This window comes from Ranitomeya variabilis, chromosome 2, assembly GCF_051348905.1.
Source record: "Ranitomeya variabilis isolate aRanVar5 chromosome 2, aRanVar5.hap1, whole genome shotgun sequence".
Lineage (NCBI taxonomy): Eukaryota > Metazoa > Chordata > Amphibia > Anura > Dendrobatidae > Ranitomeya > Ranitomeya variabilis.
The window spans coordinates 527,409,111-527,697,468 of record NC_135233.1 but is presented as its reverse complement, the minus strand read 5'-3'; the positions used below and the strand labels follow the sequence as shown (position 1 = coordinate 527,697,468).

Below are 288,358 nucleotides of genomic sequence, written 5' to 3'. Positions count from 1 at the left end.
GGTATTCTCCTTGTTGCGTTGATCTCGTTTCTCACTCAGCACAATAAACCTCGCTTCTTGTCCTTTCTTGGGGTACCGCCACTATATCGTGCAGGCGCGGTCCCGTAACGTTCTCTCTGGTTGCTAGGCCTCTGTCAGGATCCCACCTCTGACAGGGACCCCTCTGAATCTTCCCCCACAACACCCTCTGCCACAAGGTGTTGCCTGGTTCCAACCCAGTCAGCTTTCTCATCTAACTTCCTGCCTAACCCCCAGTTTTACCAGATTGTGAGGAGTGGCCTAATACATAGTACCCTTAGCTCCCCCTGGAGGCCAGACTGTGAAATGTATTGGTGTCTGTGATACCTGGTCAGATGAACTCCTTCAGTGCCATCAGACGTACCATAGCCCCCCTTAGCGGCGGAGCATCAGTACTGCAACGACCAGGACTCTGGGGCGCTGCACATATATATAGGCATTTCTACAATCCTCAATTACAGCCAATCATGATATACATTACATAAAGTGAGACACAGATACCAGATACCCACATTGTCTAAATACCTTGCATAAAATTATGCAAACTGTTGTGAATTCTGTTTGTGGGCTCCCCCGGTGGTGTTTTATGGTAGTGCCACTTATGTGCCTTCTTCTATCCCTGATCACCTGTTGCCATCCATTAGGGGAGTTTCCTATTTAAGGCTGCTTGGCTGTTAGTTCTATGCCGGCCAACAATGTATCAGTAGCATTCTGTTGCATTCTCCAGCCTCAAGTTCCTGTTCAGCTAAGTTGAATTTTGTTTCTAGTTTATGCTATTTCTTGTCCAGCTTGTTGCAATGTGACTCTCTGTAGCTGGAAGCTCTCGCGGACTGAAATTGCCACTCCAGTGGCATGAGTTGTCACTGGAGTTTTAAAGTAATTTCAGGATGGTGTTTTTGAGTAGTGTTTTGAAGTTGACCGTGAAGTAGCTCTTTCCTATCCTTCTGCTATCTAGAAAGCGGACCTCACTGTGCTAAATCTGCTGTTCATCCTACGTATGTCTTTTCCTCTTGACTCACCGTCAATATCTGTGGGGGGCTGCTATCTCCTTTTGGGGTACATCTCTGGAGGTAAGACAGGCCTGTATATTCCTCTGATAGGGGTAGTTAGATCTCCGGCTGGCGCGTGGTGTCTAGGGCATCGTAGGAACACTCCCCGGCTACTTCCAGTGTTGTGTCAGGTTCAGGTCACGGTCTACTTTAGTTTCCATCACCCGAGAGCTAGTCCTTTTTGTTATTTTTATTTCCCTGCCATTGGGGAAATCATGACAGTTTGGCCGGCCCACATGTGTTAAAACTATGCACTAAAGCAGGAAAGGATGAGAAAGGGTTTTTTTTTTCTGTGTTTGAAAGTGCACCTTAGTTGCTCATTTGTACTCCTTGCTTAAACTGCAGTCTTCAGCCTTTTTTTTTTTTCCTCTCCTCTTAATCTCTGAATGGCTTTGGTTTCACCTGTTTGAATCATGGATCCACAGAGTTTGGTTGCAGGTTTGAATACCCTTGCTACAAGGGTCCAGAACTTACAGGATTTTGTTATACGTGCTCCAATGTCTGAACCTAAGATCCCTATGCCTGAATTTTTTACCGGAGACAGATCCCGTTTTTTGAATTTCAGAGAGAATTGTAAATTGTTTTTGTCTCTGAGATCTCACTCTGCTGGTGATCCTGCACAACAGGTTAAAATTGTTATTTCTCTACTGCGGGGTGACCCACAAAGTTGGGCATTTGCATTGTCGCCAGGGGATCCTGCGTTATTAAATGTAGATGCGTTTTTTCTGGCTTTGGGGTTGCTTTATGAAGAACCTAATTTAGAGATTTTGGCTGAGAAAGCCTTGATAGCTCTTTCCCAAGAGCAAGATGAAGCTGAGATATACTGCCAAAAATTTCGTAAATGGTCGGTGCTTACTAAATGGAATGAGTGCGCTCTAGCAGCTAATTTCAGAGAAGGTCTCTCTGATGCCGTGAAGGATGTCATGGTGGGGTTCCCTGTGCCTACAGGTCTGAATGATGCCATGAAATTGGCTATCCAGATTGATCGGCGTTTACGGGAGCGCAAATCTGTGCACCATTTGGCGGTGTCTTCTGAGCAAAAACCTGTGCACCATATGGCGGTATCTTCTGAGCAAAAACCTGTGCACCATTTGGCGGTGACCTCTGAAAAGGCACCAGAGCATATGCAATGCGATAGTGTTTTGTCTAGAGGCGAACGACAGAATTACAGGCGCAAAAATGGGTTGTGCTTTTATTGTGGAGATCCAGCTCATGTTATATCAGCATGCTCTAAACGCATAAAAAAGGTTGATAAAGAGGTTGATAAGTCTTTTTCTATGGGTACCTTGCAGTCTAAGTTTCTTTTGTCCGTGACATTGATTTGTACTTTATCATCTGTTACCGTGGATGCTTATGTGGATTCTGGCGCCGCTCTGAGTCTCATGGATTGGTCCTTTGCCAAGCATTGTGAGTTTGATTTGGAGCCTCTGGAAGTTTCTATTCCCCTAAAGGGTATTGATTCTACACCTTTGGCTAGTAATAAACCACAATATTGGACACAAGTGACTATGCATCTTACCCCAGACCATCAGGAGATTATTCGTTTCCTTGTGTTATACAATCTACATGACGTTTTAGTGCTTGGATTACCATGGTTACAAATTCATAATCCAGTCTTGGACTGGAGATCAATGTCTGTGCTGAGCTGGGGATGTCGGGGGATTCATGGGGATGCACCTTTGGTTCCCATTTCTTCATCTACTCCCTCTGAGATCCCAGCATTTCTGTCAGATTTTTATGATGTCTTTCAGGAGCCTAAAATTGATTCTCTCCCTCCTCACAGAGAGTGTGACTGCGCTATTGAGTTGATTCCCGGTAGTAAATTTCCTAAGGGTCGCTTGTTTAATTTGTCTGTACCTGAACATACTGCTATGCGGGAGTATATCAGAGAATCTTTGGAAAAGGGTCATATTCGCCCCTCTTTGTCTCCACTAGGGGCAGGATTTTTCTTTGTGGGTAAAAAGGATGGTTCATTGAGACCTTGTATCGACTATCGACTTCTGAATAAGATTACAGTTAAATACCAATACCCGTTACCTTTACTGACTGATCTGTTTGCTCGCATAAAGGGGGCTAAGTGGTTCACTAAGATCGATCTACGTGGTGCGTATAATTTGGTGCGGATTAAGCAGGGGGATGAGTGGAAGACCGCATTTAATACGCCTGAAGGCCATTTTGAGTATTTGGTAATGCCTTTCGGTATCGCGAATGCCCCTTCCGTTTTTCAGTCCTTTATGCACGATATTTTCCGTGAATATCTGGATAAATTTATGATTGTGTATTTGGATGATATTCTGATTTTTTCGGAGGACTGGGAATCTCATGTTCAACAGGTCAGGAGAGTTTTTCAGGTTTTGCGAGCTAATTCTCTTTTTGTAAAGGGCTCAAAGTGTATTTTTGGGGTTCAGAGAATTTCCTTTCTGGGATATATTTTTTCCCCTTCATCTATGGAGATGGACCCTGTTAAGGTTCAGGCTATTTGTGATTGGATACAACCTACTTCTTTAAAGAGTCTTCAGAAATTCTTGGGATTTGCTAATTTCTATCGCCGATTCATAGCGGGTTTTTCTGCCATTGCTAAACCTTTGACTGATTTGACCAAAAAGGGTGCTGATGTTGCTAATTGGTCCTCTGCGGCTGTGGAGGCCTTTCGGGAGCTTAAGCGCCGCTTTTCTTCTGCTCCTGTGTTGCGCCAGCCTGATGTGTCGCTCCCTTTCCAGGTTGAGGTGGATGCTTCCGAGATCGGAGCAGGTGCAGTTTTGTCGCAGAAAGATCCTGACTGCTCAGTGATGAGACCATGTGCGTTTTTCTCTCGAAAGTTTTCGCCCGCTGAGCGAAATTATGATGTTGGAAATCGGGAGCTCTTGGCCATGAAGTGGGCATTTGAGGAGTGGCGTCATTGGCTTGAGGGTGCTAGACACCAGGTGGTGGTCTTGACTGACCACAAGAATCTAATTTATCTTGAGTCAGCCAGGCGTCTGAATCCTAGACAGGCGCGCTGGTCGTTGTTTTTCTCTCGATTTAACTTTGTGGTTTCATATCTGCCTGGGTCTAAGAATGTGAGGGCGGATGCCCTCTCTAGGAGTTTTGAGCCTGACTCGCCTGGTGATTCCGAACCTACTGGCATCCTGAAGGATGGGGTGATATTGTCAGCTGTCTCCCCAGACCTGCGGCGCTCTTTGCAGGAGTTTCAGGTGGATAGGCCTGATCGCTGTCCGCCTGGTAGACTGTTTGTCCCTGATGACTGGACCAGTAGAGTTATCTCGGAGGTTCATTCTTCCGCGTTGGCAGGTCATCCTGGAATTTTTGGCACCAGGGATTTGGTGTCTAGGTCCTTCTGGTGGCCTTCCTTGTCTCGAGATGTGCGTATTTTTGTGCAGTCTTGTGATGTTTGTGCTCGGGCCAAGCCCTGCTGTTCTCGGGCCAGTGGGTTGTTGTTGCCCTTGCCCATTCCTAAGAGGCCTTGGACGCACATCTCTATGGACTTTATTTCTGACCTTCCTGTTTCTCGTAGGATGTCTGTCATCTGGGTGGTGTGTGACCGTTTTTCCAAGATGGTTCATTTGGTGCCTTTGCCCAAATTGCCCTCCTCCTCTGAGCTGGTTCCTCTATTTTTTCAGAATGTGGTGCGTTTGCATGGTATTCCTGAGAATATAGTGTCTGACAGGGGTACTCAGTTTGTGTCTAGATTTTGGCGGGCGTTCTGTGCCAGGATGGGCATCGACTTGTCTTTTTCATCTGCATTCCATCCTCAGACTAATGGCCAGACTGAGCGTACTAATCAGACTTTGGAGACTTACTTGAGGTGTTTTGTGTCCGCTGATCAGGATGATTGGCTTGATTTTTTGCCATTGGCAGAGTTTGCCCTTAACAATCGGGCCAGTTCTGCCACTTTGGTTTCTCCATTTTTTTGTAATTCAGGGTTTCACCCTCGTTTTTCGTCCGGTCAATTGGAGTCTTCGGATTGTCCTGGAGTGGATGCTGTGGTTGATAGAATGCATCAGATTTGGGGACAGGTTGTGGACAATCTGAAGTTGTCCCAGGAGAAGACTCAACAGTTCACTAATCGTCATCGGCGTGTTGGTCCTCGTCTTTGTGTTGGGGACCTGGTGTGGCTGTCTTCTCGATTTGTTCCTATGAAGGTCTCGTCTCCTAAGTTTAAGCCTCGGTTTATTGGCCCTTATAGGATTCTGGAGGTTCTCAATCCTGTGTCCTTTCGTTTGGACCTCCCAGCATCTTTTACTATTCATAATGTTTTTCATCGGTCATTATTGCGGAGGTATGAGGTACCGGTTGTTCCTTCTGCTGATCCTCCTGCTCCTGTGCTGGTTGAGGGTGAATTGGAGTATGTGGTGGAAAAGATCTTGGACTCCCGTGTTTCCAGACGGAAACTTCAGTATCTGGTTAAGTGGAAAGGCTATGGTCAGGAGGATAATTCTTGGGTGACAGCATCCGATGTTCATGCTCCTGATTTGGTTCGTGCATTTCATAGTGCTCATCCAGATCGCCCTGGTGGTTCTGGTGAGGGTTCGGTGCCCCCTCCTTAAGGGGGGGGTACTGTTGTGAATTCTGTTTGTGGGCTCCCCCGGTGGTGTTTTATGGTAGTGCCACTTATGTGCCTTCTTCTATCCCTGATCACCTGTTGCCATCCATTAGGGGAGTTTCCTATTTAAGGCTGCTTGGCTGTTAGTTCTATGCCGGCCAACAATGTATCAGTAGCATTCTGTTGCATTCTCCAGCCTCAAGTTCCTGTTCAGCTAAGTTGAATTTTGTTTCTAGTTTATGCTATTTCTTGTCCAGCTTGTTGCAATGTGACTCTCTGTAGCTGGAAGCTCTCGCGGACTGAAATTGCCACTCCAGTGGCATGAGTTGTCACTGGAGTTTTAAAGTAATTTCAGGATGGTGTTTTTGAGTAGTGTTTTGAAGTTGACCGTGAAGTAGCTCTTTCCTATCCTTCTGCTATCTAGAAAGCGGACCTCACTGTGCTAAATCTGCTGTTCATCCTACGTATGTCTTTTCCTCTTGACTCACCGTCAATATCTGTGGGGGGCTGCTATCTCCTTTTGGGGTACATCTCTGGAGGTAAGACAGGCCTGTATATTCCTCTGATAGGGGTAGTTAGATCTCCGGCTGGCGCGTGGTGTCTAGGGCATCGTAGGAACACTCCCCGGCTACTTCCAGTGTTGTGTCAGGTTCAGGTCACGGTCTACTTTAGTTTCCATCACCCGAGAGCTAGTCTTTTTTGTTATTTTTATTTCCCTGCCATTGGGGAAATCATGACAGCAAACCAAGCCTCAAAAAAGAGGACAGCAAAGGAAACCAACTCCATATACTACCGTATTTTCTGGTGTATAAGACGACTGGGCATATAAGACGACCCCCAACTTTTCCATATAAAATATGGAATTTGGGATATACCCGCCGTATAAGACGGGGGTCATCTTATACGCCCAGTCATCTTATACGGCGTGTGGTTCCCAGGGTCTGGAGGAGAGGAGACTCTCCTTCAGGCCCTGGGATTCATATTCATGTAAAAAATAAAGAATAAAAATAAAAAATATGGATATACTCACCCCTCCAACGGACCCTGGCTCTCACCGGTGCAAGGGTCTGCCTCCGTTCCTAAGAATGCAGTGAGTGAAGGACCTGCGATGATGTCGCGGTGACGCGACCGCTCACGTGACCGCTCATGTGTCCTGTGAGTAAAGTGTTGTCACACTGGAAATACGTGGAGAAGCAGTGGTCTTTTATATGCGCCCATGTAACCAAGGAATTCCAGCCAGCGTCCTTCATTCAGACTCCAGCCAAAGCAGAGTGGACCTCCTGAAACATGGGGTGGTACTGAAAGAGGTACTCCAGCACGGTAGACCGCATCACACTGGTACCCCGTCTACAGGAGGAAAGGATTGAATAGAAAACAACTACCAGAAGTTAAAGTGGACTACATTAAAAGATCTGGTGGAAGCCCGAGCGTTAATCGTCAGCAACAAAACAAAAGCGGATTTGATAGCAGCCATCATGGAACATGACAGGGCAGCGCCCCCCAATATGAACATGGAGGAGACTGAATTCCAGAGGGAGGTAAAGAACAGACTGGCGTTCTATGGCCCAAACCCTGCAGTAGAGATCATACAAGAGGTGATGGCTGATGTGCGTACTGATCTGAAGGAAAAGATGGCCGAACGGAGAGAGGAGAGTCAGCGAGCAGGGGGAGCTCTGGCTTCTGACCAGGTACCTTCAACAGTAAGCCACAAAAAGATCCAGTATAATGCCTTCCGACAGTTGGGGGAAGCAGAGGAAGACATTGATGGCTTTCTGCAGGATTTTGAGCGGCAGTGTGCCCTTCATCAAGTGAAGCCGGAGGAATGGGTTCAGATTCTGACCAGCAAGCTGACAGGCTGGGCAGCAGACGCCTATCGCACGGTACCTGATGAGGGCTGTATAGACTATGAGCGGTTCAAAGAAGATCTTGGCCCGGTATGCGCTGACACCAGAAGCATACCGCCAAAAGTTCCGCGGACTTATAAAACACGTAACCGATACCCACGCTGAATGGGCCTGTAAATTACGGCGGTCACTGCTACAGTGGGTACAAGGGAGCCAAGCAACCACTAAGGAGGATGTCCTCCAGCTCTTCTTGTTAGAACGATTCTTTTATGGACTAACCCCCGAGACACAGGAATGGCTTCGGGACAGGCGGCCAACGACTCTTGAGGAGGCCGCTCATCTGGCCGATGAACATCATGATGCCAGGAGGCCTCAGTTGTCCGGATCAAAGATGGTCACTAGGGGTCCATCCATGGACCTGGAGGCCCCCAAACCACCGAAGATTGTAAGGGGACCAGCTAAAAACCCAGCCTACAACAGTCTCCCTGGGGCGCGATGCCACACCTGCCATCAGCTGGGCCACCTGCAAAGACAATGTCCCAACCGGACTCAGCATACCCAGTGGCCAAAGGCGGGAACAGCTACCTTCAGCCGGGCCACTGTACACTGCTACCAAGGTGAAGCTGACACGGCATTGGGGGCTACGACTAACCAGGGGGTGGAAGAGATGGAGGAAGTGCTGCATGAAGTAGACCCCGTGCAGGCAGCCTGGGCAGATAATCCACAACAGCATCGACAGGTCATGTGGGTTAATGGGAAACGTATGCAGGGACTAAGAGATTCCGGGGCAACTTTGACCCTTGTGAAGCCTCATCTTGTCCGGGACCAAGAGAAGATGGACCGGACAGTGGCAGTCCGTGTAGCAGGGGGAGCCATACATCGACTGCCCACTGCCAGGATTCACCTGAACTGGGGAGTCGGGGATGGCCTTGTTGAGTTCGGCTTGATGGAGGATTTGCCTGCAGACGTCTTGCTGGGAAATGACTTGGGGCCCATGTTGTCTGCCTTCTCGGTTGCCCCTCTGGCTGATACATATCCTGTGACCACCCGGAGACAAGCTCGAGCTGCGGAGTCGGAATCACACTCAGAGGAGGCCCAGGTAAGACATCCCAGCCCTACACGTATTCCCATAGCCAGACACATTTCTTGGGCCACCCCAGCTGAATTTAAGAGGGAGTTACTTGAGGATCCTTCATTGGAGGGATATCGTGGGAAGGCACAGGAGGGGAGAGGGGTACTGGAAGGGGAACAGTTTGTATGGAAGCAGGGACTCCTCTACCGGATCACAGAGGAGCACCACACAGGGACGAGCCCCACTATAAAACGACAGCTGGTAGTTCCCAAGAAGTATAGGCAAGAATTACTGCCAATCTCTCATGAAATACCCTTGGCCGGGCACTTCGGTGTCAGTCGCTCCAGGCATCGTCTGACACAAAACTTCTTTTGGTCGGGGGTAACCTATGACGTTCGTCAGTACTGCCAGACCTGTGACAATTGCCAGCGCATTGGCAAGAGGGGAGATCGATGCAAGGTCAAATTACGCCCCCTCCCCGTTGTGGAGGAACCATTTAGCCGAGTAGCGGTCGATCTGATAGGGTCGTTAGCCAAACCCAGTCCGTCAGGGAAAAGGTATATATTGACAGTGGTAGATTATGCCACACTGTATCCAGAGGCGGTTGCGTTACCTAACATACTTGCAGAGATGGTGGTGGCTGCCCTGCTCCAGGTTTTCTCATGGGTTGGATTTCCCCGGGAGATTATCTCGGACCAGGGTACCCATTTTACAGCAGAGGTGACCAACCAACTGTGGAAGCCGTGTGGCGTAATGTCCATTAGAAGCGCCCCGTACCACCCGCAAACCAATTGGTTGTGTGAACGCTTTAACGGGACGTTAAAACAACTCATTGGGACTTTTACCAGGACCTACAGGGACTGGGAGAAATTCTTGCTACACCTCCTGTTTGCCTATCGGGAGGTGCCCCAAGAATCTATAGGGTTCTCCCCGTTCGAACTGGTATATGGGGGCGGGTAAGGGGACCCCTAGACTTAGTGCTAGAACACTGGGAAGGGGAGGGCATCATAGAAGGGGTACCTATTGTACCCTATGTGCTGGAATTCCGGGACTGTGCCTACAGTGGCGCCAGTGCGTATGGTACGATTGGAGGGCCAGAGAATTCACCTTGGAAATAGGACAGAAGGCCCTGGTGTTAGATCCCACTAGGCAGAACAAGTTCCAAGCTGCATGGCAGGGGCCCTACCAGGTAGTGGGGAAAATAGCAGACACCATCTATAATGTCGCCGATTGTGACGAACACCCCAGGGTTATCGCATGTTCCACGTGAATATGCTGAAGCCCTACCGGGAGCGCCCTCAAGAGGTAGTGGCCATCTGTGCACCTGAAGCAGAGGATTTAGCCGGACTTCCCTTGCCTGATGTCTTAGGGCTTTAGAAATACCCTGGTTTAGGGAAAAAGGGAAAAAAAGAGACAAGTGCGGCGCTTCCTCTGAGCGTAATACGTTTTTACCAACAGTTAAAAAAAAAAATTATTTTAGTTGTGGTTATGCTCACCTTCTATCGGTAAGAAATGCACGTTGAGATTCTCAAGGAATCAATTCTTTAGGCAACTCTTCTCCGTATGTTGTATAATCCAATAAGGTGTGCAGCTCACGTTGGAGAACTATGTGTTGATCCTGCTTCGGATCCACATAGGTGGTGAATTCAAAGGGAAAATAAACTCCAAGCAAATGTGGCGCTAAGCACCTATGGATTTTTTGAATGCATCCACTTCCAGTGAAAAATTTTAACAAAAATTCATTTATTTTCTCAAAAAAAAAAAAATAAAATAAAATATATTTGTAAATAGTGCTTATTGTATGTCTGTTCTTTTTGGGTTTTTTGCTACCTGATGAAGGCTGCACTGTAAAAATAGCAGCCAAAACGCGTTGTACTGTATTTTAAAAATATTTTACAAATATATATATATATTTTTTTTATTTTGAGAAAATAAATTATTTTTTATTAACATTTTTCACTGGAAGTGGATGCATTCAAAAAATCCGTAGGTGCTTAGCGCCACATTTGCTTGGAGTTTATTTTCCCTCTGATGTCTTAGGAGAAAGGACTCAGTCTAAAACATGGGACGAGGTACACTTGGGTGAAGACCTAGGTCCCCGGGAGAGACAGCAGGCGGAGGCGTTGTTGAGGCAGCGACAGAGGATGTTTTCGGGGAGACCAGGGTACACTCGCCTGGCACAACACAAGGTTAAGACCCAGGATCAGACCCCCCTGCGACAACCCCCCTTCCGCGTCCCTGAGTCTGTACGAGCAAAGATGCGACAAGAGATACAAGAGATGTTGCGTTTAGGGGTCATTGAAGAGTCAGATAGTCCCTGGGCATCCCCCGTAGTGTTAGTGCCCAAGAAGGATTTTGTGTAGACTATCGAAAGCTCAATGAGAAAACGGTGACGGATGCGTATCCCATGCCGCGTGTGGATGAGTTGTTAGACCGGCTGGCGGGGGCAAAGTATTGTGCCTGACGGCAAAAACCTAATGTGTGAAATTAGCCAGATAGATATATGGATAGAAACATCTATGTATCTATAGATATATTTATAGATAGATATATCCATAGATAGGCCGATGTTGATTAATGCTATAAACATAAGGATGAATGACCTCAGGGAGATCAAAACATCCAACACCGCAGAGACACCATCACGTGTTTCTCAACGCAGTGATCCAGAACACTGCCCCCATCCCTTATGGGAAATATGCAAATGCATGTAGAAAAGCTGCGGAGACACCATCATGTGTTTCTCAACGCAAGCAATGAATAGCCAGGTCTTTCACCGGAAAGGAACAACCACGGGAAGGGCAGCATCCAATAAAGGAAAACCACCTATGCCAAAACATGGTATCCATCCACAGACAGCTGTTTCGGGGTATTTGCCCCTCATCAGTGTGGAGTAGGAAACTGGCTATTAGGAGCAGTGCCTAGTGAAAAGGCTATAAACATAAGGATGAATGACCTCAGGGAGATCAAAACATCCAACACCGCGGAGACACCATCACGTGTTTCTCAATGCAGTGATCCAGAACACTGCCCCCATTCCTTAAGAGAAATATGCAAATATGCACTGCTCCTAATAGCCAGTTTCCTACTCCACACTGATGAGGGGCAAATACCCCTAAACAGCTGTCTGTGGATGGATACCATGTTTTGCCATAGGTGGTTTTCCTTTATTGGATGCTGCCCTTCCCGTGGTTGTTCCTTCCCGGTGAAAGACCTGGCTATTCATTGCTTGCGTTGAGAAACACGTGATGGTGTCTCCGCGGCTTTTCTACATGCATTTGCATATTTCCCATAAGGGATGGGGGCAGTGTTCTGGATCACTGCATTGAGAAACACGTGATGGTGTCTCCGCGGTATTGGATGTTTTGATCTCCCTGACGTCATTCATACTTATGTTTATAGCCTTTTCACTAGGCACTGCTCCTAATAGCCAGTTTCCTACTCCACACTGATGAGGGGCAAATACCCTGAAACAGCTGTCTGTGGATGGATACCATGTTTTGGCATAGGTGGTTTTCCTTTATTGGATGTTGCCCTTGGTTGTTCATTGCTTGCGTTGAGAAACACGTGATGGTGTGTCCGCGGCTTTTCTACATGATGTTGATTAATGAACACAAAAAAATGGGAAAAAAATGGCGTGGGCTCCCGTGCAATTTTCTGCACCAGAGGGGGAAAGCCGATGGCCGGGGGCCAATATTTGTAGCCTGGGAAGGGGGTAATACCCATGGCCCCTCCCAGGCTATGAATATCAGCCCGCAGCTGTCTGCGTAGCCTTTACTGGCTGTTCAAATAGGGGGACCCCCCAAAAAAAAATGATGTGGGGTCCCCCTATATTTCATAACCAGAAAGGCTATGCACACATCTGCAGGCTGATATTCATAGCCTAGAGAGGGGCCATGGATATTGCCCCCCCCCCCCAACTACAAATACCAGTCCGCAGCTGCCCCAGAAATGGCACATCTGTAAGATGCGCCAATTCCGGCACTTAGCCCCTCTCTTCCCACTCCCGAGTAGTGGTGGGATATGGGGTAATAAGGGGTTAATATCACCTTGCTATTGTAACGTGACATTAAGCCGGGTTAATAATGGAGAGGCGTCAATAAAACGCCTCTCCATTATTAATCCTAGAGTAGTGAAAGAGTTAAACACAAAATAAAGACACAGCCAGAAAAAAAGTATTTTATTATTCTTAATTTAGCCATACTTACCATACTTCAGTGCCTGCAAAAAACGTAAAATAATAAACCGCATACTCCCTGTCCGACGCAGTCCAATTAATAACGAGTGTCCCACGACGATCTGCCCTATAGAACAGTGACATCGGGTGATTTCACTGCTCTATAGGACCTTCAGTGACACACTGACAAGAGACAATGGCTCCTGCAGTGCATCACTGAGAGGTTACTGTAGTTCACTGGTCTCACTTTATGGCAATTGCTTCGTGGGAACTTTCTCACACAGCAGTGCCAAAAGTGAGACTAGGAACTATTTTTTACAGTGGCAGAGGAATACAGTGCGGAATGATACCTCCCTCCCGTCATTGTATTCCTGGAGCCCCTAGAGAGCGGTCACATCAGCAGATGCTGCTGCTCTCCACGGGAGATTGTCGTGGGACACTCGTGGATTTCTGCTGATCAGGGAGTATATTGTTTGTTATTTTAAGATTTTTTACAGGTGACACTGGCTTCGGGGATCAAAGTGACAAGTGATAGTGAGTATGTACTCTATGTTATATGTACTGTATGTCTATATGTATGTATTGTATGTAATGTATGAATGAATTGTATGTAGTATGTATGTATGTTGTATGTAGTAGGTATGTAGTATGTATGTAGTATGTATGTTGTATGTAGTATGTATGTATGTATCTAGTATGTATGTAGTATATAGTATGTTGTATGTGTGTATGTAGTATGTATGTAGCATGTTGTATGTATGTTTGTGGGTTTTTTTACATTCAACACATTTGCCGGATGATGGGACAACTACTGTCCCATCATTGGCTAATGTGCCAATCACTGTTATTGGAGCAGGCATAGCCCAATGGGACTTGCAGTCCCATCGGACGATGCCTGCACACACAGATAAAGACCCCCGAGAGGCTCGCACAGACCCCCGACAGGCCCGCACAGACCTCCGAGAGGCCCACACAGACCCCCGAGAAGCCCGCACAGACCCCCGACAGGCCCACACAGACCCACGGCAGGTAGAACTAACCGACAAGGAAAGAAAGAGTTTATTTTCATTCCAATGTTTGTGTCCCATTGACTTGCATTGGTTTCCGGTATCGGAATCGGCGATATCCGATATTTTTTGGGTATCGGTCCGATCCAATCCGATCCGATATTTCCCAATGTCGGAAGGTATCGCTCAACACTATTTGCCAAAGATGCATGTGTCTGTCTAAAGGGCAAAGTGCAACATGTTCGAGAGATGCTGAATTAGAGAAAGCAGATCAGTGCTGTAGGAAAACCAAGCAAAATGATGGATGCTTGTAAAAAACAAAGTTTAAAGAGCAGTGCACCAACCGTAACTATAAACACACCCGTGGCACAAGCTTCTTCATCTTCACAAATACATATTACCAATAATATCCAAATGTCACAGTCAATAATTATTTCTTCTAGTATAACGAACACTGTTAAAGTAATGCCACAAAATGTAGATAACCACGACCCTGGGAAAACACCAGATTTCCTCTTTACGAGATATGGATGATGATGGTATTGATGACCGCTTTGAAATTTACCACATCCACACCAAGAAGATGAAGATCACAGCTTTTAAATATGTGCAAAAAAGGCTGTGAATGTCTGGAAAATAGTGTTCTCTTGGGCAAACTTTCCCTCTTTCTTAAAGTGGTACCGAATGATGCATATGCAGCGCCCCAGAGTCCTGGTCGTTGCAGTATCATGGCTCAGCCACTAAGGGGGGCCATGGTGCGTTCGATGGCACTGAAGGAGTTCTCTGAGCAGGTATCACAGTCACCAATACATTTCACAGCTGGGCCTCCGGGGGGAGCTAAGGGTGCTATTCATTAGGCCACTCCCCACCATAGTGGGTAAACTGGGGGTCAGGCAGGAAGTTAGAGAGAACGCTGACGGGATTGAACGGAGCAACACCCTGTGGCAGGGGGTGTTGTGAAGGGAGAGACTGTAGGGTCTCTGCCAGGGGTGGGATCCTGGCAGAGGCTTGGCATTGAAAGAACGTAACGGGTCCGCGCAGGCTCCTGGAAGCGGCGGGACTCAAGAAAGGACTAGAAGCGAGATAGATTGTGCTGAGTGAGAAACGAAGTCAAGCGAAAGGAGATACCAGTGAGGGTTGTGCTGAAAGAGGCAGCACCTTACTGAGGCGCACTACCGGTGGCCGGAACGCCGAGGAGGTAAAGAGTTTCAAGCCATACCTCAGACCTACGGCAGGGCAGTTAGCTTTAGGCGGACTGTCTCACGCATCACCCAGGAAGGCAAAGGGGGGTACCAACAGGAGAGGGGCGCAGATAGAGTCCCGGAAGATCTCCGAGCCTCCCCGTCATACGGGTGCGTTCCTACCATAGTATCTGGAGGGACGAGGAAGATCATTGCGAATTAAGTTGTTGTGAGGGAACACGAGAAACAGACACAACAGTTGTGGGGTACTTTCTGTAGCACAGCAGGGAAGGACTGCAACACATAGCGCTAGAAGGAAGGCACCGATTTCCACCTGCAAGGAGAGCTCTGGAAGTGCCATTGGACCGGCCGGACTTGCGCAGCCTGGTGAGCCGTATTCTGGACTGAGGACCCAGAGAGCTTCAGTAAAGAGGTAAAGAGACTGCAACCTGGTGTCCTCGTTATTTACCGCGACCTGCACCCCACAACTGCACCGCTACACCGTTACTACACCACTTATTGCACCGGACGTCCCCCACTGACAGACAGGGCCACGGACCGGGTCTAGCCACCGTGACAACCCCAGGACTGAGACCTAGAGGCCCGGCTCCGGGTACCCCTCGGCCCTGCGGCGGTGTGGGGGCGCTCCAAACTTGGCGTCACGAACAGGATCTACTTAAGCCTGAAGAATCAGGTCATGTGTGCCTAGAGACTGTGATTTGTTGTGCTTGGACTGTACTTTATTGAGAGAACTGTGTGCTACTGCTTGCCGTTGAGAGTTCGCGCCAAAATCCGCCGCCATTGCAGCGCTGAGAAGAGCGCAGGAAGGGAAGAGGGGCGTGGAGTGGGCGTAGACGAGCTGTAGAGCGCGAACAGCAATGGCCGCCCAGTCTAAGTATTTCTGTGTCCTGAGGACGTGCCCGTCAACAGCCGAGGTACGCCTCCTGATCCTGGTTGGAGGGTGGAGACCATGGGGACGGGGCCGCCCACGAAAGAGACCGCGGGAAGAAAACGCGGAAGAGGAGAAAAAGATGGCGACATCCAGAGTGCCACGCGGAGCTGACCCGGCTCGGCCTGAGGATACGCAGCCTGAGGTAGCCTCAGGGGCGCCCACACTGCGGGGTTCGGCCTTGGCAGGGCCACCGATGGGACGACCCCCTCCGCCGATGTCCGCGGAGTGTGCGGCTGCAGCCGAGACCCGACAGCTGGCACGCCGCCTAAAGGTTGACACCCGTGTGCTAGCTCGGATGGGGCAGCCAACAGAAATCCGCCTGTCCCCAGTGTCCCCTGCTCCTTCCCACCCGGCCGCATCCGAAGATACACCACCGACGCCGGACTTGAAAATAATCCCGGATGCGGAACATTACCGGCGTCCGATGGCAGCCTGGCGGAGCCGGCCCCAGCCCGCTGAGCAGATTGACCTGGTAAGCCCCCCAGAGATCCCACCGTCGCACTGGGGTGTAGTGGTGGCCTTCAATCCCCAGTCTGGACGGGGAATAATCCAGGAGATCGGGGAGCCACTACAGGTCCGTGTGGATCGGATAGAGGTGGAACCAAGCAGCGGGAGGTTTGATTGCAACTTAGAGCCAGGTGATGCTTTCACCTACACGCGGTGGAGGAGGGCCGCGGGTGAGACGGGCTGGATAGCCCGAGGCTTGCAGCGATGCGTTGCCCTCCAGGCTGCTGCAGGAGCACCGGAAGACGATACTCCGACGAGGAAAGCTGCAGAGCCCGGCCCCGCGGAACCATCAGAAGCTCGACCTCACCGTGCCCCGGGGGAACGTGTACGGTTACCGACCAAGAGGATCTCCCAGCGGGGGATTCTGGCACTGCTGGGACCGGAACGGCGCCCTGGCTCACCAGAACGATCTGTTGGTTTGGTGAGGCCGGAGAGAAGACCCCCCGCCACATCTCAACGGTAAAGTAATACCACTGCTAAATGTACATAGTTACTGTTCTTCCAAGTTGCTGCTAAACCCGTTTAGGGTTAAAGGTGACCCCTTGTTGACCCGGGGCCACTATTGTTGTTCTCAAAGTTTTGCACAAGTTTAAAAAAACTGCAGAAATCATGAACTGCGCATGATTCAAACTCTCCCTTGTAAAAAGTTTGCACCTTCTTAAAGGTGCTCCCTACTGGTTTTAGCCAAAAGACACTTTGCGAAGATTCCTTCTCTACTGGTTTTAGTTAAAGACACTTTGCGAAGAAACCTTTCCTACTAGTCCTAGTTAAAGACACTTTGTGAAGATCCCGGGCTGGAACTTTGCATAAGACTGGTAGGCTGAGAAGACGAGCTACCTCAGAAAGACTTGGTCCCCTCTTAAAGGGGATGTGACGAAGTAAATTTGAAAGAGATACTGTTACCGAACAGTAATGTGATAATGATGCCTTGAAAAAGAAAATGTAACTGTTTTACATGCCGAGTTATATGTGTTGAAGTTGTTGAAATGTGAAATCTGAATGATGTTTTGTAGAAAGGAAAGATGCAGAGAGCCCGTAGGGGTAGATGTAGAAGCCTGCATAGTTGAAAGTAAAAGAAGTAATAATGAAGGTGAGGATAGAAGGTAAACCCCGCGTCCCCATTGAAAAGTTACTTTGTTACTAAGGACAGAGAGTGAACCCGTAGGGGTTAGAGAGTGAGTCCTTAAAGGAGCCGAGTAGAGCGGGCTCAGAGTTCTTTAAATGAAAGGAATGTTATGTCTATACTGTGTATAGTAGCGAAAGGCAGTAGGCCCTGGCTGAACAGGGCGGTCCTGTAAAAGAAAGGAGAGGCAGTAGGTCTGGTGCCGTAGGGACAGGCGGTCCTGCAGGTTCACAAGAAGGAGAATGTAAAGTTGAAATGCCTTATAATGTGATTATAGGAAGGCCTTTGATAGACTAAGAGTGTGAGTTTCTTAAAGGCAATGTTAAGTTATTGTTCCAAAAATTGCACTAAGTAGAATACCCGGTTGGGTAACAGAAGTTATTTATGCTCTGTAATTTATAATGTTGATTATGTTTGTAACGTTAAAAGTGTCCTCACCTCCCATAAAGGGAAGCCTACTTAAGTATACTTACTGTTATTTGCACTCAACAAAATTGTATGTCTTTTTGCTAACCTGTATTGTTGTTTTTCTTCCCAGTCCCGGAGTACTGTGTTTAACCAGGGGGGAGTGCAGCGCCCCAGAGTCCTGGTCGTTGCAGTATCATGGCTCAGCCACTAAGGGGGGCCATGGTGCGTTCGATGGCACTGAAGGAGTTCTCTGAGCAGGTATCACAGTCACCAATACATTTCACAGCTGGGCCTCCGGGGGGAGCTAAGGGTGCTATTCATTAGGCCACTCCCCACCATAGTGGGTAAACTGGGGGTCAGGCAGGAAGTTAGAGAGAACGCTGACGGGATTGAACGGAGCAACACCCTGTGGCAGGGGGTGTTGTGAAGGGAGAGACTGTAGGGTCTCTGCCAGGGGTGGGATCCTGGCAGAGGCTTGGCATTGAAAGAACGTAACGGGTCCGCGCAGGCTCCTGGAAGCGGCGGGACTCAAGAAAGGACTAGAAGCGAGATAGATTGTGCTGAGTGAGAAACGAAGTCAAGCGAAAGGAGATACCAGTGAGGGTTGTGCTGAAAGAGGCAGCACCTTACTGAGGCGCACTACCGGTGGCCGGAACGCCGAGGAGGTAAAGAGTTTCAAGCCATACCTCAGACCTACGGCAGGGCAGTTAGCTTTAGGCAGACTGTCTCACGCATCACCCAGGAAGGCAAAGGGGGGTACCAACAGGAGAGGGGCGCAGATAGAGTCCCGGAAGATCTCCGAGCCTCCCCGTCATACGGGTGCGTTCCTACCATAGTATCTGGAGGGACGAGGAAGATCATTGCGAATTAAGTTGTTGTGAGGGAACACGAGAAACAGACACAACAGTTGTGGGGTACTTTCCGTAAGCACAGCAGGGAAGGACTGCAACACATAGCGCTAGAAGGAAGGCACCGATTTCCACCTGCAAGGAGAGCTCTGGAAGTGCCATTGGACCGGCCGGACTTGCGCAGCCTGGTGAGCCGTATTCTGGACTGAGGACCCAGAGAGCTTCAGTAAAGAGGTAAAGAGACTGCAACCTGGTGTCCTCGTTATTTACCGCGACCTGCACCCCACAACTGCACCGCTACACCGTTACTACACCACTTATTGCACCGGACGTCCCCCACTGACAGACAGGGCCACGGACCGGGTCTAGCCACCGTGACAACCCCAGGACTGAGACCTAGAGGCCCGGCTCCGGGTACCCCTCGGCCCTGCGGCGGTGTGGGGGCGCTCCACATACACAGCTCTCATATCTACTTAGCCTGAGATGGTTGAAAGATGATGTATTCTGTTTTGTCCATGTACACTTTTTGAAAGCGAGAAGAAAAGAAGGATGAATTAGCGGGAAGACGTGTGATTTTGGTCGGTAAGGAGGTGATGATAGGTACAGATAGGTAGATCTGCATGTCATCGGCATACTGATGATATTGCAAACCGTGCCATTACATCAGCTGGCCCAGGCCGAAAGTGTAGATGGAGAAGAGTAGAGGTCCTAGAACTGAGCCTTGGGGAACACCGAAAGACAGGGGTCGAGGTGGTGTGGGAGAGGGAGACACTGAATGTCCCCTTAACAGCCTGGTTGTTTTTAAAGACTGTGCCGATAACCCCAAAAAGGCCATTTGCACCACCGGCCATGCCCGCATCAGCAGTGGTAGCAAAACTCCCATCCTAACCACCACAAGCATGATCAGGCACATGGCAGCAAAGAACCCAACTTGTTGGTTTAACACAAGGCTCCATGAGCAATGTCTGTGGGTGATACCACTGCTTCTTCCGATGTTGTGCATGCAAGCCAATCCCCTGTCCATGATGCATGCAAATATGCCTCATGCCCTGCATCTGCAGTTGCACACAAACTCAACTAGCACCATCAACAAGCACGTCCTTGTCCCAGCGCACCGTTCAGTTGTCCATACCCGTCTTTGGAACACAAGCAGAAATACGCAGCCAATGCCACAGTCCTAAATTCACACATTTCTCATCTGCTTGTGCTCGAAATGTTGCGTTTTAGGCCCGTGTGAGACCTAAGCTTTCAGCAACCTGATGGCGGTGACCATCACAAGTTATTCATAACTCAGCCACCACAATTTTGCCCGGTCTGCCGTCACAAAATTACACAAGCAAGGACATGTCCCACAATATTATCCATGCCCTCTACAATGCTGTTACAGGGAAAGTGCACCTAACCATGGACACGTGGACAACTGCTTGCGGGCAGGGACGGTACATCTCGCTGACGGCACGCTGGGTTAGTGTAGAGGAAGCCATGACCCAGTTGGACATTGGGAGACCATGTTACAGATGTATGGAGACAGGTTGTGAAAGGCTTTGCATGTCATAGTTAGGGTTTTTAACTGTAGCCTCTGGGCAATTGGAAGTCAGTGAAGGACCTAGCAGAGAGGAGAGGTCGGGGAATAACCGAGGGACAGTTGGATTACTCGGGCATCAGACTTTAGTATAGATTGGAGTGGTGCAAGAGTGTTAGAGGGGAGGCCAGACAGTAGAAGGTTGCAATAGTGGAGGCAGGAGATCATGAGGGCGTGCACAAACATTTTTGCAGTTTCTTGGAATGTAAGGATCCTAGAACTGTTTTGAGTTGTAGTGGGCAGGAGGAGGCAAGGGCTTAGATATGTATATTGAAAGAGAGGGCAGAGTTGAGGATCACCTTGAGGCCCCGAACATTTGGGACTTTTTGAACCGGTGTGGCATCCCAGCATTACACAGGCACGTGTCCCAAAACATTACTCGTGCCCTCCAAGATGCTGTTATTGGTAAAGTCAACCTAACCACAGACACTTGGACAAGTGCTTGTGGTCAGGGACAGTACATCACACTAACAGCACACTGGGCTAACATAGTGGAAGCCGGGACCCAGTCTGACCTTGGGATGGTGCACGTCCGACAAACCACAAGTATTGCGGGCTCTACGTCAATCTGGATTGCCCCCAAGTCTTCATCTCCTGCACCTCCTCCTCTTCAGCCTCAATCTCCACAAGTAGCACATCAGTCACAAGTTGGAAGCACTGCAGAACTGCCTCAGCCAAGCGGCAACAGGCTGTGCTGACAATAATATGCTTAGGTGACAAAAAGCACAATGATGAAGACTTGTTGACAGCTCTGAAAGAGCAGGCAGATCTGTGGCTGACACCACTGAACCTACAGCCAGCCATGGTCGTGTGTGACAATGGCTAGAACCTGGTGGCTGCTCTGGGTTGAGGCGAGCTCACACACGTGCCATGTCTGGCCCATGTGCTTAATCTCATTGTTCAACATTTCCTGAAAAGCGACACAGAGGTGCCAGATCTGCTTGGAAAAGTACGAGGCTCTGCATACCCATTTTAGAAAGTCAGCTAGAGCTTCATCCGCCCTTGACGTGCTTCTGCAGCACTTGCAGCTTCTGTCTCACCGACTGGTGTGTGATGTCCTCCCCATGCATTGGAACTCTACACTGCATATTTTGGAAAGGATTTGTGAGCAGAAGAGGGCAGTTGTTGAGTACCAGCATAAACAAGGCCATTGGTATTCAGTTCTGAATTCACACATAAGATCTCAGGAGTGGACATGGATGTCAGACATATGTACCATCCTCCAAAACTTTGAGGAATTCACCAAGATGATGATCGGCAATGACGCATAATTAACATCTCCATCCTGCTTCTCTGTGTTCTAATATTAATATTTATACTTATATTTATATAGCATCAACATATTTACAGTTTCAAAACACAACAGTCCTAAGCAACAATGATAACAATAATACAACAATTAAACAGAAATAAAACTACCCTGCTCATGACAGCTTAAAATCTACACTAAGTAGTAATGATAATAATAATTAAACTGAAAAAAAAAAACCATCCTGCTCGTGACAACTTACAATCTACAATGAGGAGGGGAAGATTAAAACTACAGGGGAATGTATTTACAATGAGGTATTTACAAGGATATTACTGAGGTTTGTCGAAAGTCGTGGAGCCCTGAGGACAAGGAGGAGGGGGAGACCATGGTCAGTTGTCCTCTTGGTGAGGACACAGAAGTATCGACTGTTTGCAGTCTTGGACGCATGGCTGAGTTTTGTTACGCTGCCTTTCCCGTCACCCTCGCATTCTCAAAATTTTGGGTGACAGGCAATACTGATGGTTGTTGAGACTTCTAGACCAACGCAACAAGGAGAACTTTATATCTCTTATTCCAGGGCCCTTCTTGCTGAATTACTTAAAAATTTCCCATCTGAAAACGCTGGCAGAAGAGGTCACAGTTCGGTGGCCAAGTAAGGAGTACAGGTGAGAGAGACAACTCCAATCCCGCAGAGGCAGTGAAACACTGGCAAAGTTCGGGGAGAGTTTTCTCAGACCCTCCCATCGCCCTGGCCCTGAGGCATGGTGGACTCTCACAAGGAGTGCAAAGTTTGGGAAAATGCACAGGTAGTACCTTGCCGACCATACCAACGTCTTCTGTGCCCTTTAATTATTGTTTAGCAAAGCTGAACAAGGAGCATGAACTGTCTCTCTCTACTGCACACGTGCGTTGTACTCACGTTCATGGAGCGCGCAGTGCCTCGCTCTCTGGCGGTCATTGGGCACATGGCTCTCACTTTAAGGCAGTACCGCTTTTATTGGCGGAAGAAAATGCCTTCATAATACAGAGACAGAGTACAACACCGCCCAAGCATGCACACTCTGCTCCTCAGACTTTCTATGTGTGCAGTGACTACCTCTAGGCAGAAGATGATGATGGTGGTAGTAGTAGTTGGAGCATTTAACACAGTCATGAAGCAGCCATAACAACTTTAAAGATAAGTATTTTTCAAGAAACACCACACTGTTCCATATGTGACCTGTATTTTTTATTTTTTTATGCAAAATAGTGCTGTATATACAGTAAGTAGAGTCACAGACAGCAAAAACAGTTGAAAACCGGCCTAAAATGCACGCAGATATAGGAGGCCTGTCACGGAAATATCACACTGCCAAATATGTGGCCTGTATTTTTTTTATGCAAAATAGTGCTGTATATAAGTAGAGTAAGAGACAGCAAAAACAGTGGGAAACCGACCTACAATGCCCAAACTTGGAGCACGCAGATATATGAGGCCTGTCACGGAAATACCACACTGACAAATATGTGGGCTGCTTTTTTGGGGGGTCTGCAAAATAGTGCTGTATATAAGTAGAGTCACAGGCAGCAAAAACAGTGGAAAACCGGCCTAAAATGCCCAAACTTGGAGCACGACGATATATGAGGCCTTTGTTTTTTGGCACAAGGCGACCACACAGAACTATGCCACTGCGGAAATATGAATTTTCAAAAAAAACAACACCAGGACTCAGCCTGACATAACAGACTGTATTAATTTTTCATTTTGGCTTTTGGGTGAATTTATAAAAAAATAAAAATAAAAAAAATAAATAAATAGTAGAACAAGGCTAGCACACACAACTATGCTACGCATGCCTGACAAACTATGATTTTTCTACAAATGCACCAGGACTCAGTCTCACATAACAGACTATTTTTTTTTGGGGGGGGGGAGGGGGGAGTTTTTTGAAAAAAAAAAAAAAAAAAATGAAAACTGCAGCTAGGTATATAGTAAATAAGCAGCAGCAGCAGACAGTTATGGAGCTTTGGGAGGGATGCAGTGGGAGCTATGTATGCAAATACAATGCCTGCAGGCCTTGCACTGATGTGGATATGCTTTGCCCTGCCTACCTAGCACTGCAATCTCAGGACCCACGAATTAGCCCTAAAAAGGACTGTTGGCTTCTCATGAGCTGTGGAATTAACAGTTGCAGACCTACACTAACCATTAAAAGCACGATTCTGACCTTATCTCTGCAGCAGCTCTCCCTACTTTTGCTGAATCCGGAGCTGAATGTGGCGAGCAGGGCGGCGCCAGGTCTCTTATACTCGGGATGATGCTGTGCAGCCAAACCAATCACTGCACGACCACAACAAAGATGGCTGCGGTGTTTAATGGCCAGGCAGACAATCCCTGCAGCATGATTGGGTCTCTAAAGTCCACCAAAACTGCTGGGTGGAGACACCAGTTACTGCCGAACAATCCCGGAAATGCTCGGTTCTCGCGGAGTAAACCGAGCATAGTGATACTCGGGCGAGTAACGAGTAGAGAAGAGCACATTCGCTCATCACTATTAATTAAGATTAATAAAGGACTTTATTCTGGCTGTGTCTTTATTGACCATATAACTATAAAATTAGTAAAAGGACAGGTGCCTTATAGACGCCTATCCATTACTAAGCCGTGGGCTTGATGTCACCTGACAATACAAAGGTGACATCAACCCCCTCAAATATTACCCCACTTGACACTGCTACAGGACAAATGGGAAAAGTGAGGCTAAGTGCCAGAATTGGCACATCTATAAGATGCGCCATTTCTAGGGCGGCTTAGAGCTGATGTTTTTAGCCTGGGGGAGTGCCAATATCCATGGCCTCTTCACAGGCCATTTATATCAGCCTACAGCTGTCTGCCTTGCCTGGTTCGATTTTATAGCGGGACCATGTCAATTTTTTTCTGGGGTTCCCCTGTAAACTAGCCATTAAAGGCTAAGCAAACATCTGTGAGCTGATATTAATAGCCTAGGAAACTTTATGGCGATTGGCTCCTTCCCAGAATATTAACAACATCAGCCCTCAGCCATCGGCTTTCCCTCTGCTGGTTAAGAAAATTACGCTGGAGCCCACACAATTTTTTTTAGGGTATGTTCCCACGGTCAGGAACCGGCAGCGCTTTGGATACAGCACATGTCCGCTCCGTCCAAAGCGCTGCCGGTTTTTGAATGCAGGTGATTCCGCATGTGTTCATTGAACCGTGCAGAATCTCAGCATTCAATACATTGTATGGGGAGATTTATCTTGCGGAGACTGAGTGTCTCCACAAGGTACATTGACATGCTGCAGTCTGGAAAGACACACCGTATGTCCATCTCCGCAGTAAAGCCATGGGTGCCGAAGCATGCATAGTGGAGATGGGATTTCTTCAAATCTCATCCACTATGTTGTAACATCTGGCCGCTGTGGAAGTACACAGCATCCAACCCGCAGCGTTTACTGACCGTGGGAACATACCCTTTTAAAGTTTTTGAAAATTAAACAGATATTGCGTTTCACGCAGAGTGTGTGTGTGTGTGTGTGTGTGTCTGTATGTGTAGCCAAGCATCGTCTGATGGGACTACTGTGCTCCCATCCGGCTTCGTCTTCTACCACATTTAACTCTTCATTTACCACTTTATTAAATATATATATATATATATATATATATATATATATATATATATATAATTATTATTATTTATTGTTATAGCGCCATTTATTCCATGGCGCTTTACAAGTGAGGAGGGGTATACATAATAAAAACAAGTACAATAATCTTGAACAATACAAGTCATAACTGGTACAGTAGGAGAGAGGACCCTGCCCGCGAAGGCTCACAAGGGATGGGTGAGAATACAGTAGGTGAGGGTAGAGCTGGTCATGCAGCGGTTTGGTCGATCGGTGGTTACTGCAGGTTGTAGGCTTGTCGGAAGAGGTGAGTCTTCAGATTCTTTTTGAAGGTTTCGATGGTGGGCGAGAGTCTGATGTGTTGTGGTAGAGGGTTCCAGAGTAGGGGTGATACGCGAGAGAAATCTTGTATACGATTGTGGGAAGAGGAGATAAGAGGGGAGTAGAGAAGGAGATCTTGTGAGGATCGGAGGTTGCGTGTATATATATATATATATATATATATATATCAAAATTTAATGTTTTTGAGAAGTATAATCTATTTTGAATGTTTAATGTTTTTCTGTGTTTTCACATGGCCTAGATTCATGCACATGTGCTGCTGTGTTCTTTTTTGTCTGTATATTATATATACATATGATGATGTTCGTCCTTCGTAGTCGAAGACGACCATGACTTCAGGGTTAGAAGAGAATTCGTAGTTATGAGTCCGGAGGTGGCTGATGAGTCCAATCCAGGCCCTGAAGGTTCGCCCGCATACTTGACATAAGGAAGCAGATGTGGTCAGTACACCAGATTCTACTTGTGCTTTGCTGACAGCGCGCTTACTTTTTGCATCAAAGATTTTCCTATCTTCAGCTGCACGTGCTCCTGAGGTGATCCTGCCTCGCCAACCTGGACAATCCAGGACAAGCTCTTCCCATTCATTGGTGAGTTCCAGGTTTTTGAGAGACACCTTAAGGTAGTCTTTATAGCGCTTCTTCTGCTCCCCAACTGCTCGCTTTCCTTTGCACAGATCTCCGTACAGCAGTTGTTTCGGTAGTCGGCTGTCAGGTATTCTAACCACGTGTCCAGCCCACCTGGCTTGGACTTTCAGCAGGAGAGTGTAAACGCTGCAGAGCCCAGTTTGTTCCAGAATTGCCGTTTCCGGGACATTGTCTTGCCACTTGATGTGGTGGAGTCTGCAGAGACAACTCATGTGGAAATGATTAAGCTGTTTAGCATGCCGGCTGTTGACTATCCAGGTCTCGCTAGCATAGAGAAGTGTGGCAGAGGCGTAGCTAAGGGTTCAGCTCAGGGGGGGCGAACCATCTGAGTGGGCCCCTAACCCTTAATTACAACTATGGTGGCACACTTTAATCATGGGTATAGGGGGAACCTCAGCAGATGATCCTGCTGTAATCGAAAATGTATAATGGCCCCCGCATTGGCCCCCACGTTGTATCTCCCTTGGATTCTGGTCTCTGTCCCTTTCTGTGGGCTGCAAATTGCAGAAAATAAAAACAACCAGTAAATGCGTATAGAGTCCATCATATGGGAATAGGTCCCTGAATGAATCCAGGTAACCCTAAAAGGAATACTCTTGTCTGGACAAGACCCTAAAGAGGGGAATGGAAAGAAAGAGGAAAGCAGAAGAAAGGGGGAGGTAAAAAAATCACACAATGAAAGAATAAAGTGCGCCCCCCCGTATGTCATCTCTTCTTTTTTTCCCTTCTCCCCATTTGCGGGCCATGTTATTCAGACTGAGTAATGTGGTGAAGACCACCGCACAGTAGACCTTCAGCTTGGTGGTAAGGCGGAGTCCCCTTCATTCCCAGACGTTCTTATGCAGTCTCCCGAAGGCGGCACTGGCTTTGGCTTTGTTGTGGATGAAGAAATATGATGAGAGTGAGAAAAGTATTTAATGAGTTAATATTAAGCGATTGAATAAACTTTTCACATGATTCAAGGGTGTCAGTCCAAATAAAGAAAATACCGTCTATAGAATTTTTGGACTTAAGGCTCTTTCTCCAAGATGGCCAAATCTGGACGGATTTGTACCGTAAGACTACCGCCTCAAACGGACTACTTGACTACGGCAGCTTCCATCCACATTATTTGAAAAGAGGCATACCGGTGGGACAATTTTCAAGACTCCGACATAATTGTACATGACAAGAAGATTTTCGCTCTCAAGCCAAGTCCCTTACCAGTCGATTTCTGGAGAGGGGTATCCAAGATCTGTCATTTCACTAGCATTCCAACGAGCAGATGCTACTCCAAGAGAATCACTGCTTAAACCCGCACTTAGGAGCACCGGATACAAGCCTTAGATTCATCACCACTTTCCATTACCAATGGTCTAATGTCACCCAGTTGTTTCACAAACATTTGAGAACGGATCCTAAAATAGCTGACTTGTTGCCTAGACGTCCAGCTCTCACTGCCAGGCGGGTTCCTAACCTTCGGGATTCCCTTTCCAGGAGTCATTTTACGAGACCCACTACAAGGATAGGAACCGGGATACGTCTCTCGGGTTCCTATCCTTGTGATGATTGTAACATTTGTGGTTTTGTTGAGCGTTGTACTTCATTCATCAACCCGCTTGACTCTTCAGTGCATGTACTTAGGGACTATATTAATTGCAAATCCAGTAATATAATTTATGCCCTTGTCTGTTCTTGCCCAAAAATATATGTGGGACAAACTTCACAAGAATTGCAAAGACGTACTCAGCAGCATATTTCCAATATCAACTTGGCTAAGCAGGATATGGTGAAGGGCAAAAATTTGTCTACGGTGGCAAGTCATTTCTTGCAAGTACACTCTAGCAGCCTACATGGCCTCAAGGTGGTTGGTCTACAAAAATTACCCAGCAACACTTGGATCACAAGGAGAATTACTCAGATTAGAATCCAGATGGATTTATAAACTCAATTCAGTTGCCCCCTGTGGCATAAATGAAGATTTATTATTCACTGGGTTTCTTATGTCATAAATCTATAGACCCTTAAGGAGTCTCCCAGTTTGAAAGACTCACAGTGATTCATCTATATATACTACTGTCCATGCATTAGTGTTTTCATATACAGTTTTGGAGCCAGCATATACAATTCATTCATTGTATTTTTTCAATTGTGTTTTTGTTCATTTCAAAGTGCAGGCTCTGATTAGGGACTCTAATATTTTATCCTGCTGTAGTGGGTAATTTAGTAATGTAACTATCATCTTCCGCCACAGAGCATTCTCACAGAGCATTTAGGATTATCTCGTTGATATGGAGTGCTGAATTCAGTGGGTGCATGCACAGTTGTTTTGGCAGACCGAAGTAACGACCTCTGTGGTACTATGCAAGGAGTGTGTTCGCGTTGAATTCTTTCAACCATTGGAACGCAAGACTGTGGAACGCAGATATCTAGCGGACACATGCACAGTTGTTCTAACAGACCAAAGTGTCGGCCCTCTTAGTATTATACAAGATGCGTGTGCTCATTGAACCTTTCTGGACATTGGAACGCAGGCCTGACACGCACACCAATCAGTAACATAGGTACATCACACATTTTCTTTGCTCCACATGTGTTTCGGGACGCCGACACAGGTGTCAGTGATCTGGATAACAACAGTAAGTGCACTTACTTCCATATATATGAGACTGGACGCACATAATATTTACTTCCCCTGATGAAGCTCCATGGCATGGCGACACGCGTTGGGACGTGACTAACATTCAATTTTTAACAAGCCTCGGCAAGTGGGTTTACTCAATATGCACTTTTACCATTTTCTGTTTATGGACTCATAAGGTTTATTTGACCTTACCTTATACATTTCTACTGTCCCATTCATGGACTTATAAGGTTAATTTTGATTTTTTTTCTTATATATGGTAACCCATCTGTCCTTCTAACAATTTTTGCGACAGTTATTTATCGATTGACAATCATTGACAGGTATTATTTTCTTCATGGTCTCGAGTCCCATAAAACTAAGTGTTTTCTTTTTCATATCTGCATGTTGATTAAGGGATATTAGGGATGTGTTTTGCATACACCAATCTGAGTGCATGTGGTTATTTCTCATGCCATTTTTTTACATCATTAGATATAAAATATTTTTCTGAGGGCAATGGTATTTATACATCTGCCCAAATATCTTTGTACAAGTATTTATAACCATTATTAACTGGTGTACATTTTTGTGTTTATTGTACATCATTTATATCCCCCCTACTCATACATATTGGCTTATTGTAGCATTGCCACTTTTGAGGCCCATTGGCTTTCTATTGTGATACTTTTAGAATTTATGTGTTTATGATGAGTCTCCATCATGTTTAATCTTTTATGTACTTTTAAATGTTTTTAATGTTTGCACTAGTTGTTTATACAATAAAGCTTTTTTCACACATTCATTAAGTGGTGTGCACCATCTCTGGCTCCTTCTTTTTCTCTGGTGATTACAGCATATGCTTGGGTGCACTAGTAGCACCCCTGGTTACATTTATATTTATGAGTGGTGCCCGCCTTCTTCTATATTCAGTTGTTAAAAAACCTGTTAACTCTTGTTCTGCCTCCTGTCCATCACTGCATCCTGCGACGTGCTCACAGTGCTATGTCCATTGCCCCTGCATTCTCTCCCCATGCTAGGACCCTGGATTACTCACCGCGGTCCCTGGTGCGATTCCTGCTCTGTGTGTGCGCACGGCAGTTCCCGGCAGCATACTTAGTGCATGTGCTCCCCTGCTCTTAATGGGGCAGTGTGCATATAGTAAATGCCTTCAGCTTGTAGCTGAGAGGCATTTAGTATAATTTAGTAAACTTGCAAAATGGCTCCCAGACAATACAGTTGGGAGACATCTTGTCTAAAAGACTCCCTCTCCCTTTGGGAGTCACTAAGCAACAAGTAAAATCATTACATAGCAGCTTATAAGGCATTTCTGCATGGTACACAATACCCAAATTGTGATATAAGGTACCCGAATGTACAAAAGGACTAAATGACCAATCGCCGCTATAACATCCACGCAAAAAGATACTATAGTCCAAATTAATCAAAACGTAGACAAACGTTATTGTTAAAATTCACAGACACTAGTGAAGGGAAGTGAAGATACAAAACCATGAACTATATATGTGCTGTGCAAAAGAAGCATGTCACCCTGAGCACCTAGCAATGGACATGCAATGATCCATAGCCTCTTATAGAGTATCAAAATAGAGAAACATATGTAGTACAAAGAAGCAGTAATACATAGGGTTGAGCGAAACGGGTCGTTCATTTTCAAAAGTCGCCGACTTTTGGCAAAGTCGGCGTCTCATGAAACCGAGCCGATCAGCCAATGAAGGTGAACGCAGAGTGTGGGCAGCGTGATGACATAGATCTCAGTCCCCCCATCTTAGAGAAGGGCATTGCAGTGATTGGCTTGCTTTCTGCGGCGTCACAGGGGCTATAAAGGGGCGTTCCCGCCGACCGCCATCTTACTGCTGCTGATCTGAGCGTAGGGAGAGGTTGCTACCGCTTCTTCAGAAGCAGGGATAGTGATAGGCAGGGTACATAAAGCTGCAAACCGCTTGTGCTGTAGCGATTTCCACTGTCCAACACCACCTTTTGTTTGCAGGGACAGTGGAAGCTAATTTTTTTTTCCTCAGCGCTGTCGCTCATTGGGCTGCCCTAGAAGGCTCCCTGACCCTGATAGCTGCGTTGCTGTGCCTGTGTGTGTACGACGCTGTGCAAACCAACTGCTTTTTTCAAAGCACAAATCCTCTTGTTCCTTCCTTTCTGCACAGCTATCTTTTTTGTTTGTCCACACTTTTTATTTAATTTGTGCATCAGTCCACTCCTTATTGCTGCCTGCCATACCTGGCTGAGATTACTGCAGGGAGATAGTAATTGTAGGACAGTCCCTGTTTTTTTTTTTATTTTCTTGTGGGAGATTAAGATTGGCATTTCTGCTGGAGTGCCATCCTTGTGTGTGCCATCTCTCATTCAGTGGGCCATAGAAAGCCTATTTATTTTTTGGCTTGATTTGGGTTCTAAAATCTACCTGAAAAAAAATCACTACATCAATCAGTGGGAGAAAAATATTGGCCTCAGGGCTTGTGTGCCATTCCTGACTCCTGTGTGTGCCATCTCTCACTCAGTGGGCCATAGAAAGCCTATTTATTTTTATTATTTGGTTTCTAAAGTCTCCCTGAAAAAAAAAAAAAAATTCAAACAGTGGGAGATTAATATTGCCCTTTCTGCTTGTGTGCCACTCCTGACTCCTGTGTGTGCCATCTCTCACTCAGTGGGCCATAGAAAGCCCATTTATTTTTTTGCTTGATTTGGGTTCTAAAATCTACCTGAAAAAAAAACACTACATCAAACAGTGGGAGATTAATATTGCCCTTTCTGCTTGTGTGCCACTCCTGACTCCTGTGTGTGCCATCTCTCACTCAGTGGGCCATAGAAAGCCTATTTATTTTTTTGCTTGATTTGGGTTCTAAAATCTACCTGAAAAAAAAACACTACATCAATCAGTGGGAGAAAAATATTGGCCTCAGGGCTTGTGTGCCACTCCTGACTCCTGTGTGTGCCATCTCTCACTCAGTGGGCCATAGAAAGCCTATTTATTTTTTTGCTTGATTTGGGTTCTAAAATCTACCTGAAAAAAAAAACACTACATCAATCAGTGGGAGAAAAATATTGGCCTCAGGGCTTGTGTGCCACTCCTGACTCCTGTGTGTGCCATCTCTCACTCAGTAGGCCATAGAAAGCCTATTTATTTTTTTGCTTGATTTGGGTTCTAAAATCTACCTGAAAAAAAAAACACTACATCAATCAGTGGGAGAAAAATATTGGCCTCAGGGCTTGTGTGCCACTCCTGACTCCTGTGTGTGCCATCTCTCACTCAGTGGGCCATAGAAAGCCTATTTATTTTTTTGCTTGATTTGGGTTCTAAAATCTACCTGAAAAAAAATCACTACATCAATCAGTGGGAGAAAAATATTGGCCTCAGGGCTTGTGTGCCACTCCTGACTCCTGTGTGTGCGCCATCTCTCACTCAGTGGGCCATAGAAAGCCTATTTATTTTTTTGCTTGATTTGGGTTCTAAAATCTACCTGAAAAAAAAACACTACATCAATCAGTGGGAGAAAAATATTGGCCTCAGGGCTTGTGTGCCACTCCTGACTCCTGTGTGTGCCATCTCTCACTCAGTGGGCCATAGAAAGCCTATTTATTTTTTTGCTTGATTTGGGTTCTAAAATCTACCTGAAAAAAAATCACTACATCAATCAGTGGGAGAAAAATATTGGCCTCAGGTCTTGTGTGCCACTCCTGACTCCTGTGTGTGCCATCTCTCACTCAGTGGGCCATAGAAAGCCTATTTATTTTTTTGCTTGATTTGGGTTCTAAAATCTACCTGAAAAAAAAAACACTACATCAATCAGTGGGAGAAAAATATTGGCCTCAGGGCTTGTGTGCCACTCCTGACTCCTGTGTGTGCCATCTCTCACTCAGTGGGCCATAGAAAGCCTATTTATTTTTTATTATTTGGTTTCTAAAGTCTCCCTGAAAAAGAAAAAAAAAAAAAACAGTGGGAGATTAATATTGACATTTGTGCTTGAGTGACAGTCCTGCGTGTGTGGCATCTCTGTGATTTGGTGCCACAGAAAACAGAGTGTGTAACATTGTGCCTGATTTTCCTTGTGGTCTCACCAACCTGTTAAGGGATATTGAAATCATACTGAAGTTATAGCTCACCGTGTAAGTTGTTTGACAGCAACAAATAAAGTTACTTTGGTTAAGTTTTTAAAACAATGAGGAAGTCTGGTGCAAGAGGTCGTCGTGGCCGTGGGCGTTCATTGTCAGCTGGTAATGATGGTAGTGGAGCATCAGGTGGTCGTGGGGATAAAAATATTCCACCTAAGTCTGGAGCTGTGGAGCCAGTTTTGTCGTCTGGCTACACAAGGCCTCGAACGCTCTCTTTTCTGGGAGTAGGAAAACCGCTTTTAAAGGCGGAGCAGCAACAGCAAGTTTTGGCTTACATTGCAGACTCAGCCTCTAGCTCTTTTGCCTCCTCTTCTGAAACTGGTAAATGTAAAAGCAGCGCGTCGCTTGTGGATGTTCACGGTCAGGGAAAAGTCGCTTCCTTGTCCTCTTCAGCAAAAACTACAACAAGAGAGAAGGATGCAGCAGGCGACACAACGGGTTACTCCATGGAGCTCTTTACACATACCGTCCCTGGCTTAGAAAGTGAAACACTTAACAGGCCATGCCCATTACAAGTAGATTCTGACATGGAGTGCACTGATGCACAGCCACAGCCAGAGTACTATGCTGCTCCTTTGACTCAGACCACCACATTGCCCTCTCAGGGTACTGATCCACAATCAGACCCTGATGAGACTATGTTGCCCCGCCACGAACGCTATACCACCGACCGACACAGTGACACAGACGAAGTTGCACACGAGCTCGAAGAGGAGGTAATAGATGACCCAGTTGTTCACCCCGATTGGCAGCCATTGGGGGAACAGGGTGCAGGCGGCAGTAGTTCAGAAGCGGAGGTGGAGGAGGGGCCGCAGCAGGCATCAACATCGCAACAGGTTCCATCTGCCGGGCCCGTATCTGGCCCAAAACGCGTGTCAAAGCCAAAACCTGTTGGAGGACAGCGTGGCCATCCGGTTAAAGCTCAGTCTGCAATCCCTGAAAAGGGATCCGATGCTAGGAAGAGTGCAGTCTGGCATTTTTTTAAACAACATCCAATTGATCAGCGCAAAGTCATCTGTCAAAAATGTTCAACTAACTTAAGCAGAGGTCAGAATCTGAAAAGTCTAAATACTAGTTGCATGCATAGACACTTAACCACCATGCATTTTCAAGCCTGGACTAACTACCAAACGTCCCTTAAGGTTGTAGCACCCTCGGCCAATGAAGCTAGTCAGCAACGCAACATCCCTTCCGTCACTGTAAGGCCACCATTTTTCGCACCACCGGCAGTATCTGTGCAGGTTTCTTTGCCAGCCAAAAGCAGTCAGGGTCAGGGAATCACCAGTTTTGTAGGAGGAAATATTGCATCTAGGTCACCGGCGGAAACAATACCGTCTCCAACCGTCTCTCAGTCTGCCATGTACACCGGCACACCCAAAAGTTCCTTGATCTCCAGCTCTCCAGTCCAGCTCACCCTACATGAGACTCTGGTTAGAAAAAGGAAGTACTTATCCTCGCATCCGCGTACACAGGGTTTTAACGCCCACATAGCTAGACTAATCTCGTTAGAGATGATGCCCTACCAGTTAGTTGAAAGCGAAGCTTTCAAAGCCCTGATGGAGTACGCTGAACCACGATACCAGCTACCCAGTCGACACTTTTTCCAGAAAAGCCATCCCAGCCCTGCACCAGCACGTTAAACAGCGCATCATCCATGCACTCAGGCAATCTGTGAGTACAAAGGTGCACCTGACTACAGATGCATGGACCAGTAGGCATGGCCAGGGACGTTATGTGTCCATCACGGCACACTGGGTGAATGTGGTGGATGCAGGGTCCACAGGGGACATCAATTTCGGGACAGTTGTGCCTAGCCCACGGTCTAGGAAACAGTTGGCTGTAGGCGTTCGCACCCCCTCCTCCTCGTCCTCCTGCAGAAGCTACAGCTCTTCCACAGACCGCAGTCGGCCAACCACTCCATCGGCAGATGACACTGTTGCACACCAGTTGTCCCATTATGGGCCAGCTACTGGCAAGCGTCAGCAGGCTGTATTGGCTATGAAGTGTTTGGGCGACAACAGACACACCGCGGAAGTTCTGTCCGAGTTCTTGCAACAAGAAACGCAGTCGTGGCTGGGCACAGTAGATCTTGAGGCAGGCAAGGTAGTGAGTGATAACTAGTGTTGAGCATTCCGATGCTGCAAGTATCGGGTATCGGCCGATACTTGCTGTATCGGAATTTCCGATACCGAGATCCGATATTTTTGTGATATCGGGTATCGGTATCGAAACAACATTAATGTAAAAATGTGTAAAAGAAAGAATTAAAATAAAAAATATCGCTATACTCACCTGTCCGACGCAGCCTGGACCTCAGCGAAGGAACCGGCAGCGTTGTTTGTTTAAAATTCGCGCTTTTACTTGGTTACGTGAATTCCCGGCTTGTGATTGGTCAGGGCGGCCATGTTGCCGGGACGCGGACCAATCACAGCAAGCCGTGACGAAATTACGTCACGGTTTGCTGTGATTGGTCCGCGTCCCGGCAACATGGCCGCCATTAACCAATCACAAGCCGTGACGTCACGGGAGGCTGGACTTGCGCACTTTTTAAAAAGCGCGCGTGTCCAGCCTCCAGTGACGTCCCGGCTTATGATTGGTCACGGCGCCATGTTGCCGGGACGCGGACCAATCACAGTAAGCCGTGACGAAATTACGTCACGGCTTGCTGTGATTGGTTAATGGCGTCCATGTTGCCGGGACGCGGACCAATCACAAGCCGTGACGTCACGGGAGGCTGGACTTGCGCACTTTTTAAAAAGCGCGCGTGTCCAGCCTCCAGTGACGTCCCGGCTTATGATTGGTCACGGCGCCATGTTGCCAGGACGCGGACCAATCACAGCAAGCCGTGACGTAATTTCGTCACGGCTTGCTGTGATTGGTCCGCGTCCCGGCAACATGGCCGCCCTGACCAATCACAAGCCGGGAATTCACGTAACCAAGTAAAAGCGCGAATTTTAAACAAACAACGCTGCCGGTTCCCTCGCTGAAGTCCCGGCTGCGTCGGACAGGTGAGTATAGCGATATTTTTTATTTTAATTCTTTCTTTTACACATTTATATGGTTCCCAGGGCCTGAAGGAGAGTTTCCTCTCCTTCAGACCCTGGGAACCATCAGGAATACCGTCCGATACTTGAGTCCCATTGACTTGTATTGGTATCGGGTATCGGTATCGGATTGGATCCGATACTTTGCCGGTATCGGCCGATACTTTCCGATACCGATACTTTCAAGTATCGGACGGTATCGCTCAACACTAGTGATAACGGAAGGAATTTCATGGCTGCCATCTCCCTTTCCCAACTGAAACACATTCCTTGCCTGGCTCACACCTTAAACCTGGTGGTGCAGTGCTTATTGAAAACTTATCCTGGGTTCTCCGACCTGCTCCTCAAAGTGCGTGGACTTTGCTCACATATCCGACGTTCGCCTGTACACTCCAGCCGTATGCAGACCTATCAGCGGTCTTTGAACCTTCCCCAGCATCGCCTAATCATAGACGTTGCAACAAGGTGGAACTCAACACTGCACATGCTTCAGAGACTGTGCCAAAAGAGGCGGGCTGTTATGTTTTTGTGGGAGGATACACATACACGGGCAGGCAGTAGGATGGCAGACATGGAGTTGTCAGGTGTGCAGTGGTCGAAGATACAAGACATGTGTCAAGTCCTTCAGTGTTTTGAGGAATGCACACGGCTGGTTAGTGCAGACAACGCCATAATAAGCATGAGTGTAACAACTCTGCTGGCATCACGGCATGGCCTCGCATTTCTCACACTATCTTACCCACTGCTCCAGGTCATGATGTGGATTCTGTTTCTTGCCAGCTCCATGTTCTGTGTCTCTGCTCTCTGCATGCTTCATAGTTCTGTGTATAGAGGGGCAGCGCCTGAACTCTCTGGTTCTTATAGGAATCAGGTGCATCTGTCCAATCTGTTCCTGACCAATTGCCAGGAGACCTCCAGTATTTAGTTCAGCTCCACCCAATGGTCTGGGCCTGTGCAATGTGTTAGCTCAGTTAGTGTCTTGCTTCTGAGTTTGCCTGGCCTTGCTCTGAGTTACTCCCTCTCTGGAGGATTCTCTGTGTTATTTCCTTGGTCTTGTTGTCCGCCCACCAGGAGGCAGAATATCCTGGTCCCAGTGTCTTTGTCCTTGTGTCTTGTTCCATTGCCTTGTCTGCACTTAGTCTTACCTCGGTCTCCTAGTCTTTGGCTTCCTTCCCTGTTGTCTTTCCTTGTATTCTCAGTCTGCTTACACTCCGCACTCTTGCAGCTCTGCCTGCTCTGAACCTTTGTGACCTTACCTCTGCTCCTCACTTTTGCGTTTCTGCTCCTTTCTACTCAGCTTATCTTCTGCTGTTGCAGTTATCCTTTGCTGCAGCTTCTCTCCACATTCTTTGTGGCTCTGCTCAGCTTTGCTGCAGAGACCCCTCCCGCAGCTCCTCTCCGCTCCTTGCGGTTCTACCTGGCTCCGCTCCTTGCGGTTCTACCTGGCTCCGCTCCTTGCGGTTCTACCTGGCTCCGCTCCTTGCGGTTCTACCTGGCTCCGCTCCTTGCGGTTCTACTTCTCCTGCACTTGGCTCCGCCGCCAGCTCTTGGCTCCGCCTCCTGCCTGTCTGCACTTGGCTCCGCCTCCAGCTCTTGGCTCCGCCTCCTGCCTGTCTGCACTTGGCTCCGCCTCCAGCTCTTGGCTCCGCCTCCTGCGGTTTTGCACTTGGCTCCGCCTCCTGCTCTTGGCTCCGCCTCCTGCATTTCTGTTCTTGGCTCTAGCTCCTGTGCTTTCGCTCTGCATCCGCTCTTGCGGTCTTTATCTACTTATTCCTAGGTCCTCGTGTCTGAACAGGTTCTTACCCGTTCTACATACCTGCCTGCAGACCGGTCCCTACCGGTTCTTCCAGTGTACCAGTCTTGTCCACCAGTCCTGCCAGAGAGCCAGCCGTGCCCGCCTGCCTTTCCAGAGAGCCAGCCGTGCCCGCCTGCCTACCAAAGAGCCAGCCGTGCCCGCCTGCCTGACAGTGTTCCTGTTGTACCCGTCTGCCTGCCTATGTGCCAGCCGTGCCCGCTTGCTTGTCTATGTTCCGTTCCCCGGTGGGATCAGCAGCCACAACCAGACTCCACCCTGGAGTGGTACCTGGTAGCTTCCTATTGCACAAGTCTGACCTCACCATCAGAGGCTCCAGCGAACACCTAGGAAGCTACTTAGTTATGCCCCTTCCAGGGAGGTTTGGTCTGTGGTCCAGTGGGGCCACTCCCCCGCACGCCCTCGCCAACCAGTCTGGGCGCGAGCATGACAGTTTGCACAGGCCATGGCCTCCGCTGTATCCCATGTCCTACCGCTCGCAGAGCATGATGAACTTTCTCTCTGCCCGTATGAGCAACCTGATAAATTTGTTCCACCAAGGGTGGTTCAGATTGAAGAGACCTCTGACCCAATTATAGTCTCTAATGCTCTCTTCAAGCAACTTCAGGCCTATGAGGAGGAGCACTACCCAGCTGACCCACCTAGGTTCTATGGGAATCCTGAAGAATGCCAGGGGTTCCTGAAACAGTGCTTACGCTACATCCTGCAGAATGCAGCTTGTTTTCCCTCTGACTGGGTCAAGGTGGGTTACATCATGTCCTACCTGGCCGAAGATGCTCTAATATGGATAACTCCCCTCTGGGAAGCAGGGGATCCTATCGTCATGAACCTAGGGGCCTTTCTAGTGGCCTTCCGTAAAGTATTTGACAAGCCTTGTCCTGCTGCTCCTGTTAAGTCTTCCCCATCTAGATCCGAGAGGCGCTCCAGATGGGCGAAACCCGTGAAGAAACCCCCACGTCAAGCCATGACCGTCTGTGACCCTCCAGTTCCTGTACCCATTAAAGCAGCTACCCGTATGAAGCCTAAGAAGGTTGATGAGAGTGGGCTGGCAAAGCAGCAGCCTGAAATCAGCCATAAGAAGGGCATACAATGTCGCTGCTGTTGTGAGGAACACCTGGATGGCCTCTGTCCAGGGGATCTCAAGCTCAAAAACCTCGGGTCAGTAGGAGAGACTGCCCTTGGTGAAAATAACTCCCTGCCGCTAAAGTCTATGACTGTTTCTCTGCCTTCTGGGAGCTTTGGTGTGTCTAAGCCGCCTGTCATACGGAGTCGGTGTATGGTCTCCGTTCTACAGCTCCAGAACCCGGTGTGGGCGTTGCCTGATAATGGCCGAGCCCTGCTAAAGAGCAGTCTAGTCCTACAAGGACAACTACAGCTCCAAGTAGGAGCCTTATACACGAAGAAGTTTGTCTTCCACATGCTGTCTGTTATGCCCATGGGTCATTCTGAGCCAAGGACTCTACCACCCGCTCTGGTCAAGGGTTCCAGTAAAGTGCTTCGTTTGAACTTACCCAGTCTTGAGAACTGTCTGGTTCCCATGCGTCAAAGACACTCAGCAGTGTCATCTTCTTCAGCTGGTCTGCTAGTCGACGAGCCAAGGCGTGCTGACGTCACCGAAGATGGGGAAACGGTGACTATGTCTCCACACATCTCCAGCGACTATACCAGTAAACACTTAGTCGTCGAGTCAAGGTGTGCTGACGTCACCAAAGATGGGGAAACGGTGACGATGTCTCCACACATCTCCAGCGACTATACCAGTAAACACTTAGTAGTCGAGTCAAGGTGTGCTAATGTCACCGAACATGGGGAGGCGGTGACTATCTCTCCACACATCTCCAACGACTATACCTGTAATCCGTTCCTAGGAATATCCCCGCCGCTTGGACGATTTCTTCTGGTTAACGGGCACAAGATGGTTCCTATGTTTATACCTTCTGCGTCCTTATGGCCGGCTGGTGAAGACTTCAAAACAGAAGTTTGTTCACCTCAATTTTTCTCTGACCCGGTGGAGCTGTTCTCCACACTCTTCTCTAGTGACTTTTCCTGTGTTCAGTACTCTAGAACATCTCTGCCATCTGAAAGCTTGTCTCTGGATATTGGGCAGAGGGTGTATCCTGTGAGTATTCCTTCTGCTTCCATGTGGCCGGCTGGTGAAGATAACAAGTCGGTAGCTTCCAAGTCCCTGCTTCTTGTCTACCCTGAGGAGATGGTCCAGTCCATTGAGAAAGCTAACCCTATTGGGTACAATGAGACTTTGCTATTCGAGATTTCTGATGAAGCTAACCCTGTTGAGTACCAAAAGACTTTGTTTTCTGAGATACCTGGTGACCCTCCTGCCACCTTCTACCCTGAAGATGTCATGTTGGCCTGGACTATGTGTGCTCCCATCCTTCTTCTACAAGTTATTTTGGCGGTCATGATGTGGTTTCTGTTTCTTGCCAGCTCCATGTTCTGTGTCTCTGCTCTCTGCATGCTTCATAGTTCTGTGTATAGAGGGGCGGCGCCTGAACTCTCTGGTTCTTATAGGAATCAGGTGCATCTGTCCAATCTGTTCCTGACCAATTGCCAGGAGACCTCCAGTATTTAGTTCAGCTCCACCCAGTGGTCTGGACCTGTGCAATGTGTTAGCTCAGTTAGTGTCTTGCTTCTGAGTTTGCCTGGCCTTGCTCTGAGTTACTCCCTCTCTGGAGGATTCTCTGTGTTATTTCCTTGGTCTTGTTGTCCGCCCACCAGGAGGCAGAATATCCTGGTCCCAGTGTCTTTGTCCTTGTGTCTTGTTCCATTGCCTTGTCTGCACTTAGTCTTACCTCGGTCTCCTAGTCTTTGGCTTCCTTCCCTGTTGTCTTTCTTTGTATTCTCAGTCTGCTTACACTCCGCACTCTTGCAGCTCTGCCTGCTCTGAACCTTTGTGACTTTACCTCTGCTCCTCACTTCTGCGTTTCTGCTCCTTTCTACTCAGCTTATCTTCTGCTGTTGCAGTTATCCTTTGCTGCAGCTTCTCTCCACATTCTTTGTGGCTCTGCTCAGCTTTGCTGCAGAGACCCCTCCCGCAGCTCCTCTCCGCTCCTTGCGGTTCTACCTGGCTCCGCTCCTTGCGGTTCTACCTGGCTCCGCTCCTTGCGGTTCTACCTGGCTCTGCTCCTTGCGGTTCTACCTGGCTCTGCTCCTTGCGGTTCTACCTGGCTCCGCTCCTTGCGGTTCTACCTGGCTCCGCTCCTTGCGGTTCTACTTCTCCTGCACTTGGCTCCGCCTCCAGCTCTTGGCTCCGCCTCCTGCCTGTCTGCACTTGGCTCCGCCTCCAGCTCTTGGCTCCGCCTCCTGCCTGTCTGCACTTGGCTCCGCCTCCAGCTCTTGGCTTCGCCTCCTGCGGTTTTGCACTTGGCTCCGCCTCCTGCTCTTGGCTCCGCCTCCTGCATTTCTGTTCTTGGCTCTAGCTCCTGTGCTTTCGCTCTGCATCCGCTCTTGCGGTCTTTATCTACTTATTCCTAGGTCTTCGTGTCTGAACAGGTTCTTACCCGTTCTACATACCTGCCTGCAGACCGGTCCCTACCGGTTCTTCCAGTGTACCAGTCTTGTCCACCAGTCCTGCCAGAGAGCCAGCCGTGCCCGCCTGCCTTTCCAGAGAGCCAGCCGTGCCCGCCTGCCTACCAAAGAGCCAGCCGTGCCCGCCTGCCTGACAGTGTTCCTGTTGTACCCGTCTGCCTGCCTATGTGCCAGCCGTGCCCGCTTGCTTGTCTATGTTCCGTTCCCCGGTGGGATCAGCAGCCACAACCAGACTCCACCCTGGAGTGGTACCTGGTAGCTTCCTATTGCACAAGTCTGACCTCACCATCAGAGGCTCCAGCGAACACCTAGGAAGCTACTTAGTTACGCCCCTTCCAGGGAGGTTTGGTCTGTGGTCCAGTGGGGCCACTCCCCCGCACGCCCGCGCCAACCAGTCTGGGCGCGAGCATGACAATGAGCATCCCCCTAATGCGTCTGCTGATGCAAAGTTTGACGCACATAAAGGATCAGGCGTCTGCACCAGAGGAAGAGGAAAGCCTTGATGACAGTCAGCCATTGTCTGGTCAGGGCAGTGTACAGGACGAGGTAGCGGGCAAAGAGGAGGTGGAGGACGAGGAGGATGATGGGGATGAGTATATTTTTAATGCGGAAGCTTTCCCGGGGGCACTGGAAATTGGTTGCGTGGCAAGGCCGGGTTCTGGTTTTTTGAGGGACACAAGTGACGTAGATTTGCCTGAAACTGCCCCTCAACCAATCACAACTGGAGATTTGACAACTGGAACTTTGGCCCACATGGCGGATTATGCCTTACGTATCCTAAAAAGGGACACACGCATTACGAAAATGATGAACGATGACGATTACTGGTTGGCCTGCCTCCTTGATCCACGCTATAAAGGCAAATTGCAAAATATTATGCCACATGAGAACTTGGAACTAATATTAGCAACCAAACAATCAACTCTTGTTGACCATTTGCTTCAGGCATTCCCAGCACACAGCGCACGTGATCGTTCTCACACGAGCTCCAGGGGGCAGCAGACTAGGAGTGTTAGGGGTGCACACATCAGAAGTGGCGTTGGACAGAGGGGTTTTCTGACCAGGTTGTGGAGTGATTTTGCTATGACCGCAGACAGGACAGGTACTGCTGCATCAATTGAAAGTGACAGGAGACAACATTTGTCCAGTATGGTTACTAACTATTTTTCATCCCTTATCGATGTTCTCCCTCAACAGTCATTCCCATTTGATTACTGGGCATCAAAATTAGACACCTGGCCAGAATTGGCAGAATATGCATTGCAGGAGCTTGCTTGCCCGGCAGCAAGTGTCCTATCAGAAAGAGTATTCAGTGCTGCAGGTTCAATATTAACCGAAAAAAGGACTCGTCTGGCTACCCAAAATGTTGATGATCTAACATTCATTAAAATGAACCACAACTGGATTTCGAAATCTTTTGCCCCACCTTGCCCGGCCGACACCTAGCTTTCCTATGAAAAGCTCTTGCCTGTGGACTACTGTGAATTACTTTTCTAATGTCTAATTTGCTGCAGCTGATTGTCCAGCATACGACCTGTTTACACCTCCCTAAATGGCCAAACTCCCCACACGGGGCCGTGGTATCGCGACTTGGCGCAAGCACCCGTGAGACTGCTATTTGTCTGAAGAGGTGGGTGTGCTCGCTTTTGGTCGACGGCATTGCTACTGGGTCCCTCATAGTACAATAAAGTGTCTCTGGCGGTGGTGGTGCGCACCCAACGTCAGACACACTGTTGTAACATGAGGGGCCCTGGGCCTGTACCACCGGCCACAAGAGAGTTCACCCACCCCCAGGTCAAACATTGCTCTACCACTTCCACAGTTATCTCTCACACTTCCACCAATGTTTAGTCTATGCGCTGACATCCTTCCATACCTGCCACTGACAATACCATTGTGTTGACATGTATGATGGTACTTAACATAGTCAGGGGCAGTGTCCTCTATTTACCACAGTAAATACTTTGCGCTAAATTAGTAGGTCTGAAACAACGCAGAGGATCCCACCCCTGAACCTAATGATTGCACCCTTTAGTGTTTTTGTTTTGTTTTAATGCGAGACATTCACATTTATTTGTTGTTTTTGACTACTAACTGGCAGACACTCATTACAATCGGCCTCCACTGACCAGACCACTGCTGCCCGTGTACCCCTCGAACCAATTATAAAGTGCCTACAGCCAGCCAATTTTATTGTGTTAGGCCTTCGAAGCCTGTCTGCGGTCCCTCCTTCCACTAGGCTTCCACTAGGCCTCCACTGACCAGACCACTGCTGCCCGTGTACCCCTGGAACCTATTTTACAGTGCCTACAGCCAGCCCATTTTATTATGTTAGGCCTTCGAAGCCTGTCTGCGGTCCCTCCTTCCACTAGGCCTCCACTGACCTGACCACTGCTGCCCGTGTACCCCTGGAACCTATTTTACAGTGCCTACAGCCAGCCCATTTTATTATGTTAGGCCTTCGAAGCCTGTCTGCGGTCCCTCCTTCCACTAGGCCTCCACTGACCTGACCACTGCTGCCCTTGTACCCCTGGAACCTATTTTACAGTGCATAGAGCCTATTGTTTTATTTTATTTAATATTAATAAAGCCATGATGGACTACGCTGTACCACGCTATGAGCTACCCAGTTGACAATTCTTTTGCGAGAAAAGCCATCCCACCCCTCCACCAGCATGTTAAAGACCACATTGTCCTTTCATTCTGTCAATCTGTGAGTCCAAAGGTACACCTGACAACAGACACATGGAGCGGAAGGCATGGCCACGGAAGGTTACGTGTCCTTTGTGGCGCAATGGGTTAATGTATTGCATGCATGGTCCACACAGGGGACAGCCTGGTAAGTCTGTCTGCAGTCCCTAATTCAAGTTGTCCTCAACTGAATAAAGCTGAGCTTCTACCTTCTGGCTCTGATTAACTGCTGTTTTTAAAAAAATTGGTGGTTCCGGCCTACTAACGGTGTCTGCCCCTGCCTGGTGTTGTCCTCAACTGAATAAAGCTGAGCTTCTACCTTCTGGCTCTGATTAACTGCTGTTTTTAAAAAAATTGGTGGTTCCGGCCTACTAACGGTGTCTGCCCCTGCCTGGTGTTGTCCTCAACTGAATAAAGCTGAGCTTCTACCTTCTGGCTCTGATTAACTGCTGTTTTTAAAAAAATTGGTGGTTCCGGCCTACTAACGGTGTCTGCCCCTGCCTGGTGTTGTCCTCAACTGAATAAAGCTGAGCTTCTACCTTCTGGCTCTCATTAAGTGCTGTTTTTTAAAAGATTGGTGGTTCCGGCCTACTAACGGTGTCTGCCCCTGCCTGGTGTTGTCCTCAACTGAATAAAGTTGAGCTTCTACCTTCTGGCTCTCATTAAGTGCTGTTTTTTAAAAGATTGTTGGTTCCGGCCTACTAACGGTGTCTGCCCCTGCCTGGTGTTGTCCTCAACTGAATAAAGCTGAGCTTCTACCTTCTGGCTTTTGGCCTACAGTAGCAAATATTAAACTGCATTTGGCCTATTAGTGTGTTTGGGCCCTTAAAACAGTGTCTGCTGCTCCTGGGTTTGCTACTCCACTCAAAGCAATGCCGCCTGTTTAGTCCTGTTACCAATTTTGAACTGCATTTAACCTACTTTATTCTTTGGCTCTATATCTGTTTCCTTCTCATCCTGCCCATTCCCCAGCCACTGCTAGATGAGTCTGCTGGTACATTGACCTAGACCACTACATTCCCCTTGCACTCTACACAGCCAGAATCTGACCCTGCTGAAAGTAAGGTTCCCCTTCCCGCATGTTATACCACCTTACACAGGGACAAAGAGGAAGGTGCAGATGAAAGTGCAGGTTCCTTCATCAGGTGGGGGGGGCATACTCGTTGGCGACGTCACTGGCACAGGGCCCCTCAGAGTACGCAAAAGTGTCGCTGCCGGTGGGAGGCGCCCCCGCCGTGCAAACACACCGCTGTACTTTGAGGGGCCCTGTGCCAGTGCCAATGCCAACGAGTGGGCCCCCCTGCTTGCTTAGGATCACAGCACTTGCAAACTTGACATACTTACCTCTCACTGCTCCACCGCCGTGACGTAGTCCACGTTTCCTGTGCCCACTAAAACCTTGAACCAGCCCTACCCCCCACAACTTTTGCCAAATGACCCCAATTTCCAATGCCCAACTATTATTATAAAGTTAATTAAGATTGACAAGCTTCAGAAACAAGAATGGATGTTTTTGCTATTAAAATGTGCACTGTAGGTGTTTTCCTGGCCTCCACTCACTGCCGACTATGCTTCCCCATTGACTTGCATTGGGTTTCGTGTTTCGGTCGATCCCCGACTTTTAGCGATAATCGGCCGACTGCACTCGACTCGACTCTGGACAAAGTCGGGTTTCACAAAACCCGACTCGACCGTAAAAAAATGAAAGTCGCTCAACCCTAGTAATACATATAAAAGTCTACTGCTAATTCATAAACGGTAAAATGCACCATATTCTCTCATCAGGGTCCAGTACACCCTGAGATACATATAGAAGGGTATAAGCATAAAGCCAATGGTAATTACCAGTAAGGTAGATGTAGTCTAGATGTCCAGGGGGCACGCCTCCATCTTCACTAGTGTCTGTGAATTTTAACAATAAAGTTTGTCTACGTTTTTATTAATTTGGACCATAGTATTGTCTTTTTGTGCGGAAGTTAAATCATTAGGTAGTGTGGTGTTCTGCCAGTGCAACTGTTAGGACTCCTGGTGAAGCTGCGGCCAGTATCCTGAACCCAAATCGTTTCGGTGCAGAAAGTGTCCTGGACCCGAAGCCCGGGTCCCACTGCGGCTAGTCTTCTTCCCGAAATCCCCTGGTCCATGTTTGGCCAGTGCCTAAATGTTCTCCCTTGGTCTTGGTGTGGCCAGTGCTGAATCCGAAGTCCCCTGGTACATTATCCCCCGGTCTCTGTGTGGCCAGATCCTGATCTAGGATCCTTGACCGGTGTGTCTGAACTTAGCCCAAACCAGTATCACTGAACCTTACAACCGGGGTTAGCAGCTCTGCCCAGGAGTGGTACCTGGTGGCTACCTGCAGCCCAGTCTGTCTCCACCATTAGAAGCTCCACCTGGTAGCCGCTTAGCTACATCCTTTCCTAGGTAGACCTGGTCTTGTGGCACAATGGGTCCACAAATCTACATCTGTCACCGTTGGGCAGAACACACTTCCCATTTCTTCCACTACTGGTGCCCTGGATTGCACTATTCCTCGTCCGTAGGCCCACACTTACTTAGGGTCAACCATATATGCAGCTCTCCTCACTTAACTCTCCAAACCCTATTTAACTAAATACCTGGAACTCCGACACTTTCCCTAGCACCAAACACTAAATGATATACATTACAATACAATGCGATGTGATGGGATTGGTGTCTTTAGGGGCAGGAATACCGCATTAGATAAAATAAATGATTTGCTAATTAAATGTATTTAGTAATTTATAATGACATTTCATTCAGTAATTCATTTTTTCTATTCCCGGAGAATCATTTTAAAGCCCCTAAAATGACAAGGGCATATAACAGCTCTACATTAGATCAAATGACTTACATCTGATTGGACCAATCAAAATTTAGCAGAACTTGTAAGGAACTCTACAGAAATGGAGAGCACAATATGAAATAATATTAGCAAGCAAAAAAAAATCAAAGTGTGTACAAAGTTACTTAAACTCACATTTACATTTTAAAAGGTCTTGCATCGAAAAGCGCTCCACTCTGCTCTACTCACTTTACTGAAGTGAACAAATACCTGACACCGACATCTTTCTGTGACAATTCTCTTGCAGACTGAAGAAGGTTGTCTTCCACCTTTTTTTTTTTTTCCTTTCTCCTGTATGTTAGGGCTGTCCCACACGTCCAGATAATTCCGGTACCGGAAAAAATCGGTACCGGAGTTATCCGTGTCCGTGTGCCCGTGAGCTCACGTAGGCCATACGTGCAGCACACGTGTGCCGCCCGTGTGTCGAGTGGGTACCACACGGAGCGTGTGGTACCCACGCGTGTGGTACACTGCATCGTGCTGAAGCCGCGATTCATATCTTCTGTGCAGCAGCGTTTGCTGCATAGAAGATATGAATAATAGTGTTTAAAATAAAGATATATCTGTCCGCCGCCCTCCCACCCCCTGTGCGCCCCCCCGCTGTTCTGAAAATACTCACCCGCTCCCTCGTTGGCTGTCGCTGCTTCCTGGTCTGGCCGCGCCTTCTCCTGTATGCGGTCACGTGGGGCCGCTCATTTACAGTCATGAATAGGCGGCTCCACCCCTATGGGAGGTGGAGCCACATATTCATGACTCTAATCTGCAGCCCCACGTGACCGCACGCCACATGGACTGCACACGGAGAAGGTCCGTGTTTTACACGGACCCATTGACTTTAATGGGTCTGTGTAATACGTGCGCTCCCACGAACACTGACATGTCTCCGTGTTTGGCACACGGAGAAACGGTCCGCAAAAAATCAATGACATCTGCACAGATGCATTGATTTTTATGGGTCTACATGTGTCAGTGTCTCCGGTACGTGAGGAAACTGTCACCTCACGTACCGGAGCCACTGACGTGTGAAACCGGCCTTACTTCGTATTTTAAGACAAAACACAAATTCAAAATGTAACCATTTTCTTGCTATTTTTTTTATTTTTTTTATTTTTTTTACACTTGGTGTCTTTGTTATTTTTCAAGCAACAGTCCAGACGGTGGTAGGAGTTCATAAATTTCCTTCTTCCGCACTTCCGCATGTTTTACTTTACGTTTACAAATGCTGTGAGGTCTAATACTTATCCAAAACCTTGAAGCAACTTTTTTAGAGTAAGATATCCAGCTACTCTTCCCTATGAATGAGTAATAATTTGTACGTATCCCTGATGTGTAATTTAAAAAAACGATTTTCAATTATTATTATTTATATAGCACCATTAATTCCATGATGCTGTACATGAGAAAGGGGTTGCATACAGGGTTACATACAGAGGGGAGAGGACCCTGTCCTTGCAGACTTACATTCTAAGTTAATTGATCAGGGCCACCCATTCAGAAGCCTCATGTCCTAGCCAGAGCAGAGGAGGACTACAAAGAGAAGGTCATACTACACCAGAGTACTCGGTAGATTTTCCAAGGTTTACCGTTGAGAACTCAGCAGACGTCTCATTTCTATGGACAGTAGGTGAGAATAGAGCTGATCATGCAGCAGTATGGTGGATCAGAGGTTAATGCAGGTTGTAGGTTTGTCAGAAGACACAGAAGTAGGTCTTCAGGTTCCTTTTGAAGGTTTCCATGGTAGGCGAGAGTCTGATTTATTGGGGTACAGAGTTTCAGAGTAGAGGGGATGCACGGCAGAAATCTAGTATGTGGTTGTAGAAAGAGGAGGTAAGGGGGGACTAGAGAAGGAGATCTTGTGAGGATTGGAGGTTGCATGCAGGTAAGTTCCAGGAGAATAGGTCACAGATGTATGGAGGAGACAGGTTGTGGATGGCTTTGTATGCAAAGGTTAGGGTTTTGTAGGCAATAGATAAGGGTACTGTCACACAGTGCAATTTTGATTGCTACGACGGCACGATCCGTGACGTTCCAGCGATATCCATACGATATCGCTGTGTCTGACACGCTACTGCGATCAGGGACCCTGCTGAGAATCGTACGTCGTAGCAGATCGTTTGAAACTTTCTTTCGTCGCTGGATCTCCCGCTGTCATCGCTGGATCGTTGTGTGTGACAGCGAACCAGCGATGCGTTCGCTGGTAACCAGGGTAAACATCGGGTTACTAAGCGCAGGGCCGCGCTTAGTAACCCGATGTTTACCGTGGTTACCAGCGTAAAAGTAAAAAAAAAAAAACCGTACATACTCACCATCTGATGTCCGTCAGGTCCCTTGCCGTCCGCTTCCCGCTCTGACTGTCTGCCGGCCGGAAAGTGAGAGCAGATCACAGCGGTGACGTCACCGCTGCACTCTGCTCTCACTGTACGGCCGGATCTCAGTCAGAGCAGGAAGCGGACGGCAAGGGACCTGACGGACATCAGATGGTGAGTATGTACGGTTTGTTTTTTTTTACTTTTACGCTGGTAACCACGGTAAACATCGGGTTACTAAGCGCGGCCCTGCGCTTGGTAACCCGATGTTTACCCTGGTTACCCGGGGACTTCGGCATCGCTCCAGCGCCGTGATTGCAACGTGTGACCGCAGTCTACGACGCTGGAACGATAATCATACGACGCTGCAACGTCACAAATCGTGCCGTCGTAGCGATCAAAATTGCACTGTGTGACAGTACCCTAAGGCTACTTTCACACTAGCGTCGGGAACAACCCGTCGCTGTGCGTCGGGCCGACGTTCCCGACGCTAGCGTGGTCTCCGCCGCACAACAGGGGCAGCGGATGCATTTTTCCCACGCATCCGCTGCCCCACTGTGAGGTGCGGGGAAGTGCGGGGAGGTGGGGGCGGAGTTCCGGCCGCGCATGCGCGGTCGGAAAAAGCGGACCGTCGGGAGCAAAAAACGTTACATGTAACGTTTTTTTCTCCCGACGGTCCGCTACCACACGCCCAAGCGTCGCAAAACGGACGCGACGTTTGGCAATGCGTCGCAAATGCGTCGCTAATGTTAGTCTATGACGAAAAAACGTATCCAGCAAGAACTTTTGCTGGATGCGTATTTTCGGCAAAACGACGCATTTGCGACGTATTGCAGTTAACGCTAGTGTGAAAGTAGCCTAAGACTCGCACTCAGGTGTCAGTGTGGTGCTGGCTGAACTGGAGAGTTCCAATAAATCAAGAAGAAAGTAATCAGCTGCACTGAGATTAGTGCAAACATCTTTTGTTGATGTTCATTAGGGCTGTCCCACACGTCCAGATAATTCCGGTACCGGAATAAATCGGTACCGGAGTTATCCGTGTCCGTGTGCCTGGGAACTCACGGAGGCCATACCTGCGGCACACGTGTGCCGCCCGTATGGCGAGTGGGTACCACACGGAGCGTGTGGTACCCACTCTGCATGGTGCTGAAGCTGCGATTCATATCCTCTCTGCAGTAACGTTTGCTGCAGAGAAAATATGAAGAATAGTGTTAAAAATAAAGATTTAGGTGTCCGCCGCCCCCCCACCCCCTGTGCGCCCCCCCCGCTGGTCAGAAAATACTTACCCGGGTCCCCCGTCGGCTGTCGCTCCTTCTTGGTCTTGCCGCGGCTTCTCCTGCATGCGGTCACGTGGGCCCGATCATTTACAGTCATGAATATGTGGCTCCACCTCCCATAGGGGCGGAGCCGACTATTCATGATTGTAATTGATCGGCCCCACGTGACCGCATACAGTAGGAGGCGCGGCCAGACCAGGAAGGAGCGACAGCCGACGGGGGACCCGGATAAGTATTTTCTGACCAGCGGGGGGGCGCACAGGGGGTGGGAGGGCGGCGGACACCTAAATCTTTATTTTTAACACTATTCTTCATATTTTCTCTATAGCAAACGCTGCTACAGGGAAGATATGAATCGCGGCTTCAGCACCATGTGGGGGGGACAGCGCTTACTGTAGCGCTGTCTCCGGCACGCACACGGACCCCAGACGGAGAATGTCCGTGTGAGGTCCGTGTTTTACGCGGACCCATTGACTCTATTGGGTCCGTGTAAAACGTGCGCTCCCACGAACACTGACATGTCTCCGTGTTTGGCACACGGAGACACGGTCCGCACACGGTCCGCAAAAAATCAATGACATCTGAACAGATGCATTGATTTTTATGGGTCTACGTGTGTCAGTGTCTCCGGTACGTGAGGAAACTGTCACCTCACGTACCGGAGCCACTGACGTGTGAAACCGGCCTTACATAAAGTAAGGTGGTTGCCACAGATAGTGGTCTTGATTAGAGCGCACGCTGCACTCGGACACCTTTGCCCCCATTGGGATATTTTGATACCCGTCTTCCAATTTAGCAACTTGTTCACATTCTCTACACAGCTGGTTATACGTTTGACCCAGCCTGAGTCAAAACATTACCTGTACCTAAGCTACCATAATATCCATCATCATCAATTATTCACTGTGGTGTAAAACATTATGTAATAAACAAAAAAATATTTTTTGCAGTAATCTCACGAATGTGGCTGATTACTTTCTTCAAGGTTAGGATTTTGTACTGAAGTCTCTGGGCAATGAGGAGCCAGTGAAGGAAACAACAGAGGAGAGGCTGGGGAATAGTGGGGGGACAGGTGGATTAGTCAGAAAGCAGAGTTTAGAATAGATTGGAGGGGTGCAAGAGTGCTAAAGGGGAGGCCACAAAGCAGGAGGTTGCAGTAGATGAGGCAGATGAGGGCATGCACTAGGGTTTTTGCACATTCTTGGTTGAGGAATGTGCAGATCTGGGAGATATTTTTTGAGTTGTAACCTGCATACTTTTTTTTTTATCATCACTTAATATTAATATTTTATGTAAATTATATCATCTTTAAGCATGTTACATCTGTTTCTTCTTGACACCCTTTGGAAAGTAAGTTTTATTTTGAAGACAGGAATGTGCCCCCTCCTTATCACCACTTTGTAGACTTCTAAGCTAAGAACTTCTGCTATAGTTTGGAAAAAACTTAGAATCTGTGTAGCAGGGCAGGATCCTTCTCTCATCCTTGACTATTACCATGCAAGGTGCTGTTTTCTTTCCTGACTAGTAACTATCATTTTTTCTCTTGTCTTTATCTCTAGGTCCTCAGTTTAAAAAAAAAAAAAAAAACACATCAAAGAAGACCAGCTGATAATGGACCTTCCACATAAAACATCATTCATCCAGAGCAGACAATGGTGTAATAGGCACCCATCCCCAATCACCCTAGCAGTGCCATGATTTATGTTAGAGCCGGGTGTGCACATACCTAACCATGTAATAATATATTAACTTTTTGTATTATAAAAGGTCCAAATTTTTGCATTGACTGTCGGACGGATCTGGAAAGCTCAGCAGCAATTGGGTCCACATCATGTAGTGTTGGATAATGAGCTCTGTGTGTTCATTAATCCACGTTCATTTTTCTTTTGGATACATGTTGGAATTCTCAGACCAATAACATTCACTGTAGGATGGAGTATGTGCATAGTTTGGTTCTGGTAAAGGCCACCTGGAGGTCACAGCCACTATTTATTACTTTGCTATGTTCCTTCACAGTCCTGACAGATAGCTGGTCTACTGCCTGTTTTTACAGTTGTACATTGCTTGTAAGGTTACAGAGGAAGTACAATATAGACAGGCGGAGAGTGATTCAAATCCCCCGATGGAGAGGGTCTAACAGGATCCAAATCTCCACTCTTCAGATGTTGATGACAATATGCCAAAGTTTAAAGTAGGCGGCAGTGGGAGGCTCACTCCCCGTGCACACACGCCTTCTGATCTCAGGATAATATATGAAGTTCAGGTTCTATTGTAGTGGAGATGAATTCTTCATCACTGTAGTATTAAAGTGTAATGAAAGAAAAGTGTTATCTAGTTGGAAAGCGTTAACTGGATTTTTTCACATGTTTCTCTTCGTTAGGAATAACATACAGGAAAAATGAAAAGCACACGCAAGATGTAGGAGTGTTGGTCAATGCTGCAGAACGGTGTTTGTAGTTTGGTAAAACTCAAAGGGATATTATTTGTCATCAGTGGCATTCCACAAGTTAAGCTTTTATACTGAATCATTATTTTGTTGTTTTTTTTATTATTAGCTTTTAAGATTTTATTACATTTTCCATATTATCCGGCTTTTTTTGTTTGTTTGTTTTTTGTTTTTTTACAAAGTCTTAAAATCCTGCAGTTTTTACTTTGGCCACTGAACTGGTTATTAAGGCTTGGGTCACACAATGTATGGAAAAAAATCAGTCCGAGTCTCCTTGCCAAGAGTCGCATGAGTGTTCTCCGTATAGTCATCTGTGTGTAATGCGTTTGCAATGCGATTTTCTCACACCCATGTATCCGTATGACATCCGTATAGCTTTAAATTCTCACTGATGGCTCAACGGGCTGAAATGAGGAAAATGTGTGCATATTTGTCGCAAGCTACACAAATGGTCCATGCGGCATCTGAGTTTCTCGCACCTATAAACTTGCTTTGGTGAGTCTCGGACAATATACGTGTATAGTTGCAGCATGCTGCGATTTTACACGCACGCTGAATACACCTGAGAAAATAAATGGTGATGTCTGCGGTCCCATAGATTAACACTGGGCTGATGGTTTCTTACATAGCACTCGCCCGTATTCTACGGTAGTGTGACTCCAGCCTTAGACTGACACTTTTTGCTCTGTAGTGTTCACTTCTCAGCAATAATCTCATTATTACTATCAAGCTCAGTGAGAAGGTGGAGAATAATACTTCCCCATTGTGTGTGTCCGCAGAAATCGGACCATACTCAGATGTTGTCTGATGCACCCATAAACTTGATTGGGTGAGTAACTTCCAATTTCAAAATGAAATTGCAGAATGCTGTCATCGATATTTTTTTTTCCACTGACAGAAAATTGCGCATCTGCACTGCCCCATTGAATAACATTGGTCCAAGTGCTATCCTATATTTATCAGATCGCACTCCGATATCCGCTAAAAATAGGATGGCACTCGTCCGATTAATACGGTGGTGTGAGCGAGACCGCACAGGCAGGATTACAATACTTTAATACATATAAGTAAGTAACTCAGGATTTGCCATATACAGTAGGTGATTGTCACAGCTCACATGCTCCCCTTCCCTACACAGTAACTTCTGTACAAGTCACAAAATGTGTCTAAAATCTATTGAATTCAATCATCATCTCCATTTTATCATCTCCTATATTCTATGTGGCTCCTGTAAAGCAAATCTCTGAAAAAAATAGAATAAATATTCTTTATGATTCTAGATATGTGTTGTAAAAATATAGTAGACACATTCCCTATAGGGCTCATTTCCACTGGCGAGGAAAACGGACGAGTGCAATCCGATAAAAAAATCGGATTGCACTCGGACCAATGTTATTCAATAGGTGTCTTTTCATTTGCGATTTTTTTCTCGGCCGAAATCGGACTGAGAAAAAAAATCGCAGCATGCTGCGATTTGCTGCGAGTCTCGGACGAGACTCGCCAATGCAAGTCAATGGGTGCGAGAAAAAAAAAAAAAAAAAAAATCGCACAGCACTCGCACCATGCGAGTTCTGTCCGATTTTTACGCACCAGTGTCCTTTGAAAAGCAGGTAATTCAGCGCGGTGTACAGTAAAATCACACTGACAGGTTAGAATAGAGTAGATATATACACATAGAATAGGTATATATATAAATCAGTGTCAGTGAGACACCTATATATGTATATTTATATTTAATGCAGCGCTAGATAGCATAAAAGCCGCTAATTCAATTGCCGGCTTTTGCTCTCTCCTTCACAAACCCAACATGATATGAGACATGGTTTACATACAGTAAACCATCTCATATCCCCTTTTTTTTGCATATTCCACACTACTAATGTTAGTAGTGTGTATGTGCAAAATTTGGCCGCTGTAGCTGCTCAAATAAAGGGTTAAATGGCGGAAAAAATTGGCGTGGGCTCCCGCGCAATTTTCTCCGCCAGAGTGGTAAAGCCAGTGACTGAGGGCAGATATTAATAGCCTAGAGAGGGTCCATGGTTATTGCCCCCCCCCCTGGCTACAAACATCTGCCCCCAGCCACCCCAGAAAAGGCACATCTGGAAGATGCGCCTATTCTGGCACTTGGCCTCTCTCTTCCCACTCCCGTGTAGCGGTGGGATATGGGGTAATGAAGGGTTAATGCCACCTTGCTATTGTAAGGTGACATTAAGCCAGATTAATAATGGAGAGGCGTCAATTATGACACCTATCCATTATTAATCCAATTGTTTGAAAGGGTTAAAAAACACACACACACACACACACACACACACACACACACACACACGATTTAAAAGTATTTTAATGAAATAAACACAGCGGTTGTTTTAATATTTTATTGCTCTCTCAATCCATTTGCAGACCCTCGCTTGGCAAAACAATAAACACACAATATACATACCTTCTGCTGACCCATCACGTCCCACGAGGTATTCCATCTGAAGGGGTTAACTAATATTACAGGCACGAGCTGCGATAAACCACTCGCTCGTGCCTGTAATCCCCGGGTGCTGAAAGGAAAGCTGGATCTGTACTTAGATTGAGTCGCGGTGATGCGCCCCTGCTGGATATTCTCATGAACTGCAGCCTGGGAACTTTTTCCCACGCTCCAGGTCATATGAGGACATCCACCAGGGGGCGCATCACCGCGACTGAAGGAAATGTAGGTCAATGACCTACATTTCATTAATTCGCCGGGGAATTACAAGCACGAGCACACAGCTGCATTAGCAGGGCTCCTGCCTGTAAAATATTTTAACCCCTTCAGATGGATTACCTCGTGGGATGTGACGGTTCAGCTGAGGGTATGTATCTTGTGCGTTTATTATTTTGCCAAGCGAGGGTCAGCAAATGGATTGAGAGAGCAATAAATTATTAAAACAACCGCTGTGTTTATTTCATTAAAATACTTTTAAATCATGTGTGTGTGTGTTTTTTAACACTTTCAAACAATTGGATTAATAATGGATAGGTGACGCTTCTCCATTATTAATCTGGCTTAATGTCACCTTACAATAGCAAGGTGGCATTAACCCTTCATTACCCCATATCCCACCGCTACAGGGAGTGGGAAGAGAGTGGCCAAGTGCCAGAATTGGCGCATCTTCCAGATGTGCCTTTTCTGGGGTGGCTGGGGGCAGATGTTTTTAGCCACGGGGGGGCCAATAACCATGGACCCTCTCCTGGCTATTAATATCTGCCCTCAGTCACTGGCTTTACCATTCTGGCGGAGAAAATTGCGCGGGAGCCCACGCCAATTTTTTCCGCCATTTAACCCTTTATTTTAGCAGCTACAGCGCTGAAATTTTGCACATACACACTACTAACATTAGTAGTGTGGAATATGCAAAAAAAATGGGGATATGAGATGGTTTACTATATGTAAACCATGTCTCATATCCTGTCGGGTTTGTGCAGGAGAAATGAAAAGCCGGCAATTGAATTACCGGCTGTTCACAGATATCGCGCTGAATGAAATCTAAATACAGAATATATATATATATACACACACATGTGTCTCAATGATATATATATATATATATATATTATACAGAAAAAATGGAACAGCACTACACTTGATACTTATCTTCGGGTGCAAGGCCCCAGGCAACCAGTCCAAATGATTGCACCAGATTCACAGAGATTGAAAAAAGAGGCAGCACTCCATAGTAAGGTGAAAACTTGTGGTAGGTTTAATCGACCCACATAGCCGGGCGACGTTTCAGCTCTATCTGAGCCTTTCTCAAGCAGTGAGTAACCATACCTGCTACCTATTTATATGTGATTCCACAGGTGTTACAATACTTCCAATTAAATTTGTTATATAAATATTATCCATAAAACATTAGCATTACATATCATCTACTGGTGTACATTCTTTCTATATTAAAGTGCTTAGTGCTCTGTGCATTTGTGCAAAGACAAGAAAATAGCTTTCAACTCTCAAGGTGCTCCTTTCATCATATTACTTTCACTTCCCATGATATCGATAATACATGATCTTCTATCAATCATCGCTATATTTTTAATATTAATAACCACTCACCCTCAGCTCATGGCAGGCTCATGGAGGACTTGGTATACATAATCCAGCGTTTTCCGCTGTCTAATGCGCATGTCTAGAGCGCATCATTGTTCAGAGAAGCCACTCCAACCAATGGAGCGCTCCGTGTGGCAATTTTTTCACAGAGCATGCGCAGTAGCGCTAAATACCGCCATATTGGTAGTGGCTCCTTATTTTCTCACAGCGCTGCATTACAACACCTGCGTAGTGGCACAGATGCGTTATACACGTCCCCTACCACTAGGGCTAGCGCTGCAGTGTATTTTAATCAAAAAGAAAAGAAAGAGAAAATTCTTAAAGCGCTCCACCGTTCAGCCACAACAAATTTGTACAAAACCCTGTATTTTATTTATACGCTTATCGGATCTGTCACTAATCCCCACCAACCATACTTATTGCTGGCTGAGTTGTACTAATGATAAATGTCCAAATAAATCTTTATCTCACAAACCGTCATATCTCATTCATTAATTAGATGTTTGTAGCCGTAAAGTATCAAAACAGTACTTGCAGTACTACAGAATAATTGATTTATTATACCTTGGCTTCACGGTTGATCCCATTTTTCATGTTATCCCCGTGAGCCAATAGAGCCATACCACACCTCAGTTGTCCCTCCGGACCAAGGAGGTGCCATACTGACATCTATATGGTATATATTATTAATGTTTTAAAAGAGAAAACGGCTGCAATTCTGGACTTGGTACTCTTAGGTATATAGCGCAAACATCCATTATGGATGTAAACAATTACCTCCACGGTTTTATGATATATTAATAAAATTCTAAAGTCCCATATACAAAATCAATCACTACCATATTTCTCATATAAGCTTTATTTTGATACAGTGACAGATCCATTACTTAGATTCGTACATATAGTGGCCTAACAGGAAAGCGCTAGAAAAATTCTGAAATTAGTTAAAAGAAAAAAACTTTTTTAGAAAAGAATGCCTAATAACTATTTTTCATCCTCCATGTGCCTCCTTCGCTATTGGTGAGTTCTTTTTCAGTGTTACTTTCTGGGGAGCAAAGAGAGTATAATTAAAAACAAAGTAGCATATTACATATTATTTAAAAACATCCGGGTATCAAATACAACCCACTGAGAACATTTCCCACATACCCCCTTAAAACACCGTATGTATGTTGAAATCTGCATTCAAGCCATTTGGTTTTAGTGTTTTTAGTTCGTAAATCCATTTCAGTTCTTTCTTTTTCAAGATTTGTTCCCTATTACCTCCTCTTCTCTGTACTGGGACTACGTCTATTATTCTACATTTCAAATCCTTCTCCTGGTGATTGCACTCAAGGAAATGTTTCGGTACTGGGAGATCCTTGCTCTTCTTTCTTATTGTATACCTATGTTGGTTCATTCGGACCTTAAATGGGCATATTGTCTCCCCCACATACCAAAAATTGCACGGGCATGACAAAAGGTATATTACGTGGTCTGTATCACATGTCAAAAATTCTTTAATTTGGTAAGTTTTACCCGTCACTGGGTGCTCAAAAGTAGGCCCCTTTATCATGTGTGAACAATTCACACATGATAAACAAGGATAGCATCCCCTTCTTTTTGTGCCCGTTAATGTCAATTGTTGATTACTTAATGATGATCCAATGTCAGACTTGACCAAATAATCCCCTAAGTTTTTACTTCTTTTGTAGGAATATAATGGAGGCAACACAAATTCACTTATATCTGGGTGACACCTACCCAACATAGCCCAATGCTTAGAGATAATGTTGGTCACCCCCCTACTTTCTTCCACATATGAACTAACAAATGGTATTCGATTCATACGTTTTTTGGCGCCCGTATTTTTCATAATCAAAGCTTTTCTATCTTTATACCTCACCTTGTCTTTAGCCAACCTCAATATTTTATTAGGGTACCCCCTCTCTCTGAATTTTTTTATTAATAATTCCAATGCCTCATCTACATCCTCTTCTCTTTTCACAATTCGACGCACCCTTAATAATTGACTCAATGGTATTGACTGAATCATTTTTCGTGGATGTTGACTGTCATATACCAGTAAGTTGTTCCTGTCTGTTTTTTTAACATATAATTTTGTAATTAATTCATTGTCTTGCTGTAGGACCAGTACATCCAAAAATTGCATCTCCTTGGTTGAGGACACCAACGTGAATTTTATGGTTTCATCTATCGTATTTAAATATTGATGAAAATCATTTAACATCTCACTAGTACCTGTCCATAGGAGGAAGACATCGTCTATGTATCTCCACCACACCTTGATTATGTATACCAAGTCCTCCATGAGCCTGCCATGAGCTGAGGGTGAGTGGTTATTAATATTAAAAATATAGCGATGATTGATAGAAGATCATGTATTATCGATATCATGGGAAGTGAAAGTAATATGATGAAAGGAGCACCTTGAGAGTTGAAAGCTATTTTCTTGTCTTTGCACAAATGCACAGAGCACTAAGCACTTTAATATAGAAAGAATGTACACCAGTAGATGATATGTAATGCTAATGTTTTATGGATAATATTTATATAACAAATTTAATTGGAAGTATTGTAACACCTGTGGAATCACATATAAATAGGTAGCAGGTATGGTTACTCACTGCTTGAGAAAGGCTCAGATAGAGCTGAAACGTCGCCCGGCTATGTGGGTCGATTAAACCTACCACAAGTTTTCACCTTACTATGGAGTGCTGCCTCTTTTTTCAATCTCTGTGAATCTGGTGCAATCATTTGGACTGGTTGCCTGGGGCCTTGCACCCGAAGATAAGTATCAAGTGTAGTGCTGTTCCATTTTTCTGTATAATGTTTATGTCCGGAAATTTTTGCACACCGATATATTATTTCTTTTTGATTATTTGTGTATTCTACAAGTGTAAGCCATTTTTTGGTAACATGAATGAAAGTTCAGTGGAACCTGGGGTGTTTAATTACACACCTGAGGATGAGGAGCGCATACTCAGTGGCGTCATGGGAGATGCTGCTTTCCTTAAAACACCTTCTATTAATGAGATGAAGAAAAGATATGAAAATGAATCGAGACGTTTAATTACTCTACAATTACACCTCACAACACTGGGACAGTACCACAAGGAACGCAAAATTCCAAGGGGACTGAGATCCAATATTAGACCAAACCTTTTTCTTGATAACCCTATTTTTTGTACCAGATTCACTATGATTTCTAATAAGTATGCCATGGATGTAATGTTACTTAATATAGAATTTCTTCAAGCTGACATTAAGAAACTACAGCAGAATATAATAGACTGGGAAGTAAAAATACAACAGAATTTAAAAATGGAGGAGTGGACATTATTTAAAGAAAAAATAGATAAAGACATGTGCAAGCTTCGAAGTGAACTGGAGGAAACTAAAAGAAAAAAATGGAGCAGAGACACTGGGGATTATGAAACGGGTCATGTATATGCTTGGCAATTTGACAACTTAAAAACGTCTTGGAAGAAAAGAGGTCAATTGGAGGAAAGGAGTGCAAAAAAAATTTTTTGATTGTATAACTAATAAACCATTTATTTCCCATAGAGAATGTAGGTGGAATGGAGGACGCAAAAGGAGAGGAGGTAAACGCCACCACAGGAAACAAAAAGAAAATGGAGAAAACCAAACCACAACAACAAACACAGAGACAACCGAACCTCAGAAAACGGGAACAGAACTAGTAGTAAATATTTCGTGCAAGGAATTGACTGTAAACCAGGTATCAGTATTAAGTAAAGGATTGTCATTCAGTCCATGCTCACACATGGATTGGTTTGAGTTACAAGTGAATTTAGCACGCTTTTTTAGAGCAATAAGATTGAAAGAATGGTTTTCTAAGAAGGAGATTATCACCAGGAATAGGATAAGTGAATTTGACATGGAAAATTTAGAATTAAAAAATAAAAGTAGTTTTGTCCCAACCAGCAACTCAGCAGCGATAGATGCATTTGAAAAGGTAGTTACAATGGAGGTTGAGAGTCTAAGACAGAATAATGTGGGAACATATAAATATCCAAATATCTCTAAGGTTGAATTTTTGGCTTTGCAGGAGCTTGTCCATGACGACGACATCATCATCAAACCCGCGGATAAGGGGGGTGCTGTCGTCGTCATGGACAGGGCTATGTATATGATGGAAGTAAATAGACAACTGGCAGATGGGGAGGTATACCAAAAATTGCGGGGTGATCCAAAATTTAATATTGCCAAGGAGATAGAAGCCTGCTTAAAGGAAGCTTTGGGAGCACAGATTATTGACCAACAATTGTATGAGTATTTGTGGGTAGAAACACCTAGGACACCAATGATGTATATAATCCCCAAGATACATAAGAGTTTAGAGAACCCACCGGGACGCCCCATAATCTCAGGGGTGGGATCCATATTCAATAAAATGGGAATATTTCTCGATAAAATCCTCAACCCCATTGTACAACAAGGAAAATCATATATAAAGGACACTACCGATTTCCTTAGGAAGATAGAAGAGGTTAAATTAGAGGAAGAGGTAATAATGGCGTCATTTGACGTAGCCTCATTATACACCTCTATAGATCACATGAGAGGCATCAATGCAACAAAAAAGAAGTTGGAACAGGCTGGATTTACAGAGGAGGGTAGTATATTTTTACTTAGACTTCTGGAAATAATTTTGACTAAAAACTATTTTCTTTTTGGTGACACTTACTATGTACAAAAACGAGGTACGGCCATGGGGGCCAATATGGCCCCCTCGTATGCGAACTTGACCATGGAGGTCATGGAGGAGGACCTCGTCTATGTGTCCCACCACTTCCAATATGTCAAGGTGTGGTGGAGATACATAGACGATGTCTTCCTCCTATGGACAGGTACTAGTGAGATGTTAAATGATTTTCATCAATATTTAAATACGATAGATGAAACCATAAAATTCACGTTGGTGTCCTCAACCAAGGAGATGCAATTTTTGGATGTACTGGTCCTACAGCAAGACAATGAATTAATTACAAAATTATATGTTAAAAAAACAGACAGGAACAACTTACTGGTATATGACAGTCAACATCCACGAAAAATGATTCAGTCAATACCATTGAGTCAATTATTAAGGGTGCGTCGAATTGTGAAAAGAGAAGAGGATGTAGATGAGGCATTGGAATTATTAATAAAAAAATTCAGAGAGGGGGTACCCTAATAAAATATTGAGGTTGGCTAAAGACAAGGTGAGGTATAAAGATAGAAAAACTTTGATTATGAAAAATACGGGCGCCAAAAAACGTATGAATCGAATACCATTTGTTAGTTCATATGTGGAAGAAAGTAGGGGGGTGACCAACATTATCTCTAAGCATTGGGCTATGTTGGGTAGGTGTCACCCAGATATAAGTGAATTTGTGTTGCCTCCATTATATTCCTACAAAAGAAGTAAAAACTTAGGGGATTATTTGGTCAAGTCTGACATTGGATCATCATTAAGTAATCAACAATTGACATTAACGGGCACAAAAAGAAGGGGATGCTATCCTTGTTTATCATGTGTGAATTGTTCACACATGATAAAGGGGCCTACTTTTGAGCACCCAGTGACGGGTAAAACTTACCAAATTAAAGAATTTTTGACATGTGATACAGACCACGTAATATACCTTTTGTCATGCCCGTGCAATTTTTGGTATGTGGGGGAGACAATATGCCCATTTAAGGTCCGAATGAACCAACATAGGTATACAATAAGAAAGAAGAGCAAGGATCTCCCAGTACCGAAACATTTCCTTGAGTGCAATCACCAGGAGAAGGATTTGAAATGTAGAATAATAGACGTAGTCCCAGTACAGAGAAGAGGAGGTAATAGGGAACAAATCTTGAAAAAGAAAGAACTGAAATGGATTTACGAACTAAAAACACTAAAACCAAATGGCTTGAATGCAGATTTCAACATACATACGGTGTTTTAAGGGGGTATGTGGGAAATGTTCTCAGTGGGTTGTATTTGATACCCGGATGTTTTTAAATAATATGTAATATGCTACTTTGTTTTTAATTATACTCTCTTTGCTCCCCAGAAAGTAACACTGAAAAAGAACTCACCAATAGCGAAGGAGGCACATGGAGGATGAAAAATAGTTATTAGGCATTCTTTTCTAAAAAAGTTTTTTTCTTTTAACTAATTTCAGAATTTTTCTAGCGCTTTCCTGTTAGGCCACTATATGTACGAATCTAAGTAATGGATCTGTCACTGTATCAAAATAAAGCTTATATGAGAAATATGGTAGTGATTGATTTTGTATATGGGACTTTAGAATTTTATTAATATATCATAAAACCGTGGAGGTAATTGTTTACATCCATAATGGATGTTTGCGCTATATACCTAAGAGTACCAAGTCCAGAATTGCAGCCGTTTTCTCTTTTAAAACATTAATAATATATACCATATAGATGTCAGTATGGCACCTCCTTGGTCCGGAGGGACAACTGAGGTGTGGTATGGCTCTATTGGCTCACGGGGATAACATGAAAAATGGGATCAACCGTGAAGCCAAGGTATAATAAATCAATTATTCTGTAGTACTGCAAGTACTGTTTTGATACTTTACGGCTACAAACATCTAATTAATGAATGAGATATGACGGTTTGTGAGATAAAGATTTATTTGGACATTTATCATTAGTACAACTCAGCCAGCAATAAGTATGGTTGGTGGGGATTAGTGACAGATCCGATAAGCGTATAAATAAAATACAGGGTTTTGTACAAATTTGTTGTGGCTGAACGGTGGAGCGCTTTAAGAATTTTCTCTTTCTTTTCTTTTTGATTAAAATACACTGCAGCGCTAGCCCTAGTGGTAGGGGACGTGTATAACGCATCTGTGCCACTACGCAGGTGTTGTAATGCAGCGCTGTGAGAAAATAAGGAGCCACTACCAATATGGCGGTATTTAGCGCTACTGCGCATGCTCTGTGAAAAAATTGCCACACGGAGCGCTCCATTGGTTGGAGTGGCTTCTCTGAACAATGATGCGCTCTAGACATGCGCATTAGACAGCGGAAAACGCTGGATTATGTATACCAAGTCCTCCATGAGCCTGCCATGAGCTGAGGGTGAGTGGTTATTAATATTAAAAATATAGCGATGATTGATAGAAGATCATGTATTATCGATATCATGGGAAGTGAAAGTAATATGATGAAAGGAGCACCTTGAGAGTTGAAAGCTATTTTCTTGTCTTTGCACAAATGCACAGAGCACTAAGCACTTTAATATAGAAAGAATGTACACCAGTAGATGATATGTAATGCTAATGTTTTATGGATAATATTTATATAACAAATTTAATTGGAAGTATTGTAACACCTGTGGAATCACATATAAATAGGTAGCAGGTATGGTTACTCACTGCTTGAGAAAGGCTCAGATAGAGCTGAAACGTCGCCCGGCTATGTGGGTCGATTAAACCTACCACAAGTTTTCACCTTACTATGGAGTGCTGCCTCTTTTTTCAATCTCTCTCTCTCTCTCTATATATATATATATACACATACACACATATATATATATATATATATATATATATATATATATATATATATATATATATATATATATATATATATATATATATATATATATATATATATACACTGTATATATGTTTTCCCGAACATTTGAGCACATAAATCCATTAGATGTCGGTTTTGCAAGCCTGCGCGAAAATCTCGCAGTACGGATGCCATACGGATTACATACGGAGGATGCCATGCGCAAAATACGCTGACACACCCTGCCTACGGATCACTATTTTGGGAACATTTCTCCGTATTACGGCCGTAGTACGGACGTATAATACGTGGCGTATTGTCTTACGCCAAGTGTGACCCCAGCCTTAAAGGAACACTTTGGCAATAATGTGAGCAAAGGCCTGAGAGAGCAATGCATTGCAAGGTGCAGAGACTTATCAAGCAACATTAACCAGAATTCTGGGCAGTTTGCAAAAAGTCTCGTCCATGACGGCTTATCATAAAAGGAGTATTATACAACGTGTCTCTGTACGCCAAGAAATGCTCCAAAAGTTTGGAGCAGATTTCTGGCACAAAATTAGCTAATTTCTTTATGTAATCTCTTAGGGGGAAAGTTATCATGAGAAGTTTTCTGATTTTTTTTTAAGTTGTCAGACATCCCCTTTAGGCCAGGTTCACTGTTCAGTATTTTACCTTCGTATTTGTAAGCCAAAATCAGGAGGAGTGGAGCAATCGAAAAAGAAAAGTATCAAAGAAACTAGTCACCACTTCTGTATTTATCACACACTCCTGATTTTTACTTACAAATACTGATGTAAAATACTGAACGTGTGAACGTGGCCTTAAGTAAAAAAAAAATATATATATATATATATATATATATATTTCATAAAGAAGCTGTTGTAGCTTTTTTCCTTTCAATGTGAATGAAGAAAGACAAATGTTTTTAATATCTTCAAGTGCATTAAAAACACCAATATTTGTATGTGCATTTTAACATTTTCCATAAAATTAGGTCTTCTCACATGTATACAGTGTTTCTAAACAGTCAAAAATGACAGGAGTTTGGAGTGCTTTTTAATAGAATTCTTTACAAGCATTTTCGTGCCATTTTTATTTTCGAAACCCAATAAACTATATCTACAGAATGGTGCATGTAAAAAAAAAAAAAAAAACACAAAAACCACCACCCAGATTTGTGTCAAAGCACTACAAAAACATCACATATTAAAACACTTTGGGGCAGATTTACTAATTCTGTGTTAGGGTATGTGTCCACGTTCAGGATTGCATCAGGATTTGGTCAGGATTTTACATCAGTATTTGTAAGCCAAAACCAGGAGTGGGTGATAAATGCAGAAGTGGAGCATATGTTTCTATTATACTTTTCCTCTAATTGTTCCACTCCTGGTTTTGGCTTACAAATACTGATGTAAAATCCTGACCAAATCCTGATGCAATCCTGAACGTGGACACATACCCTAAGGGTATGGCTCCATGGTCCGGAGGGGCGGCGGTATCGCCGCAGCGGCGAAGCCGCTCGGCGCTAAGCCCCGCCCCCTTTCTGGGACGCGATGGTGCCGGATGTGTACAGTACACATCCGGGATCATCGCACCCCTCGCCATAGGGCCCTGTGATATGCCTTGCGGGGACGCTGCGTCCCCGCAAGGTGTACGGACATGCTGCGATCTGAAAAGACGCGCAGCATGTCCGGAGTCGCAGGGCCGCTGCATGCGGGTTTCCACGCATAGTGGAGACGGGATTTCATAAAATCCCCTCCACTATGCAGGAACATCTGGACGCTGCTTGTTTGACGCTGCAGCGTCAAACAAGCAGTGTTTACTTACCGTGGAAACATACCCTTAGGGTATGTGCACACGTTGCGGATTTGCTGCGGATCCGCAGCGTTTTGAGGTGCGGAAACGATGCAGATCCGCAATTGATTTACAGTACAATGTAAATCAATGAGAAAAAAAAATGCTGTGCACACTTTGCGGAAAATCCGCTGCGGAAACGCTGCGGTTTAAAAGAAGTAGCATGTCACTTCTTTTTTGTGAATCCGCAGCGTTTTTGTACCCACTCCATTATAGAAAACCGCAGGGGTAAAAACCACAGCAAATCCGCAAGAAAACCGCAGCAAAAACGCACAAAAAACGCTGCGGAACTGCACAAAAAACCGCAGGTGCGTTTTCTGCCAGGAGAGACAGAATCCGCACCAGAAATTTCTAAGCCTAATCCGCAACGTGTGCACATACCCTAAGGGCTTATTCACACACCTAAATATTCTGCACCAGAGGAAAACTGTGATTGAGAGAGTGACACCTGTTCTGTGTTTTGGTTACACTCCCCATTTTGGCGGGCAATGGGTATCGTTAAGTGACCACCGACCCACAAACCGTTTGCCGGTCTGTGGTCATTTAATAGCCTGTTTTTACAGACAGACCATTATTCACATGTGCACTGAATGACCTGTAATAGATCATTCCGTGTGCCATTGTTATTTGGCAGTGAGGATTAAGAACACTTGGGTCTTGCAGAGGTCTCCCTTTATTCATTTTATTTCTGCAATGTGTGTATGTTTTTAATGGATTAACAATAAAATCATGATTATCTGTAATCTGGAAGCCAGGTCCTTTTTTTTCTTCTTGATCTTGCATCTACAAACACTGGCCAGGGGCGTGTCCTCGTTCTTCCTTAGGGTATGTGCACACGCTGCGGATTTTGCTGCGGATCCACAGCTGCGGATCCGCAGCAGTTTCCCATGAGTTTACAGTACAATGTAAACCTATGGGAAACCAAATCCGCAGTGCACATGCTGCGGAAAAAAACGCGCGGAAACGCAGCGGTTTATTTTCCGCAGCATGTCAATTCTTTTTGCGGATTCCGCTGCGGGCGTGCACCTGCTCCAATAGAAATCTGCAGGTGAAAATCCGCAGAGGAAACCGCAAAAGAAACCGCGATAAATCCGCAGTAAAAACCGCAACGGTTTTTCAATGCGGATTTTCCAAATCCGCTGCGGAAAATTCCGCAATGGAATCCGCAGCGTGTGCACATACCCTTACTGTTCTGAACAGAAAGGGCAAGCTGTCTTTACTTGATATTTTGGCAACAGAACAATAGTGGAACAACCGCTGGGACTCCTGATCTGAGCCAACAGCCTCATAGCCAAATATGACACAAACCGCTAAGGTCAGGGGACTGTAATCCGAGTATGGTCCCCATTTCAATTACTTGTGAAATTGTCCTTGTTGGCATCTGACCTTAGCTCTTATTTCTACCGACATATTTGGATTTAAATCAGGCATGCACACAGAGACAGGCATGCACACAGAGAGGAGCACTTGTAGTTGGCAACCAGTGAGAACCATCAGCAGAGAGGCATGCACACAGAGAGGAGCGCTTGTAGTTGGCAACCAATGAGAACCATCAGCAGGCAGGCATGCACACAGAGGAGCGCTTGTAGTTGGCAGACAGGCATGAACACAGAGAGAAGTGCTTGTAGTTGGCAACCAGTGACAACCATCAGCAGACAGGCATGCACACAGAGAGGAGCACTTGTAGTTGGCAACCAGTGAGAACCATCAGCAGAGAGGCATGCACACAGAGGAGCGCTTGTAGTAGGCAGACAGGCATGCACACAGAGAGGAGCGCTTGTAGTTGGCAACCAGTGAGAACCATCAGCAGACAGGCATGCACACAGAGAGGAGCACTTGTAGTTGGCAACCAGTGACAACCATCAGCAGACAGGCATGCACACAGAGGAGCGCTTGTAGTAGGCAGACAGGCATGCACACAGAGAGGAGCGCTTGTAGTTGGCAACCAGTGAGAACCATCAGCAGACAGGCATGCACACAGAGAGGAGCGCTTGTAGTTGGCAACCAGTGAGAACCATCAGCAGGCAGGCATGCACACAGAGGAGCGCTTGTAGTTGGCAGACAGGCATGCACACAGAGAGGAGCGCTTGTAGTTGGCAACCAGTGAGAACCATCAGCAGACAGGCATGCACACAGAGAGGAGCGCTTGTAGTTGGCAACCAGTGAGAACCATCAGCAGGCAGGCATGCACACAGAGGAGCGCTTGTAGTTGGCAGACAGGCATGCACACAGAGAGGAGCGCTTGTAGTTGGCAACCAGTGAGAACCATCAGCAGACAGGCATGCACACAGAGAGGAGCGCTTGTAGTTGGCAACCAGTGACAACCATCAGCAGACAGGCATGCACACAGAGAGGAGCACTTGTAGTTGGCAACCAGTGAGAACCATCAGCAGAGAGGCATGCACACAGAGGAGCGCTTGTAGTAGGCAGACAGGCATGCACACAGAGAGGAGCGCTTGTAGTTGGCAACCAATGAGAACCATCAGCAGGCAGGCATGCACACAGAGGAGCGCTTGTAGTTGGCAGACAGGCATGCACACAGAGAGGAGCGCTTGTAGTTGGCAACCAGTGAGAACCATCAGCAGACAGGCATGCACACAGAGGAGCGCTTGTAGTAGGCAGACAGGCATGCACACAGAGAGGAGCGCTTGTAGTTGGCAACCAGTGAGAACCATCAGCAGACAGGCATGCACACAGAGAGGAGCACTTGTAGTTGGCAACCAGTGACAACCATCAGCAGACAGGCATGCACACAGAGGAGCGCTTGTAGTAGGCAGACAGGCATGCACACAGAGAGGAGCGCTTGTAGTTGGCAACCAGTGAGAACCATCAGCAGACAGGCATGCACACAGAGAGGAGCACTTGTAGTTGGCAACCAGTGAGAACCATCAGCAGAGAGGCATGCACACAGAGGAGCGCTTGTAGTAGGCAGACAGGCATGCACACAGAGAGGAGCGCTTGTAGTTGGCAACCAGTGAGAACCATCAGCAGACAGGCATGCACACAGAGAGCAGTGCTTGTAGTTGGCAACCAGTGAGAACCATCAGCAGACAGGCATGCACACAGAGAGGAGCGCTTGTAGTTGGCAACCAGTGAGAACCATCAGCAGGCAGGCATGCACACAGAGGAGCGCTTGTAGTTGGCAGACAGGCATGCACACAGAGAGAAGCGCTTGTAGTTGGCAACCAGTGACAACCATCAGCAGACAGGCATGCACACAGAGAGAAGCGCTTGTAGCTGGCAACCAGTGACAACCATTGGCAGACAACAGGCATGCACATAGGAGCGCTTGTAGTTGGCAGACAGGCATGCACACAGAGAGGAGCGCTTGTAGTTGGCAACCAGTGACAACCATCAGCAGACAGGCATGCACACATAGGTGCGCTTTCAGATGGCACATGCAGCATGCATTGTCGCACATGCACCTGACCTACAGCTCTCTGTCTACACAAATCAGGTCAAACCATGCAAAAGAATCCCTACAGACAGCAACACTGCAGCATTTGATTTCTGTCCCTGTCTGCAGGCTGATCCGGGATGGTCAAATAGCCACAGGGGGCCAGCGAGCCTCAGTTTTCCCAAGTCTAGTTTACAGGCATAACTGTTCCTGGCAGTGTATATGTCCTCAGTGCCATTTGGGGGTGCCAACATGCCACTGACTTGTCATGGCTATTTAGATAGACTGTTAGTCCAGAAAATTAATTTCTATTCTACTCCAGAAAAATGTATAAACCACACTGCAAAGTGCAGCTGAAGTCATGAGAGGCAGCATGATGATATATACTAGTGTGAGCACCAGAAGAGGATCACTCTCATGGACTCACACACTTGAGAGGAGACAGATCCCCTGTGTTATGACTTATCAGTGTGAACAGATATCTATAGGTGCTTGTAAGATTTATAGAGCCGATTGCAGGCAGAAGTGCGGCACCAATTGTGAAAGGAAACACAAATCCCTCTAGTCCATTTCCTAAGTGATAGATAATAGACATGTAGATCTAGACAGCGCTGCCAGAATTAAAAGCCTTAGTATATCTAGCAGAATATACAGTATCTAGCTCACAAACACCCATAAGTGGTGCGTATCGCCCTATAGACTATTCTAAGCATTAGCTAAACTGCCAACTTGCATAATGCTATATTATCTAACTTCTGGCTGCTTTACAGTCTTTTTTTGCATTTTTTATATCTAACAATCTTTGTTATGGTATTTTAATTGGGCTGTTCCTGGTGACTGATACATAGAGAAAGCCTATAGGAAAGTGCCATAAAATTCCATACCCATGTGATTTTCTGCAAAAAATAGTTTTTGTTTTTCCCCCCCTCACTGACCCTTTCCTCTCCAATCTATCGTGAATGCAGCAAATTAATCTGTCCAACTATTACACCAATGCCTCCACCTTGAGTAAGTCACAGCTCTGGTCACCCATCCACTACAGAGTATAATATAAAATTATCACAATCACTCGCAAACCTTTCTATAATGATGCACCCTACATCTCCTTCCTCAATTCTGTTTACCACCCCACCCGTGCCCTCTATTCCTCTAAAGGCTAATATCCTCCATTATCTGAGCCTTTTATTCCTACCTTCAATACTTCTCTCACGCTGCACTAGTTCTCTGGAATGCACTACCCCAGACAACTTGATTAATAACCAAAGTCCACAGTTTTAAGGGTATGTTTCCATGGTCAGGAAACGCTGCTTTTTTGACGCTGCGCAGAGCTGCAGCGTCAAAAAAGCAGCGTCCAGATGTTCCAGCATAGTGGAGGGGATTTTATGAAATCCCGTCTCCACTATGCGTGGAAACCCGCACGCGGCGGCCCTGCGACTCCGGACATGCTGCGCGTCTTTTCAGATCGCGGCATGTCCGTACACCTTGCGGGGACGCAGCGTCCCCGCAAGGCATATCACAGGGCCCTATGGGACACGATCATCCCGGATGTGAAGAGTTAACACATCCGGCATGATCGCGTCCCAGAAAGGGGGCGGGGCTTAGCGCCGAGCGGCTTCGCCGCTGCGGCGATACCGCCGGCCATCCTGAAAGTGGAGACATAGCCTAAGAGTTCCCAAAAAACACATCTTCTTAGGCAGTCCTATCATATCAACTCAAAACTCACAGTGTCCAGATGTTACAGCATAGTGGATGTGATTTCAGGAAATCCCATGCCCACAATGCGCGCACTGACGCCCGCAGATCACCCGGACGGACATGTGGCGGGTCTTTACAGATCGCAGCATGTCTATTTATCTTGCGGAGACACGAGTCTCCACAAGATTGTATGAGTGAAACTATGTATTGGATGTGGTGAATCCGTACATTCAATGAACACATGCAGAATCACCTGCGTTCAATAGCCGGAAGTGCTTTGGACGGAGCGAACATGTGCTGCACCTAAAGTGCTGCCAATTACTGACCGTGTGCACCTACCCTAAAACGTTCAGTAGTTTAAGTTAAAACCAGAAGTGGTGACGTGATGCTATTACACTTTGCCTCTGATTGTGTCACTTCTTGTTTTGACTAAAATACTGATAGGCCACGTTCACACTCACAGATTGCAAGCTTGTGAGCAGGGCCCTCATTCCTCGTTTGAATTGGTGAATTAGGTGTCACTCCATGATGTTTGACATTATCTGTTCAGGTCCCATCTGAATTATAAAGTGCTGCTGTATATGTCAGTTCTATAGAAATATTACTATCGCTCCCACCATCTGGTGCGTGAGTTGTTGTATCTGACAGGTTCTGGAAGATACAGAAAATATGTTATATGCAAAGATTTCTATTCAGTAATGTGCACTGGTTCAGTGCACACCGTCATCAGATGTATTATGGCCCCCATACACATTAGATCGCACAGAAATGCTCGTTCATATGTCTGACATTGCATTGCGGTTTCTCTTCCTCAAGATCCCTTAAGATGTATCAGGCTCAAAAAACTGAGGCTGATACAACTAATTTGTGAACCCAGCCTGAAGCCGCCTTCAGATGTCCATGTTCCATCCACCCTGATCACATAATAATAATAATCTTTATATAGCACCAACATATTCCGCAGCGCTTTACAGTTTTGCACACATTATCGTTGCTGTCCCCAATGGGGCTCACAATCTAGATTCCCTATCAGTATGTCTTTGGAATGTGGGAGGAAACTGGAGAACCCGGAGGAAACCCACGCAAACAAAGGAGAACATACAAACTCCTTGCAGATGTTGTCCTTGGTACCCATTATAATTTACGGTGCTATTCACAGATCTGTTTTTTCAAGGACCATGTGTCTGTGCAAAGCACATGGAGGCATGACCACTTTTTTCCAGTATCAATGATGAAAAGTGCCAACACTGGTCTATGGGTCAGTGATAAATCCGTACAGCACAGATGGGATCAGCGTACAGTCCATGTGCTGCCCATGATTAACATTGCAAAGTATAGGAGAAGCTCTAGAATGTATTGATCCATCCATGAAAAGCACTGAAGATAAAAACAGACAAATGGATGACATGCTGATCCAAAACACTGAGTGATAACACTGGACACATTTTTTCACTTTTTTTTTTTTTTTTTTTAAACACGGGCGTGTGATTGAGGCATCACAGAGTAGTTTATGGGGCAATCCCCAGAAAAACAACACCGCAGCCAGAACATACTACACTTTGAGAAAGATAATGCAGTGAACCTCAAAAATAGCAAAATATGTTGTGTGTAGTGTGTTTTACTTTAGAGTTTAAAGCAAAATGTCAGAACACCAGTGAAAACGCTGCAGTCTTGCTGAGTGTTCACATATCTGTGGCATCATGCTCAGTTTTTTTTTAGCCTGATGCAACTCAACCAGATTACAACTGATAGCAAAACGTTATGGTGATGGTCCGGGCTACTGAACTTGTGCCTGCGCCTCTATGGCAGAAGAACATGTAGGATGGGACACGTGGGAACTAATGGGATCAATTCCTTCATAAGTTTCCATTCAGCATTTTAGTCAGACCGTACATGGAAACGACCATGCAGCGCCAGATTTATATGTGGGGTGGGGATAGAGAATATATATATATATATATATATATATATATATATATATATATATATATATATATATATATATATATATATATATATATATATATATATATATATATATATATATATATATATATATATATATATATTTTATTCAGGTGGAGACAAATATATGTAAGAAAAAAAAAATGTCTCTGTATTAAACCAAAATATGAAGAATTGTAGGCATCTTGGTGGGGTGTTTTTTTACTATTATCTCCTTGAATCTGTAAAATGCATATTTTTTAAGCCCTAGAGAAAATTATAGGGGGAAAAAAATACTGAAAAAAAAAAATCATGCAGTCATATTCACACATTCCATACTTTGCAATCCAAAACCAGAAGTGAAACAGAGGAAAAGTATAAATAGAAACCCGTCACCACTTCTGTATTGGTCATCCACTCCCGGATTTGACTTCGAAATACTGATATAAAATACTGAACGTGTGAATGTGACCCAAGCAATGTTTAACAAAAGAAAAAAAAAACACACCACAAAACACACTGTCTGTTACATTTCATACTGCATTATAGACTTTAATGTAATACCTGCTGGAACGAAAACATGAAAGGTAGCCATTAAAAAGTCATGAAAAACATAAAATGCTGAGATTTTTCAGAACAATATTAAAATGAGAGCCTCAGTGGACTATTATCTACTGGCTGACATGGTTCAAAGATAGAAGGGTCTAGAAAGAGTATTATTAATTGAGTATACATACAGTGTAATATATATATATATGTATATATATATATATATATATATATACACACACCCCGTATCTACATATATGAGTAGCCATAGCCACACATATATTGCAGATGCTGACATTTATAAACATGTCCATTCTACAGTCACTTGTCCGTTTACAGCACATACATGTCATGTCCTGTACCCATGTGAGAGCAGACACGGGGCCATCACTTGCCCCAGGACTTGGGCTCAGCCTGACCCCAGTGCCCCCAGATCTGTGACTGAATATGCCGCTTACCCCCACTGACCTTGACTCTGTGCCCGGACACAATGCAGCGCTGCTACAATCACTGCTCTATTTTTGCTCTGTAACCTTGTAGAGCTTTTCAATGCGAGGAAATGGAGGCAGAGGTGTCTGCCAATTAGCACGGGGCGGCCCTAATCCCTGCTGGCTATTAAATCCCAATGGCAGGAGCTGCTTAATTGACCGGCAAATTGACTCCGCTCCAATTCTTTATGGCGCTCTTCACTTGATTACTGACCACGGGCCTCATAGGCTTATATGGGGGGAGACACCCACCCGATTACACAGGCATCCACTGACTTCCCTGTTTTTAATCTTATCATTAGGTAAAAATTGTAAGTAAGTATTTATATAGAAAGATCAAAGATACATAGCTGTGGGATATAACAATTCTCAAAACCGATCTCCTTCAATACTCGCATACCGGGGAGATTCGGTGAAAAAGTAATGTAACAATTCTCACAAGCGATCTTGTCTGCGAAGAAAATAATAATTATCAAGAACAAAAGTGCATAATGTAAATAATGAATAAATTAGTACTACAATATCAATGCATCAATGAAAAGAAGGTATCAAAGTGCGACATCTACAACAAAAGAAGTACAAGCCACATGAAGATAGAGATATACATATATGTATATGGAGATGTATGCAAATATATGTATATATATAACGAGACAGAGATGGAGCATATCAATTTAACAATTTTGATCACAAGACGTTTAAGTTCTGAAGCAATATATAATTAATAATATTGAGGATAATTTTCTACTTTTACATCAAATTTTTGTGACAAGTTCTTATCGTTTTATCATTTCAGAAACTTGTGCGTGTAAAGTTCAGTTACAAGCAATGACCATGGACAGAAAAAGTTACAGAATAATACAATTTATGATGCTACTGAAAATAAAATTCTGGTAAACTGCTGGAACCCTGTACTTAATTATTTGGTGATACTTATATTATAATGAATTCATTAATAAGATACATAAATCACTCATTGTCCCACATCGTGGGTACCACACTAGGATGTTTGGCTGTGAGGTCACCTGTGGAATGGCCGCTCCTGTCCCAGCTGTATGTTACCCAGTGAGGAGGCTTTGTGCCGGATTGTAGGGTGCGCCCATCCCCCCCAGGAGCGTGTGAAAGTGCAGCAACAAGTCACCCTGGGAAGTGATAGCGGGAAGGTGAAAGTTCATTATCGTCTAATGTGAAATTAAGGACATGCCACTCCGGCTAATTGATCGCTGACAGATCTCTATCTCCTTGTCTGTTTATGCAGAAGCAAAGCAGATCACTAAATAGACAAATCATTACCTGATATTTACATCAGTCATATACATCACTTCCAGAAATATTAATAATAATAATAATAATAATAATAATGATATTGTTCTTCTCATAATTAAATCTTTTCACTCTTGTACACCCACCTTTCTATTATCTATCTGTCATTTTATCTATCTTTTCTTTATTTATTTCTATCTATCTATTATCTATCTAGCTATCTATTATCTGTCTATTATCTATCTATTATTTATCTATTATCTATTATCTATCTGCTATTATTTGAACATGCTATGAACATGCTATTATCTATCTATTATCTATCGATCTATCTATCATCTATCTATGTCCTATCTATCTATCTATCTATCTATCTATCTATCTATCTATCTATCACCTATCTATCTATCTATCTATCTATCTATCTATCTATCTATGTATTATCTATCTATCTATCTATCATCTATCTATGTCCTATCTATCTATCTATCTATCTATCTATCTATCTATCTATCTATCTATGTATTATCTATCTATCGATCTATCTATATCTATCTATGTATTATCTATCATCTACTGTATCTGTCTGTCTATTATCTATTATTTATCTATCTATTATTTATCTGCTATTATCTGAACATGCTATGAACATGCTATTATCTATCTATCATCTATCTATTATCTATCCTCATATCTATCTATTATCTATATCTGTGTGATCTCTACTTTACTCTGACCTTATACTATCTAGTGTATTTTTACATTGGAGCAAATGTATGAGCTGTGAATTTCTCTGCATTTTCCTAAATCTCATATCAGAACTAGTTATTTTGATTCCATTCCTACAGATACTTACATCTGTCTCCTCACAGCCCAGTCTGGTTATTGCAGCCCATCTATGATGTATTTGCATCACTTGAATTTTCTATAATTGGGGTGCCTGATCCCCCTCCCTGATTCTTCCTCTGTGGCTGGGGTATGACTCGGTGATAGAAGCCTGTGATGTAGATACCAGGGGATGTGAATGAATGGAGATGGGGCTGGGACTCCACCCCCAGTGAGGAGAAGCCCCTATTAGAGCATTAGGGTCCTGGCCAGTGGGAGACACAAGGAGAGGCAGCTCCCACTCTCCACAGCTCCTGCAGGGCTCTGGTCACGGGCAGAGTCCAGGGAATTCTCAGATCTGGCCGTGAAGCTAGTGAGTGGACAGCCCCATCCCAGCAGTGACCTGCTCTGGAGCCCAGCACCAGCCCCTGCAGTCTTCAGATGGGGTCTGATGTGAGGGACATGAGTGCCCTGCTGCCCCCGGTCTCTTCTCTCTCCGGGAACAGTAGCTGTAACATGCCAGTCAGCAGCAGTGGGCAGTGGGCACCGGTCCTGGACTTCCCCCCAGGAGCTCCATACACTTCCCTCACCTCACACTCGTTCATCAAGCAGGAGCCCAGCTGGAACCCCGACCTCCATGAGGACCAGTGTCTGAGCGCCTTCACCGTGCACTTCTCCGGGCAGTTCTCTGGCACCGCGGCCGGAGCCTGCAGGTACGGGCCGTTCAGTGCTCCCCCGCCCAGCCAGGCCTCCACCGGGCAGCCCAGGATGTTCCCCAATGCCCCCTACCTGTCCAACTGCCTGGAGAACCAGCAGAGCATCAGGAACCAAGGTGGGTCTGTGCTCCTCAGCGCGGAATGGAAGCATCATATGTATGTAATGTATAGAATACCAGGGAGAAATGTATCACAACACAGATTATACTGGACTGAGGGAGGAAGGACTCCAGTGTCAGCGACATTATCGCTAATTCTTCACTAGCAAGCAGAAAATTGTAATATTTCATACAGGTTTTGCTTCAATATCTTTTGTCACATTTTAAAATTCCATTATCTATGTGTCTATCTATCTATCTATCTATCTATCTATCTATCTATCTATCTATCTATCTATCTATCTATCTCTCTCTGTCTGTCTGTCTGTCTGTCTGTCTATGTGTATATCTAGTATTCTATCTAAAATAAAGCTGGAGGCAGCACACCAAAAGAGTCCAAAAGGCGATGGTTTAGTTATAAGACCATTGTGGCCACGATTCGGTTCCAACATGTGAATATATTTCACACAATGAACTTAGAAATAAGCAACGAACCGCTCTATCTTCTAAATATGATACTCTATCTATTATCTCCTACTGATGCATATATATATATATATATATATATATATATATATATATATATATATATATATATATATATATATATATATATATATATATATATATATATATATATATATTAGTATAGAACCTGATGATATATATAAATATATATTAGTAAAGAACCTGGTGATACATATATATATATACAACTCAGACAGTGCGGGTGTCGGGGCCGGTAGAAGCAATTGCTGGTCCTTCATGTTCACGTTCACCCTGCTTGTCATCGTGTTACATATTCCGGGGATTAGGATGGAGCCTCCTGTGTAATCTCCGCACACTCTCTGGATTTACAAATACCTCTCCGACTGGTTTATTGGGATCTGATCGCCCAGAATATAATCCCATGGCAGTGAGCGTTATAGAATACGAGCGATATACCGCTCTGTGATGCGTCCTGGCGCCATGGACCGGGGGGGGCACTGGACATTCATGAAGTTATTGGCTCAATTTAATGATAAAATATTAATAATTTAGAGTCCTTAGTGGAGGATACGTTAATAACTAAACGGTACAGACATAAATATTTTTCCTGTAACTAATAGTTTTTTTCTCACATTAACTATCTGCAGAGAGAAAAACAGAATATGCATTTTATTAGATAGATATACAGAGAAATTATTAGAAAGACAGTTAAGAGTAGAAAAGATATTTAAAAAAATATAAAAAGTTTATTTCCTTTTTTCATGTCTACTCATTTATACATATTTCATTTTCTTTCTTTCTTTCTTTCTTTCTTTCTTTCTTTCTTTCTTTCTTTCTTTCTTTCTTTCTTTCTTTCTTTCTTTCTTTCCCTGGAATCTTTGCTTTCCATCACTGATAGTTTTCCTAAATATTTGGTATAATAGTATCCATGGGGTCCTTCTAGTTCATCCTATTGGTGTCACAGTAGAGCTGCTCAAGGCTAGACTCGCCATGATACTTGGTCTTCTTCGTGGGAAAGTTGTTACCTTGATAGAACAATGTCCTATTCTGCCAAGTCCTGTAGAGTTGCTCTGAGAACATCTCCTCCATTCCTTGTTCCTTCTTTCCTCCGGACCCCACTTCAGGCACCCAGCTGGGGAGCACTCTGGTTTTCAGCACCCTGTAATCAGCCCTGGGGTGATAAAGCTCTAATTACATAGAACTTGCTATCAGCAGAGGTTTTGCTCAGAGCTTCAGTCCCTTATCACATTCCCGAAGTTTTGGGTCAGGAAGGACCAGGAAATGTGACCAAAACATCATTCTGTCTTTCAGATGGACTTGTCAAGGTCACAGATGAGACTCATCATCTAGATACATTGTAAGCAGCAGTGGCTGTGTATTGTTCAGGGGATTTTTTAAAGTTTTTTTTTTTTTTTTGTTAAATAAAAGACATAATAGTAATAGCCAAGTGTTAAAACAGTTATTTAAATCAGTAGGTTAAAAAATTGGAAGATAATTTTAAAATAAATAGAAAATGAACAATTTCAAACCAATATAATAACTTGAATTAAGAAAAAATTATGAAATAGGTGAATAGAAAATACAAGAAATGAAAATAAATACAATCTGCAATGCAGTATTATAAAATGTGCATCCAATAATAGCTATTTAGCTATTTGTAATACATATCTATAGGTATATGTATATATATATATATATATATATATATATATATATATATATATATATATATATATATATAGCTAAATATATATATCTATATATCTGTGTGAAGACACCTACTTAGCAATGAATCTTTAGACACACACTGTTGTATAGTGCTTTTATCAGGACAATTAGCCATTAATATCAACCACTGAGGACTCTCAATTATAAATATTTTTCTATCCACTGGCTAACACAGTACCAAGATATATATGTATTTCCAGATGTTTCAGAATAAAATTTATTTGTTTATAATGAAAAAATATTTTGCAAGTAATTAGGTAAAGGTCAACTATTCTAGATGATCATTTCCCTATAGTTGCAGTAATATTTCATTGTAATTAGTCCAGTGACTTTCCACTGAAGTATTGCATTATTGCTCCTGTCCTAACTAGTCCTGTGTAATTAATGAAAATGCCCGTCTCAGTGTTTAATAGATCATCTCATGTTTGGTGCCATTGTTTGGTACATACATAAATTCCCTTAATAAATTTCTTATTTTGATCATATGATAAATAGAACAGATTATTTTGCACATTGTTGAACTTTTTGCACATCTGCTCATACATGAATTTTGCACAAGGTTTGCTTGTGTGCGCCTCTTTCTGTTCTACATTTGTTTGGTATAAATATAAGCAGGTTTTTTTGTCAAGTAATTTTCCACTCACTGGGGATAATGCAATCTATAACTGTATTTTTGGGGATATGAATAAAAGCAGTAAATATAGGTGGAAAGATATATAAATGTATATCATTAAGAGATATATAAATGTATATCATTAAGAAATGTTATGAAATAAATCAATACATTCAAACAGATACAATATATTCTGAGTAAATATGCACCTTTTAAATATATAGTGAATAAATAGTTAAAATATTTAAAGCTGACACAATTTGTTTGGCATAAATATGATGAGGTAATTTTTTTGTTACAACTAAGGCCAGGTTTATTTTTATCATCACAACTGAAGTCAAAACTGCATTAGATGTCACTTCTCTTTATTACTAATTTATACTCCAAAATCAAGAAGGCGGATTGAAGAAAGCAGTTTGCAGCGTTTTGTATGCGGTTCCTTGAGGGATCCAGAACAACAACTGATATGTTGGATAATTGGTAAAAATCCCATAGTACAGTATGGACTCAGGTCCCATAATGTATGGCAGTTTTGGAGCACACAGAAGGGGAAAAAGGATATGGCCATGTAAAATGAATATTAGGTAATTTTCCATTCATTGGGGGTAATTATATATAATTGTTTTTTCAATATATATATAATATGTTTGAGAAAGGCTCACACATGAAGCCGAAACTTCACAAGATGGGCACTAAATAACAATCTTTCTTTCTGGAGATGGTGTTCTGCTTCTAATTTTGTCATTATATATATATGTATATATATATGTATATAAAATAAATGGTGCCATAATAATAATAAATTATATACATATACAGTATATATATATATATATATATATATATATATATATATATATATATATATATACATATATATGTATATATATGTTTCTCTGTGGAGAGAAGAAAACTGTAAAAATACAAAGCAAAGGAGCAAAGTACACACAGTACAAACGGAATGTTTAGTCACTGTCCAGATTAAAACATGGATGATGTTTATTATTATTGTTTTTATTACTACAATTATATAGTTTATTATCATTATTATTTATTTAGATTTTCTCCTTCATTGCTGTTTTTAATGTTCTGCTGTCTGATAATATAGATGATGTGAATCTCTTTTTGTATATACAAGATAGGAACATTTTAGATGGACATAATGTTAAAATATCTAGCCATAAGATATAATGTTTTACCTGCCTTCATTCATGCCTGTAAATGGAAACTTACAACTCCATGACCCATTTACTGTAGTAGAACTAACTGGAGCTTTGGGGTATATTTACATACTATATATATATATATATATATATATATATATATATATATATATATATATACATCACTGCAGAAACACCTCATTTATACGTAAAGATAAAAAACCCATAATGATATTGCAGAGGCTGCGGATTAATCTTTAAAGTCCCAGGATACTAGAAGTCACTGATTAAGATATTAAATAGAGCGGATATATAGCAAACTGTCCTGGTCAAAAGTTCACTCACTGCCATTTCTCTCAAGTTCACTCTTCCTTCTATTCAGTTTTTGGATACTTGAGGTTTTTTTCCACTGACGAAGTATTGTGTGTAAGATTTCTCAACCAGTCTAATTGTCTATTCTGAAAATAATTGGAGCGGAAGTTTCTGCTAAGTGTGAACAAGCCTTAATATCTGTTACTGTATGGCCAGTGATTGTTCTCTGTGATCAGCTATTGTACAGTAAATATTTAAAACCGTGGAAAAAGTATGGAATGGTCTGTAAGTTCAGGTCCACATGGGAGATTTTAGTGACTCCCAGACTGGATAAACATGCATGTCAGATGTGTTTTTTTAAAGTTTTTATATATGCATTTCATTCATCTTTTGTGACATACTATTGTAGGCTATAGGGGAAAACGCTATGGAGAACGTCATAGTGGAGAATAATGCTATCTCATCTCCTACCGAGCAAACAATACTGAATGGAAAAGGTTCATTTTGTAAGATTAGTTTTTACATTTCCATGGATGATAGTAATGTTACTGTAGATGTGCTGTAGTCTGCACAATATTTCATTGATGATCCCGGGCTCTTAAAAGTAGATATGATTGTTCACATTTGTTGCAGAAATATCTGTGACCACCCTAGTTATTTGGATGGGGCTTGCAGAACGTCACATGTGAAATAAATAACGTAATTCACATTTGTGTGTAAGAATTGTTACATTTGTGCTTTTGTTTAAGGCAAAATTACCTGATTTTGATGGATTTCGCTCATTTTAGTCTGGTGTAACCTGCCACATCATAATCTGACTGCAAAACATTAGTGCGGAGGCTTTTCATAGAGATTACGGTACTCAGTATTTGTCTTGCTGAGGAGAGGCACTTACAGGGTTAAACAATCCATTGCTAGTCACATCACTGTTGGCCTGCAAACGCACTAGTGTTACTTCACTGTATGTCGTCAGTATTGTGCCTTTTTGTATCCCAGGCTATTTGGGCTAGTGATGCATGGCTGATATGGTCAGGTTTTGTGTCCTGGAAACCCTGCGGCCATAATATAAAGGTGCATTATTGTGGGGTTTCTCACCCTTTTACACAAAGTGCAGCATGCTCTTAGGTGTTTTCTGGACATTTTCCACTTCCACTCATAGACTTCAAAGCTGAATCATCCATTTTGGTGCAGTTTTTATATGATCAAAGACTGAATTCAAAATGGAGAAAAAGTGTAAAAGCAAAGTCTCCTCTGTCTTTGGATCCACCCGTTCCGTTTCAGGCCTCTTGCACACATCTCCAGCACAGCATTGTGGTTTCCAACCAGCATTAAACTAAAATGCCTTTTGGAACCTGATGGGAGAACCGATCCCATTGTTCTCACCTGTCCATTGCATTAGACCAGGTGTAAGTCCGGAGGTCGGATCACAATGTTGGGATCGGTTTCTGGATCAGTGCATGGAAATAAAATGCCTGAGGGCATCAGATAAATTCTGCATTCTTTTCCCATCATTTGTAATCTATTGCGCTACTTCTGGTTAAAGAAATTAGCCTGCTGCAAATAATAGATGTTAACCCAGACTAAAGCAGCTCTGATACTGCACCAAAGTTGAGTATGAATCCAATCCCATAGTGTTCATTTGTATCTATTCAAAAAAATATTAGCATAATAGTTGGAAATAGATTTGAACTGTGATACATGTAACTGCAACTACAATGAGAAGACAAATGCTGTTACATGATGTTGGGCTATTCAACTTAGTGAAACTAACCATTAGTTAGTGGAGTTACTCTTTGCCACATGGTTTTTTTTTGCCTACCTCTGGATCAACATGTTAGGGCATGTTAGGTTAGGCTATGGATTGAACTAGATGGACTTACAGTCTTCCTTCAACCTTAATAACTATGTAACTATGTAACTATTAAACAATGTCAGTTTTAGGCCTCATTCAGACGTCCATGTGGAACATGCGTGGTCTTGTAATCTGCAGGCACTGGGATGCAGTAACACAAACGCTGCAGAGCAGGGATTAACTATATTTAATTAGTCAACAGTAGGGAACTCCACACAGGGAGATAGTAGGGTAAAAGGGTACAAAGCTAAACTGAATAACTAACAGTCTCTGATTAACAGTTCACTTATTGTGGCTCTGTAGCCTGTCACTCTTTGAAGGCCCCATGGATCGCAGAATGTCTTCTTCTGGCGGCAGTGGGCGGTCTCCGGGTCTACCCGCTCAGCCCCTAGTCCATATACTTGTGGAGTAAGAGAGTAGAGTTCCCCACAAGATTTGTGGCATGCTGCAGGTTGATCCCATAGATTATAGTGTTTGATGGTGCCCTCCGCTCTTAGCCCTTTTACAAGATTCCTCTCGGCGTGGGTCTCCTTAAACAGCCGCTGTGACCTGAAGGGCTGCACTGCAATGGTTTACCCGGCATGTGACTCTCTGGATATTGGCCGACACCCGACTGATGTCTGTACTGCGATGCTCTGTCGATCGCACACTCCTCTGCGCACCTGCCGGTTTCAGTGAGTCCATGACTATGCCACCCTTTCTCTTCACACCGTGGCCTGTCGCTCCCCTCTCGGCATTTGCGGTTTGTACCTCATCATCATTCTGGCGGGAAGACCGCTTCTGTTGCCATGCAATCCATTTTACCCCACACTTACTGGCCATGCCCCTTTCACCCTGGTTACTGGCTCGCTCCGGCAGCAATCTCGGTCCTCCAGGAACAAGAGGTTTGGCCCCAGCAGTTCCAGACCCAGCACTTCAGCAGCTCTTGCAGCCCGGTCTTCCCTTCTACAGTCTACCCATTTTTTCACAGTTACAACACATACCCATTATAATCCATGTGGCTATTTATCATGTACTCTGTGCAAAAATTATATAGACATGTCTGTTTTTTTTTTTGGTATCATGGATGAAAAGTGCCAATATAAGACTATGGGTCCAAGAAAAACATCAAACACTGATGTCGCACTGATGGTAAAAACGGACCATACACTGACCACACACATATACCATTTTTTTCACATATGAGTTTAAATACTGATATCTGAAGAAAGGGTTTATTTTTGGATCTTCTTTCTATGCTGTGTCTAGCATTACTTAGTAGATGCCACTTAACTTCTACATGTTACCTGGAAATGTTTTGATTTTTGCAGGCTACAGTGCAATGGCTTTTGATGGCACCCCAAGTTATGGTCATACTCCATCTCACCACACAGCACAGTTTCCTAACCAATTATTCAAACATGAAGACCCCATCAGCCAACAAACCTCCCTAGGTAAGTGCTCTCTGTGGGTCCTATATGTGTTGCATAGTGCTATGGTAGAACACTCTGTGTGCTTGTCTGATAATTATGTGGCTGTACTTCTCCAATTTCTTTATAAGGCACATACAGTATATTTGTGATATATAGTATAGCATATTCTTGTTATTGCATTGTAGTCTTGAGGTGACTTTCAAATTCACCATTCACAGATATAGCAGAGCAGACTTTGCCCTAAAATGATTTGGCAGATAGTACGTGTGCATGGCAATTACTTTTTGCAGTAGGTGTATCTGCATCTCTATAGCAAATCATAAGTAGAAAAATTTGTCATCACTCCTAGTCATGCTAAGTGTGAAACTCATCCCTGCCAAATTCCCACGTGAGATGGAGAACACCACACATTACATTGCCTGAGGATCCCTACTAAGCCGAGCTCGTCTGAATACACAGTGTAATGTATACAGCAGTCTACAATATTCAACCACCCTACACGCGTCACTCCAGCCAGACACAAGACATTATAAAAACACACAAACCCTAATAATAATTTACCTATTTTTCCTTCTATTTTGTTTTTTACTTTTTCTATCTATCTATCTATCTATCTATCTATCTATCTATCTATCTATCTATCTATCTATCTATCATCTATCTATCTATCATCTATCTATTATCTACAGGTATCTATCTATTATCTATCATCTATTATCTATTATCTATCTATGTATCTATTATCTATCATCTATTATCTATCAATCTATTATCTACTGTATCTATCTATCTATCTATCTTCTATCTATCTACTGTATCTACCATCTATTATCTATATATCTATTATCTATCATCTATTATCTATCTATTATATATCTCTCTATTATCTATCTATCTATCTACCATCTATTATCTATATATCTATTATCTATCTATCCATCTATCCATCTATCTATCTATCTATCTATCTATCTATCTATCTATCTATCACCTATCCATCCACCTAATTTGCAGATAGTTGAGCTGCAATTCTGAAATTTAGATACAACTCACATAATATTAGAAAACTACAGTATCTACGATTGTGCAGTGCCATTGTGTAGAGCAGTCCAATCTATCAGTCTCTGGGACTTAATGCATTCCACATGTGATTTACATGAGAACTGTGCATGGCGAACATGAGGGTAATTGATGTAGCTGATGACATGTCAGGGTGATGTTTGTAAATTGGATCTCATTTCCCTGCAGGGGAGCAGCAGTATTCTGTGCCTCCTCCAGTGTATGGCTGCCATACCCCTACTGACAGCTGCAGCGGCAGCCAGGCCCTCCTGCTCAGATCACCATACAACAGGTATGTTCCTCAGATGTCTAAATCTCCACTGTGTAATAGATTAGATAATTGTAGTCATCAATAGCACTTGTGACACATGTGTATTAGTAGTGACATCCCTGAATCCTTACCATGGTTCTGGATATGTTATATGACTGTTCTTTATATGTTACAGCTTTGTTTGACAGCTGTTGCCGATTGTACAACCCAATTATTAGTGTCTGAGAAAACTAACACAACTATGTTCACAAACCAATGGAACGAGAGAGACAACAAAGTCCTCCAACACCAATAAACTTAAATATAAAGAAATTTTTTTCAAATACAAAGTTTTGGTTGAATTAATTCATGTGGCTATAATATATCCAAAGGCATAAAGCAATACACATTAAGTAAATACCATTATTACTATAGTATCAGGCTAAGTGACCAATAATAATGTGCACACCATAACTTTGAGGTACCCAAATGTAAGAATGAAAATATCAGACATAAAATATCCAAAGGTATTATAATTACCCTATATAAGTGCAAATCCAGCGTACCCCTTAACGTGCGTTTCGATCTTATTTCTTCCTCAGAAGGGGTGCATATAGCCTGATTGCTTTATGCCTTTGGATATATTATAGCCACATGAATTAATTCAACCATCTGTGCACTATGCACTTTATGTCCTGTATTTAGTTTTATTCATACCTTGATTTATATTGGTTTGTGGTTTCTTATATGTGGCATACTCTATATGTATACACCGCTCTATTCAAGGCATAATCTTATTCCTTAATATCCAGCGTTTGCGTTTTCTCCATCACATGTATGGTTTACTGGCATTTCCTATTTTTAATTGTTCTTAAAAACTTTGCATTTGAATAAAATTTCTTTATATTTAAGTTCATTGGTGTTGGAGGACTTCATAGTCTCTCTCGTTCTATTGATTCACATGTGGTCCTCCGTGTGTACTTTGGGGCTACTCATTCTTGTATGTTCACAAACCAGTCTGCACGTGGGCACTGCTTGCCGTGGTCCCTCATATGACTCTCAGGATGTGTGGAAGAATGCGTAGTAATTGATGCACTTGGCATACAAGATGATCTCCATACTTTCTGATGTTCTATCTATGAGCTGGGCACCAACCTTAGCCATTAGTGATGCCTGGTATTGCCACTCAGCTCATTTTCCTTGAATGGGGCTTCCCTGCAAAATGAGAATTAGCCAATGGACAAAAGGGGTGCTGTTTTGTAATCTGATACAACCCCTTCCATTTCTCTTCATATACTGTACCTCTGGGTCTCCATAGGCGTTTAAGTCTGAAGCCCTGAAAAAATGGGATTTGGGCATATCTTCTGACAGGGCCATTGGCTTTAGCGAAGCAGACAGGGTCACTGTGTGCTCTGTCAGACATGATGTTCAGCATATTCCACCTATTTGACGCTTTGACCAAAATATGGATAACAAAAAATTAGTGCCAGATTCAAATAGACTATATAATGATTTGTGAGGGTCTTCCATAAAAATTAACATTTATTCCCTTCCAAAAATGAAATGACTGAAATGACAGTGCATGTGACAAATAAATTCATGCTGAACTGGATATAAAACTGCAGGATTCTGAAAATGAATGGTGATCATAGAGGGTGAAATAGGAGATATTGTGACTGCAAACACACAATCCCTGCAATTTACAATCCCTAAATTCTGCAACTAGTTCATATACTATGTTTGCTGAGGAAATCATGTTAGCTCTTGTGGTTAGTTTTTTTCAATATTAATAATTGACAATTTTTATTTATATAGCGCCAACATATTCCACAGCACTTTACAATTAAGCGGGGACATGTACAGACAATAAATTCAATACAAGTTAAGACAATTTAAACAGTGACATTAGGAGTGAGGTCCCTGCTCGCAAGCTTACAATCTACAAGATATATAATTTTTTGCCAGGAGTAGAAAACAGGAAAGGTATTGGTGCTGCTCGGTGACATTAATAGGCCCAGGAGCAATTATATCACAGTGTTCCCAATTACAAGTTTTATTTGACCATTAGCCAAGGTGCCCTATTTTTAGTACCTGTTATGCCCCATAGAACAGATGCTACTCTACTTGTAGGGTGTAAGTAGGAACAACTCTAGCATTATAGAATTGTTAAAAAGATTTGTACATTTTTTCCTGTTTTTAAGAGAAAATTTGAAACAAAATGAATTTGAGAGAAATGTGATACTGTTTTTGAATGCCTGAATGTATGTATGAGCGAAAGGCGATGCTGTATGTTAATAGGCTAAAGTTGCCCGCAGGTGATCTGATTACTGAGACACAAGCTTTAAACTGGACTGAGATGTTGTAATGCTATAAGTAAATCTGTAAACTGAAAAATGTGTCTTTCTAGATATAGTTGGTACTTTTGTCTCCTCATTCTTTCTCTTTATGCTCCCATGTTGCTTTTTGTGACAAATGTGGCATGATAATACCCGAAAGTCATGACACAACTTTGTTCCTAATTAAATTACGTTGCTAGAACAATTGTCTATTTTCCATTCTTAAGGCAAAAGATGTCCAGTTTTTGCCCCTCCCAGAGTATTGTTTTTTTAATTAAATCTGCCCTGCAGTTGAGGAGAGATGTGCACTTAATATGTTAATTGTTATGGTCTTTACCAAGCGGGGCATTGCTGACAGGGCAGCAATACAAAGAAGCCTACAAATAGACCTCAGAGAACAACTAAAACAAAAGTATTTGGTAAAAATACTCAGATTTTTAAATTAAATAGAATGATTTTAGACTGTTTTCAAACTTTTTATCCAGAGATTGTGTCTTAATCAATTTAGAAATCTGACAAGTTTGTGTAATTTTATTTAGGCCTCTTCACAAAACATGGATTTTACTCTCAGAATTCTGGAGTTGTAATTCTGAATGCTAACTTTTTTTTTCTCCAAATTTTGATTTTTCATATCAGAAATGTATAGTTGGTTTTATATTGTCCCAGAGCTCTTTCGTACTCTTCCAAATTAAACAGAGCCCAATAATATAGGTTGCCTGAACGTTTCTTAACTGCAATAGTTGTCTGTGCCATAGCTACATGTCTGTGTTTTTTATAGTGATTAACAATATAGACATTTAAATGAATTGGACTTTAATGGACTTTGCTGTGTTTGCTGGTAAATTTCAGTTTCACCAAATATTATTGAACAGCTTTTAATCATAATTAACGCTGAAGAATTTCCACCTTTTTGTAAGAGCAGGAAAGATATAGTGCAGGTTCAAGACACACTTAAAGTATCACATTCCCTTTCCTAACAATTTCAGCAGTGAATAGGAAATCATTTCTCAACTCTCGGTGAACTTGGATACAGTCCTGTATCACTCTGATAAGACTTGTCTGGTGACTGGTACAAACTGCACCATAAAACCAGTGGGGAAAATTAAGTCATATTTCCCCTAAGATGACTCCGTATCCAATAAATATTGATGCATTCTGTCTTGGCATGAGATCTTTTCCTACATTTTCTTTCTTCAGTAATACATGATGTGAAATAATAGGTCGCATGTGTAGAAGGAATTTTTTTTTCCAGAACCTTACTCTAATAATGCCTTAGGATGGACAAAGCATTTTTTTTTTTTTTTTACATTTCTGGTGTTTAATGATTACTTGGCGAGAACAGTGGGGGTAGGGAAATGACAACGTCACTATCCAAGTCCAGTTTTCACAAATTCTTGTTACCTAATTATAAAGAGATTGAGACCAACCAAGACTGGGTCCCCACTCTCCAGGCCCCCCTAGAAGGTGCGGACTACTTCTCGTCTATGTATGCACTTGTACTGATCTATGTCATACCAATATAAAATGATATCAGGTGGTAATCACATGCATTAGAAATGTTTGGCTGTAAGGAATCAAATGGTAAAACTAGAGAGACAAAAAATCACAAATAGGGTCTTATCTGATAACCAAGTGGTGTAAAATATTATAGATACGTTCACCTGATAGGGTCGTGACAGTTACAACTCCTATAGAAGCATGTAAAGCTGCAGCAGTACCACCAAGGAGACACGTTTCAAAGAGGAATATGCTAGTTCAGGGTCCGTGCTGCCCAAGGTTTGGGTCTCCTGATGAAGAAGTTTGGAAACTTTGAGATGCGTTGACAATTAACCGCATCCATGCTTCACCTTCGTTTGTGATCATATCTTTGAACCTTTGGCAGCGTGGAGTCTGAACCGCCATATTCCTCATTCATTGGCTGTAGGGAATGGTGCAGTGTATTGGGCTCTACATTATCAGCCATAGTGAATTTCACGATGGATAGAGTGACCTTTACTATAGATGATCAGTGACTAAGGACATCAGAGAATAGCAGGGAATATGAGAAAAAATTAGTGTAGGTGAAATAAGGAAAGTATACAAGTTACCAATCAAAATTCCAAACTGTTTTGTTCTAAAACTTTTTTGGAAAATTAACCATTATTTGGTGCCAATTGAAACCATAACCATGACCATATGTGTATTGCATAGGACTCCGTAAGTCTAACAAGCAACAATGAAGATCCAGAGTGAAACTTACAGGACCCCATCTGCAATGACCATTATCAGCGATGACTAAGGTCAAGAAATACAAGGGTTATGATCATCCTGACCAATGGTCGTTGATCTGTCCCCACTTGGACATGCCGTGCTCTGCATTTTAAAATAGTCTTGCTATTCTCTCCCTAAATTATGCCTTTTTACTTATCATGGAGGCTATTTTACTAGTGGAAATAGGTTTTTCAGCTACTGGGTCCCTTTGCAGTTGCTCTGCCTTTGCCTGGGTTGTTATAGCCATGTGGGTTTCCACAGTGGAAGCTGTTCTTATATTGGTTCTGCACTGTGACTGATGGGATGGGGTTGGTCTTGTTCAGAGAAGATTCTGTATTACTTTCATTCACTCACAGGTGATATGGATAGGAGTTTTCTAAATCAGACAACTTTTAGAGACATTAAAATTTTTCACTGAGCAGAATTATTCTTTCAAAGTTATTCTAGGCTTCTTGCTTAAAGTGGATGTACAGTTGAACCCTTTACTGCTCCTGCCATAAATGTTCTGTGCCATACATTGCGATAAAAAGGGCAGTCACCACCTGCTGAAATGGCCCAGATTGAAGAGCACTCCCATCTCTTGCGAGCTGCATCCTTAAAGAAAGTAAAATTCAGGGATTCCATTTCTTAGGTTGGGGCCATGTGTGTCCTGCTTTGTGTTTTCATTTACATCCAGCATTTAACTAAAACACCAGGTAGAAACTGATGGCATTGTTCCCATTGTTCCCATCAGTCCACTGCATCAGTTTTTGTGCCAGTCTGGTGACCAGATCATAACATTTCATGTTATAATGGGATCCTGGCCCTAACACCAGGGAGTTAATGCTAAAAAGTCTAAAAGCAACTCATGCAGTTTTGCTTTAGATTTGCCTTAAGTTCTGATCCACTTTGTGACATTAGGCTAAAAATACTGAGTTGGATGCAATGGACTCATGTAAACCCAGCCTTAAAATGGCTTCATCACTCACTGGAGAAAATTATAGACTAAAACTATCATGATGCTTAATGCATGCACCCTGTGTGTAGTACTTTTATATGTATCCTACTAAAGTTACATTGTATACAAATTGATTATTAATAATAATAATAATAATAATAATAATAATAATAGTAGTAGTAATTATTGTTCATAATCACTATTATGATTTGTAGCCAAGTATTCTGCTATCTATACACTTAACTTTCAGTTGTTGAACCTAGCCCATTGCTGGCCTCTCGGACAGTGAACATGCAGTCCCAGCCACAAGAGTCTCACCTCCAGGGTCTACAGATTGGGGGAGTTGCAGTGTAGATTAAAGCTTCATCCACTGCAGGGGTCAAGAACTCGTCATCCTTACTCGGCAGGCCAAAACAAACTCAGAATGATCTACTACTGAGTTCCTTTAAAGTCTCTCTTTTTCACTTGGACTCGGTTTCCTTTTATTCTTCTCCAAAGTACATTAATACAATTCAATCTTTCTACGCATTTAGCAGTAGAGAAGAAATGTGCTTGAAGAGGTTTGATAACAGATTATTTTTAGACAGAACTGAATGGAAACTATTTTTACACAATAACATAAAGCCATAATCCCATGACTGTGCTTGAATTTTCAGATGGCTCCATGCAATGTGAATTCATCCATAGTTGGTACAAGTAAGGATCATGCAAAGCACACTCTGATCAAACTCTGATCCGAGTGTCAGCATAATGTGATCCAATCATCTTGGATGAGGAGAAGATGGAGAAAAAACTTGCACGGCCGAATTTGATCAAGCCTCTGTCCAAGAAAAAAATTGGACATGTGCAAAAATACAGTCACCTGCTCAAGTCCTTATCGCCCAATATCGAGTTTTATCTGATATTTGGCTTCTACTCAGCCATGGAAGTCAGTAAGTCCATGGTAAACACTGGACTGACCTCAGATGTCATTTGAGTGCAACCCACAAATGTATTCAAACAAGGTAATATAATATAATAACTTTATTAATTAGAAAAACATGATTAAAAACAATTAAGAAACAAAATCTAAATATATATAAACATATTTATATATATGTGTATGAGGGGAACAGGGTGTGCAGAGTACCATATGGGGAAAAACAACAATCAATAATATAAATTTCATAGAGATCAGAAAATATATTAAAGAGAAATCAATATCCTGCTTTCAAAAAATAATAAAATAAATTAGCAGTTGATACAAAAGATCATGCAGTAATAGAAAAGGTGCATAGTGCGATTGTCTCCATAATGAAAAGTATAATATCCAAGTGGATGATATGCACAACATTTTTTAAAGCAAGCACAAAAAAGAAAAAATAGTTTTCTTTAGATAAAATCTAAATAGATAGCAGCCATGATAATTGCTTTAGTCCTATCATAATCAAACCTGAACTCATATTATTGGTAATAAGAATGTCATAAATACCAACCCCCATGAAACACCACTGAATCCCTCACAACACTCCAATGGGTTTTTTGCTATCTTTTCATTAGGGAGTCAGACGGTGTCATTTGAGTGCAGTCTGATTTCCATGGGCTGACAGAATGGCGAACATCAGAGATTTTTTTTCTCCATCTTCTCTCCATCTGAGAGAATCTGAGCACTTTATACTGACACTCAGATCAATCAGTGTGATTTGTATAATCAACCCAGTTCTTGCAGGTGAGAGAATCTACGCCCGTGTGACCCTAGCCTCATGGTGAGTTCAGATTGGACGGTATTGCTGAGGATCTGCACTCAGTACAGTAGCAGACTAGTAGATAACATATTAACAAGCCTTTTCCATATTCTGCTGAAATTTTCTGCATGGAAATTGACACAAGGAAATAAATTAAATTGAGAAATAGAAATCCACAATTAGGCCGTAGTGTCCAGGATTTAGGTGTAGGTTACTTGTGGTTCTACATCAAAATTCACGTGAATAATCATCTTAAAAAATAAAGTGCAATATATATATATATATATATATATATATATATATATATATATATATATATATATATATATATATATATATATAACAGGGGAAGCTGATGACCTATCAATACTGTTTTATACATGTGTATATATAAACATAAAACAGTGTACCCGGTTTACAAAGAGTTTATATGTACACACATATACGTATATATATATATATATATATATATATATATATATATATATATATATATATATATATATATATATATATATATATATATTGCTAAAAAAAAAACCTGTAAAGGAGTGGTTCTGCAGGGGGTGCCCACAGACCATTTCTCTGTTCTCATCCTTTTTGGCTGTTGTTTTGGTCACTTTTGCATTTTGTCATTGCTCTCACCCCTAAAGGTACTGTACAGTAGCATGAGGTGGTGTGTCCAACCCACAGAAGAGCTGAGGTAGTGCAGCTCATGCAGGATGGCACATCAATGCAAACTGTTGCAAGAAGGCTAGCTGTGTCTGGCAGCACTGTGTTCAGAGCGTGGATCAGATACCAGGAGACAGGCCAGTACACCAGGAGGAGATGTGGAGGGGGCTGTAGGAGGGCAACAAACCAGTAGCGGGACCAGAACCTACTCCTTTGTGCAAGAAGCAACAGGAGGAGCAGGCCAGAGCTCTGCAAATTGACCTCCAGCAAGCCACTAACATCCATGTGTCTGCTCAAACTGTCAGAAACAGACTCCATTAGGGTGGTATGAAGGCTCACATCCACAAGTGGGTGGTGTGCTTACAGCCCAACAACATGCAAGGCGATTGACCTTTGCCAGAGAACACTAAGATTGACAGATTAGACATTGGCGTCCTGTGTTCTTCACGGAAAAGAGCAGGTTCACACTGAGCTCATGTGACAGACATGGCAGGGTCTGGAGACGCCGTGGAGAATGTTCTGCTGCCTGCAACATCCTCCAACAATGACTGGTTTGGCAGTCGGTCAGTAATGGTGTGGGGAGGTATTTCTTTGGAGGGCCGCACAGCCCTCCATGTGCTAGCCAGAAGTACCCTGACTGTCATTAGGTACCGGAATGAGAGCCTCAGAACCATTGTTAGACCATACGCAGGTGCACAGGAAACCGTGTTCCTTCTGATGCATGACAATGCTAGGCCTTGCATGGCTGAAGATTCTGCACGATGAAGGCATTGATGCTATGGACTGGCCTGCCCGCTCCCCAGACCTGAATCCAATCGAGCACATCTGGGACATCATGTCTTGTTTCATCCGCCAATGCCACGTTGCACCACAGACTGTCCAGGATGATGCTTTAATCCATGTCTGGGAGGAGAGCCATCAGAAGAACATCTTCCACCTCATCAGGACCATACAGGCATGTGGAGGCCACACACACTACTGAGCATCATTTCCTTGTCTTGAGGCATTTCTACTGAAGTTGGATCAACTTGTAATTTGATTTTCCATGTTGATTTTGAGTATCATCCAGACCTCCATGGGATATAATTTTGATTTATATTGATCGTATTTATGTTTTATTGTTCTCAATGCATTCCACTGTCTAATGAATAAAGACTTGCAACTGGAATATTTCATTCAGTGATATCTAGGACGTGGTATTTTAGTGTTCCCTTGATTTTTTGAGCAGGATATACAGCTTTGGCAAACATTAAGAAACCTCTGCAAAATGTTCAGTTTGTCTGATTTTTCTCTTTATAAGTATATTTTTGAGTAAAATGTAAATTGTTCTTTTATTTTATAAACTTCTGACAACATGTCTCCGAATTTCCAAGCAATAAATTTCGTATTTTTTTTCTGAAAAGGAGGAATGGTCAAACTTAAAAAAAAACAAAAAAAAACAGTGCTTTCAGACCTCAAATAATGCAAAGAAAACAACTTCATAATCATTTAGAAAACAACAATACTAATGTTTTAACTCAGGAAGCGTTCAGAAATCAATATTTTGTGGAATAATCATGATATTTAATCACAGCTTTCATGCATCTTGGCATGCTTTCCACCAGTCTTTCACACTGCTTCTGGCGCAAAAAATTATGTAGTTCTTTGTTTGATGGCTTGTGACTATCCATCATCCTCTTGATTACATTCCAGAAGTTTTCAATGGGGTTCAGGTCTGGAGACTGGGCTGCCCATGACAGGGTTTTGATGTGGTGGTCTCTAAATTTTTGCCAGAGCTGTATATAGCTCAAAAAAAAAATAAAGGGAACATTAAAATCCCACATCATAGATATCACTGAATGAAATATTCCAGTTGTAAATCTTTATTCATTACATAGTGGAATGTGTTGAGAGCAATAAAACCTAGAAATGATCAATGTAAATCACAACTAATATCCCACGGAGGTCTGGAGTTGGAATGATGCTCAAAATCAAAGTGGAAAATGAAACTACAGGCTGATCCAACTTCAGTGGAAATGCCTCAAGACAAGGAAATGATGCTCAGTAGTGTGTGTGGTCTCCAGATGCCTGTATGACCTCCCTACAATGCCTGGGTATGCTCGTGATGAGGCGGTGGATGGTCTCCTGAGGGATCGCCTCCCAGACCTGGACTAAAGCATCCACCAACTCATGGACAGTCTGTGGTGCAACGTGACATTGGTGGATAGTATTGTCCTGCATTAGGAGGAACACAGGGCCAACTGCACCAGCATATGGTCTCACAAGGGGTCTGAGGATCTCATCTTGGTATGTAATGGCAGCCAGGCTACCTCTCGTGAGCACATGGGCTGTGCGGCCCTCCAAAAAATGCCACCACACAACATTACTGACCCACTGCCAAACCGTTCATGCTGAAGGATGTTGCAGGCAGCAGATCACTCTCCACGGCATCTCCAGACTCTGTCACATCTGTCACATGTGCTAAGTGTGAACCTGCTATCACTTGTGAAGAGCACAGGGCACCAGTGGTGAATTTGCCAATCCTGGTGTTCTGTGGCAAATGCCAAGCGTCCTGCATGGTGTTGGGCTGTGAGCACAACTCCCATCTGTGGATGTTGGGCACTCATACCATCCTCATGGAGTCGGTTTCTAACCGTTTGTGCAGACACATGCACATTTGTGGCCTGCTGAAGGTCATTTTTCAGGGCTCTGGCAGTGCTCCTCCTGTTCCTCCTTGCACAAAGGCTGAGGTAGCGGTCCTACTGCTGGGTTGCTGCCTACAGACCCCTCCATGTCTCCTGGTGTACTGGCCTGTCTCCTGGTAGCGCATCCAGCCTCTGGACACTATGCTAAGAGACACAGCAAACCTTCTTGCCACAGCTCGCGTTGATGTGCCATCTTGGATGAGCTGCACTACCTAAGCCACTTGTGTAGGTTGTAGAGTCCTTCTCATGCTACCACGAGTGTGAAAGCACAACCAACATTCAAAAGTGGCCAAAACATCAGCCAGAAAGCATTGGTACTGAGATGTGGTCTGTGGTCTCCACCTGCAGAACCACTCCTTTATTGAGTGTGTCTTGATAATTGACAATAATTTCCATCTGTTGTCTATTCCATTTGCACAACAGCATGTGAAATTGATTGTCAACAGTGTTGCTTCCTAAGGGTACAGTCACACTCAGCGACGCTGCAGCGATATAGACAACGAGCCGATCACTGCAGCATCGCTGTTTAGGTCGCTGGGGAGCTGTCACACAGACAGCTCTCTCCAGCGACCAACGATCAGGGGAACGACTTCGGCATCGTTGAAACTGTCTTCAACGATACCGAAGTCCCCCTGCAGCACCCGGGTAACCAGGGTAAACATCGGGTTACTAAGTGCAGGGCCACGCTTAGTAACCCGATATTTACCCTGGTTACCATTGTAAAAGTAAAAAAAAAACACTACATACTCACCTTTTGATGTCTGTCACGTCCTCCGGCATCCACATGGTTACGCGCTGCTGCTCAGAGCTTCCTGCACTGACTGTGAGCGCCGGCAGTAAAGTAGAGCACAGCGGTGACATCACCGCTGTGCTCTACTTTACTGCCGGTGCTGACACATTCAGTGCAGGAAGCTCTGAGCAGCAGCGCGTAACCATGTGGACGGCGGGGGACGTGACAGACATCAGAAGGTGAGTATGTAGTGTTTTTTTTTTACTTTTACAATGGTAACCAGGGTAAATATCGGGTTACTAAGCGCGGCCCTGCACTTAATAACCCGATGTTTACCATGGTTACAAGTGAACACATCGCTGTATCGGCATCACACACGCCGATACAGTGATGACAGCGGGTGATCAAGCGACGAAATAAAGTTCTGGACTTCTAGCTCCGACCAGCGATATCACAGCGGGATCCAGGTCGCTGCTGCGTGTCAAACACAACGAGATCGCTATCCAGGACGCTGCAACGTCACGGATCGTCATCGTTCTCGCTGCAAAGTCGCTTAGTGTGAAGGTACCTTAAGTGGACAGTTTGATTTCACAGAAGTTTGATTTACGTGGAGTTATATTCTGTTGTATAAGTGTTCCTTTCATTTTTTTGAGCAGTATATATATATATATATATATATATATATATATATATATACACTCACCGGCCACTTTATTAGGTACACCTGTCCAACTTCTTGTTAACACTTAATTTCTAATCAGCCAATCACATGGCGGCAACTCAGTGCATTTAGGCATGTAGACATGGTCAAGACAATCTCCTGCAGTTCAAACCGAGCATCAGTATGGGGAAGAAAGGTGATTTGAGTGCCTTTGAACGTGGCATGGTTGTTGGTGCCAGAAGGGCTGGTCTGAGTATTTCAGAAACTGCTGATCTACTGGGATTTTCACGCACAACCATCTCTAGGGTTTACAGAGAATGGTCCGAAAAAGAAAAAAAATCCAGTGAGCGGCAGTTCTGTGGGCGGAAATGCCTTGTTGATGCCAGAGGTCAGAGGAGAATGGGCAGACTGGTTCGAGCTGATAGAAAGGCAACAGTGACTCAAATCGCCACCCGTTACAACCAAGGTAGGCCTAAGAGCATCTCTGAACGCACAGTGCGTCGAACTTTGAGGCAGATGGGCTACAGCAGCAGAAGACCACACCGGGTACCACTCCTTTCAGCTAAGAACAGGAAACTGAGGCTACAATTTGTACAAGCTCATCGAAATTGGACAGTAGAAGATTGGAAAAACGTTGCTTGGTCTGATGAGTCTCGATTTCTGCTGCGACATTCGGATGGTAGGGTCAGAATTTGGCGTAAACAACATGAAAGCATGGATCCATCCTGCCTTGTATGGAGCATCTTTGGGATGTGCAGCCGACAAATCTGCGGCAACTGTGTGATGCCATCATGTCAATATGGACCAAAATCTCTGAGGAATGCTTCCAGCACCTTGTTGAATCTATGCCACGAAGAATTGAGGCAGTTCTGAAGGCAAAAGGGGGTCCAACCCGTTACTAGCATGGTGTACCTAATAAAGTGGCCGGTGAGTGTATATATATATATATACACTGTGTTCCAAATTATTATGCAAATTGGATTTAAGTGTCATAAAGATTTAATTGTTTTGTTTTTCAAATAAACTCGTGGATGGTATTGTGTCTCAGGGCTCAATGGATCACTGAAATCAATCTTAAACACATGTGATAATTGGTTTTCCAGGTGATTCTAATTAAAGGAAAACTACTTAAAAATGATGTTCCACATTATTAAGCAGGTCACAGTTTTCAAGTAACATGGGAAATAAAATGATGCTGAAAAGCATCAAATAGTGCAATGCCTTGGTGAAGGGATGAAAACATTAGAAATTTTCCAAAAACATAGGCGTGATCATCGTACTGTTAAGAGATTTGTGGCTGTATCTGAGCACAAATGTGTTTGTGCTGATAAAGGCATAATGAGGAAGATTTCTGCCAGGCAAGTTCATCGGATTAAGAGAGCAGCTGCTAAAAAGCCATTACAAATCAGCAAACAGTTATTTGAAGCTGCTGGTGCCTCTGGATTCCCTCGAACCTCAAGGTGTAGGCTCCTTCAAAGGCTTGCTGTGGTGCATAAACCTACTATTCGGCCACCCTTAAACAGTGTTCACAAGCAGAAATGGTTGTATTGGGCCCACACATACATGAATACTAATTTCCAAACAGTCTTGTTTACTGGTAAGTGTTGAGCAACCCTGGATGGTCCAGATGGATGGAGTAGTGGATGGTTGGTGGATGGCCACCATGTCCCAACAAGGCTGCAACGTCAGCGAGGAGGTGGAGGAGTCATGTTTTGGGTCAGAATCATGGGAAACAGCTGGTAAGGCCCTTTAAGGTTCCTGAAGGTGTGAAAATGACCTCTGCAAAGTATATAGAGTTTCTGACTGACAACTTTCTTCTATGGTCTAAAAAGCAGAAACCTGCCTTCAGGAGCAAAATCATCTTCATGCTGACAATGCCCCATCTCATGCTGCAAAGAATACCTCTGAGTCATTGGCTGCTATGGGCATAAAAGGAGATAAACTCATGGTGTGGCCACCATCTTCCCCTGACCTCAACCCTATAGAGAACCTTTAGAGGATCATCAAGCAAAAGATCTATGAGGGTGGGAGGCAGTTCACATCCAAACAGCAGCTCTGGGAGGCTATTCCAACTTCATGCAAAGAAATACAAGCAGAAACTCTCCAAAAACTCACAAGTTCAATGGATGCAAGAATTGTGAAGGTGACATCAAAGAAGGGTCCTATGTTAACATGTAACTTGGCCTGTTGGGATGTTTTGGCATTAAATAGCTTTTTTGTTCAGTGAATGTGACCTCCTAATGCTGCAAATTCCACAAATGAGCATTTTCAGTTCTTTAAAACATATCAAATGTATAAAAATTCTACTGTGCATAATAATTTGGAACAGTGCATTTCGAGTTTTTATTCATTTTGGAGATTATACTGTTATCATTGGGAGGTTTCTTCAATAAAATTCGATGTATAATCTAACTGGTGATGACTTTTATTAGACTGACTGTCATTTGCACCGACCATTTAGGAAAATCTGAGAAAAATGTAATTTGCATAATAATTTGGAACATAGTGTATACAGTTAGGTCCATATATATTTGGACAGAGACAACATTTTTCTCATTTTGGTTATAGACATTACCACAATTTAATTTTAAACAAAACAATTCAGATGCAGTTGAAGTTCAGACTTTAGCTTTCATTTGAGGGTATCCATATTAAAATTGGATGAAGAGTTTAGGAGTTTCAGCTCCTTAACCTGTGCCACCCTGTTTTTTAAAGGGACCAAAAGTAATTGGACAATTGACTCCAAGGCTGTTTCATGGACAGGTGTGGGCAATCCCTTCATTATGTCATTCTCAACTAAGCAGATAAAAGGCCTGGAGTTGATTTGAGGTGTGGTGCTTGCATTTGGAAGGTTTTCCTATGAAGTAAACATGCGGTCAAAAGTGCTCTCCATGAAGGTGAAACAAGCCATTCTTAAGCTGTGAAAACAGAGAAAAAACCAATCCGAGAAATTGCTACAATATTAGGAGTGGCAAAATGTACAGTTTGGTACATCCTGAGAAGGAAAGAAAGCACTGGTGATCTCATCAATGCAAAAAGACCTGGGCGCCCACGGAAGACAACAGTGGTGGGTGATCGCAGAATAATCTCCATGGTGAAGAGAAACCCCTTCACAACAGCCAACCAAGTGACCAACACTCTCCCGGAGGTCGGCGTATCAATATCCAAATCTATCATAAAGAGAAGACTGCATGAAAGTAAATACAGAGGGTTCACTGCACGGTGCAAGCCACTCATAAGTGTCAAGAATAAAAAGGCTAGACTGGACTTTGCTAAAAAACATCTAAAAAAGCCAGCACAGTTCAGGAAGAACATTCTTTGGACAGATGAAACCAAGATCAACCTCTACCAGAATGATGGAAAGAGAAAAGTATGGCGAAGGCTTGGTACAGCTCATGATCCAAAGCATACCACATCATCTGTAAAACACGGCGGAGGCAGTGTGATGGCTTGGGCATGCATGGCTGCCAGTGGCACTGGGTCACTAGTGTTTATTGATGATGTGACACAGGACAGAAGCAGCCAAATGAATTCTGAGGTATTCAGAGACATACTGTGTGCTCAGATCCAGCCAAATGCAGCCAAACTGATTGGTCGTCGTTTCATACTACAGATGGACAATGACCCAAAACATGAAGCCAAAGCAACCCAGGAGTCTATTAAAGCAAAGAAGTGGAATATTCTTGAATGGCCAAGTCAGTCACCTGATCTCAACCCAATTGAGCATGCATTTCACTTGTTAAAGACTAAACTTCAGACAGAAAGGCCCACAAACAAACAGCAACTGAAAACCACCGCAGTGAAGGCCTGGCAGAGCATCAAAAAGGAGGAAACACAGCGTCTGGTGATGTCCATGAGTTCAAGACTTCATGCAGTCATTGCCAACAAAGGGTTTTCATCCAAGTACTAGAAATGAACATTATATTTAAAATTATTGAATCTGTCCAATTACTTTTGGTCCCTTTAAAAACAGGGTGGCACATGTTAAGGAGCTGAAACTCCTAAACCCTTCATCCAATTTTAATGTGGATACCCTCAAATGAAAGCTGAAAGTCTGAACTTCAAATGCATCTGAATTGTTTTGTTTAAAATTCATTGTGGTAATGTCTATAACCAAAATGAGAAAAATGTTGTCTCTGTCCAAATATATATGGACCTAACTGTGTATATATATATATATATATATATATATATATATATATATATATATATATATATATAATTGTCTAAGGGGTACTTCCGTCTTTCTGTCCGCAACTTCCGTAACGGAAATCCCGCGTCGCTGATTGGTCTCGCCAGCTGCCTGTCATGGCTGCCGCAACCAATCAGCGATCTGCACAATCCGACTAGTCCCTCCCTACTCCCCTGCAGTCAGTGCCCGGCGCCCGCATACTCCCCTCTAGTCACCGCTAACACAGGGTTAATGCCAGCGGTAACGGACCGTGTTATGCCGCGTGTAACTGTCATGGTTCCCAATGGCAAGGGAACGTAAGAAACATATAAATAACGAAAGAGCTCTCGGGTGATGGAAACTCGAGTTGACCGTGAGCTAAATCTACCACACAACTAATAGTAGCCAGGGAGCATACCTACGGCTTCCTATATGCCACGCGCCAGCCGGAGGACTAACTACGCCTGGTAGAGGAAGAAACAGACCTGGCCTACCTCTAGGGAAATACCCCAAAAGATGATAGCAGCCCCCCACATGTAATAACGGTGAATTAAGAGGAAAAGACATACACAGTATGAAAGTAGATTTAGCAAAGAGAGGTCCACTTACTAGATAGCAGAAAGATACAAAAGAGGACTTCACGGTCAACTGAAAACCCTTTCAAAAACCATCCTGAAATTACTTTAAGACTCCTGTGTCAACTCATGACACAGGAGTGGCAATTTCAGCCCGCAAGAGCTTCCAGCTACAGAGAATTACAAAAACTGCAAACTGGACAAAAGATACAAAACAAAAGGACAAAGTCCACTTAGCTGATCAGCAGACTAGTAGCAGGAACATGCAACCGAAGGCTCTGGTTACAATGATGACCGGCAAGGAAATGACTGGAGAGCAAGGCTAAATAGGAAACTCCCAAACGCTGATGGAAGCGGTTGAACAGAAGCAGCAAAGTGCAAACAAGTCACCAATACCACCAGCAACCACCAGGGGAGCCTAAAAAGCGGATACACAACAGTACCCTCCCCTTAAGGAGGGGGCACCGAACCCTCACAAGAACCGCCAGGGCGATCTGGATGAGCCCTATGAAAGGCACGAACCAAATCCGAGGCATGAACATCAGAGGCAGTTACCCAAGAATTATCTTCCTGACCATAGCCCTTCCATTTAACCAGATATTGAAGTCTCCGTCTGGAAATACGGGAGTCCAAGATCTTTTCTACCACGTACTCCAATTCACCCTCCACCAGCACAGGAGCAGGAGGTTCAGTAGAAGGAACCACCGGTACCTCATATCTCCGCAACAGCGACCGATGGAACACATTATGGATAGCGAAAGATGCCGGGAGGTCCAAACGAAAGGAGACAGAATCTCCAAAATCCTATAAGGACCGATGAACCGAGGCTTAAATTTAGGAGAAGAAACCCTCATAGGGACAAAACGGGAAGACAACCACACCAAGTCCCCAACACGAAGGTGGGGGCCAACACGACGACGGTGGTTAGCAAACTGCTGAGTCCTCTCCTGGCACAATTCCAAATTATCCACCACTTGTCCCCAAATCTGATGCAACCGATCCACTACCGCATCCACTCCAGGACAATCCGAAGATTCAACCTCACCAGATGAAAAACGCGGATGAAACCCTGAATTGCAAAAGAAAGGAGAAACCAAAGTGGCAGAACTAGCCCGATTATTAAGAGCAAACTCCGCCAACGGCAGAAAGGCAACCCAATCATCCTGATCCGCAGACACAAAACACCTCAAATAAGTCTCCAAAGTTTGATTAGTTCGTTCCGTCTGGCCATTGGTTTGAGGATGGAATGCAGACGAAAAAGACAAATCAATGCCCAACCTGGCACAGACTGCCCGCCAAAATCTAGACACGAACTGGGTACCCCTGTCAGAAACGATGTTTTCCGGAATACCATGCAAGCGAACCACATTTTGAAAAAACAGAGGGACCAACTCAGATGAGGAAGGCAACTTAGGCAATGGCACCAAATGAACCATTTTAGAAAAACGGTCACACACCACCCAGATGACAGACATCTTCTGAGAAACAGGGAGGTCCGAGATAAAGTCCATAGAGATGTGCGTCCAAGGCCTCTTCGGAATAGGCAAGGGCAACAACAACCCACTAGCCCTAGAACAACAAGGCTTGGCCCGAGCACACACATCGCAAGACTGCACAAAAACACGCACATCTCGAGACAGGGAAGGCCACCAGAAGGATCTAGCCACCAAATCTCTGGTGCCAAAAATTCCCGGATGACCTGCCAGAGTAGAAGAATGAACTTCCGAGATGACTCTAGTGGTCCACTCGTCAGGAACAAACAGTCTACCAGACGGACAACGATCAGGTCTATCCGCCTGAAATTCTTGCAAAGCACGTCGCAAATCTGGAGAGACAGCAGACAAAACCACTCCATCCTTAAGGACACCAGCAGGTTCAGAATTCCCAGGAGAGTCAGGCTCAAAACTCCTAGAAAGAGCATCTGCCTTCACATTCCTAGAACCCGGTAAGTACGAGACCACAAAATTAAACCGGGAAAAGAACAACGACCAATGTGCCTGTCTAGGATTCAGGCGCCTGGCAGACTCCAAATAAATTAAATTCTTGTGATCAGTCAAAACTACCACCTGATGTTTGGCACCCTCAAGCCAATGACGCCACTCCTCAAATGCCCACTTCATGGCCAAAAGCTCCCGATTACCAACATCATAGTTTCGCTCGGCGGCCGAAAATTTTCGCGAAAAGAACGCACAAGGTCTCATCACTGAGCAGTCGGAACTTTTCTGCGACAAAACCGCCCCCGCTCCGATCTCGGAAGCATCAACCTCAACCTGAAAGGGAAGAGAAACATCAGGCTGGCGCAACACAGGTGCAGACAAAAAGCGGCGCTTAAGCTCCCGAAAGGCCTCCACGGCAGCAGGGGACCAATTGGCAACATCAGCACCCTTTTTAGTCAAATCCGTCAGAGGTTTAGCAACGCCAGAAAAACCAGCTATAAATCGACGATAAAAATTAGCAAAGCCCAAGAATTTCTGGAGACTCTTCAGAGAAGTAGGCTGCGTCCAGTCGTAAATAGCCCGAACCTTGACAGGGTCCATCTCAATAGAAGAAGGGGAAAAAATGTACCCCAAAAAGGAAATTTTTTGAACCCCAAAAACACACTTTGAACCCTTTACACACAAAGAATTCTCCCGCAAAACCTGAAAAACCCTCCTGACCTGCTGAACATGAGACTCCCAGTCATCAGAAAAAATCAAAATATCATCCAAGTACACGATCATAAATTTATTTAAATATTCACGGAAAATATCATGCATTAAGGACTGAAAGACAGAAGAGGTGCATTAGAAAGGCCGAAAGGCATTACCAAATACTCAAAATGGCCCTCAGGCGTATTAAATGCTTTTTTCCACTCATCCCCCTGCTTAATTCGCACCAAATTATACGCCCCATGAAGATCAATCTTAGAGAACCACTTAGCCCCCCTTATGCGAGCAAACAAATCAGTCAGCAAAGGCAACGGATACTGATATTTGACTGTAATTTTATTCAGGAGTCGATAATCAATACAAGGCCTCAGAGAGCCATCCTTTTTAGAGACAAAGAAAAAAACGGCTCCTAAAGGTGATGAAGAAGGACGAATATGTCCCTTTTCCAGGGACTCCTTAATATACTCGCGCATAGCAGCATGTTCAGGTACAGATAGGTTAAACAAACGACCCTTTGGAAATTTACTGCCAGGAATCAGATCTATGGCGCAATCACAATCCCTGTGAGGAGGGAGTGAACCAATTTTAGGCTCTTCAAAAATATCACGATAATCAGACAAAAATGCCGGAATCTCAGATGGAATAGATGACAAAATGGACACCAAAGGAGTGTCCCCATGAGCCCCCCGACATCCCCAGCTTAACACAGACATAGCTTTTCAGTCAAGGACTGGGTTATGAGACTGTAACCATGGTAATCCAAGCACCAAAACATCATGTAAATTGTACAACACAAGGAAGCGAATCACCTCCTGATGGTCTGGAGTCATACGCATAGTCACTTGCGTCCAGAACTGTGGTTTATTACAAGCCAAAGGTGTAGAATCAATACCCTTCAGAGGTATAGGGACTTCCAGAGGCTCTAAATCAAACCCACAGCGCCTAGCAAAGGACCAGTCCATAAGACTCAGAGCGGCGCCCGAGTCCACATAGGCATCCACGGTAATAAGTGATAATGAACAAATCAAGGTTACAGACAAAATAAATTTGGACTGTAAAGTGCCAATTGAAATAGACTTGTCAACCTTCCTAGTACGTTTAGAGCATGCCGATATAACATGAGCAGAATCACCACAATAGAAGCATAACCCATTTTTACGCCTATAATTCTGCCGCTCGCTTCTGGACATAATTCTGTCACATTGCATTTTCTCTGGCGTCTCTTCAGAAGATACCGCCAAATGGTGTACGGGTTTGCGCTCCCGCAAACGCCGATCAATCTGAATTGCCAATGTCATGGACTCATTCAGACCTGTAGGCACAGGGAACCCGACCATAACATCTTTAACGGCATCAGAAAGGCCCTCTCTGAAATTTGCCGCTAAGGCGCACTCATTCCACTGAGTAAGCACAGACCGTTTACGAAATTTTTGGCAGTATATCTCAGCTTCATCTTGCCCTTGAGATAGGGCTATCAAAGCTTTTTCAGCTTGAATCTCCAAATTAGGTTCCTCATAAAGGAACCCTAAAGCCAGGAAAAACGCATCCACATTGAGCAACGCAGGATCCCCTGGTGCCAATGAAAATGCCCAATTTTGAGGGTCACCTCGCAGCAAAGAAATTACAATCTTAACCTGCTGGACAGGATCTCCTGAGGAGTGAGGTCTGAGAGAAAGGAACAATTTACAATTATATTTGAAATTCAGAAACCGAGATCTATCTCCGGAAAACACCTCTGGTGTAGGGATTTTAGGCTCAGAAATAGAAGTATGCATAACAAAATCTTGTAAATTTTGAACCTTCGTAGCAAGATTATTTAAACCTGCAGCCAAACTCTGAGGATCCATCTTTAAACAGGTGCGCTCAGAGCCATTCAAGGATTATAAGGAGAGAAAGGCAAAGGCAGTAATTAGAGCTGAAATACAACTGATCCAACTATGGAGCAAGCATAGGGAAAAAGAAGAAAAAAAAAAAAAAAATTTTACAGACTTCCTTTTTCTCTCCTTTCTTCTGCCAATAAGTTTTAACTCGGGCCGGTCATACTGTCATGGTTCCCAATGGCAAGGGAACGTAAGAAACATATAAATAACGAACCAGCTCTCGGGTGCTGGAAACTCGAGTTGACCGTGAGCTAAATCTACCACACAACTAATAGTAGCCAGGGAGCATACCTACGGCTTCCTATATGCCACGCGCCAGCCGGAGGACTAACTACGCCTGGTAGAGGAAGAAACAGACCTGGCCTACCTCTAGGGAAATACCCCAAAAGATGATAGCAGCCCCCCACATGTAATAACGGTGAATTAAGAGGAAAAGACATACACAGTATGAAAGTAGATTTAGCAAAGAGAGGTCCACTTACTAGATAGCAGAAAGATACAAAAGAGGACTTCACGGTCAACTGAAAACCCTTTCAAAAACCATCCTGAAATTACTTTAAGACTCCTGTGTCAACTCATGACACAGGAGTGGCAATTTCAGCCCGCAAGAGCTTCCAGCTACAGAGAATTACAAAAACTGCAAACTGGACAAAAGATACAAAACAAAAGGACAAAGTCCACTTAGCTGATCAGCAGACTAGTAGCAGGAACATGCAACCGAAGGCTCTGGTTACAATGATGACCGGCAAGGAAATGACTGGAGAGCAAGGCTAAATAGGAAACTCCCAAACGCTGATGGAAGCAGGTGAACAGAAGCAGCAAAGTGCAAACAAGTCACCAATACCACCAGCAACCACCAGGGGAGCCCAAAAAGCGGATACACAACAGGTAACACACTTTGTTATTGCTGCTATTAACCCTGTGTGTCCCCAACTTTTTACTATTGATGCTGCCTATGCAGCATCAATAGTAAAAAGCTGTAATGATAAGAATAATAAAAAACAAAAAACCTGCTATTCTCACCCTCCATAGTTCGCCCAGGCGCGCGTGGCTGCCGCCATCTTCCGTTCCCAGAGATGCATTGTGAAATTACCCAGAAGACTTGGCGGTCTCGCGAGACCGCTAATTCATGTGGGTAATTTCGCAATGCATCCTGGGAACGGAAGATGGCGGCAGCCGCGTGCGCATAGCCAGAGCTTCGCTGGATCCCGGCAGGTGAGTATATAACTATTTTTTATTTTAATTATTTTTTAAAACAGGAATATGGTGCCCACACTGCTGTATACTACGTGGCCTGTGTTATATACCGCGTGGCTGCTATATAATACGTGGCCAGTGTTAGATACTATGTGGCCTGTGATTTGTACTGCGTGGGCTGTGCTATATATTACCTGGCCAGTGTTATATACCGCATGGCCTGTGTTATATACTATGTCGCCTGTGTTATATACTGCGTGGCTGCTATATACTGCGTAGGCTGTGTTATATACTACGTGGGCTGTGCTATATACTACGTGGCCAGTGTTAGATACTATGTGGGCTGTGTTTTGTACTGCATGGGCTGTGCTATATATTATGTGGCCTGTGTAATATACTACGTCGCCTGTGTTATATACTGCGTGGCTGCTGTATACTGCGTGGGCTGTGTTATATACTGTTTGGGCTGTGTTATACAGGTCCTTCTCAAAAAATTAGCATATAGTGTTAAATTTCATTATTTACCATAATGTAATGATTACAATTAAACTTTCATATATTATAGATTCATTATCCACCAACTGAAATTTGTCAGGTCTTTTATTGTTTTAATACTGATGATTTTGGCATACAACTCCTGATAACCCAAAAAACCTGTCTCAATAAATTAGCATATCAAGAAAAGGTTCTCTAAATGACCTATTACCCTAATCTTCTGAATCAACTAATTAACTCTAAACACATGCAAAAGATACCTGAGGCTTTTAAAAACTCCCTGCCTGGTTCATTACTCAAAACCCCCATCATGGGTAAGACTAGCGACCTGACAGATGTCAAGAAGGCCATCATTGACACCCTCAAGCAAGAGGGTAAGACCCAGAAAGAAATTTCTCAACAAATAGGCTGTTCCCAGAGTGCTGTATCAAGGCACCTCAATGGTAAGTCTGTTGGAAGGCAAAAATGTGGCAGAAAACGCTGTACAACGAGAAGAGGTGACCGGACCCTGAGGAAGATTGTGGAGAAGGACCGATTCCAGACCTTGGGGAACCTGAGGAAGCAGTGGACTGAGTCTGGTATGGAAACATCCAGAGCCACCGTGCACAGGCGTGTGCAGGAAATGGGCTACAGGTGCCGCATTCCCCAGATAAAGCCACTTTTGAACCATAAACAGCGGCAGAAGCGCCTGACCTGGGCTACAGAGAAGCAGCACTGGACTGTTGCTAAGTGGTCCCAAGTACTTTTTTCTGATGAAAGCAAATTTTGCATGTCATTCGGAAATCAAGGTGCCAGAGTCTGGAGGAAGACTGGGGAGAAGGAAATGCCAAAATGCCTGAAGTCCAGTGTCAAGTACCCACAGTCAGTGATGGTGTGGGGTGCCATGTCAGCTGCTGGTGTTGGTCCACTGTGTTTCATCAAGGGCAGGGTCAATGCAGCTAGCTATCAGGAGATTTTGGAGCACTTCATGCTTCCATCGGCTGAAATGCTTTATGGAGATGAAGATTTCATTTTTCAGCACGACCTGGCATCTGCTCACAGTGCCAAAACCACTGGTAAATGGTTTACTGACCATGGTATTACTGTGCTCAATTGGCCTGCCAACTCTCCTGACCTGAACCCCATAGAGAATCTGTGGGATATTGTGAAGAGAAAGTTGAGAGACGCAAGACCCAACACTCTGGATGAGCTTAAGGCCGCTATTGAAGCATCCTGGGCCTCCATAACATCTCAGCAGTGTCACAGGCTGATTGCCTCCATGCCACGCCGCATTGAAGCAGTCATTTCTGCCAAAGGATTCCCGACCAAGTATTGAGTGCATAACTGAACATTATTATTTGATGGTTTTTTTGTTTGTTATTAAAAAAACACTTTTATTTGATTGGACGGGTGAAATATGCTAATTTATTGAGACAGGTTTTTTGGGTTATCAGGAGTTGTATGCCAAAATCATCAGTATTAAAACAATAAAAGACCTGACAAATTTCAGTTGGTGGATAATGAATCTATAATATATGAAAGTTTAATTGTAATCATTACATTATGGTAAATAATGAAATTTAACACTATATGCTAATTTTTTGAGAAGGACCTGTATACTGATTGGCCACTGTTATATATTGGGTGGCCTGTATTAATGCATCAGGTATTCTACAATATGTATGTATGTATGTATATAGCAGCCACATAGTATATAGCACAGGCCACGTACAATTTGCCTGCTATATACTACATGGCTCTGATATACTACGTGGCCTGTGCTATATACTATGTGGCTGCTATATACATACATACATATTCTAGAATACCCGATGTGTTTGAATCGGGCCACCATCTAGTATATATATATATATATATATATATATATATATATATATATATTACAGTATGCAGAGTTTATCAACTTCCCCTGACACTTTGGTGCCAACATTTGCCTGGGCATCCGCTGATCTCTGTACTGGTCTCTAGCAATGATATGTCCTAATGACAAATGACAGCCAGTGAGGGGCCTGTCACCTCATTCCTGGCGGACATTATGCAGGTGCTAATTATGGAGAGATTGCAGATTATTTTCTGCAGAAGACAAAGCCGCATAAAATTAGCACCAAGATAATCCATGATTTGATGCAGATTTGTGGCTGCCGACTTCACCTGCAAATTTTGTTGAATTTTGTCACAGTAAATGTAGCATGCATGGAAATAGCCTATAATCTTTTGATCTATTAAACAATGTAGCCTTTGTTTACATTCAGGCCCAGTTCATACAACTGTATTTTTGGTTGGAGGGCAGTCTATGTAAAAATAGATGGCAAATGGACAGCTTGAATCAATGTCATTCTATGGGGAAGTACAGATGAGCATTTTTCTTTTTACGGACTGAATCTGTGCTTGAAAAAAAATCATGGCACGCAATAGTTTCTTCAATGCCAGCTTCTGGCTTAGCAGGTATCAGATATTTATGAAATACTCTGTGGCTATGCAATATACAGTACAGACCAAAAGTATGGACCCACCTTCTCATTTAAAGATTTTTCTGTATTTTCGTGACTATGAAAATTGTACATTCACACTGAAGGCATCAAAACTATGAATTAACACATGTGGAATTATATACTTAACAAAAAAGTGTGAAACAACTGAAAATATGTCTTATATTCTAGGTTCTTCAAAGTAGCCACCTTTTGCTTTGATGACTGCTTTGCACACTCTTGGCATTCTCTTGATGAGCTTCAAGAGGTAGCCACCGGAAATGGTCTTCCAACAATCTTAAAGGAGTTCCCAGAGATGCTTAGCACTTGTTGGCCCTTTTGCCTTCACTCTGTGGTCCAGCTCACCCCAAACCATCTCGATTGGGTTCAGGTCTGGTGACTGTGGAAGCCAGGTCATCTGGCGTAGCACCCCATCACTCTCCTTCTTGGTCAAATAGCCCTTACACAGCCTGGAGGTGTGTTTGGGGTTATTGTCCTGTTGAAAAATAAATGATGGTCCAACTAAACGCAAACCGGATGGAATAACATGCCGCTGCAAGATGCTGTGGTAGCCATGCTGGTTCAGTATGCCTTCTATTTTGAATAAATCCCCAACAGTGTCACCAGCAAAGCACCCCCACACCATCACACCTCCTCCTCCATGCTTCACGATGGGAACCAGGCATGTAGAGTCCATTCGTTCACCTTTTCTGCGTCGCACAAATACACGGTGGTTGGAACCAAAGATCTCAAATTTGGACTCATCAGACCAAAGCACAGATTTCCACAGGTCTAATGTCCACTCCTTGTGTTCTTTAGCCCAAACAAGTCTATTCTGCTTGTTGCCTGTCCTTTGCAGTGGTTACCTAGCAGCTATTTTACCATGAAGGCCTGCTGCACAAAGTCTCCTCTTAACAGTTGTTGTAGAGATGTGTCTGATGTTAGAACTCTGTGTGGCATTGACCTGGTCTCTAATCTGAGCTGCTGTTAACCTGCGATTTCTGAGGCTGGTGACTCAGATAAACTTATCCTCAGAAGCAGAGGTGACTCTTGGTCTTCCTTTCCTGAGGCGGTCCTCATGTGAGCCAGTTTCTTTGTAGCGCTTGATGGTTTTTGCAACTGCACTTGGGGATACTTTCAAAGTTTTCCCAATTTTTCGGACTGACTGGCCTTCATTTCTTAAAGTAATGATGGCCACTAGTTTTTCTTTACTTAGAATTTGTATTATGGCAAGAAAAAAGCAGCTAACAGTCTATTCAGTAGGACTATCAGCTGTGTATCCACCAAACTTCTGCTCAACACAACTGATGGTCCCAACCCCATTTATAAGGCAAGAAATCCCACTTATTAAACCTGACAGGGCACACCTGGACAGTGAAAACCATTCCCGGTGACTACCTCTTGAAGCTCATGAAGAGAATGCCAAGAGTGTGCAAAGCAGTCATCAAAGCAAAAGGTGACTACTTTGAAGAACCTAGACTATACGATATATTTTCAGTTGTTTCACACTTTTTTGTGAAGTATATAATTCCACATGTGTTAAGTCATAGTTTTGATGCCTTCCGTGTGAATTTACAATTTTCATAGTCATAAAAATACAGAAAAATCTTTAAATAAGTAGGTGTGTCCAAACTTTTGGTCTGTACTGTATGTCTACCGCAAGAAAACCTGCAGTACTAATGATTGCAATTGTGCAACTAGACCTGAGACTTTACCTATTTAGTAGGTGACAGACACATGAGAAATATCAGAGGATCACAACTTGTGAATGGTTTTTGCCTTCATGCAGAAAATGGTTCTAAAATTATATTTATTTGGCAATGTGATAATGTTGGCAGGGAACTTTCATTACTGGCTGGTACAGAAAAGTATTGTCTATCCGAGTGTTTGATATATTAATCTTCAGTCCACAGAACCTCATAGATGGTTCCAATCAGGGGCGTAACGACCGCGGTCGCAGCGGTCGCCATTGCGACCGGGCCCCGCAGGTCAGGGGCCCCGGGCCGGCAGGTCAGGGCAGGGCCGGGCTGGACATCGGGCACTTCTGGCAAATGCCAGAAGAGCCGATGCCAGTAGTGGGCCGCTGCACTGTTCCTCCCCCCCGCCGCCGCCGCCGCCGCCGCCGCCGCATTTAACTATACCGGCGTCTATGACACCGGTATAGTTCAATGCAATGATGGAGGAGAGCGTCACCTGACGCTCCCTCTCCCATCATTCCCCGCTCTGCCTCTGACAGTACACTGCGGGTGCGCGATGACGTCATGTCATCGCGCACCTGCAGTGTCCTGGGCAGACTGCAGCCACCAGGAGCAGCGCGGGCAAAAGGAAAGGTGAGGAGAGTTTTTTTTTTTCTTTTTCACCGGACTGTGGGGCCATTATCGGGGGGGGGGGGGGAGATGAGATGCGGGCTGTGCTCTATATACCCCTGTGCTGGCTGTGCTCTATATACCCCTGTGCTGGCTGTGCTGCATATACCCCTGTGCGGGCTCTGCTGTATATACCCCTGTGCGGGCTGTGCTGTATATATCCCTGTGCGGGCTGTGCTGTATATATCCCTGTGCTGGCTGTGCTCTATATACCCCTGTGCTGGCTGTGCTCTATATACCCCTGTGCTGGCTGTGCTGCATATACCCCTGTGTGGGCTCTGCTGTATATATCCCTGTGCGGGCTGTGCTCTATATACCCCTGTGCTGGCTGTGCTGTATATACCCCTGTGCGGGCTCTGCTGTATATACCCCTGTGCGGGCTGTGCTCTATATACCCCTGTGCGGGCTGTGCTCTATATACCCCTGTGCCGGCTGTGCTCTATATACCCCTGTGCCGGCTGTGCTGTATATACCCCTGTGCTGGCTGTGCTGTATATACCCCTGTGCGGGCTTTGCTGTATATACCCCTGTGCGGGCTGTGCTGTATATACCCCTGTGCGGGCTGTGCTGTATTTACCCCTGTGCGGGCTGTGCTGTATTTACCCCTGTGCGGGCTGTGCTGTATATACCACTGTGCGGGCTGTGCTGTACATACCACTGTGCGGGCTGTGCTGTATATACCACTGTGCGGGCTGTGCTGGATATACCACTGTGCGGGCTGTGCTGGATATACCACTGTGCGGGCTGTGCTGGATATACCACTGTGCGGGCTGTGCTGGATATACCACTGTGCGGGCTGTGCTGGATATACCACTGTGCGGGCTGTGCTGGCACCCAACACCATGTTGCAGTGCAGGAGATTCCTGCAACAGTCCGAGGCGTATCTAGGGGAAGGGGGTGGGGGGGCGTCACGGAGGTAGGGGGGGGGGCCCCATTTGGAAGTTCGCACCGGGGCCCATAACTTTGTAGTTACGCCACTGGTTCCAATTATTAGCATCAAGTTTTAAATTAATTTGCGACCAACATGCACCAAAAAGCATCAACCCCATGAATATCTAGTGACTGTTTCTGTATGAGTCAAGATATTTCTTAAGAGATGACTTTGTGCTCCTCGGTAGACAGGAGTGTTTATGCTGGGAGATAAGCGTTGTCAGCTTGCACCATCCCCACTTGTGCCATGCACTGATGTTTGCACACTTGTCATATCTATTGTGTACAGTTAAAAGGGGAAAGGCCAATAACTCACATCCCCAGAAGAAAAAAAGAATACACATAGAAAGAAGGTACATGTGAGGCTTTTACAACAGATTATCGCTGGTTGCCTTCAAAGTCTTAAAAACACTCAGCAGATCATTTGACGTCTTATGGAAATGGCCTGTATTATATGTATATAACGTTGCCGTATGTCATAATATGAAAGGCCATTAATAGTGGTCAGGCTCTGTTTTTTCTGGCACAAATCCCATTCACAAGCATAAAGTAAAGTATTAAAATGGAACCTGTCTTTAAATTCATACTGCCCAATCTGCGGGCGGAATGAATCAGAGCCTGCATTCTGCAGTCGTGCAGACAGCCTGTACTCTGCAGTCGTGCAGACAAGTATGTTTTTCACTAAAACCTATTTCTGAAGAAACTTAGTTTGAAGATCCATACGGAGAGATGAGGCTAGTCCAGCTCTGCCCCAGCTGTATTCTTCCTGCACCGCTCTAGCTGATTGATGTCTCTACCATTATGTACACCCATGGGAGACACCCGTCAATCACATGGTGAAAGGTGGAGAGAGTCTTAGAAAAGACATACCTAGGTGCCATTGTGCAGCTCCGCTCTGATTCATGCTGCCCATAGTATGTGCAGCATTACATATCAATAATAATGACATGGAGATAAACGGTGGACATTCACTATTATTACAATCCTCTATTTAGCTTTTATCCCAACAGCACTGTTCAGAATGCAAATCATTACCTTAGTTATATAATTACCTCTTCCTTGAGTAGCTCACTGTGGAGTACCTTAGTATGTGTTGTTTCTAGGACCAACATTATGAGTTGATTGTTCACAACACTTAATTGGAAGTGAAGCGACTGCAAGAAGAATATAACTTCATTTTCTCCCTGCACACATTTATTCCAAACAGTAGTTAACTGCAGATTAGTATGCAGTTTCTTTCTTTCTTTCTTTCTTTCTTTCTTTCTTTCTTTCTTTCTTTCTTTCTTTCTCTTTCTTTCTTTTTCTCTTTTTTCCGTGCCTTCTCTTTCTTTTCTTCTCGCTCTACTACTTTATTTCATTCTTTAACTGTCTTTCCTTCTGTATCTATCTATCTATCTATCTATCTATCTATCTATCTATCTATCTATCTATCTATCTATCTATCTATCTACCTGTCTGTCTGTCTATCTAATTAAAGAAAATTTGGAAGCTCTACCAAAAGAAACCGGGTGCAATAAGACCTGTTATGGTAATGTCCAAACCTCCAAAATAGAAAATCAGAAAAAAACAGACAGCACTCCAAAAAAATAAAAGTAAAAAAGTGGCTTTACTGATCCATTAACAGCAACGTTTTGGCAGATTTCTCAAGCCTGAGAAACCATTAAAGCCACAGTTTTTTACTTTTATTTTTTGGAGTGCCTGTTTTTTTATCTATCTATCTATCTATCTATCTATCTATCTATCTATCTATCTATCTATCTATCTATCTATCTATCTATCTATCTATCTATCTATCTCTCTTCATCCAAGAGGGTATTAACAACAAACACATGGGGATAGTGAAATATGAAAAGAAAGTGTTGCTAAGGATCTTAATGATTTCTGCAGGTTTATGTAGCAGTCCTCGTTTTAGCTTTGACTTATATTTTTTCCATTCGGAGGCATTATTGAGTTCCAAATTTACAGGACAATACAAAACACTTCATTTATTTCTGTCTATTCTTATCCAAGATGATCCCAGAGAATTATTCTGATTAAAAATGGGTAGCCCAGATCTTACATTTAAAATCACGCAGTATAGTAAAACTGTCATCACTTTTATACTGCTGGAGGGTTTCACTTGTCAGATGCCCAAAATATTCCAAACTTTAACTCTCCATGTGCTTCTAATTTCTACAATCTTACAGTCAAATAGTAAAGTGAAATTATACCATTTGTGTTATCTCAATTTTTTTTCTTTCTATCTATCTATCTATCTATCTATCTATCTATCTATCTATCTATCTATCATAAGAAAAAAGGAAAGCAGCACTCCATTAACTTCAAATGAATAAGTATTCAGACCTACATGGCATGGCGACGTTTCGGCTCACACTGAGCCTTTCTAAAGCCGAAACATCACCACACCATGTTGGTCTGAATAAATCTACTTAGTCATTTAAAGTTAATGGAGTGCTGCTTTGCTTTTTTCTTATTGTGGACTTGGGCAAGTATTGGCTGAACTGCTGAGAAGACCTGTGCACCCACAAGTGTTAAGTTGTACTATTCCATTTTATCTATCTATCTATCTATCTATCTATCTATCTATCTATCTATCTATCTATCTATCTATCTATCTATCTATCTATCGTAGTGCCGTGGTATTCACTCCGTGCAGTAATGAAGCAGTGATTCAGGAAAGTTCTCAGCAAATGTATTTAATGTCCAAAAAACTCACAAAATGACCAGCACACGCTATCCTCCGGATCACAGCTGGGGCGTCACAACAGTCCGTATCCGAGACCAGTTGCTGAGGGCGACTGTACCACCATATCACGCTACGGGCTGCCAGGCGTTCGCTGCTCTTGGCTCTGTGATACCTCACACCAGCTGGCTCTCGCATAGGTATTAACCCTCAGTTGGGCAAGGATCTCACCTTTTAGCTTGGCATAGTCCTAGGCGTCCTCCCAACTGAGGTCAAAGTAGGCCTTTAGTTCGTCACCTCTCAGGAACAGAGCCACCACCCACTGGGAAGTTGGCAGGTTCTTTCGCTCTGCAGTGCACTCATAGACAGTGAGGAAAGCTTCCACGTTGTCTTCCAGACTCAGCTTCAATAAAAATCTTGTCCCGGGCCTCATGATGATCCAGGGTCAGTGCTGGAGGTGCCTCATGCAGGGACACAATTTTCTGCAGCAACAGGTTATTGGTCTGTTGCTGTTGTTGCTGTGTTAGGACCCGCTGCCTCAGGATTTCCTCCATCTTGTCTACAGGCCTGGGTTGCAGTGTGGCAGGCCTAATGACAGACATGCAGCTGGCCTCAATCTACACTGCCCGCATTCTTCACCAATTGTAGTGCCGCGGTGTTAACACCATGCAATAATGAGGCAGTGACCCAGCTATACCTGTGACTGCAATGCATGCCCGCGGCCTCAATACGCTTCTATGCGCATCCTGGGAGATACATAGCGTCCTTCGCATATAATACCAGTCACTGCCTCACACTATCTATCTATCTATCTATCTATCTATCTATCTATCTATCTATCTATCTATTCTTAATGTAAATTTTCAAATCTATAAAACTATAAGGAGCCCAAGCCATGACTAGCTATTGGTGGAACCTGTCACCCCCAAAATCGAAGGTGAGGTAAGCCCACCGGCAACAGGGGCTTATCTACAGCATTCTGTAATGCTGTAGATAAGCCCCTAATGTATCCTGAAAGATGAGAAAAAGAGGTTAGATTATACTCACCTGGGCGGGTGGTCCGATCCGATGGGCGTCGCGGTTTGGGGCCTCCCATCTTCATAGGATGATGTCCTCTTCATGTCTTCACGCTGTGGCTCCGGCACAGGCGTACTTTGTCTGCCCTGTTGAGGGCAGAGCAAAGTACTGCAGTGTGCAGGTGCCGGGCCTCTCTGACCTTTCCCAGCGCCTGCGCCCCCGGACCGGACCGCGACGCCCATTGGACCAGACCGCAGCGGGACCTCCCCTGGGTGAGTATAATCTAACCTCTTTTCTCATCTTTTATGATACATTGGGGGCTTATCTACAGCATTACAGAATGCTGTAGATAAGCCCCTGATGCCGGTGGGCTTAGCTGACCTTTGATCTTGGGGGTGACAGGTTCCCTTTAATTCTTTTGAGGCTTATTTTAGAAAGGCATTTATGCACAGTTACAATGAGTTTATGATGATGGCATATACATTTTTTTTTCTTGTGAATCCAATATATCCCAATCAGGGGTAGATTAAGAGTAGCCAGGGCCCTGGCAGGTTAGAGGGCAAGTCCCCCAGCACATGATATGCCACATAACTCCCATGAGATATCATAGATAGATGAAGGCGTTACTGTGGATACGGTCCGCGCTGCAGATATATAGTAAATCCAAAAGATATTTCATATAAAGAATGGTGGTTATTTGAATAAATCACCATTTGCGCTGATCTCTCCAGTTTCTTCGGTGGCCTTGAGAGATCATGTGATAGGTCAAATGATTAACACAGAGGTGCTCTGGTGTACATCTGCCGATGCAAAATGATAGTATAGAAAGGTAGGAGACAAAAAAGCGCAAATAGGGTCTTATCTCCAGGATTGTTTCAAATCAATTATGAGAGAACTGCTCATCTGGTGGTACAAAGTAAAAGCGTGTAGTTGTCAGCTGCTGCAGATCCACAGGTCGGCGCTGTGACCTCTTAGAGACGTTATAATAGATGAATGTGGATAAAATCCCCGCTGCTGCAACAAATGATGGATCCAGATATGGTTATAACCACCCGAACATCTTATAACCATATCTGGATCCATCATTTGTCGTAGCAGCGCGGATTTTATCCACATTCATCTATTATAACGATGCAAAATGATAGAGACATTTTCCCTTTTGTACAGCGCTATAAATAACATAGCGCTATACATAATAGAGAATACTATGCAATAATAAACGGCACTATATATAACGGGAGGATGTTATATAACACGGGACAGCGCTAGTAGCTGGGGACAGCACAGGCGCTGGGGACGTTAATGAAGGCACAGGAGGAGGCGCCCGGTGCACGGAGGGGCCGAGTGATGGCCGGGAGGGGTTTGCGTCCGGGGGGAAAAGACATGCCCCCCGTACAGACTACAGGTATGGCAGGCAAATTAAAAAAATGAATATTGCAGCGTTGGAAGGGACCCCAAAACCCCAAATAAAAGAGCCGCCTTGGCAGAATGCAGCATTAGTGCTGCACAAGATGGCTCTTTTAGTTAAAAACGCCGGGGGGGGGGGGGGGGGGGTTGGGGTGCCAGGTTCACTTTAATATATTCGGTACAGGTCTAAATGGTCTAAAAATCGGAAAATTAAAACATCTTCTTTAAACAGTTGTACATTTGTATAAAAATTGTACTTTCTTTTGTTTTCTCAACTAGTATATCTGTCAAAAATTAGGAGACAAATCCCCTCTACCTGTTACCTATGCCTTCTTTTGCTTTACACTTTTCAAATCTGCTGAGAAAACTTGTGCAAACATTGAAAGCTCTATGATTTGCGACTATTTAAGACATAGTATACTCCCAAACTGGTGTAAGCACATTAATAAATGCAGGATTGTCTGTGTTATTCCTGATGGCGCTCTTCCAACGAAGCATAATGATATGTAACAATTTAAAATTAATGACAAACTGGAAAAGAATGGCATCACATGTTGAAGAGTGCCCAGCAGAACATGAAGAAAGAAAAAACATTTCATGTTAATAATGACGTGTCAGTTCAGGTTTAAAAGAAACTCCTGCTGCAAGACCCTGAACTGGTATTTCTAATAAAAAACTGGTCTCAAAGATATTAATTACACTGTGCTACAGGAAGAATTTGTGGAATTGCTAAATGTAATGGTACAGACCAGCACGGGACGATGGGGAAACTGCAGGAGCGTCTCTCATTTTAGAATTGATATGAAGGATATTGTGTGAGCTTAAAGGAAATCTGTCAGCAGAATCAATCCTCCAGAGCCATCTATATGGGCATGTAGGTCATAGGAAGCTGAATAAAATGATACCTTGATATCTGTAATCCGATGTCTTATTCCACAAAAATCCAGGTTTTTTTTTTTAACATGTAAATGAGCTGTAAAGATCTGTGGGCCGGACATAGATCTGTATGAGAATCTGCATCTAGGGTTTATTTTAATTAAAAGTGTGTCCATATAGATGGCTTAGGTGGGTTGATCTTACTGATACCAAATATATCTGGCTGAACCTAGCCTCTCAATGAGTTAATCGACCTGGAGCATTGGATATGCGTCGAATTTGGACACCGCATTTAGTTTCCTGTAGTTGTTACAGAAACACCACTCTCTATCAGGCTTTGGCACAAGGACAATGGGGCTGGCCAAGCTGCTCTTTTTGCTGACTTATTGATGACGACGAGGTTCAACATTCTTCTCACCGCTTTGAAAATCACCTCACAGCAGGTTTCGGGGATTCAATACAGCTTTTGGTTTACTAGCACATGTGGATTTCATGCTCAACAGTCTGCATACATCCTTGCAACTCCAAACACAGGTCCCTGTTCACCTGAAGCAGTTCTTGGCATTATTGTTTCTGGGTCGGTGACAGTGTCTCTGCCACTGTGACATCCTCGACCTTGGCTTCTGGATTGGCCCCCAGGCAGGTAGCTTCCACCGGTTTGCTGTTTCGCCACAGTTTAAGCAGGTTGATCTGGTACGGTTTTCTTCTCCCTGGCTGGTGGACCTTGTAGTTGACGTTCCTCAGCTTTGTGACAACTTTGTATGGCTCCTGCCACTAGGCCACAAATGTACTTCCGACCGGGGGGATCAACACCAACACTCAGTCTTCAGTGCTAAATTGTCTCAGCCTCGCCGTTGATTGTAGACTTTTGCCGATGCCTCTTGTGCTTGAAAGAGGCTCTCCTTCACAATCAGCATCACCTTTGCCATCCATATAACAGATCAAATGATGAGAACCCTGTAGAGGCCTTCTGTAATAGAGAACAACAGGGAGTAGACAATCCTTGTCTAGGCCATCTTTCTACATGCCCTTCTTAAGCATGGACTTCATGGTCTTATTGAATCTCTCCACCAGGCTGTCTGTCTGAGGATGGTACACTGAAGTCTTGAGTTGTTTAATCTGGAGAGCCTTACATAACTCTTTCATTAGTTTGGACATGAAGGGCATTCCCTAGTCCATCAGGACCTCCTTTGGCATGCCTGTCTAGGAGAAAATATGAACTAGCTCTCAGGCTATACTCCTAGCAAAGCAGTTTCTCAGTGGTACTGCCTCTGGGTACAGTGTTGCATAGTCCATGACTGCCAGGATATATTGGTGCCCTCTGGCAGACTTAACTAGGGGCCCGATAAGGTCCATGGCAATCTGTTCAAATGGGACCTTTGTAATGGGTAACAGCATTAGCGGACTGGGAAGTGGGAGATGGGCGCAGTTAACTGGCAGGTAGGACAGGATTGGCAATAATTAACAATCTTGACACCAAGGACAGTAGAAGCTTTGAAGGACCCGCTTTCGGGTTATGTCTACTCCCAGATGCCCACACAGGACATGAGAATGGACCAGGTCTACTATCCTACACCTATAGGGTGCCGGTACTAACAGCTGTTCTAATACTTCCTCTCCCGGTTTAGTGACCTGATATAGTAAATCCCCATTTACCGTGAAATATGCAAACCTGATATCGGCAACCGGTTCTGGGACAAACTCATTTATCACAGTAATATAGTCCAAATGCCCCTTTTAATGTAAGGTCCCCCTTACATTAACCACCTCATACACACATGGCTCCGCTCCATACACCTCATACACACATGGCTCCGCTCCATACACCTCGCACACACATGGATCCGCTCCATACACCTCATACACATACGGCTCCGCTCCATACACCTCGTACACACATGGCTCCGCTCCATACACCTCGTACACACATGGCTTTGCTACATCCACACTGTACACCTCCTGACCCCACACAAGGCATTACTTACCTCATCCTGCAGCACCATGTGGCAAGTTGACAACCAGCATAGTCGAGTCCTGCAATCCACGGAGGTCCCGATCATGTGACCCCTGACTCCTCCCCTCCTGTGACCTCATCACAGGTCCTATGCACAGAAAGCAGGCAGCCATACGGAAGGGTAAGGGCCCGGGGCATGGCTTAACACAAGGGGGCATGTCGGCTGCTTCTCCTGCTGTCTGCGCGAAGCAGAGCGTCCTGTGCTGGACAGCGGGGCAAAGGCTCAAAACCAGGACAGTCCCGCACAATGAGGGACTGTTGGGAGCTATGTATTTGTTTCCTGCTGTGTTAGCTGCTGCTGCTGTTGAGCTTGGACCAGATACTTCATCTCCATGCATTCTGACTTTATTTCTTGGATCACTGCTGCCTTCGCCCAAGAAATGCAGGTTATCCACAGCCATCACACATGCTCCCTGGGTAAGTTGTCCACACTTCAAGCACCAACTGTGGTAGATCAGCTCACTCGGCTGCACATAGAAATAGACACAGGAACGTCGTCTCTTTAAATCTTCCGCTAGTTTATTAATGGTACTGCATAAACCACTGCAAAGTTAGCAAAAATAAACACAGCCTTTCTGGCTTAACGGAAAAACAAAACATATTATATAGCAGAGTCCATATTGTTGCTGGGATCTACTCACTCAAGAAACAAACATAAATAACCCAGCAAGGTTCAGCTTCCTTTGTCACAAACACAGCTCAGGAGCTCTCATCTCCAAATAACCGAGCCCTGAATGAGCTGTGTATTTACCTTCTGGACTCCTCTCTGGGGTGAAGATATGGTAAAATGCCTCACACCAACTCTTCAGCTGATCATTAAACATAGCCCTTAACATAGACGATTTAGGCTACTTTCACACTAGCGTTTTTCGGCGGACGTCGCAATGCGTCGTTTAGGAGAAAAAACGCATCCTGCAAAGTTGCCTGCAGGATGCGTTTTTTCCCCATAGAGTTACATTACCGACGCATTGCGACGTATCGCCACACGTCGCAACCGTCGTGCGACGGTTGCGTCGTGTTTTGGCGGACCGCCGGCACAAAAAAAGTTACATGTAACTTTTTTTGTGCATCTAGTCTGCCATTTTCGACCGCGCATGCATGGCCGAAACTCCGCCCCCTCCTCCCCGGACCTTACAATGGGGCAGTGGAAGCGTTGTAAGACTGCTTCCGCTGCCCCCGTTGTGCTTTTCTTTCACAGCATGCGTCGGTACGTTGGCCCCACGCACTGCGACGGGCCCGTACCGACACTAGTGTGAAAGCAGCCTAACCCCTCTCAGTACTTAGCGTGCTGGAGCATTTTACCTAGGTTCATATCACCAAAGCTAATAACCTCAGTGACACATATCTCCCCTCCAGTACGGTGCCAGTGACTTTGTCACTATATATATGTTACTGTAAAAGTCAGAAGCACTTTTTGTATGATCGGAACAATAATCATAGGATAGCCAGGATTGACATCTGTATATATAGAACATACATACGTTACAGGGTAGCAGATACCTTACAGGGTAGCAGATTTTGTTCATTGTTATTACCATATTTTCCCCATTTACTCTTATTACATTTATAAAAACTTTGAACACTGTGTCCTCCATTTCCTCGCCGTATCTGCCTAATCAGACACCTTTCCCACTGTGCCCTCCATTTCCTCGCCCACGGTGGCTTACACTTTTTATTACACCCTTCTCAGCTACATTTACCAAGAAGCTGTGGTAAATGTGCACATTTACCAACTGCGCTTGGTTAAAGTCAGATGTTCCATCTTCAAACCAGATATTTCAGACTTTTACCAACGCTGTTGAGAAATGTTAACATTTACCAAGACTTCACCGGTAAAAGTCCAATTTTACTTTTCATTTTGAGCTTTTACCGACGGCCTCGGTGAATGTCCAGATTGACCGGTAAATCCTAGGTTTTACCGTCCTTCTGACTTTTACAGTAACATATATACAAATTCAGTCATACATTCAAATTCACCATGTTGAAGTGTTGGCAACCTTGAAGTTGTTCCAGAAAATTAAGTATTTCTCTCAGAAAATTATTGCAATTACACGTTTTGTTATGTACATTTATTTCCTTTGTGTGTATTGGACTAACAGATTACAAAATATCAATACACTGAAGGGTATGAGAAACAGATTGACATAAGAAAAAAAAAACCCTTATTAAACCCTTATTACCTTTATTGCAGGAGATTAAAATTGTCCATAAACAATGTATATCCTAAAAAGGTGCATGTGCAAAAAATCTTATAGTGTGAAGTGCAAATGTAGTGATAGCACCAAAAAAACACTAAAAAGTGGATGAAAAGTACAATAATTAGTAAGGGACTATTCTCTTTCTATTACCATGTCAGATAAGCCCCACTATGCATAGGGGTTTCATGACACTCCTTGATAGCATGCTTAGATAGATTGATCCACATCACATATGGTCCATTCCTCAAGATAGTTATTTAGACATAGGCTTATAGGATAACAGATCCAGGAAAAGGTCAGAGAAACACGGGGACTAATCTCATCCTATTATCCCCTAAGATGACCTTTCCTGACCGCAGGGGTTGGCACCCTAAAATAGTAGTATGATGGTGGTGCCCCCACTCCCAAGTAGTCTGTCCCTATATAAGTCCCTATAAAGCCCTGGTCATTAGTCACAGATGGTTAATACAGGGTTGAATAGTACAATAAGTAGTAATGGACTATTCTCTTCCTATTATAACTCCAGATAAGCCCCACTGTGCATAGGAGTTTCATGACATTCATTAATAACATGCTTAGAAAGAGTGATACAGATCACATATGGTCCATTCGTCAAGATAGGCATTAAGACATAAGGTACCTTCACACTAAGCGACTTTACAACGATATCGCTAGCGATCCATGACGTTGCAGCGTCCTGGCTAGCGATATCGTTGTGTTTGACACGCAGCAGCGATCAGGATCCCACTGTGAGATCGCTGGTTGTTGCTGAAAGTCCAGAACTTTATTTCGTCGCTAGGACAGGCCGGAGCGAGCCGCCCCCTCCCCCCCACGGCTAAGCGAAGGCCAACATGACAATGGGTTGGAGAGGAGGGGGTGGGGCCAAAAGGGTTAACAGTATTAGGGGGGCGGAGGGGCTAGTGGAAGAGAGGGTTAGGGAAGTGTCAGGGGGCGGGGGCCGGTCAGTTCCCGCCCACCAGCACTGGAAGCAGAAGCATCATGTCCGGTGTGGATGCGGTGCTGCAGAGCCTGAGGGCGGCTGCAGCCTCCCGGCCTCCTGGATGGCTGGAGGCACAGGTTGCCCACTTGCTGGATGGCGGCGCCGGCGGCAGTGGATCCCCGCCGGCGGTCCCCCACCTCGATCGGCGGGCTCGGCGGACACGGCCCCCCGAGCGCTTATCGCCGGATCCTGGGCCTAGCGCCCCCCGCAGGCGTAGGAGCCCCTCCCGGGACCCTCCAGGCCGGGCGCCGGTAAGAGCAATGGCGAGCAGGCCCCAGCCTGGGAGGAATCCGACTGCCAGGCGGGGCGCAGCAGCGGTTGCAAGGCCCTCACCTCGTGGTGCGGTGGGGGCGGAGCCAAGACGCACTGGGCAGCGCTTGGGGCCTAGAGCAGCGGGAGGCCGGCGCGGCCTGCCTCGGCGGTGCGAGCGGGGCCTAAGGAGCCGTGGATGGAAGCGGGGCGGGCGGCCCGAGGCAGGACGGCGCCGGGTCGGCCCCTACGACAGCAGCAGGGGGTCCCCCTGCTCCAGGGCTTTGGAGCGGACAGCCTCCTGCGGCGGCCTGGAGTGCGGCTGGCGCCGGTCAGCTGGATGTGCCCTCGCCGGTCCAGGCGGCGTCTCCCCCTATCGCGTGGAGTCCGAATCCGGGGTCCCACGGGCCAGCGGTGTCCCGGAGCAGCGGGTCTGACGGACACCCACAAGGCACACTGTTGGACGGGTCGGTGGCGGATTGAGCCGTCCGTGGACGTCCGGATACCAGCACTCCGGCTGGAGGGACCACAGATCCCTTGCAGCCCGGTGAGTATGCGTCTGTGTCTCGTGTGTGTTCTTCTGATGCTAGTGCGCCCTTAGTGGGGGTCAGGGAGCGCTTAGCGGTGTAGCTGCGGCAGGGGTAGCAGGCGGCTGTGAAACGGCAGGGGTTCGGGAGCTTTTGGTTAATGTGCAGAACTTGCTAGCTAGATTGGATCGTGATGTGGCTTCGCAGGGGTTTCTAGGTGCTTGGTCTGGTGTATCACGGAGTCCGGTTAGTGCAGCAGCAGTGCAGGCTGAGGTTGCAGAGCCAGTTTCGGTTTCTGTGCAGACCGAGAAGGAGAAGGAGTGTAGGGTTCATTTGGATGATAGGGCGCACGGCGAAGTATACGTGTGTTTTGAGGGCCCGTTGGGGGCGCATCTTAAGAAAGAGGTCAGGGAGAAGATTAGCAGGGACGAGTACGTTGAAATTTTTTCACTGCTCCCCCTAGAGAAATTTAACATTGACAAGGGAAGAAGGAGGATTTAAAAAAGGAGGAGGAAGAAAAACGGCGTTGGCGTTTGATTCCCCAGACTTTTGCTAATTGGCTTCAGGCGTTTGCCATTTTGGCCAGTGTTATTGGCGAGAAGGCTCCGGAGAATTGCTCGGGGCTATTTTGCTACATGGACTCCATCAGCGAGGCTCATAGGGTGTATGGCGGTCAGGCGTGGCTGAGGTACGATGAGCAGTTTAGGCAGAGAAAAGCTGTGCGGCCGGCCATTAGGTGGGACCAGAAAGATATTGGTCTCTGGTTGCGCGTGATGGCGCAGTACAAGTTCGGCCATCCCTTTCAAGGGGGGGCCGGTGGGTCCGGCCATGGATCTCAGTCCGGTGCAGGGAGCTCCTCAGGCAACGCCGGCCAGGCAGGCGGACAGAAGTTGGGCGTCTGCTGGCAATTTAATGAGGGACAGTGCAAATTTGGAAGCAATTGTAGATTTAAACATTTGTGCTCCCACTGTAGTGGTTCCTCCCACGGAGCCGCGAAATGCTTTAAGAAGGGCAAGGCAAAATCAGGTTCAGGTAATTCCCATGGGGGAGACTCCGGTGATGGTGGAAAGGATGGTCCCTTATCTAAGTAGGTACCCGGATAAGGAAAAGGCGGCACTGTTATTGTCCGGTTTTACGGAAGGTTTTGTTATTCCGGCACCTCCTTTTGTGGTTCCCGTTGTTAGGAAAAATTTGCATTCAGCCTTGTTAAACTCTGAGGTGGTTTCAGAGAAGTTACGTAAGGAGGTGGCTTTAGGCCGCATGGCTGGCCCTTTTGACCACGCTCCGTTTGAGGACTTAGTTGTTTCCCCTCTGGGGGTGGTCCCTAAGAGGGAAGCGGGTAAATTTCGCCTTATTCAACACCTGTCGTATCCTAAGGGTAGGTCGGTGAACGACGGCATCGATCCTGAGTTGTGCTCGGTGGTTTACGCATCGTTTGATGAAGCGGTTGTTTGGGTGCAGAGATGCGGAAAAGGCGCCCTGCTTGCAAAGACGGACATAGAATCCGCTTTTCGATTGTTGCCGGTTCATCCGTCTAGCGTTAGACTTCTTGGATGTTTTTGGGAGGATAAATTTTTTGTTGACAGATGTTTACCCATGGGTTGTTCGCTGTCTTGTGCTCTGTTCGAGGCGTTTAGTTCATTTTGGAATGGGTGGTACGGGATGTGTCTGGTTGTGATGCGGTCCTACACTACCTAGACGATTTTTTGTGCATCGGCCCGGCGGGGTCCGATTGCTGTGCAAGGATTTTGAGTGCGATTGAATGGGTGGCTTTGCGGTTCGGGGTCCCGCTGGCCCCGGGCAAGACGGAAGGCCCGAGTACGTGCTTGTGTTTCTTAGGCATAGTCATTGATACCGTGCGGTGGGAGTTTCGTTTGCCTGAGGACAAATTGACGGGCCTGCGGGAAGATGTTGTGCGGACTGGTCGTCTGCGTAAGTTGCCGTTGCGGGACCTGCAATCACTGCTTGGTAAACTTAATTTCGCTTGTCGAGTCATGCCAATGGGGCGAGTTTTTTCTAGAAGGATGGCTAGCGCTACGGCTGGAGTTAAGGCTCCTCACCATTTCGTGCGGTTATCAGCTGAGCACAAGGAGGATTTGGCAGTGTGGAGTGAGTTCCTGAAGTCATATAACGGTAGGTCGTTGTTTATGGCGGGCGTGATTGACAACGAGTCGTTGGAATTATTCACTGACGCAGCCGGAGGTTTGGGTTTTGGAGCATATTTTCAAGGGCAATGGTGCGCGGCAAAGTGGCCTGCGAGTTGGATTTCTAACGGTTTAGTTCGTAACATTGCTCTCCTGGAGATTTTCCCTATTTTGGTATCTGTGCACTTGTGGCAAGATAATTTTCGGAACAGGCGCGTTCGTTTTCGCTGCGATAACATGGGGGTGGTGTGCGCGATTAATAGTTTGTCGGCATCATCGCCGCCGGTGGTTTGCGTGTTACGGCGTTTGGTGCTGTTGTGTTTGACTTTGAATGCGCACGTTACAGCGTCGCATGTGCCTGGAGTTCATAACTCTATCGCTGACTCTCTTTCTCGTTTACAGTTCGATCGCTTTCGGTCATTGGCCCCGGAGGCGGAGATGGTCGGTTTGGAGTGCCCTCCAGAACTTTGGCTAGCGGTGTCCGGGACGCTCAGGCATTGATTAAGGCGTCGTTGGCTCCCAGAACCTGGGAGGCCTATCAGGCAATTTGGCGGGAGTGGGAGGTTTTGCTAGCGGCGGCATCTGGTGGGTGGAGCCACCAGGATCAGATCGGGATCCTGTTGTCATGGTTAAGCCGGGGGGCATCAGCGGGTTGGTCTCCTGCAAAAGTGTCAAGAGTCATGGCGGCTCTGGCCTTTGGTTGCAAATTGCGGTGTCAGGACGATATCACCAAGTCCTTTTTGGTGCACAGGGCCGTAAAAGGTTTTAGGCGGCGGCCCAGAGGTACAGATTCAAGGCGGCCTGTGTCTTTTAACGTTTTGGAAAAATTGGGCGAAGCATTGTCTTCACTGTGTTCTTCGTTTTTTGAGCTTTGTTTATTTCGGCTGGCGTTTTCATTGGCCTTTTTTGAGGCCTTTACAGTAGGAGAGTTGGTGGCACCAAACAAAAAAGGGCCGGGGGGTTTATTGGCCAGGGACGTATTGTTGGCTGAGGGCCAGGTGGAGTTATGGTTGCGACGGTCAAAGTCGGATCAGGAGGGGCGGGGCAGCAGGATTGTGGTGGGCTCAGTTGCGGGGTCCGTTATGTGTCCAGTCTCTTGCCTTAGCATCTTTTGGGGCCTGCAGCCTAGGCGGGATGGGGTTTTGTTATGTCACCAGGACGGTTCCTGTTTGTCTCGATACCAGTTCACGGCGGTTTTCAAAAAAGCAATTTCCTCGGTGGGTTTGGACGGGGCTTGCTTCGCCCTTCACTCCTTCCTGATAGGAGCCGCAACTGAAGCTGCAATTGGGGGATTGGGGGATTCCGCCATTCGTAGGATCGGTAGGTGGCGCTCCAACCGCTTTAGGAGTTACGTGCGGCCACAAGGGGTGGTCGATGGGGTCTTATAGGCTTGAGGGAGCTTTTTTGCTGCAGTAGGTGACAGTTGTTAAGTTTGTATTTTGTTTTCCAGGTCACCAAGGTTTATTGGTATGGATTCTTGGACACTCGGACGTGCACTGGGGAGCTCTGCGAGCCGACGTTCGGACGGAGGGCAGGCAACTGGGCTTTGATCGGAGCGTTGCAGTCATCCGGTGGCTCGGTTTTCGGGGTATGGCCTGGAATCGCGTGTTGCGGGAGATCCAGAACAGCGTGAGACTGGACAGAGCCCCTGATGTTTTGGTTCTGCACGTGGGGGGTAACGATCTCGGGGTCCGACCTTTTCGGGAGTTGATTAGAGACATAAAACAGGACTGTTTGCGTTTGTGGGTTTTGTACTCGGGTTTGACTATTGTCTGGTCCGAAATTGTGCCGCGGAAATGGTGGAAGCACATGCGGTCTTTGCAAAAAATTGATAAGGCCCGCATAAAGGTGAACAGGGCGGTGTCTGCCTTTTTGGTTAGGAATGGGGGCGCGGCGGTCAGACATTTTGAACTAGAATCAGGACATGGGGAGTATTGGTTGGCGGACGGCGTTCATTTGAATGCTGTCGGAATGGATTTTTGGGCTCTCGGGTTGCAGGAGGGCATCGAGAAGGCCATAGCTCTTCGGTCGGGTGGGGTCTCGGGCCTTTAAGGTGTTCAAAGGCCTCTCGTTGTGGCGGTTGGGGGGAGTCCTTGGAGTTAGTGGAAATTGGTTTGGGGGGTCCATAGGTATATGGCTCCTCTGTTTTGAAGTTTATTATGTTTCGGATCTGGTGATTGGTGGTGGGGAGTTCCGGCAGGGGTGGTCGGATCTCACGTTTTTACCGCGAACAGTGAACCCTCTTGTGGGGGTTTTGGTGCTCCCGAGCCAGGCTTACAACGGCTGGGAGTAAAATATGGTCTGAGTTATGTTCGCGGTATGGTTAAAAATCACCAGATTCTTTTGGGTTCCAAGGACTTCCCCTAGTTTTGAAATGTATGCTTTTACATTAATTGTTAACTGTTGTTTTGTTTAATAAACAGGCTGCTGTGGCCTACATAATTCCAAAGAAACTCTTGTCTCTGTCTTAATTGGGAGAATGGGTTCGGGTGGTCGCGCTGGGGGAAAAAAAGGTAAGGGACTGTAAGAGTGTCAGCGGGATGTATCTCCCTCTTTCCCAAGAGACTTCGACAATACCAGGGTCAGGATCTCCCGCTGACATCGCTGAATCGGTGTGTGTGACACCGATCCAGCGATGTCTTCACTGGTAACCAGGGTAAACATCGGGTTACTAAGCGCAGGGCCGCGCTTAGTAACCCGATGTTTACCCTGGTTACCATTGTAAATGTAAAAAAAAAAACCACATACTCACATTCCGGTGCCCGGCGTCCGCTTCCCTGCACTCCTCCTGCATCCTGTGTAAGTGCCGGCCGTAAAGCAGAGCGGTGACGTCACCGCTCTGCTCTGTGGGAGATGCCGGAGATGTTCGGCGCTGACACAGGATGCAGGAGGAGTGCAGGGAAGCGGACGCCGGGCACCGGAATGTGAGTATGTGTTGTTTTTTTTTTACTTTTACAATGGAAACCAGGGTAAACATCGGGTTACTAAGCGCGGCCCTGCGCTTAGTAACCCGATGTTTACCCTGGTTACCAGGGGACTTCGGCATCGTTGGTCGCTGGAGAGCTGTCTGTGTGACAGCTCTCCAGCGACCACACAGCGACTAAACAGTGACGCTGCAGCGATCGGCATCGTTGTCTGTATCGCTGCAGCGTCGCTTAAGGTACCTTCACACTAAGCAACTTTGCAACGATAACGATAGCGATCCGTGACGTTGCAGCGTCCTGGATAGCGATATCGTTGTGTTTGACACGCATCAGCGATCAGGATCCTGCTGTGATATCGCTGGTCGTTGTTGAAAGTTCAGAACTTTATTTGGTCGTCAGATCGGCGTGTATCGTCGTGTTTGACACCAAAAGCAACGATGCCAGCGATGTTTTACAAAGGTAACCAGGGTAAATATCGGGTTACTAAGCACAGGGCCGCACTTAGTAACCCGATATTTACCCTGGTTACCATTGTAAAAGTAAAAAAAACAAACCGTACATACTCACCTTCTGATATCTGTCACGTGATCCCCTGCCGTCAGCTTCCTGCACTGACTGTGAGCGCCGGCCGTAAAGTGAAAGCAGAGCACAGCGGTGACGTCACCGCTGTGCTGTGCCTTACAGCCGGCACTCACAGTCAGTGCAGGAAGCTGACGCTGGGGACGTTACAGACACCGGAATGTAAGTATGTAGTGTTTTTTTTTTTACATTTACGCTGGTAACCAGGGTAAACATCGGGTTACTAAGCGCGGCCCTGCGCTTAGTAACCCGATGTTTACCCTGGTTACCCGGGGACTTCGGCATAGTTGGTCACTGGAGAGCTGTCTGTGTGACAGCTCTCCAGCGACCACACAACGACGCTGCAGCGATCGGCATCGTTGTCGATATCGCTGCAGCGTCACTTAGTGTGAAGGTACCTTTAGTGTGAAGGTACCTATAGTCTTATAAGATAACAGATCCAGGAAAAGGTCAAAGAAACATAGGGTCTAATCTCTTTTAATTATCCCCTAGCATGACCTTCCCTGACCGCAGGGGTTGGCACTCTAAATTAGTACGACAGTGGTGCCCCCACTCCCAAGTCATTTGTCCCTATAGAAGTTCCTATAAATCCCTAACCATTGGTCACAGAAGGTTAATACAGGGTTTGTACTACAATGAAAAAAAGTTAAAAATAATCCACATTTTAATATCCACACAATTAAGAAAAAACCTTCAGTGTACGCAGGCAGACAAGGATGAATAGGGTCTCTCAATGTCTGATATGCATAGATGTCAAAAGAGTGACAATACTATAACATATACTGTATGTAGAACCAAAGAAATAAATATACAGTAAATTAATTCCATTTTTCCACAACAAATAACCTCAAGTAAGAGGTTATTGTAGTATCACAATGAGTACTATACTAATTTCCTGGAGAACATATAAACAAATTTCACCAAAATATTAGTCATGCAATGATATATGATTATATGATGAGCATAATTGCAAAAATTGCAAGTCAAATGACATGTGCTAGGATGCTATGTATATGACAAACGCCATGCTACTTATTGGTTCATGTGTATGCTCCTTCAGGGTATCTCAACGCGCTTCCCCACCAGATGTAAGTTCATCAAGAGATTTGTTGGTAGTTGGATCATAACGAAGATGCCCTGCAAATAGATTGCCACCCTCAACTTAATATTTGGTTGCACACCCTTTGAAATAAATAAATGCAATCAATCGTTTCCTATAACCATCAACTGGAATTTTGGCACCCTCTTCTTTTGCAAAATGCTCCAGGTCTCTCATATTTGAAGGGTGCCTTTTCCCAACAGCAATTTTATAATGTGTCTACAGGTGTTCAATGGGATTTAGATCCGGACTCATTGCTGGCCACTTCAGAACTTTTCAGCGCTTTGTTTCCATCCATTTCTGAGTGCTTCTTGGAGTATGTTTGGGGTCATTGTACTGCTGGAAGACCCATGACCTTGGACACAAATCCAGCTTTCTGACACTGGGCACTACATTGCGATCCATAATCTTTTGGTAATCTTCAGGTTTAGTACCATGTTCTTTTCCTTGTAGGCCTCATTCCGTTTTCGGTAAACAGTAGAATGTGCTTTACCAAAATGCTCTTGTGGCACCCCAGGAGTCCGGGTGCCACAATGGCATTGCCTTCCTCACAGGGGGGGGGGTGGTAGTGATGTCATTCCTGGGAGTAAGGAGGGATCCCTTTGGCAGGTAACACAAACATACAACACCTTCCTGACTCCAGACCAGAAGGGGGAGCTCTAAACCAGGTTTTAGGGGAACTTCCCTATAAGTTCTGGTCTGGAGGCGGGGTTAGTCAGTTTAGTGTGAGACACTGAAGGGAGAGGAAGGACGTGAGGAGAGAGATAAAAGGATAAAGGGAGTGAATAAAACGCCAAAGAAACCGGACACCAGAGTCCGTGGTTACACTAAAGGCCCAGCAGCTGGAACCGGAGGGCAGGAGATTGCAGATCTCCTGTTCTATCTAATACCTGGAGGCACCACAGCAAGTCAGGAGCCTGGGGCTGCCAGTGAAAAGACAGTGCCCATGAAAGGCTCATGCTGTCAACTATACGGGTTAGGAGTAACAGACACTGAGAGGAACTTGTGTAAAGCTTCAGGCAGCAAGGGACAGAGAATTTAGCACACAAGGAAGGCCTCCGAACACACCTGGCTAAGTGGATCCCAAGTTACTTCCAGGCCGCCCAGACCCCATCTACACCTGTAACCTGTGCCCCGGACTGCACCTGAAATTCACCAGTAAAAGGTAAAGGAGACTGAAAACCCTGTGTCCTCCAATTATTTCCCGCACCCTCCATCCTGCACCGCACCAGCTATCATCCCTTACCAACTGCACCAGTAGCCCTGAGGACTAAGCTCTACCTGTGGGAGCTATACCAACTCTTCTGCAACACCATCAGCCCCAGTGGTCCCCTTTAAGCAGCGTCGGCCATCCCTGGTGGCGTCACGAACATTTCTCCATAGACTTTATTTCCCACTACATTTCATCCCCTTTAAATGGACACCCAGGACCACGGACCGGGTCCCCGCTTCTGTGACCACCGCTTTAAGTACCGCTGGCCCCAGCCCGAGTACCCCACAGTCCTATGGGGTGCTCCACTCTATATTGGTCTCATCTGTCCACAAGACACTTTCCCAGAAGGATTTTGGCTTACTCATTTTGGCAAACTCCAGTCTAGCTTTTTATGTCTGGGTCAGCAGTGGGATCCTCCTGGGTCTCCAGCTATAAGGCTTTCATTTAATTCAAATATTAACGGATAGTTAGCTCTGATACTGATGCACCCGGAGCCTGCAAACTAGCTTGAATTTCTTTGAAACTTGATTAGGGCTGATTATCCACCCTCTGGACTATCCTGCAATGCAACCTTTAGTCATTTTGTCCCTGCTGTCCAGGGCCAGGGAGATTAGCTACTATGCCATGGGTTGTAAACTTCTTGATTATATTTGCTACATGGACAAGGGAACGTCAAGATCTCTGGAGATGGACTTGAAATCTTGAGATTGTTGATATGTTTCAACAATTTTGGTTCTCAAGTACACAGGCTCCTCTTTCTGTTCTCCATGCTTAGTGTGGCACACACAGATACACAATGCAAAGTTTGAGTCAATGTCTCTTCTTATCTAGTTTCAGGTGTGATTTTCATATGGTGCATACCTGTCATTTGCCACAGGTGACTTTGAACGAGCATCACATGCTTGAAACAAAACATATGTAATTGCAATAATTTTCTGAGAGAAATACTTCATTTTCTGGAACAACTTCAAGGATGCCAACACTTCCACATGGTCTTAAATGAATTTGGTAGCAACATTTATTTATTTTTTTTGCATCTAGTGGCCCACATTTGTAGGAGTGTTTAGTAGTATGGTATCCCATAGAAGATGTTGACTCTGGAAGGAAACTAAAGGTTTTCTGACAAATCAGTTGTAGTGTACTCATTTATGTTGATTATGTATTTGAATAAATCCTGTTCCATTTCATTGGACTGCTACAGCTTGTTTTACTCCATGCTCTGGAGCCCAATTCATTGTGGAGGAAAGGTGAATCTGTATTAGGGTAAACTATTTCCTCCCTACTAAGTAGCGCCACTGTTTTGTTGTATTCCACAGCATACTCCCGTTCCAGTCGGCTGACACTTTTTTTGTTTTCTCATTTAGTTTATTCTTGACGGATGTAGGATTCTAGCTTCTCCATAGTCCTGCATCTTTTTTTGCCAGTTTTTTCACTTCATAATTCACCAAATGTTTTCGTTGGAGAAATATCTTGACTGCAGACTATCAGTTCATCACTCTAACTCTTCTTCTGTGGAGCCATGCTGTTGTGATGGATGTAATAAGTGGCTTATTATTGTCTTACTAAAATATGCAATACCTTCCCTGAAATAGACTATTTCTTCACCGACTGAGTATCGCCTTGTGGAAAAAGGTAGCATTACTTGGCCACAGAGAACACACAGAGATTGGGTAACAGAATCTTAAGAGATACAAGGTTTTTTATCAGTACCATTTTCTTTTTGAGCCTTTTGCTTACCCTGTCCAGAGGTTTTTGAGATGTGTTACTGCCATCAATTTCCACAGTAGTTAATTTTTTTTATAAATAAAATGGAAAATGTCTATAGCTTTAAGTTTCTTATCTGAAAACCACTGAAAAACCTCTATGTTCCTTTATTACATATTATGTCTGGATATTTCTGACAGAGGTCTCTGTTTCCTAATTTTATTTGTGCGATGATAAAGTTAAAAGACAAAAAGTTTAGCTGCCTAGATCAACCACTAGAGAGAGCTCACTGCATACAAAGATGTCTGATTTTGGCAGGACAATTCCTTGAGCTGGTATATAAAAGAGGGTTTATTAAAGCTTGCACCAAAGTGGCCATTTTAGAGGTGTTTCCTTAAATATTCAGATTTTGAGGATTTAAACGCTGATATGTATTTGCATATGGGTTTTAAAAAAACTGTGTTAAACTAAATGCGATCTGTGAACTATAAAACCTGTCACTTGTACTACTCTCACGTGTGTGAACACTCAATTTCAATCTGATACATGTATGCCATACTTGGATTCCCTCAAGAATTGAAATATTTTAAGTCATATATTTACACAGTCTGCTTAATAGTAACCAAATAACCAGTGAGTTCTCTTTGTCATTACTTATAATTGGAGAAAAGGGGGAGACACATCCTGCAAAGAATTCCAAGAATTTTCAAATAAACACTACTGTTATGTCCATAACTTCATTTAACTTGTTCCTGGTTTTTACAGGAATTATTTCATGTTTTTAATCTGAGAATCGTGTACTACAGGAAAAAAAATATAAAAAAACTAAACATCAATGTTCATGCTTTCTCTTATTTTTTATATGTACTTCTTAAAAAATCTTTTAAAAAATCCAGAAAATCTCATTGTAAGATTTTTACATAATTAATTTGCATTTTATTGCATGAAATAAGTATTTTGTACAATAGAAAAACAGCACTTAATATTCCCTACATTTTCTATTGGGTTCAGGTCTGGAGACTGACTATGCTTCTCCACAACCTTGAAATGCTTCTTACCGAGTCACTCCTTAGTTGTCCTGGCTGTGTGTTTTGGGTCATTGTTATGCTGGAAGACCCAGCCATGACCTATCTTCATTGCTCTCACTAAGAGAAGGACGTAATTGGCCAAAATCTCACAATACATGACCCCATCCATCCTCCCTTCCATGCGGTGCAGTCAATCTGGTCCCCTTTGCAGAAAAGCACCCTCAAAGTATGATGTTTCTACTACCATGCTTCACAGTTGGGACAGTGTTCTTGGAGTTGTTCTCATTCTTTTTCTTCCTCCAAACATGGTGAATGGAGTTGATACCAAAAGTTCTATATCGGTCTCATCTGACCACATGAACTTCATCCATGACTTCTATGGATCATCCAAATGGTCATTGATGAACTTCAAATGGGCCTGGACATGTGCTGGTGTGAGTAGTGAGACCTTGCGTGCCCTGCAGGATTTTAATTCATGCTGGCTTAATGTGTTACTAATGGTAATGTTTGAGATTGTTGTCCCAGCTCTCTTCAGGTCATTGACCAGATCCTCCCATGCAGTTCTGGGCTTTCCTGACATTTCTCAAAATCATCCTTACCTCGCAATGTGAGATCTTGCATGAAGCCCCAGACTGAGGAAGATTGACAGTCTCTTAGGGTTGGCAGAACGCACCGAATATATTTATTAGGAGAGATAGGTGCGTTCGCAACCCAGGATCCACCATGCAGGAAAGAACCTGCTGCTAAGCAAGGTAGTGAAGTAAATTAGTATAAACAAACTCTGTTACTTCACAGAGCCTGTAGTAAAGAGAACGCTGTGCCCTGTTTAGCTCACAGGAGACACAGCTACAGAGTTGAGCCGACAGTGGTCATGCAGTCCAAACCAAACACGCAGCTCCTCTCCGGTGGAGCCGGAATTCTAATGGCTATTAGCCAGCCCTGAATTCACACATAAGAAACTCCTCGCCGGAGGTGCCAGCATTCTAGGGGCTTATTTCAGCCGGGTCCCTGACTGCATACACACAAAGCTCCTTGCCGGAGGTGCCATCATTCTATGGACTTATTTCAGCCGGGTCCCTGACCACACGCACGACCACACTGGCACTGAGCTCGTATATATTTGATACTAGCGCATGGCCATGCGGTCATGAGAACCTTTATAGCTGCAGCAACTTCAGGACCTTCCCAGAAGGACCAATGAAAGGCTTCCACAGAACTTGATCAGGTACATGACCTTCCTGGAGGACCAATGGAAGTTGCTGCAGTACCTGAGCATATGACCCTTGATCTCCACTGAGAGATCTTACCCTGGGCATGCTCAGTGTGTGCAAAGCAGGACTTAGTCCCAGAAAAGCCTGCTCGTCGCAGACCAGTGCAGGGTACAATAGCAGAGCCTGGAGAGACAGCAGTAACCCTTCGCACAGTACTACATTCAGTGAGACGCTGGGACCGACGTCTCCGCTGAGCAGACTCCACTGCGACCTATGCAGAATAGGAGACCGCAGCAAACATGGTTCGAGATTCCCCCTGTGCAGCGGCGGGAACTCGACTCCTAACATTACCCCCCTCCTAGGGCCCCCCTCCTTGAGCCTCGCTATGCTCAAAAGCGTCAATGAGCAGCGGAGCCCGAATGTGCTCCACAGGTTCCCAGGTTCTGTCCTCTAGGCCGTGACTCTTCCAGTCCACCAGATAAAATTTATTGCCACGTACCACCTTGCACCCCACGATAGCATTCACCTCAAACTCATCCGTGGATGAGCCTGACGTCCCGGCAGATGACTCGGAAAACCGGGACAAATGGACGGGCTTTAAGAGAGAGACGTGGAAAGTCTCGGTGATACCAAGGCGCGGAGGAATGGCCAAACGGTAGACCACTGGCCTGTTCCAGAACCTTGAACGGGCCAATGTAGCGAGGTGCAAACTTAGTGGACTCAACTCGCAGCCTGATGTTACGGGTGGAGAGCCACACTAAGTCACCAGGAGCAAAGGTCGGAGCGGGGGGCCGGTGTGTATCAGCAGAAACCCTCATTCTCTCCTTGGAGGCCCAGATAGCATCCTGTGTGCGGTCCCAAATGTCACGTGCCTCCACCACCCAGTCAGCCACACCAGAATCGGTGGATGACACGGGCATGGGCACAGGGACACGCGGATGCTGGCCGTAATTAAGGAGAAAAGGAGTCTGCCCAGTGGAATCGGCTATGGCGTTGTTCAAGGCAAATTCCGCCCAAGGTAGCAAAGATGCCCTGTCATCCTGCCTAGCAGAGACAAAATGTCGCAAGTATGTCACCAGAGTCTGGTTGGTCCTCTCTACCAACCCATTCGTCTCAGGATGATATTCAGAGGAGAGATTCAACTCTATGCTGAGTAAACGGCAGAGCTCTCTCCAAAACCGAGACGCAAACTGGGGACCCCGGTCACTGACAATTTTATCAGGCATTCCATGTAAACGGAAAATATGCTTTATGAATAATGCCACCAAGGCCCGTGCAGAGGTTAACCGTGGAAGCGGCACCAAGTGCACCATCTTAGAGAAATGATCGGTGACAACCCAGATAACGGTGCAGCTAGGAGACTTTGGTAAGCCCACAACGAAGTCCATCCCAACCATCTCCCAGGGCCTGTTTGCCACCGGCAGGGGGTAAAGCAACCCAGCAGGCTGTTGCCGAGGAGACCGATTCTGGGCGCAGGAAACGCACGCTCGAATATAGTCCCCGACGTCACGGGCCATATGCGGCCACCAGTTCGTCCTCGCCAAAAGCTCAGATGTCCTTTTGGTCCCAAAATGCCCACCCACTCTGGACGAATGAGCCCGAGGAAACCTCTGGTCGCAAATTCGCTGGAACGAAAGTCTTGCCCGGGGGCACAGACTCTAGCGAAACTGGAGCCACAGTTCTCAGGCTCTCAAAAGGGACAATAAGCCAAGGCTCCTCCTCCTCAGATGACACTACGGAGCGGGAGAGAGCATCGGCACGAATGTTCTTCTCCCCGGAGAGGAAATGGAGAGTAAAATGAAACCGGGAGAAGAACAGGGACCATCTAGCCTGGCGAGAATTCAGCCGCTGGGCCGTCTGTAGATATACCAAGTTCTTGTGGTCAGTGAATACCTGGAAGGGAAAGCGAGCCTCCTCCAAGAGGTGTCTCCACTCTGAAAAAGCCAACTTCATGGCTAGCAACTCCCTGTCCCCGATGGAATAATTCCTCTCCGCCGGTGTGAAGGTCTTGGAGAAGAAGAAGCAAGGATGCTTCCGACCCTGAGCATCCTTTCGGAAAAGGACTGCTCCAGCACCAACGGATGAGGCATCAACCTCCATGATAAATGGCTTATCTACATTGGGGCAATGTAGAATGGGAGCGCTAGCGAAGTGTGATTTAATCAAGAGAAAGGCCTTGGAGACATCCTCTGACCACAACTTGGGATTTGCTCTCTTCTTGGTGAGGGCAACCAAGGGAGCTACCAAAGTTGAGAAGTGTTGAATGAACTGGCGATAGTAATTAATGAACCCCATAAAGCCCTGCACCGCTTTAAGTGAATGGGGTTCCTGCCAGTCCATCACAGCCTGTAGCTTGGCAGGATCCATAGCCAAACCCTGGGCAGAGATGATATAACCAAGGAAAGGCAAGGACTCCTGCTTAAACACACACTTCTCCAACTTGGCGTAGAGGGAGTTTGCCTGTAAGAGGTCGAAGACTTTGCGAACATCTCTCCGATGGGAGTCAATATCTGGAGAGTAGATGAGAATATCATCCAGATAGACTGCGACCGAGGTGGTGAGCATATCCTGGAAGATGTCGTTCACAAAGTCTTGGAAAATGGCTGGGGCATTACAGAGCCCGAAGGGCATCACCAGATATTCATAGTACCCATCCCTGGTGTTAAAAGCCATCTTTGATTCGTCCCCCTCACGGATGCGAATCAGGTTGTAAGCACCCCGCAGATCTAATTTAGTAAATACCCTTGCTCCCCGTAGCCTATCAAAGAGCTCAGATATCAGGGTTAGTGGGTACTTGTTCTTAATGGTGATGGCTTTAAGACCCCTGTAGTCTATGCATGGATGTAATTCTCCACTCTTCTTCTGCACGAAGAAGAACCCAGCCCCTGCCGGTGACACTGACTTCCTGATGAATCTTCTTGCCAGATACTCTTGGATGTACTGAGACTGTTATGATCCGGTGACCTTGGAGCCGCATGAGACTTTCTCAGGAGTAGGTGGAACCTGTACTGACCGCAAACCCTAAACTGTCACTGCAACTAGAAGTAGCCGTGGGGTGTACCTAACACATCCTAGACACCTCGACACAGCCGGAGGACTAAATACCCCTATAGATGGAAATGGGAATTCTATCTTGCCTCAGAGCAGAACCCCAAAGGATAGGCAGCCCCCCACAAATATTGACTGTGAGTATTAGAGGAAAGACACACGCAGGCAGAAATCAGGATTTAGCAAAAGAGGCCACGCTAGCTAAATAGGAAAGTATAGGACAGAATACTAAGCGGTCAGTATTAAAACCCTAAAAATATCCACAGCAGATAATGCAAAAATTCCACCATCTAACTAAAGACATGGAATGTATATCTGCATCTCCTGAGAATCCAACTAGACTGAAATATCCAAACACAGTCTAAGCTGGACAAGAAAAAACATTGAATAATACTGAATTGTAAAGCACACAGCATGTGTGCTAAAGAAACAAAACCAGACACTTATCTTGCTGAATTGGCAGCAGGGCAGGAGGAACCAGACAGAGATGCAAAACCTCCAAGAACAATGGACAACTGGCAAGGGCTAATGAAACCTGCACACCTAAATATCCCAGTCAGAGCTGCAATCAGCAGGGACACCTGCCCAGGATTGCAACCCAGGGACAACTGCATTACTACCAACAACCACCGGAGGGAACCCAAGAGCAGAATTCAAAACAGTACCTCCCCCCCTTGAGGAGGGGTCACCGAACCCTCACCAGAGCCCCCAGGCCGATCAGGACGAGCCAGATGAAAGGCACGGACCAAATCAGCAGCATGGACATCAGAGGCAAAAACCCAAGAATTATCCTCCTGGCCATAACCCTTCCATTTGACAAGGTACTGAAGCCTCCGCCTCGAAAAGCGAGAATCCAAAATCTTCTCAACCACATACTCCAACTCCCCATCAACCAACACAGGGGCCGGAGGATCAACAGAGGGAACAACGGGTACCACATATTTCCGCAATAAAGATCTATGGAAGACATTATGGATAGCAAAAGAAGCTGGAAGGGCCAATCGAAAAGACACAGGATTAATAATCTCAGAAATCCTATAAGGACCAATAAAGCGAGGCTTAAACTTAGGGGAAGAAACCTTCATAGGAACATGACGGGAAGACAACCAGACCAGATCCCCAACCCGAAGCCGGGAACCAACACACCGTCGACGGTTAGCAAAACGTTGAGCCTCCTCCTGAGACAATACCAAATTGTCCACCACATGAGCCCAAATCTGCTGCAACCTGTCAACCACAGAATCCACACCAGGACAGTCAGAAGGCTCAACCTGCCCCAAAGAAAAACGAGGATGAAAACCAAAATTACAAAAGAAGGGCGAAACCAAGGTAGTCGAACTAGCCCGATTATTAAGGGCAAACTCGGCCAATGGCAAAAAAGCCACCCAATCATCCTGATCAGCAGACACAAAGCATCTCAGATAAGTTTCTAAAGTCTGATTAGTTCGCTCGGTCTGGCCATTTGTCTGAGGATGAAATGCGGAAGAAAAAGACAAATCAATGCCCAGCTTAGCACAAAAGGCCCGCCAAAACCGAGAAACAAACTGGGAACCTCTGTCGGACACAATATTCTCCGGAATACCATGCAAACGAACCACATGCTGAAAAAACAACAGAACCAAATCAGAAGGGGAAGGCAATTTAGGCAAAGGCACCAAATGGACCATCTTAGAGAACCGGTCACAAACAACCCAGATGACAGACATCTTCTGGGAAACCGGAAGATCAGAATTAAAATCCATAGAAATATGCGTCCAGGGCCTCTCAGGGACCGGCAAAGGCAAAAGCAACCCACTAGCACGGGAACAACAAGGCTTGGCCCGCGCACAAGTCCCACAGGACTGCACAAAAGAACGCACATCACGTGACAAAGAAGGCCACCAAAAGGACCTACCAACCAAATCTCTGGTACCAAAAATACCAGGATGGCCAGCCAACACAGAACAATGAACCTCAGAAATCACTCTACTAGTCCATCTATCAGGAACAAACAGTTTCCCCACTGGACAGCGGTCAGGTTTGTCAGCCTGAAATTCCTGAAAAACCCGTCGTAAATCAGGGGAAATGGCAGAAAGGACCACCCCTTCTTTCAGAATGCCGACCGGTTCAAGGACCTCAGGAGAATCAGGCAAAAAACTCCTAGAGAGGGCATCAGCCTTAATATTCTTAGAACCCGGAAGATACGAGACCACGAAATCAAAACAGGAAAAAAACAAGGACCATCGAGCCTGTCTAGGATTCAGCCGCCTGGCAGACTCGAGGTAAATCAGATTTTTATGATCGGTCAAGACCACAATACGTTGCTTAGCTCCCTCGAGCCAATGTCGCCACTCCTCAAATGCCCACTTCATAGCCAACAACTCCCGATTGCTGACATCATAATTGCGTTCAGCGGGCGAAAACTTACGGGAAAAGAAGGCACACGGTTTCATCAAGGAACCAACAGGATCCCTCTGAGACAAAACGGCCCCTGCCCCAATCTCAGAAGTGTCAACCTCAACCTGAAATGGAAGAGAAACATCCGGTTGACGCAACACTGGGGCAGAAGTAAATCGGCGTTTAAGCTCCTGAAAGGCAGAGACAGCCGCAGAGGACCAATTCGTCACATCAGCGCCTTTCTTCGTCAAATCGGTCAAGGGTTTAACCACACTGGAGAAGTTAGCAATAAAACGGCGATAAAAATTAGCAAAGCCCAAAAATTTCTGAAGGCTCTTCACAGATGTGGGTTGAATCCAATCATGAATGGACTGAACCTTAACCGTATCCATCTCTATAGATGAGGGAGAAAAAATGAAGCCCAAAAAAGAAACCTTCTGCACTCCAAAGAGACACTTAGACCCCTTCACAAACAAAGCATTATCACGAAGGATCTGAAATACCATCCTGACCTGTTTCACATGAGACTCCCAATCATCGGAAAAAATTAAAATGTCATCCAAATATACAATCATGAATTTATCAAGATAAGTCCGGAAGATATCGTGCATGAAGGACTGAAAAACAGATGGAGCATTAGAGAGCCCGAATGGCATCACAAGGTATTCAAAATGGCCTTCGGGCGTATTAAATGCAGTTTTCCATTCATCACCCTGCTTAATACGAACAAGATTATATGCCCCCCGAAGGTCAATCTTCGTAAACCAACTAGCCCCCTTAATCCTAGCAAACAAATCGGAAAGCAGAGGTAAAGGGTATCAGAACTTGACCGTGATCTTATTCAAGAGGCGATAATCAATACAGGGTCTCAAGGAGCCATCCTTCTTAGCAACAAAAAAAAATCCCGCTCCAACGGTGAAGAAGATGGCCGAATATGTCCTTTCTCCAAAGACTCCTTAACATAACTCCGCATGGCGGTATGTTCAGGCACAGACAGGTTGAAAATTCGTCCCTTAGGAAACTTACAGCCTGGAATCAAGTCAATCGCACAATCACAGTCCCTATGCGGTGGAAGGGAACTGGACTTGGGCTCATCGAATACATCCTGAAAATCAGACAAAAACTCTGGAATTTCAGAAGTGGAAGAAGAGGAGATTGACATCAAAGGAACGTCATTATGAACCCCCTGACATCCCCAACTAGTCACAGACATAGACTTCCAATCCAACACAGGATTATGTGCCTGCAACCACGGAAAACCCAGCATGATAGCATCATGTAAATTATGCAACACCAGAAATCGACAATCTTCCTGATGGGCTGGCACCATGCACATGGTCACCTGTGTCCAGAACTGTGGCTTACTTTTAGCCAAAGGTGTAGCATCAATGCCCCTTAAAGGAATAGGGTTCTGCAAAGACTGCAAGGGAAAACCACAACGCCTGGCAAACTCAAAGTCCATTAAGTTCAAGGCGGCGCCTGAATCCACAAACGCCATGACAGAAAATGATGACAATGAGCAGATCAAGGACACAGATAATAAAAATTTAGGTTGTACAGTACTGATGGTAAATGAACTAGCGATCCTCTTTGTACGCTTAGGGCAAACTGAAATGACATGAGAAGCATCGCCACAATAAAAACACAACCTATTCTGACGTCTGAATCCCTGTTGTTCCGTTCTAGACAGAATCCTATCACACTGCATTGACTCAGGCATCTGCTCTGAGGACAATGGCCACAGCGCACACAGTTCTGCGCTCCCGCAAACGCCGATCAATCTGAATGGCCAGAGACATAGAATCACTCAGACCGAAAAGCGTGGGAAACCCCACCATAACATCTTTAACGGATTCAGAAAGACCCTTTCTGAAAATTGCCGCCAAAGCATCATCATTCCATTTAGTCAACACAGACCATTTTCTAAATTTCTGACAATACAATTCTGCCGCTTCTTGACCCTGAGACAGGACCAACAAGGTCTTCTCCGCTTGATCCACAGAATTTGGTTCATCATATAATAATCCTAAAGCCTGAAAAAAGGCGTCTACATTAAGCAAGGCCGGATTCCCAGATTCCAGGGAAAATGCCCAATCCTGAGGATCGCCACTCAGCAGGGAGATGACAATTTTAACCTGCTGAATGGAATCACCAGAGGATCGAGGTCTCAGAGCAAAAAACAGTTTACAGTTGTTTTTAAAACTCAAAAATTTGGACCTGTCCCCAAAAAACAAATCAGGAGTAGGAATCTTAGGCTCTAAAACTGGAGTCTGAACAATACAATCAGAAATACCCTGTACCCTAGCAGCAAGCTGGTCTACACGAGAAGCTAATCCCTGAACATCCATGCTAGCACAAGGCTCCTCAGCCACCCAGAGAAAAAGAGGGAAGAAAAGACAAAGCAGGCTACAGAAAAAAAAATGGCTCTTTCTTCCCTTCTTCTGAGATGCATTTAACTCATTTAAGGCCAGTTGTACTGTTATGATCCGGTGACCTTGGAGCCGCATGAGACTTTCTCAGGAGTAGGTGGAACCTGTACTGACCGCAAACCCTAAACTGTCACCGCAACTAGAAGTAGCCGTGGGGTGTACCTAACACATCCTAGACACCTCGACACAGCCGGAGGACTAAATACCCCTATAGATGGAAATGGGAATTCTATCTTGCCTCAGAGCAGAACCCCAAAGGATAGGCAGCCCCCCACAAATATTGACTGTGAGTATTAGAGGAAAGACACACGCAGGCAGAAATCAGGATTTAGCAAAAGAGGCCACGCTAGCTAAATAGGAAAGTATAGGACAGAATACTAAGCGGTCAGTATTAAAACCCTAAAAATATCCACAGCAGATAATGCAAAAATTCCACCATCTAACTAAAGACATGGAATGTATATCTGCATCTCCTGAGAATCCAACTAGACTGAAATATCCAAACACAGTCTAAGCTGGACAAGAAAAAACATTGAATAATACTGAATTGTAAAGCACACAGCATGTGTGCTAAAGAAACAAAACCAGACACTTATCTTGCTGAATTGGCAGCAGGGCAGGAGGAACCAGACAGAGATGCAAAACCTCCAAGAACAATGGACAACTGGCAAGGGCTAATGAAACCTGCACACCTAAATATCCCAGTCAGAGCTGCAATCAGCAGGGACACCTGCCCAGGATTGCAACCCAGGGACAACTGCATTACTACCAACAACCACCGGAGGGAACCCAAGAGCAGAATTCACAACATGAGACATTGCCTCCATCTCCGGGAGAGATAATGGATAGACTCGACCCCGGGGAGGCTCAGCACCAGGCAAGAGGTCGATAGGACAGTCATAGGGGCGGTGACGCAGAAGGGTCTCCGCAGCCCTTTTGGAGAACACGTCCGCATAGGGCCAATAGTGCTTGGGGAGAGAGGAAAGATCTGCGGGTACCTCTGTTGTAGCAACCTTAATGCACTCCCTCTGACATCTACCCTCACAGGATTTACTCCATCCCAAAATTCTCCCTGAGGACCACTCTATATGAGGAGAATGATAGCGTAGCCATGGTATCCCCAACAGGACCTCATCAACTCCCACAGGAAGGACTAATAGAGAGATAATCTCCTGATGTGATGGAGACACAGAAAGAGTGAAAGGAATGGTTTGGTGTGTAATGTGTGTGGGTAGTGTTGACCCATTTACCACTCGAATGGTTACTGGTTTGGCGAGCATCACCAGGGGTATTGCGTGTCGCTGGGCGAAAGCTTGATGACATAAAATTACCCTCCGCCCCAGAGTCCACGCATAGCCCATGAGTGGATGGGCCTATGGTAATTGTCCCCTTGAAGGACAACTTAGAGGCAAATGTCGCCGTGTCTAGTGTACCTCCTCCAACTGCCACTAGACGCTGACATTTCCACGACCGCTGAGGACACTTGGAGGCAAGATGTTCTGACTGCTGGTAAACATGACAGTCCTTACGTGCACGAGCGGACCGGGACTTGGACCTCGCTCGTGACTCTTCTATGGCCTCATGTGACTCGGACGCCTGGAGCGGAGATTCCAAAGGTCTGGCGAAGGTGGGAGCCAGCCGAAACCTCTGCCTACACTGGGCTCGCTCCAACCTTCGCTCGTGAAAACGAAGGTCTATGCGAGTTGATACAGCTATGAGCTCCTTGAGTGTGGCGGGAATCTCCCTAGTGGCCAATGCGTCCTTCACATGGTCAGCCAGCCCCCTCCAAAATACAGGGATGAGGGTTTTATCTGGCCACTCCAACTCAGACGCTAATGTCCGGAAGCGGATGGCAAAATGGCTGACCATGGTAGAACCCTGAGTCAATGCCAGCAGTTGGAGTGCCGTATCATGGGTGACTTGAGGTTCTACAAAGACCTGTTTCAGAGTGCCCAGAAACCGAGGAACACTGCACCACATGATCGTTGCGCTCCCACAGCGGCGTAGCCCACTCCAAAGCTCTGTCCGACAGGAGAGATATTATGAATCCCACCTTTGCCCGCTCTGTGGGAAAATGTGCAGCCAAGAGCTCGAGATGTATACCACACTGGCTCACGAAACCCCTACAGGACTTACTGTCCCCAGAGTATTTTTCAGGCAACGGGAGGTGAGATAAGGTCGAAACAGAGGTGGCAGTGGGTAAAGTTGCTGCAGCCACGCTAGCAGCCTGAACAGCTATTGCGGTAACATCCACCGCCGAGGTTGCATGCTCGAGAGATGCCAACCGGCCCTCCAGCAGCTGGATGTACCCCTGCAATCGCTGTTCATACGCCATTATTTAGCCAGATCCTGGTGCTAGTATACTGTTAGGGTTGGCGGAACGCACTGAATATATTTATTAGGAGAGATAGGTGCGTTCGCAACCCGGGATCCACCGTGCAGGAAAGAACCTGCTGCTAATCAAGGCGGTGAAGTAAATTAGAATAAATGAACTATGTTACTTCACAGAGCCCGTAGTAAAGAGAACGCTGTGCCCTGTTTAGCTCACAGGAGACACAGCTACAGAGTTGAGCCGACAGTGGTCATGCAGTCCAAACCAAACACGCAGCTCCTCTCCGATGGAGCCGGAATTCTAATGGCTATTAGCCAGCCCTGAATTCACACATAAGAAACTCCTCACCGGAGGTGCCAGCATTCTAGGGGCTTATTTCAGCAGGGTCCCTGACTGCATACACACAAAACTCTTTGCCGGATGTGCCATCATTCTATGGGTTAATTTCAGCCGGGTCCCTGACCACACGCACGACCACACTGGCACTGAGCTCATATATATTTGATACTAGCGCATGGCCGTGCGGTCATGAGAACCTTTTATAGCTGCAGCAACTTCAGGACCTTCCCAGAAGGACCAATGAAAGACTTCCACAGGACTTGATCAGGTACATGACCTTCCTGGAGGAATTTTCTAATTATTGTGCCTTCTCACCAAGCTGCTTACCTATTGTCCTGTAGCCCATCCCAGCCTGGTGCAGGTCTACAATTTTGTCCCTGTTGTCCTTAGACAGCTCTTTGGTCTAGGCCATGGTGGAGAGGTTGGAGTGTAATTGAGTGTGTGGACAGGTGTTTTCTATACAAGTAACGAGTTCAAAGAGGTGTAATTAATACAGGTAATGAGTGCAGAGTAGGAGGCCTTCTTAAAGAAAAACTAACGGGTCTGTAAGAGCCAAAACTCTTGCTGGTTAGTAGTTGATCAAATACTTATTTCATGCAATAAAATGCAATTTAATTAAAAATCATACAATGTGATTTTCTGGTTTTAGTTATAGATTCTGTCTCTCCCAGTTTAAGTGTACCTACGATAAAAATTATAGAACTCTCCTTTCTTTGTAGGTGGGAAAATGATAAAGAGTGGACATAATCTAAATAAGTAGGTGGAACTGTGCACCAAGGAAGGTAGCCACAACAGGGGTGCACTAAACACCTTTATTTGCATATTACAATAAAGTTATTTTTTGGGACAATAAAGGAACAGATACTAAAACTGAAACCGCTGTACTCCTACAATGCTAGGTGGTTAGCTTGAAGTGTACATTGTGTGGTGACAGACTCCCTTTAAAAACTTGTCCTGTAAAAACACTCCAATCAAAGTATCCTCTTAATATATTACAATTATCATATTATATAGCACTGTGTACTTAGAATTGCTTACTTTACTCTTCTACCCAGTCAATTCTTTCTTTCGTTTTCCATTAGGTCTGACATCACAAGACTAAAAACAGATTAGCTGAATCATTCTAAGCTCTATGTAAAACAAGAAGTATTTTTTGCCTGCATTAGAACTACACAATCCTATCTCACTGACAAAAGGAAACAAATAAGAGAGGTAAAAGTAAGGGGGTGGGAGCAGCTGGAATGGGAATTGAACAGTAGGTGGAATGGGCTACCAGGGACTTTGTAGTGATATAGGTTTGTAGTTCTAATGATGACTCATGCAGAGAAAATTGACTTCTTCATTCTACATAGAGCCAAAGAGCTAGGAATTATTCATCTAGTCTGTTTTTAATCATGTGACGTCAAAGACCTAATGGAAATGAGTAGACTTAACTGAGTAGAAGGGAGAAATAAGCAATTGTAACTGCACAGTGCTATATAATATGATGACTGCAATGTATAAGGCTGCTGTCACACTAGCAGTATTTGGTCAGTATTTTACATCAGTATTTGTAAGCCAAAACCACAAGTGGAACAATCATAGGAAAAGTATAATAGAAACATATGCTCCACTTCTGCATTTATCACCCACTTCTAGTTTTGGCTTACAAATACTGATGTAAAATACTGACCAAATACTTCTAGTGTGACGGCAGCCTTAAGAGGATGAACACTTTAGCAGAGGTGCCTCTTTAAGAACCAAAAAACTCTGGTTGACAGGTCTAAGCTTGCAATGAATAGATACATTTAGAGAAGCACATGAAATAAGTTTTGAGATATGTATGTTTTATACACTACAACAACCAGTGTCTATTGTGTTGGGGTTTTTACAGTGATAACCTCTACCAAATGACCTCACAGCTGGAATGTATGACATGGAATCAGATGAACTTGGGTACATCACTGAAGAGGTAAGACTCTGCCCAATCTATTTTATACTTTTATTCCATTCACTTTTTACATAAGATGACTTAGAGCTATTACAGGTGATTTGCAGGACACAACACCCTGAAATTATTTACCTTAAAATAAAAGCAAAAATCATGAGCGGACTTTCTTTTTCCTGCCGCAAGTGATAAATATGTATTTTATAAAATGTTCAATCATTTTTATTGTTACTGTCTCAGCTAGATGAGATTTACCGAACTAATTGCCTCAGGTTGCACTTTATTTTGTTATATATGGGAAAAAAATTAAAATAATGTTCTCTGAACTAAATTCCTCCAAAACAGTGCTACCCTTGTCCATGGGTTACAGTGGGAAAATAAGTATTTGATACGATTTTGCAAGTTTTCCCCCGCAAATAATAGAGAGGTCTTTAATTTTTCTAGCGTAGGTACACTTCAACTATGAGACACAGAATCTAAAAATAAAATCCAGAAAATCACATTGTATGATTTTTATGTAATTAATTTGCATTTTATTGCATGAAATAAGTATTTGATACAATAGAAAAACAGAACTTAATATTTGGTACAGAAACCTTTGTTTGCAATTACAGAGTTCAGACGTTTCTTGTAGTTCTTGACCAAGTATGACCACAGTACAGTAGGGATTTGACCCATTCCTCCATACAGATCTTCTCCAGATCTTTCAGATTTTGAGGCTGTCGCTGGGCAACATTGAGTTGCAGCTCCCTCCAAAGATTTTCTTTTTGGCTCTGATCTGGAGACTGGCTAGGCCACTCCAGGACTTTGAAATGCTTCTTGCGGAGCCACTTCTTAGTTGTCCTGGCTATGTTTCAGGTCATTGTCATGTTGGAAGACCCAGCCATGACCCATCTTCAATGCTCTTACTGGGGGAAGGAGGTTGTTGGACAAAATCTAACGTTACATGACCCCATCCATCCTCTTTTCAATATGGTGGAGTCATCTTGTCCCCTTTGCAGGAAATCACCCTCAAAGTATGATGTTTCTCCCCACCATGCCTCACGGTTGGGACGGTGTTCTTTGGGTTGTACTCATCCTTCCTCCAAACACGAGTGGAGTTGATACCAAAAAGTTCTATTATGGTCTCATCTAACCACATGAACTTCTCCCATGCCTCCTCTGAATCATTCAAATGGTCATTGGTGAACTTCAAATGGGCCTGGACATGTGCTGGTGTGAATAGGGGGACCTTGCGTGCCCTGCAGGATTCTAATTTATGACAACATAGTGTGTTACTAACAGTAATGTTTGGGACTCTGGTCCCAGCTCTTCAAGTCATTGACTCATGTAATTCTGGGTTGATTCCTGACCTTTCTCAGAATTATCTTTACCCTAGGAAGTTTGCCCCAGACTGAGGAATATTGACAGTCATCTTGTGTTTCTTCCATTTTCTAATAATTGCCAACAGTTGTTGCCTTCTCACCAAACTGCTTGCCTATTGTCCTAAAGCCCATTCCAGCCTTGTCCAGGTCTACAATTTTGTTCCTGGTGTCCTTAGACAGCTCTTTGGTCTAGGCCATGGTGGAGAGACTGGAATGTGATTGAGTGTGTGGGCAGGTGGATTTTATACAGGTAACGAGTTCAAACAGGTGCAATTAATACAGGTAATAAGTAATAATAATAAGTAATGAGTAGGAAAAAAATCAGGTCTGTGAGACGGAATTCTTGCAGGTTGGTAGGTGATCAAATACTTACAGTATTTCATGCAATAAAATGCAATCTAATTATTTTAAATTCATACAATGTGATTTTCTATTATTTATTATTAGATTTTGTCTCTTACATTTGAAGTGTACCTATGATCAAAATTACAGACCTCTCCATTGTTTGTAGGCGGGAAAATTTTGCAAAATTGGGAGCGTATCAAATACTTATTTTCTCCATTGTATGTGTGGTCTCCCAGCTCAACTTTATTCAATTTGGCTGAGCTACAATATTAAGCGCAATTTTATTATAAGAGTAGTTCTGTTTGTGGAAGAAAAAATATGATTTTCTATCATCTCATACAATTTTAAGAATAATTGAGGCCTCATTGCGTGTGAGAGCTGACGTGCACAAACATGGTAGAGAAAGTGAGCCTCAAAGTGAAATGAAAGGGATGTTGAATGGTGAAACCCATGTGTTATGCAAATGTCTGATGAATGAAAACATTCTTCTTTATATCTTGAGGGTAAATACTAAAGCAGTTTAAACCATGAACTGCTTTTCCAAGCCTCACGGAGCATTTTCACTGCTTTCTTTCTTGCGTGTACATAGGCAGAGACCTGTCTTCACTTGCAGCAGTACTGGGGAGAGCCTTCCAGGAGCACAGCTGGACTAGCTTTGTCTCCGGCTACGTTTAACAACCAGATCTTCAAAGTATACTTTCTTGTAATTGTGCAGCCAGACTGTGATTCATACTGACCAAAGTTTGGGCAGCATAAATCGCCTACAAGTTCCCTTTAACTGTATGTAGTAGGTGCTTGAAGGGGTATTACCATCTTAAAGATCCTATCCCAATAAGTATTAGGTGTAGTAATAATAATAATAATAATAATGATAGCAAATGCCTCCAATAGAAATGTAGCATAGTTCTTCTGATTCATTGTATCATTTACCCCATGTGCAGTACCTTGCAGTAGCTTAGGTATCCATGGTGACAACCACTCACAAAGTGACAGTTAGTTTGCTGTTAGTGATACTAACCATGGACATCTAAGCTACTGCAATGACCTGCACATGGGGTAAATGACAATGAATCAGAAGAACTATTCTACATTTCTAATTCAAGGTGTTTGAAATATTATTATTATTACATCTACTTCATATTGGGATAGGATCTTGGCGATGGGAATATTCAAGTGGTGGCTAGAAGGAAAAACAAATGTTATGGTTATGCAGAGGATTTGGACACTGTTTCCGAAAAAAAGGAGCTTCAACTGCTATGATTTAAGAAATTAATCAGCCCAGAAAGTTCTACCTACTCAGATAAATAAAAACAAATTGCTAGTTTAGGTAAATATTCCCCTACTTAAAGTAATAGACAATAATTCATAAAGACATGTAAAACAAAAGTTTGATATACAGGTGCCTCTCACAAAATTAGAATATCATCAAAAAGTTAATTTATTTCTGTTTTCTGTTCTTCAATTCAAAACGTGAAACTCAAATATTAGATAGTCATTAAAAACAGTGATCTATTTCAAGTGTTTATTTCTGTTAATGTTGATGATTACGGCTTACAGCCAATGAAAATCCAAAAGTAATTATCTCACTAAATTAGAATACTTTATGACACCAACTTGAAAAATGATGTTAAAAAACAAAATGTTGGCCTACTGCAATGTATGCTCAGTAAATGCACTCAATACTTGGTCGGGGCTCCTTTTGCATCAATTACTCCATCAATATGGCGTGGCATGGAGGCAATCAACCTATGGCAGTGCTGAGGTGTTATGGAAGCCCAGGTTGCTTTGATAGCAGCCTTCAGCTCGTCTGCATTGTTGGGTCTGGTGTCTTTGGTCTTGATAAAACACAGTGGACCTACACCAGCAGATGACATTACTCCCCAAACCATCAATGATTGTGGAAATGTCTCACTAGACCTCAAGCAGCTTGGATTGTGTGCCTCTCCACTCTTCTGCCAGACTATGGGACCTTGATTTCCAAATGAAATGCAAAATTTACTTTAATCTGAAATCAACACCTTGAACCACTAAGCAACAGTCCAGTTCTTTTTCTCCTTGGCCCAGGTTAGACGCTTCTGGCATTGTCTATTAGTCATGAGTAGTGATTGGCGAACTCCCCGATGTTCGGGATCAGTGGGTTCGCCCAAGTTTTTTGTAAAGTTCGAGTTCGGGGCCGGAGATGACATGAACTTGCGTCCGAACTCCGAACTCTGACTTTACATATATGGGATGGGAAGGGGGAGCTGTAAAAAAAAGCAGAAAATTAATAATGAACATTAGAATTGTACTTACCTGTCCAGCGATGTGTCCTCCAGTCTCGCTGTCTCCCGGCCGCATCTGCTTCCGGGGCTGCTCATTACCTGCCAGCAGTATTCACTGCACTCGGCAGTCTTCGGCTTTTTCCAGCAGTGTTCGTGCGGTGACGTCACCGCACAACACTGCCGGAAAAAGCCAAAGACTGCGGAGTGCAGTGAATACCAGCAGAAGGTAATGAGCGGCCCCGGAAGCAGATGCGGCCGGGAGACAGCGGGACTGGAGGACATGTCGCTGGACAGGTAAGTATAATTCTAAAGTTTATTATTGATTTTCTGCTTTTTTTTACAGCCCAAACTGGACCCGAACTGTAACACGGGTTTCCCATGGAAACCCGTGTACGGGACCGCGTGACCGAACACTATGTTCGGGTTTGCCCATCCCTAGTCATGAGTGGCTTGACACAAGGAATGTGACACTTGTAGCCCATGTCCTGGATATGTCCGAGTGTGGTGGCTCTTGAAGCAATGACTCCAGCATGAATCTCCCCCCAATTTTTGAATGGCCTTTTCTTTACAATCCTTTCAAGACTGTGGTTATCCTGGTTGCTTGTGCACCTTTTTCTACCATACTTTTTCCTTCCACACAACTTAGCATTAATGTGCTTGGATATAGCACTCTGTGAACAGCTAGCTTCTTTAGCAATCACCTTTTGTGGTTTACTCTCCTTGTGGAGTGTGTCAATGACTGCCTTCTGGACATCTGTCAAGTCAGCAGTGTTTCCCATGATTGTGGAACCTACTGAAACAGACAAAGGGACCTTTTTAAACATTTAGGAAGCTTTTGCAGGTTTTTTTTAATTATTCTAATTTACTGAGATAATGACTTTTGGGCTTTCCTTGGCTGTAAGCCATGATCATCAACATTAACAGAAATAAACACATAAAATAGATCACTCTGTTTGTAATTTGTTATGATCCCAATGGCAAAGGATCTCAGAGATTACAGCAAAGTCTGCAAACATAAATACCAGCTCATAGGGACGTGGTAACTAGGCTGACCATATACCTGATCCTAGCACAAACACTAACAGTAGCCGGGGAACGTGCCTACGTTGATCCTAGACGTCTCGCGCCAGCCGGAGAACTAGCTAACTCTATAAGGGAAAATAAGACCTCTCTTGCCTCCAGAGAAAAGACCCCAAAGTAATACAAGCCCCCAACAAATAATAACGGTGAGGTAAGAAGAAAAGACAAACGTAAGAATGAACTAGATTTTAGCAAAGAGAGGCCCACTGACTAATAGCAGAATATAGTAAGATGACTTATATGGTCAGCAAAAACCCTGCAAAATATCCACGCTGAATATCCAAGAACCCCCAAACCGACTAACGGTGTGGGGGGAGAATATCAGCCCCCTAGAGCTTCCAGCGATATCAGGAATCACATTTTGTACAAGCTGGACAAAAATATAAACAATGCAAATGATCAAAAATAAGAAAGCAGGACTTAGCTTATCTTGCAAAGAACCAGGACCTGAAGAAAGGAGCAAACAGAAATGAACTGATTACAACGATGCCAGGCACTGGACTGAGAATCCAGGAAGTTTAAATAGCAACACCCCAGGCCTAACGAAGCAGGTGAGTACCAACCTGGTAAAAGACAATCCAAGTGCCAAATCACTAGTGACCACAAGAGGGAGCCAAGAAGTATAGTTCACAACAGTACCTCCCCTTTAAGGAGGGGTCACCGAACCCTCACCAAGACCACCAGGGCGACCAGGATGAGCAGCGTGGAAGGCACGAACCAAATCGGCCGCATGAACATCAGAGGCGGCCACCCAGGAATTATCCTCCTGACCATAGCCCTTCCATTTGACCAAATACTGAAGCCTCCGTCTAGAGAGACAAGAATCCAAGATCTTCTCTACCACGTACTCCAACTCGCCCTCAACCAACACCGGAGCAGGAGGCTCAACAGCAGGAACCACAGGCACAATGTACCGCCGCAACAAAGACCTATGGAACATGTTGTGAATGGCAAATGACACCGGAAGATCCAAACGAAAAGAAACCGGGTTAAGAACTTCCAAAATTTTATAAGGACCAATAAAGCGAGGCTTAAACTTAGGAGAGGAAACCTTCAGAGGGACATACCGAGAAGACAACCAAACCAAATCCCCAACACGAAGTCGGGGGCCCACACCGTGGCGGCGGTTGGCAAAACGATGAGCCTTCTCCTGTGACAACCTCAAGTTGTCCACCACAAGATTCCAAATCCGCTGCAACCTATCCACCACGGAATCCACCCCAGGACAGTCAGAAGACTCAACATGACCCGAGGAGAAACGAGGATGAAAACCAGAGTTGCAGAAGAATGGCGAAACCAAAGTAGCGGAACTAGCCCGATTATTAAGGGCAAACTCCGCCAATGGCAAGAAGGTCACCCAATCATCCTGGTCCGCAGAAACAAAACATCTCAAATAAGCCTCCAGTGTCTGATTAGTTCGCTCCGTTTGACCATTAGTTTGAGGATGGAAGGCAGATGAAAACGACAAATCAATACCCATTTTAGCACAAAAAGATCGCCAGAATCTGGACACAAACTGGGATCCTCTGTCGGACACAATATTCTCCGGAATGCCATGTAAACGAACCACATTCTGAAAAAACAAAGGAACCAGATCAGAAGAGGAAGGCAACTTAGGCAAGGGTACCAAATGGACCATCTTGGAAAAACGATCACACACCACCCAGATGACAGACATTCCTTGAGACACCGGAAGATCAGAAATGAAATCCATGGAAATGTGTGTCCAAGGCCTCTTCGGGACGGGCAAGGGCAGAAGCAACCCGCTAGCATGAGAACAACAAGGCTTAGCCCGAGCACAAGTCCCACAGGACTGCACAAATGACCGCACATCCCGTGACAAGGAAGGCCACCAAAAGGACCTAGCCACCAAATCTCGGGTACCAAAAATTCCCGGATGCCCTGCCAACACCGAGGAATGAACCTCGGAAATGACTTTGCTGGTCCATTTATCAGGAACAAACAGTCTGTCGGGTGGACAAGAGTCAGGTCTACCAGCCTGAAATCTCTGCAACACACGTCGCAAATCAGGAGATATGGCCGACACGATTACTCCCTCTTTAAGAATACCAGCTGGCTCCAAGACTCCAGGAGAGTCAGGCACAAAGCTCCTAGAAAGAGCATCAGCCTTAACATTCTTCGAACCAGGCAGGTACGAGACCACAAAGTCAAAACGAGAGAAAAACAATGACCAATGAGCCTGTCTAGGATTCAGGCGCTTAGCAGACTCGAGATACATCAGATTTTTGTGATCAGTCAAGACCACCACACGATGCTTAGCACCCTCGAGCCAATGACGCCACTCCTCAAATGCCCACTTCATGGCCAACAACTCCTGATTACCAACATCATAGTTCCGCTCAGCAGGCGAAAACTTCCTAGAGAAAAAAGCACATGGTCTCATCACAGAGCAACCAGAGCCTCTCTGCGACAAAACAGCCCCAGCACCGATCTCAGAAGCATCCACTTCAACCTGAAAGGGAAGTGAGACATCAGGCTGGCACAAAACAGGCGCCGAAGTAAACCGACGCTTCAGCTCCTGGAAGGCCTCCACGGCTGCAGGGGCCCAACTAGTCACATCAGAACCCTTCTTGGTCATATCCGTCAAAGGTTTAACAACGCTAGAAAAGTTAGCGATAAAGCGACGGTAGAAATTAGCAAACCCCAAGAACTTCTGAAGACTCTTAACAGACGTGGGCTGAGTCCAATCATGAATAGCTTGGACCTTGACTGGGTCCATCTCCACAGCAGAAGGGGAGAAAATAAAACCCAAAAAGGAAACCTTCTGCACTCCAAAGAAACACTTTGAGCCCTTCACAAACAAAGCATTATCACGCAAAACCTGAAACACCATCCTGACCTGCTTTACATGAGAATCCCAATCATCCGAGAAAACCAGAATATCATCCAGATAAACAATCATAAATTTATCCAGATACTTCCGGAAGATATCATGCATAAAGGACTGAAACACTGAAGGAGCATTAGAGAGCCCAAAGGGCATCACCAAGTATTCAAAATGACCTTCGGGCGTATTGAATGCAGTTTTCCATTCATCTCCCTGCCTAATGCGCACAAGGTTGTACGCACCATGAAGATCTATCTTGGTGAACCACTTGGCACCCTTAATCCGAGCAAACAAGTCTGACAATAGTGGCAAAGGATACTGAAACTTAACAGTGATTTTATTCAGAAGCCGATAGTCTATACAAGGTCTCAAAGACCCGTCCTTCTTGGCCACAAAAAAGAATCCCGCACCAAGAGGGGAAGAGGATGGAGGAATATGCCCCTTCTCCAAAGACTCCTTGACATAAGAACGCATTGCGGCATGCTCGGGTACAGACAAATTAAATAATCGTCCCTTAGGAAATTTACTGCCAGGAATCAAATCTATTGCGCAGTCACAGTCCCTATGAGGAGGAAGAGCACTGGACCTGGACTCACTGAATACATCCTGATAGTCACACAAATACTCAGGAACCTCTGAAGGAGTAGAAGTAGCAATAGACACCGGCGGAGAATCGCAATGAATTCCCTGACAACCCCAACTCGACACCGACATAGCCTTCCAATCCAAAACAGGATTATGGGTCTGTAACCATGGCAGACCCAACATGACCAAATCATTCATTTTATGCAGAACAAGAAAACGAATCACCTCCCGATGTTCAGGAGTCATGCACATGGTCACTTGTGTCCAATACTGCGGTTTGTTTTCCGCCAGTGGCGTGGCATCAATTCCTCTGAGAGGAATAGGAACTTTTAAAGGCTCCAGGACAAAACCACAGCGCTTGGCAAACGACAAGTCCATAAGGCTCAGGGCAGCACCTGAATCCACAAACGCCATAACAGGGTAGGAAGACAATGAACAAATTAAAGTCACAGACAAAATAAATTTAGGCTGCAAATTACCAATGGAGACAGGACTGACAACCTTGGTTAGGCGTCTAGAGCATGCTGATATAACATGTGTAGAATCACCACAGTAAAAACACAGCCCATTCCGTCGTCTATGATTTTGTCGTTCGGTTCTAGTCAGGATTCTATCACATTGCATTGCTGGATCGGGGTTTCTATCACATTGCATTGAAACAGGTGTCTGTTCAGACAACACCGCCAGAGGATTAGCGGATTTGCGCTCCCGCAAATGCCGATCAATCTGAATAGCCAGCGCCATAGAATCATTCAGACTTGTAGGAATTGTGAAACCCACCATCACATTCTTAATGGCTTCAGAAAGACCATTTCTGAAATTTGCGGCCAGAGCACATTCATTCCATTGAGTAAGCACGGACCATTTCCGAAATTTTTGGCAATACACTTCGGCTTCATCCTGGCCCTGAGAGATAGCCAGTAGAGCTCTTTCTGCCTGAATTTCAAGATTAGGCTCCTCATAAAGCAATCCGAGCGCCAGAAAAAACGCATCAACATCCGCCAATGCCGGATCTCCTGGCGCTAACGAGAAAGCCCAATCCTGAGGGTCGCCACGCAAAAAGGAGATAACAATTTTAAGTTGCTGAGCTGAATCTACAGACGAACGAGGTTTCAAAGATAGAAACAATTTACAATTATTCCTAAAATTCCTAAATTTAAATCGATCTCCAGAGAACAGCTCAGGAATAGGTATCTTAGGCTCAGACATACGACTGCTAACAACAAAATCCTGAATGCTCTGCACTCGTGCAGCAAGCTGATCCACACTAGTAATCAAGGTCTGAACATTCATGTCTGCAGCAAAGCTTACAGCCACTCTGAGAAAAAGGGGAAGGAAGAAAGAGGAGAAAAAACAAAACAAAACTCAGAACTCCTTTTCTTTTAATCCCACTTCTGCAATGCATTAACTATTCATTGGCCTGGCATACTGTTATGATCCCAATGGCAAAGGATCTCAGAGATTACAGCAAAGTCTGCAAACATAAATACCAGCTCATAGGGACGTGGTAACTAGGCTGACCATATACCTGATCCTAGCACAAACACTAACAGTAGCCGGGGAACGTGCCTACGTTGATCCTAGACGTCTCGCGCCAGCCGGAGAACTAACTAACCCTATAAGGGAAAATAAGACCTCTCTTGCCTCCAGAGAAAAGACCCCAAAGTAATACAAGCCCCCAACAAATAATAACGGTGAGGTAAGAAGAAAAGACAAACGTAAGAATGAACTAGATTTTAGCAAAGAGAGGCCCACTGACTAATAGCAGAATATAGTAAGATGACTTATATGGTCAGCAAAAACCCTGCAAAATATCCACGCTGAATATCCAAGAACCCCCAAACCGACTAACGGTGTGGGGGGAGAATATCAGCCCCCTAGAGCTTCCAGCGATATCAGGAATCACATTTTGTACAAGCTGGACAAAAATATAAACAATGCAAATGATCAAAAATAAGAAAGCAGGACTTAGCTTATCTTGCAAAGAACCAGGACCTGAAGACAGGAGCAAACAGAAATGAACTGATTACAACGATGCCAGGCACTGGACTGAGAATCCAGGAAGTTTAAATAGCAACACCCCAGGCCTAACGAAGCAGGTGAGTACCAACCTGGTAAAAGACAATCCAAGTGCCAAATCACTAGTGACCACAAGAGGGAGCCAAGAAGTATAGTTCACAACAGTAATTACTCTAGATAATATGAGTTTCACATTTTGCATTGAAGAACTGAAATAAATTAACTTTTTGATGACATTTTAATTTTATGAGAAGCACTTATATCTCTAACTGCAAAGCCATTGAAACTTTTGTTATGTGACCCTTTAGCACTTTTTTTTACATAGTCTATGTTAGAGAAGGGCCACCATTACATTGCACAGATTTATCATATTTAGTAAAAAGTAACATAAATAAGTAAATAATATAAAAATTGCAATATTGCAATATATAATAATAATAATATTTGAGGAAGCGAGATTATTTGCACGTGAAACGCGCGTTGGGGTTTGCGGCCGAGGCTCTGACGGGACTGGACACATATATGGGTAATTATTGCCTTTATTCATTTGCATTAATGTAGGAATGACAGGCACGCTAAGCTATGGACATTGTAATGGTGCAGTGATCTGAATGGAGTGATTTGTTGCTATATAGTATTGGTTACACACACTGTTACTAGGCTAACAATAGCAGGCTTATTATAGGTGCCTGAATTCCTGTTTCCCAGTCTTTCCTCGGTCATATATTACACCTATGGATTCATTCACTTGTTTGTACACATGTGACCCACGTAATTAATATCTATTGTATAGCTATGTATTTTTAATACATTTTTTTATATTTTTTGGTACTTTTTGACTCTATGTCCTCCTTATTATAAATTGATTGATGAGTCACGTCACCATTCACATGGGCATTTATTTTACTGGTATCTTCTAAATCCTTACAAAAGTGTTGCAATCTATGAGGAAACAGGGATGACACAAAACGCATAAGTTCATGCTACAGATTTCCATTGCATGATGAAAATGCATAATATACTTATGAATTAATCCATGACCCAGGTATTTTGATGTTGAAATTTATGTTTTCATTTGATTTTCTGTCAGTAAGGAACTGATAAGTGATAGCCTGTCAGCAGGCTGCCCACATAATGTTAGGGCTAGCGGAACGCACCAAATAATTAGAAAGATAGAGTAAGGTACGTTCGCAGCCTGGGGTCCACCGTGCAGAGATGGAACCTGCTGCTGAGTAATGATGGACTATATGGCGAAATAATGTGGATACACACACTGGGTTAACTTCACCCAGTATGAAGAAAGCGAACCCTGTTGCGTCACAGGGCCGCGGTACCACACAAAGAGCGCAAGCAAGGAGTCACAGAACTCTACCCCTAGACTCAGGATTAGAGTACAACTAGACCTCTTGCGCTCGACTCCGCAACTGGGGTGTCAGTGTAACCAAAATAATAATTTAGATGCACGAGAGTGCGTGCGGTGCCGCTTTGGCGGACGCCACTAACCACCCAGTCTTGGGTAAGGAAAGCGCTATGAAAGCGTACGGCGCCGCACTGGTGGTCACAGCAATCTGACGCTGTATTGTGTGTCACGGTGCTGATGGCTAAGTCGGGCACTAGATAGCAATCATCCACCTTACGCAAGCAGTCATACACAAGGGAGGGGATAATTAATGAACAACTTTCACACATCAACACACACACGTTTACAAGTGTACACTAGCTCATGGCCGTGCGGCCATGCAAACCTTTTATAGCTGCAGCAAGTACAGGACCTTCCCAGAAGGACCAATGTGAGGCTGCCACAGCAGTTGAGCACCTTCAGGACCTTCCTAGAGGACCAATGGGATTTGCTGCAGTATCTAAGCATGTGTCCCTTGATCTCCAATGAGAGATCTTGCCCTGGGCATGCTCAGAAGGAGAAAAGCAGGACTTAGTCCCAAAAACGTCTGGTCGCCACTGCCCAGTACTGGCTACAATGGCAGAATCTGGAAAGGCTGCAGTAACCCTTTGCACAGAGTCAGACTGAGCAAGACATAGGGACCGACATCTCCGCTGAGCAGACTCCACTGCGGCTGGAGAAGAATGGGAGACCGCATCGGAGATAGTTCAAGATTCCCCCTGTGCAGAGGCGGGAACCCGACACCAACACATAATGCATCACACAGAGAAATAATTTGACCCTTTACTGTCATATGCAGTACAGTGATATCATATGCCAGCTCACTGACTTTGAAGAGGGTTCAGCAACAGAGCTTGCATCTTTCCCATCAGTTGATGGCTGTGATATTCAGCCATCATCTGCCTCTAACAGCAGCAAGTGGAGCAGAGCTCCACTCGCCACTGTTAACCTGTTTAATGCCGCTATCAATCTCTGACAGTGGCACCTACACCGCATTGACAGGGGGCGCATCATTCCATGCACTCATTTGCACCCCTGTCAAGTGATAGCAGGGCACTGATGGGTTGCCTTAATGGCTGGGGGTCTGCTGAAGACCCCTGAGCATGTCGTGATACTCTTGTGAACACCAGCTTTTGGTTTGTGCTCATAGGAGACTGTGATTTTTGCTATATACAGGAAATCTATGCTAATGCAGTATATAGCACAAATGATCAGATGATCGTAGGTTCAAGTCCTTAGTTAACCAGATTCGTAAACGGTGTAACGAGAACAAAAATCTAAACTCCAGAATTACATTTTTTCGGCTGACGCAGCAATACAGAAGACTGCAATAAGAGGCAATCAAAACATTGTATGTACCCCCAAATTGGCATAAATAAAAATGTCAGCTCAAGCCGCAAAAAACAAGCCCTCACACAGTTATATCGACCAAAAATTCAAAACATGATGGGTCTCAGAAAATGGCAACGCAAGCAATTTTTTTTTTTTTTTACATATTTGGGAAAAAAAATTTGCCTCTTAAAAAAACAAAAAAACTATGAACATTCACTCATCTAAATAATCATATTGACCTGGAGAATAATATTGCCATGTCAATTTTACCATACAGTGAATATGGTAAAGGAAAAACCAAGTAAACAATTTTGAAATTGCACTTTTTTTCTTTGCAATATTGACTGAATTTAATTATTTCCCCACTTTCCAGTACATTACATGAAAATTTAACAGTTTCATTCAAAACGGCAACTCGGCCCCCAGAAAACAAGCCCTCATATGGCCATGGGGATGGAAAAATAAAAAAGTTATGGCTATTGGAAAAAGTGGAGGAATAAACAAAAAATAGAAAATAGCCATGTCAGGAAGCGGTTTAGTACCTGACGTTTCTAATGGCTTTTATAGCTTATGTGTATCAGAATAGTAACTTAATCATAAACATTTTTATTTGATGGCATTATATAACTGGAATGAGCCCAGTTCTTTGTACTCATTCCAAATATACCATTATTTCAAGTTTCAACTACAGCTCTGGCTATATAGTGGAGCTCTACATTTGGAGCTACTGGAGCCATATTATATGGTTATTTGTAGAATATTGCCTTTAGTCAGAGATTAAATGATTTACCTTAACCACTGCAGAATCACATTTTCATGTATTTAGTCTGTGTTCATGCAGGAGTGAGGCTAAAGCTGGTCACATATATTAGATTAATGTTGATAAAATCTGCTGAAAATGGGCTTGTGCATATGGGGCCACATAAAACAAAAAAATCCAATATGTCTTTATTTCTAAGCTGCCATTACCAAAATTGTATTATCCAAATTGCCTCTTCAGAGAAGCTGAGGGCCAGAACTCTAGCTCCACCTACTGGAAGTATCAATCCTAAAAGTCAATATCGACCCTTTATCAAGCCTAGCCATATGACTTAGAATAAAAGCCAAACCAGATCCTCAATTCGCAGACACGTGTTTCAGGGTGTTGCTCATCCTCAGTGCAAGGCATGAGATAAGTTTTGGCTGTATGAGAGGCCTCTGACTGGGATCCAAGAAGTAATGTTTCTCCTTGCAATGTTCCTCTAGGAAATTAAGAAAAAACAAGAGAACACCAAGTGCAATAGGGTCTTATCTGATGGACATTTGCATAGGAGAGAGGAAAATGGCTTCCCTTTTGGGGTTATTAAACCACAACCAAGAAACTAAGGTTTGACAGTTGCTGCCATACCCTTAGGTCAGGAGATTCCACCGTATATGGCAAGTAGTGGGAGGATAGGAGTAGTAGTCTGCTCTGCTGATATAATTTAAGAATCGAGAAGACATTTCCCAGGATTGACCATTCTGTTTAACTCAACGCATTTAAAAGTTGGACCAAATTCTTCATCAGGAAAACCACAATATTGTCCTATCCTCCCACTACTTGACTCTGGGAAATTAAATATGCAAATTGTACTACAATTATAGCACCACCCAGAAACACATTTCTGGAAATTGAGATTCTGGTTTGGCTTTTGTTCTAAGTCATGTGACAAGACAACTTGTTAAAGGGTCGATTTTGAATTTTAGGATTGCTGCTTCCCGTTAGTGGCATTAGAGTTCACGTCCCCTTCCTCTCTGAAGCGGTAATTTGCAAATTTAATTTCCCAGAGGAGCATTGCTTGGCCTATAAGTCTTCTTACAGTAACATGTCAGGCCTGGATGTTACCCCTTAGACTCCAAAATGTCTCGTAACAGCTCATCAGGCCATATTACAGATCATTAATGCGACTTTACACATCATGTTAGAAAGCATAAGATAGAAAACGTAAGTGCAGCGCCCCAGAGTCCTGGTCGTTGCAGTACTGATGCTCCGCCGCTAAGGGGGGTGTTGGTATGTCTGATTGCACTAAAGGAGTTCACCTGACCAGGTATCACACACACTACACTTCACACTCCGGCCACCAAGGGGAGTGGTCCTATCTAGTTGGCCACTCCTCACACTTTGGTAAAACTGGGGGTTGGACAAGAAGACAGAGAGAAGCAACTGGGAGAAGCTAGAGAGAGGACCTGTCAGGGATGGGATCCTGGCAGACTCCTAAGTAAGGACAAGAAGTAAGAAACGGGAATACAGCAAAGAGGCGAGAGAACCAGAAGGAGTCGTGCTGTAAGATCGAGGCAACATCCTTCTGAGGCGCAAACAATCGGTGGCCGGAACGCCGAGCAAGTAAGAGACTCTAAGCATTACTTCAAACCACGGCTGGACAGCCAATTATAGGTTGGCTGTCTCACTTAAACACCTAAGCAGACAACGGAGGCAGCTGTGGGAGAGGGGCGACTCTAGGGTCCCGGAAGAACTCCAGGCCTACCCCGTTATACGGGTGCGTCCTAACCATATCACCTGGGGGACGGAGAGAACGAATATCAGAGACAGACACAGCAGTTGTGAGGACTATCCCGGGGTGCTCAGCAGGGAAGGACTACAACACACAGGCGCTAGAAGGTAGACTGATTCCCACCTGTTAAGGGAACTCCGGATGTGCCATCGGACCGGCCGGTCTCAGACAGCCCGGTTAACAGTGCTCTGGATTAAGTACCTCGAGACCTTCAGTAAAGAGGTAAAGAGACTGCACCCCTGTGTCCTCGTTAGTCACCGCGGCTTGCACCACATCACAACATCATCTCATTCTCAACTTTCACTGGACGCCCCTCAGCAGGGTCAAGGACCGGGCCTAGCCACCATGACAACCCCAGGACTGAGACACAGAGGCCCGGTACTGGGTGCCCCTCGGCCCTGCGGCAGTGGGGGCGCTCCAACTTGGCGTCACGAACAGGATCTACTTAAGCCTGAAGAATCAGGTCATGTGTGCCTTGGAACTGTGATTTATTGTGCTTGGACTGTGACTTAATGCAAAGACTGTGCATTACTATTGCCGCCAGAGTTCCTGCCACAATTCGCCATCGCCGCGCACGGAGGGAGGAGCCTTAGCTTCGTGGGCGGAACTGGTCGAAAGGAGCGCGGAACGAGAAAGCGCGGTAAAGCGCCAACCCCGGAAGAGGGATCCCGACCTCCAGCAGGTTAGTAGGAGGAAGGGACGGCCATGTCTGAGTCGGGAGGAGCGAAGGCGGCGGTCGCAGCTGTGGACACAGAGGCAGCTCCGGTCCTCGGAGCGGATGTAGCCGCGGCCCTCATACCACCACCGGTTGCCGCAGAGCCCGCTGCCCCCATCAGCCAGTCGGACACTGCCACTACCACAAAGGCCATAATGCCCTTCTCTATGCCGTACCTGCCCGGGGCGGCCTGGCTCCCGCGATACTCCGGGGAGTCTCATACATTCACTGACTTTAAAGAAGGGATCTGCAGCCTTCTTGAGTTCTATCCCCTGACGGAGCCTCAGAAGGTTGATATGATAATTGGCCAACTCTTTGGGGCGGCTCTGAGAGAAGTGAAGTCCTGGCCCGCCGCGAATAAGGGAACTGCACAGCAGGTTTTTGCAAAGCTTAAAGCCACCTTCGATACCCGTACTGCTACAGAAATTAAATTGACTTTCTATGGATGCAAACAGAGACCGCAGGATAGCTTACGGGACTATGCCCTTAATCTCCAGGAGGCGTTGCGGGCCATTAAGCAGAGTGACCCCGGCAGCATGCAGGATGAGGATAAACTCCTGAAAGAGCGGTTCATTGAGGGGCTCCTGTGCAGTCACCAAAGGGGCCAATTGCATTTCCTGGCCATGCAGAATCCAGACTTGACTTTTGCGCAATTCAAAGATAAAGCTATCCAGGCGCTGCAGGAGCAACAGCCCAGCCGTGCAGTGCCACCCAGGCGTCCTGCTCTCACCTACCACCAAGAGGTGGCGTCGGATGCCCCAGTCGCCGCCGAGGCCGATGCCCAGAGCCTAGAGGACGACTCCCCTGCAGGACTCCGCCTCCAGATGCAAGAGCTGACCAAGAGCGTTTCTGCCCTAGCCCGGACGGTGCAGTCCCTACAGGAGGCCCCCAAGGAGAAGATCCAGCTGGCCCCCAAACCAGAGGATGTCCCCTGGATGCGACAGAGGAGGACTCCGTTGACCAGAGGCCGGGACGACGATCGCTTCCATCGAGACGGACGACCTATCTGCCGCCGCTGTCACTAGGTGGGCCACCTTGCAAGGTACTGTCCTTTAAACGAGCAACCCCTGGGGCAAAGGGCCAACCCCCAGGAGTAGGACGATCATGCCCGCAGCATTGGAGAGCCAAATACGTTGGAAGACGACCAGTTCTTCCTGTCGTGATCGACGGTATCCCCATGAACGCTCTGCTGGACACCGGTTCTCAGGTGACGACTATGCCTTACGTGCTTTATAAACAGTATTGGGAGGACACCGATATTACTCGTGGCCCCGATGACGATTTCACCATAAAAGCCAGTAATGGTCAGCCATTGCCACAAGTGGGGTATAAAGAGGTCACCATCAAGGTGGGGCGGGTGGAATTGAAGGCCCAGGGGATTGTAATTGTTGATATTGACCGCCGTGAATGTAATCCCATGATGACTATTGGCACCAATGTTATAGAAAATTGTCTTGCAGAAGTTATCGTCTTGTTGCAACAGGTAGCAGAAACTGCTGGCTATAGTGAACAACGCGCCCTGCAAAAAGAAATCAGAGTTCTGATGCAGAGACAGCAGGTAGAGCTGACTGGTGGTGAAATTGGTCGTGTCACTGTGAGTGATTCAAACCCTATCGCGATACCTCCCAGGAGTGAGATGTTGATATGGTGTCGGGCAGCCATAGGCCTCAGGGGTAAGGACTACCAGGCCCTTGTAGAACCCGTCTATTCAGACAATAGGCCCACTCTCCTAACAGCCAGGGGGGTGGTCGACGTCCGCCAGGGGAGGGTGCCAGTACGTGTCCTTAATTGCGGGGAGGAAGAGGTCCATCTCACCAAGTATGTCACGCTCGCCAAACTGTTTGCCGTCAATAATAGTGTGATACAGACACCTGGACCCTTGGCCCCGTCTAACTTGGCGGGGGACAACGGTTCTGCAGGGCACCCGAACGATTGGTGTCGGGAATTGCACGTGGGCACTGACTCCACCCCATCCCATCAGAAACAGGGGGCCTACAGGGTGGTTCACGAGTATGAGCGGGTATTTAGCAAACACCCCTTAGATTTTGGACAGGTGAAAGGGATCCAACATCATATCCCCACGGGAGATCACCGGCCCATAAAAGAGAGATACCGCCCTGTACCCCCAGCTCATTACCAGTGTGCTAAGGACATGTTGCGAGAAATGAAGGAGGCTGGGGTGGTGAGAGACAGTTGTAGCCCCTGGGCAGCTCCGTTAGTCCTTGTTAAAAAGAAAGATGGCACAATGAGGATGTGCGTTGATTACAGGCAGTTGAATCGCATTACACATAAGGACGCATACCCACTGCCCAGGATAGAGGAGTCTCTGGCTGCCCTAAAGTCTGCTAACTATTTCTCTACCTTAGATCTCACCAGTGGGTACTGGCAGGTTCCCGAGGCGGAGGCGGACAAAGAGAAGACGGCCTTCACGACACCGATGGGTCTCTGCGAATTCAACTACATGCCCTTCGGATTGTGCAATGCCCCGGGGACGTTCCAGAGGATGATGGAGTGCTGTCTGGGGCACAAGAACTTTGAAACCGTACTGCTATATTTGGATGATGTCATTGTCTTCTCTAAGACCTACGAAGACCATCTGAAGCACCTGGCTGAGGTGTTTAAAGCCCTGTCCAACTTTGGCTTAAAGGTGAAACCGTCGAAATGTCACCTGCTGAAACCCAAAGTGCAGTACCTGGGCCATGTGGTGAGCGCTGAAGGAGTAGCCCCAGACCCCGACAAGGTCACGGTGATCCAAGACTGGCCGAAGCCCAGCAACCTCCACGAAGTCCGGCAGTTCCTCGGACTGGTAGGCTATTACCGAAGGTTCATTAAGGACTTCACCAAGAAGGCCGCGCCCTTGCAAGACCTGTTGGTGGGCCAATCAAAGAAGACCAAGGGGAAGAACACCCCATTTGATTAGAATGAGGGGCTGGAAGGATCCTTCACGTGTTTGAAGTCGGCACTGATGGAAGAAGAGGTACTGGCCTACCCCGAATACGACCAACCGTTTGTGCTGTACACGGATGCCAGCAATGTGGGATTGGGAGCCGTGCTGTCCCAGGTCCAGAGAGGCAAGGAGAGGGTGATCGCTTACGCCAGCAGGAAGCTCCGTCCCACGGAAAGGTACCCTGATAACTACAGTTCCTTTAAACTGGAGTTCCTTGCCATCGCCTGGGCAGTGACAGAGAGGTTCAAACACTACCTGGCCTCGGCGAAATTCACCATCTTCATGGATAATAATCCGCTGTCGCACTTGGATACAGCCAAACTCGGGGCCTTGGAACAGCGGTGGATGGCCCGGCTGTCCAACTACGACTTCACCATCAAGTACCGGGCAGGACGCAATAATGCGAATGCCGATGCCTTGTCCCGGATGCCCAATTTGCCAGAAACGGGGGAGGACCCGGAGGCACTTGAAGAGGTAGAGTTGCCTGCGTTCCATCGCCCCAAAGCCGCTCAGTACTCCCATCATGTGAAGAACCGGTACAAGAATCAACAGGATGCCACGTTGAATCCCGTGCCCCATCACGGATGGGCGGAGACCCAGGATGGTGACCCCGCGGTCCGTCGGGTGAAAGAGCTCCTGACGCAGGCAGGGTTGCATCCCGGCCCAGATGATCCACAGGAGACATGACAGCTGTGGAAGGGGAGAATCAAACTGTTTATCCATGATGGCAAGCTGTGCAGGAGGAGCATCGACCCGCGTACTCATGAATTGGTATGGCAGATAGTGGTGCCGAGGCGAGATGCGCCCATGGTTCTGGGAGCCTACCACGATGGAGCCGGACACTTCGGATGGAAGAAGCTGGAGAGGCTACTCCGAGGGAGGTTCTATTGGATTGGCATGAAGAGAGCCATTGAGAAGTGGTGTCGGGAGTGCGATCCATGTAGCCTACGCAGGAAGGACCGTGACAGCCAACGGGCTCCCTTGCAGCCCATCATCACCAAACGGCCACTCGAACTGGTCGCGCTGGATCATGTGAAGCTGACACCTAGCCGGTCAGGCTACATCTACGCTCTTACCATCGTAGATCACTACTCCAGATTTTTGGTGGTTGTACCTGCAAAGGATCTAATGGCCAGGACGGCTGCCAAGGCCTTCCAGCAGTACTTTTGTAGGCCCCATGGGTACCTGGAGAAGGTACTGACCGATCAGAGACCAGCATTCGAAGCAGAGGTGTTCCAAGAGTTCTGCCATCTGTACGGGTGTAAGAAAATCAGAACCACACCGTACCATCCCCAAACCAACGGGATGTGTGAAAAGATTAACCAAGTGGTGATCGACTTACTGAAGACCTTGCCCGTAGAGGAGCGGAACCTGTGGCCAACAAAGTTGCCTGACTTGGTGGACATATACAATCATATCCCAGTAAATTCCACCAACTGCACTCCGGCGTACCTGATGCAAGGAAGATCTAGCAAGTTACCCGTTGACCTGGACATGGGGGTCCTAGTCCCCAAGATACCTCACCGGATGCAGATTGGGATGCAGAAAGGCAGCGAAGGTACCGCAAAGTACAGGAATGCGTGGAAAGAAGTCTCGCCCAGGCTAGACAAAAACAAGAAAGAGACTACAACCAGCATGCTCCTGCGATTCCCTTGTCACCCGATGAGCACGTACTCAAATGAAAGAGGAGGCTACACAAACTCGACGACCAATGGGAAGCGGAACCGTATACCATCCTGCCATCCGATTTCGACAACACGAAGGTTTGTCTCATCAGCAAGGATGGAGGGGAGACCTCGACGGTGATATCCAGGGACCACCTTAAAGTCTGCCCTGATAAGTTGAGAGAGAGGGAAACGGATCCAGGAACCTCCCCACTTGTAGAAAAGGAGAAGATGATACACACTGTTCTTGGTGATTTTCCCCAGTCCTGGACTCAGATAAATCAGGCCATCGTGGTACCTGTTCTAACGTTCCGCCAGCCGGACCCACCAGAACTAATTGTGGTGCCAGATCATCCAGGCCCGCAATCTCAGCAAGCCCTACCTGAAGATGCCATGCCAACCGTTGAACCGGCAAATCCTCCCTCTGCTATCGGCGAATCTGCCATACCCACTGTTGGTAGCAGCAGCCCTGAGAGCTCCAGCCTGCCAGTGCTACCCAGACTCACTAGAAGTGTAGCTAGAAGACAGTGCACTACACCAGCGGTAGCAAGCATAGCGGGCCCTGTTAGGCCAATCGCAACCCCTGCGCTGCGAAGGTCTACACGCAGCACCAAGAATCAAACTCCCCTCCGCTACAAAACTTGGAGGTATTAGTGAGGGCTACTATTTAGTTGAAAATGTTTGTGTGCATATCTTTTGTTACAGGTTTTAAAATGGACAACGGAGTAATGGACAGTGAATTGCTCCAAAAACTTCTAAAAGGGGACCCCTTTGTTTACCCGGGGTCCCTGCTGTTTCAACCCATTGAACTGAGAGTCATAAACTGTGCATGACCTAACTTTCGCAACGTTCAAGAGTCCTCACCTCCCATAAAGGGAAGCACTGTTATGTTTAATTGTTTATAATATTTCAACATTTTGTGTGTTTTCTGTTAACATGTATTGTTGTTCTTACTTTCCCAGTCCGGGAGTACTGGATTTAACCGGGGGGGAGTGCAGCGCCCCAGAGTCCTGGTCATTGCAGTACTGATGCTCCGCCGCTAAGGGGGGTGTTGGTACGTCTGATTGCACTAAAGGAGTTCACCTGACCAGGTATCACACACTCTACACTTCACACTCCGGCCACCAGGGGGAGTGGTTCTATCTAGTAGGCCACTCCTCACACTTTGGTAAAACTGGGGGTTGGACAAGAAGACAGAGAGAAGCAACTGGGAGAAGCTAGAGAGAGGACCTGTCAGGGATGGGATCCTGGCAGACTCCTAAGTAAGGACAAGAAGTAAGAAACGGGAATACAGCAAAGAGGCGAGAGAACCTGAAGGAGTCGTGCTGTAAGATCGAGGCAACATCCTTCTGAGGCGCAAACAATCGGTGGCTGGAACGCCGAGCAAGTAAGAGACTCTAAGCATTACTTCAAACCACGGCCGGACAGCCAATTATAGGTTGGCTGTCTCACTCAAGCACCTAAGCAGACAACGGAGGCAGCTGTGGGAGAGGGGCGACTCTAGGGTCCCGGAAGAACTCCAGGCCTACCCCGTCATACGGGTGCGTCCTAACCATATCACCTGGGGGACGGAGAGAACGAATATCAGAGACAGACACAGCAGTTGTGAGGACTATCCTGGGCTGCTCAAGAGGGAAGGACTACAACACACAGGCGCTAGAAGGTAGACACTGATTCCCACCTGTTAAGGGAACTCCGGATGTGCCATCGGACCGGCCGGTCTCAGACAGCCCGGTTAACAGTGCTCTGGATTGAGTACCTCGAGACCTTCAGTAAAGAGGTAAAGAGACTGCACCCCTGTGTCCTCGTTATTCACCGCGGCTTGCACCACACCACAACATCATCTCATTCTCAACTTTCACTGGACACCCCTCAGCAGGGTCACGGACCGGGCCTAGCCACCGTGACAACCCCAGGACTGAGACACAGAGGCCCGGTACCGGGTGCCCCTCGGCCCTGCGGCAGTGGGGGTGCTCCATAAGTAATTGCTAAAAACATGACATTTTCCGGAGGTCACCACTAGGTGCAGTGCCATAATGTAATTTTTAAGGAGGTTCTAAAAGTGTAGATTTACATTGAATATTTCTCTATATTTAAATGTTGGGGATTTCTATAAAGGCAGCAGTGAGGAAATGCACCAACCTTGAGAAATATGTGACCTCTGAACATAAAGGATGAGGATGGGAGTTTATGGCTAATAAATAGAATACAATAGAAAAAATACAGATCCTCAGCTTTACAATTAATGGAACTCAGCCCATCTGAAAGTTCACAGCCTGTTGGAAAAAAAATATCTGACCTAAGCATGCTTTCAGGATAAAGGAAAAGAATCTGTATGGATGATGTACAGCCCTGCAGGAGAAGATGAAAGGTTTTGTTCTCTTCTTCATGTCCAAGGCTGCAGAATCTGTGGAAAATCAGCCCTAGACATGGCCTCATCTTTGAGATAGAACGCCAACATTTTTATCAGTCTTTGTTTGGCTGAGAGATACAATGCATAGCTCAACTCTTCTAGTGTCGGTGGCCATAAACATAAGCCTCATACATCCGTAATACAGAGTTTTCCAGAAGTCCCCTCAACCTTTTTATTTCCTTCACGGCTTTTCTTCATAATTATCTTTTGCTCTATCCATAATTAAAACATAATTATATACAGTTATAAGTATGAACATTTCTTGGGTTCCTTAAAGGGGTTGTTCCTTTTCAATTAAGTTTATATCTCGACAGCAGCTTGTTATAAAGCAATAAACTTACCTCATGTCCACCGATGCCCCCTTATTTCTGGCATTGGCTGCGGCACGGATGTCACCTTGACAGTGTGACAACCAATCAGTGAGCTCAGTAGCACTGAGGGCGGTGTTCTGTCCACACATGCAGAGCCGCTGAGCTCACTGGTTGGCTGCCATGCTATCGAGGTGACATCAGCACTAGTGATGAGCGAGTGTACTCGTTGCTCGGGTTTTCCCGAGCATGCTCGGGTGGGCTCCGTGTAACTGCTCGGAGATTTAGTTTTCCTTCCTTGCCGCAGCTGACTGATTTACAGCTGATAGACAGCTTGAATACATGTGGGGATTCCCTAGTAACTAGGCAACCCCCACATGTACTCAGGCTGGCTAACAGAGACCACCCGAGCGTGCTTGGAAAAATCCAAGCAACTAGTACACTCCCTCATCACTAATCAGCACTCCAGCCAATGCCATCCACTAGAAGCAGCAGAGAAGACTCACCGGTGACCCCGGGTGAGTACAGAGCTGTTTGTTGTTTCATATCAGGTTGCAGTTGAGATAGAAATGTATTTGAAAGGGTACAACCCCTTTAATGACTTCTTTGTTTTTAGTAGTGCTGTTGAGTTTTTTCTATAGTTCCTTTTGGGCAAAGATGGATGAACTGATTATAAATCAACAGATACTAAATTATGGCCCCCGACGCAGGTATCAACATAGTTTTATTAGTGTATGTGGTGTCTGTTACTAATGTTGGGAGTCCGGACACTTTTTTCTAGAAGTGAGTTTGACAGTGATCAGTAAATGATGTATACCCTTCTATGGTGGTAAAACCCCCTTAAAATAATCCTCACATGGCACAAAATACATCCATTATGTCATTTTATTGATCTGTACAAAAATATAAACAACATCATTTTGATAAGTTGTTTTCTTGAAGTTGACACCGCACAGTCCTTGGGAGAAGTCACTGTGTATCTATGTTAGCAAAGATCCGATCGTTACCAGTTTTATTTGACTTGTTATTAATACTTTTATGTACACTGAAGCAAAAAAATATCCACTTATTTATTCAATGTTTTTCTACTTACAGTCATGGGACGACTTATGAAAATGACAGTCACAGCGCCCCAATGTTATACAGCTGTGGGGGTCAGTACCGGATACACACACATGGCGTTTTCAGAGGCATACAAGTAAGAATGGAAACTTTACATTAAGAATGTTGTAGGATGTTTGTTTTTGAACTGACATATACAGGAAATATATATTATTATTAAGAGGGATGGATTACAGATTAGGTAAATTGGGCCTTTGTTCCAATGTATCTAATACCTTAAGGTCTCACTCCATTCTAACTTTCTATCTTTTCTTTTGTTAGTGGTAATATGTACTCTTCTGTAGGGGGTCCTACAGCCTACCATAATCTGGCCTATGCTAGTAGAAATTAAATGACGACACAACACTGCTGGTTGAACATGTTAAGTCGTTTTGTGGAACCCAGTATCATTCTTAAGGTGTCCATATACATAAGAGCAAAAGTGGCCAAACCCAAGGATTTCAGAAAGACCAACAGACTTATGAGTATGGTCAAAACTGAGTGTGTGTATGTCTGTGGGCAGGTCAAGAGAAAAAGCTGTTAGCTGAATAAACCATCAGTAAATAGATATTAAAGGGAACCTGTCAGGTGATCTCAGGATGGCAGCATGGTTGCACAATAATATACTTCGAAGAGCCGGCTCCACACCCGGCCCCGTCTCTGACAAGCTGTCACGGGAAGCCTAGGTGGGCAAGAGCTAATAACCCGTGCCCCTGCAATTTCCCTCAGACTAGGGAAATCCTGACTGACCCTCTACCTAGAGTTTATACTGATGGTGTGCATGTCTAGGCCTCGACCCTCACCCTGTCTCCTGTTTCAACCCTAGGCTGAAACCACCGCCCACCACCCAGTGAAAAGATAATACACCAATACCCACAGTTAGCACAGACAAGGATAACGGAAAATATACACCACGCCGCAGTCACTCAGGAATACACTATAAATGCGCAGGGCAAAATAAATACAAATATAGGAAGGAGTAAATAAGACAAAGGGAAATACACCACCAGATACAAAACTCCAATTCCTAGCTCACCACTCCAGACCGAGATAACCAAGCACTAGACAGAAGCTATAATCGGCGACGCCCAATGTTCAGAAGAACTATTTAAAGGCAGTGGGCGTGGCCCAGCTTCCAATCCGAGCACCAGCTAAATTAACCCCGGACCAGCTAGATAAAAACTAGCCGACGCCACTGAGCACATAGTGGATAAAAGCGGAATTACCGCTGTCTGTCGAACGCCCTGGTATGAACAGCGTCCGACATGACAGTACCCCGCCTTCTACGAGGGACCCCAGGGCCCTCACGGCTTATAGGACCCGACTTGTCCGGATGACGGAGGTGAAACATACTGACCAGCCGATCCGCATGAACGTCCGAGGCTGGTACCCAGGACCTTTCCTCAGGCCCATAACCACGCCAGTGTACCAAGTACTGTAAAGTGCGGCGATCTACACGAGAGTCAACCACCTTGGAGACTTCGAATTCCAAATTACCATCCACCAAGACTGGAGAAGGCATAGGTGTCACGTCCACAAGACCCACCGTCTTCTTTAGCAACTATCTGTGGAACACGTTATGTATCTTATACACCGTAGGAAGCTCCAATCGGTACGCTACAGGGTTAATGACGGCGGCGACCCTAAATGGACCAATAAACCTTGGACCCAATTTAAGGGATTCTATCTTGAGTCTTATGTTTTTTGTGGATAACCACACCCAGTCATCCACACTCAGGTCCGGACCTGGCACACGCCTACTGTCAGCCACACGTTTGTACCTAGCACCCACACTCAACAGGCGCTGTTTAACTCTCCTCCAGACTGATGACAATTGTGCTCATAACTGGTCCTCCTCCGGAACGCCGGAAGAGCCCCTCTGACTCAAAGTACAAAATTGAGGATGTAGCCCGTAAACACAAAAAAACGGAGATTCCCCAGACGACTCTTAGCGGTGATTATTGATGGCAAACTCAGCCAAAGGAAGGAACGTAGACCACTCCTCATGGTTATCAGAGACAAAGCAGCGTAAGTACTGTTCCAAATTTTGGTTCATACGCTCAGTCTGACCATTTGACTGAGGATGAAACGCCGAAGAATGAGACAACTTGATCCCCAGCCGTGAGCAAAATGCTTTCCAAAAACTGAGTACCCCTATCAGACACGATGTCAGACGGAACCCCATGAAGTCTGACCACCTCCTGCACAAATACCTGAGCCAGAGTCTTAGCGTTAGGCAACGAAGGCAAAGACACAAAGTGCGACATTTTTGAAAACCGATCAACAATCACCAAGATGACCGTGTTCCCAGCTGAGGAGGGCAAATCAGTGATGAAATCCATGGAGATTTCTATCCATGGCTTACTAGGTACCTCAAGAGGAAGGAGTGTGCCAACAGGATGGGAGCGGGGTGTCTTAGCCCTAGCGCACGTGGTACAAGCTGACACGTATGAGACCACGTCCTGTCGGATCTTGGGCCACCAAAACCGACGTGACACCAACTCCAAGGTACCTCTAACCCCTGGGTGGCCAGCCAGGGCAGCATCATGATGCTCCGCCAAAACCTTTAAGCGGAGATGAAGCGGTACAAAAGATTTGTTGATGGGAAGCTCAGATGGTACCTCCTCCTGAGCCTCGGCAATCTCAGCCTCAACCTCGGTAGTGAGAGCAGAAACCACAACACCCTTTTGGAGGATGGGTACTGGATCCTCCCGAGGTTCTCCCCCCGGAAAACACCTGGACAGAGCATCCGCCTTAGTGTTTTTAGACCCCGGTCTGTAAGTGACAACAAAATTGAACCGCGTGAAAAACAATGCCCAGTGAGCCTGCCTGGGGGACAGACGCTTGGCTGACTCCAAATACAGCAGATTCTTATGATCGGTAATAACAGTAACCTGATGAACCGACCCCTCCAAGAAGTGTCGCCATTCCTCAAAGGCCAACTTGATTGCCAACAACTCCCTGTTGCCGATATCGTAGTTACGTTCGGCGGACGACAGTTTCTTCGAAAAATAGGCGCAAGGACGCAAATCACTCAAAGATGAGCCTTGTGATAGTACCGCCCCCACACCAACCTCAGACGCATCGACTTCCACAACAAAAGGTTTTGATACGTCTGGCTGCACAAGAATGGGGGCTGAAACAAAACTGTTCTTAAGAAATTCAAATGCGCGCACAGCAGCCTCGGGCCAAACGGAGAAATTGGTACCCTTTTTAGTCATGTCAGTTAGCGGTTTAGCAATGATGGAAAAATCCTTGATAAATTTCCTATAGTAGTTAGAAAACCCAAGGAACCGCTGAAGTGCTTTCAGGTTATCAGGACGTTCCCAATGCAGCACCGCTTGCACCTTAGCGGCGTCCATTTTAAAACCAGAAGCAGACACAATATAACCCAAGAAAGGCAACTCTTGAACAGAAGATACACATTTCTCAAGTTTAGCATACAGCTTATTCTCTCTGAGAAGCTGTAACACCTGCCTGACATGATCTAAATGAGTATCACGGTCGCAAGAATATATGAGAATGTCATCTAGGTACACGATAACGAATTTCCCCAAAATATGCGAAAACACATCATTAATGAAATGTTGGAATACTGCAGGTGCGTTAGTCAACCCAAATGGCATCACCAAATTTTCAAAATGACCCTCAGGGGTATTAAAAGCCGTCTTCCACTCATCACCTTGACGGACTCTTATGAGGTTGTACGCCCCCCTGAGGTCAAGCTTGGTAAACCACTTAGCACCTGCCACCTGGTTGAACAAATCTGGTATCAGTGGCATAGGGTATGGATCACGAACCGTAATCTGGTTTAACTCCCTAAAATCCAGACACGGCCGTAGTCCACCATCTTTCTTCTTCACGAAGAAGAACCCTGCTGCCACAGGCGAGGATGAAGGCCTGATGTGCCCTTTGCTCAAACTTTCAGCAATGTAATCCTTTAATGCTTGTCTCTCCAGACCGGAGATGTTAAACATCCTTGCTTTAGGCAATTTGGCCCCTGGTTTAAACCTGATAGTACAGTCATAGGGCCGATGTGGTGGCAACTCTGAACAACCCTTCTCAGAGAACACATCCACAAAATCCAGAAGTGACTCCGGAACGCTTGAAGTCACAGCAGACACACATGTGGCCAGGCAATTCTCCTGGCAGAACTTGCTCCACTGAATTATGTCCTGAGTTTTCCAGTCAATTACCGGGTTGTGCATAGACAACCATGGAAAACCCAAAACCACCTGAGCAGGAAGATTCCTGAGCACCTTACATGTAACCTGCTCGGAATGTAGAACCCCAATGTGGAGTTTCACCACAGCCACAAACTCAGTAATCTCCCCCTGTGAGAGAGGAGCAGCATTGATGGTGACCACGTGGATAGGATGAGGCAGTTTTTCAATCCTAAAACCTGCTGTGCGCGCAAACTCCTCATCAATGAGATTTGTGGCAGAACCACTATCCACAAAAACAGTAATTGGCAGCTCACTGCCAGCGATAATAATCTTAGCAGGAAGCATGCATTGAGAAACCACCATGGAGGATATACATAAGCTCAGATTGGCCTCCTCCACACCCTCTGAGCTTAGAAGTTTTCCGCCATTGCGTTTTTCTTAGACAGCAGAGGACAGATGTTAATAAAATGACCAGTTTTACCGCAGTAAAAACAGGCTCCCTGCTTCCTGAGCTCAGGGGCTCGAGGCTTCACATGTGACACCCCTGCGATTTGCATAGGCTCCGTGGGCTCACCTGCAGCAACCTCACGTGAACCTAAACTCTCTCCCATAGGCGGTGTCTCATGCTCCCCCTGACACAAACGGCGATCAATGCGGACAACCAGACTCATAGCGGAATCTAGAGAAGCAGGAGTCTCGTACATCAGAAGGGCTTTTTTAACCCTTCCAGAAACCCCATGAATAAACTGACTCCGCAGCGCTGGATCATTCCACTGTTTATCGGTCGCCCAGCGACGAAATTCAGAACAGTAATCCTCTGCAACTCGCTCCCCCTGGCGAATAGTGCGTAACTTAGATTCTGCTAGAGCCATTCTGTCAGGCTCATCGTAAATGTTTCCAAGAAAGGAAAAAAAACACTCCACAGAGTCAAATGCAGCAGAATCAGAAGGCAAAGAAAACGCCCATGCTTGGGGATCCCCGCTTAACAATGACAGCACCAGGCCCACACGCTGAGCCTCATTACCCGAGGAGATCGGGCGCATACGGAAATATAGTTTGCAAGCTTCATGAAAAGAAACAAATTTACTGCGTTCCCCAGAAAACTTTTCAGGCAAAGGAAACTTAGGCTCAGCAACTCTACCTGTCGCTCCAGCTTGCACATTAGATACTGCTAGTCCTTGTTGCTGCACTGCCCCCCTCAACTCAGTGACCTGTAGGGACAGCGCCTCCAACTGGCGGGATATGGAAGTCATGGGATCCATGACAAAACAAAAAAAAGGAAACCCTTTTTTTTTTTTTTTTTTTTAAAGGCCGATTATAATGTCACGGGAAGCCTAGGTGGGCAAGAGCTAATAACCCGAGCCCCTGCAATTTCCCTCAGACTAGGGAAATCCTGACTGACCCTCTACCTAAAGTTTACACTGATGGTGTGCATGTCTAGGCCTCGACCCTCACCCTGTCTCCTGTTTCAACCCTAGGCTGAAACCACCGCCCACCACCCAGTGAAAAGATAATACACCAATACCCACAGTTAGCACAGACAAGGATAACGGAAAATATACACCACGCCGCAGTCACTCAGGAATACACTATAAATGCGCAGGGCAAAATAAATACAAATATAGGAAGGAGTAAATAAGACAGAGGGAAATACACCACCAGATACGAAACTCCAATTCCTAGCTCACCACTCCAGACCGAGATAACCAAGCACTAGACAGAAGCTATAATCGGCGACGCCCAATGTTCAGAAGAACTATTTAAAGGGAACCTGTCACCACGTTTTTGGAAGATGGGATAAAAATAGCGTTAAATAGGGGCAGAGGTGGGCGTTACATTAGTGTGTTTGTTATGCGTTTATTACCCACCTAAGTTGCCGAAATAACTTTGCAAAGTCTCCGTTTTCGCCTGTCAATCAGGCTGGTCAGGTCACATGGGCGTGGTGTCTTCACCCAGATTTGGCGTAGTTTTCCGTTGGTGGCGTAGTGGTGTGCGCATGCCCAAAGTCCGGAATCCTCTTCCAGGGGATTTAAAATAGCGCGGTGTTCGTTATTGCATTGGTGATCGGTGGGCGCGGCCATCTTCCTTTGGCCGCGCGTGCGCAGAAGCGGCGCTCTGCTGGCCGCGGCTTCAGGAAAATGGCCGCGGGATGCCGCGCGTGCGCAGATGGATATCGCGGCGGCCATTTTCCTGAAGCCGCGGCCAGCAGAGCGCCGCTTCTGCGCACGCGCGGCCAAAGGAAGATGGCCGCGCCCACCGATCACCAATGCAATAACGAACACCGCGCTATTTTAAATCCCCTGGAAGAGGATTCCGGACTTTGGGCATGCGCACACCACTACGCCACCAACGGAAAACTACGCCAAATCTGGGGGAAGACAACGCCCATGCGACCTGACCAGCCTGATTGACAGGCGAAAACGGAGACTTTGCAAAGTTATTTCGGCAACTTAGGTGGGTAATAAACGCATAACACACACACTAATGTAACGCCCACCTCTGCCCCTATTTAACGCTATTTTTATCCCATCTTCCAAAAACGTGGTGACAGGTTCCCTTTAAAGGCAGTGGGCGTGGCCCAGCTTCCAATCCGAGCACCAGCTAAATTAACCCCGGACCAGCTAGATAAAAACTAGCCGACGCCACTGAGCACATAGTGGACAAAAGCGGAATTACCGCTGTCTGTCGAACGCCCTGGTATGAACAGCGTCCGACATGACACCAGCGCCGCTGCAGGTGATTGACATGTCTCCCTCTATGTACATTCCAGACAATCATCTCTGATGATCTTTAGATGGCTCTTCAAAGAATATTTTTTCAGAAATGCTTACATTTTGCAAAGACTGATTCATTTGTCTAGAATCATGTAGCCCATCTGTGAATCATGCTGCCTATCATTGGGCACCATGGGTCAACTGACAGGTTCCTTTAAAGATGTGCTGAAAAATGTACTGTCCAGCACCGAAGTGCTTTAAATTTCTAGAAGACAAAGACCACATGGCAGGGCCCCAGCAAAAATAATGTGTGGACCCCTTGTTCTACAGTGGGTAATTTGTCTAACTATTACGTGACTTTTTTTTGTAAGGTCAATAGTAGGAAGTACTGACCCCCGCTAATGAGAACATGAAATCAGATAATGACCTTGTTTAAATCTTTTTTAAGTTAAATGTTTTTTTAGATCATTTTCCTTTTAAATTTCCATATTACTAAATAAAAAGAAAAAACCCAATGAAACAACTACCACTGAAGTATATTTTAAAAAATGACTTTATTGAAATATAATTAAAATTATATACATAATGTAATGGTCTATCAGGAGGTAACTCAATGGCTCATATTACAAAAAGGTACAAATAGATACATACAGAATACACAGTCATGGCCGAAGGTGTTGGCACCCATGAAATTGTTCAAGAAAATGAAGTAGTACTCCCACAAAATTGTTGGCACCTTTCCAAAATTGTTGGTAAGCACCTTTGTTTCAAGCATGTGATGCTTGTTGAAACTCACCTATGACAAGTAACTGGTGTGGGCAATGTAAAACTAACATCTAAAATCATGTAAAAAGGGGAGAAGGTGACTCAATCGTTGCATTGTGTATCTGTGTGCTCCACACTATGCATGGGGAACAGAAATTGGAGAAGAGAACTGTCTGAGGACTCAAAAACCAAAATTGTTGAAAAATATCAACAACTTCAAGGTTTCTAGTCCATCTCCAGAGAACTTGATGCTCCTTTGTCAACGGTGTGCAACATAATCAAGAAGTTTACAATCCATGGCACTGTAGCTCATTTTTCTGGATGACGGCAGAGAAAAATTGATGAAAGGTTGCAACACAGAATAGCACAGATAGTAAATAAGCAGCCCCAATCAAGTTCCAAAGAAATTCAAGCTGTCCTGCAGGCTTGTTTCTTTTAGTCTAGAAACGTAATAATTCTGCACAATGTTTAGGAAGATCAAAGTCCTAACTAAATTAAGGGTCTAAGAGTCCAGAGCCTCTCACCTAGCCAAATCAGTTCTCATGCTTCGCACTGACGAGGGCCAACAGCCCAAAACACCGTGTCTGCGAATTGAGATACTGATTTGGCTTTTATCCTAAGTCATATTGCACGACTCGTTAAAGAATTGATTGTGACTTGTAGGATCGCTACTTCCAACAGGTGGCGCTATAGAGTTTAAGTCCTCTTTTTTCTCAGAAGAGGCAATTTGCATATAACTAAATCAATTAATTCGAGCTGTGAAAAAAGCTGTGGCTCGTTTGACAGTCTTCATCAGAATCCTGCTCTTCATGTTCTGAATCTTCTGAATCAGGTGTATCTTCAAGTCTTTCCAGAGGTGAAGGGACTGGTATTTTTGGACCGTGTGTCACAAAGTGAATCACAGACAGGAGGTCCGGGTATATAATTTCCTTCATATTTTTAAGGATGAATCCCTCCACACTGCATCTACAAAAGTAGCAGTTTTCACTATCATTTTGTGGCTCCCTCCAGATAAAAGGCAAAACGAAAGCTCCCTTTCTTCCCTTTAGACCACTGCTGTAGTTCTTCTACACAATCAGAACTCACTACGTGTGGAGCCCACAACTTCTCCTTCTCACCTAGCTTCACACCAAAGTGCGCATAATACACTTTTCTAACGAAGTCCGTAATGTTCCTTTGTTGTTTCTTCACTACAAAACTACCCCACATTTTCCTTTGTTTTGTTGGTGAAGAATATGTTTCAGGTTCTGGATTCATTTCTGCTGCATAAATCCGTTTTAGCATCTAAATTATTTATCACAAATTATAAAGAGACAGAAGCATCAGAGGAACAAGAGATGGGTTGTTTACTGGAAAATCACTTGTCAGCGTTCTGATCTGTGCAGAACATATAGTTAGTAACCAGCAATATTGTATCACTAAAGGGTCAACTGACAGCAAACAACACAAACAGGACAAGGAATATTACATTGTAGCTCTACACAATGCGGTAGGGGGAATATAAATATCAATCTAAAAACAATGTCCAACTATGCTTGAAGTCATGTGATGATGACATTTATATTGTGTGTTATGGCTTTACAAAATTTACAGGTTTATTTTTGTATTACATTTTAAGGAACTTTAAAAATGAAATGAAAAAATTAAAAGAGAAAAATCTAAAAAAGTGTCTATACTGTACATATCGGACTATATAGTAGAATAATCAATATATCGGTTTAGACCCCACTAATCACTCATCGATTAAAAAATGCTATTAATGTATAGTCCAGGAAAAGCCCTTTAATTTTGGTATCCATGAACGTATACTTGATACACTGACCATGATCATGTAAAGATTTAACCATGGCCATCTCCTAGTTTAGTATTCTGTTTTTTTGTGGAATTTATTGTCTGTATTAACCCCTTCATGACCTTAGACCTATCCATTCATCCAGATTGGGAACTACTTCCTGACCTTCTCTGTTCCGGAGCCCACATCAAAGGGAGGGAATCCAACGTGTCGTAAAGGTGTTAAAAATAGTTACCGATTATATGTAGGATATTGGCGTACTTTGGAGAAATTGCACAACGGGGGTCATTTGTTTCCTATTAGCCCTTATAAAAATTAAAAAAATTGGGGCTAAAAAATTTAGCGGTAAAAAATGTTTTTATTCTTTTTTAACTGCCCTATGGTATAAATTTCTGTGAGGCACATGTGGTATCAACATGCTCACTGCACACCTAGATTAATTCATTGAGAGGAGAAGTTTGTAAAATGATGTCATGCATGGCACTCCAATATCGTGCTTCTTTCCTTCTGAGCTTTGCACTATGCCTCAAAAGCAGTTTACAACCATGTATGGTGTATTGGTATATTCAGAATAAATTGCACAACAAATTGCATGGTGCAATTTCTCCTGTTATCCTTATGAAATTTAAAAAATTGGGCTAAAAGTTTGTTAAAAAAAATGTGAATTTTTATTTTTGCATCTCAACTTTATAAACTCATGTGAAGCACCTGGGGGTTCAAGGTGCTCACCACACATCTAGATACATTCCTTAAGGGGTCTAGTTTCCATTGTTTAGGCACATCAGGGGATTTACAAATGCAACAAGGCATCCGCTAATGAGTCAAATGACACTCCTTCTCTTTCGAGCCCTGCCGTGCGCTCAAACAGTAGTTTTCCTTCACATATTGGGTATTAGCGTACTAGAGGATAAATTGCCCAGCAAATTGTGCAATGCATTTTGGGGCTAAAAAAAAAACATTTTTGTGGGAAAAAAATTAGATTTTTTTTATTTTTACAGCTTTACATTATAAACTTATGTGAGTAACCCTGGGGTTCAAGGTTCTCACCGCACATCTAGATACATTCCTTGAGGGGTCTAGTTTTCAAAATAGCATTACTCGTGGAAGAGGTGTTTAGGCACATCTGGGGCTCTCAAACGCGACATGGTGTTCGCTCTCGATTCCAGACAATTTTGCTTCCAAAAAGTCAAGAGGTGCTCCTTCACTTCCAAGCCCTGCCATGCTCCCAGTAACAGTAGATTTCCCCAACATATGGGGTATTGACGCGCTCAGGAGAAATTGCACAACACATTTTGGGGTTCATTTTCTCTTGTTACCCTTGTGAAAAAAAACTGGGTCTAAAGCAAAATGTTTTTGAAATATAGTTAAATGTTCATTTTTTACTTCTACATTACTTCAGTTCCGGTGTTCACCTGAAGGATTAATAAACTTCTTGAATGTCATTTTGAGCACCTTGAAGAGTGCAGGTCTTAGAATCGTGTCACTTTTGGGTATTATCTGTCATACAGGCCCCTCAAAGTTCCTTAAAAATTATGTGGTCCTTAAAAAAATGTTTTTCAACTTTTAACCCTTCTAACTTCCTAACAAATTTTCTTTTTTTCAAAAATTGTGCTCCTGTCAAGTAGACATGCGGGAAATGTTATGTATTAAGTATTTTGTGTGACATAATTCTCTGATTTTAGGGCATAAAAATAAAAATTTAGGAAAGTGTTAAATTTTTAAAATTTTCAATAAATTTCTGATTTTTTTTACAAAATAAATGCAAGTCATACTGAACATATTTTAAGACTATCATGAAGTACAATATGTCATGGAAAAACTATCTCAGAATCAGTGACACTAGCCACAATTTTAAAATTTGGCCTGTTCATGAAGTTGAAAACAGGCTTGGGTGAGGTGGTGAAGGGGTTAAAGGGAATGTGTCAGCAGGTTTTTGCTACCTCAGCTGTTCTGACACAATAAGAGCTTTTAGATTTAGAATGAAGCAGAGCTGAGAAAGCGAACACCGCCCACACCAGGCTCTCTGTGTACAAAGACCATAGACAGTGAGCTGCTTAGTTGCAGGACTAGTCCAGCAATGTTAAAGGGGTTGTCCACTACTTTCAATTAACCCCCCAATGTATCCCCCCGGGGCCCCTGATGAATTGTGCAAATACCTTTTGTTGCCGTTTTTGCCTGTGAGTGGCGCTGTAGCGGCGGCTGAGTCCGGGTCACGTGACCCCCAGGCTGCAGCCGCCGCTTATTTCCGCCGACGTCACGTCAATTTCCAGACTCTGGAAATTGATGTGACGTCAGCAGCAGGTGTGTCCCAGCCGCACAGTCAGCAGTCACTCATCAAGAGTGACTGGGCTGTGGGCGGGGCTGGTGGCTGCCTGCGGGGCTGTGCTGGGGGCGGGCGGGGCTAGGCAGTGACGATGAAGGTGCGGGCGCTGAGGTCTGTATGTACGTGCCGGTGCTCTGCGTGCCAGCGCCGGTATGTAGGTACGAAGCCGGGGCTCTGCGCCGGCATGTGGGGGTGGGGGCCGGCGCCGGTGCCCTGCGTGCCAGCGCCGGTATGTAGGTACGGCGCCGGGGCTCTGCGCCAGCATGTGGGGGTGGGGGCCGGCGCCGGTGCCCTGCGTGCCAGCGCCGGTATGTAGGTACGGCGCCGGGGCTCTGCGCCGGCATGTGGGGGTGGGGGCCGGCATGTGCTGGGTCTGCTGCGGGGGGTGGGGTGGTCTTTGGTGTGTGTGTGTCTCTGTGTGCAGGCATTGTCTGATGGGACTACAAGTCCCATCGTGCTCTGCCTGCTACAGTGACAGTCAGTGACACATTAGCCAATGATGGGACAGTAGTAGTCCCATCATCCGGCTAATGTGTTGAATGTAAAAAAACAAAAAACAAAAAAAAACCACACATACACAGTACATACACACATACAGAACATGCGCCATGCGACGACATGCACCATGCAACAACATGCAGCATGCGACGACATGCTGCATGCACCATGCGACGGCATGCGCCATGCGACGACATGCGACGACATGATGCATGTGACGACATGATGCATGCGACGGCATATGCTGCGCCATGCGATGACATGCGACGACATGCGACGACATGCGACGACATGCGACGCCATGCGACTGCATGCGCCATGCGACGACATGCGCCATGCGACGACATGCGCATACAGTACATACAGACATACAGTACATACATACAGACATACAGTACATATAACATAGATTACATACTCACCATCACTTGTCACTTTGATCCCCGAAGCCAGTGTCATAAAAAATATTAAAATAATAAACAAACACTATACTCCCTGATCCGCATAAATCCAATTAAAACGAGTGTCCCACGATGATCTCCCGTGGAGAACAGGAGCATCTGCTGATGCAACTACTCTCCAGGGGCTCCAGGAAGACAATGAGGGGAGGAAGGTATCCTTCCACAATGTATTCCCCACAATGTATTCCTACGCCCCTGTGAGAAAATAGTCCCTAGTCTCACTTTATGGTAGGCTGTATGAGAAAGTTCCCACGCAGCTTTTTTCCATAAAGTGAGACCAGTGAACTATAGTAACCTCAGTGATGCACTGCAGGAGCCATTGTCTCCTGTCAGTGTGTCACTGAGGGTCCTATAGAGCAGTGACATCACCCGATGTCTCTGTTCTATAGGGGAGATCGTCGTGGGACACTCGTTATTAATTGGACTACGGCGGACAGGGAGTATACGGTTTATTATTTTACGTTTTTTGCAGGGGCTGAAGTATGGTAAGTATGGTGAAATGAAGAATATTAAAATACTTTTTCCTAATGTGTGTGTGTTTTATTAACCCTTTATTACTATTGGATTAATAATGGATAGGCGTCTTATTGACGCCTCTGTTATTAACCCGGCTTAATGTCACCTTACAATAGCAAGGTGACATTAACCCCTTATTACCCCATATCCCACCGCTACACGGGAGTGGGAAGAGAGGGGCTTAGGCTGGTTTCACACTTGCGTTTTTATCTGCATGCGTTTTTAAAAAAAACGCATGTGTGAAAAAACGCATGTAAACGTGGTAAAACGCTGCGTTTTTGCATGTAGAAAAAAAACGCGGCGTTTTGCCGCGTTTACATGCGTTTTTTCATGCGTTTGCGTTTTTAAAACGCATGCTGAGAAGTGTGTGACAGCTGCCAATCATCAAAATTCACAAGAAAACCCACTATAAATAGAAATAGCTAGGGGTAGGGTTAGGGCCTAACCCTAACCCTAAACGTGACAGAAATACGTGGCACTGAAATACGTGGCACGTGGTACTTACATACTGGCACTTAAATACGTGGCACTGAAATATGTGGCACTTACATAGGTGGCACTTAAATCCGTGGCACTGAAATACGTGGCACTGAAATACGTGGCACTTAAATCCGTGGCACTGAAATACGTGTCACGTGGCACTTAAATACGTGGCACTTACATACATGGCACTTACATACGTGGCACTTACATATGTGGCACTTACATACGTGGCACTTAAATACGTGGCACGTGGCACTTACATACGTGGCACTTATATACATGGCACGTGGCACTTGCATACGTGGCACTTAAATACGTGGCACTTACATACGTGACACTTACATACGTGGCACTTACATACGTGGCACGTGGCACTTACATACGTGGCACTTACATATGTGGCACTTACATACGTGGCACTTAAATATGTGACACTTACATACGTGGCACTTACATACGTGGCACGTGGCACTTACATACGTGGCACTTATATACATGGCACGTGGCACTTATATACGTGGCACTTACATACGTGACACTTACATACGTGGCACTTACATACGTGGCACGTGGCACTTACATACGTGACACTTACATACGTGGCACTTATATACGTGGCACTGAAATATTGTGGCACTGTCATAAAATGTTCATTAAACGGTTAGGGGTAGGGTTAGGGTTTGGATCCCTTTATCACCCTGATGGTGGTGGGTGGTTTTTCAGTGTTTTTTCTGTTTTTTTTCTATAAAAACGCATGCGTTTTTAACGCAAACAAACGCGTGCGTTCAAAAACGCATGCATTGCCGAAAACGCGTCAAAACGCATGCGAAAAAACGCATGCGTTTTTAATGTTAAGTATAGGAAAAAACGCATGCGTTTTTTAGCGCTAAAACGCAGCGTCCAAAAACGCAAGTGTGAAACCAGCCTCAGTGCCGGAATTGGCGCATCTAAGGCTACGTTCACATTTGCGTTGTGCGCCGCAGCGTCGGAGACGCAACGCACATCGCAAACAAAAACGCAACAAAACGCATGCTAAAACGCTGCGTTTTGCGACGCATGCGTCCTTTTTGGCCGAAAGTTGGACGCAAAAAAAATGCAACTTGCTGCGTCCTCTGCGCCCAACGCTTGCGGCCAAAAAAACCCATGCGTCGCAAAACGCAGCACAATGCATGTCCATGCGCCCCCATGTTAAATATAGGGGCGCATGACGCATGCGGCGACGCTGCGGCGCCGAATGCTAATGTGAACGTAGACTTACAGATGCGCCATTTCTGAGGTGGCTGCGGACTGGTATTTGTAGCCGGGGGGGGGACACCAATATCCATGGCCCCTCTCTAGGCTATTAATATCAGCCCGCAGCTGTCTGCGTAGCCTTTCTGGCTATAAAATATAGGGGTACCCCACGTCATTTTTTTGGGGGGGGTCCCTCTATTTTAATAGCCAGTAAAGGCTACGCAGACAGCTGCGGGCTGATATTCATAGCAGGCTACAAATATTGGCCTCGGCCGTCGGCTTTCCCCCTCTGGCGCAGAAAATTGGGCGGGAGCCCACGTCGTTTTTTTCAGTTTTTTATTAAATTAAACGCTCATTAAGGCCTGTTTCACACTTGCGTCGGCACGGGTCCATCGCTATGCGTTGGGCCGACGTACCGACGCACGTTGTGAAATTTGTGCACGTCGTGGGCAGCGGATGCAGTTTTTCAACGCATCCGCTGCCCATTCTGAAGTCCGGGGAGGAGGGGGCGGAGTTTTGGCCGCGCATGCGCGGTAGAAAATGGCAGACATGACGGATGTGCCAACGGTCCGCCAAAACACGACGCATCCGTTGCACGATGGACGCGACGTGTGGCCATCCGTCGCGATCCTTCACTAATACACGTCTATGGGTAAAAAACGCATCCTGCGAGCACATTTGCAGAATCCGTTTTTTTCCCAAAAAGACGGATTGCGAAAAACGCAAGTGTGAAAGTAGTCTTATAGAAACATCGGCCTTTCTATTATATATCTATGGATATATCTATCTATAGATATATTTATCTATAGATATATCTATAGATACATAGATGTATCTATCCATATATTTGGGTGCTTTCAAACATCAGGTTTTTGCCGTGAGGCACAATCCGACGAGTTTTGAAAAAAACGGATCAATTTTTTTCCGACGGATCCGTCTTTTTCTCATAGAGTTTCATCCGTTTTTTGCCGGATCTGTCAAAAAAGCTGTTTCCGCCGGATGGAAAACACATACAGAGGAACGTTTTTTCTGTCTGGCGAAAAAACGCACAGCGACGGATCCGTCAAAAAAAGTATGAAACTGAGCTGTGAAATGATGAATCCGGCCTTGGAATCCGTTTTTTCATGCATGTTTCCATTCAAATCATGCACATTTTCCGTTTATTTACTTATTTCCAAAAACGGCATTAAAACCACGCATAAACCGCACCAAAAAAAGCATAAAAACTGCACCAAAAACTGCATCAAAACTGCACCAAAACTGGTGCGGTTTTGATACAGTTTTTGGTGTGGTTTTGATGCAGTTCTTGGTGCGGTTTCGGTGCGGCTTTTTCCGCAGCATGTGCACAAGTCTGCGGCTCCCATAGACTTACATTGGTTGTACACTACACTGCGGATTTGATGCAATTCAGTGCAGCAAAAAACGCTGCGGATCTGCAATCAGATCCGCAACGTGTGCACACAGCCTTAGCATTTAGTGAACCTAGCCAAAAAGCCAAGCAAAAAACAAGCGTGGGATTGCACTTTTTTTGCCATTTCATTGCACTTTGAATTTTTTTTCACATTTTCTGCTACACGACATGGTAAAACCAATGATGGCGTTCAAAAGTAGAACTTGTTCCGCAAAAGATAAGCCCTGACATGGCCATATTGACGGAAAAATTATGGCTCTGGAAAGAAGGGGAGCGATAAACGAAAACAAAAAAGCTCCAGGGGGTGAAGGGGTTTAGAAACATGGATATGGACATATCTATGGAAATAGATATATAGATATATATCTGTATGTATCTATCTATCTATCTATCTATCTATCTATCTGTGTGTAATGGAGTGTGGGTTGGACAAATGTAAAAGAGGAGGTCGGACAGAAATGACATCACAAATCTTTTTGAAGCTAGAGGAGGGAGAGGAGGGAGGGGTTGGGTGTGTTTTGGAGAGGGTGTGCTAGGTTCAGGCTTAGTAGCAGTGCAATGCATCATGGAACTTGTAGTATTAGAGCACAATGACTCAGGAGAAAGGAAGTTGTCGATTAACCCCATGAGAGCTGAATCCAGCACTAAAATGTGCTGCTACAGCATGATAAAAGGTAATATTGCTAAAATAAACACAGTAGATGTTTTCAGTGGCCCATAGTAGCAATATTTATGAAAAAAAAAAAAAAGGTTATAGTAGTGGACAACTTCTTTAATCTCTTAGCGATAAATCCTTCACAGTTAGTAAACAACAGCACACATTTTCACAAATGACACATCTCTGAATTCTGTGTTTCAGCTTCTATCGCTTGATGTCTTCAGATTACATAGCAAAAATGTGCTGACGGATTCGCTTTATTTGTTCATCAAATATCAAGATCTCTGCTTATTGTGATTCAAAAGGAATCTTCATTGTTGACCTCTGGTAGATAAAAATCCACCCTGATCATGTGATGGACAACTGGATGAACAGTTTATTACAGTTACACTTCAGTTACCAAATCTGTGGCTTGTAAGGAGAACCTATGTGATTGCATGAGTAAGGCTGGTTTCACATTTGCGTTGGGCAGAGCTGCGGAGGGCTGCATACTTCCTCCGTCAAGCCCCGCCCACTGCCGTGCCTCTTCCATTCAGCTCCGCCTACGTCTGCATGTGTCCTGCATACCTATCTTTAACATTGGGTACGCAGGCCATGCGGATGTATGCGGATGCTTCCGCATGCGTCGTTTTGACCCTGCACCGAATGCGACATGGTGCATTTTGTTGCAGTCAGCGCAGCGTCAAAACTATGAATGCGGACGCATCTGCTTGCATTCGCATGTCCTGCGTACCCAATGTTCAAGATAGGTACGAGGGATGCATGCAGATGTAGGCGAAGCTTAATGGAAGAGCTGCGGCAGTAGGCAGGGCTTAACAGAGGAAGTACGCAGCCCTCTGCAGCCCTGCCCACCGCAAATGTGAAAACAGCCTAAGACATCTTATACACCCTGTGGTTACTCAATGAAACTTCATATTGAAAGGCAGCAAGGAAAGATCACTAAACATTTCTAGAAAGGATAAAAAATGGCAGGAAAATAACTTTTCATTATACAGTTGATTTGTGGAAGAATGAAAAACTCTTTAAAGTGAACCTGACAGCTGACTAAAGGCCGCGTGGACTGGCTCCGTTAGGTTTGTTTTACTCTGAAGAGCTGCGAAGTTTCAGAGAAAACTTAGATTTGAAAACTGTCCAGAGACTCCGCTCCTGGTGAGTGATAGGTGTCTCCCTACACACACATGTAGGGAGAGACCTGTCATTTAAAGGGAAGAGGACGTGGATAAATCACCGGGATCTTGGATCTTGGACCAGTTCCTCAAGCTGCTTGGTGTTCTGACAGTTTTTAAATTTAAGTCTTTGTTGAAATGCAGCAACATTTCACACTAAGACATAATAGGCTGAAATGACAGAGCCGGGCTCTAATTGTTGCCTGTGGTTAGGGCAGCATGAATCAGCTTTCACTTTACCTTTAGGACTCACTAACACAAGCTTATTTCACAGCTGAGTGCTATGCAATGTTTTTTCAGATAGTACTCTGCCAATGTTATGCTATGGGGCTGTGCCGACAAGTGCTTTTTTTCTCATGCCAATTCGGTGTGAGAAAAAAATTGCAGCGTGCCGCAAGTGTATTTGATAATTGGACTGCACTCGCATGTCACCAGAGTGTAGTCCAATTTACACTCACAGAGACAATGGAGAAGATGGAGAAATTAAGTTCTCCATCTTTTTCACACCTGTGATATGATTCTGTCATGCGAGAGAATTGGATCACATTAAGATGATGCTCAGCTCAACCTCTGACAGAGTTTGAGCTAAGTGTCATTAGCACAATTGGCCCAATTCTCTTGCATGAGAGAACATACGGCGGTGTGACCGAAGTTTTAAAGTGTGCCATTGAAACATACGGTGGTGTGATGAAAGTCTTAGCGTGCCATTGAAACATACAGCGTTGTGCCATTGAAATTAGAATCTGAAAGTTTGTTTACACCAGCCGACCAGGGGCACTAAACCACCACCGATTGGCTACTTTTTTTTTTATTGGTTGTGTAATACTCTGCTTACACAGGCAGACCATGCTTCACATGTCCTTAAAAATCAACAATACACCATTCAGTGCACATAAGCTGCCATTGTTCTCAGCAGCACATGTCTGGTTTATGCAGGACAATGCACTGCCAAGAACGATGATCTTTTGTGTAAACCCTCACCCTGTCAGCAGCCGGTTTAGATTGCACGATAATCATGAAACAAGCAATCCTCCAAATGCTCGTTCACGATAGTCTTGCATTGTAAATGCATGTTTAGGGTGTGTGCACACGTTAAGTATTTGCTGCAGACATTTCGGCACCAAATACATGTTACTTAGCAGAATAAAACAGGGTAAAATATGCGCATTTTTAATGCATTTTTGTTGCATTTTTTATGTGTTTTTTCCCATGCATGGAAATGGGTAAAAATGCTGCAAAACAACTGAAAGAATTGACATGCTGTAGATATGAAAATGCTTGAAATCTGCAAGGAAAGCAAGGAAAAAATAAGTAACGTGTGCATCAGACTCCATGTTTTTGTGACAAAATTGAACAGAATAATCGCTACAAAAGCCAGCAATTACTTAATATGTGCACATACCCTAAGGCTATGTGCACACGCTGCGGATTTTGCTGCGGATCCGCAGTGGATTTGACGCTACGGATCTGCAGCAGTTGTCCATGAGTTTACAGTAACATGTAAACCTATGGAATGCAAAATCCACAGTGCACATGCTGCAGAAAAAAACCACGCAGAAGCACAGTGGTTTATATTCCGCAGCATGTCAATTCTTTGTGCGGATTCCGCAGCGGTTTATACCTGCTCCTGAATAGGAATCCACAGGTGTAAAACCGCAGGTGGAATCCGCACAAAGACCGTGGTAAATCCACGGTAATTCCGCGGTAAATCCACAGTGCGGTTCACCTGCGGATTTACAAAAATCAGTGAGGAAAAATCCGCACACCATTCCGCAGCATGTGCACATACCCTTACAGTGCGGTGGTCCATGCATTAGCTGTCAGCACAAATATAATATCTGTAGCACAAGACAACTGTGATACAAAAACACACAACATGACTGATGTCGAAGTTAAAAATTGAACACAAGTATGGTGACTTTGACGAGTAGTTGAATTATTAACAGATTTGGAAGTATTAACAGTATGATTAAACCAAAGACTTAATATTCATATATTTCTTATTATAGGATGTCAGACGTGTTCCAGGAGTGACCCCAACTATTGTACGGTCAACATCAGAAACCAATGAAAAGCGACCCTTCATGTGCGCCTATCCGGGATGCAACAAGAGATACTTTAAGTTGTCCCATCTGCAGATGCACAGTAGGAAGCACACAGGTAATTCAGTGCTAGAGTGCTGTGCAAAGTCTATAGCTGTTGGGCACGTGAGAAGAGGTTTGTGTAGAAAGCCTTTTATTTCTATGAAATATAATGTACTTTTACAGTATAGGCCTCATTCATGTCTGGGATTTGGTGAGGATTTGGGAGTAAAATTGAGCAGATTTTTGTCAGCACCACAAATACGTTTTCTCCTTGAGAAGAATGAGCAGGTTTTTTCTTGTGAGGATGTTGATTCATGTTTATTTTTGTGGACCCAAATATGGAAAAGTTTAGGATTAGCTCCACTGTGGATGAACCCATTTAAAGGAGCCAGTCCTCTTGTAGATTCGTGGCCCATCAACTGCACATGTGGGGCAGAAATCCAAATGTCAGCCTTGCATTTTTGGTGCTCATCCTTTTGTAAATACTTTTCAGCTGTATAGGCAAATGTCCAGATACCAAGAATGCTTTGGGGACTACCAAATGAACAGATTCTGTGTCTTATGATGCATATTTTCTATTAAGGTGAGAAACCCTATCAATGTGATTTCAAGGACTGTGAGAGGAGGTTCTCACGTTCAGATCAACTGAAGAGGCACCAAAGACGACACACAGGTTGGTACCTTGGTGACATATACAGTTTGTATGGGGTCTGAAAAATTTTGTGACATGGTTCTAGAGCTCAAAACTTCATACCAGAAGTGGGATTAATATGTTTAGCAATAGGTTCTCTACCTATTGGAAATGTGGTTGGCAAACTGCACCTCATCGGAATTTTCCTCCTACAAAGAAGCAAATAAAACAACTGAATTGTCCATATATGCTGTAAAGGATTAACCCACTTAATTTTTAGAAACAAAAGAAACTATAATGTGGTGACTACAACCAGCAATACCCAATACCCCAAATCAGTTCTATTAAGATAGGGCAAGAGCGTGGTACCTGCATGCTGAGTGACAGGTAATTGTAGACAGGACGCTAACAGTCCCAAGCAGCTCCTGAAACAGCAGTGAGTGCATCTGGATTACACTTGTAAAGTGACAGATGACTTGTGGTCATATGTGAGCTGGCACTGTCTCACCTGAGGCAGCCATTTATCCTGGACAGAGAAGCAGTGTTATTACTGCATGTACTTTGACAGGATTTAGGACTGATACAGTATTTGGACATGGTGCTTTTTAAATTAAACCTAAGGTGCAAGAAACAAATAGAACGCAACTCAAATCAACAGCTTTAAAGAGTTGTTTGATGACAAAAACTTGGGGCAAGGCTGATAACACTTGAAAATAACAAAATAAGCAATACTTACCAGGTGAGCCGCTGTAACTCTTGTGCAGCTTCTCCACTCCTTTTCTCTGGCCTTTATCGTTGACAGGGTTGCAGAGCTCTGCAAAATGTGACCACTGCAGGTAACATCATCAGTCATGTAGGGACAGCACAAGACCACGGAGGCACAAGAGCTGCTGGGTCCTCATTGGTAAAATAAAGCTCAATTTGTTGTTTTCAAACATTACTGGCCTTGCCCCGATTATTTTTTTAATAGGTCAGTCCTTTTCAACATATATTTATATGTGTATAATAACGCAATCCTTTACATACAAAAACTTTAACCTGTGAAAGCAACCTGTAAGTATAAAGGCATGCATAGAAATCATGGGACCCCATAGCAAAAATTCAAATTGGGCCCTCGCCCCTTCAAATAAAATTATTCAGCGCAGTAGGTTGGGTCACTGACTCATAGCACATACGCATAGTCACAAAAGAGCATACCTTCCAACTTGTAAATACAGGGAGAGGGACATTTTTGCTGGCAGAAATCAAGCCCCTAATAATGCCCCTTAGTGTCCTACACACAACCACCCTTTCATGGTCCTTATACAGAATTATTTCCTGGCCATAGAGTATTATACCACCACAATGCGAACAGGACAAAGTACGGTACCCCTACAGTGAACTCCCAAACAATTTACTCAAACAGTACACCCAACAGTATGATGTTCCCACAGTGACCCCAACAAAGTTTGATGTCCTCACAGTTACAACCATACAGTATGATTCACCCACCATGCCTCTACACAGTAAGATGCCCTGGTGGTGCATCAGTATAATGCCCAGACAATAATCCCCTATAGTATGATGCCCCAAGTAATCCCATTTAGTATGATGCTTCTACAGGTATAGACAGAGCAAAAAGGCAATAGTAAATAGTATTTAACAGCCAAGGTTATAATGGAAAATGCATAAGCAGGATGCAGCAGACCCCTTTACTAAATGAGGTAACACTGGTGCAAATTATTGATGAAACAACCACTCTCAGCTTACCAATCCAAGGAGAGGGTGATTGCCTAGAATTAGAATTGTACACAGGTGTAACTTGCAATAGAGCACAAGTCACAAACATGTATACCACAGTGCATAGCTAACAGCCTATTACACGCCCCTACTATGCGGGCTGCCCAACACTCTATCGGTGCATCACAGAGATGCAAACCCTAGTTTACAAGGTCACCATTGATAGGCCTAGGTGCACCCTGTATAGAAAAAAATTGCTAAAAATATATAATAATATTAGGAGGTAATAGTTAATGTTTTGGCCAAAATAAACAAACTTGCAACCCACATCAAGCGTCCTCACTGTGTTGTAAGTCCCTACTCTACAGTTAAATAAAAAGCGCAGCCAAAGCCATAAAAGGAACTTTATAAATTCCCAAATTAATTAAATTGTAGACGTAGCAGAAAGGCAATGGTATTTATCAGCCAAGGTCATAAAATAAAATGCACAAATAGGGTGCAGCAGACCACTTTACTAAAGGTGGTAACACAGGTTCAAAATACTGATGAAGTAACAACTCTCAGCCTAGTATTATAACTGCACACAGAGCCCACAACACAGTATCTATAATATAACGCTGGGAGCGTCACTCTGTCCGAAGCCTCTATAGACTGCGCAAGCGCACGCGCCGGCGCAGTCTAGGCCCCACAGAGCGACGCTCCCAGGAGATCGCGGTATGCGTAAACACTGAACGCTCACCGCGATCTCCAACGGAGAAGCAGGGACCGCCAGGAGGGTAAGTATGATATATTTACCTGTCCCGTTCCTCCGTTGCGCGCTGCCCCTCCGTCCTCCGGTCCACATCCTCTGCCTGTGACGTTCACAGTTCAGAGGGCGCGATGACGCGCTTAATGCGCGCCGCCCTCTGACTGAACAGTCACAGGCAGAGGACCCGGAAGACAGACCGGCGCGCAGCGCTGGATCAGGGCCAGGTAACTATAGCAAGTGCCGGGGGCCTGAGCTAGCGGCGACTCCGGCACCTGACCCCCACAGCGCGCCGGTGTCCCCGCCTGCTCAGGCCCCCAGCACCGCCGCGCACAGCCTGAGCCACCGCACCCAGCACAGCCTGAGCCACCGCACCCAGCACGGCCTGAGCCACCGCAGCCAGCACCGCCTGAGCCACCGCAGCCAGCACCGCCTGAGCCACCGCAGCCAGCACCGCCTGAGCCACCGCACCCAGCACGGCCTGAGCCACCGCACCCAGCACGGCCTGAGCCACCGCACCCAGCACGGCCTGAGCCACCGCACCCAGCACGGCCTGAGCCACCGCACCCAGCACGGCCTGAGCCACCGCACCCAGCACGGCCTGAGCCACCGCACCCAGCACGGCCTGAGCCACCGCACCCAGCACGGCCTGAGCCACCGCACCCAGCACGGCCTGAGCCACCGCACCCAGCACGGCCTGAGCCACCGCACCCAGCACGGCCGCCCACAGCCACGCACAGCCGCCGCACCCAGCACAGCCTGAGCCACCGCACAGCCTGAGCCACCGCACCCAGCACAGCCACGCACAGCCGCCGCACCCAGCACAGCCACGCACAGCCGCCGCACCCAGCACAGCCACACACAGCCGCCGCACCCAGCACAGCCACGCACAGCCGCCTGCACTCAGCACCGCCACGCACAGCTGCCCGCGCTCAGCTCCGCCACGCAAAGCCACCCACGCACAGCACAGCCACATACAGCCGCCCGCACTCAGCACAGCCGCCTGCACTTAGCACAGCCGCCCGCACTGATGGGGGCGCAGGATGGAGCAGCACATGATAGGGTGGAGCAGCACATGACAGGATGGGGGCGCAGGATGGAGCAGCACAGCCACCGCACCCAGCACAGCCGCCCGCACCCAGCACAGCCTGAGCCACCGCACCCAGCACAGCCACGCACAGCTGCCGCACCCAGCACAGCCACCGCACCCAGCACAGCCACGCCCACCCAGCACGGCCACGCACAGCCGCCTGCACTCAGCACAGCCACGCACAGCCGCCTGCACTCAGCATAGCCACGCACAGCCGCCTGCACTCAGCACCGCCACGCACAGCCGCCCGCACTCAGCACCGCCACGCACAGCCGCCCGCACTCAGCACCGCCACGCACAGCCGCCCGCACTCAGCACCGCCACGCACAGCCGCCCGCACTCAGCACCGCCACGCACAGCCGCCCGCACTCAGCACCGCCACGCACAGCCGCCCGCACTCAGCACCGCCACGCACAGCCGCCCACGCACAGCATAGCCACGCACAGCCGCCGCACCCAGCATAGCCACGCACAGCCGCCGCACCCAGCATAGCCACGCACAGCCGCCGCACCCAGCACCGCCACAAACAGCCGCCGCACCCAGCACAGCCACGCACAGCCGCCCACACCCAGCACAGCCACGCACAGCCGGCCACACCCAGCACAGCCTGAGCCGCCGCACCCAGCACAGCCGCCGCACCCAGCACAGCCGCCGCACCCAGCACAGCCGCCGCACCCAGCACAGCCACCGCACCCAGCACAGCCACGCCCACCCAGCACAGCCACGCACAGCCGCCCGCACCCAGCACAGCCGCCCGCACTCAGCACCGCCACGCACAGCCGCCCGCACTCAGCACCGCCACGCACAGCCGCCCATGCACAGCACAGCCACATACAGCCGCCGCACCCAGCATAGCCACGCACAGCCGCCCGCACCCAGCACCGCCACGCACAGCCGCCGCACCCAGCACAGCCACGCACAGCCGCCCGCACCCAGCACAGCTGCCCGCACCCAGCACAGCTGCCCGCACCCAGCACAGCTGCCCGCACCCAGCACAGCCGCCTGCACTCAGCACAGCCACGCACAGCCGCCCACAGCCACGCACAGCCGCCTGCACTCAGCACCGCCACTCACAGCTGCCCGCACTCAGCACCGCCACGCACAGCCGCCCACGCATAGCACAGCCACATACAGCCGCCCGCACTTAGCACAGCCGCCCGCACTGATGGGGTGCAGGATGGAGCAGCACATGATAGGGTGGAGCAGCACATGACAGGATGGGGGCGCAGGATGGAGCAGCACAGCCACCGCACCCAGCACAGCCACCGCACCCAGCACAGCCACCGCACCCAGCACAGCCACCGCACCCAGCACAGCCACCGCACCCAGCACAGCCACGCACAGCCGCCCGCACCCAGCACAGCCACGCACAGCCGCCCGCACTCAGTACCGCCACGCACAGCCGCCCGCACCCAGCACAGCCACCTGCACCCAGCACAGCCACGCCCAGCCGCCCGCACCCAGCACAGCCACGCCCAGCCGCCCACGCACAGCACAGCCACATACAGCCGCCCGCACTCAGCACAGCTGCCCGCACTCAGCACAGCCGCCCGCACTGATGGGGGCGCAGGATGGGAGCACATGACAGGATGGGGATGCAGGATGGAGTAGCACATACCAGGATGGAGACCATATACCAATATAAATGCTCGCCACCCGGGCGTAGAACGGGTTCAATAGCTAGTAATGCTATAACAGTGACTCCAACTTGGTATGATACCACCACAGTAGATGCAAAATTGTGTACAATGTTATTAAATTTGCAGGTCCCGGTGTATTTGACTGATTTGTTGTTTGATTTCATTGAATCTCCCATAAAATGCCCAATTTCCTTTTACACCTGACCAAGGATAGCATCAGCCACAGAAGGCTCCCATGACCTCGGCGCGACCTTGAAGGCTTCCTCATAATGCTTTGCAGCTATCACATCACATGGCATAGCAACTTGGGAGGGACTATCTTAGCCCATATAAAAGCTAAGGTAGGGAATGATGGAGCCATTTTAGGATGATTTTAGAATACAAAAGAAAACTCCTCAAAATACAGACATTTAATTGTGACTTTGTACCTCAGAAAGTGTTCCATGCTTTTTTTTAGCCCATCTGTTTTACTAGTCAAATTTTACATCTGAACATGCCATACCAATAGAGCAACCTGTTGCCAGTGCTGGATTTTGGTCATGCACTTACATAGCATTTCTTATTACATCGTTTTTGAGAAGGTCATTGAACTTTGTTGCATAGAAAAAAAATTAAAAATGTTAACATTTACCTGTGCATGTCTGTTTTGCACATCTGTTTTACTAGTCCCTTTGACAACCAAACACCTATTCTGTGGCCTGCTGTACATTTTACTTTCTGTACGTGTACCTACCTAGCATTTCTTGTTATGTCCATTTTGTTAGGTCGAACAATTGGGCTTTATAGGATTGTCAAAAGAAAATTTTAGTCTTGTGCAAAATATTTGGTAAAAAAGTGACAATGCACGGGGTAGTGTAACAGAAAAAATAAAACATGCCAAGCCTAAGAAGGTGGAAGCCACAAGCAGCAGAAGCACCACCACTGGTACTGGCATCAGCCATCTGGGCATTGATGACACCAAACTCAGGTCACAATTGGCCTCCTGTGCCTCTGGCAAGCATATTAGTAGGTAGGAGGCAGGGGGCATTATGGAATTTATGGCATATCACTCGTCTCAGACACCGTAAGATGATGTTACCTCTGATAGCGACTCCATAATTTTGGTTTAATATTACGCACAGAACAGCCTGCCTGATCACAAATGATCAAGAAGCATCAATTTTTAATCATTTTTTCATTGAAAAAAAGCATGAAAAGTCTGTTACTGTGCTGTGTTATTAAACAGGCTGTTGGTTACTTCCGACTTACCATCAGTTTCTATGATGAGGTCACTTTGACATTATTAAGGCTCTTTTTGAGTTAAAAAGCTCGAAAGGGGTTGGATACAATCCTTGATGACCTCAGAGTGTTGCACGCATCCATATTTTCAGGTAAATAGGAAGCTTTACAGTATTGCACTTTGCATTAAAATGAATTTTTTTTAAATGTGTCAATCAAACAAATTTGAATCTCAAAAGATCCATCATTGCTATTCAAAACTGAAAAATGACACTTTATTTGTTGTTTTTAGGACTTTGGTTTCAAATATGCTAGTGGAAAAAAATCACAGTGTGGATTCTAATAGAAATTAATTTCCACATAGATTTTGGTGCACAATGCGAGCCAAAATGTTTGTGAAAATGATGCCATAAATATATGTTTATCAAGAAAATGGGAGACACAACTGTACCTACTAATCATAAGGGTTTGCTTGCACTTGCATATAAATGATCGTCCCCAATCTCATCCAGAAGTCATGATAGTCCATATGGGATGCAATTTTTTTCTTGCAATGATCTAATTTGGAGTAAAATTGGTGAACGCTGCATTTTTTCTCATATGCAGAATACAACTGAGAAAAAAATATGCAGCTCTGCACTGCCTCATTGAATAACATTGGTCTGAGTGCAATCCGATTTTTTTTATTTGACTGCACTGTCCGATTTATAGGGAAGTGTGAGTGAGCCCTTATGTTACGCTCCAAGATGGCACATATGACTCTCTGTGCCATAGACCGGACTTACCCTTGAGGGGATGGATGGGGCAAAGAGTAAGTCCTACATGGAGGGAAAAAGGAACATCATATAGGGGCGCTGCACATAGCGCTACACCTTACACTGAGAGCACTGGCAATACGTGACACCCAATCGCATCAGTAAAGAAATCCAACAAAGATTATGTGCTGGCTCTCAATGTGTTTGAAGAATAAACAGTTTATTAAAAGAGCAATACAATAAAATGCCTACAAAAGTGGAGAGATGTTAAATGGGATAGACATGTGAGGCCCCAGTACAAGAAGTTTGAAAAGCTCTGCCTCAGAAAATGGCACACTCCACCTCTGGTCCATTCAGATGGAGCTTGGCAGAGTGCAATTTTCTAGGGATTCAAAAGATCAGAACCCCAGGAATCAGTAATCCTCTATTCTAAGTTACTTTCTTAGGAAAGCTCCTTTAACATCCTAGTATATAAAATATTGGGATAACAAATAACCTGACTCACTGTTTAGAATCTTTTGCTTCCAAAGCTTCACTCCAATACTTCCTTAGCCGTAGACAGCTAGAGTCCAATCTGTAGCCAATTTGATAGCAACTTAGAAATCTGGTAAACTCTATATAATAAATGACAGCTTTTTAAATTAGTTAATTTACCAGAATTAATAAATTAGTGATCTGTGGTTACTTTTTGTAATAAATTCAAAATGTGAACTTGTGTGAGTGTAGCTCAAATGGCTGAACATTATTAGTGCTCTGGAAAGCACTTTCAGGTGTTTAAGGCAAGTCAGTAGTATTGATATTTGTACTGAATGTAACAAAGTACAATGAAAAGTGAATATTTCTTAGTAACCATCATGTTTTTGCCCTCAGGTGTTAAACCCTTCCAATGTAAAACATGTGAGAGAAAATTTTCCCGTTCTGACCACTTGAAGACGCACACCAGGACTCATACAGGTAAAACAAGTGCGTAAACTTTTATTCACATTTATTTATTCATTTACTGTCCTAATGTTAATCCATAACAGTGTGTCTAGCTACTACTTTACATGATCAGATAAACTCCCTGTAACGAGCGCCAATTATTATTATTATTATTTATTATTATAGCGCCATTTATTCCATGGCGCTTTACATGTGAGGAGGGGTATACATAATAAAAACAAGTGCAATAATCATAAACAATACAAGTCACAACTGGTACATGAGGTGAGAGGACCCTGCCCACGAGGGCTCACAATCGCCAATCGATGATGTATAGCAAGTGGATTAGTATAATTTCATGTACTAATAAGCGTGGGTGTTCATCCAGTTGTTTGCTACTCCTAATTTCCATATTGTTTTCAGTGTATCCCCCATTTACAGGTGCTTCTCTCAAAATTAGAATATCATCAAAAAGTAAATTTATTTCAGTTCTTCAATATAAAAAGTGAAACTCATATATTATAGAGTCATTACAAACAGAGTGCTCTATTTCAAATGTTTATTTCTGTTAATGTTGATGATTATGGCTTACAGACAATGAAAACCCAAAAGTCATTATCTTGGTAAATTAGAATGCTTTATAACACCATCTTGAAAAATTATTTTAAAATCTGAAATGTTGGCCAACTGAAATGTATGTTCAGTAAATGCACTCAATACTCAATGACTCCTTTTGCATCAATTACTGCATCAGTGCGGCGTGGCATGAAGGCGATCAGCCTGTGGCACTGTTGAGGTGTTATGGAACCCCAGGTTTATTTCATAGCAGCCTTCAGCTTGTCTGCATTGTTGAGTCTGGTGTCTCATCTTCCTCTTGACAATACCCCATATATTCTCTAAGGGGTTAAGGTCAGGCGAGTTTGCTGGCCAATCAAGCACGGTGATACTGTTGTTTTTAAACCAGCTATTGGTACTTTTGGCAGTGTGGACAGGTGCCAAGTCCTGCTGGAGAATGAAGTTTCCAACTCCAAAAAGCTTGTCGGCAGAGGGAAGCATGAAGTGCTCTAAAATTTCCTGATAGACGGCTGCGCTGACTTTGGTCTTGATAAAACACAGTGGACCTACACCAGCAGACAACATGGCTCCCCAAACCATCGCTGATTGTGGAAACTTCACACTAGACCTCAAGCAGCTTGGACTGTGTGCCTCTCCACTCTTCCTGCAGACTCTGGGGCCTTGATTCCCAAACTAAATGCAATTTTTTTTTCATCTGAAAACAACACCTTGGACCACTGAGCAGCAGTCCAGTTCTTTTTCTCTTTGGCCCAGGTAAGATGCTTCTGGTGTTTTGTATTGGTCATGAGTGGCTTGACACAAGGAATGCAACACTTGTAGCCCATGTCCTGGATACACCTATATGCGGTGGCTCTTGAAGCAATGACTCCAGCAGCAGTTCACTCCATGTGAATCTCCCCCAAATTTTTGAATGGCCTTTTCTTAACAATCTTTTCAAGCTTGCGGTTATCCCGGTTGCGTGTGCACCTTTTTCTGCCACACTTTTTCCTTCCACTCAACTTTTCCTTAATATGCTTGGATACAGGACTCTGTGAGCAGCCAGCTTCTTTAGCAATGACCTTTTGTGGCTTATCCTCCTTGTGGAGTATGTTAATGACTGCCTTCTTTACATCTGTCAAGTCATCAGTCTTCCCCATGATTGTGGAGCCTACTGAAACAGACTAAGTGACCTTTTTAAACACGTAGGAAGCTTTTGCATGTGTTTTTTTGTTAATTATTCTAATTTATTGAGGTAAGGACTTCTGGTTTTTCATTGGCTGTAAGCCATAATCATGAACTTTAACAGAAATAAACACTTGAAATAGATCACTGTTTGTAATGACTCTATATAATATATGAGCTTCACTTTTTGTATTGAAGTACTGAAATAAATTAACTTTTTGATGATATTCACCTGTACATGAGGAGATGTACCGACCAATGATAAATGAGAAAATGTGTGTCTATACAATTGACCCGTGGTTGGCACATCCCCTAATATAAATGGAGGATGTGCAGTAAGGAAAGGAGGAGTATAAGGAAAGTTAGAGTAAATGATTGGAACAACCCAGGATGAAAGTATTGGGATGAAATATTTTTATTGCTGGACGATACCTTGTATTGATTCCTAGTAACATCCTGTATTAACGTCCATTCTCATTCACAGCTGCGGTGCTATAATCTACCAACATTCCCTGTTTGTTCAGTGCTGCCAATAGCGTTCTCGGGGGATTTACATTCTGGAAAGTGTAATACAGTGTAGAAAGAAAAAAAACTCTTTGGTAATACAGTTAGTTAACTGGTTTTAGGAGTATGAAAGACAATCTTTGGCCCAAATTATGACAGAATTATGGTGCATTTACCTTCACATATATACCCGGTTATCTATAAGAAACCTATAAGATGTGGTTAATAGCTGACCGTATATTTAATATACGGCCAACACTTTCTTTCCTCTTTTTACACTATGTTTTGACTGACTTACTGTACACCAATATTATCAAAACTGCAATATTCTCAAAGCGCATGATGATAGGAATTTGGTGCAGGGCATGCATGCAGGTGCAATTGTCTTTAGAGTACTTGCACATTTTGAGTGGTAAATAACCCTCAATAGGCCCACAGGCAAATCTAAGCTGCAGAATCCATTTCCCATAGCTGCAATTATCGATGTACTACTGGCCAATGACAGGCACAGTTTTGAAGACACTGACGGATACAATTTAGTGAGCTTTGGCACTGTTTGCTGCTTTTAGGTGATGAGGATACATGCAGATGAATCCATTCTGTGCTTGGCTAATCTGCACATAGAGAATTGGTCATAAATTCTATATTTACAGGGATGGGACAATTAACAACATTTATCATATATCCACAGTGCACCACCACTTTATTCATAGTTTATGGGATTGATAGTGATCAGTCTGTAATGGGTGGTAAATTTAGCTTATGGTTAAATCCTTTTAACTTTTTTATGAGTTCCTTGCATGCTTACTTATTGCATTTCTCTACAATTTCTCTTTCTCAATTAGCAGTTTTAGATGTTCCTCTATGATAACTGGACATTTCTTTGTTAACAGGTGAGAAACCTTTCAGTTGCAGATGGCCTAGCTGTCAGAAGAAGTTTGCCAGGTCTGATGAGTTGGTCCGACATCACAACATGCATCAAAGAAATATGACCAAACTTCAGCTGGCTCTATAGACACTGAGGGATGAGGTCAATTAGACTTTTAAGTCTACTGTATTATATATAAAGCTTCCAGCACATCCACCCAGCGGATTACTAGATATTGCTGAAGAAGTGCGATTCTGGCTGACCTGACCACAGGAATTAGTGTGTTCATATTTGTTAACGGCCATTAAGAAAGAGACACATAGGTTCTTTCGACATCCCTTTATGGCTCTGTCACTTTCTTGGAATGATCATTGGACTCCTTTGGATAAAATTGGTCTTTGACCCATGACCTGGATGTGGACACTTTGGATAACACTGGTCAATTGAATGGCTATGCTTATGATGTACATAATCCATATTTCACTTATTTATCTTGCAGAGATGCAATATAATCTACAGCATGAGCTACAAATCTATAGTGGTGACATTGATGTAGTGTTGTGTGATGAGGTGTCAGAGCTACTGATTTTCCTCTCAGGAGACAAAGCCTTGATACCAGTTCATAGTTTATTCTGCGAGATGTTCTGTTTCATGCTATAATATTACCAGCACATGGATATCTTTGGCAGTTGCATCAACCATCTCACTTCATTGATGGCAATTGTCATTGTCTATGCAGTTTGATTGAAACTGGAGTGGTGGGAGGAAAGGTACAGCTGCATGGCTCTCAAAAAACGCATTCAGCTTCGTAAGGTTTGGTCTCCATCATGAGCTAGACTAAGCCCATAAAATAATTCTATTAGTAAAGATGTTTGAATAAAAAATAAAATTTCCAGCAATTAAAAATTGCTATCATAGCACAAGGATCTGATTGTAACTCTAGGATTGGTTGTCCAGAGACTAAATCTCATTCCATCTCATAGTTAATACTGCACATCTTCAACATTTTTGGGTCAAACTCCTATCCTCTTACTTTATATAATGGAAATGAAAATAAGTTGTTCTCCTGTATAGACATCTTGCTAACTGTGTATATTACAATTCACAAACTCCATGATGTGAAGGAGGTTTGGATCCATCACTGTTCCCTAAAGAGGTTGTCCATTTTGTATCTAATGTTAGAAAGTATGTTGGAAAGGTGAATACTGTGAAAGCAACTTTTTTAAATATGCTTTTTAGAAGTTTTGCTCTATTTTTCTTTATCTGTAAAGCTACATGACCCCAAGTGAACTGCCTTAATTAAAAGCCCTCCCTATTGGGAAAATGGCCACAGGTGGAAGACATGTGGCGAGATATGCTCATCAACTTCCTCTACTGAAACGCAATGCATTTGAGATTAGGCAGATTAGGCAATATTATGGAGATCCAGTAAACTAGCGCAAACACAGCGTGGTTCAGCAAAGAGCACCACGGTGTTCCTCCACATGACCCTATATCTGAGAGCTGTTTTTTTGGTTGGGAGTTAGGATGAAAGGCAAATCTTGAAATCTATCTTCAGAGGTGTATCTACTATCTAGGTTTCCCGGCACCCACGGCAAGAATTCAGTTTGGCCCACCCAAGCACATATGCAATTTGCTTACTTACAGTCACAAGCCAACTAGCTCCTCTCCCTAATTCACAAAAAAAACAAAAGATAGTCAGCTCACCTGAATATCGGCTATTCCACACCTGTTCCTGCACGGAAAAGTTGAGAACTCAGTCCACAGAAAAATTGATGAATCCAGCAGGAATGTAGTGACCACGATTAAGACGTTAGTCGAAACGCGTCGGAAGAACGCTGCGATGTGTGCATAATGCTGTAAGAAATTATAACTTATTTACAAGTGGTGTACCATAGGATACAACCCTTTCCTTTTTATAAAAATAAAGAAATAAATTTACTGATTTTACTACATTCCTGCTGGATTCATCAATTTTCCTCTCCCTAATTCTCTCAATGTTCAGTGAAAAGCTGAGAGAAGCAAGAAGAAAAGCTAGTTGTTATGTGATCGTAACTATGTAAATCGCATATGAGGGAAGTGGCCATGTGATAACTGCTGGAACCACAGCTGAATCCTGACAGTGAGTATATTACACACTTTTGGGATTGGCATGCTACAGGGCTCCATTTTATAATTAAAGGGATTATCCAGGTTAGAGATCAAATTCTGCAGTCACTCTATGTGACTGCAGGCTTCTGAATTCTCACAACGCCTGCACTGCACACTTGTAAAATTTTCCCTTGCCGGTGGCAAGAGTGGACTGTCATGTGAACACGTATGTGATTTGTATACTTCTGGACACATTCTGACTAGACGTATCTGACTATGCTCAATTCATTTTCATTGAGTGAGTCCATTAATGTCTAGACAGCACATGAACAAATGTATGCAAATCGCTGGCACCAGAGAATCCTGACAGTGTACAGTTCTCACTGTAAGAATTCAAAAGTCTGGAGTCACATTGAATGACCGCAGACTCATCACAAACTTGAACAACCCCTTTAATACTCTTAAAATAAACAAAAAGCTAATAACCGACAACTTGTCAGCCTGCACAACGCTTTATTAAGATAGCCATGTATCCTGTAACCACCATCACTACTTGATACATCAATTGTAATATCAGGTCAGACCCATATACATTGGTATTGGATGAACCTACAACTTCCAGTACGTCCTTAGCAATGGTGAGGAGATACTGGGAGTTGTTACCAGTCATCATCAGTATACGGACCATACAGGAACCACAGTACTGATGAGAATTAGTCAGTATCACAAATTAACATTTACTTTCATGTACCTTATAGATGACATTGTCTCTGATTGGAGTCATTCTTTTTCTTTTCTTCATCTTGTCCAGATGCTAAGAGGACGTTTCACATCCATATCTATTCTCTCCAGACTTCTATCTACTCTGGTGTTGTGCAGCACAAGCCCAAAAGATAATAGTAGTGTCATTACAATGCTCCTGAATAAAAATATCTGCCCTACGCTTAGCCCCTGAATAAATAATTGCCTCTCACTATATTCCATGCACAAAATATAACCCACACACTGTCCCTCTTATAGTACATGCCATACACTCTACCTCCTCCTTTCCATACTTGTTTTCCTCTTCACACTGTCCTCTCACATGGTGTTCCCCCTATAGGGTCCAGTCTCTATACTGTGCCCCCTCATCACACATGCCCTCCTTGGCTTACTGTCCCCACCTGGCTGTGCCCATACATTGTTCTCCCATGCTACCCCACCACACTACTCAGTCTCTATTCTGTCCTCACTCACACTTTTCTACCCCCCTATACTGTCTCCTCACACTATTCCCCTCAATAGTCTCCTCACACATTTCCCCTTCCCTCCTCATACTGTCTCCTCTCAAGACTCAACTTCTTTCCATGTTGTCTCATGTATTTACCCCCTCGCTTTCCATACTGCCTCCTCACATATCCCCCTGACTCCTCATACTGTGTTTGCACCCATCCTATCACCCTCACTCCCATACTGTGTTCTTATTCATTCTTCTCCTTTCTTCCCATACTGTGTCCTCACCCATCCCTCACCCTAGCTCCACAAACATTCCCCCTCACTCCTCATACTGTGTATGCATACATTTCCCCATCACTCCACATACAGTGTCCGCACCAATCACCCCACATGCGATACTGTTTCTGCTTCCATCCCTCCTTCACTGTACTGTGTCTTCACCCATCCCCTCTTATACTGTTTTCTCATACATTCCACTTCGCTCATTTTGTGTCTGCATCCATCCTCCTCATTCTATGTCTGCACCAATCCTCCCACTAACCATACTGTGTCTGTACCTACACCTATCCCCCTCATACTGTTTCCTCATACATTCCCCCTCATTCCTCATTCTGTGTCTTCACACATCCTCCCCATTCTGTGTCCATACCAATCCTCCCACTCACCATACTGTGTCTGCACCCATCCCCCTCATACTGTTTTCTCATACATTCCCCCCTCGCTCCTCACTCTGTGTCTGCACCCATCCCCCATTCACCATGCTGTGTCTGCACCCATCTCCCTCATACTGTTTCCTCTTTCCTCATACATGCCTCTCATCTCACACATTGCTCCGAATACTGTGTCCTCAATTTTCTCCAGTTCTCCAAACTATGTCCTCAAATCTTCCCCCCTTACTCTAAATCTTCCTAATACCCTTGCTTCACTAAACCTTCCCCACCCTCTTTGTTGATATTCTTCTCTGTATAGTTTTATTTTTAGCAATTTGCTTGCAAGAGCAGAAGCTTGCACTTAAGAGCTTCTTTGCCCTTATTCCTGTGTCCCCCGCTGGTCTACTTACATAACCAATGTAGCATGACATATGCAGTTAATGAAACCTTCACATATTTGTCTGAGTGGAAGAATCACTGTTCTCCAGTTATCAAATTATTTATGAATGTTTAAGAGGAGCAATAATAATAAGGCACCATCAAAATTTTCCTGAATTGTTACTTAAGTCCTAATAAAGTATTTCCTAAAACAGACATGACACAAGAGCTGCTAGTTGTTTTTTACCTAACCCCTTCATCCCCCAGCCTGTTTTCAAGTTCCTGACCAGGCTTTTTTTTATGAAATTCTGACCATCGTCAATTTATGTCATAATAATGCTGATACGCTTCAATGGATCCAGTGATTTGGAGAAATTTTTTTGTGACATGTTGTACTTTATGCTAGTGGTAACTTTTTGGTTGATGACAATTGTGTTTGTTTTTGAAAATATAAAACATTTGACAAAAAAAGTGAAAACTTTGCCATTTTCAAACTTTCATTTTTTATACCCTTAAATCAGATAGTTGTATCACACGATAATAAATCACATTTAGCATATGTTTACTTTATATCAGCATAGGTTTTTTTAAACATGTTTGTTAGGAATTAGAAGGGTTAAAACTTTATCAGCAATTTTTCATTTTCCAACAAAATTTACAAAACCAATTGCAGTTACTTTGAGGAGCTTGAAAGCCGGCTCAGCGAATGGCTATCTCCCAGTACAGGGTGCAGCAAAATGTAGATGTTAGGGAGACACCTTGGACCACCGCATCAGTTGGCCTGATGATGCCCCCCTGCTGCCTGTGCCCGGGACCCATTCCTTGCCTGCTCTCCCTAGATACACCTATGGCAATCATGTAGGCTTGACTGTACATAATGAGAAAGAGGTACAGAACTTCTAAAAATTATATAAAGGCAATTTTGCATATACTGCACTCATCCTTTCATCACATTTATAAAGATTGGACATAAAATGGCAAACTCATTTGCTTAATTTTTAAGGGTCCAAGGGGACATGAGTCCAATATATTAATATTGTAAGAGTGTGCAAGTGTGTGAGTGGGATGTTTTTATATTTTTATTATTGAATGTTGAGTTGAAGAATTATTTTTTGTAGACTTTAATTTATTTTACAGCTTTGAATAGAACTTATAGAAGTGAACAGTTTGCCAAATAACATGCCTAGGGACCAAGCATGCTGATATTTTTTCCATGGCACTAGAGTGGAATGAATGTAATACTTGTTGATGGGTAAATAGTAAATGCCACAACTACAACAACCAAGTTATCTCTATGAATCAATTATCTGATTGCATATCCATTTCCAGTATTGTCATGTATTTCAGAGGAAAAATTGTTATGTTCAAATCTTGGAAGCAGTTTGACATTTGTGAACAGTGTAAAGGCTGCACTGGTTTTGTGGCCAATAATTGTAAATATGCTGCTTAAATGGTATTAAAATGTAATACAAAGAGATGAAATAGTTATTTTGTTATTTGTTAGCAGTTTATGCTCATTGTATCCCATATAGTGTCAATCATGCATAAATAGCCAGGAAGGGGTATATTTGCTATTAAAAGCTTGAAAGGCAGTGCTGGACTGGAGTTCCTTGTGCAAACAAGAGGAATTTCTTCAAATAAACATGTGGACATTCACTTTTAGGATTTGCTCACACTAGTGTATAAAAAATATGCCCCATTCTCATTCAGAAAAGTGGGACGAATAATTCCTCACTTGTCATTCGTGTTCTGTCCGTGTGCAATCCGTTTTTTTACTCAGCAGTTATTAATCCTTCACAGGACCACTTACAGTTTCCTATGCTACAGAATTGTAATGTTTCCATAAAAATCGGATGCCATGCTGATTGCTTGTATTTTTTTCTCACACCCATCAGATTTCGGAGTGAAATCACAGCATGCTGTGATTTTTCTCATATGCTGAATACAGCTGAGAAAAAATATGCAGATCTGTACTGCCTCATTGAATAACATTGTTATGAGTACAATACCTATTTTTCTATCATCACACTGGTCCAGGTTATACACTAGTGTAAGCGAACACTTAATTGCATCTTAAGCTTTGCTGTCATCATTGCTACCATAACTAGACATATCATTAATGATGTCTTATCAGTTATCTGTGAATCAACAACTAATAATTAAACTGTAGTGCCAAGAACCTTGGCTACAAAGTCATCTCCACATGGGCTTGAATTATGTTGCTTATTGGGACACTGTTGTATTAGGGCCTATGATTGTGTCAGACCTTCAGCAAACAGGATGATCCACCTAAGGCCGGTTTCACACTTGCGTTTAGAGCAGCTGCGGAGGGCTGCGGACTTCCTCCGTGAAGCACCGCCCTCCGCCGCTAGCTCCGCCTACTTCTGCATGCGGCCGGCATGCGGCCTGTGTACCTATATTTAACATTAGGTACGCAGGTCGTGCGGCTGTATGCGGAGGCTGCCGCATGCATCGTTTTGACGCTGCAGATAAAAAAAAAAATGCTACAGGCTGCGTCCTACGCTGGTCGCCGCAGCATCAAAACGACACATGCGGCAGCCTCCGCATACAGCCGCACGACCTGCGTACCTAATGTTAAATATAGGTACACAGGCTGCATGCCGGCCACATGCAGAAGTAGGCAGAGCTAGCGGCGGAGGGCGGGGCTTCACGGAGGAAGTCCGCAGCCCTCTACAGCTGCTCCAAACGCAAGTGTGAAACTGGCCTAAGACTGGTGGGCGAGTAAGACCCCATTAAAAGGACAGGTAAAAGTAAATGAGGATTACACATGTGTAAGATGTCCAAATGAGGTAGTTGTGGGTAAGCTTCTATCCCGAATCGCTTTGGCATCCTACAGACATGTCATGTCCCAGTGTGCTTCTGTGTGTGAAGTGCATCACACTTACTTGAGGGCCGCAGGCCTGTTCTGACTTCAGGATTCACTCCTTTGAAACCAGGGTAGCAATCAATCCAGGAGACATTAGGGTCATAAGAACAACCAAACTTTTACTTGGTGAATGGCAGTTTTTCAGTATTTACAGGCAGGTATAGAGGATAAGGCCCAACGTGTTGTCATATTTCCCACAGTCACCGGACACAACTTCAGCCCTGGTTCACGGTATAGGTAGAACATTTTACTATCTCTTCTAGTTCTAGGGGATCTTCTCCTTTTCTACCCGTATATCTGGGTTCCATCTCACTCCACCTCTAAAGGTTTGAGTCCAGTTTCTCCTGCAGTTTGTCGAAGGAGTGTACCCCCGTGCCCTGACGTCTATTTCAAGGTTCCCAGGCCGGCAAAAGGGACTCGTGTGGAGGAGTTCTCTGTCAATCCACTGCGTCTAGGTTCTGGTATCATGCTGTCCCTAGCAACCCCTGTCCTGAGCCTGCCACTTGTCACTGCTCAGCACCCATTGACTCTGTCAATTCCTGTCCTAGACACTAACTCTCCATACTCCCTCCCAAACTGTTAACCCTATCTAAGCTAACTGCAGCCCCAGGGCATTACCCTTTTATAACATACATGAACATCAAATTCTTTGAACCCTTTAGAGTGTTAGGGAGCAGACCATCAACCACCTCCACTCCAACACATGAGCAATAAATTTCTATGCTATTTGAGCAACTCTAAAACCAAATAATGAATCTCACTTTAATACCATGCGGGGGCCCGGCTTTATATGCCGGAGGCCCCCTGACTGGCTGACCAAGTTTTATGGTTTCCTGCCCTGTTCTCTGTGACGCCGGGAAAGGGTTAACAAGTACACGCCCCCCCCTTGGGCTGTGAGTGAGTCACTTCCTGTGACAGTTTACATGGAGTCGGCTGCAGCGTGTGAGGTGGTGCCTGAGGTGATTCCTGCCGCTTACCAGATAGGTTTGTTTTAGCTGTTTGCGAAGATGTTGTCCTCCCTTAAGGACGCCATCAGAGAGAGGGTTAGCAAAGAAGGGGCCGCATGACTTGCAGCATTCTTACCGGACTTGGGGGCTGAAAAAGCGGGCATTCACAAGACCGGGGGTAGTTGTCGGTCGCGCCTAAGCCACGCCCACTGGAGAGGCTGAGCCCTCCCCCAGCTGCATCCAGCTCTACCACTTACAGCAGGGATGGGGTCTCCGGTCAGGACGTGGTCTGTCACTGAAGGCAGAGATACTTCAGTGAAATTACAGCGACGCCATAGGGGAATGAAAAAAGGCACGAATTTTGAAAAGTGTAGCCGTTCTGGTCCGCGAAGCGCTGTTTTACTTCAGCCCCGGACCCCTTCAATTGGCAAGGCACAGACTGAGGGAGTGTCAGGAGAATTAAGGGAAACAACCCCTAATTTACCTCATAGTGTGACAGGACAGTATCAACCCATGGGAGGTACACACAGTGCCAGTTCTTCCTCCGAATTTGAGGCTGGGCACAGCAGAGTAACTGAGCAACAACCATGCTCGTTACCTCAGCCAGTTGAAGAACCCTTGTCTGTTGATTTGGCCTCAGTAAGGAATCAATCTGTGCAAGATAATCCTATTACTGCCCATACTTCCTCAAGTCTGGGTTTGATTAGTCCACAACCTGCTCCAATGGTGCAGGTAGGATGTAAGCATCAAATGATACCCCCTCCACCCATGTTGGCTTTGTCCCAATTTCATAACCCCATACAGATACCTCCTTTGCTGATTAGTTCTGGTAATGTAGGTCAAGTTATGGTGGCTATACCAGCAATGTCATCTACACAGATGTCACATCATCATGGAGTGGTGACTGCGTCATCAGCAGGAGCAGGCTATCCTTTATCAGTTCACACTGAAATGGCTTCAGCTCACACTGAAATGGCTTCAGCTCATAAAAGGGGAAGAGTTATAGAAGAGGAAGACATGATAGATCTTCTTACTCTTCTTCGGATTCGGACAGAAATTCTTCCAGATGCCATAGTAGTCGATCCCATCATAGAAAGGGGAGATCAGTTTCTAGATCCAGCAGGCGTTTGAAGAAATCGCGTTATCATTCTTCTTCATCGGAGTCCCGTGGACGCAATCATGGAAGGAGTCACCAATCTCCCAGGACGTCTCTCGAAGATCAGCGTGGTTATCATGAAGAATCCCTTCCTGTGGCTACAGGAATAACAGCGACTGATGCACACTCCGGGGAGTTTGACTATGTGGGAGCATGGGAAGGAGCAGGTAAAAAATTTGTGATATTGGAAAATTTGCGAAGCATTTTGAGTGGAGAAAAATTAGTTTTGAATCCTAAGTTATTGACCAAAGAAAAAAGCGATGCTAATGTTACCCCGCCTTTGCGTGAGGATATTCATAAGGACGTTTTTTATTGTGGTGTTGCGCCTTTGGGTTTTCATTTGGATAAGGAGACTTTGGAAAAAATATGGGGAAATGACTACATTGATATATGGTCATTATTGTCCCTGGAACAGAGCTCTGTGGACAAGGAACGGCGTTCCTCTGACAGGCTTTATGAGCGTCGTCCAAAAGTTGCAAAAACAATTAACAATTGGCTGCAAGCATTTTTCGTTTTAGGTTGTGTCATGGGTAAGAAACACCCAGAGAGGTGCTCAGAATTGTTTCTATATATGGATACCATTTATAATTCATATAAGTCACATGGGGGCACAGTGTGGTAGAGGTATGATGAGGATTTTCGTCGACATCTGGCCATTAACCCGCAGCTGGGTTGGGGAGTTAAGGCTACAGACTCTTGGTTGCGTCTTATGATGGCTCAAAGGAGCAATCAGCCCTTTCAAGTCGGGGCCCCTGGCCAACAGACAAGCTCGGGGCCAGTCACCGTTCGGAGGCCGGGAACTTGCTGGTTGTACAACGAAGGTCATTGCCGATTTTACGGATTATGTAAGTATAAACATGAGTGCTCAGTTTGCGGAGGTCCGCACTCAGTTACAAAATGCCTCAGGCCAGCCTCAAAGTCCACCCTGCCCAAGACAAATCCCCAGCAGGAGGGTAAGGACGCCATCGCGATGGAGCCGTGTCTAAGTAAATATCATGATAAGGCAGCAGCTGCTCAGTTGCGAGTTGGTTTTCAATATGGTTTCTTTATACCTTTTAACTATTGCAAGGACCCAGTTTTTTCTTCTAATTTAAAATCAGCAAAAGAACTCTTATCAACTCTTATCAACCAAGGTTAAAAAAGAAGTGGCACTTGGTCGAATGATGGGACCTTTTTCTACACCCCCCTTTTATAATTTGAGGGTATCCCCGTTAGGGGTAGTTCCCAAAAAAGAGCCGGGGGAGTTTAGACTCATTCATTATCTTTCACACCCAAAGGGTTCTTCGGTGAATGACAGAATTAGTCAGGAAGAATCTTCAGTGACTTATGCGCCTTTTAATCACGCATTGAGGCTTTTGCGTCAGGCAGGACCTGGAGCACTTATGGCAAAATCTGACATTGCATCGGCTTTCCGCTTGCTTCCAGTTCATCCGGATTGTTATCATCTCCTTGGATGTTATATGGAAGGTAACTATTATTATGACACCTGCCTGCCGATGGGTTGTTCCATCTCATGTAAGTATTTCAAATTATTCAGTAGTTTCCTGGAATGGGCAGTAAAAATCGAGTCAGGATCACAATGGATTACGCATTATTTGGACAATTTTCTTTTTGTAGGTCCAGCAAATTCAGAATTTTGTGAGAAGGTTTTGATTAAGTTTCGGGAGTTAATGCAAGTTTTCGGGATGCCGTTATCAGAAGAAAAAACAATGGGTCCGCTGACCTGTTTATCCTTTCTCGGTATTGAAATAGACTCCGTTAATAAGGTTTTTCGTTTACCTTCGGAAAAAATTGAAAAATTACTTGAAAAAATTGATGGTTTTCTTTCCATAAAAAAAGTTACCCTGGTACAAATGCAATCCCTTTTGGGTTTGTTAGCATTTGCATGTCGGGTTATGCCGATGGGTAGAATTTTTTCACGTCGTTTGCCTACGTCTACACGAGGAGTGAGGCTTCCTCATCATAGGATCAGACTTGGTCTTCCTTTGCTGGAAGACCTGCGGGTATGGAGAAGTTTTTTGCAAGAATATAATGGTCGTACTTGTTTTTTAAGTGAGGAAAAGTCTTGTCAGGATATTCATCTCTTCACTGATGCGGCTGAGTCGGTGGGTTTTGGAGTTATTTTTTTTATAATTGGACCAAAAATCTTACATTGCTTGAGTTATTCCCGTTAGTAGTGGCAGTAGTTATTTGGGGTGATCAGTTTCGTAATTCTCACATTTGTTTTTGGACAGACAATGAAAGTGTGGTTCATTCGTTAAATCATTTATCTTCTTCCAGTATCCCAGTCATAAAGCTGATTCGATTCCTAGTGTTAAAATGCTTACAGTTGAATATTTGGTTCCGTTCCAGGCATGTTCTGGGTATTGATAATGCTATGGCTGACTCACTTTCATGATTTAATTTTCAGAAGTTCCGGATTGTCGCTCCAGAGGCCAGTCAACAAGGAACTCGGTACCTATGGGAGGTACCGGGAACCTCTTAATGCCACTGATTCGGGCGTCAGTGGTAATTCAACATGGAATGCATATGGTAAGGCATGGCAGGAATGGTGGGAGTTTGCGAATAAAGTTGCGGTGCATACTTCCAGTGGAGCAAGGTTGGAAGCAACGGAGGTTTATTTGCAACATCTACATGCGAACGGTTCCTCGGCAGCGTTAGCCAGGAACAGGTATCAGGGTTATGTTTTCATTTTAAACTAAGGGGTTGGGAAGATGTCACAAAAACTTTTAGAGTGCGGCGGCAGGCCCTAAACGGTTGGAAAAGATCTTCGGAACATCAATTGGTCAGACGTCCAATTTCTTTTCCTCTTTTGGCCCAAATTATTGACAAGACAAAATCGGAGTGCAGCTCGGCTTTTGAATCCATATTATTTTCTGCGGCGTACGAAATCACCTTTTTTGGAGCTTTGCGCGTTAGTGAGCTGGTAGCTCCTTCGGTGCACAAGCCGGGGGGTTTACAACATAATGATGTCTCAATCTGTAATGGTGGCATCAGAATTCGCATCCGTCGATCAAAAACGGACTACTCGGGTAACGGTTATTGGTTTCCTTTGTTTTCTATCACCGGTCCGGTTTGCCCCATTACATTGGTTTCACAGTATTTGGCTATAAGACTGGTTAGCACTGCCTTTTTTGCACATTTTGACGGATCACCATTAACCAGATTTAAATTTTTGGCATTGCTACGTTGGATTCTAGGCAGTTTGAATATTCCTCCGGGAGAATTTGGCACCCATTCATTCAGAATCGGCGCGGCGACTGAAGCGGCGAGAGCGGGTCTTACCAATGACAAAATTATGAGGATTGGAAGGTGGCGTTCATCTTGTTTTTTTCGTTATGTTAGGCCTGATCTGTTAATGTGATAATATACATATCGGTGTTTAAGTATTTAAAAAAAAAAAAATTAAGTTACATTGTCATTTCAGGACATACTAGGCCAAGTGTTTGGATCCTGGGCCATTCCTACGTATTTGGGGCGGAGCAGAGAGCTGAGTGTCATCCAGGAGGAAGATCGCTTGGGTTCCTCAACGTAGATGTAAATTGGAGAGGCATGCGTGGACTGACATAGTCTCAGGTGTTGGCAGAGGTGGTTCAAATTTCAAGGCGATCAATAAACAGAGTTATATTAGTGCTGCATGCAGGAGGAAACGATCTAGGTGTGATACAATTTGACTGAGCTCCTTACACTAATGCGGGCAGACATTGATACATTTTCGGGGTTTTTCTCTCAGTTAGTCTTTGTATGGTCGGAAATTATACCCAGGGTGGTTTGGCGAGGAGCACGTGATTGGGCGGGTATCGAGAGAGCACGACGGGTAGTAAACCATCGTATTTCCAGGTTTGTGCATTTTAAGGGTGGTATAGTAATAAGACACAAACAACTGGAAGGGAATAATGCCAGGATGTTGCGTCCAGATGAAGTTCATTTGACGGATATAGGCTTAGACATATTTTTGTCTGGACTACAGGATGGGATTGAGGAGGCATTGTTTGCTCTTGGTGGGTCGTAGCTCTGAGGGGTTCATAGCTACTCCTTGGCGGAAGATTAAGTTGGTTAACATGTGTCGCGAGTCCGGTGGCATATCCCCACAACTTCCGATGGGTAACAAGAAAAGCTGCGACCTTACCCCTCCAACAAAAGGGCTGTTGTGTTTTTAAGATGAGAGATGTTTTATGGTTACTCTCCAAATAAAAGTTATTAATCAATTTCGTGTGTTTTTCTTTCCGCGTGTCGGGGGAACAGGGGAAGAATGTTAAGGTAAGGGCAGTCTTCTCTGTATAGTTTAATTTTTAACAATTTGCTTGCAAGAGCAGAAGTTTGCACTTAAGAGCTTCTTTGCCCTTATCCCTGTGTCCCCCGCTGGTCTACTGACATAACCAATGTAGCATGACCTATGCTTAATGCAGCCCTCACATATTTGTCTGAGTGGAAGAATCACTGTTCTCCAGTTGTCAAATTATTTATGAATGTTTAAGAGGAGTAATAACAATAAGGCACCATAACATTTTTCCAGAATTGTTACTTTATTAGGATTTAAGTATTTACTAAAACAGACATGACACAAGAGCTGCTAGTTGTTTTTTACCTAACCCCTTCATCCCCCAGCCTGTTTTCCTGTTTTCATTTCCTGACCAGGCTTTCTTTAATTAAATTCTGACCATCATCAATTTATATCATAGTAATGCTGATACGCTTCAATGGATCCAGTGATTTGGAGATTTTTTTTTGTGACATGTTGTACTTTATGCTAGTGGTAACTTTTGGTTCTTGACATTTGTGTTTGTTTTGTGAAAATATAAAACATTTCACAAAAAAGTGTAAACTTTGCCATTTTCAAACTTTCATTTTTTTATACCCTTAAATCAGATAGTTGTATCACACATTAATAAATTACATTTAGCATATGTTTACTTTATATCAGTATGGTTTTTTAAACATGTTTGTTAGGAATTAGAAGGGTTAAAACTTTATCAGCAATTTTTCGTTTTCCAACAAAGTTTACAAAACCAATTATAGTTACTTTGAGGGGTTCATGTGAGAGAAAATACTCAAAAGTGATACTATTTTAAAAACTGAAACCCTAAAAGTGCTCCTAAGTTAACTACATTCAAGAAGTGTATTAACCCTTTAGATTCTTCACAAGTAGTGATGGGCGAACCCCCCGATGTTCGGGAACTGCGGGTTCGCCCGAGTTTTTTTGTAAAGTTTGAGGCCGGAGATGACGCGAACTTGCGTCCGAACCCCGAACTTGGCCTTTACAGATATGGAATGAGGCGGGGGGGCTGTAAAAGAAAGAAAAAAATTAATAAACATAATTATACTTACATGTACAGAGACGCGTCCTCCCGTCCCGCTGTCTCCCGGCTGCATCTGCTTCCAGGGCCGCTTATTACTTTCCGGCGGTATTCACTGCACTCAGCAGTTTTCGGCTTTTTCCGGCAGTGTTCATGCAGCAGTGCTCATGCGGCCAGGATGACACGTCCCTGGACAGGTAAGTATAATATTTATAATATTTGTTATTAATTTTATTCTTTTTTTTTACAGGCCCTGGACCCGAACTGGACCAGAACTGTAACACGGGTTTCCCAAGTTAACCTATTTTCGGGACCTTGTGACCGAACACTGTGTTCGGTATGGGTCCCGAACTTTACAATTTGGGTTCGCCCATCCCTATTCTCAAGAATTAAAGAAATGTGTAAGGAAAAAAATATAAATTTTCATTTTTCTCACAAAAATATTGTTTTAGCCCTTAATTTCACATTTTCACAAGGGTAACAGGAGAAAATGTACCATAGAATTTGTTGTGCAATTTTTTCTGAGTACAGCGATACAGAGTATGTTGAGCAAAACTACTGTTTGGGCATGGTGGGACTCAGAAGGAAAGGCTCACCATTCGACTATTGGAGTGCAAAATTGTCTGGAATCAAGAGCTTACATAATGTTGCGTTTAGAGACCTATAATTAGACTGAACAATGTAAGACTCTCCTAAATAACTATAAATCCTACACAAAATTAAGAGTGAAACATACAAAATTGATAAAAAATAAAACTTTATTGAAAACACATAATACAGAATATGAAGAAAAGGTTAAAAGGAGATGTTAAAACAGGTGGACTCCACTCTATGCACCTACAAAACTAACTTGATTGCTGCCAATCTAAGTGTATATATACAGTACAGACCAAAAGTTTGGACACACCTTCTCATTTAAAGATTTTTCTATATTTTCATGACTATGAAAATTGTACATTCACACTGAAGGCATCAAAACTATGAATTAATACATGTGGAATTATATACTTAACAAAAAAGTGTGAAACAACTGAAATTATGTCTTATAATTCAAAGTAGCCACCTTTTGCTTTGATGACTGCTTTGCACACTCTTGGCATTCTCTTGATGAGCTTCAAGAGGTAGTCACTGGGAATGGTCTTCCAACAATCTTGAATTAGTTCCCAGAGATGCTTAGCACCTTAGCACACGATTGGATTCAGGTCTGGAGACTGTGGAGGCCAGGTCATCTGGCATAGCACCCCATCACTCTCTTTCTTGGTCAAATAGCCCTTACACAGCCTGTAGGTGTGTTTGGGGTCATTGTCCTGTTGAAAAATAAACGATGGTCCAACTAAGCGCAAACCGGATGGAATAGCATGCCGCTGCAAGATGCTGTGGTAGCCATGCTGGTTCAGTATGCCTTCAATTGTGAATAAATCCCCAACAGTGTCACCAGCAAAGCACCCCCACACCATCACACCTCCTCCTCCATGCTTCAAGGTGGGAACCAGGTATGTAGAGTCCATTTGTTCATCTTTTCTGCATCGCACATAGACACGGTGGTTGGAACCAAACATCTCAAATTTGGACTCATCAGACCAAAGCACAGATTTCCACTGGTCTAATGTCCATTCCTTGTGTTCTTTAGCCCAAACAAGTCTTTTCTGCTTGTTGCCTGTCCTAAGCAGTGGTTTCCTAGCAGCTATTTTACCATGAAGGCCTGCTGCACAAAGTCTCCTCTTAACAGTTGTTGTAGAGATGTGTCTGCTGCTAGAACTCTGTGTGGCATTGACCTGGTCTCTAATCAGAGCTGCTGTTAACCTGCGACTTCTGAGGCTGGTGACTCGGATAAACTTATCCTCAGAAGCAGAGATGACTCTTGGTCTTCCTTTCCTGGGGCGGTCCTCATGTGAGCCAGTTTCTTTGTAGTGCTTGATGGTTTTTGCCACTGCACTTGGGGACACTTTCAAAGTTTTCCCAATTTTTCAGACTGACTGACCTTCATTTCTTAAAGTAATGATGGCCACTCGTTTTTCTTTACTTAGCTGCTTTTTTCTTGCCATAATACAAATTCTAACAGTCTATTCAGTAGGACTATCAGCTGTGTATCCACCAGACTTCAGAACAACACAACTGATGGTCCCAACCCCATTTATAAGGCAAGAAATCCCACTTATTAAACCTGACAGGGCACACTTGTGAAGTGAAAACCATTCCCGGTGACTACCTCTTGAAGCGCATGAAGAGAATGCCAAGAGTGTGCAAAGCAGTCATCAAAGAAAAAGGTGGCTACTTTGAAGAACCTAGAATATAAGACACACTTTCAGTTGTTTCACACTTTTTTGTTAATTATATAATTCCACATGTGTTAATACATAATTTTGATGCCTTCAGTTTGAATGTACAATTTTCATAGTCATGAAAATACAGAAAAATGTTTAAATGAGAAGGCGTGTCCAAACTTTTGGTCTGTACTGTGTGTGTGTGTATATATATATATATATATATATATATATATATATATACAGCATATATATATATGTATATATATATATATACATATACAGTATATATATATATATATATATATATATATATATATATATATATATATATATATATATATATATAACACCATGCTATATTCTATAGTAGATTCCAATATGCAAAAGTAAGTAAAACATATATGGTGAAATATATCTAAAGACAATACCATCAGATAACGGATCAATAGGTTCAGCCAAAAAAGGCTCAAAAACAATACTCTATAAATTACGGCATATAGGGAGGAAACAAGGTGATAAAAAGGAAATTAATTTATGCATACAAAATTATATGAACAATGTCACTTAAATCAATGTTACAGTACCTTGCGAAAGTATTCGGCCCCCTGGAACTTTTCAACCTTTTCCCACATATCATGCTTCAAACATAAAGATATGAAATGTAAATTTTTGGTGAAGAATCAACAACAAGTGGAACACAATTGTGAAGTTGAACAAAATTTACTGGTCATTTTAAATTTTTGTGGAAATTCAAAAACTGAAAAGTGGGGAGTGCAATATTATTCAGCCCTTTAACTTAATACTTTGTTGCGCCACCTTTTGCTGTGATTACAGCTGAAAATCGCTTGGGGTATGTCTCTATCAGTTTTGTACATCGAGAGATTGAAATTCTTTCCCTTTCTTCCTTGGCAAACTCTCCATCCCAGTCTCAGGTCTTTTGCAGACTCCAACAGGTTTTCTTCAAGAATGGTCCTGTATTTGGCTCCATCCATCTTCCCATCAATTTTAACCATCTTCCCTGTCCCTGCTGATGAAAAGCAGTCCCGAACCATGATGCTGCCACCACCATGCTTGACAGTGGGGATGGTGTGTTCAGGGTGATGAGCTGTGTTGCCTTTATGCCAAACATATCGTTTGGCATTGTTGCCAAAAAGTTTGATTTTGGTTTCATCTGACCAGAGCACTTTCTTCCACATATTTGGCGTGTCTCCCAGATGGCTTGCTGCAAACTTTAAACAAGACTTTTTATGGATACCTTTGAGAAATAACTTTCTTCTTGCCACTCTTCCATAAAGGCCAGATTTGTGCAGTGTACGACTTATTGATGTCCTATGGACAGACTGTCCCACCTCAGCTGTAGATCTCTGCAGTTCATCCAGAGTGATCATGGACCTCTTGGCTGCATCTCTGATCAGTCTTCTCCTTGTTTGAGATGAAAGTTTAGAGGGACGGCCGGGTCTTGGTAGATTTGCAGTGGTATGATATTCCTTCCATTTCAATATGATCGCTTGCACAGTGCTCCTTGGGATGTTTAAAGTTTGGGAAATAATGTTGTATCCAAATCCGCCTTTATTCTTCTCTACAACACAATCACGGACCTGCCTGTTGTGTTCCTTGGTCTTCATGATGCTCTCTGTGCTTCAAACAGAACTCTGAGACTATCACAGAGCAGGTGCATTTATAGGGAGACTTGATTACACACAGGTGGATTATATTTATCATCATTAGGCATTTAGGACAACATTGGATCATTCAGAGATCCACAATGAACTTCTGGAGTGAGTTTGCTGCACTGAAAGTAAAGGGGCCGAATAATATTGCACGCCCCACTTTTCAGTTTTTGATTTTACACAAAAATTTAAAATAACCAATAAATTTCTTCAACTTCACAATTGTCTTCCACTTGTTGTTGATTCTTCACCAAAAAATTACATTTGGTATCTTAATGTTTGAAGCATGATATGTGGGAAAAGGTTGAAATGTTCCAGGGGGCCGAATACTTTCGCAAGCCACTGTATATGCTAAAAGGTCCATATTTAGGCAAGAAAGAGACAAGTCCCATATTGTATGAATAACGCCTACAGGAAACACTTAGGGGACACTCAGGATTTACAGTAAATGCAGGTAAGTACTTAAAGAAATATTGGTAACAACATTCCATAGCAAGAATAAAGGTTAAAGAGGCAAACCAGTGTTGATGCCTAGCCAGAAGGGCCATGAAAATGAAAAATCACATTTTACGTATAGAATTATTGCTATAGTCTCCAATTTTGCATTTTCACAAGGGTAACAGGAGATATGTACCATACAACTTGTTGCTCAATTTCTCCTCAGTACACAGATGCCTGATATGTGATGGAAAACTACTGTTGTGGATCACGGCGGGGCTCAGAAGAGAAAGAGCAACATTGGACTTTTGGAGTGCAAAATTGGCTGGAAAAGATAGAGTGCACCATGTCATGTTTGCAGAGTCCCTGATGTGCCTAAACAGTGGAAACCCCACAAGTGACCCCATCTTACAAACTACACCCCTCAATAAATTAATCTACAGATACAGTGAGCTTATTAACACCTTAGTTGTGTCGCATAATTTTATACCATTAGGCGGTGAAGAAATAATAATTACATTTTTACCACTAAATGTTGTTTTACCTGCAGGTTTTCATTTTATAAGGGTTAATAGGAAAACGTGAACCTCAGAGTATGTTGTGCAATTTGTTCAGAGTGCGCCAATGCTCTACATGTTATCAGGAAATGCTTTTCAGGCACAGTGGAAAGCTCAAAAGGGAAGGAGCGTCATATTGTAGTGCAGATTTTACTGTTATGGTTTGCATGTACCATGTCACATTGGCAGAGCTCTTGAGGTGCCAGAACAGCAAAACCACCCCTTATCCATAAGTAACCCATTTTACAAACTACACCTCTCAATGAATTCATCTAAGGTTCCATTGAGCATATTGACACCGCAGGTGTGTCACAGAATTTTATACCATTGGGCTGTAAAGAAAAAATAATTAAATTTTTATAGCAAAAATGTTGTTTTATCCCTAAATTTTACATTGTCACACAGGAAATTGGGTAAAAATGGCACCAAAAATTGTCAACCAAATTCCACTGAACTTGGCAACTCCCCATATGTGGCTGTACTGTACTGCTTAGCCACACAGTATTGCTTGGAGGGAAGGAGTGCTATTTGACTTTTGGATCACAGATTTTGATAAAATAGTTTGCAGACTCCATATACAGAGCCCCTAAGCACAAGAAGAGCAGGATACCCCCTGAAGCGACCCCATTTGCAAACTACACTCCTCTGAGAATTTATCTACAGGTGCAGTGACGATTTTGACTCCCTGTTTTCTTCCCAGAAACAAGCAGCAATGAATGTTGCTGAGTCAAAATTGCAAATTTGCCATTGAAGTATTCAGTACATTGCAGTGCCCAGTACAGTATGCTAATATTGGTACAGTACTGACAAACATTTAGATGCTAGTTGCGGTTTAGGCACACTGTGGGCTCAGAAGGGAGGTGGGCATTTGGATTTTGGAAAGCACAATTCATTGGATTTCTTTTGGGGGGATAGGAGCCAGCGCCTTTGCGCTACTAGTAACCTTGAAGTCCCCTATATTTTCATTGACAGATAAGGGACCTGAGTGGGGACTTGTTTTTTTGTGTGTATTCAATTGAAACTTTTATTGGGATCATTTTACATACCACTTTGGATCACATTTATCCTGTTCTCTACGCTGAGCACTTACATCGGGGTTTCCATCTAAATATTCGAATGATGTGATGGTTCCAATAACTATAATCATGCAGCAGAGTTACTCTGGACTCCATATGGCCTCTGTTCTCCTACTTTTCAGGAGTATGCAAAACTGTGGTTGTCCGTGCTGTTATGCACACCTAAAAAGACAGACACCGCCGGAGCATAGGCCTGATTGCATACACAGTGTCTTCATCTGTTGCATTATAGGGAATCTTCTGCCGGGGGTTCCGTCTGAATCACATATTTCAGAGATTTACATGGAAACCCTGGAGAAAGTGCTCAGCACAGAGTGCAGGACAAATGTGAACCGAGACTTACAGCAATCTTAAGGAAGCAGAATAAACCAAATAACAGTAGGGGAAGAATTGGTGTTATTTATTTTTTACTGCATTCACCTTGCAGTATAAGTAATTAGACGAAAAGAAAAAAAAAAAAAAGAGCATGAACCGCACATCCCAAAATCATACGTTGATCTAAAGCCGCTAGGCAAACATTTATATACTGAACATGAGGTTTTCAGTTTAACATTCTGATCAGACTGTATGAAGCCCACTGCCACTTCACGGCAAACCTCGTAGTGGGTCCTAACGCCCTAACGGAGCGGAGCCGTGCGGCGACCACCGCCGCAGCGGCCATGCACCAGCAGGGCGGACGGCCTGTTGCCCCACAGCACCCATGCTGCGAGACTGAGCCCCCATGACTCCAGACTGCGCCGCCCCACCAGCACAAAGCCACAGCAACAATGGCCGCCACACAGCACCAAAATGAAAGGAGCATTTAAACTCACCTTCCTCCAGCTCTTCAGTGAGAGCCAAAATGGGCTAGACCCCTTACTTTGCAGTCTCCTGCTAATTAAAATCACCTGTGCCAAATGGGAGGAGTGCTGGTCCAAGAAAGAGACAAGAACATGCTTTGTGCCAAAAGAAAAAAAAGAGCATGAACCGCACATCCCAAAATCATACGTTGATCTAAAGCCGCTAGGCAAAAATTTATATACTGAACATGATTTTTTCAGTTTAACATTCTGATCAGACTGTATGAAGCCCACTGCCACTTCACGGCAAACCTCGTAGTGGGTCCTAACACCCTAATGGAGTGGAGACGTGCGGCGACCACCGCCGCAGCGGCCATGCACCAGCAGGGCGGACGGCCTGTTGCCCCACAGCACCCATGCTGCGAGACTGAGCCCCCATGACGATAGTGTTGATAGTTGATAGTTGATAGTGATGATAGTGTTGGCCCCCTTAAAAATAGTCTGGGTGAAATGGTGGATGAGGATGAGGAAAAAGCCAATATGCTAAATGACTTTTTTTCATCAGTATTTACAAAAGAAAATCCCATGGCAGCCAATATGACTAGTGATAAAAATTCTCAATTAAAGGTTACCTGCTTAACCCAGCAGGAAGTACGGCGGCGTCTAAAAATCACTAAAATTGACAAATCTCCAGGCCCGGATGGGATACACCCCCGAGTACTGCAGGAATTAAGTACAGTTATTGATAGACCATTATTTTTAATCTTTAAAGAGTCCATAATAACAGGGTCTGTACCACAGGACTGGCGTATAGCAAATGTGGTGCCAATATTCAAAAAGGGGACAAAAACTGAACTCGGAAATTGTAGGCCAGTAAGTTTAACCTCTACTGTGGGTAAAATCCTGGAGGGCATTCTAAGGGATGCTATACTGGAGTATCTGAAGAGGAATAACCTCATGATGACCCAGTATCAGCACGGGTTTACTAGGGACCGTTCATGTCAGACTAATTTGATCAGCTTCTATGAAGAGGTAAGTTCCGGACTGGACCAAGGGAGCCCAGTGGATGTAGTGTATATGGACTTTTCAAAAGCTTTTTATACGGTGCCACACAAAAGGTTGTTACATAAAATGAGAATAATGGGGATAGGGGAAAATATGTGTAAGTGGATTGAGAGCTGGCTCAGGGATAGGAAACAAAGGGTGGTTATTAATGGAGCACATTCGGACTGGGTCGCGGTTAGCAGTGGGGTACCACAGGGGTCAGTATTAGGCCCTCTTCTTTTTAACATATTTATTAATGACCTTGTAGGGGGCATTCAGAGTAGAATTTCAATATTTGCAGATGACACTAAACTCTGCAGGGTAATCAATACAGAGGAGGACAATTTTATATTACAGGATGATTTATGTAAACTAGAAGCTTGGGCTGATAAATGGCAAATGAGCTTTAATGGGGATAAATGTAAGGTCATGCACTTGGGTAGAAGTAATAAGATCTATAACTATGTGCTTAATTCTAAAACTCTGGGCAAAACCGTCAATGAAAAAGACCTGGGTGTATGGGTGGATGACAAACTCATATTCAGTGGCCAGTGTCAGGCAGCTGCTACAAAGGCAAATAAAATAATGCGATGCATTAAAAGAGGAATAGATGCTCATGAGGAGAACATAATTTTACCTCTATACAAGTCACTAGTTCGACCACACTTAGAATACTGTGCACAGTTCTGGTCTCCGGTGTATAAGAAAGACATAGCTGAACTGGAGCGGGTGCAGAGAAGAGCGACCAAGGTTATTAGAGGACTGGGGGGTCTGCAATACCAAGATAGGTTATTACACTTGGGGCTATTTAGTTTGGAAAAACGAAGGCTAAGGGGTGATCTTATGTTAATGTATAAATATATGAGGGGACAGTACAAAGACCTTTCTGATGATCTTTTTAATCATAGACCGGTGACAGGGACAAGGGGGCATCCTCTACGTCTGGAGGAAAAAAGGTTTAAGCATAATAACAGACGCGGATTCTTTACTGTAAGAGCAGTGAGACTATGGAACTCTCTGCCGTATGATGTTGTAATGAGTGATTCATTACTTAAATTTAAGAGGGGACTGGATGCCTTCCTGGAAAAGTATAATGTTACAGGGTATATATATTAGATTCTTTGATAGGGCGTTGATCCAGGGAACTAGTCTGATTGCCGTATGTGGGGTCGGGAAGGAATTTTTTTCCCCATGGTGGAGCTTACTCTTACCACATGGGGTTTTTTTGCCTTCCCCTGGATCAACATGTTAGGGCATGTTAGGCTATGGGTTGAACTAGATGGACTTAAAGTCTTCCTTCAACCTTAATAACTATGTTACTATGACTCCAGACAGCGCCGCCCCACCAGCACAAAGCCACAGCAACAATGGCCACCACACAGCACCAAAATGAAAGGAGCATTTAAACTCACCTTCCTCCAGCTCTTCAGTGAGAGCCAAAATGGGCTAGACCCCTTATTTTGCAGTCTCCTGCTAATTAAAATCACCTGTGCCAAATGGGAGGGGTGCTGGTCCAAGAAAGAGACAAGAACATGCTTTGTGCAAAAAGAAAAAAAAAAAAAAAAAAGAGCATGAACCGCACATCCCAAAATCATACGTTGATCTAAAGCCGCTAGGCAAAAATTTATATACTGAACATGAGGTTTTCAGTTTAACATTCTGATCAGACTGTATGAAGCCCACTGCCACTTCACGGCAAACCTCGTAGTGGGTCCTAACGCCCTAACGGAGCGGAGTATATAAATTTTTGCCTAGCGGCTTTAGATCAACGTATGATTTTGGGATGTGCGGTTCATGCTCTTTTTTTTCTTTTTGCACAAAGCATGTTCTTGTCTCTTTCTTGGACCAGCACTCCTCCCATTTGGCACAGGTGATTTTAATTAGCAGGAGACTGCAAAGTAAGGGGTTTAGCCCATTTTGGCTCTCACTGAAGAGCTGGAGAAAGGTGAGTTTAAATGCTCCTTTCATTTTGGTGCTGGTGCTGTGTGGTGGCCATTGTTGCTGTGGCTTTGTGCTGGTGGGGCGGCGCGGTCTGGAGTCATGGGGGCACAGTCTCGCAGCATGGGTGCTGTGGGGCAACAGGCCGTCCGCCCTGCTGGTGCATGGCCGCTGCGGCGGTGGACGTGGCAGTGGGCTTCATACAGTCTGATCAGAATGTTAAACTGAAAACCTCATGTTCAGTATATAAATTTTTGCCTAGCAGCTTTAGATCAACGTATGATTTTGGGATGTGCGGTTCATGCTCTTTTTTTTCTTTTTGCAATAAGTAATTAGTAGTGTTGAGCATTCTGATACCGCAAGTATCGGGTATTGGCCGATACTTGCGGTATCGGAATTCCGATACCGAGATCAGATACTTTTGTGGTATCGGGAATCGGTATCGGATCTATATTACTGTGTAAAATAAAGAATTAAAATAAAAAATATTGATATACTCACCTCTCCGGAGGCCCCTGGACATCACCGCTGGTAACCGGCAGCCTTCTTTGCTTAAAATGAGCGCGTTTAGGGCCTTCCATGACGTCACGGCTTCTGATTGGTCGCGTGCCGCTCATGTGACCGCCACGCGACCAATCACAAGCCGTGACGTCATTCTCAGGCCCTAAACGCCTCATTCTAGGAATTTAGGACCTGAGAATAACGTCGCGGCTAGTGATTGGTCGCGTGGCGGTCACCAATCAGAAGCCGTGACGTCATGGAAGGCCCTAAACGAGCGCATTTTAAGCAAAGAAGGCTGCCGGTTACCGGCGGTGATGTCCAGGGGCCTCCGGAGAGGTGAGTATATCAATATTTTTTATTTTAATTCTTTATTTTACACAGTAATATGGATCCCAGGGCCTGAAGGAGAGTTTCCTCTCCTTCAGACCCTGGGAACCATCAGGATACCTTCCGATACTTGTCCCATTGACTTGTATTGGTATCGGGTATCGGTATCGGCGATATCCGATACTTTTCGGGTATCGGCCGATACTATCCGATACCGAAACTTTCAAGTATCGGACGGTATCGCTCAACACTAGTAATTAGACGACTTTATTATTTGGATTGGTGCAATTACAGATTCATTATTTTTTTTTCGTTTGGCTGCTGTCACACAATAAAATACACTTTTTATTTACAAATAAACATTTTTGCATAATTCTGAGAGCTATCATTTTTCTATATTTCTTCTGACAAGAATCATGTGAGGGCTTGTTTTTTTAAGGGATGAGTTGAAGTTGTTATTAGCAACCATGACATTTTTTGATTGCTTTCTATTCCAATTTTTGTGAGGCAGAATTAAAAAAACAGCAATTCAGGAATTGTTTTGGTTAGATTTTTTATGCTCTTCACTGTGTGGTAAAAGTGATATGGCAGCATTTTTCTTCAAGCCAGTACAATTACAACGATACCACAGTTTATAATTTATAATTTTTGTAATGCTTTGCTGCTCTTACACAATAAAACTATTTTATAGAAAAAATACCGTATATACTCGAGTATAAGCCGACCCAAGTACAAGCATAGACCCCTAATTTTGCCACAAAAAACTGGGAAAACTTAATGACTTGAGTATAAGCCTAGGGTGGAAAATGCAGCAGCTACCGGTAAATATCAAAAATAAAAATAGATACCAATAAAAGTAAAATTAATTGAGACATCAGTAGGTTAAGTGTTTTTGAATATCCATATTGAATCAGGAGCCCCATATAATGCTCCATAGTTTATGATGGGCCCCATAAGATGCTCCATACAGACATTTGTCCCATATAATGCTGCACAAATGCTGAATATGGCCCCATAAGGTGCTCCATAGAAATATTTGCCCCATATAACTCTGCACATGGCCCCATAAGATGCTCCATAGAAATATTTGCCCCATACAATGCTGCACAAATGCTGATTATGGCCCCATAAGATGCTCCATAGACTATTATGCCCCATATGCTGTTGCTGCGATTAAAAAAAAAAAAAATCACATTATTACCTCTCGTCGCTCAGGTCCCCGGCACTTGCTATATTCACCTGTCCGCGTTTTACCATCGGCGCCACTGTGTCTTCCGCGTCCTCTGCACTGACTGTTCAGGCAGAGGGCGGCATGCACACTAATCGAGTCATCACGCCCTCTTATCTGAGCGTCACTGCAGAGGACGCAGAAGACACAGCGGTGCCGATGGTGGAATGCAGACAGGTGAATATAGCGCATTGCCCCGTCATACTGACCTGCTCTTGGTGCGGTCCCTGCACATCCCTGGTTCTCCAGGTGCTGGCAGCTTCTTCTTGTGTTGAGCGGTCCCATGGTACCGCTCATTACAGTAAGGAATATGTGGCTCCACCCCTATCGGAGTGGAGTCGGGTCCATATTCATTACTATAATGAGCGGTATCATGTGACCGCTCAATACAGGCTGTCAGTGCCTGGAGAACCAGAGATGAGCAGGGACCGTGCCAGGAGCAGGTGAGTATGATTAGACAGCTGCCGCTGCCCCGCCCCTGCCGACCCCTGGGAATGACTCGAGTATAAGCTGAGAGGGGTAATTTTCAGCATAAAAAAATGGGCTGAAATTCTCGGCTTATACTCGAGTATATACGGTAATTGTTTTTGCACTGCTGTATTCTGAGAGTTATAGCTTTTTTAATTTTCCGCAGACAGAGCCACATGGCAGCTTATGTTTTTGAGGGACAGGATGCCGTTTTCTCGGATAACAATTTTGTTTATATACGATTTTTGATCCCATTTTATTCCCCCTTTTTTTGCATCATGAAACAGCATAGTTTTTTGCCATGTTTTTTTTTTTTTTTTGTTACGATGTTCACTGAAGGGGTTAACTAGTGTGACATTTTATAGGTCGGTCGACACCAAATATGAGTACTTTTTTTTTTTTTTTTTTACATAAATATACTTATTTATTGGCATAATATTTTTTTTCATTTTTTGTGTTCTTTATTTTTTGATGTTTAAAAAATATTTTTACAGTTTTTTTAAATCTTTTTATTTTATTTTTTTTACTTAGTTCTTCTAAGAATACACTGACACTTGACATGGTCTAACAGGCCATCATAGCTGACAGACCTGAAGGCCATTATTTGACCTCTTGCTGTCATGACAAATATCAGCCCCCCCACCCATGATCTCATCACCTAGTTGCTGATTGTCACTTGGCTGCTATTGATAGCAGCATTTAGATGGTTAAACAGCTGGGGGTGGTCCGGGCACTTTCCCTGGCTGTGACAGCCTGATCTTGGCTATCATGTAAGGCTACTTTCACACTAGCGTCGGTACGGGGCCGTCGCCATGCGTCGGCCCAACGTACCGACGCATGCTGTGAAATAAATGCACAACGGGGGCAGCGGATGCAGTTTTTCAATGCATCCGCTGCCCCATTGTAATGTCCGGGGAGGAGGGGGCGGAGTTTTGGCCGCACATGCGCAGTCAGAAATGGCGGACAAGACGCACAAAAAAAGTTACATGGAACGTTTTTTGTACCAACGGTCCGCCAAAACACGACGCATCCATCGCACGACGGATGCGACGTCTGGAAGTTAGGAAGAAGCTGACTGGGTTTTGCCCAGGTAACATCTAGTGAGAGAAGAGCGTTGCTTGGGAAGATCCAGGGGGGTCCCTGTCAGGGGTGGTATCCTGACAGAGGCCTAGCGAAAGGACAGATCGTTACGGAGCCGCGCCTGCACTTCATTGCGGCGGCATCTTAAGAAAGGACACGAAGCGAAGTATATTGTGGAGAAGTGAGAAACGAGATCACAGCACAAAGGCGATAGAACCAGTAGGAGTCGTGCCCCGAGATCGGCAACATCCTACTGAGGCGCGTAGCCGGTGGCCGGAACGCCGAGGAAGTATTGGGCTCTACGCATTACTTCAAACCAACGGCAGGGCAGTTAATTTTTGGTTGGCTGACTCACCTTAATCACCTAATGAAGACAACGGAGGCAATTGTGGGAGAGGGGCGTCTCTAGGGTCCCTATAAAATAACTCCAGGCCTACCCCGTCATACGGGTGCGTCCTATCCAAACCATCTGGGGGACAGAGAGAAAGAACAGAAACATTCACGACAGTTGTGAGGACTATCCCGTGGTGCTCAGCAGGGAAGTACTACAACACCCAGGCGCTAGTAGGTAGGCACTGATTTCCACCTGCAAAGGGAACTCTGGATGTGCCTTCGGACCGGCCGGTCTCAGCCAGCCCTGTTAACAGTGCTCTGGATTGCAGATGCCGAAGCCTTCAGTAAAGAGGTAAAGAGACTGCAACCCTGTGTCCTCGTTATTTACTGCGACCTACACCACCACCTACACCTTTTATTGGGCGCCCCTTAGCAGGACCACGGACTGGGTCAGGCCACCGTGACATCCTCAGAACCGAGAGACCCGGATCCGAGTACCCCACTGTCCTGCGTCTGGGGGCCGCTCCACTTCTCTCCAGCAGCGTTCACTGGAGAGAAGGAATGAAAAATCATGTTGTTAACATTTTTTTGTTTTTAAAATAAAGTTCCCGGTCAGCTCCCGCCTCCCACCCCCTGTGCGCCCGACCGCTGGCATTAAAATACTCACCCAGCTCCCACGATGCTTCCTCTCAGCGCCGCAGCTTGTCCTGTATGAGAGGTCACGTGGTGCCGCTCATTACAGTGATGAATATGTGGCTCCACCCCTATGGGAGCTGGGTGAGTATTTTAATGCCAGAGGGCGGGCGCACAGGGGGTGGGAGGCGGGAGCTGACCGGGAACTTTATTTTAAAAACAAACAAAGAAATTAAAAAAACATGATTTTTCATTCCTTCTCTCCAGCGAACACTGCTGGAGAGAAGGAATGAATGCCGACTTCAGCACCACACGCTGGGGACAGCGCTTAACTCTAGCGCTGTCTCCTGCACTGTCCGTGTGGTCCTCAGTCAGCACACGGGCGGCACACGGACAGCATCCGTGTGCGGTACGTGTTTACACAGACCCATTGACTTTAATGGGTCCGAGTGATCTGTGCGCTCCCACGAACACTGACATGTCTCCGTATTTTTCAAACGGACACACGGTCCGTGAAAACAGGCTGACATGTGCAGAGACACATTTATTTTAATGTGTCTACGTGAGTCAGTGTCTCCGGTACGTGAGAAAATGAGAAATCTGTCACCACACGTACCGGAGCCACTGACGTGTGAAACAGGCCTAAAACAGCTTCTGCTGTTGTTGGGTTTCCTGCCATGAACTACTCACTTCTGATCCCTCCTATTATTTCTATAGGATTAAGGTCTGGACTTTACTTGGCCATTTCAAAACTTTAACTATACTCTTCTTTAAAAATTCTATTGTGGAACGACGTGTGTGCTTTGGGTTATTGTCTCGTTGCATAATCCCTTTTTCTTGAGATTCAGATCATGGACAAATTTTCTGTCATTTTCTTTTAGAATTTGCTGGTATAATTCAGAATTAATTTTCCACGAATTATGGTAAACCGTTCTTGCTCAGATGCAAACAGGTACAAACCATGAGACTGCTAGCACCACTATGTGTAACAGATGGCATGAGGTTTTTATATTATGATGCAGTGATTTTATTTTTCCAAACACAATGCTACTCTTTTATATCAAAAAGCTCTATTTTATTTCCAACTGACTAGAAAACATTTTTAGAACAACCTTCTGGTTTGTCTAGGTGATTTTGTGATCCTTAGGGCTCGCTCACACCTGTGCATGAATTGGATGAATGCAATATGATAAAAGTTTGTCTTGCACTAGCACCAGTGTTATTCAATGTGGCAGTGCAAATCTGGATTTGCCATGAGAAAAAAAATGTCAGCATGCTGAGTTTCATTCTGACATCAGTACAGTGTTAGAAAAATATTGCATGCAATACGAACGATCACTATGGTATCCAATGTTTACGGATACATTGCAATTTTGTAGCATACAAAACTATAAATGGTCCTGTAAAAGATTAATAGCTACCTTTTAAAAAAACACATTGCATACAGACAACACATATGACAAGTGAGAAAAAAATCACCCCGCTCTCCTGGATGAGAATGGGACCAATTTTTTATATGCTATTGTACTCTTAGAAAATTGCAAACATGTTGCAATGTTCTTTTTGGAGAATGGTGACTAGTGTTGAGCATTCTGATACTGCAAATATCGGATATCGGCCGATATTCGCTGTATCGGAATTCCGATACCGAGTTCCGATATTTTTGTGATATCGGAAATCGGAATCAGAAGTTCCTATAAGTTCCCAGGCGTATGCGGTGCATATGGTTCCCAGGGTCTGGAGGAGAGGAGACTCTCCTTCAGGCCCTGGGATCCATATTCATGTAAAAAATAAAGAATAAAAATAAAAAATATGGATATACTCACCCCTCCAACGGACCCTGGACCTCATTGGTGCATCGGCAGCCTCCGTTCCTAAGAATGCAGTGAGTGTAGGACCTGCGATGACGTCGCGGTCTTGTGATTGGTCGCGTGACCGCTCATGTGACTGCGACGTCATCAAAGGTCCTTCACTCACTGCATTCTTAGGAACGGAGGCAGACGCTTGCACCGGTGAGAGCCAGGGTCCATCAGAGGGGTGAGTATATTCATATTTTTTATTTGTATTCTTTATTTTTTACATGAATATGGATCCCAGGGCCTGAAGGAGAGTTTCCTCTCCTTCAGACCCTGGGAACCATCCAGGATAGCTTCCGATATTTGTGTCCCATTGACTTGTATTGGTATCGGGTATCGGTATCGGCGATATCCGATATTTTTTGGATATCGGCCGATCCAATCCGATACCGATACTTTTGAATATCGGAAGGTATCGCTCAACACTAATGGTGACCTTCTACTTGCAATCCTATCAAGCATTTCATTGTTGTTGGTGGATTTAAGAATATTAATGTTAGCTAATGTAAGCGAGGCCTTTAGTTGCTTAGAGGTGACCTCAGTTTCCTTTTTGACGATGCAGACTATTATACACCTTGCTCTTGAAGTGATCTTTGTTGGTTGACCACTCCTGGGGATGGTTATAATGGTCCTAAATTTACTCCATTTGTACACTGCAGCGCCCCAGAGTCCTGGTCGTTGCAGTACTGATGCTCCGCCGCTAAGGGGGGCTATGGTACGTCTGATGGCACTGAAGGAGTTCACCTGACCAGGTATCACAGACACCAATAGACTTCACAGTCTGGCCTCCAGGGGGAGCTAAGGGTGCTATGTATTAGGCCACTCCTCACAATCTGGTAAAACTGGGGGTTAGATAGAAAGTTAGGCAAAAAGCAGACTGGGTTGGAACCAGGCAACATCCTGTGGCAGAGGGTGTTGCAGGGGAAGATTCAGGGGGGTCCCTGTCAGGGGTGGGATCCTGACAGAGGCCTAGCGAACAGAAAGAACGTTACGGGACCGCGCCTGCACTTGATCGCGGCGGTACCCCAAGAAAGGACAAGAAGCGAGGTTTATTGTGCTGAGTGAGAAATGAGATCGACGAAACAAGGAGAAACACCAGTAGGAGTCGTGCTGTAATACGAGGCAACATCCTACTGAGGCGCGTAGCCGGTGGCCGGAACGCCGAGGAAGTATTGAGCTCCAGGCCTTACTTCAAACCTACGGCAGGACAGTCAGTTATAGGAGGGCTGTCTCACTCAAATCACCTAAGAAGACATAGGGGGCAACAACTGGAGAGGGGCGACACTAGGGTCCAGGAAGAGCTCCGAGCCTACCCGTCATACGGGTGCGTCCTAGTCATATCATCTGGGGGACGAAGCAGAACATCATAATCGAGTTGTGAGGGAACTTCAGAAACAGACACAACAGTTGTGGGGACTATCCCGTAAGCACAGCAGGGAAGGACCACAACACACAAGCGCTAGAAGGTAGGCACAGATTTCCACCTGCAAAGGGAACTCTGGAGGTGCCATCGGACTAGCCGGACTCCCACAGCCCGGTTAACCGTATTCCGGACTGAGGATCCTGAGGCCTTCAGTAAAGAGGCAAAGAGACTGCAACCTGGTGTCCTCGTTATTTACTGCGACCTGCACCGCACCACTACATCATCACCACCCACACCTTTCATTGGGCGCCCCTCAGCAGGGTCACGGACCGGGTCTAGCCACCGTGACAACCCCAGGACCGAGACTCAGAGGCCCGGTACCGGGTACCCCTCGACCCTGCGGCCGTGGGGGCGCTGCAACTTGGCGTCACGAACAGGATCTACTTAAGCCTGAAGAATCAGGTCATGTGTGCCTTGGAACTGTGATTTATTGTACTTGGACTGTGACTTATTGCAAAGACTGTGGATTGCCATTTGCCGCCAAAACCAGCCGCCATTACAGCGCTGAGGCGAGCGCAGGAAGAGAAGAGGGGCGTGGAGTAGGCGTGGACCGGCTGAAGAGCGCGAAAGACAATGGCCGCCCAGTCTAAATATTTCTGTACCTTGAGGACGTGTCCGTCAGTAGCCGAGATCCGCCTCCTGATTCTTAATGGTGGGCGGAGGCAGAGAAAACGAAACCGCCCACGAAGGAGAGAGCGGGAAAAAGACCAGGAAGCGACCCACGTGGAGGACGCCATGACCAGTCGCTCAGACCAGGAATGCGGGGTCGGAGCCGAGGACTCCCCCAGCCACCCGGACGAGCACAGTGGTCAGCTCTCCGCGCTTGGGATCGGCCTCCTGCAGATTGAAATGGAGGGCCTGATTGAACAACTCCTCCAGCTGCGGATGGGGGCGCCGGTGGAGGACCTCCCAACGTCTGACCCTGCGTCGCTGCCGGAACTCCAGCCGATGTTCCCATCGACCATACCGCCAGCGGAGCCGACCAAGGAGGAGGGGCCTACACCGACTGGTGAGTCCGCCGACCCTGTCCCGCTGGCTGAGGGTCTGTTGATAGGCCCCGTCGCGGCACCCCCTCTCCCTGGGACCCATAGACTCCAGCGCCTGTTACCGTGGGAGGAGGCAACGGGTATGGAACACTTCCTGAAAGCCCCGATTCCAGCCACTATCCTGCTGTGTGAAGTCCATGCGGAGCGCACAGTGTGCCGCTGGGTGAACCCAGGATCCAACCTCATGGGGTTCCCCGGGGTGAAGACACAGGAAGGGGAGATGGTGCAGGCCCTGAGCTGGGAGGAATACCAGGCCCAGCTGGAACAGCAGTGGGAGGAGAAGGAAAAGGCATACCAGGCCGGACTAGAGGCCTACCACCAAAAAGACTTGGCGGTCAAGGAGCGGGCCCGCAAGGACCCCACCGCTCACCATGCCCCGCGCAGGCAGGGCACCGTCGTCGCCTTCAAGCTCCGCGGAGGCTGGGGCTTTATAAAAGAGCCGGGCCTGTACCCCGAAGTCTTCGTCAACCGGCGGGATGTGGAGTCTCATCTCAGAGAAGGCCATCCAGACCGGGATCTCTACCCGGGGGACGAAGTCACTTACACCCGGCATTTTGGGGAAAAGGGGTGGTTCGCCCTGAATGTCCATAAGAAGCTAAACCCTGTGACACCCCCAACTAAGGTACCGGCGTAGCTGTCCCCCGTAGCGAAGGTGCCCCCTTGTGGTCAGCTCACGATCATCACCAAGACCACCGTGGTCACTCCAACGTGCACCATTGTCAAAACCACGACCTGCAGCATCGTCACCTCAACCACCGTCGTGGCCAAGGAAGCGCCTCCTCAGGTGGGCGGTGCCCCTGCTGCCCCAGAACTGAAGACAGTGGGTACGCAGACCCCCAGATGGGACAACGAACCCCCTTACGCAGTACCGGGTGGCAGGCAATATCCAAAGGGGTTGCCTCCGCCGGTGCTGCCTCCTGAGTGGTTCAAGTAAATGTCCTAATATGTTGAACATGTAAATAGTTAACTGTTCGTCTTTTTGCTGTTCTGCTGCTACAACCCGACTAGGGTTAACTCTTAAAGGGATCCTTTTGTTTACCCAGGATCCCTTCTTCTGCTTTTGTTTTTAGTCTTATCATTGTTGAAAGAACTGCTGGATCATGAACACTGCATGATTACAAACTCATTGTAAATAGTTCGCACCTTCTTAAAGGTGCCCTCTACTGGTTTTACAAAAGAAAGGACTCTTTGCGAAGAAACTGTTCCTGGAAACAGCACCAGAGTCCTTACTGCATACGGACTTGCAGCTTGAGAAGTTGCACTACCTCATAGAGACTTGGTCCCTTTTTAAAGGGGGCGCTCATTAATAGCACTTAGAGTATAATGATGATTTAAAAGGAAGTACTGATAATGCTTACATGTAAAAGTTATATGTAGTTAGCTAGCTAATTGTAAGAGATGTTTAATAATGTGTTAGAAAATGAGGACAGGAAGTGAACCCGTACGGGGTTAGTCGGTGAGTCCTCCTAGGAGCCATACAGAGATGGCTCAGTGATCTTGAACTGAGAGATGGATGATACGTTCTATACTGTGTATAGTAGCAGAAAGGCAGTAGGCCCGGGCGGAAAGGGGAGGTCCTGCAACCGAACGAGAGGCAGTAGGCCTGGGGCAGATAGACAGGCGGTCCTGCAGATGTAAAGGAGGAAAATGAAGAAAAGTTGATTAGCCTTATAGTGTTTTATAAGAAGGTCTTTAGTGGATTCAGTGTGTACGTCCTTAAAGGCAACGTTAAATTATTGTTCAAAAATTTGCACTTAGTAGAATACCCGGTTGGGTAGGAAAAGTTATTTATAGTACGTTATTTAAAGTATTTAACCATGCTTGTAACGTTCAAGTGTCCTCACCTCCCATAAAGGGAAGCTCTGTTAAAATTTGCTTATTGTTATTGCATTTCAAAATTGTATGTCTTTTTGCTGACATGTATTGTTGTTTTCTTCCCAGTCCAGGAGTACTGGATTTAACCGGGGGGGGAGTGCAGCGCCCCAGAGTCCTGGTCGTTGCAGTACTGATGCTCCGCCGCTAAGGGGGGACTATGGTATGTCTGATGGCACTGAAGGAGTTCACCTGACCAGGTATCACAGACACCAATACACTTCACAGTCTGGCCTCCAGGGGGAGCTAAGGGTACTATGTATTAGGCCACTCCTCACAATCTGGTAAAACTGGGGGTTAGAGAGGAATTTAGACAGAGGCTGACTGGGTTGGAACCAGGCAACATCCTGTGGCAGAGGGTGTTGCAGGGGAAGATTCAGGGGGGTCCCTGTCAGGGGTGGGATCCTGACAGAGGCCTAGCGAACAGAGAGAACATTACGGGACCGCGCCTGCACTTGATCGCGGCGGTACCCCAAGAAAGGACAAGAAGCGAGGTTTATTGTGCTGAGTGAGAAACGAGATCGACGCAACAAGGAGAAACACCAGTAGGAGTCGTGCTGTAAGACGAGGCAACATCCTACTGAGGCGCGTAGCCGGTGGCCGGAACGCCGAGGAAGTATTGAGCTCCAGGCCTTACTTCAAACCTACGGCAGGACAGCCAGTTATAGGCGGGCTGTCTCACTCAAATCACCTAAGAAGACATAGGGGGCAACAACTGGAGAGGGGCGACACTAGGGTCCAGGAAGAGCTCCGAGCCTACCCGTCATACGGGTGCGTCCTAGTCATATCATCTGGGGGACGAAGCAGAACATCATAATCGAGTTGTGAGGGAACTTCAGAAACAGACACAACAGTTGTGGGGACTATCCCGTGGTGCTAAGCAGGGAAGGACTACAACACACAAGCGCTAGAAGGTAGGCACAGATTTCCATCTGCAAAGGGGACTCTGGAGGTGCCATCGGACCGGCCGGTCTCAGCCAGCCCAGTTAACCGTACTCCGGATTGAGGATCCTGAAGCCTTCAGTAAAGAGGTAAAGAGACTGCAACCTGGTGTCCTCGTTATTCATCGCGACCTGCACCACACCACAACATCACCATCACTCTCCACTTTCTACGCTAGGGATGGGCTGCACCTCAATGGGGAAGGGGCAGCTGTGCTGGGGGAGAAAATGGTTAGAAGGTTGGAGGAGTGTTTAAACTAGGGATTGGGGGGGAGGGTATTCATTTTATAGGAGGGGAAGATAGTGCAGATAGAGAGCTGGGCACAAATAAGGAAGTTGGGGGTGGCGGTGGCATGGGGGGTGGGGTTAGAACAGTTAGTAATTTACATACTTAGGCAGTTAACTGGTTCATGCAGCTTTACATGAACACCCGAGCCTTACACTATGGCTGGTCCAAATAACTAAAGCAATTGTTACCATCCACCTCTCGTGTCTCCCCTTTTCCTCATAGATTGTAAGCTTGCGAGCAGGGCCCTCATTCCTACTGGTATCTGTTTTGAACTGTGATTTCTGTTATGCTGTAATGTCTATTGTCTGTATAAGTCCCCTCTATAAGTTGTAAAGCGCTGCGGAATATGTTGGCGCTATATAAATAAAATTATTATTATTATTATTATTAAGAAAGAATAGAGGTACAGAGAGTAACATCAAGTGCATGTATACTAATGCCAGAAGCCTCGCCAACAAAATGGACGAATTAGAACTAATGTTGTTGGAGCATAATTATGACATGGTGGGGATATCTGAGACGTGGCTGGATGAGAGCCATGACTGGGCTGTTAACTTGCAGGGCTATAGCCTGTTCAGAAATGACCGTACAGATAAGCGAGGGGGAGGGGTGTGTCTATATGTAAAATCTTCCTTAAAGCCCATCCTGCGTGATAATATAGGTGAATTTAATGAAAATGTGGAGTCCCTGTGGGTGGAGATAAGAGGAGGGGGAAAAAATAATAAATTACTGATAGGGGTTTGTTATAAATCTCCAAAAATAATGGAAGCAATGGAGAATATCCTCGTAAAGCAAATAGATGAAGCTGCGACTCAAGGAGAAGTCATTATTATGGGGGACTTCAACTACCCTGAAATAGATTGGGGAACAGAAACCTGCAGTTCCAGCAAAGGTAATCGGTTTTTGACAACTATGAGAGACAATTACCTTTCACAGCTGGTTCAGGACCCAACAAGGAGGGGGGCACTGCTAGACCTAATATTAACCAACAGGCCAGACCGCATATCAAATATAAGGGTTGGGGGTCACTTGGGGACTAGTGATCATAAAATAATAAGTTTTCATGTAACCTTTAATAAGATGGGTAGTAGGGGGGTGACAAGGACACTAAACTTCAGGAGGGCAAATTTCCAACGGATGAGAGAGGATCTTGGTGCAATTAACTGGGACGATATCCTGAGACACAAAAATACACAAAGAAAATGGGAGACGTTTATTAGCATCCTGGATAGGACCTGTGCACAGTATATACCGTATGGGAATAAACATACTAGAAATAGGAGGAAACCAATATGGCTAAATAGAGCTGTTAGGGGCGCAATAAGGAACAAAAAGAAAGCATTTAGAGAATTAAAGGAAGTAGGTAGTGATGAGGCATTAAATAAATACAGAAAATTAAATAAATTCTGTAAAAAGCAAATCAAGGCAGCAAAGATTGAAACAGAGAGACTCATTGCCAGAGAGAGTAAAAATAATCCCAAAATATTCTTTAACTATATAAATAGTAAGAAACTAAAAAATGACAGTGTTGGCCCCCTTAAAAATAGTCTGGGTGAAATGGTGGATGAGGATGAGGAAAAAGCCAATCTGCTAAATGACTTTTTTTCATCAGTATTTACAAAAGAAAATCCCATGGCAGCCAATATGACTAGTGATAAAAATTCCCCATTAAATGTCACCTGCTTAACCCAGCAGGAAGTACAGCGGCGTCTAAAAATAACTAAAATTGACAAATCTCCGGGCCCGGATGGGATACACCCCCGAGTACTGCAGGAACTAAATACAGTCATTGATAGACCATTATTTTTAATCTTTAAAGAGTCCATAATAACAGGGTCTGTACCACAGGAGTGGCATATAGCAAATGTGGTGCCAATATTCAAAAAAGGGGCAAAAACTGAACTCGGTAATTATAGGCCAGTAAGTTTAACCTCTACTGTGGGTAAAATCCTGGAGGGCATTCTAAGGGATGCTATACTGGAGTATCTGAAGAGGAATAACCTCATGACCCAGTATCAGCACGGGTTTACTAGGGACCGCTCATGTCAGACTAATTTGATCAGCTTCTATGAAGAGGTAAGTTCCGGACTGGACCAAGGGAACCCAGTGGACGTAGTGTATATGGACTTTTCCAAAGCTTTTGATACGGTGCCACACAAAAGGTTGATACATAAAATGAGAGTAATGGGGATAGGGGAAAATATGTGTAAGTGGGTTGAGAGCTGGCTCAGGGATAGGAAACAAAGGGTGGTTATTAATGGAGCACACTCGGACTGGGTCGCGGTTAGCAGTGGGGTACCACAGGGGTCAGTATTGGGCCCTCTTCTTTTTAACATATTTATTAATGACCTTGTAGGGGGCATTCAGAGTAGAATTTCAATATTTGCAGATGACACTAAACTCTGTAGGGTAATCAATACAGGGGAGGACAATTTTATATTACAGGATGATTTATGTAAACTAGAAGCTTGGGCTGATAAATGGCAAATGAGTTTTAATGGGGATAAATGTAAGGTCATGCACTTGGGTAGAAGTAATAAGATGTATAACTATGTGCTTAATTCTAAAACTCTGGGCAAAACCATCAATGAAAAAGACCTGGGTGTATGGGTGGATGACAGACTCATATTCAGTGGCCAGTGTCAGGCAGCTGCTACAAAGGCAAATAAAATAATGGGATGTATTAAAAGAGGCATAGATGCTCATGAGGAGAACATAATTTTACCTCTATACAAGTCACTAGTTCGACCACACTTAGAATACTGTGCACAGTTCTGGTCTCCGGTGTATAAGAAAGACATAGCTGAACTAGAGCGGGTGCAGAGAAGAGCGACCAAGGTTATTAGAGGACTGGGGGGTCTGCAATACCAAGATAGGTTATTACACTTGGGGCTATTTAGTTTGGAAAAACGAAGACTAAGGGGTGATCTCATTTTAATGTATAAATATATGAGGGGACAGTACAAAGACCTTTCTGATGATCTTTTTAATCATAGACCTGAGACAGGGACAAGGGGGCATCTTCTACGTCTGGAGGAAAGAAGGTTTAAGCATAATAACAGACGCGGATTCTTTACTGTAAGAGCAGTGAGACTATGGAACTCTCTGCCGTATGATGTTGTAATGAGTGATTCATTAATTAAATTTAAGAGGGGACTGGATACCTTTCTGGAAAAGTATAATATTACAGGGTATATACACTAGATTCCTTGATAAGGCGTTGATCCAGGGAACTAGTCTGATTGCCGTATGTGGAGTCGGGAAGGAATTTTTTTCCCCATGGTGGAGTTACTCCTTGCCACATGGGTTTTTTTTGCCTTCCTCTGGATCAACATGTTAGGGCATGTTAGGTTAGGCTATGGGTTGAACTAGATGGACTTAAAGTCTTCCTTCAACCTCAATAACTATGTAACTATGTAACTATGTAACTGGACGCCCCTCAGCAGGGTCACGGGCCGGGTCTAGCCACCGTGACAACCCCAGAACTGAGACAGAGAGGCCCGGTACCGGGTTCCCCTCGGCCCTGCGGCAGTGGGGGCGCTCCAGGTACATTTCCTGAATAGGCAGGAAAATGTCCCCGATAGGCAGGTAAATGTCCCAATAGGCAGGTAAATGTCCCCAATAGGCAGGTAAATGTCACCAATAGGCAGATAAATGTTCCTATAGGCAGGTAAATGTCCCCAATAGGCAGCATAGGTCCCCAATAGGCAGCATTGGTCCCCAATAGGCAGATATTTGAGGACAAATTCTGCCTATTGGGGCAGGTAAATGTCCCAGTAGGCAGGAAAATATCCCCAATAGGCAGGTAACTTATTATTTTTATTATTATTATTATTTATTATTATAGTGCCATTTATTCCATAGCGCTTTACATGTGAGGAGGGGTATACATAATAAAACACAAGTACAATAATCTTAATCAATACAAGTTACGACTGGAACATAAGGAAAGGACCCTGCACGCGAGGGCTAACAATCTACAAGGAATGGGTGAGTATACAATAGGCGAGGATAGAGCTGGTCGTGCAGCGGTTTGGTCTATCGGTTTGTAAATGTCTCCAATAGACAGGTAAATGTCCCCAATAGGCAGCCTTGGTCCCCAATAGGCAGGCAAATGTCCCAATAGGCAGGTAAATGTCCCCAATAGGCAGGTAAATATCCCCAATAGGCAGGTAAATGTCCCCAACAGGCAGGTAAATGTCCTCAATAGGCAGCATAGGTCCACAATAGGCAGCATTGGTCCCCAATAGGCAGGTAAATGTCCCCAATAGGCAGGTAAATGTCCCATTAGGTAGGTAAATGTACCCAATAGACAACATTGGTCCTCAATAGACAGGTAAATGTCCCCAATAGGCAGCATAGGTCCGCATGGTAGACCGGACCCAGCGTTGAAAAAAAAATACTAGTACTCACCTATGTCCCCCACTGCTCTGAAGAGGCACCCGCTCGACTCCGTCTTCTTCTGGCTCAGGCAGTGCAGGCGGCGTGATAACAATCATGACGTTTGTGCTGCATACGGAGAGCCGCAAGTCTTCCAGAGTGGCAGCACACTGCCTTTCCTCACCACTTCATCATTCCGCCCGCAATTACAGGGCCCACAGGCGTTGAATTGCAGTGAAGTTCAATGTTGACTGGGCCCAGGGACCGCTGTAGCTGAGGCTGCTCGGGGCCCCTTGAGATGGGTCGGATAAATGTCCTCGGTGGGCCGTAGTTTGAGGACCCCTCTCCTAGAGGTTCACGTACATTTGTGACTCTCAGGCATGTGATAGGTAATTTGCCTCATTTAAAAAATAACAAAGTCTAATATTTTTGACTCATTTGTCTTATCTGGTTTTCTTTATCTGATTTTAGAATATGTGTGAAAATCTGATGTAGTTTTAGATCAAATATATGCAAAGATATGGACAATTCTAAAGGGTTTACAAAAGTTTTAAACACTAATATATGGAGAAAGGAAATCTCAGACTTCATATATTATTTTAAGGCTACGTAAAAGACAGCAGAAAGATGCAAGGATCTATGGAGAGGCTCAGAGTACACAAGACTAAAAATAATTGCAGAATGTCAAGCTGTGTATTTTCTTGAGATGCACATTCATTGAGGAGGTCAGGATTTATGGTCTTATGTCCAGTAAATACAATAGAGGATGACAGCAGGGAAGAGCATGCACTCTCAGAAAATATGTGTCTGCAGTTTCATTAGATCAATCAAAAGGTGACACAGAAATGCAAAAAGAACAAGATTCATGGCTCGTGGTGGATCAAATTATGTTTGAGGTGCATTACAATATTAAAAATTGACATTACTTTTTTACTGAACATTCTTGACGGAAAAATAAGAGAAAAATATTCATTATGCATTAGAAAAAAATCTCTTGGGCTATGTGCACACGTTGCAGATTTTAATGTGGATCTGCAGCCTTTATGACGCTTGGAATTGCATCAAATCCGCAGTGTAGTGCACAAGCAATGTTAGTCAATGTGAAATTGACATTTGGTGTGCACATGCTGCGGAAAAAAATGTGCGGAATCGTAACTTTTTTTTTTCCCGCAGCATGTAATTTTTTTTGCGGATCTGCAGCGTTTCTGCACCCATTGACTTACATTGTGTCAGGCTAATCCGCAGCAAAACCGCAGGTTTAAAAAAGATTTGCGGATTTGCCGCAGATGTGCCTGCGAGAAACGCTGCAGATCGGGAGGGGGGAGAGAGTGTGGGTGGATACTGTGTGTGGGCGGAGACTGTGTTTATGTGTGTCTGTGTGTGTGTGTGTGTGTGTGTGTGTGTGTGGGTGTGCGGGGCTGTATGTGTGTGTGTGGGGCTGTGTGTGTGTGCATGCGGGTCAATGTGTAGGCAGACATAGTCCGATGGGACTACTAGTCCCATCCGGCTATGCCTGCTTCAGTGACAGGTAGCCAGATGATGGGACAGTAGTAGTCCCATCATCCGGCTACTGTGTTCAAGTGTAAAAAAAACCCACATACACACATATAGACATACAGTACATACAGTACATACAACATACAATACATACTCACCATATAGCAAATCCACGAAGCCCTCGATCACTTGTAAAAAAATTTAAAGTAATAAACCAACAGTATACTCCCTGATCCGATGTAATCCATGTAATAATGAGTGTCCCACAACTATCTCCCATGGAGAGCTGTCACATCGGCAGGTGCTACCGCTCTCCAGGGGATCCGGGATACAATGACGGAAGGTATCCTTCCGCACTGTATCTCTCCGCTGCTGTGAGTACAGTATAGTTCATACTGTCACTTGCGGCACCGCTGCGTTGGAAAATTCATACAGATACACATTCATACAAATTCATACAGATTCATACAAAAATCATACACATGCGCCATTTCTCGGGCGGCTGAGTGCTGGTGTTTGTAGCCGGGGGGACCAATATCCATGATCCCTTCCTAGGCTATGAATATCAGCCTGCAGCTGTCTGCATAGCCTTTTCTGGCTATTAATTATAGCGTGTAATGATTCCTGGAGTGGACCCACTGGATTGTGGTGACAACCAATCCCGGGCGAGCTGGCCAGGTGGAACCAACCCCTATACAGGGACCGTTAGAGACAGGCCTAGGAGGGAGATACAATGTGATAGCTTGTGCCAGAAGGATGGCTCCAGGACAAGGATAACAATCAGGGTACTCGATGAGGACCAGATGGGCAGAGCAGCCACAGGGAGACCCGGGACTCAGGACACGGCAGGGTTCACACAGAGGGTACTGGATCCTGGATGGAACAGAGCACACACTGGAGGAGTACAGGTACAGAGCAGAGCACGCACACACTGGAAGCATACAGGGACAGAGCAGAGCACACACTGGAAGCATACAGGGAATGAGCAGAGCACACACACACTGGAAGCATACTGGGACAGAGCGGTGAAGGTACTGGAAACTTATAGTACCCAGAGAGGTACGGGGACCTGAGAAACCTAAGAGGACCTGGAGGAGGCACAGATAGGCACAATAACAATCAGGCACTTCCTCTAGCAGGAAGCAATCTGATATATCCGGAGGCCGCTGCCCAGGCAGGACAGCGCTTCTGGGTCAGTACAACCCGGCATCATAAAGAAGCCAGGAGTGCGCGCGACCATGACCTAAGCAACCTAGCACCCATGCGCAGGGAACGGGATCCCCAGCACGGCTGAGGACCCAGAAGAGCAGGCAGGACGTGGTGTGGGATCCGGGAGGCAAGGCGAGTATCACTGGAGGCCGTTACAGTACCCCCTCCTTTACATCTCCCTTTCTTAAGGCTGGAAAGAAATCTCAGGATAAAGGAGCGTTGACATTCTCCCATGGTTCCCATGACCTCTCCTCAGGCCCATATGCAGCGCCCCAGAGTCTGGTCGTTGCAGTAATGTCACTCTTCCACCAGGGGGAGTGATGGTACGTCTGATTGTACTAAAAGAGTTCACCTTGCCAGGTATCACAGTCACACATTACACTTCACACTCCAGCCGCCAGGGGGAGCAAAAGGTCCTATCTACTAGGCCACTCCTCACACATGGGTAAAACTGGGGGTTGGATAGGAAGTTAGCAAGAAAGCAGCTGGGGAGAGTTCGAGAGAGGACCTGTCAGGGGTGGGATCCTGACAGCGGCCTAGGACAGACAGATCGTTACGGAGCCGTGCCAGTACCTTAAAGCGGTAGTCTCCTAAGAATGGACACGAAGCAAAGTATATTGTGGAGAAGTGAGAAACAAGATCACAGCACAAAGGCGATAGAACCAGAAGGAGTCGTGCCCCGAGATCGGCAACATCCTTCTGAGGCGCGTAGCCGGCGGTTGGAACGCCGAGGAAGTAATAGACTCTACGCATTACTTTGAACTACGGCAGGGCAGTTAACTTTAGGTTGGCTGTCTCACCTTTACACCTAATGAAGACAACGGAGGCAATTGTGGGAGAGGGGCGTCTCTAGGGTCCCTATAAAATAACTCCAGGCCTACCCCGTCATACGGGTGCATCCTATCCATATCATCTGGGGGACGGAGAGAGAGAACAGAACCATACACAACAGTTGTGAGGACTATCCCGTGGTGCTCAGCAGGGAGGTACTACAACACACAGGCGCTAGTAGGTAGGCCACTGATTTCCACCTGCAAAAGGGAACTCTGGATGTGCCTTCAGACCAGCCGGTCTCAGCCAGCCCTGTTAGCAGTGCTCTGGATTGCGGATGCTGAAGCCTTCAGTAAAAAGGTAAAGAGACTGCAACCCTGTGTCCTCATCATTTACTGCGATCTACACCGTCACTTACATCTTTAATTGGGCGCCCCCTAGCAGGGCCACGGACTGGGTTGGGCCACCGTGACATCCCCAGAACCGAGGGACCCGGTACCGAGTACCCTGCTGCCCTGCGTTTGGGGGCCGCTCCAACTTGGCGTCACGAACAGGATGTACTTAAGCCTGAGGAATCAGGTCATGTGTGCCTCGGAACTGTGACTGAATTGTGCTGAATCGTGATTTATTGCAAAGACTGTGTATTGCTATTTGCTGCCAAAATCCGCCATTGCCGCGCCGTGTGGAGCACGAGGGGAGGAGCCATAGCTTCGTGGGCAGAGCCGGCAGAAAAGAGCACGGGGCAAGATGACGCGGTGAGGTGCCGATTCTGGAAGAAGAACCCCGACTTCCACCAGGTTAGCAGAGGGGAGGAGCGGCCATGTCTGATCCAGGAGGAGCGGTGGCGGCGGTCGCAGCCGCAGACTCAGAGGCACCTCCGGGCCCCGCAGTAGGCGCAGCCGTGGGCCTTGTACCACCGCCGGGTTCCACAGAGCTTGCCGCCCCCATCAGCCAGCCGGATACTGCCGCGGCTACAGCAGCCATAATGCCCTTCTCCATGCCGTACCTACCTGGAGCAGCCTGGCTCCCGCGCTACTCTGGAGAATCACATACATTAACTGACTTTAAAGAGGGGATCTGCAGCTTGCTTGAGTTCTATCCCCTGACAGAGCCTCAGAAAGTTCACATGGTAACAGGCCAACTGTTTGGAGCGGCTCTGAAGGAAGTGAAGTCCTGGCCCGCTGCGGATAAGAGAACTGCGCAGCAGGTCTTCGCAAAGCTTAAGGCCACCTTTGACACCCGCACCGCCACAGAAATTAAATTGACGTTCTATGGGTGCAAGCAGAGGCCGCAGGATAGCTTACGGGAGTATGCTCTTAATCTCCAGGAGGCATTGCTGGCCATCAAGCAGAATGACCCAAACAGCATGCAAGATGAGGATAAACTCCTAAAGGAGCGGTTCGTTGAGGGGCTCCTGTGCAGCCACCAAAGGGCCCAACTGCACTTCCTGGCCATGCAGAATCCAGACCTGACTTTCACGCAATTTAAAGATAAAGCCATCCAGGTGCTACAGGAGCGACAGCCCAGCCGTGCAGTACTTCCCAGGCGTCAAGCTCTCACGTACCACCAGGAGGTGGCGCCAGATGCCCCAGTTGCCGCCGAGGCCGATGCCCAGATCCTGGAAGACGATTCCCCTGCAGGACTACGCCTCCAAATGCAGGAGCTGACCAAGAGCGTTGCTGCCCTAGCCCGGACCGTACAGTCCCTACAGGAGGCTCCCAAGGAGAAGATCCAGCTGGCTTCCAGACCGGAGGATGTCCCCTGGCAGCGACAGAGGAGGATTCTGCCGACCAGAGGCAGGGATGACGATCGCTTTCATCGGGACGGACGACCTATCTGCCGCCACTGCCGCCAGGTGGGCCATCTTGCAAGGTACTGTCATTTAAATGAGCAACCCCTGGGGTAGAGGGCCAACCCCCAGGAGTAGGACGACCAGGCCCGCAAAATTGGAGAGCCAAATACATTGGAGGGCGACCAGTTCTTCCCATCGTGATCGACGGTATCCCCATGAACGCTTTACTGGACACCGGTCCTCAGGTGACGACTATGCCTTACATCCTCTATAAACGTTATTGGGAGGACACCGATATTACCCGTGGCCACGATGATGATTTCACCATAATAGCCAGTAATGGTCAGCCATTGCCACAAGTGGGGTACAAAGAGGTCACCATTGAAGTGGGGCTGGTAGAATTGGAGGCCCAAGGGATTGTAATTGTTGAAATTGACCGACGCGAATGTAACCCCATGATGACCATTGGTACTAATGTCATAGAAAATTGTCTTGCAGAAGTTATTGTCTTGTTACAGCAGGTAGCGGAAACAGCTGGCCACAGTGAACAATGTGCCCTGCAGAAAGAAATCAGAGCTCTGATGCAGAGACAACAGGTAGAGCTGACTGGTGGTGAAATTGGCCATGTCACAGTGAGTGATTCAAACCCCATTGCGATACCCTCCAGGAGTGAAATGCTAATATGGTGTCGGGCAGCAATAGGCCTCAGGGGCAAGGACTACCAGGCCCTGGTAGAACCTGTATATTCAGATAATAGGCCTACCCTCCTGACAGCCAGAGGGGTGGTTGAGGTCCGCAAGGGGAGGGTGCCAGTACGTGTTCTTAACTGTGGGGAGGAAGAAGTCCACCTAACCAAGTATGCCACCCTTGCCAAACTGTTTACTGTTAATAATAGTGTGATACAGGCACCCGGACCCTTGGTCCCGTCCAATCCGGTGGAGAACAACGGTTCTGCAGGGCAACTGAAAGATTGATGTCGGGAATTGCACGTGGGCACTGACTCTACCCCATCTAACCAGAAACAGGAGGCCTACAGGGTGGTTCATGAGTATGAGCGATTATTCAGCAAGCACCCCTTAGATTTCGGGCAGGTAAAAGGGATTCAACATCATATCCCCACAGGAGATCATCCACCCATAAAAGAGAGATACCGTCCTGTACCCCCGGCTCATTATCAGTGTGCCAAAGATATGTTGCGAGAGATGAAGGAGGCTGGGGTAGTGAGAGACAGTTGTAGCCCCTGGGCAGCTCCATTAGTCACAATGGCACAATGAGGATGTGTGTTGATTATAGGCAGCTAAATCGCATTACGCACAAGCATGCATACCCACTGCCCAGGATAGAGGAGTCCTTGGCTGCTTTAAAATCTGCTAACTACTTCTCTACTTTGCATCTCACCAGTGGGTACTGGCAGGTTCCCATGGCAGAGGCGGACAAGGAAAAGACGGCCTTCACGACTCCGATGGGTCTCTGTGAATTCAACTACATGCCCTTCTGATTGTGCAATGCCCCGGGAACGTTCCAGAGGATGATGGAGTGCTGTCTGTGGCACAAGAACTTTGAAACCGTGTTGCTATATCTGGACAACGTCATTGTCTTCTCCAAGACTTATGAGGACCATCTGAAGCACCTGGCCAAGGTGTTCGAAGCCCTGTCCAACTTTGGCCTAAAGGTAAAGCCATCCAAATGCCATCTGCTAAAACCCAAGGTGCAGTACCTAGGCCATGTAGTGAGTGCCGAAGGGGTGGCCCCAGACCCTGACAAGGTCACTGTGATCAAAGACTGGCCAAAGCCCGGCAACCTCCATGAAGTCCGGCAGTTCCTCGGGTTGGTAGGCTACTACAGGAGGTTTATCAAGGACTTCACCAAGAAGGCCACGCCATTGCAAGACCTGTTGGTGGGCCAATCCAAGAAAACCAAGAGTAAGAATACCCCATTTGATTTGAACGATGGACTGGAGAGATCCTTCACTTGTTTAAAGTTGGCGCTGACAGGAGAAGAGGTACTGGCCTACCCTGAATATGACCAACCATTTGTGCTGTATACGGATGCCAGCAGCGTGGGACTGGGAGCCGTGTTTTCCCAGGTCCAGAAAGGCAAGGAGAGGATAATCGCTTACGCCAGCCGGAAACTTTGTCCCACTGATAGGAACCCTGACAACTACAGTTCCTTTAAGCTGGAATTCCTCGCCATCATTTGGGCAGTGACGGAAAGGTTCAAGCACTACCTGGCCTCAGCAAAATTCACCATCTTCACGGATAATAATCCATTAACACATTTGGACACAGCAAAACTCGGTGCCTTGGAACAGCGGTGGATGGCCCGGCTGTCCAATTACGACTTCACCATCAAGTACCGGGCAGGGCACAAGAATGCGAATGCCGATTCATTGTCCCGGATGCCCAACTTGCCACAAACGGGAGAAGACCCGGAGGCACTTGAAGAGGTAGAGCTGCCCGCCCCAAGGCCACCCAGTGTTCCCATCATGTGGAGAACAGGAGCCAGAACAAGCAGGACGCCAAGCTGAATCCCCTGCCCCACCATGGATAGGCAGAGACCCAGGATGGTGACCCCGTGGTCCGTCAGGTGAAAGAGCTCCTGACGCAGGCAGGTTTGCATCCCGGCCCAGATGATCCACAAGAGACACAACAGCTGTTGAAGGGGAGAGACAAACTGTTTATTCACGATGGTAAGCTGTGCCGAAGAAGCATCGACCCACGCACTCATGAATTGGTATGGCAGATAGTGGTCCCAAGGCAAGATGCGCCAATGGTTCTGGGAGTGTACCACGATGGGGCAGGACACTTCGGATGGAGGAAGTTGGAGAGGCTACTCCGTGGGAGGTTCTACTGGATCGACATGAAGAAAGCCATCGAAAGGTGGTGTCGAGAGTGTGGCCCATGTAGCCTACGCAGGAAGGACCGTGACAGCCAACGGGCTCCCTTGCAGCCTATCATCACCAAACGGCCGCTCGAACTGGTCGCGCTAGATCATGTGAAGCTAGCCGGTCAGGCTATGTCTACGCCCTTACCATCGTGGATCACTACTCTAGATTCCTGGTAGTTGTGCCTGTCAAGGATCTAACGACCAGGACGGCCACCAAAACCTTCCAGCAGTACTTCTGTAGACCACATGGGTACCCGGAGAAGGTACTGACCGATCAAGGGCCAGCATTTGAAGCGGAGGTGTTCCAGGAGTTCTGCAATCTGTATGGGTGTAAGAAGATCAGAACCACACCGTACCATCCACAAACCAACGGGATGTGCGAGAAGATGAACCAAGTGGTAATCGACTTACTGAAGACCTTGCCTGTGGAGGAACGGAACTCGTGGCCAACAAAGTTGCCTGACTTGGTGGACATGTACAACCACATCCCAGTGAATTCCACCAACTGCACTCCAGCGTACCTGATGCGAGGAAGATCTAGCAAGTTACCTGTTGATCTATACATGGGGGTTCTAACCCCCGAGGATACCTCGCCAGATGCAGATTGGGATACAGAAAGGCAACAAAGGTACCGCAAAATACAGGAATGAGTGGAAAGAAGTCTAGCCCAAGCCAGACAAAAACAAGAAAGGGACTACAACCAGCATGCTCCTGCGATTCCCTTGTCACCCGGTGAGCAAGTACTCAAACGGAAGAGGAGATTACACAAGCTTGATGACCAATGGGAAGTGGAACCGTATACCATCCTGCCATCCGATTTTGACAATACGAAGGTCTGTCTCATCAGCAAAGATGGAGGGGAAACCTCAACGGCAATATCCAGAGACCACCTTAAAATATGCCCTGATAAGTTGAGAGAGAGGGAAACAGATCCAGGAACCTCTCCACCTGCAGAAGAGGAGAAGATGATACACACTGTTCTTGGCGATTTTCCCCAGTCTTGGACTCAAATAAATCAGGCCACCGTGGTACCTGTCTTAATGTTTCGTCAACTGAAACCGTCAGAACTAAATGTGGTGCCAGATCATCCGGACCCGCAATCACAGCAGACCCCACCAGAGGATGCCATGCCAACAGTTGAACCGGCAAGTCCTCCCTCTGCTATCGGTGAATCTGCCATACCCATAATTAGTAGCAGTAGCCCTGAGAGCTCCAGCATGCCAGTGCTACCCAGACTCACCAGAAGTGTAGCTAGAAGACAGTGCACTACACCAGCGATAGCAAGCGCAGCGGGCCCTGTTAGACCAATAGCAACCCCTGCACTGCGGAGGTCTACACATAGCACCAAGAATCAAACTCCACTTCGCTACAAAACTTGGAAATATTAATGATAGCTTCTATTTGGTTGAAAATGTTTGTGTAAATATCTTTGTTACAGATTTAAAAATGGACAATGGAGTAATGGAGAGTGAATTGCTCCAACGCTTTCAAAAGGGATCCCTTTGTTTACCCAGGATCCCTGCTGTTTCAAGGTTGCAACCACTGAAATGGGAGTCATGAACTGTGCATGACCAAGACTTTCGCAACGTTCAAGTGTCCTCACCTCCCATAAAGGGAAGCACTGTTATATTTACTTGTTCATAGCATTTACTTGTTCATAGCATTTCAAAAATTTGTATGTCTTTTACTAACATGTATTGTTGTTCTTCTTTTCCCAGTCCGGGAGTACTGGATTTAATGGGGGGGAGTGCAGCGCCCCAGAGTCTGGTCATTGCAGTAATGTCGCTCTTCCACCAGGGGGAGTGATGGTACGTATGATTGTACTAAAAGAGTTCACCTTGCCAGGTATCACAGTCACACATTACACTTCACACTCCAGCCGCCAGGGGGAGCAAAAGGTCCTATCTACTAGGCCACTCCTCACACATGGGTAAAACTGGGGGTTGGATAGGAAGTTAGCAAGAAAGCAGCTGGGGAGAGTTCGAGAGAGGACCTGTCAGGGGTGGGATCCTGACAGCGGCCTAGGACAGACAGATCGTTACGGAGCCGTGCCAGTACCTTATAGCAGCAGTCTCCTAAGAAAGGACACGAAGCGAAGTATATTGTGGAGAAGTGAGAAACGAGATCACAGCACAAAGGCGATAGAACCAGAAGGAGTCGTGCCCCGAGATCGGCAACATCCTTCTGAGGCGCGTAGCCGGCGGCTGGAACGCCGAGGAAGTAATAGACTCTACGCATTACTTTGAACTACGGCAGGGCAGTTAACTTTAGGTTGGCTGTCTCACCTTTACACCTAATGAAGACAACGGAGGCAATTGTGGGAGAGGGGCATCTCTAGGGTCCCTATAAAATAACTCCAGGCCTACCCCGTCATACGGGTGCGTCCTATCCATATCATATGGGGGACGGAGAGAGAGAACAGAACCATACACGACAGTTGTGAGGACTATCCTGTGGCGCTCAGCAGGGAGGTACTACAACACACAGGCGCTAGTAGGAAGGCCACTGATTTCCACCTGCAAAAGGGAACTCTGGATGTGCCTTCGGACCGGCCGGTCTCAGCCAGCCCTGTTAGCAGTGCTCTGGATTGCGGATGCCGGAGCCTTCAGTAAAAAGGTAAAGCGACTGCAACCCTGTGTCCTCGTCATTTACTGCGATCTACACCGTCACTTACATCTTTAATTGGGTGCCCCCTAGCAGGGCCACGGACTGGGTTGGGCCACCGTGACATCCCCAGAACCGAGGGACCCGGTACCGAGTACCCCACTGCCCTGCGTTTGGGGGCCGCTCCACATACCCCTTCCAAACAATCAAGAAGAAGGTTCTCCCTCTAACCTTTTTCCTGGCTAGTATATCTCTTACTTCAAAAACATTATCAGTGCTAACAGGTGGCGGAGAAGAACCAACAGAAGAATGATGGCAGTTAAGGACCACAGGTTTAAGGAGAGACACATGGAAGGAGTTGGGGATACGGAGCAAGTCAGGCAACCTCAACTTGTAGGCTACGTCATTGATTAGAGCCAGGATCTCAAAGGGACCAATGTAGAGAGGACTCAATTTATAGGAGGGAATCTTAAGACAGATATACTTGGACGAAAGCCAGACCTTATCACCGGGTTGATAAGGAGGTGCGTCAAAATGCCTCTTGTCAGCATACAGGGACAGAGCAGAGCACGCACTGGAAGCATACAGGGGCTGAGCAGAGCACGCGCACACTGACAGCGTACTGGGACAGAGCGGTGAAGTTCCTGGAAACGTACAGTAACCAGAGAGGTACGGGGACCTGAGAAACCTAAGAGGACCTGGAGGAGGCACGGATAGGCACAATAACAATCAGGCGCTTCTTCTAGCAGGAAGCGACCTGATGTACCCGGAGGCCACTGTCCAGGCAGGACAGTGCTTCCGGGTCAGTACAACCCAGCATCATAAAGAAGCCGGGTGTGGCCGCGACCTAAGCGACCTAGCACGCATGCGTGAGGAACGGGATCCCCAGTGCGGCTGAGGACCCAGAAGAGCAGGCGGGACGTGGCGAGGGATCCGGGAAGCAAGGTGAGTATCACCGGAGGCCGTAACATAGGGGGACCCCATGTTGCTTTTTTGGGGGGGGTCCCCCTATTTTAATAGCCAGTAAAGGCGAAATATACAGTTGCGGGTTGATATTCAGAGTCTGGGAAGATCCATGGGTATTAACCCCTTCCCAGGCTATAAACATCGGCCCCTAGTCGCTGGCTTTCCCTGTCTGGTGCAGAAAATTGTGCGGGAGCCCATGCCATTTTTTTTTTCAATTTTTTTATAAACACACTTGTGAGAAACTTGCACGAGTCTCTCGCATCAATACCCTGTAGGAGAACATGGTCAAATTCTGCGATGCTGAATCATGTAGTCCAAAGGTATTGTTAAAAAGTGGTCTTTATTCAACGCGTTTCTAAGTTTCAAAGAACTCCTTCATCAGGAAATACCACATAATTTTTTTATGTGGTATTTCCTCATGAAGGAGTTCTTTGAAACTCAGAAACGCGTTGAATAAAGACCATTTTTTAACAATACCTTTGGACTACATAATTCAGGAGCGCATCATTTTACCATGTTCTCCTACATTGTATTCTCAACGGCCGGTCCCTCATGGATCCGTGGACCTGCAGCAGCGATTCTTTCCAATGCTTGTCTTAAGCTACGTCTGGTGAGTGCATTACTTTGCATTGACTGCTTAATCTCGGATAAAACCCTATTGCGCTATTTTCCTCCAGCAGTTTTCATCGCATAAATATCCGGCAGTGCCGCCGGCACTCGGGACCAGAGCGTGCAGCTGCATGTATTTCTATGCAGCTGAACACTCCGGTCCCTAGTGTCATCGGCAGTCACAGGTATTGATGTGAGAGACTCATGCAAATTTCTAGCAAGTGTGACCCCGGCCTAACGCAGATTTTGTGTGTGTGTCTTTAGCTCTGTATGTAACATTTTATTATGTTTATTACTAAACATCAGGCTTGGTATTATCTATCTATAGATAGATCTATCTATCTATAGATAGATCTATCTATAGATTGATAGATATATCTATTGCTAGATGGATAGATATATCTATAGATAGATAGATATATAATAGATAGATCGATAGATAGATAGATAGATAGATAGATAGATAGATAGATAGATAGATAGATAGATAGATAGAAGAACTATAAGTTCTGGTCTGGAGGCAGGGTTAGGGAGTTGAGTGTGAGATACTGAAGGGAAAGGAAGGACGTGAGGAGAGAGACTGGGGTCTGGAGCTGCGATTGGGCTCACCCCAAGATAAAGCGCAAAGAGACTGGACACCGGAGTCTGTGGTGGTGAGAGGATTGCATACCCAGCCACTGACTCTGGAGGGCAGGAGATTCCACGTCTCCTGACCCCAACTGACTTCCGGAGGCAACACAGCAGGTCTTGAGCCTGGGGCTGCCAGTGAGAAGGCAGTGCCCATGACAGGCTCAGGCTGTCAGCCATACAGGTTGGGAGTACAGACACTGAGAGGACTTATGCAGAGCTTCAGGCAGCAAGGGTCAGCGTACAAAGCGCCGAAGGAAGGACTCCGAACCCACCTGGCTAAGTGGATCCCAAGCTGTTTCCAGGCTGCCCGGACCACAACACTACCTACTACCTGTACACTGGACTGTACCTGTATTTCACCAGTAAAAGGTAAAGGAAACTGCTACCCTTGTGTTCCTCAATCATTACCTGTGCCCTCAGTCCTGCACTCCATCGTTTACCATACCTTACCAACTGTATCAGGTAGCCCTGGGGCCCCGCTCTACCTGTGGAGAGCAGAACCATCCAAGCTGCATTAACATCAGCCCCAGTGGTCCTTCAAGCAGCGTCGGCCATCCCGGCCGAACACCACAGGGGGCATCACGAATTGTCCGTTAAAAACTTTATTTCCACTTTCTATGTGTGCAAACATTATTCTTCAATGGAGTATGTAATTAAAGAGGTTGGACAAGAAATTACATCAAAATTCTTATTTTTTGTTCAATAATAGATCTTTATTTAACTTTCAAAAACGCATCAAATCCGCTCGGGTTTTTACCTGCGTTTTCTGCCAAGAGATGAAGAATCTGCGCAGAAAATTCCACAGGTAAATCTGCAACATGTGCACATACCCTTACTGTCCCTGGCCATTTTCCCTGTATATTGGTGGATTGGTGCCCTAAGACCATGTTCACACAATGCAGTTGAGCAGCATTTTTATGTCACGATTGAGGAACGTCTTTTTTTGCAACAACCAAGCTGCAGCAACAATTTTTGCAGTGATATTCCTAAATTATATATATATATAACACAGTATATATATATATACTCACCGGCCACTTTATTAGGTACACCTGTCCAACTTCTTGTTAACACTTAATTTCTAATCAGCCAATCACATGGCGGCAACTCAGTGCATTTAGGCATGTAGACATGGTCAAGACAATCTCCTGCAGTTCAAACCGAGCATCAGTATGGGGAAGAAAGGTGATTTGAGTGCCTTTGAACGTGGCATGGTTGTTGGTGCCAGAAGGGCTGGTCTGAGTATTTCAGAAACTGCTGATCTACTGGGATTTTCACGCACAACCATCTCTAGGGTTTACAGAGAATGGTCCGAAAAAGAAAAAAAATCCAGTGAGCGGCAGTTCTGTGGGCGGAAATGCCTTGTTGATGCCAGAGGTCAGAGGAGAATGGGCAGACTGGTTCGAGCTGATAGAAAGGCAACAGTGACTCAAATCGCCACCCGTTACAACCAAGGTAGGCCTAAGAGCATCTCTGAACGCACAGTGCGTCGAACTTTGAGGCAGATGGGCTACAGCAGCAGAAGACCACACCGGGTACCACTCCTTTCAGCTAAGAACAGGAAACTGAGGCTACAATTTGTACAAGCTCATCGAAATTGGACAGTAGAAGATTGGAAAAACGTTGCTTGGTCTTATGAGTCTCGATTTCTGCTGCGACATTCGGATGGTAGGGTCAGAATTTGGCGTAAACAACATGAAAGCATGGATCCATCCTGCCTTGTATGGAGCATCTTTGGGATGTGCAGCCGACAAATCTGCGGCAACTGTGTGATGCCATCATGTCAATATGGACCAAAATCTCTGAGGAATGCTTCCAGCACCTTGTTGAATCTATGCCACGAAGAATTGAGGCAGTTCTGAAGGCAAAAGGGGGTCCAACCCGTTACTAGCATGGTGTACCTAATAAAGTGGCCGGTGAGTGTATATATATATATATATACACTCACCGGCCACTTTATTAGGTACACCATGCTAGTAAAAATGGACCCCAAAAGATGTTGTACAATTTGTCCTGAGTACGCCGATACCCCATAGGTGGGGGTAAACCACTGTTTGGGCACATGACAAGCAAAGGAGCGCCATTTGACTTTTCAATGCAAAATTGACTGGAATTGAGATGGGACGCCATGTTGCGTTTGGAGAGCCCCTGATGTGCCTAAACATTGAAACCCCCACAAATGACACCATTTTGGAAAGTAGGCCCCCTAAGGAACTTATCTAGAGGTGTGGTGAGCACTTTAACCCACCAAGTGCTTCACAGAAGTTTATAATGCAGAACCGTAAAAGTAAAAAAAAATCGTATTTTTCCACAAAAATTATCTTTTTGCCCCCAATTTTTTATTTTCCCAAGGGTAAGAGAAGAAATTGTACATCAAAAGTTGTTGCACAATTTGTCCTGAGTACGCTGATACCCCATATGTGGGGGTAAACCACTGTTTGGGTGCATGGCAGAGCTCGGAAGGGAAGGAGTGCCGTTTCACTTTTCAATGCAAAATTGACAGGAATTGAGATGGGGCGCCATGTTGCGTTTGGAGAGCCACTGATGTGCCTAAACATTGAAACCCCCCACAAGTGACACCATTTTGGAAAGTAGACCCCCTAAGAAACTTATCTAGAGGTGTGGTGAGCACTTTGACCCACCAAGTGCTTCACAGAAGTTTATAATGCAGAACTGTAAAAATAAAAAATCATATTTTTTCACAAAAATTATATTTTCGCCTCCAATTTTTTATTTTCCCAAGGGTAAGAGAAGAAATTGGACTCCAAAAGTAGTTGCACAATTTGTCCTGAGTATGCTGATACCCCATATGTGGGGGTAAACCACTGTTTGGGCGCATGGGAGAGCTCGGAAGGGAAGGAGTGCCGTTTCACTTTTGACTGCAAAATTGACAGGAATTGAGATGGGACGCCATGTTGCGTTTGAAGAGCCACTGATGTGCCTAAACATTGAAACCCCCCCACAAGTGACACCATTTTGGAAAGTAGACCCCTAAGGAACTTATCTAGAGGTGTGGTGAGCACTTTGACCCACCAAGTGCTTCACAGAAGTTTATAAGGCAGAGCCGTAAAAATAAAACAAAAATTTTTTCCCGCTAAAATTATTTTTTAGCCCCCAGTTTTGTATTTTCCCGAGGGAAACAGGAGAAATTGGACCCCAAAAGTTGTTGTCCAATTTGTCCTGAGTACGCTGATACCCCATATATGGGGGGAACCACCGTTTGGGTGTATGGGAGGGCTCGAAAGGGATGGAGTGCCATTTGGAATGCAGACTTAGATGGAATGGTCTGCAGGCGTCACATTGCGTTTGCAGAGCCCCTAATGTACCTAAACAGTAAAAAAAAACCACAAGTGACACCATTTTGGAAAGTAGACCCCCTAAGGAACTCATCTAGATGTGTTGTGAGAGCTTTGAACCCCCAAGTCTTTCACTACAGTTTATAACGCAGAGCCGTTAAAATTAAAAAAAAAAAATTCCCCCCAAAATTATTTTTTAGCCCCCAGTTTTGTATTTTACCAAGGGTAACAGGAGAAATTGGACCCCAAAAGTTGTTGTCCAATTTGTCTTGAGTACGCTGATACCCCAAATGTGGGGGGACCACCAATTGGGCTCATGGGAGGGCTCGGAAGGGAAGGAGCGCCATTTGGAATGCAGACTTAGATGGAATGGTCTGCAGGCGTCACAATGCGTTTGCAGAGCCCCTAATGTACCTAAACAGTAGAAACCCCCCACAAGTGACACCATTTTGGAAAGTTGACCCCCTAAGGAACTCATCTAGATGTGTTGTGAGAGCTTTGAACCCCCAAGTGTTTCACTACAGTTTATAACGCCGTGCAAATAAAAAATATTTTTTTTCCACAAAAATTATTTTTTAGCCCCCAGTTTTGAATTTTCCCAAGGGTAACAGGAGAAATTGGACCCCAAAAGTTGTTCTACAATGTGTTCTGAGTACGCTGATACCCCATATGTTGGGGTAAACCCCTGTTTGGGCGCACGGGAGAGCTCGGAAGGGAAGGAGCACTGTTTTACTTTTTCAACGCAGAATTGGCTGGAATTGAGATCGGATGCCATGTCGCGTTTGGAGAGCCCCTGATGTGCCTAAACAGTGGAAACCCCCCAATTTAAACTGAAACCCTAATCCAAACACACCCCTAACCCTAATCCCAACGGTAACCCTAACCACACCTCTAACCCAGACACACCCCTAACCTAATCCCAACCCTATTCCCAACCGTAAATGTAATCCAAACCCTAACCCTAACTTTAGCCCCAACCCTATCCCTAACTTTAGCCCCAACCCTAATGGTAGCCTTAACCCTAGCCCCAACCCTAACCCTAGCACTAACCCTAGCCATAACTCTAGCCCTAACCCTAGCCCTAACCCTAACCCTAGCCCTAACCCTAGCCCTATTCCTAGCCCTAGCCCTAACCCTAGCCCTAACCCTAACCCTAACACTAGCCCTAACACTAGCTCTACCCCCTAACCGGAAAATGGAAATAAATACATTTTTTAAATTTTTTAATTTTTCCCTAACTAAGTGGGTGATGAAGGGGGGTTTGACTTACTTTTATAGCGGGTTTTTTAGCGGATTTTTATGATTGGCAGCCGTCACACACTGAAAGACGCTTTTTATTGCAAAAAATATTGCGTTACCACATTTTGAGAGCTATAATTTTTCCATATTTGAGTCCACAGAGTCATGTGGAGTCTTGTTTTTTGTGGGACGAGTTGATGTTTTTATTGGTAACATGTTCGGGCACGGGAGATTTTTTGATCGCTTTTTATTCCGATTTTTGTGAGGCAGAATGATCAAAAACCAGCTATTCATGAATTTCTTTTGGGGGAAGCGTTTATACCGTTCCACGTTTGGTAAAATTGATAAAGCAGTTTTATTCTTCGGGTCAGTACGATTACAGCGATACCTGATCTATATATTTTTTTAAGTTTTGGCGCTTTTATACGATAAAAACTATTTTATAGAAAAAATAATTATTTTGGCATCGCTTTATTCTGAGGACTATAACTTTTTTATTTTTTCACTAATGATGCTGTTTGGTGGCTCTTTTTTCCGGGACAAGATGATGTTTTCAGCGGTACCATGGTTATTTATATCCGTCTTTTTGATCACGTGTTATTCCACTTTTTGTTTGGCGGTTTGAGAATAAAGCGTTGTTTTTTGCCTCGTTTTTTTTTTTTATGGTGTTCACTGACGGGGTTAACTAGTGATATAGTTTTATAGGTGGGGTCGTTTCGGAGGCAGCGATACTAAATATGTGTACTTTTATTGTTTGATTTTTTTTTTATTTAGATAAAGAAATGTATTTATGGGAATAATATTTTTTTTTTATTTATTTAGGAATTTTTTTTTTCTTTTTTTTCTACACATGTGGAAATTTTTTTTTTTACTTTTTTACTTTGTCCCAGGGGGAACATCACAGATTGCTGATCTGACAGTTTGCACAGCACTCTGTCAGATCGGCGATCTGACTTACAGTGCTGCAGGCTTCCCAGAGCCTGGTCTGCACCCGGAAGTAATCCCTGCAGGACCCGGATGCAGCCCCGTGGCCATTTTGGATCCGGGGCCTGCAGGGTTAGGAGGTAAGAGACCCTCGCAGCAACGCGATCACATAATGTTAATGTGCCGGGGGTGGTCCGTGACTGCTCCTAACACATAGTGTCGGATGTCAGCTGCGATAGGCAGCTGACACCCGGCCGCAATCGGCCGCGCCCCCCCGTGAGCGCGGGCGATCGCGCTGGACGTACTATTCCGTCCTTGGGAATTAGGGCCCACCCAACATGGACGGAATAGTACGTCCAATGGCAGAAAGGGGTTAAGGTTGTGTGCACACATTCAAGATTTTTCGAATTTTTTCACTATAAAAGCGCAATAAAAATGCTTAAAAACGCATACATATGCATCCCATCATTTAATGCATTCCGCAATTTTTCTGCATATGTTGCGTTTTTTTCCGCAAAAAAAAACGCATTGCGGTAAAAAACGCAGCATGTTCGTTAATCTTGTGGATTTTTTGTGGATTTCCCACTATATTATTGCATCGGAAAATCTCCGGAAAAAAATGCAAAAAATCTGCAAAAAAACACGCAAAAAACGAGAAAAAAACTGCAAAACAAAAGCATGCGGATTTATTGCAGAAAATGTCCGGTTTTGTTCAGGAAATTTCTGCAAGAAAGGCTATGACGCACATAGCCTGAAGCAGCTCTCCTACCATTAACCCCTTCACGACCTTGCCCTTTTACGTTTTTGCGTTCTCGTTTTTCACTCCCCTCCTTCCCAGAGTCATAACTTTTTTATTTTTCCATCAATATGGCCATGTGAGGGCTTGTTTTTCGTGGGACATGTTGCACTTTTGAAAGACATCATTGGTTTTAGCATGTCATGTCCTAGAAAATGGGAAAAAAATTCCAAGTGCGGTGAAATTGCAAAAAAAGTTCAATCCCACACTTGTTTTTGTTTGGCTTTTTTGCTAGGTTCACTAAATGCTAAAACTGACCTGCCATTTTGATTCTCCATGTCATTACAAGTTCATAGACACCAAACATGTCTAGGTTACGTGTTATCTGAATGGTAAAAAAAAAATTCCAAACGTAGCTAAAAAAAAAAAAAATTGCGCAATTTTCCAATACCCGGAGCGTCTCCATTTTTCGTGATCTCGGGTTGCGTGCGGGCTTATTTTTTGCGTGCCGAGCTGATGTTTTTAATGATACCATTTTGGTGCAGATACGTTCTTTTGATCGCCCGTTATTGCATTTTAACCCCTTCATGACCCAGCCTATTTTGACCTTAATGACCTGGCTGTTTTTTGCAATTCTGACCAGTGTCCCTTTATGAGGTAATAACTCAGGAACGCTTCAACGGATCCTAGCGGTTCTGAGAATGTTTTTTTGAGACATATTGGGCTTCATGTTAGTGGAAAATTTAGGTCGATAATTTCTGCGTTTATTTGTGAAAAAAACGGAAATTTGGCAAAAATTTTGAAAATTTCGCAATTTTCACATTTTTAATTTTTATTCTGTTTAACGAGAGAGTTATATGACACAAAATTGTTAATAAGTAACATTTCCCACATGTCTACTTTACATCAGCACAATTTTGGAAACAAACATTTTTTTTGCTAGGAAGTTATAAGGGTTAAAATTTTGACCAGTGATTTCTAATTTTTACAACAAAATTTACAAAACCATTTTTTTTAGGGACCACCTCATATTTTAAGTCAGTTTGAGGATTCTATATGGCTGAAAATACCCCAAAGTTACACCATTCTAAAAACTGCACCCCTCATGATGCTCAAAACCACATTCAAGAAGTTTATTAACCCTTCAGGTATTTCACAGCAGCAGAAGCAACATGGAAGGAAAAAATGAACATTTAACTTTTAGTCACAAAAATGATTTTTAGCAACCATTTTTTTATTTTCCCAAGGGTAAAAGGAGAAACTGGACCATGAATGTTGTTTTGCAATTTGTCATGAGTACGCTGATACCTCATATGTGGGAGTAAACCACTGTTTGGGCGCACGGCAGGGCTCAGAATGGAAGGAGCGCCATTTGACTTTTTTAATGAAAAATTTACTCCAATCTTTAGCGGACACCATGTCGCGTTTGGAGAGCCCCCGTGTGCCTAAACATTGGAGCTCCCCCACAAGTGACCCCATTTTGGAAACTAGACACCCCAAGGAACTTATCTAGATGCATAGTGAGCACTTTAAACCCCCAGGTGCTTCACAAATTGATCCGTAAAAATGAAAAAGTACTTTTTTTTCACAAAAAATTTATTTTAGCCTCAATTTTTTCATTTTCACATGGGCAACAGGATAACATGGATTCTAAAATGTGTTGGGCAATTTCTCCTGAGTACGCCGATACCTCATATGTTGGGGGAACCACTGTTTCGGCACACGGCAGGGCTCGGAAGGGAAGGAGCTCCATTTGACTTTTGAATGAAAAATTAGCTCCAATCGTTAGCGGACACCATGTCGCGTTTGGAGAGCCCCTGTGTGCCTAAACATTGGAGCTCCCCCACAAGTGACCCGATTTTGGAAACTAGACCTCCCAAGGAACTAATGTAGATGTGTGGTGAGCACTTTGAACCCCCAAGTGCTTCACAGCACTTTATATCGCAGAGCCATGAAAATAAAAAATAATTTTTATTTTCTCAAAAATGATTTTTTAGCCCGCAATTTTTTATTTTCCCAAGGGCAACAGGAGAAATTTGACCCCAAAGTTTTTGTGCAGTTTGTCCTGAGTACAATGATACCCCATATGTGGGGGTAAACCACTATTTGGGCACACGTCGGGGCTCGGTATTTAAGTAGTGACGTTTTGAAATGCAAACTTTGATGGAATGCTCTGCGGGCGTCACGTTGCGTTTGCAGAGCCCCTGATGTGCCTAAACAGTAGAAACTCCCCATAAGTGACCCCATTTTGGAAACTAGACCCCCAGAGCAACTTATCTAGATGTGTGGTGAGCACTTTGAACCCCCAAGTGCTTCACAGAAGTTTATAACGCTGAGCCGTGAAAATAATAAATACGTTTTCTTTCCTCAAAAATAATTTTTTAGCCCAGAATTTTTTAATTTTCCCAAGGGTAACAGGAGAAATTTGACCCCAAAAGTTGTTGTCCAGTTTCTCATGAGTACGATGATACCCCATATGTGGAGGTAAACTACTGTTTGGGCACATGCCAGGGCTCGGAAGTGAAGTAGTGACGTTTTGAAATGCAGACTTTGATGGAATGCTCTGCGGGCATCACGTTGCATTTGCAGAGCCCCTGATGTGCCTAAACTGTAGAAACCCCCCACAAGTGACCCCATTTTGGAAACTAGTCCCCCCAAAGGAACTTATCTAGATGTGTGGTGAGCACTTTGAACCCCCAAGTGCTTCACAGAAGTTTATAACACAGAGCCGTGAAAATAAAAAATAATTTTTCTTTCCTCAAAAAGAATTTTTTAACCTGCAATTTTTTATTTTCCCAAGGGTAACAGGAGAAATTGGACCCCAAAAGTTGTTGTCCAGTTTCTTCTGAGTATGCTGGTACCCCATATGTGGGGGTAAACCACTGTTTGGGCACACGTCGGGGCTCGGAAGGGAGAGAGCACCATTTGACTTTTTCAACGCAAGATTGGCTGGAATTAATGGTGGCGCCATATAGCATTTTGAGACCCCCTGATGTGCCTAAACAGTGGAAACCCCTCAATTCTAACTCCAACACTAACCCCAACACACCCCTAACCCTAATCCCAACTCTAACCACAACCCTAACCCCAACACACCCCTAACCCTTGTCTTAACCCTAATTCCAACCCTAACTCTAATTCCAACCCTAACCCTAAGGCTATGTGCCCACGATGCGGATTTGTGTGCAGATTTTTCACACCGTTTTTGAAAAATTTACCGCAGATTTCCAGTGTTTTTGTGTGGATTTCACCTGCGGATTCCTATTATGGAGCAGGTGTAAAAGGCTGCAGAATCCGCACAAAGAATTGACATGCTGCGGAAAATACAACGCAGCGTTTCCGCGCTGTATTTTCTGCACCATTGGCACAGAGGATTTGGTTTTCCACAGGTTTACGTGGTACTGAAAACGTGATGGAAAACTGCTACGAATCCGCAGCGACCAATCCGCTGCGGATCCGCAGCCAAATCCTCACCGTGTGCACATAGCCTAATACTAACCCTAATTCCAACCCTAGCCCTAATTCTAACCATAACCCTAATTGTAACCCTAACCCTAATTGCAACCCTAACCCTAATTCTAACCCTATCCCTAATTCTAACCCTAACCCTAATTCTAACCCTAACCCTAATTCTAACCCTAACCCTAAGTGCAACCCTAGCCCTATTTGCAACCCTAGTCCTAAGTGCAACCCTAGCCCTAAGTGCAACCCTAGCCCTAAGTGCAACCCTAACCCTAAGTGCAACCCTAACCCTAAGTGCAACCCTAAGTGCAACCCTAACCCTAAGTGCAACCCTAACCCTAAGTGCAACCCTAAGTGCAACCCTAGCCCTAAGTGCAACCATAGCCCTAAGTGCAACCCTAGCCCTAAGTGCAACCCTAGCCCTAAGTGCAACCCTAGCCCTAAGTGCAACCCTAAGTGCAACCCTAACCCTAAGTGCAACCCTATCCCTAAGTGCAACCCTAACCCTAAGTGCAACCCTAACCCTAAGTGCAACCTTAGGCCTGAACAGGTTCTGAACAAGTTCTGAACAGCAAGGTGGATTGCTGTTGAGGGGAGATAGAGAGAAAAAAAAAAATCTATAAATCTTCAGCACAGCGAGTGTGAACGAGCTGAGTGTGACCTGAGCGTAAGTGTGAACAGCGGTAAGTGTGTGACTTGTGATTCAGTGACTTTGGAATCAGGGAGTTTCCAAGGGAGGAATTGCTTCTGTTTTTTTTTTTTTTTTTTTTTTTAAATTAATACTTTGTATTTATTTTTAATTAAAGTTTCTGTGTGGTGCAATCCCCATTAGGAAATGTGCTCCACAATTGTTAATGCCATCCAGTGCACATCTTGTCACATGTATGCAGTCCTTGACCAGCTGGTCGAGGGTGCATACTGCTGTGCGAGATGTGAGCACATTGTGCATTTGGAAGCCCAGATTTTGGATCTAAATGTGCAGCTGGCAACACTGAGATCCATAGACAATATGGAGAGGAGTCTTCTGCTCACAGAGCAGACGCTCAATGGGATAGATGAGGAGGGGGATGGTAGGATGGAGCTGCAGGACAGTGTGGCAGTTAGCTGGGTGACAGATAGAAGGCGGGGTAGAGGGAAGAGTGCCAGGGAGGCTAGTCCTGATCTGGCACACCCCAATAAGTTTGCTAAGTTGGCAGATGAGGGGGGTGCCAGTACAGGGGTAGCACTGCTGCAGCCAGGCATGTCCTCTGAAAGCCGGAGGAGTGACTGCTCCAGTAAGGAGGGAAATAGGAGAGCAGGGCAGGCCAGACAGGTGCTGGTAGTGGGGGACTCAATTATTAGGGGAACAGATAGGGCAATCTGTCACAAAGACAGGGATCGTCGGACGGTGTGCTGCCTACCTGGCGCTCGAGTCCGACACATCGCTGATCGGGTGGACAGATTACTGGGAGGGGCTGGTGGGGACCCAGCGGTCATGGTGCACATTGGCACAAATGACAAAGTTAGAGGTAGGTGGAAGGTCCTTAAAGATGATTTCAGGGAATTAGGCTGTAAGCTGAAAGCAAGGACCTCCAACGTGGTATTTTCCGAAATACTGCCTGTACCACGTGCCACGCCAGAGAGGCAACGGGAGATTAGGGAGGTTAATAAGTGGCTCAAGAATTGGTGTAGGAAGGAGGGGTTTGGGTTCCTGCAGAACTGGGCTGACTTCTCAGTGGGCTACAGGCTCTACGCTAGGGACGGGCTGCACCTCAATGGGGAAGGGGCAGCTGTGCTGGGGGAGAAAATGGTTAGAAGGTTGGAGGAGTGTTTAAACTAGGGATTGGGGGGGAGGGTATTCATTTTATAGGAGGGGAAGATAGTGCAGATAGAGAGCTGGGCACAAATAAGGAAGTTGGGGGTGGCGGTGGCATGGGGGGTGGGGTTAGAACAGTTAATAATTTAAGAAAGAATAGAGGTACAGAGAGTAACATCAAGTGCATGTATACTAATGCCAGAAGCCTCGCCAACAAAATGAACGAATTATAACTAATGTTGTTGGAGCATAATTATGACATGGTGGGGATATCTGAGACGTGGCTGGATGAGAGCCATGACTGGGCTGTTAACTTGCAGGGCTATAGCCTGTTCAGAAATGACCGTACAGATAAGCGAGGGGGAGGGGTGTGTCTATATGTAAAATCTTCCTTAAAACCCATCCTGCGTGATAATATAGGTGAATTTAATGAAAATGTGGAGTCCCTGTGGGTGGAGATAAGGGGAGGGGGAAAAATAATAAATTACTGATAGGGGTTTGTTATAAATCTCCAAAAATAATGGAAGCAATGGAGAATATCCTCGTAAAGCAAATAGATGAAGCTGCGACTCAAGGAGAAGTCATTATTATGGGGGACTTCAACTACCCTGAAATAGATTGGGGAACAGAAACCTGCAGTTCCAGCAAAGGTAATCGGTTTTTGACAACTATGAGAGACAATTACCTTTCACAGCTGGTTCAGGACCCAACAAGGAGGGGGGCACTGCTAGACCTAATATTAACCAACAGGCCAGACCGCATATCAAATATAAGGGTTGGGGGTCACTTGGGGAATAGTGATCATAAAATAATAAGTTTTCATGTAACCTTTAATAAGATGGGTAGTAGGGGGGTGACAAGGACACTAAACTTCAGGAGGGCAAATTTCCAACGGATGAGAGAGGATCTTGGTGCAATTAACTGGGACGATATCCTGAGACACAAACATACACAAAGTAAATGGGAGACGTTTATTAGCATCCTGGATAGGACCTGTGCACAGTATATACCGTATGGGAATAAACATACTAGAAATAGGAGGAAACCAATATGGCTAAATAGAGCTGTTAGGGGCGCAATAAGGAACAAAAAGAAAGCATTTAGAGAATTAAAGGAAGAAGGTAGTGATGAGGCATTAAATAAATACAGAAAATTAAATAAATTCTGTAAAAAGCAAATCAAGGCAGCAAAGATTGAGACAGAGAGACTCATTGCCAGAGAGAGTAAAAATAATCCTAAAATATTCTTTAACTATATAAATAGTAAGAAACTAAAAAATGACAGTGTTGGCCCCCTTAAAAATAGTCTGGGTGAAATGGTGGATGAGGATGAGGAAAAAGCCAATCTGCTAAATGACTTTTTTTCATCAGTATTTACAAAAGAAAATCCCATGGCAGACAAAATGACTAGTGATAAAATTTCCCCATTAAATGTCACCTGCTTAACCCAGCAGGAAGTACAGCGGCGTCTAAAAATCACTAAAATTGACAAATCTCCGGGCCCGGATGGGATACACCCCCGAGTACTGCAGGAACTAAGTACAGTCATTGATAGACCATTATTTTTAATCTTTAAAGAGTCCATAATAACAGGGTCTGTACCACAGGACTGGCGTATAGCAAATGTGGTGCCAATATTCAAAAAAGGGGCAAAAACTGAACTCGGTAATTATAGGCCAGTAAGTTTAACCTCTACTGTGGGTAAAATCCTGGAGGGCATTCTAAGGGATGCTATACTGGAGTATCTGAAGAGGAATAACCTCATGACCCAGTATCAGCACGGGTTTACTAGGGACCGCTCATGTCAGACTAATTTGATCAGCTTCTATGAAGAGGTAAGTTCCGGACTGGACCAAGGGAACCCAGTGGACGTAGTGTATATGGACTTTTCCAAAGCTTTTGATACGGTGCCACACAAAAGGTTGATACATAAAATGAGAGTAATGGGGATAGGGGAAAATATGTGTAAGTGGGTTGAGAGCTGGCTCAGGGATAGGAAACAAAGGGTGGTTATTAATGGAGCACACTCGGACTGGGTCGCGGTTAGCAGTGGGGTACCACAGGGGTCAGTATTGGGCCCTCTTCTTTTTAACATATTTATTAATGACCTTGTAGGGGGCATTCAGAGTAGAATTTCAATATTTGCAGATGACACTAAACTCTGTAGGGTAATCAATACAGGGGAGGACAATTTTATATTACAGGATGATTTATGTAAACTAGAAGCTTGGGCTGATAAATGGCAAATGAGCTTTAATGGGGATAAATGTAAGGTCATGCACTTGGGTAGAAGTAATAAGATGTATAACTATGTGCTTAATTCTAAAACTCTGGGCAAAACCATCAATGAAAAAGACCTGGGTGTATGGGTGGATGACAGACTCATATTCAGTGGCCAGTGTCAGGCAGCTGCTACAAAGGCAAATAAAATAATGGGATGTATTAAAAGAGGCATAGATGCTCATGAGGAGAACATAATTTTACCTCTATACAAGTCACTAGTTCGACCACACTTAGAATACTGTGCACAGTTCTGGTCTCCGGTGTATAAGAAAGACATAGCTGAACTAGAGCGGGTGCAGAGAAGAGCGACCAAGGTTATTAGAGGACTGGGGGGTCTGCAATACCAAGATAGGTTATTACACTTGGGGCTATTTAGTTTGGAAAAACGAAGACTAAGGGGTGATCTTATTTTAATGTATAAATATATGAGGGGACAGTACAAAGACCTTTCTGATGATCTTTTTAATCATAGACCTGAGACAGGGACAAGGGGGCATCCTCTACGTCTGGAGGAAAGAAGGTTTAAGCATAATAACAGACGCGGATTCTTTACTGTAAGAGCAGTGAGACTATGGAACTCTCTGCCGTATGATGTTGTAATGAGTGATTCATTAATTAAATTTAAGAGGGGACTGGATACCTTTCTGGAAAAGTATAATATTACAGGGTATATACACTAGATTCCTTGATAAGGCGTTGATCCAGGGAACTAGTCTGATTGCCGTATGTGGAGTCGGGAAGGAATTTTTTTCCCCATGGTGGAGTTACTCTTTGCCACATGGGGTTTTTTTGCCTTCCTCTGGATCAACATGTTAGGGCATGTTAGGTTAGGCTATGGGTTGAACTAGATGGACTTAAAGTCTTCCTTCAACCTCAATAACTATGTAACTATGTAACTATGTAACCCTAACCCTACCCCTAACCCTAATCCTAACGGAAAAACAAAAATAAATATATTTTCTGTATTTTATTATTTTCCCTACCTATGGGGGTGATAAAGGGGGGGGTTATTTACTATTTTTTTTATTTTGATCACTGTGATAGAACCTATCACAGCGATAAAAATGTACAGGGAACGAATCTGCCAGAAGGCAGATTCGGCGGGCGCACTGCGCATGCGCCCGTCATTTTCCAAGATGGCGGCGCCCATGCAAGAAGACCAAGGACACCGGGAGGGACACCAGGACTAGGTAAGTATGGGGGGGTGCGATCGGACAGCGGGGGGGCGGAGGGGAGGACAGGGGAGGGTCTGAGGAGAGAGGAAGGCGCTTAGGACAGGACGGAGGGGTAGGGAACACTGACGGCGGCTGCAGATCGCCGTCGTCAGTCAGTGGGGGGCCAGATCGAGGTCTCCAGCCATGGCCGATGCCGTTGCAGCATCAGCCATGGCTGGATTGTAATATTTCACCAATTTTCATAGGTGAAATATTACAGATTGCTCTGATTGGCTGTTTCACTTTCAACAGCCAATCAGAGCGATCGTAGCCACGGGGGGGCAAAGCCACCCCCCCTGGGCTGAAGTACCACTCCCGCTGTTCCTGTAGGTTGGGTGAAATTGGAAAAAAACAAACTATAATGAACCGAAATCCTAGAAAAATATATAAACCAAAAAGACAAGGATCCCTAAAATATAACTTTTAATAGAACCAGTAAAAAACTCTATTTAACATGATCATAATCATTTAAAAAGTGAGAAGATATTCAATGTACCTAAACAACCCTATGTCGCACTGCAATGAGTCCTGCCTGACAGTGGAGGTTGGCACCCTACTTTTCCACGGTAGGCGCCCCCACTCCTTGACGGCTCACCCTTTAATTCCCTAGAAAATACCTACAATTGAGGAAAAACTAGTGAACCCTAAAATATTGTACCTATAATACCAACTGCCTGACAGTGGAGGTAGACACCCTAATTTGCTGCGGTAGGTGAACCCACTCAACGGTGGCTACCCCTAGGGTCCTGTTGTGGATTCTGTTTTTGGGCTCCCTCTGGTGGTTACAACTGGTACTGGGTGACTTTGGTGGGTTGCGGTCTCTGGTTTCCACCTGTCCATCAGAGGCTGGGTGTTTCCTATTTAACCTGGCTTTCCTGTCATTCCCTTGCCGGCTATCAATGTATCAGTGTGTCTCTGTTACCTTTGCTACCTGCTCCTAGGCCTTCAAGACAAGCTAAGTCTGGATTTCCCTGTTTCATGTTTGCTTTCATGTTTTTTAGTCCAGCTTGCAGATATGTAATTCTCTGCTGCTGGTTGCTCTAGTGGGCTGAAATTACCACTCATGTACCATGAGTTGGCACATGAGTTCAAGTAATTTCAGGATGGTATTTTGAAGGGTTTTAAGCTGACCGCGCAGTTCACCTTTTGTATCCTCTGCTATCTAGCTTAAGCGGGCCTCTGTCATGGTTTCCAATGGCAAGGGAACGTAAGAAACATATAAGTAACGAACGAGCTCTCGGGTGATGGAAACTCGAGTTGACCGTGAGCTAAATCTACCACACAACTAACAGTAGCCAGGGAGCATACCTACGGCTTCCTATATGCCACGCGCCAGCCGGAGGACTAACTACGCCTGGTAGAGGAAGAAACAAACCTGGCTTACCTCTAGGGAAATACCCCAAAAGATGATAGCAGCCCCCCACATGTAATAACGGTGAATTAAGAGGAAAAGACATACACAGTATGAAAGTAGATTTAGCAAAGAGAGGTCCACTTACTAGATAGCAGAAGGATACAAAAGAGGACTTCACGGTCAACTGAAAACCCTTTCAAAAACCATCCTGAAATTACTTTAAGACTCCTGTGTCAACTCATGACACAGGAGTGGCAATTTCAGCCCGCAAGAGCTTCCAGCTACAGAGAATTACAAAAACTGCAAACTGGACAAAAGGTACAAAACAAAAGGACAAAGTCCACTTAGCTGATCAGCAGACTAGTAGCAGGAACATGCAACCGAAGGCTCTGGTTACAATGATGACCGGCAAGGAAATGACTGGAGAGCAAGGCTAAATAGGAAACTCCCAAACACTGATGGAAGCAGGTGAACAGAAGCAGCAAAGTGCAAACAAGTCACCAATACCACCAGCAACCACCAGGGGAGCCCAAAAAGCGGATACATAACAGTACCCTCCCCTTAAGGAGGGGGCACCGAACCCTCACAAGAACCGCCAGGGCGATCTGGATGAGCCCTATGAAAGGCACGAACCAAATCCGAGGCATGAACATCAGAGGCAGTTACCCAAGAATTATCTTCCTGACCATAGCCTTTCCATTTAACCAGATATTGAAGTCTCCGTCTGGAAATACGGGAGTCCAAGATCTTCTCTACGACGTACTCCAATTCACCCTCCACCAGCACAGGAGCAGGAGGTTCAGTAGAAGGAACCACCGGTACCTCATATCTCCGCAACAACGACCGATGGAACACATTATGGATAGCGAAAGATGCCGGGAGGTCCAAACGAAAGGAAACAGGGTTAAGAATCTCCAAAATCCTATAAGGACCGATGAACCGAGGCTTAAATTTGGGAGAAGAAACCCTCATAGGGACAAAACGGGAAGACAACCACACCAAGTCCCCAACGCGAAGGTGGGGACCAACACGACGACGACAGTTAGCAAACTGCTGAGTCCTCTCCTGGGACAATTCCAAATTATCCACCACTTGTCCCCAAATCCGATGCAACCGATCCACCACCGCATCCACTCCAGGACAATCCGAAGATTCAACCTGACCAGATGAAAAACGCGGATGAAACCCTGAATTGCAAAAGAAAGGAGAAACCAAAGTGGCAGAACTAGCCCGATTATTAAGAGCAAACTCCGCCAACGGCAGAAAGGCAACCCAATCATCCTGATCCGCAGACACAAAACACCTCAAATAAGTCTCCAAAGTTTGATTAGTTCGCTCCGTCTGGCCATTGGTCTGAGGATGGAATGCAGACGAAAAGGACAAATCAATGCCCAACCTGGCACAGACTGCCCGCCAAAATCTAGACACGAACTGGGTACCCCTGTCAGAAACGATGTTTTCCGGAATACCATGCAAGCGAACCACATTTTGAAAAAACAGAGGGACCAACTCAGATGAGGAAGGCAACTTAGGCAATGGCACCAAATGAACCATTTTAGAAAAACGGTCACACACCACCCAGATGACAGACATCTTCTGAGAAACAGGGAGATCCGAGATAAAGTCCATAGAGATGTGCGTCCAAGGCCTCTTCGGAATAGGCAAGGGCAACAACAACCCACTAGCCCTAGAACAACAAGGCTTGGCCCGAGCACACACATCGCAAGACTGCACAAAAATTCCCGGATGACCTGCCAGAGTAGAAGAATGAACTTCCGAGATGACTCTAGTGGTCCACTCGTCAGGAACAAACAGTCTACCAGACGGACAACGATCAGGTCTATCCGCCTGAAATTCTTGCAAAGCACGTCGCAAATCTGGAGAGACAGCAGACAAAACCACTCCATCCTTAAGGACACCAGCAGGTTCAGAATTCCCAGGAGAGTCAGGCTCAAAACTCCTAGAAAGAGCATCTGCTTTCACATTCCTAGAACCCGGTAAGTACGAGACCACAAAATTAAACCGGGAAAAGAACAACGACCAACGTGCCTGTCTAGGATTCAGGCGCCTGGCAGACTCCAAATAAATTAAATTCTTGTGATCAGTCAAAACTACCACCTGATGTCTGGCACCCTCAAGCCAATGACGCCACTCCTCAAATGCCCACTTCATGGCCAAAAGCTCCCGATTACCAACATCATAGTTTCGCTCGGCGGCCGAAAATTTTCGCGAAAAGAACGCACAAGGACTCATCACTGAGCAGTCGGAACTTTTCTGCGACAAGACCGCCCCCGCTCCGATCTCGGAAGCATCGACCTCAACCTGAAAGGGAAGAGAAACATCAGGCTGGCGCAACACAGGGGCAGACATAAAGCGGCGCTTAAGCTCCCGAAAGGCCTCCACGGCAGCAGGGGACCAATTGGCAACATCAGCACCCTTTTTAGTCAAATCCGTCAGAGGTTTAGCAACGCCAGAAAAACCAGCTATAAATCGACGATAAAAAATAGCAAAGCCCAAGAATTTCTGGAGACTCTTCAGAGAAGTAGGCTGCGTCCAGTCGTAAATAGCCCGAACCTTGACAGGGTCCATCTCAATAGAAGAAGGGGAAAAAATATACCCCAAAAATGAAATTTTTTGAACCCCAAAAACACACTTTGAACCCTTTACACACAAAGAATTCTCCCGCAAAACCTGAAAAACCCTCCTGACCTGCTGAACATGAGACTCCCAGTCATCAGAAAAAATCAAAATATCATCCAAGTACACAATCATAAATTTATCCAAATATTCACGGAAAATATCATGCATTAAGGACTGAAAGACAGAAGGTGCATTAGAAAGGCCGAAAGGCATTACCAAATACTCAAAATGGCCCTCAGGCGTATTAAATGCGGTCTTCCACTCATCCCCCTGCTTAATTCGCACCAAATTATACGCCCCACGAAGATCAATCTTAGAGAACGACTTAGCCCCCCTTATGCGAGCAAACAAATCAGTCAGCAAAGGCAACGGATAATGATATTTGACTGTAATTTTATTCAGGAGACAATAATCAATACAAGGCCTCAGAGAGCCATCCTTTTTAGAGACAAAGAAAAAACCGGCTCCTAAAGGTGATGAAGAAGGACGAATATGTCCCTTTTCCAGGGACTCCTTAATATACTCGCGCATAGCAGCATGTTCAGGTACAGATAGGTTAAACAAACGACCCTTTGGAAATTTACTGCCAGGAATCAGATCTATGGCGCAATCACAATCCCTGTGAGGAGGGAGTGAACCAATCTTAGGCTCTTCAAAAATATCACGATAATCAGACAAAAATGCCGGAATCTCAGATGGAATAGATGACGAAATGGACACCATAGGAGTGTCCCCATGAGCCCCCCGACATCCCCAGCTTAACACAGACATAGCCTTCCAGTCAAGGACTGGGTTATGAGACTGTAACCATGGTAATCCAAGCACCAAAACATCATGTAAATTGTACAACACAAGGAAGCGAATCACCTCCTGATGGTCTGGAGTCATACGCATAGTCACTTGCGTCCAGAACTGTGGTTTATTACAAGCCAAAGGTGTAGAATCAATACCCTTCAGAGGTATAGGGACTTCCAGAGGCTCTAAATCAAACCCACAGCGCCTGGCAAAGGACCAGTCCATAAGACTCAGAGCGGCGCCAGAGTCCACATAGGCATCCACGGTAATAACTGATAATGAACAAATCAAGGTTACAGACAAAATAAATTTGGACTGTAAAGTGCCAATTGAAATGGACTTGTCAACCTTCCTAGTACGCTTAGAGCATGCCGATATAACATGAGCAGAATCACCACAATAGAAGCATAACCCATTTTTACGCCTATAATTCTGCCGCTCGCTTCTGGACATAACTCTGTCACATTGCATTTTCTCTGGCGTCTCTTCAGAAGATACCGCCAAATGGTGCACGGGTTTGCGCTCCCGCAAACGCCGATCAATCTGAATTGCCATTGTCATGGACTCATTCAGACCTGTAGGCGCAGGGAACCCGACCATAACATCTTTAACGGCATCAGAAAGGCCCTCTCTGAAATTTGCCGCTAAGGCGCACTCATTCCACTGAGTAAGCACAGACCACCTACGAAATTTTTGGCAGTATATCTCCGCTTCATCTTGCCCTTGAGATAGGGCTATCAAAGCTTTTTCAGCTTGAATCTCCAAATTAGGTTCCTCATAAAGCAACCCTAAAGCCAGGAAAAACGCATCCACATTGAGCAACGCAGGATCCCCTGGTGCCAATGAAAATGCCCAATTTTGAGGGTCACCTCGCAGCAAAGAGATTACAATCTTAACCTGCTGGACAGGATCTCCTGAGGAGTGAGGTCTGAGAGAAAGGAATAATTTACAATTATATTTGAAATTCAAAAACCGAGATCTATCTCCGGAAAACACCTCTGGTGTAGGGATTTTAGGTTCAGAAATAGGAGCATGCATAACAAAATCTTGTAAATTTTGAACCTTCGTAGCAAGATTATTTAAACCTGCAGCCAAACTCTGAGGATCCATCTTTAAACAGGTGAGCTCAGAGCCATTCAAGGATTATAAGGAGAGAAAGGCAAAGGCTGTAATTAAAGCTGAAATACAACTAATCCAACTATGGAGCAAGCATAGAGGAAAAAGGGAAAAAAAAAAAAAATTTACAGACTTCTTTTTTCTCTCCTTTCTTCTGCCAATAAGTTTAACACAGGCCGGTCATACTGTCATGGTTCCCAATGGCAAGGGAACGTAAGAAACATATAAGTAACGAACGAGCTCTCGGGTGATGGAAACTCGAGTTGACCGTGAGCTAAATCTACCACACAACTAACAGTAGCCAGGGAGCATACCTACGGCTTCCTATATGCCACGCACCAGCCGGAGGACTAACTACGCCTGGTAGAGGAAGAAACAGACCTGGCTTACCTCTAGGGAAATACCCCAAAAGATGATAGCAGCCCCCCACATGTAATAACGGTGAATTAAGAGGAAAAGACATACACAGTATGAAAGTAGATTTAGCAAAGAGAGGTCCACTTACTAGATAGCAGAAGGATACAAAAGAGGACTTCACGGTCAACTGAAAACCCTTTCAAAAACCATCCTGAAATTACTTTAAGACTCCTGTGTCAACTCATGACACAGGAGTGGCAATTTCAGCCCGCAAGAGCTTCCAGCTACAGAGAATTACAAAAACTGCAAACTGGACAAAAGGTACAAAACAAAAGGACAAAGTCCACTTAGCTGATCAGCAGACTAGTAGCAGGAACATGCAACCGAAGGCTCTGGTTACAATGATGACCGGCAAGGAAATGACTGGAGAGCAAGGCTAAATAGGAAACTCCCAAACACTGATGGAAGCAGGTGAACAGAAGCAGCAAAGTGCAAACAAGTCACCAATACCACCAGCAATCACCAGGGGAGCCCAAAAAGCGGATACACAACAGGCCTCATTTTGCTGAATCTGTTTTCATAACTACGTTTGTGCCTTCCTCTCATTTCACCGTCATTATATGTGGGGGGCTGCTATTTCTGTGGGAATATTTCTCTGGAGGCAAGATAGGTCTGTGATTCTTCTGATAGGGGTAGCTAGATCTCCGGCTGGCGCGAGACGTCTAGAGTCCCCCCAGGAACGTTCCCCGGCTGCTGTTAGTTGAGTGTTGAGGTTCAGGATCGCGGTCAGCTCAGGTTCCATCACCCTAGAGCTCGTCCTGTTTTTGCCCGTGTTATGTGTTTAATTCCCTGCCATTGGGAACATGACAGTATTTATGGGCCTGCCGAAGACAGCCTTGATTGCCGTTAAGAGATAGTTATTATGTTCGACGGAAGGGTTTAAAAAATATAATACAATATACTTACCTGTCCCAGTTCATCACCTGACTTATGCTGTTTTTGCAGTTCCCCGGTCCTCACTGCTAGCCTTTGTTTCTTCTGGCTCTGACCTTAGCTATTTAACATGGATGTCCAGAGTTTGGCTTCCAGCCTGAATAATCTTGCTGCAAAAGTTCAAAACATACAGGATTTTGTTGTTCACACTCCTATGTCTGAACCTAGAATTCCTATTCCAGAGTTTTTTTCTGGAGATAGATCTACCTTCCTGAATTTCAGGAACAATTGCAAATTGTTTCTTTCTTTGAAATCTCGCTCCTCTGGAGACCCTGTTCAGCAGGTCAAGATTGTAATATCTTTCCTGCGGGGCGACCCTCAGAATTGGGCATTTGCATTGGCACCAGGGGATCCTGCATTGCTCAGTGTGGATGAGTTTTTTCTGGCACTGGGATTGCTCTATGAGGAACCTAACCTGGAGATTCAGGCTGAAAAGGCTTTATTAGCCCTCTCTCAGGGGCATGATGAAGCGGAAGTATATTGTCAAAAATTTCGGAAATGGTCGGTGCTTACTCAGTGGAATGAGTGCGCCCTGGCTGCAAACTTCAGAGATGGTCTTTCTGAGGCCATTAAGGATATTATGGTGGGGTTCCCTGCGCCTACAGGTCTGAATGAGTCTATGGCTATGGCCATTCAGATTGATCGGCGTTTACGGGAGCGCAAACCTGTGCACCAGTTGGCGGTGTCTTCTGAACAGGCACCTGAGACTATGCAATGTGATAGAATTCAGTCCAGAAGTGAACGGCAAAATTATAGGCGGAAAAATGGATTGTGTTTTTATTGTGGTGATTCAGCTCATGTTATATCAGCATGCTCTAAACGCACAAAAAAGGTTGATAAATCTTTTGCCATTAGTACTCTGCAGTCTAAGTTCATTTTGTCTGTAACTCTGATTTGTTCACTGTCATCCATTTCCGTCGATGCCTATGTGCATTCGGGCGCTGCCCTGAGTCTTATGGATTGGTCATTTGCCAAACGCTGCGGTTTTAGTCTGGAGCCTCTGGAAGTTCCTATTCCTTTGAAGGGAATTGACTCTACACCATTGGCTATGAATAAACCGCAGTACTGGACACAAGTGACCATGCGCATGACTCCCGTTCATCAGGAGGTGATTCGCTTCCTTGTACTGTATAATTTACATGATGTACTAGTGCTTGGTCTGCCATGGTTACAAACTCATAATCCAGTCCTGGATTGGAAAACAATGTCTGTGTTAAGCTGGGGATGTCAGGGGGTTCATGATGATGCACCTCTGATTTCAATCACTTCATCTACTCCTTCTGAGGTCCCTGCGTTTTTATCTGACTATCGGGATGTTTTTGAGGAGCCTAAGCTCAATTCGCTCCCTCCTCATAGGGATTGTGACTGTGCTATAGAATTAATTCCTGTCAGTAAGTTCCCTAAGGGTCGTTTATTTAATCTGTCAGTGCCAGAGCATACTGCTATGCGGAATTATATTAAGGAGTCCTTGGAAAAGGGACATATTCGTCCATCTTCGTCCCCTCTGGGAGCAGGTTTTTTTTTCGTGGCAAAAAAAGATGGTTCCCTGAGGCCTTGTATAGATTATCGCCTTCTGAATAAGATTACAGTCAAATATCAGTATCCATTGCCACTATTGACTGATTTGTTTGCTCGCATTAAGGGGGCTAGGTGGTTCACTAAGATAGATCTTCGCGGTGCGTATAATCTTGTGCGGATAAAGTAGGGTGATGAGTGGAAAACCGCATTTAATACGCCTGAGGGCCATTTTGAGTATTTGGTAATGCCTTTTGGACTTTCTAATGCTCCTTCAGTCTTTCAGTCCTTTATGCACAATATTTTCCGTGAATATCTGGATAAGTTTATGATTGTGTATTTGGATGATATTTTGGTGTTTTCTGATGACTGGGAGTCTCATGTTCTACAGGTCAGGAAGGTGTTTCAAGTCCTGCGGGCCAATTCTCTGTTTGTGAAAGGCTCAAAATGTCTCTTCGGAGTCCAGAAGATTTCTTTTTTGGAGTACATTTTTTCTCCTTCTACTATTGAGATGGATCCCGTCAAGGTTCAGGCGATTTGTGACTGGACACAGCCTACATCTGTTAAGAGTCTTCAGAAGTTCTTGGGTTTTGCTAATTTTTATCGTCGGTTCATTACTAATTTTTCCAGTGTTGTTAAACCTTTGACTGATTTGACTAAAAAGGGTGCTGATGTTGCTAATTGGTCTCCTACGGCTGTGGAGGCCTTTCAGGAACTTAAGCGCCGGTTTTCTTCTGCTCCTGTGTTATGTCAACCAGATGTTTCACTTCCTTTTCAGGTTGAGGTTGATGCTTCCGAGATTGGAGCGGGGGCGGTTTTGTCACAGAGAAGTTCCGATGGCTCGGTGATGAAGCCATGTGCGTTCTTTTCTAGAAAATTCTCGCCCGCCGAGCGCAATTATGATGTGGGTAATCGGGAGCTTTTGGCCATGAAGTGGGCATTTGAGGAGTGGCATCATTGGCTTGAGGGTGCTAGACATCGTGTGGTGGTCTTGACTGATCACAAAAATCTGATTTACCTTGAGTCTGCCAGGCGTCTGAATCCTAGACAGGCTCGTTGGTCGTTGTTTTTTTTCTCGTTTCAATTTTGTGGTTTCATACCTGCCAGGTTCAAAGAATGTGAAGGCAGATGCTCTTTCCAGGAGTTTTGTGCCTGACTCTCCTGGAGACTCTGGGCCTACTGGTATCCTTAGGGATGGGGTAATATTGTCCGCTGTCTCCCCAGACTTGCGACGTGCATTGCAGGAGTTTCAGGCGGATAAACCTGATCGTTGTCCACCAGAAAGACTGTTTGTTCCGGATGATTGGACCAGTAGAGTCATCTCCGAGGTCCATTCTTCTGTGTTGGCTGGTCATCCTGGAATATTTGGTACTAGAGACTTGGTGGCCAGGTCTTTTTGGTGGCCTTCCTTGTTAAGGGATGTGCGCACCTTTGTGCAGTCTTGTGAAGTGTGTGCTCGGGCTAAGCCTTGCTGTTCTCGGGCCAGTGGGTTGTTGTTATCCTTGCCTATCCCGAAGAGGCCTTGGACGCACATTTCCATGGATTTTATTTCAGATCTCCCTGTCTCACAGAAAATGTCCGTTATCTGGGTTGTGTGTGACCGCTTTTCTAAGATGGTTCATTTGGTACCCTTGCCTAAGTTGCCTTCCTCCTCTGAGTTGGTCCCTTTATTTTTTCAGAACGTGGTTCGTTTGCATGGGATTCCGGAGAATATCGTTTCTGACAGGGGATCCCAGTTTGTGTCTAGATTTTGGCGGACGTTTTGTGCTAAGATGGGCATTGATTTGTCTTTCTCGTCTGCATTCCATCCTCAGACGAATGGCCAGACGGAGCGAACTAATCAGACCTTGGAAACTTATTTAAGGTGTTTTGTTTCTGCTGATCAAGATGACTGGGTTGCCTTTTTGCCACTGGCCGAATTTTCCCTTAATAATCGGGCTAGTTCTGCTACTTTGGTTTCTCTTTTCTTTTGTAATTCGGGGTTTCATCCTCGTTTTTCCTCTGGTCAGGTGGAGCCTTCGGATTGTCCTGGAGTGGACGTGGTGGTGGACAGGCTACATCAGATTTGGAATCAGGTGGTGGACAATTTGAAGTTGTCTCAGGAGAAGACTCAGCAGTTTGCTAATCGCCGTCGCCGCGTGGGTCCCCGACTTCTTGTTGGGGACTTGGTGTGGTTGTCTTCTCGTTTTGTCCCTATGAAGGTCTCTTCTCCTAAGTTCAAGCCTCGGTTCATCGGTCCTTATAAGATCTTGGAGAATCTTAACCCTGTATCTTTTCGTTTGGATCTCCCAGCATCGTTTGCTATTCATAATGTGTTCCATCGGTCGTTATTGCGGAGGTATGAGGTGCCCGTTGTTCCTTCGGTTGAGCCTCCTGCTCCGGTGCTGGTGGAGGGAGAATTGGAGTATGTTGTTGAGAAGATCTTGGATTCTCGTGTTTCCAGACGTAAACTCCAGTATTTGGTTAAGTGGAAGGGTTATGGTCAGGAGGATAATTCCTGGGTGGTCGCCTCTGATGTTCATGCGACTGATTTGGTCCGCGCCTTCCATAGAGCTCATCCTGATCGCCCTGGGGGTTCTCGTGAGGGTTCGGTGACCCCTCCTCAAGGGGGGGG

At 45.0% G+C, this 288,358-nt stretch overlaps 1 protein-coding gene across 3 annotated transcripts; it reads left to right on the top strand.

The window, feature by feature from the left end:
- Positions 1 to 76,830: 76,830 nt before the first annotated feature.
- On the top strand, positions 76,831 to 214,100 carry WT1 (WT1 transcription factor). Of its 3 annotated transcripts, none has more exons than XM_077288086.1 (9): positions 76,831 to 77,377; positions 84,827 to 84,949; positions 86,177 to 86,279; positions 151,232 to 151,309; positions 176,192 to 176,294; positions 196,393 to 196,543; positions 197,051 to 197,140; positions 205,136 to 205,219; positions 208,321 to 214,100. In XM_077288086.1, the coding sequence occupies exons 1-9, from the start codon at positions 76,987 to 76,989 to the stop codon at positions 208,440 to 208,442; spliced, it is 1,245 nt and encodes a 414-aa protein (XP_077144201.1). In that variant the 5' UTR covers positions 76,831 to 76,986; the 3' UTR covers positions 208,443 to 214,100. The 3 variants fall into 3 exon arrangements, with proteins under 3 accessions (XP_077144201.1, XP_077144200.1, XP_077144202.1); XM_077288085.1 differs by having other exon boundaries at positions 205,136 to 205,228; XM_077288087.1 differs by lacking the exon at positions 151,232 to 151,309 and having other exon boundaries at positions 76,833 to 77,377; positions 205,136 to 205,228.
- The last annotated feature ends 74,258 nt before the right edge of the window (positions 214,101 to 288,358 follow it).

Coding starts and splice junctions, on each gene's coding strand:
- WT1 (XM_077288085.1), top strand. CDS start 76,987: ATGGGGTCTGATGTGAGGGACATGAGTGCCCTGCTGCCCCCGGTCTCT. Junction 176,295..196,392: donor GCGTTTTCAGAGGCATACAA/GTAAGAATGGAA, acceptor TTCTTATTATAG/GATGTCAGACGTGTTCCAGG. Junction 196,544..197,050: donor GCACAGTAGGAAGCACACAG/GTAATTCAGTGC, acceptor TTTTCTATTAAG/GTGAGAAACCCTATCAATGT.